Below are 227,312 nucleotides of genomic sequence, written 5' to 3'. Positions count from 1 at the left end.
ACCTCCCCCCAATCTCTTTTAATAATTTCTACTTTAGTTTTTCTGATACTTATCAGCATAACACTAGCCAGTATATTTAGACGTTATTTTTGACATCCCTGTATTACAGGGGAGGAATTTAGTGTGATAACACATTACCTCAATAGTCGACTTCCCAATTTTTATTAGTGCTGTAGTCTGCTCGTGCTGCCGTATCAAAAACACAGAGTGGGAAGCTTAAACAACAGAAGTTAATTTTCTCACAGTTCTGAAGACTAGAAGTCCCAGATCAAGGTCCAGCAGATGAGTTTCTGGTGAGATCTCTCTTCCTGGCTTTCAGAGCGCTGCCTTCTCATTGTGTCCTCAAATGTCCTCCCCCCAGTGTGTGCACACATAGAGCTCTCTGATGTCTCTTCTTATGAGGACACTAATCCTATGGGATGAGGGCCCCACTCTTATGACCTCATTTAATTTTAATTACTTCCTTACTCCAAATAAGTCACACTGGGGGTTAGGGCTTCAGCATATGAATGAGGAGGAGACACATTCATTTGGTCCATAAGAGTCAGTTAGTTATAGTAGTTATTTCAAATTCACGGACTCCTCTGCAGTGACCCTGGTCCATAGCTTTCACCTGAGCTATTGCAATAGCTTCCTAACTGGGCTCCTTGAATTAGTTCTCTGCCCTTCGTAAGCCGTTTTCTACGCTTCAACTGTAGTGAGCTTGCAGAACCAAAAAATTGAGCATATCGATGCTTGAAATATATCAGTGACTTCCTGTGTTCTTAGAATAAAGACCCAAATCCTTAACCCTTCTTCCTCGTGAGGCCCCTGTGGTCTGGCCCCCACCCACTTCTCCAGCCTCGTATTGCACTCTTTCCTCAGGCCTTCTGGGATTTGCCCATGCTGACTTTTAGTTTTCCCACCTGTCTCCTCTTGTTAACACCCGGGTGCTAACTCCATCATACTTCCTGATGTGTCCCTTTCTAAGTCAGTACCCTTCCTCTTCGTGCCATATCCTTTTCCCTCGTGGGATCTACCACAGTATTATTTTGATGTTTGTGTGATCCTGTGGCTTGCTCGTGATGTCAAGTCCATGAGAGCAGGAATTGCTCTCCTGTCCATCTACCTATCCTTGTTCCCGAGCATTGCATGTAAGCCCTCAATAAATATTTGTTGAGTGAATGAAAAAACTTTAAGAATGTAGTAAGTCTCTTCAGTGATCTATCAACTTTAAGTATTACTAAACCTTTTCTGCCTTGTTTTTAGGCTGATTTAAAAATTGAGAGTAATAGTAAGTTAAAATATTAACATTTATAGAAATATTGTTGATTGAAGATCCAAATAGTGTGATAGAATGATATTTTCTTTTCCATAATCCAGTGTCACTAAATGTAGAGATAAAATGGATTTTCCTTTAATTCCTTCATTTGTTCAAAATTATGCCATAATTATTTTGTGTTTTATTCCTTTTTTTACAGCTCATATTTTTTTTTGTTTCCAATTGCTTTTTTTTCCTTAATGTCATAAAGAAAATGTACTTGCATCTTATCATTAGATTAAGAATGTCCAAGTTCTTAATCATATAATTTGTTTATTGGGAATTTTTCTCCTTGAAGATATTCTTCACATAGTCACTTGCCTTCTGGTCTAATTTAGTCTGTTTTAACTATCTTTTATTTTGAAATACTTCAAATTTACAAAAAGTTGTAAGCACACAAAAAGCTCCTGTAAGTCCTTTCACTCGGATTCCTTACCTATTAATATTTTATCATATTTATATTCCCTATGGGAGTATATCCATTATTGTTAGAATTTTTCTGAACCATTTGAGAGTAAGATGCAGACATGATGCCAATCCACCCATAAAATATTCCGTTGTGTTTCCCCTGAGCAAGGACACTCTCCTATACAACTTCCATGCAACCCGCCAAAAAACGAAATCAGTATCGATTGATACAATATTACCATCCAGGCTATAGACGCCATTCAAATTGCACCAACTTCAGCAGCAATGTTTCTTTCCTCTCTGGTTCAGGATCCTTGAGCAAAACTTCATAGCCTAGGAGATATAAACGTTGAGTCCTTACTAACGTATATGAAACTGTCCTTCATGTGCCCTCACACTTATATGGTGGTTTGGCTGGGTCTAGAGTCTTTCCCTCAAAAGTTTGAAGACTGACTTCTATATATACTGTGTTGCTGATGGAATCAATGCTGATCTAAATACTTCTATCTTTGTTAGTAAGGTGGTTTGTTGTTTTCTAGAGATTTTAAAGCTTTTTCTCGTAGTTTTTGGACATCTGAAATGTCATTCATTTTTCATCAATTTTTCTTGACCTTTGGGGTGTCTGTTCTGAAGTCTCGACATTTTCTACAGCTCAGGGATTTTTTTTCATTAGAAAAAAATTGATCTCTCCATTGCCTCTGTTCTCTTATTATGTAAATTTTGTTAGATGTTTGGTACCCTAGACAGATCTTCTATTTGTGGAGTTTTTTTTCATTTTTAAAAATTTGAAAAATTTAAAACAGGGCTGGCCCAGTGGCGTCATGGTTAAGTTCTCGTGCTGTGCTTCAGTGGCCCGGGGCTCACTGGTTCAGATTCTGGGCGTGGACCTATCCACTGCTTATCAAGTCATGCTATGGCAGGCATCTCACATATAAACTAAAGGAAGATGGTCACAGGTGTTAGCTCAGGGCCAATCCTCCTCAGCAAAAAAGAGGAAGATTGGCGGCGGATGTTAGCTCAGGGCTAATCTTCCTCAAAAAACAAGCAGACAAAACAAAAATGTAAAACACATACAGAAACGTGAAAATACACAAAATACATACATCACAATGACTTATCACAAAGCAAATCTCTCTGCAACCCTTGCCCAGGATAAGAAATATGAAACATTGCCAGCAGCCCAGAGCCCATTCCTACCTGCTACCCTTTCCCAGTCACTAACCCCCCTCTATAAAGGTAACACCATCCTAACTTTCTGTGATAGTTATTTTCTTGCATTTCTGTATGGTTTGACCACCTAAGCATGTAACCCTGCAGTTCTGCCTTAGAAAACAAAAACCTTTACCTAGTGGAATTGGTTGATGTGTATTATTCTCTATCTGGCTTTTTTCATTCAGTGTTGATTTGTGAGATTTATTTGTGTTGCATGTAGTTGTGCTTAATTTTTATTGTGGTATTGTATTCTTTTGTATGACTGCTACAATTCATTCCTCCATCCACTGTTGGTGGACATTTGGGTTGTTTCTAGCTTTAGATATTATATATGATGCTGCTATGAACTTTTGTGCACATGTCTCTTGGAGCACATGTATACACATTTCTTTGGGGTCTGTACCTAAGAGTAGAATTGCTGGATCACAGGATGATCATTGTCTTTGCTCATCCTACTAGGTGATACTAACAAATTTTCCAAAGTGGTGGGTTTTTTTTTTTTTTTTGAGGAAGATTAGCCCTGAGCTAACATCTGCTGCCAATCCTCCTCTTTTTGCTGAGGAAGACTGGCCTTGAGCTAACATCCGTGCCCATCTTCCTCTACTTTATATGTGGGACACCTGCCACAGCATGGCTTGACAAGCAGTGTGTAGGTCTGCGCCCAGGATCTGAACTGGCGAACCTCAGGCCACCAAAGCAGAATGTGCAAACTTAACCACCGTGCCCCTGGGCTGGCCTTCCAAAGTGATTTTTCCCAACTTAGCTCTACTCATAACAGTTTGAGTGTCCTCCCTGTTTCACGTCTTTACTTGTGCTTACTATCTCTCCTTTAGTCATTCCAGTGACTGGCCTCTGTTGACAACTTCTCACCTTTTCCTGCCCTCCTCAGCCTCCCTTCCCACCAGCTCCAAGTTACTTTTCTTTGAAGCTTTAGGGGTTGGGGAGAGGTTGAGAGTAGGATGCCAGCTTTGGGGGAGGAGAGGGTCTCCCTTGGATGACACTGAGCTTTGACTTCTGCCTCCCTGGCCCTGCCTGCGAGGCCATCAGTTTGGCACAGCACTCAGTACAAGCAGCATTTCAGGGCTCTGCTTACCTCTTTGCATGCGTGCTTTCACTTTGATTTTAGCCCAGTGATTCTTGAGCATCTTGCCAGTTCTTTGATTCTTTAAGAATATATACTTCTAGAATTCTTATCCAGCAGTTTCAGCTTGAGGAGTGGCTCAAATACCATAGTCAGCTTTATTTCTGGAAACTGAAATTTTTGTTTTTAATTGAATTTTTTCAATTCATTTTCTTGGATTGTTAGTCTTCATCTCTTTTGTGATGTTGATTTTTTTCAAATATTTGATGATTTTGTACATGGCTGTGAAGTAAGAATGTGACTGATTAGCTTGGGTAGGGGCCAAGGATAAAAGTGGAAGTATTGCTTAATTTATGTGTATTTGGTAATTGTGCTTTATCAGGTAATCCTCTTTTGCAAACCATTCATTTAAATATTTATTGAATGCCTCCCATGTGCAAGGAATTGTAATTAGTTCTTTGGAATATAGGTGAACTAGACAGGTGGAGATTTCATTACAATTCAGGTAGACTGTAAACAACTCACCATGTCATTATTATAATTGTGATAAATATTATAAAGGAAAAGTACATGGAGCTATGCAAGTATGTGACAGAGGCACCTGATCTACTCCAGTGCTCTTTAAGTTTGAAACCTCTCAAAGAGTAACAAGTGATAATTAGCTAGAAATGGGGGGGAATGATGAGAGAAATGCCTAGGAGAAAATATGTATATATTCTCATAAAGACTTTTTTCCTAGTTGGGCTTTGCCTCTTTATTCAGGAAGGGACGCCCTGCTCAGAGACCTTGACCAGAACCCTATTACAAGAGGAGCGGGGAGGTCAAGATCTTAGGCTTTCCATTCTAACAGTTTCAAGCAAGGAAGAAAAAGGTTGGAAATGGAGATTGAGTCAGCTACCTACAGTGTCTGCTACCAGTGAATGATTAGATTCCAAAAGAGATGAGGTTTATTGACGTAGAAGGAAAATATTAAGGACAAAATCGTAATGAAGAGAATGCAGGACACTAGATCAGCCCAAAAGCTCATGTCTGCTCAGGAAGAGAATCAAGCATGTTGTTATATACGTTGAACAGGAAATAAAGAATAAGGTTGAGATTGTAGTCTATATAGTATTTTTTTTGTTGTAATCATTCTTAATATTTAAATATCTTCAGCCCTATTTTACCAAAACCAATGTTTGCCTATAGAAATACTTACAGCAGATGTTTAAAACAAAGTCATTAAGGGAAGAAAAGGATTGATAAAAGATAAAATGAATACTAATAGACTTAAGTCGTGAAAAAGTTATAGGTAGAATCAAAAAATAAAATCCAACACTTTGCTGTATAGGAAATACCTGAAGTAGAACATGTACATAAATATTAAGGCAATCTTTCACTTTTAGCTCATTTTATTGCTTGATAATATTTAATTGTATGGATATATTTCATTGCTGTGTCATCTGAAAGGGCCCAGAAGCAACAACGTTTTAGTAGTAATGAACACACCTAGCAGCCAGATCTTGACTTCTAATACCATACTTCCTTGGAGAAATAGTTGATTCTAGGACTGGAACGGGAAGTATGTAAGACTTCTCGTAGAGCCAGAAAGTAAGGAGATACTGACAAAACCCCAAAAACCCACACCAAAAATCTACAATAATGATGGGACATGTCAGATGGACACAGCAGGCAACTGCAAGAGCTTCCAGTGGGCAAAGCTCGAAGAATTTGAGCAAGAAAATCAAGTAGTGTTAGGTTATAACTCCAAGTGCAAAATAAATATCTGAGTCTTTACTTATATAAATAAATGAGTAGATAAATTTTAAAATGATGGAGAAGAGACATATCCTCCCCACAGAAGAATTCTGTAGACAGTCCGTCCTCGAGGAGGAGGGGCATAACTCCCCAGGCCTTAACTGTGGTCTCTGCTTGGTGACTTCCTTCCAAGGAGTACAGTACGGAAAGCGGGAAAAAGTACTTTACAGTGGAGAAAGCTGACAAGCACTACCTCAGCCAGGTGATCAAGGTCAACAGCAACAGTGATCTGTCGTGCAGTATGTACCGTTGATATGATGTAGTGAGAATGTCACCGTATGTCTGTGATCTTCCTCTCAAGAACCCACAGCCCCAACCATGAGAAAAACATTAGACAATTCCCAGTTGAGGGCCATTCCACAAAATACCTGCTTATACTCCTAAAAACTGTCAAGGTCATCAAAAACAAAGTTTGAGGAACTTTCACAGCCAATAGGAGCCTAAGGAGATGTGATGACTACATGTAATGTGTCCTGGATGGGATCATGGAACAGAAAAGGGATCTTAGGTAAAAAACTAAGGAAATCTGAATAAAGCACAGACAGACATCAATATACTATACTAATGTAAGATATTAATAGGGGAAACTGGGTATGACATATGGGAACTCTGCACTAATTTTACAAATTTTCTGTAAAATCTGAAACTATTTAGATTAAAATCTAAATCTAAAACAATTCTAAAAAACAGTTTATGTAAAAAAAAACTTTAAAAAGATATATGCAGAAAGAAGTGGAATAGACTAGGTAGTTAAGTGCCTTAATTGCAGACATAACATGACAAGTCAACAGTGAAAAACAAGATGGATTTAACATTTTTGTAGAGAATAAAATGGGACAAATAATAGGGAATGTATTTTTTCTCGAGTATTGATTGCTCTAAAAATTTCATTTTGGGGGCAAGAAAATCGATGTAAAACATAAAAAGTAGAAAATTTAAACACTACATTCTTAGAACTACCGTGTGGTAAAATGCTGTCATTAAACTGTCACAATAATTGAAGACTTACAAATTCTTCACACTTAAAAAATTCTACGGACATGGCACCACTTGTCAAGCCATGCTGAGGCGGCATCCCACATGCCACAACTAGGACGCACAACTAAAAATACACAACTATGTACTTTGGGGCTTTGGGAAGAAAAAGAAAAAAAAATCTTAAAAAAAAAACAAACCAGCTTTCTCTGAACAGGAAGTTCTTTCTCAAAAAAAAAAAAAATCCTAGAATATATTATTTTGCGAACTAGCACTTATAAATAGTACTTACTAAAATTTGCACAACACAGTCAAAGCTGTAATTATCAGAAAATAGTGCTATATTTTTTCAAGAAAAAAGGCAGAAGTGTCTATGTTACCAAGAAAGAGAAAAACACAAACTATACCTAATCTAAAACTTGGGAAAAGAACTCAGAAAGCCAAAGGAAAGGAGAAAATGGAAATTGGGAAAAGAAAAATGTCAATATTGGAAATTGAATAAAATTGCACCTATCCTGAAACGTCAGTCCTATGGGATTAGGGCTCACCCTAATGATCTTATTTTGCTTTAATTACCTTTTTAAAGGGCCTTTCTCCAATACACTCACATTCTGAGGTACTGGGGCTTTGGATTTCAACATATAAATTTTGGGGGAGACATAATTAAGACCATAACAGATGTTATATTATGCTGTGGTAACAGATTGACCCCAAAAGCTCAGTGGTTTAACTCTACAAAGTTTATTCCTCATCCATGCAAAATCCAGTAAGCCAAGCAACTTCCCATGGCAGCTGCCTGAGGAGACAACTCAGTGATTCAGGCTGTTGCCATGGTGTGGATTCACCAGTGCAACATGTGGTCTCCAAGACTGCTACAGCAGGGGAAGAGAGAGCTGGAGGGTTGCACATTGGCTCTTCAATGCTTTTGCCTAGAAGTGTATATGTACCCTTCTGCTCACAGCCCATGGGTCAGAGCTAGTCAAATGGCCCTACCTAATTGCCAGAGTTATGGGGGTGGGGAATGGATATTTAATGAGCCGTAAATGTCTCTGCCACAGATGGTAATAAGTGCTAAGAACAAAAACCAAGCAGAGTAGGGTGACACAGATAGGAGGGTGGTTTTAGAAAGGGTGGTCAAAGGCAGCCACTATGAGAAAGTCACATTTAAGTAAAGTCACAAAAGAAGTGAGAACCTGGTAGAAGGTGTTTTTTGCCTGAGGAAACCAAGAAATAGCAAGGAAGCCAGGTGGCTGGAGCAAAGCACATGAGGGGGACAAAGGGGCTACCTCATGGAGGACTTCATAGGCAAGAACTTTGGATGTTTTTCTGAATTGGGAAAATATTGGGGCTTTACACAATCAGACTTAAGTTTTGAAAAATCACTCTGGTGATTGCGTAGGAAAGAGACTGTAGGAGGCAAGCCTGGCAGTCTGAAGACACATACACATGCAGTCATCCAGGAGCTGGGTTGCAGCACTCTCCTGGATGATCTTCACCCCCTCTCTCCTCAAACCCTCTCCTCACTCTCAACGTCTTATTTTATTAAGCTATGAACAATAAGCAAAGAGATTCCACATGAGTCTAACAACAAATCTACCAAGCCATCTGTCTCTGTGCCTGCCCACTCCCCTTGTTCACCTGTCTGAATGACCCCGCCAACCTCCTCAAGATTTCCTTCCTACAGTTGTCACACTCTTCTGCATCGGTATTTCCTCAACACCGGACCATTACTATTAGTGTGTAAATATTTAAACAGAAAACCTTGACCCCTGCATCACTTGCCTGCTGGTGTCCCATTCCTCTGCTCCTCTTCACAGCAAAAGGAAATAGATCTACTTGCTGTCCCAATTTATCGTCTCTACACTCAGGCTTGTATCCCTACCACTTTATTTTAATTGCTCTGTTCTCATGGTCTCAGTGATCTGTACCCTGCTGAATCCAAAGGTTGGTTCTCATTTTACTCCACCTCTCAGTGGCAAGTGACACACTTAGGCACTTCCTTCTCCCTGAAACATTTTCTTCCCTTACAAGACTCCTCTGTTTTGTTTCTCCTCTTACCTCTCACTGCTTCTACTAAATCTTCTTTCCTAGTCTTACTCTAAAGTGCCACATGACTAGCCTTTGGATCTCTTTTTTTTCCCCCTGCAATTATGCAATTAATGTCCTAGGTCAGTGACATTCAGTGATTTTTGAACTGTAGGCCACAACCATTACTCGGTTAAAAAATCAATTGAATTGGGAGCAGAAGTTTTTAAAAATGGAACAGAGTAAAATAGAAGAGAAGGAAATAGAGCATTACACACAAGGAGGGTAAATTTACTTCTGGAAACTTTAAAGTTATGTCAATGTGTTTGGTCAGTATGTAAAACGTATTTTGTATCCTAGGTTGAGGTCAGAAGGTATGAAAGTTACTGTGATCTCAGAGATCTTGTGGCTCTAAATACCAGTGGCCAATCAATTTATTTCTCTAGATCTCTCCTCGGAATTCCAGTGTCTTCCATCCAGTTGCTAACTGCACATCTCCATTTGGATATTAATAGGTATGTAAAATTTAGCATGTCCAAAATCAAATTCTTGATTCCCCCCCCAAAATACAGCACATATCCCTTCTTCTCCATCTAAATGACAATTCCATTCCTTTGACTGTATAGGCCAAAAACCTAACAGTCATCCTTCACTCTGTTCTTTCACATCCACCTCTCACCAATCAGCAAATATTGTTGGCTCTACTTTTGAAATATACCAAGTACTATGTGAAGGAAAATTGTTACCAGTGTACCATAAGAATGCCAAAATCAAGAAAGAACATGGGGCCGGCCCCGTGGCCGAGTGGTTAAGTTCATGCTCTCTGCTTTGGCAGCCCAGGTGTTTCGCCAGTTCGGATCCTGGGTGCAGACATGGCACTGCTCGTCAGGCCACGCTGAGGTGGTGTCCCACATGCCACAACTAGAAGGACCCACAACTAAAAATACACAACTATATACTGGGGGGCTTTGGGGAGAAAAAGGAAAAAATAAAATAAAATCCTTAAAAAAATAAAGAAATAGATATAGTGAAACCCCATTATTATTATTATTAATAAAAAGGAAAAAGTACTTAGACTTGGAATCAGGAAACATAAATGCAAGGCTGGCTGTACCACACCATAGCTTTGCAGTACCTTATAGGCTGTTGTTCACCTCTTAATTTGTTTGCAGGTCCCGCATTATTCCTTTCATTCATCATTTTAGTGGAAACACTAGTGTAACCACTGCATTAGATGGAATGCCATTATCGAGTCCTATACATTTGCAGTATATCTTCTCATATGTACCTATGCATTTTGTTGTTTGCAGTGAAACCCAAACTAAAAAACTAGAAATGGTTAGATGTGTTTAGCCATTTGGTGGACAGAAAGGCTTTGACTGGCTCTTGGGGTAACACTGGTCACCTGGTGCAGGCCTGACTTCTTTCCCACAAACTCTAGGAGAGGGCAGGCAATTTCCTTATGTGGGCTGAGGCAATGGAAAGGTAGTAGATTAGGAGTCCCCATCACGACAAACAGGATTTGGAATTAACCTGCTGCCACAAGGTCAATACTCCCCTTGGAGTGAGCACCTGGTCACCTGAGCACTCCCCTGGTCACCTGTGAGCAATTCCCTTACTCACAGCCTTCCACTCCAAGTGCAAAGACTTCCCAGTTCCTTGCTGGCAGTCCTACCCTCAACTCCAGTCCACGTGGCAAGAATCCAGACTCAGGACCTGGACACCCTCAAGTTGTCAGCTTTCTTTCCCTCAGGACTCTGAACTCCTATACTACCATAGGCCGACCTCGTTTTATTGCGGTTCACTTTATTTCGCCCCCCAGATGTTGTGTTTTTTACAAGACCCTCCACCAACAAACAGATAACTCACTGAAGGCTCAGATGGTGGTTAGCATTTTTTAGCAAGAAAGTATTTTTTAATTAAGGTATGTACATTTTTTTTAGACATAATGCTATTGCACACTGAATAGCTATAGTAAAGTGTAAACATAACTTTTATACGCACTGGGAAACCAAAAAACTCGTGTGACTTGCTTTATTGCAATATTTGCCTTATTATAGTTGTCGGAACTGAATGTGAAATATCTCTAACACCCTCTTGCCAAAGGCCACGTATAGTTAACATTTACTGAGCACTGTGTGTGTTGGGCACTTGAATGTGTTGTGCCAGCATTATTTCATTTCACCTTCATAACTATTATATTCAAAAGATATTTCTTTTAGCTAGATGAAGAAAGAGGCTCCAAAAGGTTAAGTAAATTGCCTAGACAGTAATGGCTGCACCAGGACTCACCCTAGCATTGCCTCCATGAGTACAGCCTAACTCAGAGATCCTTCTGGATCTACCAAAGTTCTTTGCCACTTCCTACAGAAGGACGGCAGGATTCCACACCTACAGATCAACCAACTTTTTAGCTTCCTAGGCATGGTCTAGGCATAAGGTATACCAATGGAAGATACTCTTCTTGCCTTCATCAAACATCGGCTGCCAGAAGCAGCAGAAAATGTCAATCAGGTTGTGGCAACTGACCTTGCCTATTTTGTGTAGTAAAAGATGAGAAAAGTGTCACTGTATTTTGTACTCTTTGTAATGTTGCATTGTAGGTGTGTTATAGAAATGAAGAGGATGTTGGACCTTGTTGTATTGACCTGGAGGATATTTTAAACTCACTATTTTGACCCTGTCAATTTGCTCTTAGCCACACATGCAAAGTGATCAGAATTGTATGGGGAACTTAATTCTTCAATAGATCACTCCTGGACAACAGAACAATTCTGGAATATTTAAGAGTATTTGCTCACAATCCACTCATGAATTTACTAAGAAATAATACAAACTGTTAGTCTTTTATACAACTTATAATGAATATTATGGGAGAAATTGGCAGTGGCTGAAACTTTACTTCTGCAAAGTTTGATCTAGGAAAACTGGACTTGGGAGAAACACTCACTAAAAACAAAGTGACAGAGCTATGATCAGGAAAGTTTGACATGGACAAAAGCTGAACGCTGAATCAAATATTTACTTAGATATGTTTGTCTTTACACGTACAAAGACTAATCCCCTTGAAAATCATAATAAAGTATAATTTAAAAGAAAAGTTGGAAGTCCCATAAGCCTTCCTCACACTTTGTGACGGGGATGGGGAGGTAGGCTGTGGGCACAGCCATTCACTCCAGATTAGGGAGTTAAAGCAGACACAAGCGTTCATTAAGGCAAACAAAACCATTATTGCTTATTCTGCTCTCCCTGCGTGTGCTAGCTTTGGGTGAGGAAGTATTTTACATTTTTTCCTCCAAGTTCAACATCCTAATGCCAGCCCGATTTCCCTTCTCCTTCCAAAACACTAACAAGAAATACGTGCAGGCCCAGTGGTCACTCAAGTTTGCATGAAGCCGGGGTGGCGAGAGCGCGGCCCCTTCCTCGCCCGCCTCGGGCAGGCACGCCGGTTCCCGCTTCCGCCCCGCCGAGAGGCGCGAGCGCCGAGGGACTGCGCCACCGCCGTCGTCGCCGGGCAACGCCTCCGCCCCGCCCCCGGCGAGCACGTGACGCGCGCGTCACGTGACGGCCCAGTCGGCTTCCTCGGGCGGAGGGGTGCGGAGGGGTGCGTACAGGCCCGCGGCCCCAGCGGCGGCTCTGCTGCGTCCGCGTCTCCGGCATGCGCCAGGCGGGCCGGGGCGGCCAGGCCGCGAGCTCAGCGCCCACCTGAGGTAACTCCCGCAGCCTCGGGCCGTGCGTGCCCCACGCCGCGCGCAGCCGCCGCCGCCGTCCGCCGTCGAGGCCGCCCGAGCCCCCGGCCCGGCAGGGGGTGTGGCTGCTGCTGCGCGGCCCGCGACAGGTGGGTCGGGCGGGGCGGCTGCCGAGGCCCGGTGGGCCCGGGTCCCGCGCGGAGCCGTCCGAAGAGCGGCAGCGCCCCCGGCCGTGGGCCCGCCCGCCCGGGCTCCAGGCCGCCCTTGGAGCCGGGCCGCGGACGCCGTCGGTCGCCGAGGGCCCCGGGCTGCCGGCGGGGAGTCCCGGCGATCGCGTCCGGCGGGGCTGCGAGACCTGGGGCCCGTGGGCCCTCGCCCTGGCCTGAGTTTCCGCATCTGTAAAATGACAGCCCGGCCTCGGTGACCGGTGAGGACTGCCGCTTCCGACGTGGGGATCTCGAGAGAGATCTGCGGGCGCTGGAAGCTGCCGCAGGGAGAGCCTAGGTAGAGACTGTGTCTTCATTGCCGAGTTTCTGCCTGTCTTTTCATCTGACAAGCCTTGGATTCTTGTTCACCGGGCTCAAGTTTGTAATAGAAAACATAGTAGAGAGAGTCACAATGGATTATGTTGCTGTTTTTTCCCCAGGCTTTTTAAATGCAACGGGACCTTCTTTCTTAAAACCTTATCTGGAAGCCCATTTTGTAAAAAGGAGAAAAACGGAGCCTTTTTCGGGCCCTCCCCCCGCATCACCCCAAGGGCCCCCGGGGATCAGAGGTTGAGAAGCGCTGTCAGAGTTGAGGAAATGTTTTGTGTTTGTTAATTTGATGGGATTCGGCAGAGGCATCCTTTGCGTATGTAGAGTTTTATTTTTCTTTTGATTTTGTCTGTCATGCAGTTAGAGAGATATTTAGCATATTTCTTATATATACTGGAAAAAGGCCCCAAAATTTCCTAAAGAGAGCTTTCTCTTTGCATCTTTTCTTGCATCGCAGTCCCTGGGGGAGTACGTGTGTGTTAACAGTGAGACCTCAGGCCTCAGGGCTGGTTTAGTTGCTCAGGCACCGAATGAGAGTGGAAGACTTTTTGCAAGACTTTTGAGACCAACTGAATGAATTAGGACATTTCCTCTCAAAAATACGAAAGTTGGAAGAGTGTGTGAACTAAAATCGTTAGGGTCATGGAATAATGTGAACATACTCCAAATTTTGAAGCAAGAGAATTTTGAGAGAACTGACTTGAGCAGAAAAGGTGGTCCCGTTTTCTACAGGGAGTGGACATATAAACAGAATGAGGTGGTGGTGTGTAGGCCAAAACAATTTTCAGGAGGATTTTGTGTGTGTGTGTGAGGAAAATTGGCCCTGAGCTAACATCTGTGCCAGTCCTCCTCTATTTTGTGTGTGAGATGCTGCCACAGCATGGCTGATGAGTGGTGTGTAGGGCATGCCTGGCAAATCCTGGGCTGCCCAAGTGGAGCAGGAGAACCCACTACACCCTCGGGGGGCCCCTTGGATTTTCTTTTTTTTAAGTTGAGAAATGTTCAGTTTCCCAATTTGTTCTTTTTGAAGACCAGAGTTGATCAGAGTTTTACTGAAACTTGAAGTTTGATATTGAAAGAGGAAAACTATACCCTCTTACGACTTATCCACTTGTGCTTCTGTGAGGTGAGACAGCATTGGAGGTTGAAGGGACTAGGAGTGGAACCCAAGGTGACCTCGTGGAATATGTTTTCTCTTTTCACAACAGACTCACTTCCTTGATCTTTGGTTTAGTTTAGGCAAGTCACTTCCCTTCCTCTGGTCTCAGTTTCTGCTACAAAGTGAGGAAATTGGATTGATTACTGCTCCATCTTTTGGCTTCGGTTAGGGTTGCCAAAGAAAATACAGGCCAACCAGTTAAATTTGAATTTCAGATAAACAGTGAATAATTTTTTAGTATAAGTATTGCATAGGGCATGCTTTACTTAAAAAATTGTCTGTCTGAAGTTCAAGTTTAACTGGGCCTATTGTATTTTTATTTGCTAAATCTGGCAACCCCAACATTTCTGTCTCAAGTTAGCTCCAGGAAGAAATTATAGATGCATAGACGGGAATGAAGTGATTCAACCAGTCAAGCCCCCCTATTGTTTTCAGTAGTAGTGTCTAGTTCTTAAGGAATAGCTCTTTCACTTGTGGTCTCTCTCTGTCTTTCCCCCCACTATTTAGCAGTTGCTTTTCTGCCATAATCACATAATGTTTAGATTTATACTTTTGGTGGTAAACAAAATATCTGAAAGCAAAAAAAGAAAAGTTGCCCAAATTTCTAAAGGTAACAAATTTGAGTCTTGAAATGGCGTATCCTTTTTTTTTCAGTAAATACTTTGCTGAAGTATTTGCTCAGTAGTTTTGCGATTGTCTTCAAGACATTTGCTAAAGCAGTGGACTGTTCTGATGGCAAATAATCTTTCAGAAAGTTCTTAAGCCTTTTGATTCGGCCCCCTGTAAATACGGAAAATGAGCAGTATATGCCTGTAACGTTTTATATTTTAACTGACTGTTGTCCATCATGTCTTCGATATATTTTGAAGAGTTTCAATGTTCAAATTCTTTTTCAAGGAGTGTAATTTCTGATTCCTCATTTTTGAGATTTTTTTTTTTAACTAGGCCAGATCCAGTTTCTTTACTCGCCCTGAATTGCCTGAATTTTCGAATTTATTATTCTTTCAATAGTCAACAAAAAGCTGAGTGCCTTCTATGAGCCGGGCTGATGTCATCAGTGTTGTAGTTCTCCAGGTGCTTGTCTCTGCTAGAGGAGTTAAATCACACGCAAGCCAAGGATAATGTGACGAAGGTCTTGAAGTGACACAGATGCTCTGGGGACTGAGAGGAGGATGAGCTCCCGTCACATGATAGACTGAATGGCAGAACGTCCTGGAAGAGGTCGTAATTAATTGAGGTCATGGTGGTAAAGTAAAGCTGGGGTCAGGAAGACAGGTTTACAGAAAGGTAGGAAGAAGCAGGAAAGGTCAGGGAATCCATCCTTTCAGTGCTACCAAGCATATGCTTTGTTGGATTAAAAATAGTTGAAAATACTGTTTCCATGTAGTTTTTGGTTCACTATGATTCTTCTCATCTGCATTAATTATATTGGGATGGACCTTCTTCAGTGTGTATCTGTATTGGAAAGATCTTCAGCTGTCAGTGTAAGTCTTTGCAAAAATGTGTATGAAATACTTCACACATACACAGATGTGTAATTTGCATATATAAAGCTCAAAATAGAATATTCCCCACGTCATTGAAACCTGGGTGCCCCTTCCTGATTACACTGCCCTTCCTTCCTCTCGGAAGTAACCACCGTCCTGAACTGTATGTCTACTATTTCTTTGCTGTTCTTGGTGATCTTACTTTATATGTATACATCCCCCCAAAACATTGTTTACTTTTGCATGCTTTTGAACTTTATGTAAATGGCATCATGCTATGTGGATGGTTTTTTCTGTGACTTTTTTTACTTATAATTAGGTTACTATTATATCTTACGCAGATTTATTTTATTTTTTATGGCTTTAGCAAAGGCACTCAAAAAATAATGATTGAGGCAAACTCACTTCCCTAGAAGGCAACCTCTTCTTATTGAAACCATGTGAAAGGAGGTTAAAAAAAGATTTTTGTTCTTTTCCTTTGAATATTTCTTTATTTCACTGGAAGAAAGATTGTATAACTATGGATCATGAATTCACAGTGAGTTTCGAAATTTGCTTTTAAAAATGAAGGTATGTTTCAAAAGTTTTAAGGGTTCTCCCTGTCCTTTTTCTTACCTTTTTAAAAAGATGTATGTTTATTAACATACAAAGATATCTGAAATATTGTTGTATGAAAAACGCAGACCGTAGAAGTGTCCTCTTATGTTTTCTATAGTTTGAGCTCTTATATTTAGGTCTATGATCTAGTTTTAGGGGCTGAGTGTGTGGTGTGAGGGATGGCTTTAGGTTCATTATTTTCCTTTATGGATACACAGTTTTGGTATCATTTGTTGAAAGATTATCCTTTCCCTACTGAATGTATTGTCCTTTCTCTATCCTTTGCCCGTTGAATGACCTTAGCATTTTTGTTGGAAATCATCTGATGATATATGTGTGAGTCTGTTTCTGGACTCTTTCTTCCGTTGATTTGTTGTATGTCTGTCCTTATGTCAGTACCATACTGTCTTTTCTTTTACTATAGCTTTATGTATGGTTTGAAATTGGTTATTATAAATCCTCCAAGTTTGTTCTTTATTTTCAAGGGTCCTTTGTATTTTTATAAATAATTTAAACTCAGCTTGTTAGTTTCAACAAACTCATTGGGATTTCAATTTGGATTGCCTTGACTCTGTAGATCAATTTGTGGAAAATTGCTTTCTTAATATTGAACCTTCCAATCTGTGAATGAGGTCTATCTCTCCATTTAATTATTTAGTTTCTTGCAACATGTTTTTTTAGTTGTGTAGTGTACAGGTCTTAGACATATTTTGTCAAATTTGTATTTTAACATTTTATGTTTTTTGATATTATTATAAAGGGGATTTTTAAAAAATCATTTTCCACTTGTTTATTGTTAATATGTAGAAATACAATTGTTTTTTTTTATGTTACCTTTGTATCTTGTAGCCTTTCTAAATTCATTTATTCTAATAGTCTTTTGGTTAGGTTTTTAGGATTTTCTACACATACAATCATTGAATAAAGACAATTTTACTTCTTTCTTTCTACTCAGTATGCCTTCTCTTCCTTCCTTCCATACTTTCTTTTGCCCTCTGTACCTCCTTTTTCCTTCCTTCCTTCCTTTTTTCCCCTTATTGGACTGCTTAGGATCTAGAATCCAATATTATGATAGAAATGGAAAGCAGACTTTTGTGTTTTGTTCCCAGTCTGAGAGGCAAAGCATTCAGTCTTATACATGATACAAAAAGCACTAACTATAAAATTTTTAAAATGTTAATTTAGACTTAATAAAAATTTAAAACTTGTGCACTTTAAAATGCACCGTTAAGAAAAAGAAAAGATATGCTACAGATTGGGAGCAAATGTTTGCAATTTGTATATCTGACAAAGGACCTTTATCCAGTGTATACAAAAAACCTCTATAAATCATTAATAAGAAGGCAGACAACTCAAATTACAACATCCATAGAAGATTTGGACAGACAATTTCACAAAAGAAGATATTTGAATTTTCAATAGGCACATTTAAAATTCTCAACAAATTTAGTCATTTAGGGAAATACAAATCACAATTACAAACAGCTCTTTGCCTACAAGAATGATTGAAGTTGAAAAGATTGACAATATCGAGTGTCGATGAGGGTGTAGAGCAACCAGAACTTTCAAAAGTTGCTAGTAGGAGTGTGTTCATGACACAGACTCTGGGGAACAGTTTGGCAGCTTCCTCTTAACTTAAACATACACTTATATGACCCAGCAATTCCATCCCTGATTATAAAATAAAAACTTATGTCACAAATGACTTACATGAGTGGTTAAGTTCGTATGCTCTGCTGCAGGCAGCCCAGTGTTTCCTTGGTTCGAATCCTGGGCGTGGACATGGCACTGCTCATCAAACCACACTGAGGCGGTGTCCCACGTGCCACAACTAGAAGGACCCACAACAGGGAATATACAGCTATGTACCGGGGGGCTTTGGGGAGAAAAAGGAAAAAAAATAAAATCTTTAAAAAAAATACAAAAGAAAACTTATGTCGCAAATGACTTACATGCCAATGTTCAGACATCAAAACTGGAAATAGCCAAAACGTCTATCAACAAGTACACGATGGAATACTACTCAGCAGTGAAAAGGGAACTACTGATAATGTCATGACGTGAAATTAAAAAACATTACACTGAGCAAAAGAAGCCAGACACAAAATACTGCATACCTTCTAATTCCATTCACATTCATCCTAGACCCAACAAAAGTAATCTATAATAAAGCAGATTAATAATTGCCTGGTGTCAGAGGTGGGGGTAATTGACTGCAGAGGGACAAGGGGGAACTTTTTGCTGTGATGGAAATCTTCTCTGTGAGTTTGTTTTTCTCCCCCAGTCCCCCCAGTACATAGTTGTATATTTTAGTTGTGGGTCCTTCTAATTGTGGCATGTGGGATGCTACCTCAGCATGGACTAACGAGCTGTGCTATATCCATGCACAGGATCCGAACCAGTGAAACCCTGGACCACCAAAGCAGAGTGTGTGAACTTAACCACTTGGCCACAGGACCGGCCCCTCTCTGAGTTTTGATTGGATAGTGGTTACACTACATACACTTTATCAAAACTTTCCAAAATTACACTATAAATAAATATAATAAATACATTATAAATAAAATGAGTTCATTTTATTTTATGTAAATTGTATCTCAATACAGTTGATTTAAAAAAGCAATGGTCTAAATAGCATTTATAGAATAAGTATATGTGTGTACATAGAATAATTTTATGTGAAATATGTAAATGGATGTATACACGCCTGCACAAGAAGTGTCTACAAGGACATCCAGCAAATTGTTATTATGTCTAGGTGGTGAGATTTTAGGTGATTTAAAAAAATGATTGGACTTTTATTTGTTATTTGAATTATTTTTTTCAATGAACATGTCTTGACAAAAGAAAAGAAAGGTTATTTTTGGTTTTTCTTGGTCATGTAGAAGATTTTATTCCTAGATGTCTTCATCTTTTTGTTTTTTTTAAAGATTGGCACCTGAGCTAACAACTGTTGCCAATCTTTTTGTTGTTGTTGTTCTTTATTTTTTTCCTCCCCAAAGCCCCCCAGTACACAGTTGTATATTCCAGTTGTGCCTCTCATTGTGCTGTGTGGGACACTGCCGCAACATGGCCTGGTGAGTGGTGCCATGTCCACGCCCAGGATTCCAGCCAGGGAAACCCTGGGCCGCTGAAGCAGAGTGCGCAAACTTAACCACTTGGCCATGGGGCCAGCCCGATAGATGTCCTCATCTTTTGAATACTGAGTAAACATTATAATTATATAATATATAATTACATAAATATATAAAATATGTTTAGAATTTAAATACTATTACTCTGTAATTACCACCAGTTAGGAGCAAAACCTTTCATTACTTTTGATGCCCCTTGGTCCCCCTCTCTCACCGCATCCTCTTACCTCCCCACAGACATAACTGCTACCATAAGATTTGTATTTATTATTTCCTTGTTATTTTTTATAGTTTTACCACATTTGCATCTCTAAGCTGTGTTGTTTCAAAGTGTGTACTCTTAATGACTAGAGTCATACGGTATATACTTTTGTCACTTATTTTTTTATCCCACATAATGTGAGACTTGAGACTCATCCATGTTTTTATATGTGGCTGGAGTTCATTGATGTTTCATTGCTCCATTGATTACATTATATGAATATTCCACAATTTGACCTTTGTACTCTTGAGGAATGATTGGGTTGTCATTTTTTTTCTGTTAGGAGCAGTGGTGATGTGAACATTTTGTGTGTGTCTCCTGGTGTACGTGGGCAAGACTTTCTCTGGGTATATAGTTAGGAGTATGGCTTCTGGGTTATAGAGTTATGTGTTTCTTCACCTTTTCAAGTATTTCTTTTCTATTGCTCTATAACAAATTACCACAAACTTAGAGGCTTAAAACAGCACAAATTTGTTATCTCATAGTTCTATAGGTCAGAAATGTGGTAGGTTTGCCTGGGTTATCTACTCTGGGTTTTATAAGGCTGAAATAAAGTGTATTCATAACTCATCAACTCTTCTCCTACTCATGGATATTTAGTGTACTCTGGTTTTCTCTTTTATAACAGTGTTGCAGTGACCGTTCTTGTATATGTCTGAACAATTTGTGGGAGAATTAGTATAGTATAGGTCCTAAAAGCAGAATTGTCTGGTCAAAGGAGATTTAAATTGGGTAGTGGCAATTGTCCCAGTTCTTATTTCAGTCCACATTTCCCCTAATAATGTTTAGCTACCCTTTCTTCCATTCCCTTGCTCATATTATCTATTGCCAATCTCTTTATTTTCTGTATTTTAAAATTAAGTTTTTATCAAAATACTACTTGGATATTGTTTAAAAATAATGAACATAAAGGCTTATAATGAAAAACAGAGGTAATTTGTTTTCTTTCTTTTATTTTTTTAAAAGATTTTATTTTTTCTTTTTCTCCCAAAGCCCACTGGTACGTAGTGGTGTATTTTTAGTTGTGGGTCCTTCTAGTTGTGGCATGTGGGGTGCTGCCTCAGCATGGCTTGAGGAGTGGTGCCATGTCTGTGCCCAGGATTCGAACTGGCAAAACCCTGGGCCAACGAAGCGGTGCGTGCAAACTTAACCACTCAGCCACGGGGCCGGCACCTTCTGATTTATTTCTTACATTAGTTATGCCCATGGTTCTCAACTTAATGCTTCTACCACTATTACTTATTTATCCACTTTAGATGTTATTGCATTGCCTTCCTCTTTTGAGGATTTGGGCATCTTAAACTCCTCACTTACCTTTTCTCCATTCCACCTATGGTTATAGTATTATTTTTTTTGAAGTCAGTAGTCAGTATTTAGTCAGTGACCACTTACTTGTTCAACAGCAGGGCCAAGTAGTAGCCTGTGACTACATTTCCTTTCTTATGTATCTTTTTAAAGTTAAATTACCTCATTTTTTCACCTATATAACTTTTCATATACAAATTCTTAATTTTTACCGGATTCTCTATTGTAATGTTGTCCTAAACGAATAAAACAGCCAGTTACTTTACCAGCAAAATGCTTTTGTACGGCAGTAGCAGAGGAATTGCAACTTGGGGCAAGCAAGCTATAGCAAAAGCCATAGGTAACTCCTGCAAGCAAAGGAGAGTGATGCTATTTTATGGAGAAAAGGAGGACTTTGGGAGGAGTTGTTTTGAACAAAAGTCCATTGATGGAAAGGGAGAGTTCAGGGCAGTGACAGTTTCTCATTGGCTGAGTTGCTGGGCTAGTCCATTTCTCGTTGAGGGTGCAATGTACATATCTTGCAGTTGGGGGTCTGTAATTGTCTGGTACTGCGTGAGAGCTCCCGCTTTTGGCCTCCTGACTCAATTTTGATTGATTGATTGATTAAGATGGCCCTGAGCTAACATCTGTGCTAGTCTTCCTCTATTTTATATGTGGGATGCCTCCACAGCATGGCTTGATGAGCAGTGTGGATCCGAAGTGGAGCACGTGAACTTAACCACTACCCTACCTGGCCAGCCCCAGCTGCTTTTTTAAAAATCCTTTTACTATCGTTTTAATAGAATCTTGGTGGAAGAGGAACTAAACTTAAGTGTTCAACCCGCATCTTTGTTACTTCTTAATGTTTTATCACATTTGTATGAATCAGGCCGATTAAATATTTAATTTGCTTACTGCTTGTTTTGTTCATGGCACATAATCTTAAGTGGAACAGCCTTTGGGAGATGATTGAGAGCGTGAAGCTCTGCTTAACCAGGGTTTTTCTAAAAGCTCCACGCCATACCTGAGCTCCTCTTGTGTTACTCCCAGAAAGATTTGATTGCTTTCAGGTGAATTTCTTCAGAGTGGTTGATGTAGAAGATGATACTTTAATACTGTAACTTGATTTTTAAGTTAAAATGAGCTTTTATTTTATGCCAGGCGGCTACATACTGTAAATCTTTAAACTTATCTTGATTTGTTAAAAAAATAATTTAAATGTATCCTCAGGAAGGATTTTATATTAGATTCTATCAAAGCATTAGAATTTTAAAGCATTACTATAAGTCTTAAAATTGTTAATTCAGTTGTGATAATATTAGGAATGTTCTAGAACTTACCCAGGTACCTAGTGCTTAAGGTTATGGGCTCTGGAGCCAGCGTCAACGCTGACTGTGTGGCCTTGGGCCTGGTGAGGATGATAACAATTACACTTCATAGAGTGGTTGTGACAGTGTGAGGTTTTTGTTTTTTTCACTTGTTAAAACTGAAAATATTTTTCTATTTTATCATAAGACTTAAAAAATGTTATGTCAGCTCTACTACTAACACAGCGTCTTATACGAGTTGGTGTAGATCTGAGGACATTAGACGTGAGTTGGGAAACTTGAGTCCCGTTGCCCGAGTTCCTGAGTGGCTGCTAGAGCAGCCTTGTTCCTTTTCTCTCTGCCTTCTTTACTCCTTTATAAAATTGGGGTTGAGTTTGAACTGGCTGATCTCTAAGATTCTTTCTGGTTCTTCCATTCTGGGTTTTTGTTTCCCACTGAATCATAATTGAGCTAGTTATAACAGTTCATGAGGAGAGCACATTTTACAACCTGGAGAAGAAAGAGGCTTGGGATGCGGAGGGCAAGAGAATCTTACAGAAACATTGAGGGCTGATACATTGCGAATAATGTGTTTGTTTCACTTGATTATGGTCTAGGGCAAAACTAACACCTGTAGATAGAAGAGAGGCGCTCTTGATTCGGCATGATGGACACACTTCCAACCATTACAACTGTCCAACATTGAGATGGGCCGCCTTAAGTGCTGGATACTTCCTAACTGAAGGGACAAAGGTCAAGGTCAGACCAGCAAATAATGCTTCAGAATCAGGTTGAAGATATTAACGCCTCAGCAAGGGATGGTGCTGGGCGACTTCTCTAACTTTCTGGCCTCCCGTGAGTGGATATCATGGGATGATAAAGTTGTTAAAATAATCAAAAAAAGCCATATTGTAGTGTGGCACAGTGGTCACGGACTTTAATTGAATTATATTAACGACGATTCGTATACTAAATTCTTTTTTATCTGCAATTTTTTTTTTTGGTTGGAGCACAGACTTAAGTACTATTTGCTCTCAGTTTTGAAAATGTTGTTCCGCTTAAGTGTTGTGTGGTTTTTGATGATTCATCTGGGAAAAGCAGCACTATTATTTTCTTAGTTTTGTGTTATCTTTGAATGCTTGCCACTTTTCTTTTAAGCTGAGCTATGAACTGTGAGTTTGGGTTCTTAGGTCCTTTTGAAATATGCAGCTAAGTTTGTCATTGACTATGTGGGTACATTGCCAGCTTCTCTGGAGATGTTTACCAGTCTGGGCAATTTTGATAATATTATCTTCTTACAGTTCCTGCTGTGAAGCAGTCTTTGAAGAACTATATGATAATGTGGGGAGCAAGCTCTTGGGGAAAAAGATATTCGTATTACTTTTATTAAATTACAGTGCTCTTTTTCCCACTTCCTGAGGTGGAATTTTGGTCACCAAAGGGAGAGCGCTCTCACCCTGCCTTAGCGTCTGGTTGAGGAGGTTGTATGCGTGTGTGTGTTTACATTTCCTAAACTACCTCAGGTCTCCTTTACCCACTGGGTGTCCCGATTCTGCTGAGTTGGGATTAGACTTTGCTGTACGAGTGGATAAATCAGTGGATGGCGGGCTTCTGAACCTTAGCACTATTGACATTGGGGCTGGATAATTCTGTGTTGTGGGGGCTGTCTTGTACATTGTAGGAATCTTAGCAGCATCCCTCCCCTCTCCCCACTAGATGCCAGTGGCACCCCCACAGTTATGGCAACCAAAAATATCTCCAAGACATTGCCAGAAGTCCCCCGGGTGGCAAAATCACCCCATAAGTTAGAAGCACCAACTTACGGATGCTTCTGAGCCAGCGCTCTGCCATAGTTATCATCCTCCTCCCATCTGGTTTCTCCATGTTGCCAGCCTTGCTCACAGCCTCCTCCCCTTGCCTGTGCTCTGCTAAGCTAGTTAGGTGGAAGGTTGCCAAGTGGAAGGTGGAGTCGGTGGGGAGTAGGGCAGGACTGGAGTCAGGTGTGGCACTGGGTAGTGGCTGAGCGCTGCAGCACATAGATGGGTGTGTTTTTTGGTGACAGCTAATGATCAGACTTAGAAACAAATGTTCTTTGACACGAAAGTGCTGACAATGACGTTGGTGGTCCTAGCATACAATACTAATCAGGTATGTGACATTTTCGTGTTGTCTGAAACCTGCCTTGAGAGTCTAGGGTTTTGAAAGAAAGCTCCAGGGATGTTTTCTCCTTAATGTTTTTATTTGAAGAAGCAGAAAAAAGAAAAACTGCTTCTTGATGAACTTCTATGTTCAATTTAGATTTCATTTTTGGGGTGACTTTAGTAGTTAGATAAAGTCAGTAATTTTTTTTAAGTGTATGAAATGAGGTGGGAGAATTTATAAATATAAGCAGCAGATGTTTAATGAGTACAGCTGGGGACGGTACCATGCCCTCAAGAAATGCTGAGTGCTGAGGGAGCCAGGCGGGTAACTGCGAATGGTACCACCATGTAAGGAGTGGTCGCTCTGTCTTGGGCCAGGCAGGTGGTGCGAGGTGGGCAGGAGGGATGTCATAGATAAACTGGAGAATTGGAACGGGTGTTCGCAGTCCTTGTTTATATTAATTTTCAAACAGTCAATGTTAGTTATTAGTACTCTTATTCTGGGCTTTAAGAATTGTCTTTTACCTAGTCAAGGTCATCCTGAATGCCCATTTTTATAAGTTTTATTCTCTTAACATTTATTGCATAACATTTCCCATTTTTAATAATTTGTAGTGACTGTATATTGCATTTTATGGTTATATCCTAATTAACCATTTCCATATTGTTTGACATATATCTTATTTTAAATAATTTTGCTGCTGTAAATATTCTTTGATGAATGAATATCTTTGGGCATACATTTTAATCCGCAGTTTAGATTTTTTTTTAAGCATAGTGTCATGAATTAGAGTCACTGGGTGAGATGGACATTTTGATCGTATGGCTAACCTTTCTTACTGGAAGGTTCTAATGAACACTCCCAGTAGCAGGGTGGTGAGTGGCCATTTTAGGGCTCCCTTGCCAACCTTGGGTGTTTTTAAAAAAGAAAAGAACTAATTTAACAGATGGAAAACATCTCATTGTTGTCTTTCTTTGCCTGTTTAAATTGTTAGTGAAGTTGACATTTTGTTGTTTTTCTTTTTCCTTTAAAAGTTTGTTAGTTTCTTTTGTAAACTGGCTGTTCATGTCCTTTTCTCATTAATCTTTTGGGTTGTTACTGCTTTTTTTCTGACTCCTTTATATAGTTTCTTTATATATGAAAGGAAGTAACCTTTTGTCTGTCATGTTTGTCAAAAACACTTTTCCAGTTTTTCAATTATGTCTTTTGCCTTATGTGTAACTTTTTATTTTGATACGATTTCAAACTTAACAGAAAAAGTATAAGAGGAGTACAAAGAATTACCACATATCCTTTACTAAGATTCACCAATTGTTTATATTTTACCCCATTAGCTTTATCACACTCGATGTGTATATATATATAAAAATGCATTTTTTCCTGATTCATTTGAGTCTAAGTTGTATATTTTCTAAGAACCAGGGCATTTTCTTATATAATCACAGTACAATTATTTGCCAAGAAATTTAATAATTGATAGAGTGTTATCTAATTCACATTTCACAGTGCCTTTTCAACCATTGTCCCTATATTGTCCTTTATTGCTCTTTTGTTTCCCCTGTTCCGTATCCAGTCCAGAATCACACTGAGGGAGCTCGAGTGGCACAGTTGGTTAGCGCGCGGTACTTATACAGAATCACACAGAATTTTTTTTGCTTTGTATGCATCACTTTTATTGCCTTTGCCAAGAATTATGTGAACGTGTGCCAAAACTGACACAACCGTTTGGAATGGGTGGAGATCACCAACTCTTATCCTTACGGTGTGGCCACATGCTGTCTCTGTTTAGATGATGTAAAAATACCAAGTTGGTATAGTTAATAAAACGAGCTGTGATATAAGTGATAGTTAAGAAGTCCGGCTCCCTGAACGAACACTGTGAGACGGCTGACATAACAACCTTGCTGGAAAATGGGATGGTGAATAACAGAATGTCCCTCAAGTTGTGCTTGTCTGAAGTTTCCTCTTGGTTACATTCAGGTTATGCATTTTAGACAGGGATAACACAAAAGTGATTTTTGTTTTTCTCAGTGCAACATATTAGGAGCCACCTGATAATAGTTCCAGTATTGATGATTGCTTTGGGCACTTGGTTAAGTTGCTATCTGTCAGATTTCTCTACTGCCAAGATACAGTTTTTCCCTTTGAAGTTCATAAGTATTGATATTATATAGCTATCCTGTTCCTCATCAAACTTTCACCCGCTAGTTTTAGCGTCCAGTGATGATTTTCCAACTCTGTATTTCCTTCTGTATTTATTAATGGACATTCTGCTGTAGAGCAGAGCTTTCCTCCCTCCACCCCCCCATTTATTTTTTTATTTGAATGATTCATAGATATATTCTTATTTAGTGGCCTAGAATTCATTATTCTAATTATTTTGATACTCAAATTGTCCTAGATTTGGTCCACGTGAAGCTTTTCAGTCTGGCTCTTGTGTCCATTTTGTATGTCTCCACAATTCTTTGCGCACTTACTTGCTTTCTGGTGCAACAGGATGCTCTGGGCTCCGTTTGTGTGCTCAACCCTCGAGTCAACTTTCTCCAAGGATCCTTGTTCCTTTTAGTGGGAAACAAGACCTGGGGCGTGATGTGCTTATTGCAACTAGTGTGTCTTACTTCTAAGCCCTCTTAGTGGACAGAGCTAGCATATGTTGTATTTTTTGCTTATACGTCTACGTATACACCTGTATGTATATTAAAAACTGTGATTTCATATGCTGCCAATGTTAATCCAACACCACAGGGAGACATTCTAGTGTCCCTCCTTACGGTGAATTTTGTCAAATGCTTTTGCATCTTGTTTACACTCATGGTGCAAAGATATTCTATGTTTATTTTTAGCAGTTTTATATTTTAGGTTTAGATCTATGATCTGTCTCAAATTATTTTTTGTTTATGGTGAAATAGGAGTTGAAGTTCATCTTTTTTTCTATATGGATATCTAATTGCTCCAGCACCATTTGTTGAAAAGGCTTTCCATTCTCTCTCTTTTTTTTTCTGCTTTATCTCCCTCAATCCCCCTGGTACATAGTTGTATATCTTAGTTGCTGGTCCTTCTAGTTGTGGCATGTGGGATGCCGCCTCACCATGGCCTGACGAGCGGTGCCATGTCTGCACCCAGGATCCGAACCCGTGAAACCCTGGGCTGCCTCAACAGAGCACATGAACTCAACCACTCGGCCACTGGGCCGGCCCCCTCCATTCTCTTTTGAATTGCTTTGGTGCCTCTTTTGAAAATCAATTGACTGATTAAGTGTGAGTCTATTCCTGGACACTCTCTTCTGATCTACGTCTGCCCCTAGGCCAGGACCATGCTTTGATGATTACTGTAGCTTTGTGACTCTTGAAGTCACATAATGTAAGGCCTTCAACTTCATTCTTTTTCAGGATTGTTTTGGCTGTGCTAGATCTTTTGCATTTCCATGTAAATTTTAGAATCAAATGGCCAATTTCTGTAAAAATACCTAGTAGGAATATGAATGGAATTCTGATTTGGGCACAATCAATATCTTTACCCTATTGAATCTTCCAAATTACAAAGAAGATGTACGTCTCCAATTCTTGAGATATTTAATTTCTCTCAGCTGTGTTTTATAGTTTTCAGTGTATGGAACATGCATGTCTTTTGTTAAAATTATTCAAATTACTCTGCTTTATGACATTAAGATAAGTTTTTAGAGTTTCATTTTCTTTTTGATGCTAGTATATAGAAATACATTTGTATTTTGTGTGTTGTACTTGCATCGTGTAAACTTGCTGAATTGACTTAGATTTCTTAGGAATTTCTTTCTTAGCAATTATGTAGCCTGTGAAAAGAAACATCTTCTTTTCCAATTTTTATGCCTTGTATTTCTTTTCCCTGCCATATTACACTGCCTAGGGCATTCTGTATTTTGTTGAGTGGAAGTGGTGAGAATGGGCTTCCTTGCCTTATAGCCAGTTGTAGAGGGGAAATCCTCAGGATTTCGTTATTAAATGTTATTTGCTGTACATTTATATGATTGAGGAAATTTCTTTCTGTTTCTAGTGTGTTGTGAGTTTTTTAAAAAGCTGAATGGATGTTGATTTTTGTCACATGGTTTTGTTGCATCTGTTATTATGTTAAATGACATTGACTTTCAAATGTTAATCTATCTTTATATTCCTGAGAGAAACCCCACTTTGTCATGATAGATTACTCTTTTTTAAGTTACTGATTTTGATTTTTCCATTAGTTTGCCAAGGATGTTTTCATCTGCGTTCATAAACCATGTTCATGATAAGTAGTTTTTTTGTAGTTTTCATGAAATGTAGCTTTTTTGTAATTTTTTTTAGGTTTTGGTAATAGGTTTATGCAGAGCATCTAAAATGAATTGGGAAGTGTTTCCTCCTTTCTTTTCTTCTTCATATGTTTGATAGAATTCACCAGTGAAACCATCTGAGTGATGTTTTCTTTTTGCAGACGGATAGGGTAACAAATTCAATTTATCTAGCAGATATATAGCCATCCAGATTTTTAGAGTGTCATCTTGTGTCATTTGTGTTTTCCTTATTACTAGTGTTTGCATGGTGTATCTTTTTCCATTCTCTTACTTTTAAACTGTGTCTTTATATTCGAAGTATATCCCTTGTAGACATGATATAGTTGAGTCTTGGTTTTTCTTTTTCCAGTCTGACAATCTCTTCCTTTTAATTGGAATATTTAGTCCCTTTCTATTTAATATACTTATCAATACACAGTTGATCCTCATTATTCATGGATTCTATATCTGCAGCTTTGCCTGCTTGCTAAAATTTATTAGTAACCCCAAAATCAGTATTCTCAGTGCTCTCATGGTCATTCACAGACATGCACAGAGCAGTGAAAAATTTGAGTTGTTTGAGATGCACACCCCCAGCTGAGGTTGAACAAATTGATACTCTGCTTTCATGTTTCATCCTCATAGTGCCTTGTTTTTCACATATTTGTACTTTTTTGTTGATGATTTCACTGTTTAAAATTGCGCATGAGCATAGTGCTGAGGTGCTGTCTGGTGTTCCTAAGTTCAAGAACGTCATGATGTGCCTTACAGAGAAAATAGCCTTGTTAGATAAGCTGCTTCCAGGCGTGTGTTATAGTGCTATTGGTCATGAGTTCAATGTTAATGAGTCAACAATATATATTTGCTAAATAAGGTGTCTTTAAAGAGGAGCAAACATGAAACAAGGTTATGTATTGATTGGTTGACTGAAGTGTGGTGACCAGAGCCTCACGGGAACCTAACCCTGTGTTTCCCCAGGAGCAGTGGTTCCATACTCAGTAATTGAGTGTTCGGGGTGACTTTATAGAACATAACTACTGCAAATAATGAGAATTGACTGTAGTTGGGTTTAGATCTCTTTTTTTTCTTTTCTTTTTCTGTTACTCTTTTCCCCTAGAGGGTAAATTGACTATCTTTTAGTATTCCATTTAACAACTTTTTTTAATTATTGCATTTGCAATTGCAACATTCACTCTTAACTTATCCCAGTCTGTCTACTCTTAGAGTTAATATTATACCACTCCTCATAAAATATAAAAACCTTGCAACAGTATAATCCCACTGTTGCCTCATTCATTGTATTATTGTCATATATTTTACATATACCTACATTTTAAGCCCCAGTGTTATACTTCTTGCATTAAACAGCCAGTGTCTTCTAAAGAAATTGAGGAGAAAATGAAAGAGAGTTCTTTATATTTACCCATGTATTTACCATTTCTAGTACCCTTCATTCCTTTGTATAGATCTTAGTTTTTAATCAGGTTTCATTTGCTAGGGATGAATTTCCTAGTTTTTGTTTATCTGAACATCTTTATTTTGCCTTAGTTTTTGAAGGATATTTTTGCTGCATATGGGATTCTGGGTTGACAGTTTTTTCTTCCAGCATTATAGATATTGTTTCATTGTTTTTTGGCTTCTTTTATCTGATAAAAAGTCAGTTTTCATTCATATTATTGTTACTGTTAGTGTAATTATTATTTCTTTGTAGGTGCTTTCAAAAATTTTCTCTTTATTTTTGGTTTTCAGCTGTTTTCTGATATGCTCAGGTACAATTCTGTTTATATTCATCCTACTTAGTGTTCACTGAGTTTCTTGGATTTATAAATCAGTGGGGGTTTTTTTAGTGAAATTTGGGGTATTATATTTTCAGATATTTTTTTCTGCTCCAATTTTCCCATCTTTGTCTCCAGTTGTATGGACAGGTTTGGGAGAGTTCATTTTTGTCCAATTTTTTTTTCCTCCATTTTTCGGCTTGGGTAACTTCTATTGGTTTGTCTGCCAATTCACTGACTCTTCTGCCATCTTCAATCTATTAAGATCATCCAGTGATTTTTTTGTTTTAACTTTTTATTCTTTTCAGTTCTAGGATTTCCATTTGGTTCTTTTTCATAGTTTTCATTTCTCAGTTGAGACTTCCACTCATTAAGACCATGTTTTGTCAACTCTCTCTCACTTACACTGGGTAACAGCTGCAATAAGCCTATTTCTTCTGATAATATTATAGTCGTTCCTTTTTTCTTTTAATTAATAGTTACTTGACAACATTTTTAATCCTTTTACTTTCAACTTCTTGTGTTATTATTCATTGGGTATGTCTTGTGTAAGCCCTTTATAACTAGAGCTGTTTATATTTTATAAAATAATCTTATAATCTGTGTTTTAATTGGCAATTTTAATTTGTTTATGTATATTATGATTATTGATACATTTTCGGTGCCATTTTACTTTATGCTTTCTGTTTGCACTTTTCTATGCTGATTTTTTCTCTTTCTTTTTTGTTCTTTTAAAAAAAAAAAGGTTTTTGCACTTTTCTTATGGTATTTTCTCCCTTGTTGGTTTGGGAGTTTTTTTCATGGTTTATTCTTGAAATATTACTATAGAGTTTTAAGTTAACAAAACTGGAAGTTAGCGATATCTTAATTGCCCTCTAAAAAAATACAAAGACTTTAAAATATTTTAACTCTAATGACCTCTCCTTCTTCACACCTTTACTTAAGCAGTTTGTTTTTCAGATTTCTGTTTTCTCTCTTTACAAATTGCAAACCGTTATTATTTTTAGCCTGGGAAATGTTTGTTTACAGTTACTTGCATGTTTACCAGTACTTGTATATTATTTCTTCTGCCATCTCACATCTTGTTTCTGAGATAATTTTCCATTTTTCTGCAGTATATTCTTTCAAAGTTTTTTAGTGAAGGTCTGCTGGTAATAAACTCTTTATATTATTGTTTATTTGGAAATATTTTTATTTCATCTTCATTATTGAAGTATAGTTTTGCCGGGCATACAATGCTGGATGACAGTTACGTTTTCTCTGTAGTTTGAAGATTATATTCGGCTGTCTTCTGGCTTTTGTTGCTGTTGGTGAGAATTGTCTAGCAAAATCTAACTGTAGTAATCTGTTCTTTATCTCTGGCTGTTTTAAAATTTTTTCTTTGGCTTTGTAATTTGCTACAATGTGTCTAGGTGTTGAGTTCTTTTTATTTATACTACTTGCTGTATATTATGTTTGCTGAATCTTCATCCAGGTCTTTCATCTGTTTTTGAAAGTTCTTAGCTCTTATCTCTTCAAATATTGTTTCTGTTGTTTGTTCTTTCTGCTGGCTCTCACTCATAGAGACACATTTCTTTGTGTATATGGTAAATTTTGGTCATTAGCTTTTTCTTTGTTTCTTTTCAGATTTAGTCTGTGGGAGTCTAAAGGACCTCAATTGGAGATATTTTCCTCAAGAGACCATTCGAATATGAATTCTGCTAGGAAGTAGGGAGCACTTTTGTCCTGGATGATGTTACCCACTTTTCAGAGTACCAGTACTCAGTACTCATTACAGGTACATTTTATTTAGCTGGCCTTGTGAGTGGAAAGGGATGCTAACAACTTCTTGATCAATTTATCCATTATCCTCCTGATTCTAACTTTACCTTAAGCCCCCAGTCCTTCTGGAGCTACCCAGTGTTGTCAGTTCCTCAGCTTTCTGCACAAGTTTTATAATGTAAATTAGCTGTCTCAGGGCTTCCCGGCTGCCAGCTTAGAATTCATCATTTTTGGGCCTGCTGAATCAGTTACTATTCATGGCCCTGCTCCATTGTGTGGATGTACCACAGTTTTTTTACCCACTCACCTACTGAAGGACATTTTGGTCTCTTCCAAGTTTAGGCAATTATGAATAAAACTGCTATAAACATCCATGTGCAGGCTTTTGTGTGGACATAAGCTTTCACTTCATTTGGGTAAATACCAAGGAATGTGATTGCTGGATAATATGGTAAGAGTAAGTTTAGTTTTGTAAGAAACCTCCAAACTGTCTTCCGAAGTGGCTGAACCATTTTGGATTCCCACCAGCAGTGAATGAGAATTCCTGTTCCTCCGCATCTTCACCAGCATTTGGTGGTGGTGTCAGTGTTCTTGACTTTGGCCATTCTAATAGGTGTATAGTGGTATCCCATTGTTGTTTTCATTTGCATTTCCCTGGTAACATATGATGTGAAACATCTTTTCATGTTCTTATTTGCCATTTATATATCTTCCTTGGTGAGGTGTCTGTTAAGGTCTTTGGCACCTGTTTTAATCAGGTTGGTTGTTGTTGAGTTTCAAGAGTTCTTTGGATATTTCAGATAACAGTCCTTTATCAGATGCGTCTCTTACAAATATTTTCTCCCAGCTTGTGGTTTGTCTTAGCATTCTCTTGATATATTGATTTTTAAATTTTGAATTAATTATTGGTGGTGTCATGAATTAGGATGGTCTTACTTCACATACTAGATAGCACTTCTATGAAATCAATACATTTAAGTAGATAGCTCATTAATGTAATTGCAACTTTCCTAATAGAAATGACGTTATGATTGGTGATGAAATTAAGCAGAATGGAATTGAAACTATAAGTAATAGAACCAGACTTTCTTTTACCAACTCTTAGCAAAATGCTCAAAGTAAGTCTGTACTGTCATACTATCTAAAGAGTGAGGGTCTTCTCTAATCTCTTGTCTGATCAGAGTAACTACATATGAAGTATTTAAATAAAAAAATGATGAAATTTTTGGCTCACTTCTTTTAAACATATTCTCTAGTTATTTGTTACCGTTTTTGAATGAACTGGACAAATGTCCTGCCATCATAGAAAATTGGAATTCTTTCCTGTGTGTGCAGAGGACATAGTTTTATCATAAAGAACTAGGAAAGGGACTATGTTATTTTTTTCTTATTCCTTTTTTCTCCTTGCCTCATTTCCCTTGCATATTTACATATATCTTATCATTGTAAGTGTCATATATAAGGCTTTTTGATTTTAAGGAACAGAAACTCGCTTGAGTGTTTTTTTTAAAGTGTTTATTTTAAGCCCACAAGGAAACTGGAGCTGAAAGGCTGTCAGGATCTGACATCATTCTAGGGACCAGACACATTTATTGGCTCATTGCATCTCTGCTGTTCTCTTCATGTCTGCTTCATATTTTCCTTGAGGCCAGAAGGTTTCCTCATCCTCTGTGATATCTTTTCTCTGTTTCATATCTTCTGTTCATGGTCATTAACTCCCTCTGACCTTAGCCTTGCTTGTGAATCTTTGAGGATCTTCCTTTACTCCATGTATCCTCTCAGCTTCAACTCCTTTTATTAAGTGCCTAATTCCTAGTGTGGGTTCTGGACCTGTGTGTCCAGATTCCATATGCCAGTTTACCTAAGTAGCCTCTCCCCAGCCTGTGTGTTGGTTATCCTTGGGTCTGATGCTTATCTGTGTGTTGGGAGAAGGAAGGTTCATGAGATCAAAACCTCCCTCGGCTGGGTGCCCTGATGACATGTCTAGCTTATATCCTTCTAAGCTGTTTAAAATTCTTTGTGGAACCATGAACGATATAAAAATAAAAGCTGTCCAACCTAGAAAATTAATAATCCTGTTGCAGAAATAAGTTTGGCGAATTAAAAATTCTTATCCTGTTTATTCTTGTGTGAAAACTATGATAAATGTAATGCACACTTGGAATTTTTTGTTTCTGAGATTTCAGCCAAGAAAGAAATGCAGATTTCCAGTCATATTTATGGAGGCTTTATTCTCAGAGATTTAATGTTCATGTTTATTGAAATATCAGTATCTGTAAGAGCATCTCCAATTAAGTGAAAACAAATTTTTATGTGTTTGAGTCAGTAATACAAGAAATGGTTTTAGGGACCATTTTATTTCTTAAAAATCCTTCATATTGTGTTCTGTAATACAAAGTCAAATGAAAAATCATAGCATGTTTGTGGATGGTAGACATTTAACTATCATCTTTATACCACTGTACAGTTTGCAAAACACTTTCCACTTTTGTTATGTCATTCATTCTTTTTAGAGCCATAAGTTAAAACGCATAAAGGCAAAAGGACAAGAGGAGCCCTGCTAAATGAGGAAACTAAGAAAGGCCCGGGCCAGTCTTCACAGCTTGCTGAATCAGAGCACAGCATCAGCAAGGCTTGGGCTGCGGCTAGGCTTGCTGCTACCATCTAGACTAACCCTCCCCAGCTGAGAGACCTTGAGCATGCCAGTCCACTCTTCTGTCTCAGTTCCCCAAGGGTAAAATGTGGATAGTAGTAGGATCGGTCTCATACAGTTGTGAGGATTGGTTTAATTAGTACCATAGTCCCCACTTATCCACAGTTTCGCTTTCTGTGGCTTGTTATCTATGGTCAACCACAGTCAGAAAATATTAAATGGAAAATTAAAGAAATAAACAATTTATAAGTTTTAAATTGCTCGCTGTTCTGAGTAGCGTGATGAAATCTTGCGCCCTCCCGCTCCCTCCCACCCAGGACGTGAATCATGCCTTTGTCCAGCGTGTCTGCATTGTATACACTACCCATCTGTCAGTCAGTAGCCCTCTCGGTTATGATATTGACTGTCACGGTATCTCAGTGGTTGTGTTCAAGTAACCCTTATTTTACTTACTAATGGCCCCAAAGTGCAAGAGTAATAGTGCTGGCAATTTGGATATGCCAAAGAGAAGATATTGTTGTTACTCTCTTACTGTGCCTAATTTATAAATTAAACTCTATCATAGGTAAGTATGTATAGGAAAAAACATAGTATATATAGGGTTTGGCACTATCCATGGTTTCAGGCATTCACTGGGATCTTGCAACATATTCCTCCTGGATAAGGCGGGGACTGCCATGTATGTGAAGTGTGTGGAACTGGCCTATGGTGCAGTAAGCTCTCTGTTAGTGTTTGTTCTGGCACAGGCTCACTAGCAGTGGCAAACACAGGTCTCAGACTAGGTTCCCTGACTCTGAACCTTGTACTTTTATATTGTGCTGCCTCTGATGGCCTATTAAGTTTATGATGTTTTTACTAACTTCTAAATTCCAGACAATTAGAACAAGGCTAGAGTTATTCATTCTTTTCCTAAGACTTATATTCTTCCTGAATGATTGAAATTGCCAGGAAATTATTACTTTTTAAACCACAGCTTTTCTAAGATATATTCACTTGGAATATTTATTTGATTTAAGAAGTCAAGAATTGCTGGGGCCAGCCCGGTGGCACAGCGGTTAAGTGCACACGTTCCACTTCAGCAGCCAGGGGTTCGCAGGTTTGGATCCCAGGTGCGGACATGGCACTGCTTGGCACGCCATGCTGTGGTAGGCGTCACACATATAAAGTAGAGGAAGATGGGCACGATGTTAGCTCAGGGCCAGTCTTCCTCAGCAAGAAGAGGAGGATTGGCAGCAGACGTTAGCTCAGGGCTAATCTTCCTCAAAAAAAAAAAAAAAGAAAGAAAAGTCAAGAATTGTCAAAGCACAAATGCTTTGGGGATTTATTATAAATTCTGTATTAAATTTTACTGATTTTACTACATATTTCCTTCCCTTTAGGCCTCAAAATGCTCTATTTTATGTAGATTTTATTTCATCAAAATATAAGTTTTATTTGTGGAACTATATTTGTAAAAAAAAAAATCAGTCAGTATTGCAAAACTGAAAGTTCCCTATGAGTCCATTTTCTCCCTGGATGCTCGCCAGCTGCACTGTTAATAGTTGGATGTTAGACACAGGTATACATATGTGTGTTTGTGTGTACACACACACCCATGCACGGCCTGCTGGTGCTGGAGGCTGAACTGAGAGCTTCCACCCCTGTGCCCGGCATTGGCGGTGCAGCCACTGTTGCTAGTGCAAACGTTGTGTTGACAGGGCAACCATCGTGGCTGGGCCACCAGGATGATCATTATCATCCCTGCTGCTGTCGGTTTTATGGCTAGCAGCTGATGCTTCCTGTGCTGCTGATTCCTCGAAATTTTGCTGTTCTACAGAGCCTTTTTGAGATGTATCTTTAAATCTATTTGCAGTTCCCTTGTTTTAAGCAGCGTAGTGTGAGTGACGGACATCATGTTGTCCTCCAAGCCACTACTCTGTGCTCGTGTTCTATGACTTTCTAACTCAGACTCTTGCACTAGAGTGAATTGTAACCTCCCTCCTCCCCCCACTGGAGATTTCTCGGTCTTTTTTTGTAAACAAGCGTTTGGCAGGTCTGACCCTGCCAATACCTCAGTCATGTGCAAAATTTCTCTATCTTTCCTGGAGTGGTCCCAGTACAGGCTCATCTGGGAGCTGTGCTTCAGAAGAATACTGTTTGTATGAGAGTGATTTTCAGAGGTAGTGATTGACTCAGGATTCGTTTTCCTAAGATAGAAATACTAAAGTTAATGACAACTATAGTATTAGGCAGAAAAGTGTCAGTGATCATTTTCCTTACATATTTGTTAAATACTTATACCATGGTCGCTTATTGTTACCAAATGTATAGCCAAGTCATTATCATTATTTCTTTTGTAGGACTGAATAGGCATATTGAACTAAAAGTCTATTAAATGAGGTTTGGCACACTGCCTTCCTAAGTCCCTAATCTGAGGCGGCTGTTAGATTGGCACTGGGTACTTACTAGCAGTCTTGCCATCGTTGTTATGGGGGAGCCGGAGGAGCTGTAAGCCTCTGTTGAATGCAAACAACAGGACTACTACTTCTGTAGGCGGTGCTGCCTCCTTGACTTCTCTCAGCTGTGGGTGGGCCTGCTTCTTCTGGCCCCTTTCTCCCATTCAGAGTGACCCTGAAGCCACATTCCAGCCCTGTCCTCCTCTCTGCACAGGGCTTCCTATGGATCTTCTGTCATAGTCATACTTCTGATCTCTCCCTTTTCCTTCAAGGATGAGTTTTTTGTTGTTGTTGTTTTAATGTGCTATTATTGTGCTAGTGAGCCATAAAGTTTATTGTCAGAACAATTATACTTTAAAAGCTGTCATGGTAGCTAGAGGCATGTATAAGATAGAATAGGCAATGAATAGAAAGTATTAAGAATAAGCATCTTTTGTTTAATGGGTCTAGAGTTTCAGTCGTCGGAGTTGAAAAAGTTCTGGAGATCTTTTCACAGTAATGTGAAAACTACCAAACTGTACACCTAAAAATGGTTAATTTGATAAGTTTTGTTACATTTGTTTTACCACACACACACACACACACACAAACAATAAGCATCTTTTGTGGAATATAGACTTAAAAAGGTTAAGTGCAGGGTTTTAGATTTTTTACCTTATTTTTTATGCTTAGTTCTATTTATTCATTCTTCGCCACAAACTAAATTGACAGATTAAAGTTATTGGGGGGTTAACCAGAGCAGCGGAGATGTATAGCAAACAGAATTTATTCATTTGACATTTATCAAGCACCTCCTATGTAGCAGGGTCTGTGCTTTTAGTTTATAATTTAGAGAAGTAAGGGGCATGCACCCCAGAGGACAGACAGGTGAAAGAACACAAGCATTGCCACTTACACTGAAAGAATTATAGAAGAGGAAAACGTGAAGCTTATAGATGTACAGTCATTCGTCACATTTTAAAAACTTAGTTATGAAAAACTGAAAATATATGCAAAAGTAGAGGAATAGTACAATGAACTGTGTGTCTGTCCCCAGCTGGCATCCACTCACGCTTCTTTTGTCTCCTTATACTCCCGCTCCCACTGTATCTTTGATGCAAATTCTAGTTAACATATCATTTTATCTAAATATTTTAGTACTTTCACTGAAAGATAAGGGCTGTTTTCTTAAAATTAGTCACAATACCACTATCACCCCAAAGTTATTTCATGCTTTTTTTTTTTTGCAGTTGATTTGTTTGAGTCAGGATCTGAGGAAGGTACATCCATATACTACATTCAGTTAATATGTTTTCCTTAATATCTTTTAACCTGTAGATTCCACTTGCTATTTACTTTCTTTGTTCTTAAAATATGTTTGCTGAAGAAATCTTGTCATTTATCTTGTCAAGGTGCCCATACTATGAATTTTTGCTGAATGCATCCCAGTGGTGTCATTTAACATGTTTGTTCCCCAGCCCCACCCCATGCTTCTTGTAACCTTAATGTTAGTTTTGGAGGTTTGATTTGATTTAGGTTTATTTTTGTTGCAAAAATATTTCATAGAAGGCGGTTTCCAATAGCATATAATGTCTGTTTTTTTCTTTGTGATATTAGTGGCCACTTAGAACTTGAATAGAGTCATTATTTAATCAAGGATTTGCAAGATCTTACTGTTTTAATTTCACCATTTCTTCATTTATTAGCTGTAATACTTTTATAGAGAAGTTTCTCTTTATCAATTATTTGTCTGCCTGGAGGTACAGTTCATATAGGGCAAACAGGTTAAGTGAGTGATTCTTTCCCATTATTTATAACTCTTGGAGGGCCCTTAATATCTCCAAAGATGACCAATGATTTTTTCTTTATTTTTAAAGATATCATTATGAACACATGAATTTTAACATATATGATTATTTTTTAAGTCCATCATAGTTTGTTTTTTTTTTGAGGAAGATTAGCCCTGAGCTAACTACTGCCAATCCTCCTCTTTTTGCTGAGGAAGACTGGCCCTGAGCTAACATCTGTGCCAGTCTTCCTCTACTTTATATATGGGATGCCTACCACAGCATGGTGTACCAAGCGGTGCCATGTCCACACCTGGGATCCAAACCGGGGTTTGTCCACACCCGGGATCAGAACCGGTGAACCTGGGGCTGCGGAAGCAGAACGTGCGCACTTAACCACTGCGCCACCAGGCCGGCCCCTCTTGGGTCCTTTTGACATGAACGCCTTTGATGCCATCTTGCTTTCTGGCATGACAAGATGTCCAGGCTCATCTTGTACATTTCCAACTATAGAATCAGCCCTTTCTTCCACGAGCCCTGGTTCCTTTAGTGGATGTTGTGTTTAGAGACCACAGTTGAGATACCACACGGTGGTCATTGCCTCTATGCTTTTTGAGTGGACAGAGCTGGGAAATTTGTTGTTTCTAACAGAAAATACTTCATGAGTTTAATACTGATTTTTCCATTTCAAATTTAGGAATAGAGGATTTTACTGAACTTCTCTGATTTCATATTTCTGTCTCATGCTGAAAGTCTTGGTTCCTAACAATATTGATACCATACTTATTTATCAATATTATTACTAACAATATGATTACTGAAAATGGTTTAAGAATTAAAAAGCATTTTTCTCCAATTCTTTTTATTCTTAGGATAGATTCCTCTAGGGATGTGGGGTGAAATTGTGTTTTAAATCATTTGAAATAATTCCTTTTTGTGTGGTTACACCAGTGATTCAATAAATATTTAGGTTTGTTTCATTTTGCTTTTGAATTTTAGAGATTAAAAAGTTTTCTGATTTTTTGTTGTTGTTGTTAATAATTATGGGAAACATGCACAGGTCCCAGAGTCAAGTGTGCGGAACAAGGTAGAATCAAAAAAGGCTACGTTTGATCCTTGTTCCCTCCATCCTGTTCCTCTGTCCCCCTTACTTCATTTAAAACATAAAAGCAAATGTGTGTGCATGCATGTGCACGCACGTGTACGTATTTGTAACTGCCTCCCAAACTCCTCCTAGTTGAATGGTAGCACACGGTGTGTAATTTTCTCCCCTTGCTTTTTTACTCTTACTGTTATTTCCTGGAGATCCCTCAGTACAAGTGTATAGAGGTGTTCTTTGTGCCTTTTTGCAGCTGTGTCACATTCCATTGTGTGAATGTGCTGTGGCTTAGTCATCCAGTCACGTGTTGATGGACATTGAGATTGTTTTAGTCTCTTGCTGTTAAAATAGTGCATAGTAAATACTTGATACATATATGTTCTTTTGAAATTTTGCCACCATACAGGGGGATTTCGGTTTTAGGTAGAATAACTTGACTTCAGGAAGCATTCAGATTCAAGGTTACTTCTGCCGATGGATTGTTCTGGGAGCAGTGGGGAATGTGGGAGGCCAATCTTTTGACCTAGAGTAAGAGTCTTCTTTGAGTATGGGTCCATTTGTTGGAGTTCTGGATTATTGTTCTTTGATAAACTACATCTATACAATAACTTTATTTTCTAATTTTGGTTCTTCAAAGTAGATTGAAACTTTAGAAACTTTTGAAGCAATCTGATCACAGAATTCCAGTGTTTGGGATTTTTTTCCCCTGGTCTTTTGTAGTTGTCTTACTTATAACCAATTTATCAAAAAATTTTAAGGAAAATAATACGCCTTTATGGATAATTTCCAAAGTAGTCAACTTAGTTTTTATAGAAATAATAACTTTTTATTTTTGTAGCTACATTTTTGCTCATTTGTGATGAGTTTGCATAGTATTAAATTATCCAATTGCAGTAACGGGTACAACTGACATAAGTAGGTTTGGGTATGTTAAAAGAAAATTTTCCGCAGACAATTTACTGATCTAGTAGCTTTTATTCAACAATTCATGATTCGGCAGCATCTAATCTAGCAGCTAGAAAGCTCTGGAGAGCTGTACAGGTGGGAGAGATTTTTATCCACCAAAGTGAGCAGGAACAAGGAAATTATACTGGGCGTGTGCTGACTGGTTAAAGCAGGGTTGCTTTCCTTATATGGAGCAAAAAGGAGTCCCGGAGCAGCATCAGGTAACTTGTGCTGAGCAGGCCAGTGCTGATTGGTTGACCCCCAGGCCTTCCTTTTGTGGGAGACTCAAGCATAGACACTTCAGTTTTGGGTTGCTGAAGTGGGGTTTAGAATGAGCAGCTCCATCTTGGGCCTAATCTGGTTACTGTAACGGGTGTAAAGAGTAGATTTTTGATATGCACTTAACTCAGCTGGTGGGAGCAGAAATGTGCACATCGCTGAGAGTAGTGTACGAAACGTGAGCATTCTGTATGTTCTGGGCATTAGCTAATCCATTTTAGAGAGGGAATGGATAGCATCAGTCTCCTTCTGAAACTTCCCATTTCCCCATAGGAGCCTGGCACTTAAGAAGGTGCTCAGAAAATGTTGGATGAATCATGTCAAGTGTTTGAGTCAGACTGACTTTCTTATCCTTATGAAAATACGTGCTTGTCTGTTTGTTTGATTAGATTAATTGATTCAGATATTTTATGTCCTCCCAAAGAGAAGGGATTGACAGTGAGCTAAAAGTCTCTGAGACGTGATAGCTGACTTTAAAAACAAATAACTGTTTCCTGATTTACGTTTATATTACTTTTAAATTAGGTCTTGGGTTATTTTGTTGATTGACTGAAATATTTTTTCTCCAACTGTAGCTTTTTCACTAGAGTGCTATCTAGAGGAAAAAACTAACAAGAATGGGTTACAGGATCATAGGACAAACAATAAACCAAAGTTTTTTTACATTTACTACTTGTGTGCAAGTTAATGTATTATTAAAATTACCAATTTTTAATAGACTTTAACCACCTTTGGGATTTATCCGTAAGAAAATGGGGCTAGTGTTGCTTTTCTTTCTTTCAACTTACTGCTCTGTTATGGATTTACATGCATATCACAATCAGTGGGGCAGAAAGATTAGGAAACTAGAAGGATGCAAGGTTTCATCATAAGGAAATATTTCACGCCTGCTCTATATAGGGACTACTAAGGAAATACATGATGATCCAGAACATGTAGGGAATGCTAAAGAAATATGTAATGGTCCAGAAAGAATTCAGCCTTTTAAGTAGGCCAAGCTTTATACACTGCAGGGAATAATCTAAAAAATATAGTATATGGTATTAGTTCAGGGATCTCCAAAGAAATAGAACCAATAGGATCTCTCTCTCTCTCTGTATATATATGTATGTATTTATCTATACGTATGGAGAGAGAGAGAGAGAGGGATTTTGATTGATTGATTTTAAGAAATTGGCTCAAGCACTGTAAAGGCTGGCAAGTCCAAGATCTGTAGGGTAGGCTGGCAAGTCCAAGATCTGTAGGGTAGGCTGGCAGGCTGGGGACCCAGAGAAGAGTTGATTCTGGAGTTCCAATCTGAAGGCTTTCTGCTGGCAGAATTCTCTCTTCTTCCAGGGGAGGTCAGTCTTTTTTAATTAAGGCCTTCAAATGATTAGACAAGGCCTACCCATGTTGTGGAGGTAATGTGCTTTACTCAAACTCTACTGATTTAGGTGTTAATCACATCTAAAAATACACCTTCACAGAAACACCTAGAATAGCGTTTGACCAAATATATGGGTACTGTGGCCTGGTCAACTTGACACGTAAAATTAGCCATCTCATATATTGAAGGACCATTTTATATATGATTAAAATGTCAAACTGTAAAGGATATTGGGTAAGTGCTGTGGGTGGTAAGAAAGGGGAGGGGAACTTGTCTTGCTGTTTATTTTCTCACAGAGAAGATAAACTTTGAGATGTGCTCTTAAGGCTAGGGAGGTTTTGGGCTGGTGGGTAGAATGTGGAGAACATCCCAAGAGAGTGGATCAGAATGAACAAGGGTAGAGTTGACTGTGGCATGTACAGGGGTCCTTGAGATTTGTCCTGGCTGGACAGTCATCTGTTGGACAGTGAGGGAGGCAGGAGTGAATAGGTGAGGCAAGCCCCACTCTGTTTCTTCACTGGACTGCAGTAAGTAGAGAAGGTGCTGGCTCCAACCTGAGATGACAGCTGGTTGGCGCAGGGCTGTCTGCACTACCAGCACTATATGCTCCATTATATAGTGTGATGTGCTGAGAAGTCCTTTTGTAGGAAGTACTTCAAATGAAATACAACTACATTAGATTTTTCTGTTATAAAATGTGGCCAAAGTTCCTTCCTCTGTCAACTTAAAGCTGCTTTGAAAGACCCAGGCGTTGGTGAAGAAACATGAGATCTTAAATGGTGTGAATTGCTGCCACAAGTAATTTCTTGTCTCTAAGCCTTAAAATAATTTTGGGTCCATTATGCTGAAGTAGCAGTAGAGCCCAGTAACTTTTTTTCATGTTACAAATTAAAGAATTAATTAATTTTTAGATGTAATAAATGTAGTAACACTTTATAATAAAAAAACTCTACCAATAAATATAATAATTATTATCTGAGAGAAAAACAGCAAAAACAATGTGTGGTAAATTGGTACACGGTGGCCCCTAATGAATCATTTCCCCATGTCTCTTACTTTACCTTTGCAATGTGACTCTGCTTGTTTCTCCCATCAAATGGTAGAGTGTTTCCCTACCCTTGGCTCTGGGCTTTGTCAGGTGACTTAAACTGGCCGGTGGGACATCAGCAGACATGATGCAAGCAGAGGCGCCATGTGCAGTGGGCCAGCCCTCTCAGCAGGCTGCTGCCACTGGGTGAAGAAGCCTGGGAGGAAGACCACATGGAAAGGAAGGCCCAGCCTTCCCCACTGAGCCTATCCCCCCAGCTCACCTGGGCCCTGGCAGCAGCATGAGTCAGATAAGAGCAGCAGAAGAGCTGCCGAGCCACCCCATGGAACTGTGAAAAATAGCAAATGCTTGATGTTAAAGCAGCTAAGTTTTGGGTAGTCTGTTACCAAGCAATAGCAAATGGAAATGTCCTGTGATAAATGGCTAGAATCTACACGTGTAATTCTAATCCTGGCCTCATTACTGAACCCTCAAGGAGCCCACAGTCCAGTGCGGGAGGCAGGAGTATACGCAGGTCACTTTGTTTCAGTGTGGTGCGTGCCCAGGAAGGGCCCTGGGCTGCTGTGGCCTTGAGCTCTCTTCCATTCCCCTGTCTGTCTGTAAGGATCAGACACTCTCATCTGTGGGAAAGCATTGAAGGGCCCTTGGAGGAACTAGAGAAGTAAGACTATGTCTGTACTTCATTAGAGGCGTCTTCTGTCTCACAGTCAGTCAGACTTGCTCTTCTCTCTCTCAGAACTGAAGTCCTGTGAGAACCCCAACAAATCTCTCTCCCTTTTGTTGACTCTGATAGTTTCAGTATTCTTGTATTTGTCCTGTTAGCAAGGAAATACACATGGCTGTTCCTTAACTTTCCTCAGGTTCAGAATCTTCTAGAAAATGTAGCTGTTAGTCCACACTTTTTTCCCAGTAATCATGCCTGGTTCACCTAATTCACACACGTAGTGGAGTGGTTCTCCTGAGGTTTCCCGAGTCATTGCGGGAGTCAGCATGGCATGCACTGTCTCAGCTGAGTCCCTCCTGCCCTGCATTAGCTTCTCATTCGCTTGTGATCAGCCTTGGCTCCTCTCTCTTGCTGTGCTTCTTAGGCTTCTAAATTGAACACACTGCCCTTCACGTGCAGCACGTCCCCTTTCTCCTGGCTAAGCACTTGCTTTGGCCAAGGACTTCTAGCATGAGGTGCCATCAGTTTTCTCGAGGGGCCCATTCTCCTCCCACTGGGCAGCATTGTTGCGCATACCTGAGTCCCCTCTGCCCCTCTTCTTGGCTCCAGTCTTTAAGGTTGCATGTTGGAAAATTACTTTGACTAATCTACTGGAATAGTTTAAAGATATGGCTATAGCTTTATAGTTATAATAGTTTAAGGATATGGACTATAGTTTTAAAGTGTAGTATTTTTCTGTGTCTTGTGATATAAATTTGCAAGTGAACTCAAAATGATAAAGTTAAATATCTGTTATAAATTGGACCCAACTATTGAGGCACAGTGCCTTAAAATACTGGGGGAGGAGGAGGGCTGGCCCAGTAGCACAGTGGTTAAGTTCGCATGTTCTGCTTCTTGGCGGCCCAGGGTTCGCCAGTTCGGATCCCGGGTGCAGACATGGCACCGCTTGGCAAACGCCATGCTGTGGTAGGCGTCCCACATATAAAGTAGAAGAAGATGGGCACGGAGGTGAGCTCAGGGCCAGTCTTCCTCAGCAACAAGAGGAGGATTGGCAGTAGTTAGCTCAGGGCTAATCTTGCTCAAACAAAAAATAAATAAAATAAAATACTGGGGGTTTATTGTAAGGAAGATTGGCCCTGAGCTAACCTCTGTTGCCAGTCTTCCTCTTTTTGCTTGAGGAAGATTGTTGCTAAGCTAATATCTGTGCCAGTCTTCCTCTATTTTATGTGGGATGCTGCCACAGCATGGCTTGATGAGGGGTGCTACGTCTGCGTCCAGGACGTGAACCTGTAAACCTGGGCCACCGAAGCAGAGTGTGCGAATTCAACCACTATGCCACTGGGCCAGCCCCTAAAATATCCATTTTTGAATTATCTAAATTATTATCTTTCTTAGTTTTTTTTTTTAATATTCAATCCATTGCTTTTTTTTTTTTTTTTTTTCCTTTTTGCTGGGAAAGATTCACTCTGAGTTAACATCTGTTGCCAGTCTTGCCCTCTCTCTTTTTTTCTTCTCAAAGCCCAGGGCATAGTTGTATATTTTAGTTGTAGGTCCTTCTATTTCTTCTCTGTGAGCCACTGCCACAGCATGGCTGCTGACAGACGAGTGGTGGGATTCCGCGCCCCAGAACCAAACCTGGGCTGCCGAAGCAGAGCACACACCAAAGTTTAACTGCTAGGCTGTCAGGGTTGGCTCTTCCTCAAATTTTTAGCAAGTATACCCATTGCTTTGGTCAGTTGTCCCTCCATATAGACAAAAGTGCAGTAAAAATCATGCTCCTATTTAATACTTCAAATGTGGATTCCCTGTTATTTTCTTTATCCACGGTGATTGTAATATAACTCTTCTCTACCGTAATAAAGTCTGCAACACACCAGGCTTTATCTTTGTCTTTCCAACAGCAGTGTCACAGTGAGATAAAAAAGAAAAAAAATTGATATATTTTAGGTCCACTTTGTAAGTTGTCACAGGCTACCATATTTGGTAAAATATGTCTGTGAAACCTTGGGCGAGTTGCTTAACTTCTCTAAGCCATGTGTGAAATGGAGATAAAACCGTTTCTCTACCTCCTGGCACTGCTGTGAGAATTAAATGAGATAATGCACTCAGGATTTGCAGTTGCTTTCATCTGTTGCTCTTTTTCCTCCAGCATTATTATTCACAGGTGGTGTTTCTATACTTTTCAGTTTATTTCTTTGCTTTGTCATCTTTTTAAACCTTTTATACTTTGGATTTCATTTTCTTCTTATCTTCAGCATTGCTTATTTGTCATTCTTTTATGTGACATTGATTTTACTCTGTATTACCTCTAGTCGTGCTCTGAATTATTCCAGGGGACTTTGAAACTAACAAACTGGTCCTTTATTTGCTTCTGAGTAAACTTTATCTAGTCTGGGGATATGTTTGTGTGTTTTATGATTTCTTCACTTTTGGTAATTGCATATATATTTTCTGGTAGTTATTGCTTTTTTCTGTTACATATAAAATTTGTAATTCATTTTGATATTTTTTAATAAGCTCATTATTATTGAAGCTCATAGTGTTAACAGGCCAAGTCTAAATAACAAACCTTTGTCTCGGACTTCTTTTTTTAGTGAGTGGCTTATCCCTACCTTGTGGTTTAACTACCATCTTCCTTAGAATTCTCAGAACTTTGAAGTTTAATTTTGGTCTTCATTTCAGTAAAGGGTAGGCGTAGGGTAAACTTGATACCTTAAGGTTTGTGCCTTGCTATCCAGTGGCCTAGTGAGGGTGAGACAGTGGCTCAGATATGGGCTGCTTGTGGAAGAGCTTTCTTCCTGGGCTGAGTGAAGGGAATAAGGTACAGGTAGTGTGATGACATGTTTTGTGCCCTTATTTAACTGTGTAGGTATGTCTTCAGTAACTTGCTACCTATTCTGCATTGGATTTTTGACTCAAAGATTGAAATTTCTCACCTGTAACTTATGAAACTTAAGTTTTCTTCTGTCTTAAAAGAGCTTTATCAGTAATGCTTAACTTATAATTGTGGCCTTTTAGAGTTATTCTTAAAGATACTTGGATCACATTTCATTATATTTGAATTCCATTGCAATTTTGAACTTAGTCTGATGTGGTCAATCTGCAAATATTTAAAGATCAGTTGTTTCTTCCCAATTAATATGAATTGTACCAGGATGAAAAATATTGAATTTTTGTTAGTGTTTTCTAAATTTTCACATATAGTATTTCATCAACATTTGAGATCATGAACAGTGTTGGTTATAGTTTGAGTTACAAATAAAATTCCCAGCCAGTTCTGGCTCCTGTCTGAGAGAGATTGATTCAGCCAACATTTATTGAATGGATTTTATGTGATAGGCATTGACTAGAGAGAAGAGATACAAAGGTGAGCAAAATGAGATAGGATCTTGAGCTTTGGGGAGCTTACAGCCAGTAAGGGAAAGCATTAATTAAACAATTTTATAAATGTAAAATTCCAACTGGGATAATTGTTAATGAAGTAGAGGTTCTTCATTGATGCTATAAAGACCTGTAAATGTGGGATTTCCTGATGATGGTCAGATGTTAATTAGATCATGAGGGGAAGGAAGAGCATTGCTGGCAGAGAACAGCATTATATAAAGGCCCTGTGGTAACAAGGAGCTGAGAAATCTGAGGGGACTGAGAGAAGGCCACTGTTGCTGGACTGTAGAGGGAATGAGTGGTACAAAATGAGATTGGATAGATAAATAGGGGTCAAACCACATAGGGCCTTGTAGGCTGTGTTAAATGAGCATCTTGAGGTACAGTTTAGATGCTTACCCGTTGTAAGTGTGCACTTCAGTGAGGTTAAGAAATTTAGTTGTGCACTCTTTTTGAGACATTTCCATTGCCCCCAAAAGTTCCCTTATGCCTATTTGCAGTTAATGCCTGCTCCTACCCCCAATACTAGGCAACCACTGATCTGCCTTCTGTCCCTGTGAATTTGCCTTTTCAAGAAACTTCATGAAAATCGTACAATTTGTAATGTTTTGCATCTGACTTCTTTCACCTTGCATAATGTTTTTGAGGTTCATCCATGTAGTAGCATGTATCATTGGTTTGCTCCTTTTAGTTGCTGAATCTTATTTCATTGTGTGGATATGCCACATTTTATCTGTTTATCAGTTGATGGACATTTGGAATGTTTCCAGTTTTTGGCTATTATGTATAATGCTGCTATGAACATTCAAACATACTCTTGTCTTTGTGTGAAAATATGTTTTCTTTCTCTTGGGTGATTCCCAGGAGTAGACTTGCTAGGTCATGTGATAAGTTTATATTTAACTTTTTAAGAAACTGCCAAACTGTTTTCCAAGGTGTCTATACCACTTTACATTCTCACTGGCAATACGTACGTGATGGCTTCAGTTTCTCCACATCCTACAGTTGATATCGACTTTTTTATTATAGCCGTTCTAGTGGAGATATGTGTTATCTCATTGTGATTTTAATTTGCAGATCATTTCATGAGCTTATTAACTATTCATGTATCTTCTTTGGTGAAATGTCTATTAAAATCTTTTGCCCATTTTTAAATGGGGTTGTTTGTCTTCTTGAGTTGTGGGAGTTCTGTATATATTCTGGATACAAGTCTTTTATCAGATACATGATTGTCAAATATTTTTTTCCCAGTCTGTCTTTTCACTTTCTTAATGATATCTTTTAAAGCATAAAGGTCTTAAATTTGATGAAGTCTGATTTATCAGTATTTTCTTTTTGAGTAACATGCTCAAAGGTGGTCATTGAAGCCAAAGTTATGGGTTAGATAACTCAGGAAAAGAGAATACGGAATGAGAAGCAGAGAGGGTAAAATGGAGCTTTGAGGAACCCTCGCATTTAATGTCCTGCTAGAGGAGACAGATCTGCAAAGGTGAAGAAGTACGAGGAAAACTAGGAATGTTGTATCATGTAAGTCAAAAGAAGGGAATGTCTGAAGACTAGGAAGAGAGTCAATGTGTCAAGTCAAATAACGTGAGCACTGGGAAGTGTCCTTTCGGCTTTACAGCATGGAGAGCGTTGTTGACCTTACCATACAGAATCCAGATTGCGATAAGATGAAATGTGTGTGAAGGTGAGGAAGTGTCGACGGTGAGTGTAGAAGGTTCTAGTGTATGGAATAGAAGAGCTCTGTCTTGCTCTAGAAAAGTAGGATAGACAGAACAATCCCAGGAGATGCGTGAGAAGTCAAGTGCAGTTTTCTCTCTTTCTTTTCTTTTTTTAAATTAATTAATTAATTTTATTTTTATTTTTGCTAAGAAAGATTTGCCCTGAGCTAACATCTGTTGCCAATCTTCCTCTTTTTGCTTGAGGAGGATTCATCCTGAGCTAACATCTGTACCAGTCTTCCTCTGTTTTGTCTGTGGGTTGCCACCACAGCCTGGCCGCTGACAAATGGTGTAGGTTGGTGCCCGGGAACCAAACCCGGGCCACCAAAGTGGAGTGCGCTGAACTTAACCACTAGGCCACAGGGCCAGCCCCCTCTCTCTTTCTTTCTTTCTGTTTTTTTTTTTTTAAAGATTAGTCATGAGCTAACATCCGCTGCCAATCCTCCTCTTTTTGCTGAGGAAGATTGGCCCTGTAACATCCGTGCCCATCTTCCTCTATTTTGTATGTGGGACCCCTGCCGTAGCAAGGCTTGATGAGCCGTGTGTGGGTCGGTGCCTGGGATCCAAACTGGTGAACCCTGGGCTGTCGAAGTGGAGCACACGAACTTAACTACACCACTGGCCTGGCCTGTCCCTTTCTTTTTTTAAGTTTTAATGAGACAAGGAAATTTCCTTATTCAGCACCTAAATAGTGACCCAGGGATAATGCCACTTTTGGAAAATATATGGAATAGGTATTGATCTGTTTAAGGTCTTCTGCCTATTACTCTCTTTACACTTTCTTTCCATTTGTGACTTCAAAATATTTTCAAAATTAGAAAAAGCCATAAATGCATAGCTTTTTGAAAAATGAGATGCAGGCCCAGACTCTCCTATCCAAAACCCTTAGGTTAGAAATATTTTAGATTTTAGAAATTTTCAGATTTATAAAGGTAATCTATAGTATGTATTATTTAATACCCCCATTGGGGTAACACCCCTTAATCAAACATGTTAATATTTCTGCATTGAGGTATAATATTTACACTAAGTTGAATAAGTAGAGACTATGAATAGCTTTCTATCAGTTTAGATCAGGTTGTGGCCCCCAAAAGGTTCGTGTAAGATCAGGTCTTAGGTATTAGTAAAGACAAACTAGGGTTTTTTGTTGTTGTTTTGTTTTGATAGTTTTCTGAATTTTAGAACTGTGGATAGGAGCTTGTAGTACCTAAAGTCCTGTAATGAAAACAATAGTTCTTTGCTCCACTCCTCCACCACCCTTGTCCCGCTCTACAGAGGCAGGTGCATACATATCATAGTAGTGCCTTCTGATAGTTACCTCCATGTTTTCAAATGATATGACTTGTAAATATTGGGCATCATCTGTTGACTTCCTTTTATACCCCACCTCTCTTCTCCCCATCATCCTGATTTGGTTATGTCACAATGTTGCTTTATCATTAGAAGGTTGACAACATTTTCAGTATTGAAATATTGTTCATTTTAGAGCCAAATGATTACATTTTCTTTCTGCTTTACTTTTGTTGTTGTTAATTACTTTTTATTTTCACTTGTATGATTTTTATTATACTTACCCTTAGTTCTTCTAAGGTGTCCATGGTATTAAGGTGTCCCTCCGTCTTCCCTGTTGAGACTTCTTTTATTCTGGAGACCTGCCCCTGGAAGTGTTCCATATGCCGCCTCCATTCCCTACCAATACTCTCTGGGCCTGCTGTGCCGCTGCAATACTGGAACTTCACTTTGTGCCTCTCCTAAGTTATAATGACTGTTTTGTGCATTCTGTTTTTCTGTTCCTTGATTTAGTCCTTTATTTTGCTACAGTACAACTTCCGAGAGTTTTCTTTAAAAAGGTGCTTGGGAAATTTATTTTGTGACTTCACTCATGCCCCAAGAAACCATTATTCTCCCTTCTCATTTGTTTGATAGTTTTGCTGGGTGTGAAATTCCATCTCAAAATCTTCTCTCAGAATTTTGAAGGCATTATGCCTCTGTCATTTGGGTCCACTGGTACTGGTGCTGTTGAGAGGTCTAATTCTATTTTGATTTATATATCCCTTTGTAATGTAATACCTCCACCCTACCCAATCCTGCCCACAGCTAGGACATTTTCTTTCTCACATTTTTGTTTGTCCTTGATGTCCTAGGATTTTATGATAATGAATAAGCCTTGGTGTGGACTTTCTAAAATTAAAAAAAATTCATTGCGCTAGGTGCTTACTGGGCTGTTTCAGTCTGGGGACTTGTGTCTTTCAGTTCTTGGGAATTTCTTTTATCATTTCTCTTATTATTTTCCTCCCTCTGTGTTCTCTGCCTCATCTCTCTGGAACTCCTTTTGGGTCAGATGTTGGAATTCCTGAGCTGATCTATGGATAATCTTATATCCTCAAATCCTTCTATCTTCTTTTTCTTATTTTCTGTTGCGTATTTTTGTACTACTTTCTTGGTGAGTTCTGTGACTTAATTTTCTAACCCTTCTGTTGAATTTTTAATTTTTGCTTATAATTTTTAATTTTCAAGAGTGCTTTTTGTTTTTCTATTTCATATTGTCATATTTTGGCTTTATGGATGGTATATCATCTGTACATTTAAGAGTATGTTGATTGACTTTAAAGGATTTTAAAAACTTTGGAAAATTATCTTTATTTCCCCTAGTTTTCTTTTTTTATGTATTGGTTCCTTTCATTTGGAGCTCTTCTAAATTTAATTAGTAAATAAGAAAAGCCAAGAACAGATGACATGGGGAAGCAGAGGTTGGACTACATTGAATTAAGTTGTGGAAGGCAAGAAAGTGAAGAATATTGTAGGCCACTCAGAAAATTTGGTTATAGAGGGAAAGAGGATAGGAGCATTGAAAGCATTTTTATTTTTGTTTTTAAAGATGGGGGACCCATAAAGCTCTTTAAAGTTCTGTATCAGTGTGGAATTTTATAATTTTTTATATTATCTAGTGATACAAACTACTTATTCTATGCATTTTCCTTTGTTGATGTGAAGGAGTCTTTAGGAAGGAGACGATGAAAATATGGGGTAGGAGAATGGCTGATAGAGTCAGGCACCTGAATAGTCAGGTGAGGAGGAAAGCAAAGAGCTCAGGTACATGCCCAGAGCTGGGGTCATCTCTTCCTCTGAACTGAGTAATGTAATTTACATAATTAATGAAAGGGTTGGGAGGAGTGGGCAAGTTTATACGATTGGTGGCAGGAAATTGAGGAACTTTTACAGTAAATGTCATTTACATAGCAAAAGTGCCTAGTCTCATAATCAGATCCTGGACACGTGGGCTTCCTTCACACAAGGGAATCTGTTGTTGAGAGAGAACAGCCTGTTCTCTTCTGGTGGAAAGAAGAGTTACTATTTTGGAATAAGAGATTTCGTTTATAACCATGATTAAAAGAGAAAAACATTTACTAATAGCTCATGTTTATTATTCAAACATTTGCTAATAGCTCATGTTTATTATTCTTTTCTGTGTTCTGTGAAAGATCATGATTCCTGCCACAGATCTGTTTCTGCCATAATGACAGGGACAAACATATGCTGAAAGAAAGTGGTGTAAGCAGCAGATAGCTTCTAAGCGCTGGGCAGATGCTCAGATTTGTTGACAGTGGGCAGGTACAGTCTGTCCCTTGTCTGCCGTGTTATAGTGCTGTATTCCTGTTTGCTAGCAGTTCGTGTTCTGAGTCTCCGTTTCTGCTGGTGTGTAAAGGCCATTCCACTGCAGTCGCATTTTGTGGAAAGTATGCAAACTGGAAATACTATGATGTGAAAATATTAATAACGTCTTACTGTGTGTAAAATATGAAATAATGTAGTCTCCAAAATCAGTAACTTTGGAGTGAAAGTCAGATGTAATAAAACACCGTGAAGAAAGGCAAACTGTTCCCATAAGGCATTGTGCTATTTTTTTTAAGGGAGAGCACTAAACAAAATATTAGAGCAAATACTGAAAAAATTTTAAAACAAGCATAAAACAAACACTATGATGGTTGTAAACATCTATGTCCTGAGAATGCATCCCCATACTTTATTCCTGTAGGAAAATTAGACTTGAATTCTGTGAGGCTTCAGAAATGTACTTCTCACAGAAAATTAGCCCTTTTATGGTTGTATAGTCATTGAGAACATAAAATTCTATTACCAACCTATGTGGAATGACTTGAGCTTTTAATTTTAGCTCTTTAAGAATATTTAAAGTAATATGTTACTGCTAAAGGTTTAGAAAATAGAGAAATGAAAAATCATTTATATTGCCACACCATTAAACTGCTATTAGCATTTTTATGAATTCCTTCCTAGGATTTTTGCTTGTGTGTATATTAATGTAGTTGTAATTATAATGTGTGTATAATTTTTACCTGCTTTTGCTCACACTCATCTTTCTCTTGCTTCTAATACCCACATAATATTCTTTTGATTGTATCAGTACCACAATTTACTTAGCTTTTCCTCAATTTTGAGAAATTATGGGTACTTTGTTTTCCTTTGTCGTAAATACTGTCATGTTGACAATCTTGGAGCTTGTAAATTTTTATGTATTTTCGTAGGCTAAGCTTCCCAACGGTAAGCTCTTCTAGTTTCTGAGCCCTGTTGCTCAAGTTTCCCAATGGGCATTTTGAGTTTGTGATGCCGCTGGAGGATCATGAGAACATAGGCTCAGCCCATATTGGCCAGTGATAGGTTTTGCCGTATTTCTGTAGAATTTTGTAAAGGAAAAAAGTGGTTCCCTGAGCTGTTGCCTTCCCTTCATGATTAAAATGTTAAGTGAGGACTCATGCTATGCCCTCATTTGTGAAACAGCTGTTCCTAATACTGCCCATTTAACTATGGGTATTTTTAATGTTTTTTAAAAAGCTATTCATATTAACTTCTTGATTAAAAAAAGATACTAACTTTCTGTCCTATGTGCTATAAATATTTTTGAGTCTTTTTTGCCTGTTTATTTTTGCTTTTAATTATAGAGTCATATCTACAAACCCTTTTCTTTGTGATTTTTTTCCTGTTAGTTCTAGACTTAGAAAGTCAGTCTTCCTTTAGTTCCTTCATATATTCATTTGCAATTCTATTTTATTATGTTTTTATGTGGTTTTTTGCATTTAACTTTTTTTTTTGCACGAAATATTAGCCCTGAGCTAACATCACCACCAATCCTCTTTTTGCTGAGGAAGAGTGGCCCTGAGCTAACATTTGTGCCCATCTTCCTCTATTTTATATGTGGGATGCCTACCTCAGCATGGCTTGATAAGTGGTACTAGGTCCACCCCTGGGATCCAAACTGTGAACCCCCCGGACCATTGAAGTGGAGCTTGCAAACTTAACTGCTAAGCTACTGGGCCAGCCCCTGCATTTAACATTTTTATGCATTGGAATTTATTTTGATGAATGAACTGAGTCTTAATTGATTTTTTTCCCCAAATTGTTAGCCAAAGTTATCCCAATGCCCATTATTGAATAACTTGTCCCTTTCTTATAATTTTGGGCTGCTGCTTCTATTGGCTGGTAGACTCTTCTGTATAAGCCAGTCAATTTCTGGATTGTCTTTCAGTCTTATAGACCTGTACCTTGCTGTTTAATAATTATTATTACCTTATAATTTTTAATATTTCAGAGGACTCATCTCTCAATTGCTTCTTCTCCAACATTTTTATTTGATCGCATTCATTTGTATATATAATTTTAGAATCATTTTGTCAAGTAAAAGAACCTTGCTTAGACTTTCATTGGAATTACATTTAAATATATGCTTTAATTTGGGGAGGACACAACTTATAGCATTCAGGTATACTCTAAAATCACTAAATGTTTTTCATTAAAAGTTGTTAAGTAGGTTTTGTATCATTTATCTCTAATTCATGCTTTTTGTTTTGTTGATGTACAGGAATGTTGGTGACATTAATATGTTTATATACTTTTTTCTTACTGATTTTATACAAATGTTTTTAACTGATTCCACTAGTTCTTAGAAAATTCCTCTGGACTTTAACTCTTTCATTGAACTATAGAGTTCACTTTTTATTTTTAAATCTTATCACATTAGCAGGAAAAATCTAACTATATATTAAATAATAGCAGTGGTGATGTGCTTATTTTGCTTTTTAGTTTAATTAGAATGCCTCTGAGAGTTTTGCTGTGTGAGTGTAATGTTAAATTTTGGTTGAGATAGGTGTTTTTCTTTTTTTTTTTTTTAAATTAGGGATTCTCCATTGCTGTTTTCTAAACGGTTTTAAAATTCTGTGTTGATGTTGAGTTTTGTCATTTGTTTATAGCATCTAATAGCATCTATTGCATCTAATGACATGAACAACTGATTCTGCAGGTTTTCCTTGGGAAACTGATTTTATTTCTGTGTGTTCAGGTGTCATGGTGTGCTGGTGACTCCCAGTGTGCACTGTGTACATATCTTGGGTTTCCCACAGGGATGTCAAGCTCAGTGTGCCTGTGGCGAGCCCCCTTTTATCTCTCACTCCTCTGTGCATCCTGGTCTTGTGAATGCAAAGCCAGAAACCAGGGAACAGTTAGGCTCCTCACTAGATTGTCTCAGTCCTCCTTTTTCAAATGGTCTCTCCTCCCTCCACGCTCACTGCTGTAAGTCTGGCCTTGATCATTCAGTGCTAAGTGTTACAACTAGTCTCCTCACTCCTCCCACTGCTCTTTTTCTTTTTGTGTCTGCTAGCTGATGTGCACAGGCTTCTCATTTTTTTGTATGAAACGTGCTTCTGATAAAAACAGACATAACTTGAAGTTGTTTATTCTGAGTGCCAGTCATGACATTATGATTCAACAACTCACAATGGAGAGCAGCAGGGTGCTGCTGGAGCCTGGCACCCTGTGAGCCAGGGTGCAGGGAGGCATGCAGACCTCGGTGGGGGCTGTCCCTCAGGGAGGCTGCAACTAGCATCTTTGTCTTCTCCTGGCTGCCTCTTTGTCATCTGTATTTATCCCCAGCATTGTGTTAGAATGGGCAGAATCCTTCATTTATCTTGACCATCTGGAAAGCACATAGAACAGCTTGATTGTTAAGCCATGATGGTCGTCTTTTGGTCCGATGTACCTACCTCTCTCCTTATAGGGATGGTATTATCAGTCTTACTTACCTTCAGAGTCATGCTGCTAGAGGTACTAAATAAATATCAGAAAGAATTTGAGGTCCCAGTTGTGTAAATCTTGTGTGCAACCAAGGCATAGGGGGACAGAAAATACTGCTGAAAAGACAAAGCAAACAAACAGGCTTTTGTGAGGCAGTGAGAGGAATCATTGCAGATGCCTGAAAAAGCAGGCTGGAAAATGTGCTGAGGTTAAGAATCCTTACATTTGTGCATATAGACACAGTCTTATTTGGTCTTCACAGTAACCCAGTGAACTGAGTAGAGATTACAGTCATGTGTCCCTTGACAATGGGGTTATATTCTGAGAAACGCGTAGTTAGGTGATTTCATCGTTGTGCAAACATCATAGAGTGCACTTACACAAACCTGGAAGGTATAGGCTTGGAAGGTATAGGCTACCACTCATCTAGGCTATATGGTACTAATCTTAAGGGACCACCGTCGTGTACGCGGTGTATCATTGACCGAAACGTTTTTATGTGGCGCATTACTTTTCTGTTTTACTACTGAAGAAAGAGTATCTTTTGAATTCATCAGTTTGCCCAACATTACACTGTTAGTATTTAATAGTCAAGACTTGAACCTTAAGTTGCTGATTTTGCACTCTTCCTTGTTACCTTTCTCAAAACTGGAAGAGTGATAAAGTAACAGTGGCCATCTCCATGCCATCTGGATAAGTTACATTAGGGATAGCACAAAGGAAAAATAAAATTTTATCTATCTTAACCCATGTTACTTATTTCTGATTCGTTTTTTAAACAGCTTTATTGTGATATAATTCACATCCATTAAAATTCACTCATTTGAAGTGTGCAGTTCTATGGTTTTCACTATACTTGAGTTATGTAACCATCACCATAATAAATTTTAGAACATATTCATTATCCTAAAAACATGGGGTTTTTAACCATCACTGCCCTTCCCATCCCTAACCCTCCCCTGGGCAGTCACTAATCTACATTCTGTCTTTATAGATTTGTGTACTCTGGACATTTCATACAAATGTATCATACAATACGTGGTCCTTCTTTCACTTAGTATAATGTTTTCAAGGGTCACCTGTGTTATAGCATGTATTCATATTTCATTCCTTTATATTGCTGAATAATATTCCATGGTATAGATAACACATTTTATTTATCCATTCATCAGTTTATGGGCATTTGAATTATTTCCACATTGAGGAAGAGCCAGACTGTTTTCCAAAGCAGCTGCGTGCATTCCCACCAGCAGTATATGAGGGTTTCAATTTCTACACGTCCTTGCCAGCACTTATCTGTCTTTAATTATAGCCATAATTAAAGTGATATCTCATGGTTTTGATTTGTATTCTCCTGTTGGCTAATGATGTTGAGCAATCCATTTTTCACTATTTGTCTTTTTATTATTGAATTGTAACAGTGCTTTATATATTTTAGATACAATTCTCTTACTATTATATGATTTGTAAAAAAATTTATTCCATTCTGTGGTTGTCTTTTTACTTTCTTTGTGGCGTCTATTGAAGCACAAAAGTTTTTGTTTTGATGAAGTGTAGGTTTTTAAAAGTTTTTTTTATTTAAGTGAGGTAGGGGTCTAACATCATTCTTTTGCATGTGGCTATCCAGTTGTCCCAGAACCGTTTGTTGAAAAGACAATAGTCTTTCCCTATTGAATAGTCTTGGCACCCTTGTTGAAAAATCAGTTGACCATAGATACATGGGTTTATTTCTTGACTCTAAATTCTATTCTATTGGTGTATATATCTGTCCTTATTCCAGTTCCACACTGTCTTGATTACTATTCCTTTGTGGTAAGTTTTGAAATTAGAAAGTGCCAGTTCTCCAACTTGTTCTTTTTCAAGATTATTTTGGGTATTCTGGATCCCTTGAATTTCCATATGTATTTTAGGATCAGCTTATCCAGTTTCGTTTTTTTTTTTTCTCTAAATGTTCATTGTGTTTTCTTCATACTTTTTTTTAAAATTTTTTTTAAGATTTTATTTTTTCCTTTTTCTCCCCAAAGTCCCCCCCGTACATAGTTGTATATTCTTCGTTGTGGGTCCTTCTAGTTCTGGCATGTGGGACCCTGCCTCAGCGTGGCTTGATGAGCAGTGCCATGTCTGTGCCCAGGATTCGAACCAACGAAACACTGGGCCGCCTGCAGCGGAGCGCACGAACCCAACCACTTGGCCACGGGGCCTGCCCCAGCTTATCCAATTTCTACAAAGTCAGCTGGGTTTTTAATAGGGATTGCTTTATCTGTAGATCAATTTTGGGAGAATTGCCATCTTATCAATAGTAAGTCTTCTAATCCATGAATTTGGCATGTCCGTGGCCATACTCTCAAACAACCAACTTTGTCAGTCCAGTTCTTCTAGATATGGATGTTCCTATCAGGTGTGTTGTATTTTGTAAGTTAGCATTAGTGGAATTGAAGGCCTTATGCCTGGATTGTCAGGCAATAGTGTAGAGGTTTAACTTTTGCTCTTAATTAAAGATGAATTGAATCATATAAAACAGATATTTGGAAATTATGCAAAGAGAATAGTATCAGTAATACCTGCTTTACGCTTTTCATATGAACCTTCATATAAAAAGTGGCATGGTCTGTTTTGTAGTTTGGTTTTTAAAATGATCACTTTCTAAATTTTTTTTTCTTTTATTTTTTTGAGGAAGATTAGCCCTTAGCTAACATCCTCTGCCAGTCCTCCCCTTTTGCTGAGGAAGATTGACTCTGAGCTAACATCTGTGCCCCACTTGCCCTGTACGTGGGACGGCTGCGACAGTATGGCCTGATAAGTGGTGCACATGCCCATGCCTAGGATCCGAACTGGTGAACCCTGGGCCACCAAAGCAGAGTGCATGAACTTAACCCCTATGCCACTGGGTGGGCCCCTAAAATTATCACTTTCATCCAATATATGTCTGACATAGGAAAGGGATTGCTTCAGGCGAACTTTCAGGTCTCTTACCTGGAGATGGGGGTGCATATCTGAAGAGTAACTTAAATGGCTGTAAAGAGGGAGGCCCTGTAAAATTATGCAAAAAATTTCAAACACCCTCACATTTCTGTTTCTCTGGCATAAATAGTCCTGTCCATGCTTGTCGTGGTTCTGTACCAATGATGTAATAATGATGATTATACCAGGAGCACCAAAGGTAGCTATTGGCATGATATATGGTGGGGCTCTGGGCATGGTTAGTTTGACTAAGTATTCCAAGTGACCACATGGAGTTTGTCATTTGTGGCAGAGGACTTTAATGCATTAGTGATGAAAGAACTGCTCACCACTAACTATTGTGATCTCCCGGAGAGTGTAAGACAACTAAGCAGTAAGTAAGTGCCTCTTGTTTGCATAATGTGAACACAAATATTCAGACTGCTTCTTGGATATCATGCCCCATCTTGTGTCAGCCTCAACAAAGGCTTGAAATAGAGTGGGTGATGTATAATACCTAGACACTAACATTTTCTTTATTATTGATTATATCTAGATGCTGATATCACCTACTTTATTTTCCTGTTTTATTGGTTATGAGTTACCACCCATCTATTATAAAACTAGACTTTTTAAAACAGAACATTTGTTTAGCTCATTTTCTCATATGTGTTGATCCCTTCCAGTTTTTTGTTCCCTCCTGTTGCTTATTGATCAGAGAGTCCTGAGAGAGAAGTCCATTTTGTGAGCCCTGTTGCTCTTAATTTGGTTAGTAACACTGTCAGAGGTGAGACTAGCCACCTAAAAACCTACCTTTGGTCCAGAGCAGAGTTTTGGGAGAGGGGGAATAAATGGCTGCTTGTCACACGTTACCTTAGGGTTGTCAGGCCTTATTGTTCACCCTCCCCGCCTACCATCCCACCTCCCAAATATATGGTTAATAAATGAAAATCCCCAAATTAGAATTTTGTTCTTTTGGTTTAAGGCTTCCATCCTTTGTTAAAATTTGAACAGCATGAAATATTATTGTGTTGAACCTCATAGATAATTTGTATAATTTATATCTAATTGGTTTTGTATGCAGAGTTTGATAGATCTCGGTGTGGGTAGGGGAAGAGAAAGAGAGAGAGAGAACACACGATTCAATTATTAGGCACTTTAGAGGATGCAGGAGAAAACCAGAAAAAAGGCAAGGATGCCTGGAATCATTGAATATGGCTTATTCAGACACTATTATTTTCCTTAAGAGCAGCCTTTTCATGGTCCCCGGAATGTCCATGATGACCCTCATCTTTCCTATAAAATCCTTTAGAGCAGGGGTTAGCAAACTACAGGCCCATAGGCCAAATTTAGCCTGCCACCTGTTTTTGTAAGTAAAGTTTTATTAGAACATAACCATTCTCATTCATTTGCATACTCACTGTGGCTACTTGCATGCTACAATGGCAGATTTAAGTAGTTGTAGCAAATATGGCCCACAATGCCTAAAATATTTACTATCTGGCCTTTTACAGGAAAAGTTTGCCGACAACTAGTCTAGAGAGTGTAGACTTTTGGAAGGTTAAGCATGAATCATAGATATTTTAAATTTATTTTAGACTTCTTAACCTTTAATCTTACCATTATGTGGACTGAAGGGCAGCAGTTTTAAGGAAAGATCACAGCTTATATCAGGATGAATGCTTGTTCAAGAAAAAAGCTTAACTTCAAAAATATTCTTATAATGAGAGATGACACTGCTGTATTTAAAACCTAAGTAGCTATGGAAAATTAATATCTGATTATACATGTACCTGATCCACCAGCCTTCTTCAGGTGCTCCCATCTTACTACATGAGAAAAATGATACAATTTCCCTCGTAGACATTTAGCTTCTATCATTTTTGGAGACCAAATATCTATGTCAGACATTATAACTTATTTGAGTATAAATATGAATATAAATATAAAATACTGATCTCACTGTTGGAAATTTGAAAAGTGTTCAGCTCAGTTACATCTTGTCTTCTCTCTCAGCTTAAAGTCCATGGCCCAAAATGACTCTACCACTGAAGACTCTCTTCCGTAAAGAAGAGGACCAGACAGGAGGCTGGGATGAGCATGCCACTGCGTCAGATCTCTGCCATTCCATCCCAGGATGCCACCTCTGCTAGAATCTACAGAAATAAGACCAAAGAAAAGGAGAGGGAAGAGCAGGTAATGAGATAATCCTCTTTTTAGTTTCATTATTTTTATTATTTTCATTAAGTATCGTCTAGGATAATAAGCTCTGAAGATGAAGAAGATCAAGGTTTTCTCTAGTAATATACTAAAAAGTACATGGTATAAATAGTTGTACTCAGAAGAATGTGTCTTTTTGTAGATTTCTAAGTTTTCACATTTTGGTATCAACTTATTCTGCCATGGTTGTACATGACTTATTTATTTTCATTGGTTAAATCTACCTGATTATTTATGGTAAATTGCTGAGAAAAAGTTCTTTGGATTCTCAGAACATGATGCAAAGGATAAATTTTTTTGAACAAAAATGTGTGAATGCCTCATACACACTAGTCTCTTCTTGCTGCAAAGGTATCTTGGTTAATATCGCACAGCCTGTCTCTATCATGTGGTTCTTGATCTGGCCTGACAAATATTCATTAGAATCTATAAGATCAGAGATGGAGGAAGTTGAGGACCATCTAATCCCAGCCCAAGTGGTCAGGACTGGTCAGAACCCGAATGGTGACCCAGAGTTAACTAGGAGAAAGTAGAGTGTTCCAGTTGGAGGAAATATCACATGCCGAAAGCCCAAAGGTTAGGGCGAGGTGAGTGTGAAGAGATTAGAATAACTGGAAAATAAGGGTCGAATTGAGTAGTGGGAAGATGGGACGTTGGAAGAGTTACAGGCGTTACCTTAAGGAGTTTGGGTTTATCTTTGCAGAAGAGTAAGGGATCAGATTTGTGTTCATAAAGCTCTCACTCAGGCTGCAGTTTGGAGAGCGCTTTGAGTGGGTGGTAGGGAGACTAGTCAAAGGATTATTTAATAGCCTACATGAGCCAAATTCAGCAAGCTTTTCCTGTAAAGGGCCAGATGATATTTTAGACTTGCAACTGTAACTGTCACATCTCCTCAGCTCTGCCATTTGTAGCAAGAAAACAGCCAAAGACAATATATAAATGAATGAGCATGACTGTGTTTCAGCAAAACTTTATCTACAAAAACAGGTGACCAACCAGATTTGGCCTGTAGGCTGTAGTTTGTGGATCCCTGGCCTAGAGGAAAGGTGATGGAGACTTCATCTAAGCTCGGGGTGATGGGGATAGAGAGAGATGTAGTTGATTAATCCACTGGGCCTGATGATCACGTGTCCAGAGGAACAGGGAGGAGTCGGGGTGACTCCTGCTTTCTTCCTTGCCTTCGCAATGTGCTCTAGAAACATTTGTTCCTTAGTTCTCTCCTAGCATTCCTATTTTGTAGCTACAACTTAAACTTTGCCCAAGACTCTCTAGAATCCTTATTAAATCAAGAATGGTTGTGTCTTGTTTGAAGTTGCATCGTTACACTTGATGGGACACCATTCTTTCCATTATTACATGAAGAATTTAAAAAAACCAAATCTATCGTATCATAGCTCTTGAAGTACATGGACTATGGAAAAAGAAAAGGCGTCATGTAAATTAAAAGAGGTCTCCATATTCTTAGTTTGGGTTTTCCTTTTTTCAGTTGTTTGTGTTGTCAATCTGCACCCTTTCCATTTCGCTGAGCTCTTAGGAGAGGCTTGGCCAGCATTGGTTGAAATGCTGACTAGGGCTGGTGGTGACGTAGATGGTTTCTGGATGTAGTATTTTCAGTATTTTAGTTTTTCTTCAACTTCTGGGAATCCTTTTCATATTCTATCAATTTTTATTTAAGTTAATAGTCTTCATTTAAGATTCATTTAAATTAATAGTCTTTTCTTAGAATCCTTCTTAGCTCAGATGTATTTTTCAATACCTCTAAATGGAACATTTCCTTAGTCTAGTGTGCTTGCCTATACCAAATTGAGGCTGCTAGTTCCCTGAAGTGTTGAATTTGGACACCAGATGGCAGGAATTTCTTGGTTTGTATATGAAGAAGCTATACATACTTGTTTGGCATAGAGAAAGGAAGATGTCCAGCATTTTAGGCCGGGAGGAGAAATACTTCATTATGTAAAATCCTACTGCAGATTTGTTGTAGGTGGGTATTCAGTACTTACCTAATTGATCTATTTGATGGGGGTTTTAAGGTTTAAATAAGTGTCATTAAACAGCTATATTCATGGAGCTGGGATTTTAATTTGTGTTGGGAAGAGGAACGATCCTGTCACCTTAGTGCGGGGAACAATTTGAACACCTGATGGCAGTGTGACCAGTTGGGGAGTTGTGGTGCCCAGGTGGGGTGGCAGGTAGTGGGAGAATGGCTGAGACAGGAGCTGGAAGGGCCCCATAAGAGTTTTGGCAGCAGCTGGTACAGTGCTTAAAGTGGTTGTTGCAGGTTTCTAGGCTCTGAAGTGTGGTGTCAGGATCTGTTTGGAAGGTAAATATTTGTTCACTGGAGCCTGTTTTCCTTTATCCAGTTTCCCTGACACAGTGAGTTCAAAACAAAATCCTTTTACATCTGATCTTCCTGTGCTTGGGAGAGCAGGAGAGGGGGGAAAGAGAAGCTATGCAAGGGGAACCCTTCCTTCCATCCCATCGCCCACTATTCTCAGAACTGCAGAGGTGAAATTTATCTCATAATCTCTGGATAACGTGAGACAGTTCATTATATTGATAACAATTTTGTTCCTTCTGAATCTTGTGAGAAGAGAGAAGCGTTACAGTTTACTCAGAATCAAATATTCCAACCGTTAACGTTGATACAGTTTTACCTATGCTTATCAGATACGCGATTCTCTCTCTAGCACCAGTTGCATGAGCCCATACCTACAGTTCTAAGGAGAGGTAATGACTTTTACACAGTAGTCAATACAGTTGATAAATAAATGAAGTAACTCAGTGTTAGTGGTATGGGGACCACTATGGAGGGAAGAGGAATGTTTTGTAATCCATAAAATGATTTCTGCTTTTGCTTATGAGCTGGGTGTTTCTTGAAGAGTTTTTTTTCTTTTCTCCTTAGCATTTTATAAGTAGTGATCCATTGCCTTCCAGCTTCTGGTCTGCAATTAGGAACCTGATGTGGTGGTTGTTTACATTCTTTCAAAAGAAAAGTATTCTTTATACGTTTTTGGAGAATATTTTCTTTTTCCTTATAGTTTAAGGAGTTACTGGTTAATGTCTTGCTGTTCTTGGTGGCTTTCTTTGGTTCTTGTGGGGGATTTTTGGGCCTTTCAGTCTTCTTTCAGTTCTGAAACCTTTTCTTTCTTACCTTTGATGATGAACTCTGTACTCTGGTTCTCAGAGATTGCTGCTGGAGGTTAAATTTCCATATTCTCTTGGCTATTGTATTTTCTCAGATTTGTTCCCTTATTTCTGTGCTGTGGTCCTTTGGCATTGACCTTTTCCAAATTGCCCTGTTTTGCTGACTCAGCACTGCTGATTTTTGCATCTTTCTGTATCCAAGAAGGTTAATTGATCTGTTGCCATCCAGATTGCTTTTTTTTTTTTTAAAGATTTTATTTTATTTTATTTTTTCTCCCCAAAGCCCCCAGTACATAGTTGTATATTCTTTGTTGTGGGTCCTTCTAGTTGTGGTATGTGGGACGCTGCCTCAGCGTGGTTTTGATGAGCAGTGCCATGTCCGCGCCCCAGGATTCGAACCAACGAAACACTGGGTCGCCTGCAGCGGAGCGCGCGAACTTAACCACTCGGCCACGGGGCCAGCCCCCCATCCAGATTGCTTTTTGATTGATTTCTTTTCTAGACTTACTCCTTGTCTTGTAATGGTTTGATAGGTCCCTTTATGTTTTTCAAGATTATTTTTTACGTTTTATTTTGTTTTTAAACAGCTTTATTGAGGTATAATTGACATACAATAAACAGTACATATTTACAGTGTACAATTTGATAAGTTGTGACATCTATTTACATACATGAAACTATCTCCACAATCAAGATTGTAAACATTTCCATCACTCCCAAAAGTGTCCTCATGCCCTTTTGTAATCCCTCCCTTGCACTCCTCTTCAACCCTTTCCTCAGGCAATCATTGATCTGCTTTCCTTCACAGTAGATTAGTTTTCATTTTCCAGAGTTTTTTATAGATGGAATCATACATTCTATACTCTTTTTGGTCCAATTTTTTTCTCACAGCTTAATTCTTTTGAGGCTCATCCAAGTCGTGTGTATCAATAGTTCACTCCTTTTCTTGCTGAGTAGAATCCATGGACGTACCACCATTTGTTTATCCATTCTCCTGTTGATGGACATTTGGATTATTTCCAGTTTTTGGCTTAGACAAATAAGGCTACTGTGAACATTCGTACAAGCTCTTTTGCTATATTGAATAGAAGTGGTGAGAACAGACATCCTCATTTTGTTCCTGATCTTAGAGGGAAAGCATTCATTCTCATGGCCAAGGGAGGAGGGGCATCCCTAGGGCCTCCTTGACAAGGACAGTAATCCATTCCAGAGCGCTCTGCCCTCATGACCGAATCTTCTCCCTAAGGCCCACCTCCTAATACCACATTTGGACATTAGGATTTCAATATATGAATGTGAATTTGGGGAGGACACAAACATTCAGCCTATAGCACTTATTATTCTTTTAATATCTTTAGAATCTGTCATGATAACTTCAGTTTCATTCTTGATACTGGTAATTTTTGTCTTCTCTCTTTTTTTTCCCCTGATCATCCGACCAGAGCTTTATCAGTTTTATTGATCTTCTCAAAGAGTTCTTTTGGTTTCATAGATTTTCTCCATTTTCATTCTGTTTTCTATTTTTTTGGTTTCTGCTTTCATATTTATTTCCTTCCTTTGTTTTCTTTGAGTTTAATTTGCTCTTCTTTTTCCAGCTTCTTAAGGTTATTTATTTGAGATCTTTCTTGTTTTCTAACCTAGGTATTAGTGATTATAAATTTCCCAAGTTCTGCTTTTGCGGCGTCCCACAAATTCTGCTATGTTGAGTTTCATTTTCATTGAGTTCAAAATACTTTCTAATTTCCCTTGGATTTCTTCTTTCATCCATGGGTTATTTTTAAGCATGTTATTTAATTTCCAAAATTTTGGGACTTTCCAGTTATCTTGCTCTTACTGATTTCTAATTTAATTCCATTTTGCTCTGAAAACATATTTTCAGTAACTTAAATCCTTTTAAATTTATTGAAGCTTGTTTCATGGCTCAGAATATGGTCTCTTTTGGTAAATATTCTGTGCGTGCTTTAGAAGAAGGTGTATTCTGCTATTATTGGTTGGAGTGTTCTATAAATGTCAGTCAAGTCAAGTTGAATGATAGTGTTTTCAAGTCTGCTATATCCTTGTAGTCTAGTTGTTCTGTTTGTTGAAAGAGTGGTAGTGAAATTGCTGACTGTAATTGTGGATTTGTCTATTTCTCCTTATAGGTATACCAGTCTTGCTACATGTATTTGATGCTCTGTTATTATGTGCATAAACATTTAAGCATGTTTGATCTTCTTGATAAATTAACCCCCTTATTATTATGATATGATTATCTTTATCCCTGGTGATGATGTTCTTTGCTCTGAAGTCTACTTTGATAATCATATAGTCGCCACAGCTTTCTTTTGATTAGTGTTAGTATGGTAGCACCTTTTCCATCTTTCTACTTTTAACCTATTTGTGTCTTTATATTTAAAGTGCTCTTCATGTAAGCATATGGTTAGGTCCTTTTTATCCAGTCTGACAATCTCTGCCTCTTTATTTAGATATTTAGACTGTTTATATCTAATGAGCTTATTGATAGGGTTAGGTTGATCTTCCTATTTGTTTTCTATTTGTCCCATCTGGTTTTTGTTTCCCTTTTCAGCCTTGTTAAAAATTGAATATTTTTTAAGATTTTTTTTTTCTTTCTTGGTTTATAAGCTGTAACTCTTTATTTTAGTGATTTTTTTATTTTATTGTTTTTAAAATTTTATTTATTTAATTTTTTAGGGTTTGTAGTATGTATCTTTTACTTGTCAGTTTACCTTCAAGTGATAATTATACTACTTCAAGTATACCGTAGAAACCTTGCAATAGTAAACTTTCATTTCTCCCCTCCTGGTCTTTATGCTATTGTTATCATACATTTTTCTTGTATATATGTTATAAACCCAAGAATACAATGTTATTATTTTTAAAACACTTTTTATTCAAAAAGATTAAAATAATAATTATATCTGTTTACTCATCTTACTACCATTTCTGGTGTTCTTCATCTCTTTGAGTAGACTCATATTTCCATCTGGCATTTTCCTTCTGTGTGAAGGACTTCCTTTAACATTTCTTGTAATGTGAATTGGCTAGTAATGACTTCTTTCAGCTTTATATTTTTCCTTTTTTTTTTTTCACTTCATTTCTTGTGTCTGGGATTTGTTGAGCTTTGTGGGGTATGTGGGTTTACAGTTTTCATTGAATTTGGAATATTTTTAAGATATTTTTTCTCTTTCCTCCCTTCTTGGGGAACTCCATTCACACATTAATTGGCTTGAAGTTCTCCAATGTTGTGTTTTTAACTTTTTAAAATTTTATTTTTTTATTTCTGTGTTTTATTTTGGATAATTCTAGTTGCTACGTTTATAAGTTCATTAATCTTTAATTTTTCAGTTTGTAATCTGCCGTTACTTCCATCTAATGTATTTTTTATCTCACATGTGGTATAGTTTTCATCTCTAGAACTTTAATTTGGATCCTTTTTTTATATCTTCCATATCTCTATTCAACTTTTTTATTATAAGATCCAAATTGAACTTCTCAAAATTTATTTAAAAATAAAACTGACTTAAAGATACCAAGTGGTATGGGTATCTTTGTAGACTTTTAAAAAAAATTTCAGCATGGTTGTAGTATCTTAAATAAGTTTGCATTTGATTATCCTGAGATTTTTCTTAATTTCTTTCCCAGTGCTCATTTCTTTTTCACACAAATAATTTCACCATTTTTTTAATCTGTATTTTTCTTATTCTTCTGTCCTTTTTTCCCATTGTTTGATGTCTTTGCTTATCCTTAAGCATGTTTTAAAACATCCCGCTGTGTACTTAAGTAGGATTATTTAAGTCTAAAAGACAATTTCCTATTTGGTTATCAAATCAGTGTATAGAAATCCACATTTCAGGGGCCAGCCCCGTGGCCGAGTGGTTAAGTTCACACGCTCTGCTTGAGTGGCCTGGGGTTCACTGGTTCAGATCCTGGGCGTGGACCTACACAACGCTCATCAAGCCGTGCTGTGGTGGTGTCCCACATAGCAGAACTAGAATGACTTACAACTAGGATATACAACTATGTGCTGGGGCTTTGGGGAGGAGAAAAAAAAAAACAGGAAGATTGGCAGCAGATGTTAGCTCAGGGCCAATCTTTCTCACACACGCAAAAAAAGATGTGTTGTTGCTGTTGTGGTTAATGGTTACTTTGTTAAAAAGAAAGAAAGAAATCTACATTTCATTTGACAATATTTATAAATTACTTTCTGTCTCAGAATAATGTCTGTTTCGCCCTGTTATTAACACGTGAACTCTCTTATTAACAGGATTCCAGGGTCCACTGTAAACAACAGTATCGTTTCCATTTAGTTTAAAGAGAAGGATTTAATACGAGGAAATGGATGCTTACAAAGTAATTGTAAGGGCTGGAGGAGCAGGCCTTCACTGGGTGTCCAGGAGTAGCTAACTCCTAGCATCGCTGGACTGCTTTCCTGAGATCAGGAGATGACAAATCAGAAAGTTGCTATTGCCATTTCTGGTAAAAAAAAATCACTGTCTTTACCATGGTTGGAAAAGCTGCCACTGCTGCTACAGACTTTGCTGAATTAGGAAGACACTAACCACATCACTTTTGCCATTATCTGGACAAGCAGAGTGGATGCTCTGCCCTCTGCTTTTCTCCCCGTCTCATCTCCAAATGAAAACTTTGAGTGTGAGGGCATTGAATTATTGCAACCTAATTATATCTGGAACCCAAATTACAAAGTTGTCCAGAAAATACATTTGTTAACTTTCTTCCCTATACCTTTAAAATGAAATTTGTATGGATACTGAAAGACCAGTCTGTATCACGGTATCCCTTGATAAACAAAGAGGTAATTTAATGATTAGCTTACATTTAACCAGTGAGCTGCATGGAAAATGAAAGTAGTATTTTGTTTTATATATTTGTAAACAGTCCTGTTTCCGGCCCTATTGGGGGCCCATCTTGCTTCTGGGGTCAGTAAGGGGATTTTACCATGATCAGGATGATGATCATCTAAACACATTTATACTTGCTACAAAAATGTTTGAATGTTGGCAGCTAATACTTTACTTATATTTTACCTGACATCTTCTGAAAAGATGGCCTCACAGTTGTTTAAGTGATAATGGTATTTTGAAGGCATAACCACCACACTTTTACTTCTTAATAATTATTCCCTACTGGATAAATTATTCCCTTTTAAATCAGAAAAACCTAATATAAGAGAAAGCAATCCGTGTTTTAACATCCCAGAATCTCCAGAGCCATCTAGCCCAGTTCTGAGTTTAATGCTTGAACCTGCTCTGTGTCATCATGGCAACTTGTTCTTGGGGCCCCATTAGGGTATCTCCTGTGGTGCTGACCCATTACTTCCAAAGGAAATTCCGTTCTTTTTTGGGTTATCAGAGATTTGAGATCCAGTATAAGAACAATCTGTGGCTTTCTCTTATTAACAGTACTGTTTTTTTCTTCCAGGAACTGTCAACAGGTCTTATTCTGCAGTATAAAAATCCCTTGTTCCGTGTATTACATATTTGAGTCTGTCAACATTCTGGTTGTTCTGTTCTAGACCATTCCTAGTTTCTTCATAGAAGTATGTTTAAATGAAGAGATGAATATGCATCTTTAAAATATACCTGTCCCAAATTACTGTCTTTGGGTAGCCCTCATTCTCAGTGAGATCTTTGCATGGCTTCTTGAATCACCCATCTACTGTACCTGTGAGAGTGCCGAGAGATTAATATTCTCATACCTAGAAACCAGGATTTCTTTTGTCATCTGTTTACCTTTCCTTGGTTCCTGGAGTGATTTTTTTCAAACCTGCTTCCAAGCATGTTTTTCCTGTCTGATAATCAAATCTATCACTGTAATGTGCTGGGAGCTTTTCCTCATTTGCTCACGCACATGTAGAAAGTTGTAGCATGCTTGCTGTTTAAGAACCAAATATGACTGATTCTTTTCTAAATGGTTATCTTCTGCTTTGTAAGGCTTGTTTTCTTTGAGAATGAAGAAAAGCTTAGGTGTTTTTCTATAGATAAGAAAAGAGCATGCTATTACCAAACATTAAATACAAGTTGATCATTTTGAACCACTACATTTTTCTTTTGCATGCATAGATTTTGAAGCTTAAATGCAGATAAAATTACGTGCAACTTTGAGGTCCTGCCATTTGAAATATTCTTAGTCGAAAGCCAACAGTATTTGTTCTGGTTGTTTTATATATTAGCAGCTTACCTTCCCCAGCCAATTCTCACATAAGTCTTGGATGGGTAACCGTTTGCTGTTTACTTATTTAGGGTGTGGAGATGGAAGAATGCACAGAATGACTGTAGCTGACCTTTGTGATGTTGCTCTAGTGAGAGTTTGCTAGGTAAGAGCCTGTGTGATGTGGGTAAAACCAAGGGTCTAGTTTGGTTATACAGTAAGTGAAGCATTCGCAGTTGGCTTTAGTGTGTTGAATATAAAACGAGTGAAGGTCACGCATGAATACATTTGTCTTGGTACCACCACAGGGCTTATGATTATGATTTGTTGGGTCTCACTATTCTCTTATAGCTGTTCAATGTGAATTAAACAATTAGGAGGCAGAAAACTACACAAATTTGTTGTTTAATGCAGATATTTCAAAACATAATACTATAGTCATAGTATCCTATAATAATTGTTAGTGGCTTTTATATCTGACATCATCAAGATGACTCCTTTATTTTACACAAATGAAGTGAGAATTCCAAAGAGAAATACTTTACCCATGGTCACTTGAATTTGTATGATATTTTTTCCATAATATTTTGTTTTCTCTTAAAAAGTGCTTTCAGAGGCCAGTCCTGTGGCATAGTGGTTGAGTTCAGCACCCTCCACTTCAGTGGCCCTGGTTCATGGGTTCAGATCCCAGGTGCAGACCTGTGCCACTCATCAGCCATGCTGTGGTGGCGACCCACATACAAAATAGAGGAGGACTGGCACAAATGTTGGCTCAGGGCTAATCTTTCTCAAGCAAAAAAAGAAGAAGATTGGGGCCAGCTCAGTGATGTACTGGTTAAGTTCGCACACTCTGCTTTGGCGGCCCAGGGTTCATGGGTTCAGATCCTGGGCACAGATCAACACACCACTCATCAAGCTATGCTGTGGTGTCATCCCACATACAAAATAGAGGAAGACTGGCACAGACGTTAGCTCACTGACAATCTTCCTCAAGCAGAAAGAGGAGAATGACAACAGATGTTAGCTCAGGGCCAATCTTCCTCATCAATAAAAAAAAAAAAAAAAGAGGAAGATTGGCAACAGATGTTAGGGTGAATCTTCCTAAGCAAAAAACAAAATGCTTTCACATTAATGCAAATATACTGTACACATTTATTCTTTCATTCATTTATGCATCAAACAGATATTAACAGTATATTATGTCCTGGAAAGATTCCTGCCCTCAAGGAGCCTGTAGAGTAGCAGAGAGACAGAGAAGAGCCACGTCATAGAATGCAGTGAACACTCTGATGACAGTCTCCTTAGTGTATGGCAACCAGAACTTTTTTGATCTATGATGTTGTTGGTTATGCTTTTGTATTTGTTTACCCCATTTCTGCTTGGGATTTAGGTGTGCTTTTTCAATTTTTGAATTTGAGGACCCATGTCTTTCTTCACTTTTGGAAAATTTTCACCCATTACTTCCTCAAATATTGTGTCTCCCCCATTCTCTTCTTTCTCCCTCTCTGGGAACAAAGCTCATTCTGTCTTCTGCCATGCTTTCTCTCTCTCTCTGTGCTGCACTTGGTGATTTCTTCAGCATTCTTTTTCTATTCACTGACTCTCTCCTCTGCCGGGTCTCGTCCTGCCATTGAAATTCTAATTTGAATGTCTACATATTTTCATTTCATAAATTTTTGTTTTTTCCATAATTTCCTGTCTTCACATTGTATCTTCTAATTTTTCCTTTATCGTTGTGAACATATAATTCAAGTTTCTTTCTTTTAGCTTTAGCCTCTTATTTGATGCTCTGATTTTAAATTTTTTCTTCTCTCTTGGCCCCTGGGAATTTTTCTTTCTTGCTTTTGAGCTTGCATATATATTAAAAATTATTTTACTGTATTTTATCTAGTGTTTTTATGTGTTTGGAGATGTGAGTGGGGTATTGTATTGTTTGATGCAGCTCAGAAGTTTCGGTTTCCTCTTGTCCTATGAATTGTGTGTATATGTATAAAAACAATTCTGTTGTTAATACTATGGAAAACTCTAGGTATGAAAATTTTTCACATTTTGCAATAAATGTGCTTGATACGTCTCCCTCTAGTAAGTCAAGGTATGCACTTGTCCATTAATTATTCACTTTTACATGTGGCCATGTTTACAGCTGCCACTGAGGATTTCATTTAATTTAACATAGCATATACTTAGATTTACTCTCTGCTAGGCACTGCTCTTCTAAGGACTGTGCAGATATTAACTCAGTGAATTCATTTGATCCTCATGTGAGCGCTGGGAGGTGGGTGCCATCCTTGTCATCTTTGTTTTATAGGTGAAGCACAGAAGATTTGGGTGAGCTTCTCACGGTTCCCCAGTTTGCGGGTGGGGAGTGGTAGAACTGTTGTTCAGACGGAGCCTCCACACTCACGCTCTTCACTCACTTGCTCTTTGCAGGCCTTTCGGCCAGCCACTGGGCTCTATCTTTTCAAACCACATGTCCCTCCTAATGGAACCCCACCCAGCTCCACGCCCTCTGTGTCTACATTTTCTCACAGCACTCAATAAGTCTATACTGAGCTCGATTCAGATGTTCTTCTGTTTGCTTCCTTATGTCTTTAGCTTGTATCTTCATTAATACGATCATTCTTTGAACAAATATTAATTAAGCACTTACATGGTGGATGTTCTGTCAGGTGTCGAGCATAAATGTGGCATGACCGTCTGTGCTGCCTAAATCTCTCCCAGGCCATGTGCTGCAGCTGTAAGCCAGGCCCTCGTCATTTCTTCTGTGCTGCTGCCTACATATTGGTCTCCTTGCTTCCACCTCCTTCTTCCTGCTCTGTGTACTGCTCGTGGGGAAAACAGACAATTAGTTCAGTGTGGTAAGTGCCATGGTCCAGAAAAGTGCCCCTGAGCCAGTCTCTTGGCGACAGGGAAGGTTTTCTGGAAGAAGAGATGTCAAAGACGAGTCCTTAAGAGGTAGGAGATAGGTGAAGATAGAAGAGGAGAGTGTTTGGGGCAGAGAGAATAGTACAAGGGAAAAATTCCTAGGGAAGAGAAGAGTATGTGCTATGTTTGAGGTACTGAAAAAAACTCAGTATGCTGGAACTTGAAGTCTGCAGGCAGGAACCGTGAGATGAGGCAGGAGCAGCCACATCGATGCTGAGGGCACTGAGACATCAGTGAAGGTGGACAGCAGGGTATTCCACGGTTGGAGCTCTATTATTACTAAGGTCACCTTGTGGTTCGCTGAGGGGAGTCGGAGAGGAGATCACTTAGAAGGCTGTTGCAGCAGTCTGCGTGACGATGGCCTGGACCACAGAGGTGGTTTTGGGGATGCAAGAAACGAGCGGATTGCAAGGAGAGGCACAGGAGGTGGGATCGACCACTGTGCCGGTGGCTATTTAAAATGGATTGTAGTGGTCAGGGATAGGTGAGGTCTGGCCTAGACAAGAGAGTGACATCATTCACTTCAACAGAGGAGGGGCGGCAGGTTAGTGGGAAAAATGGTGAGTTTGGTGGTAGACGTGCAAGTGTGAGGTACTTGTGGGTGGCCCAGCTGGAGATGTCCAGAATTCAGTTATGCCTGAATCTCTAGAGAGAAGTCTATCTAAGCTAGAGATAGAAAGATAGAAATTATGGAGTTGGTAGTACGTAGACAGTAAAGGAGGCCCTAGGAATGGATACAATTTTCAGTTAGAATGAATAGCCTGAAAAGAAAAAAGTGTGTGAGACAGGCCGCTGAGGAAAAGGAGTCACTGTCTCACAGACACCCCCCATCATGACAGCAAGCACCCCATGCTGGCAGGTACTTTTGGTGCTTGCTGTTTTTTGGAATATTTTATATCTTTCTTCCACGCCACTTTTGCATAGGTGATGAACTATGACCCCTCGGTCATCCTAGTGCTGAGATTGTGCATTTTTTTGTGCTTGTTTATGAAAAGAAGCCTGTCTTTTTTGGATAGTGGGGAACTGCTGTCGGAGTCACAGTATTCGGGTAATAATGTGAATAACTAGTAGTGGTTGCAGTTAAAAGGAGTCTTAATAATATCTTCTGCTTCAGGGCTTTGGTTTTGAATTAGGCTTAGGCCAACTAAGGTGAATGCTTGTGGATTATTGGCTGTGTAATTAGCACTTAGGAGCAGAGTCACACACCCAAATTGTGAAAGAGACGCTCAAGGGATTCGTACCCCGAGCCTCACTGATGTCTGTTCCCCAAGAGCAGAGGTCTTTTCAAATAGCTGTGTGACTTAGGGTTCTGCTTACCAGCATGGTTCCTGTGGCCACTCAGGGAGTGTCACCATCCTCTTTTCTTGGCCTTAGAGGCCCTCCCATACCAATCTACTGATAAGTCGTCATCATTCCAAATCTAACTTGCAGGCACAGAGACCAGAATCTTTTACAAATGAACTTTAGTAACACTTTTGAAAAAATTATTCCATTAAATCAGAGTGATACTAAGAGTTTTTTGAGGAACTTTTCAACTTTGAGCCCCTCACTTAAAAAAATTGTTTATTATGAAAAACAGAAAAATGTGGGGGACTATTTTAGAGTTATGGGGACCGTTTTAGAGTTTAAGAGATGAAAGAGGCATAACAACTAAATGTGATGTGTAAATGTTGATGGCACCTGTTAGGAAAATAAGCAGCTATAAACTGTGCTTTTTGAGGCAACCGGGAAATTTGAATATTATCTACATACTAGATGATTACAGAGTTATGGTTAATTTTCTAAGGTGTAAAAATGGCACTGTAGTTATATAGAGGAATGTCCTTATTCTTAGAAAATGCATACAGAAATATTTAGGGGTAACAGGCATAATATCTGCAACTTATTTTCAAATGATTCAGCCAGACAAAGAAAAATAACAAGGAAAAGAAAAACGTATGTGTGTCTGTGTGTATCAGAGAAGGAGAGAGAGAAAGCAAATGTGGCAAATTTTAAGGTTGATGCACCTAGGTGAAGGATATAGTAAACAAGCCTGTATGGTAAAGGTCAGAGGAAGCCAGCCGTCTCTTCTAGAGTATTGGGCAGCATTTGAGGGAGCAGATTTTAAGATCATGGAAAGCAAGAGTTCATCAGGTCAGGGTCTTTACAGCAGTGGCACTGGCAGAGAAAATTTCTGAACGAGTGTTGACTGCAGGCAGGCAGGCAGGCAGGGGTCTTGGTACTTTCCTTTATACTTCCTGCTGCCTCAGAGACATGTCATTGGAGCCGTCTTAAGAGTTTAAAGGTCTTGATTGGAATGTTAGCAGTGGGGAGAGTACACATGGAATCAAGCTGCACTCTCCACATTCTGTCTCACTTGGGGCTCTCATCTCTGCATTTTATGTGGCACTATGGTCATAGAATCAAAAGTACTCTAGAGCAGTCTGACTTCGATGTAGACTTTTTATGAAAATTGGAAGAACTTGCCAGACAACCATTGCCTTGCCCTCTTTCAGAATTCTTATGAAAGCCTGACCCTCCATAATCTGGCCTTTCACCTCAGACACCCAAAAGGAATCAAAGTTCTTTATGAGGCACTTGGAGTGTGGTATGAGTCCATCACCTGTTGTATCAGCTGCCAAGGAGGCTATTCTTTGGAGCAATATCTTTACCAGTACATATGTAGGTTTTAAGGTCCCCAAGAATGGTTCTGTGAGCAGGAACTTTAAACCTAGAGCACAGAGATACTTGCGAATGAGAGTCAAAGAATAGATGAAAATAGTTGAGAGACAGTAAGAAAAAAACAAAAAGATAACTCAAAAAATTTCAGTTATAATCTAAAATATATAAAAAAACAATAGATTGGTGACTAAGGTAATGATTATCTTAAAATTGGAGAATTAGTTTATCACTTAGAATTAATGTATTTCCCAGCAGTCCCTTACACTTCTCTGATGGTTTGTCATGGAAAAAATGTTGAAAAGCTTTGCCTGTTTATATATTTTAAGATGTGTTCACCCAAAGTTCAGTCTGCTAAGGAGGACATGGAGAATACAGGACAATGTAAATGATATTATGTTCCAAAATATCCCTTGTAAAATTTCAGTTTCTTACAGCAGTTGTAAGCCCTTCTTACAGAAGCGGCTCTCCTTGTACATTATATTCACATTATCCTTCTCAGAGTGGGGAGTGGAAGGAGGCCCTAAAACACAGGGTAGAATTGTGCATGTGTACAGTCCATAAGAAAGAGTTTTAATAACCTGGTTAAATGCTAATGGATTCACAGTTCTGCCAACTAACATACTTAGGGAAAATTGGTGTCCATAGTGTGCCTTGTTCATCATCGCTCTGCTGCTGCTGCCACCATTGTGCAAACCACCTGCCCTCCTTTTAATTTCTTCTTAAAATCCAGTGTTCCCATAGACACCTCAGGCCAAAGAAGGAGCCTGGTAGTAATAAGGATACACTTTTCAGCAGAGTGAATAGAATTGGCTGCCTCAGGATGTAGCTGGAGAGCTCTCTGTTACTGGGAGTGTTGAGGAGAAACAGCCAGAGCTGCAATATAATACAGCGATTCAGGCTCTGGATCGGGTTGGAGTCGATGGTTTTTATGTCTTCGTTAGTTTTGAGAATCATGAATTTTTTTGAGCATCCTCAGCCACACTTGATTCTTAATAATCAGTTTGAAATTCTATATTAATTTTAAAAATACACATGCTAAAATAAGAGGGTTTAATATTGTAAATAGATAGTCCAGATGCCGTCTTTCAAGATGCTTTCAACTGCAAACAGCAGACACCCAACCCAACCTTGCTTAAACAATGAAAAGCTTTACTAGCTGTATACAAAGATGTGCATATAAAAGGGAGGGATGGGCTTCAGGAGTGGTCCATCCAGCATTTCAGAGGCACACATACTCAAGGACCCAGCTTTTTTTCTCTCTTTCTGCTCATTCATTGGATTTGTTTCATCTCAAGGCAGATTCCCCCTAACATGGTAGGTGGTTGTCAGTAGCATTGAAGGCTGCACATGGTCTTGTGCGTGAGAGGAAGAGAAGCTTGCCGCTCCCTAAGGGTGAGCATGTCTCCAGCAGATCTCACTTCATGAGCCAGAGGTGCGCTCTTGCTAGTCAGCCTGCTCCAGAAAGGAAGGGTGAGGTCAGCATCCTGAGACACATAGTAACTCTGGGGAGAGAGGACTACTGAAGAGAATCAGGGTTCTGTTGAGGAGGAGGAAGAAGGGAAGGAGACCAACAATAGCCGTGGTAGTTATTTTGTTATAATGCTACGTTTTGGTGTCTATTCTGCTGTAAGTCTTTTGAGTTAGAATGTTTTTTTTTTAAAGATTTTATTCTTTATTTTTCCTTCTTCTCCCCAAAGTCCCCTAGTACATACATAGTTGCGTATTTCAGTTGTGGGTCCTTCTAAGTTGTGGCATGTGGGATGCTGCCTCAGCATGGCCTGATGGAGCGGTGCCATGTCCATGCCCAGGATCCCAACCAGCGAAACCCTGGGCCACTGAAGCGGAGCGCCTGAACTTAACCACTCGGCCCTGGGGACAGCCCCTAGAACTATTTTTGATGTGGTCATATCAAGGGTTTTTTTTTTTTTAAAGTAGTGTAATTTCTGTTTTAAGATAGCAGAGTGAAGCCAAATTTCAAAATATCCATCCTAATATAGACTTGATGATATGAACAGCAAATGAATAAAAACTACGGAAATATACCAACAGCAAATTCAAAGAAAACATCTGATGGTCAGTGAGAGAAATGAAAGTGTCAACTGAAAAACAAATTCGCCTGTTATTTTATCTTCAAAATGAGTTTATTTATTATTATTATTATTATTTATTTATTGGGAATAGCCAAAAGAACTGCAATTCAGGATGTGTGTGCCATGGCCAACCATGGGCAAATCTGGAAAACAAAGGAGGGGAGCTGCCTTTGTAGAGAAAAAGGAGGAGGAGGGAGGGGCTGTTCTAAAGGAAAGCCCATTACGGGAAATAACAGTTCAGGGCGGCGTTTCTCATTGGCTGGGCTGTTGCAAGGTAGTGAGAGAAATCTTCCTTCAGTAGTAAGTAGTTTTACCTCCTGTCCAAGGGGCAAGTGTGTCTCTCTTCCTGTTTGGTGTAATTAACGATGTGTGAGAGAGTGCAAGAGCTCCCCCTACAGGGCTTCCCCCACTCCAATGAAGGTTTCTATTATTAATTTCCACAAAAGTTTCCAAGAATTGAGAGGGTTTGGCTCAAGTCATTCTTAACCCCAGAGGATTAAAAGCCTCCATGAGCGAAAAGGATAGTGAGCAAAATACTGAAAAATCCCTAATGGCTGTGGCAGGAGAGTGGGTGGATATAGGTAGTCCTGTAGGATCACTGGCAATTCCAGGTGACTGGAAGCCCTTCTCTGAACGCTTCTCTCATGTGACAAAGAAAAGCATACTGGAGATTCAATGTCCAAGCTGGGAAAGTAGTAGAGAAGAAAGACAGAATAGCGATAAACCCTAGAGCTGATTATCTTTATCAGTAAACTGGGAGTTGGCAGAACTCCTGACCGAAGGGAATATCAATAAAGCAAGTGTTTTTGGAGAACAATCAGTGGAAGAAGGGGCGCATGGGGAGCTGCAGGTGACAGGGCTCCCTCGTCTCTCACTCCTGGGTTGGGTGGAGGTGGGGAGTGAGTAGTCAGGATTTAGAGGAAAAGGAGTGACTGCAAAGGAGGAGGGTAACAACCTGCGCTGACTCTTTCTGATGGAAACGAAATCTTAGAAGGATTGAGGAAATAAAAAAGATTGGGGAGGAAGAGAATATATTCCCAGGAGAAGAGAGCAGAGTTAGGGCTGCTTGTAGCCTTAGCGCCAGCTGAGCTGGTTCCTTTTTCCCTTTTTCCCACTCCATGATCCTCCCTCCCCCCACACCCCTGCACAAAGCTGCTAGAATGCAGCACCAGCTTATAATGTAGCTGAGAGGGCAAGGGGTGCCCTAGACTACACAGTAACATGCACAGAGGATTTTATAGAATGCCCCTGTGAAGCATGAGTCAGTGAGAAGACATGGCGAGACCTTTGCACACACGGCAAGATGGAGGAAAAGGCACAGTACATGCAGAAGAAGCATACAGCATCTATTCTGTAAGAAATAGTAATTTCTGGGGCCGGCCCACGGCCAAGTGGTTCACATGCTCTGCTTCGGCGGGCTGGGGTTCACAGGTTTGGATCCTGGGCGTGGACCTACTCACTGCTCATCAAGCCGTGCTGTGGCAGCATCCCACATAGAAGAAGTAGAATGACTTAGAACTAGGATATACAACTGTGTACCGGGGCTTTGGGGAGAAAAAGAAAAAAGAGATAGGAAGATTGGCAAAAAAAAAAAAAAAAAAAGAATACTTTCCCTTAAAAAAAAAAAGAGAATTCCCAAGAAAGCTATTAAGGAGTAAGCTGTTAAGAACCTGAATTTCATAAAGCACAGACACAGAAAGGATATTGTGAAATAACAGAATGAAGTGAAAAAGGGAAAATACAGCATCAAGGAGGCACATAGAAAACCAGTTTCTAGAACAGATAAATTAGAACCAGCTAAGAACAGAATAGTCATGGCTGAAAAAATAACTTACTAACAGAGCGCAAGCTTGAGATGTTCCTAGTGCATGCAGAGGAAAAAGAAACACAGATTGGAGCAGGTAGGTGAAAATGAGAGGTGTGGAACAGGACTTCCTGGAGGCAGAGCTGAGGTAGTAGAAGTATAAGCTTCCGTTCTTTTGTTCAAGTTCCTCTTGGAATTATGCTTTTGGCTGCAGAGAATTCACTGCTTAGACATCACTCATTTGGAAATATGTAAGCATTGACAAATTGGTGAAAATGAATGTTCATGTTTTTCCTAGAAGAATACCAGTGGGTTGAAAGTTTTATTTATAGCCTGAAAGACGGGGAAAATTCCCGTTTGAAGCAATTTGTTTCCTGGCATTAATACTGAAAGCTCCCCTCCCCCATGACTTGATGATTCTCTGTGCTTTGCAGGAACTGGTCTTTTGCTAAATGTAAAAACTGACCTGCTGATCTTAGGGCGAGCACTTTGCTGCTTTTCCTGCAAGCAGAATCTTCTCTGTAGGACAGGTTTTATGGAGGAAAAAAAATTTTTTTGTTCTGTTAGACATCTGTGGTTAATCATTTACCTTTTCTACATTTTCTTCTAATCTCTCAACTAAGTTAGCATGAAAGAAGAGCAAACAGATCCACTAACATTTATTGTTGTTGCCTAGAAACTTAAACTTTCATTCCTTGCATGCCAGCAAGCATGGTTTAGAATCTTTACATTGCAAATTGCTGTGGAGAGTAGACCATAGAGCAGAAATTGGTTGCTGGAATGGACTTAGTATGAATTATTCATTCACTAACTAGTTCCTTGGAAGTCAGCTGGAGGAAGTAGTCCAGTTTGATCACAGGAGTGGTATGCTAAGGGCTCCAGCAAGCCCTTACAAGTCCAGAGGCGAAGATGTGCTCCTGCTGGCTGCTGTAGGGTAGCAGCTGCTGTGAATGCAGAACCTAGGAACATGCTGCTGGGGCGAGCTGCACTGAGGACTCACCGATGCATCTTGCTAGAAAATGAAGCTTCAGGTAGGAGAAGTGCCCTGTCAGTAGTGGCCAGATTTCTCATTGATTTTAGGGCTGCCGTTAGGCTTTATGGAACAATGTATAGAGAACTGTATTTCTTCAAGGGTGCCTCACTGTTGAGGTTCCCAACCAGAGAAGGTTAGCAGTTTAATTCCATTTTCAAGGGTGTACTTTGTTTCTAACAAAGTTGTTTCTTACAATTGTGAAAAGTAGTCTTAAGCTAAATAAGTATGTAAATTATAGCATATTTTTTATAATGTCCTCCTGTTGTTGGTGTAAAAAATATCTTTTTTATTGACATAATATTGCCCATATAATTTTAAATCATGGAATTATGGCTTTGAAAAATTCTGAGAAAGACAACTTAGTTTATAATTTGAATGAGCACAGCTGCGGGCCTCCTGTATTTTCTAGAGGAAATATTGTTTTCAGAAAGCACCTTGGATCTTTCTTCTGGAGCATTCATTCTAGGGAGATCTTTTAGCTTTTCATAGGATGGTACATGCATAATAAATGCAACAGTAACAAACAGTCTTTGTTCTCTTTGTTGGTATTATTTACTCTGTGTGTTTGTGGTGTAAGCCAGACATGCAATTCCATTTGGTAGGGACATTCTAATGTTGCCATTTGTATGTCTGTGTTATTTTGTGTGGATGCTGTCTCTGTTAACTTTGCTGAGGCTGTGAGATGCTCTTGAGCTGGAGGGAGACAAAGAGGAAAGATGAAAAGAATCAGAGCCTCAAGGGATCTGGGCCAAATTGGATATACATATTTCATCATGAAATGTCATTTATAGTTTCGAAACTCTTAAGTAAACAAACATCCCTTGAAGACATACACTCTGAGCTCTGAGACATCCAGAGAAGAGTAGCAGTCTCCTTCTGCACCGTTTTCTTAAGCTCCATAAGAGAAGGGATCCTTGTTTTTTTCACTCATTAATTCCCAAGGGCCTAGAACGGTACCTGGCACATAGTAGATAGTCAATAAATGTGTTCCCTGAATGAGTAGATTCTATACTGAAGAAGTTGGATAGCCTTTTTACAAAGGTTACTTGCTTATACAGCACTATAAGAAGTATTTACAGTGCTACAATTTCTATAGTAACTTTTATAACAAATGTATTCTGGTTTGTATTGATAAAGATTTTTCAGCTAACTTCAAGAGTTTATGTATTATCAGTTATATAAAGAGTTATAAAATTGCAGAAATTAAAAACTGTTCAGCTTACTGTTTGTATAGTTAAAGTTTTAAAAGAATCAACAATGAATACAGAGATGTTTAATTTTTTCAGCATAACTTTATTTTATATTCAAAAAATGAAAATGAAAATTACTTAATAGAAAACATATTTGAAGAAGATTGTATTCATTAATACATTACTTAAGGTTATCATTCTAATCATACCATGTTACATGTAGTGTTTTAAAAAGTATTTAATTTGTTAATCTGTCAGAAGGGTTTTTGGAACCATAAACTCATTTGTTCATAGCTTCAGGGATGAGTTTAAAACTGCAGCATGTATAGTGCTGAGTGGAACTAAGCAGGGCAGCATATTTCCCATCGATACTGCACATCTGAGAGCTCGGAGAAACGAAAGGGGTCGTCTCTGTTAACTTCTCTCCCGCTTTGCACAAGCCCACTTTATAAGGGACAAAACTGAAATCCAGAGAATGTAGATGAACGCCAAGAGCAGATGGTTCGCTGTTATGGTCTTTTGCTTGTTCATCTATTTTCTGTTTGCTTGTTACTTCATTATTGCCACATTAAAGCTAAAAAAAAGTGAAGCAGATAATCACGTTACTGTAAATTTGGACTGTATTGTTTTACTGAAGGCAATTATTGATTCATTTGCATTACTTTAAATATATTGCTTTAGTCCGTTTGTTGAAATACAGTTTTGTAAATTGTAGGCTTTTCCTCTTAAACTTGTGTGACATAATTGTTTTATTTTCCCTGAGTCAAAGTTGTAATGACTAAATGTGACCTAAATTTTATTTCAAATTTGAGCTTCTTATAAAATTCTATTTTGTGCCAGTTTTGTTATTCCTTAAAACTACCTGGGTTTTGCATTTATTTTTGAGATAGATGTAGATTATTTCATAATTTTTCTGAATCTGACTATATTGTTCAGCTTTAGCTGCCATGGGAAATGGTGTGTGTATGGAGACGGAGAGCTCACTCTCTTCCACTTCTCACCAGACCGCCAGTCCTGTCAGATGAGAGCCCCACCCTTATGACCTCGGGTAACCGTGATCACCTCTCAAAGCTCTGTCTCCAGATCCAGTCACAGTGGGATAGGGCTGCAACATATGAATTTTGGGGCTGCACACTTCAGCCCATAGCGCCAACCAAGGCAATGTTTTTTAAAGTAATCTTTCTAGTACTATTTTTTTGTTTTATTTTTCAATCAAATAAAGTTTTAAATAATTTGAACATAAAGCTCCAAGTTATGCAAAGCATCTGTAAACAGAACAGTTCTAGTTGTCAACCCCCTGTGTTGAAATTTATTTAAAAATTTGAGAAGCTGCACTACTCTTTCCTATTCCGTATTCTCCCTACCTCACTGCTCAAGTCAGGATTACAGGAGGTGTTCAGTCTGTCTTCCGCACAATCATGATTACAGGTAGGATCCAGTTAGAGGGGTCCCAGGAGAAAGCATAGGCCTGAAATTTGACACAGCTGTGTGTGAGTTCCAAGTCTACCATTTACTAGCTGGGGGATCTTGGGAAATTACTGAATTTCTCTGAGTTTTGGTTTCTCGATTTTACAAATGAAGATTACACTTCCTGCGAGGGAAATGGCTGGCTAGTTCTCCAACATTCATGTGTTAAAAGATAACTTTCAGGGGCTGGCCCAGTGGCCTAGTGGTTAAGTTTGTGCACTCTGCTTTGGCAGCCCGGGGTCTGTGGGTTTGGATCCTGGGCGCAGACCTACACAGTGCTCATCAAGCCATGCTGTGGTGTCATCCCACATATAAAAAAATAGAGGAAGATTGGCACAGATGTTAGCTCAGGGCCAATCTTCCTCACCCAAAAAAAAAGGGGATAATTTTCATAGCCAACAAACGCATATGAAAAGATGCTCAACGTCATTAGTCATTAGGGAAATACAAATCATAAAATTATAGTAAGATACCAATTCAAACCCATTAAGATGGGTATAATCAAAATAAGTGTTGGTGAAGATGTGGAGAAATTAGGACCTCATACATTGCTGGTGGGAGTTACAACAGTGCAACTGCTGTGGAAAACGGGCAGTTCCTCAATAAATTAAACAGAACTAGCATATGACCCAGCAATTCTGCTCCTCAGTATATACCCCAGAGTACTGAAAACAGGTGTTCAAGCAAAAACTTGTACATGCATGTTCATCACAGTACTATTCACAATAAGCAAAAGGGGCAAACAACCCAAATGTCCATCAGAGGATCACTGGATGTGGTAAATCCACAATATTGGCAAAATGTGGTAAATCCATACAGTATTATTCACTTGTAAGAAGGAATGAAGTACTGATACGTGCGGCAGCATCAGGGAATCGTGACAACGTTATGCTAAGTGAAGGAAGCCAGACACAAAGGCCACATTTTATATAATTGCATTTATGTGAAGTATAGAGACGGAAAGCCGAGCAGTGGTTGCCAGGGGCTTGGGAGAGGGGAATGAGGATGACTGCTAATGGGGTGTGGGCTTCCTTGTAGGACGATGAAAAGGTTCTGGAACTAGATAGTGACGATGGTTGCCCAACATTGTAAATGTACTAAATGTCAGTGAATTGTACACTTTAAAATGATTGAAATGGTAAGTTTTATGTTATGTGTGTTTTACCACAAGAAAAAAACAAAAAAGGCGAGCTTACAACCAGAAAAAAAATACAAGACAATTTTCAGGAAAAGGTAAAATCATAATTTTCATCAACACATATTAAGGAATTTATTTTACTCATGTGATATGAGAGAACTAATCAGATGTTTGACTAGTTCAAGAGAAAAGTCAAACAGCACCAATTTATGTAGAGTAAAGGAATGATGAGACAATTGCAAATGGAGGGGAGCTGGGTGTGTGGGGGTGGAAGTCAATTAAAATCATTCTCAGATAGAACGTCATTTGTATATCTATCAAGTACCTGCAGGTTACAGAGAATTGCACATAGCTCATAATTTTCTGTTGAAACCCAAGTTGTTTTTTTTCCTGTAGTTTCTTTATTTTTAATCAAAAATAATCTCATAGAGGGGCTGGTCCAGTGGTGTAGTGGTTAAGTTCGCACACTCCGCTTCAGTGGCTGGGGGTTCGCTGATTCGGATCCCGGGCATTGAGCTTGACACCACTTATCAAGCCGTGCTGAGGCAGGCGTCCAGCATATAGAATAGAGGAAGATGGGCACAGGTGTTAGCTCAGGGCTAGTCTTCCTCAGCCAAAAGAGGAGGATTGGCAGTGAATGTTAGCTCAGGGCTAATCTTCCTCAAAAAAAGAATCATAGAAAAATTATTCTTGATCACAAAATAAGATCCTATTAGATTTGGCCCGATTATTTACATAGGCACAGTAAGGGTGTTAATTTCCTATGGGACTTCTTAAGTTTACTTTGATGGAAGTCTTTATAAGGAATCTCAGATTGAGTTTTTTTAAAGCCTGTTATTCATTATTTGTAGTCCTAAGGCTAGAAAGCCAAGCCAAGAACTTGCTATCAAATTTCACCTGTAGGACCTACAAGAATTCCTGATTTCTTGAGGTCCCCAAAATATTTTAAGTTTCCTGGGCTTGCCAGTAAGCGGCTTTCCTTACTTGCCTGTAAGGCTGGGAACCCTGTAAGCCAGTTTTCCCAAGAAGGCTTCATAAGCATGACTTTGAAAAGTCAATCTAAGTTTCTTAGAAGTGTCTGGTCATATCTCATTGATTGAGCACCATTCTCAAATGTGAGCTTGGTTGCAAACCAATGTTTCCAATTATGTCATAGTCAAAAAGAGGACAGATTCTTATTGAACCTATGCACATAATTTTATTGCTCTGAAAATAAGAATATTCAACAAGAGTTTCTGAATTCTAGAGGGCTCAGGCAGGGAAAATAATATATCATTTACAAAGATTTCATTTCACTTTATGAAAGCAGAGTCTACCAAATTGTTACAGATAGCTTTAAGAGGAAAAAGAAAGGACTTCCTTACGTATTTAGAAAATAGAACATTCAAACAACATCAACAGTATTCCAAACAAAACCTACAATCATCCCTCATCAGTTCATTTAGCCTTCATTAATTAATTCTTATTCCACTGGATCTTGATAAGAGTTCTAGAAATCCTGACTTGGTCCACTGGTGTGGTCTCACATTTGTCCAAATGATGCCATCCGAAGTCTATCCCATGAGTGCCTGGCATAGTCCTTTTCCGTGGGGTTCTGACACAGCCCTCTGGCCTGCAGCTGATTGCAAGAGCTTTCAGAGAAGCAACAGACTTAAACAGAAAGTATCTGTAGGTGACAAAAGACTTAAAATGGCCATGGTTAATATTAGTGTTAATTAAAAAAATGAAAGATCTGATGAGAGTTTATTTCAAGAAAAATGAGAGGGAAATTTGGTTGTTTCTATGACATGCAAAATAAGGTAATAAAGTCAGTCCAAGGAATTTTTTGACAAAATAATTATAAACATAGTAATTAACTCCCTAGTCAGAGAATTCAGTGAACGTTACATCTGGTTTATAAAAATGGATGAGCATAAACTACAGAGAACAAATCTTGAGATAGAATAATCCTGAGATATTAACGTGCCATGAATATACCAAGAAAATATCAGGACTATCAAGGGATTCAGTAAATCTGGAATAGGTCCTAAACTTCTGTATATTAATGAAACTCATTAGTAAGTGACATGAATCCTCAGTTGAAACCCATTGGCCTAGAAGATGCTAGATTCAAATTTTAAAAGTAAGTTTGTGACCAAGTTAACTTTAAAGAAAAATAAGAAATCATGACTGATAACGACTATAGAGTGCAGAGCATCATCAGGACTCTGGTAAGTAGAAATGTGTCATGACAGTGAGGGTACCGATGAATCTCTTCTCATTTCACAGCTCTTCCCATGCAGTTCGTCAGTGGTGGCAAATCAAGTAAACCTAGTTATTTCTAGTACCTTTTCTTTTATAGGATGAAAATATAAATCTTTGTGATTTTTCAGGGCTCTCCAGGAAATCCCAAAGAGAGTTTTAATTTGATCTGAGCTCAGAACAGACAAACAGAAGAGACTAACAAACTAAATTATCTGTAGTCTCTCACCCATTTACCCATTTATAGAAAATATAAAAGTTATAAAAATGGTGAGACCATAAAACCAAATTCCCAATGGAGGACAATATATCGGAGGTAAACAAACCAAAACAAAGTTAGTAGAGAACAAAAGTTCTCTCCCTTCTAAGCAGATCTCAAGTTTCTCAGTCAGGAGATAGATGGATGGATAGATAGATAGATAGATAGATAGATATAGACACACACACTTACATGTGTTTTTTAAGTGGGAGATGCCCACTAGCCGTATAAATGGAGAGATGAGTACACGTTTGAGTAACTCAGGGAAGAAATCTCAGAGGTGGTAACTAGAGGCCTTATCTTTAAACCTCAAATCATCAGAATATTCTACCTACAATGATGCTGTCTCAGTTTTAAATTTTGATTTTTTTAATGTCATGAGTTTTTTGCATCAATTTTGTTTTTTTAAAAATATAGCATTAAAATACTGTTCATCTTGTTGATTGAGGTTTTTGGCACCCCCTTAAATTTTGTCCTTGAGGCGAGTGAGTCATCAGCCTCACCCTAGTCCCAGCCCTTCTTACTGACTCTCTTTGTTGTAGACTTCTCCATACCCCTGTGTAATTCTTCTTATTCCTTGAAGAATTTAACACCTAATTTGTTGCTCCCTCTAACATTAATCCTGTCATAATTCTTAGAGATTTCTTTATCCTCATAAATAATTTATGCAAAACCCTGGCATCTCAATGCCTTGATCTTCTCTCCTCCAATGATCTTTTCTTATGTCCAGTGAGGAAATTTGAATAGGATAGAACCATGTGGTTTGAATAGAATGGCTCTTAGAAGATGGCTCTGATTGGCCTAAAGCAATTAATGTTATCCTGTCCTTCAACCAATCGCTTTGGCAAGGAGAAGGGGCAGAATGCTGCTAGGAAACAGAAGTTCCCGGGCTCAGACAGTGGCTAGACCAGATACTGGGCATTAGTTACCAGCCTATGGCATTGATTAGAAACAAATAAATGGATAGCAGTGTAACTGCAGCAGAATTTGGCATCAGAACTGAGGAGTTGTATGTGTGTGGAATTGTGGAATTGACCACATGGATATAAGTGGTGATAGATAGGCAGTCTCTTGTCATAGTGATTGTTTTAGGCCAGTTAGCACCCACCCCTAGAGCTGAGAGTAAGACCCAATACTAATGAAGGGCAAAGCTGAGAAATTCAGGGCTCTTGTGGAAAGGAAAAGGAGAGAATGGATGTTGGAGAGTCTGATTTGTGAAATGGAAACACTGAGGTATGGAGGGAGCCATTGAGGCTGGTCTCTGGCTCTGGGCTGTCAGGTTGTCAGTCCTTGTTATACCACTATGAGACGGTTGGGGGGCTGTCTCCTGTTGTCTTATGTTGGCTCATTTGCCAATCAAAACTGTAGCATTAGAGGACTTGGTAAGAAGACTTCAAGATGTTAGATTACGTTGTGTACAGCTTGCACTCTTCGCTAAGAGCCTATAAAAAAAAGAGAGGAAAACTAATCCTGAAACCTTCTTGTCTGAATGGGAGAGAGAGGGGAAATGTGGCTTTGCTAAGAAAAGTGTCATTTTCTGTAATCTAGGGATCCAGAGCTTTGCAGAACTGGAATAACCAAATTATCTGCTCCAAAGCGAGGTTTGTGCAAAGGCAGGGAGGTATGACTGGGGCCCTGAGAAAGGCTAGCCACCTTCCTCTCCACCCCCACATCTCCTAGGGACCTCTGGTTAGGTCCCCATCTGTCTGAGAGATCAGCAGTCATTTGCATTGTGCACATGACCTGGGGTCCAGGATGAGAGTTCATGAGGCAGTTTTTGATGCCCCTTGCCTGGGGCTGGAAGCAGTTAAATAAGGGCTGTAAGTGTGTGTACAACCTGGCAAATTGATGCCCAGAGACACAAATGCCCAGACTTAAAGATCAGGCTGTCTACTAGTCCAAGGAGTTGAACAGAAGCAAATAAACGTACTGATAAATGGAGGCCCAAAGCTAATGTAAGGCAAAGGTGTCTGGATGAAAGCAAATATCAGTACTTCCTAATACCCTTTTGCAAATATTCCAAATAAAATACAGTTCAACTAGGATTTTTGGGGTACTCTTTCCCCAGTACAGCTCTGTGAGCTAAATGGATTAAGTCCTATTCTACCTTCAGAAATCTTTCCATTATTTTTACAGTTCATTGGATGAAACTGTAAAGTCAGCTATAAAGATGTGGATTTCTTTTAATTCAGTGGGATTTGAATGAATCCCAAAGAATCTAGTACTGTGAGCTTTCTGAAAAGGGTTCCCATGTGCCCGTCCTTAGAGTGGTGCCAGTCCAATGTAAAATGAGAAAAATCAGATCACTAAAATAATTTTTCATTTGGCTTTTAATTGGTACCTTTTTGTTTCTTTTTGGTAATGAAATATCCTTTCTTTTTTGACATGATGATGCTTTTTATTTTTTACTGTCCTAATTTCGCAGAGTAAAAGTTGTCATTCTTATGTACATTTCTGAATGTCTTTTGAAATTTGATTCATCCACAAAATCCAAAAGTCTAGGAGTCACTGATCTAGAGACTATAGTAATGGTATAGTTCTTTAGATTTGCAAAATCCCAGCAGTCTAGCCTGCCAAATACAGGGCCCTGTTCTTCAGTATCCATGACAGATGATTGTCGAGCTCTGCTCGGACATCTGGAGATGGAAAGCTATTACTTAAATAGGCAGTCCTTTACATTTCTTTCTTTTCTTGACATTACTCTTCCTTCTTTTTATGATGCACTTTCTGGACTCTGCATTTCAGATCACAGGCTATGCTCTATTTCCCCCCCATGTATGGTATAATAAAAAAAATAAATATTTGGGGGCCGGCCTTCAGCAGCCCGGGGTTTGTTGGTTCGATTCCTGAGTGCGGACCTATACACTGTTCGTCAAGCCATGCTGTGGTAGGCGTCCCACACAGAAAGTAGAGGAAGATGGACACAGATGTTAGCTCAGGGCCAGTCTTCCTCATCAAAAAAAAGAGGAGAATTGGCAGCAGATGTTAACTCAGGGCTAATCTTCCTTAAAAAATAAATAAAATAAAATAAAATAAATATTTGGTCTTTGTACCCTGTTCCTGGCACAGAACTCCTGAAATTGTTGGAATTTCCTGAGTGATAGGAGTGTCTTTTATTATTTATAACAAGCCCCTTTCACCATACCTAAGTTTATGCTAATGAGGTGACTCTTGGTGGTCTCTTACACAGCTTCAGGATGAGGGCTGGTCCCCAGAAGAACCAACCACATGAATGGAAGGTTGGGGCTTTTAGCCTCAGTCCCCCACCTTCAGGGAGTCAAGAGGGGCTGGGGATTGAGTTCAGTCACCAATGACCAATGATTTCATCAGTTGTGACCATATAATGAAACTGATAAAAACCCTCTAAGAACAGGATTCAAGGAGCTTCCCAAGTTGGTGAACACATCCACGTGCCAGGAGGGTGGCACACCCCAACTCCAGAGGGACAGAAGCTTCTGCACTGACGATGTACGTGCATGCGCTCATTAGCACTCACTTCTCAATCTTCCCTTCCCCCAGCCCTTGGCAACCACGAATCTACTTTCTAACTCAGTAGTTTTATCTATTCTGGACATTTCACAGAAATGGAATCATATGATATGTGGCCTTTTGTGTCTGCCTTCTTTCACTTAGCATAATGTTTTCAGAGTTTATCCATGTTGTATCATGTATCAGTACTTCATTACTTTTTATGGCTAAATAGCATTCCATTGTATGGATATACTGCATTTTGTTTATCCATTCATCCATTGATGGGCTTTTGGGTGGTTTCTATGTTTTGGATATTTTGGCTTGTGTTTGCATGGTGTATCTTTTTCCACCCCTTTATTTTTAACCTACCTGTATCATTGAAATGAATTTCCTTTAGACAGCATATAATTGGGGCATTAAAAAAAATCAGTTCTGCATATCAGCGTTTATTTGTTGTGTTTGTAATGTGTGCACTTAATGTAATTATTACCATGTTTGACTATTTTGATTTTACTATATCTCTGTATTTCTTTTTTAGGATTTACAAAATACTTTTCAGAGTCTATTTAAAATCAATATTTTGCTACTTCATTTAGAATGTAGAAACTTTACCACAGTATAGAAAATATACCACAACTTTTACTTTCCCCCTTTATGTTATAGTTATCTTATATATTACATGTACGTACTTTGAAAATCCCTCATAGCATGTTGTACTTTTTGCTTTCAACTAGCACATATATTTTAAAGAAATCAAGAGAAGAATAATAGTCAATTGTTCTTATGCAAATAATTAGCCTTTCTGTTGCCCTTCTTTTATTGCTGATATTCCACATTTTCTTCTGGTATCATTTTCCTTCCACATGAAAAACTTCCTTTAAGCTGTTATTTTAGAGTAGACTCTTGACTGTTAATCTTCTTAGTTATTCTTCATTGTCAGTATCTTTATTTCCCCTTTTATTCCTGAAAGATATTTTCACCAGATATCCAATTCTAAGTAGATAGTTCTTTTCTGTTAGCACTTGAAAAATATCATGTTACTTCCTTCTGGCCTCCATGGTTCCTGATGAGCAACCCTCAGTCATTTGATATCATTGTTCCCCTAGATAATGTATTTTTCTCTGGCTGCTTTCAATATTTCTTCTTTGTCTTTAGTTTTTAGCTATTCGATTATGATATGGCTGGGCATGGATTTCTTTTAATTTATCCAGTGTGGAGTTCACTCAGCTTCTTCAATCAAGGTTTATGTCTTTTACCAAACTTGTGAAAATTTTAGTGAATATTTTCTTCAAGTATTTTTGAGCATTGTACTCTTCTTTACTTTTTGGATTCCAGCAACGTGATTGTTAGACTGTTTGTTTTTGCTGCCCAGGTCCCTGAGATTCTGTCCATTTTTTTTTTCTGCTTTTTCTCCCCAGTACATAGTTGTATACTCTAGTTGTGGGTCCTTCTAGTTGTGGCGTGTGGGATGCCGCCTCACCGTGGCCTGACGAGTGTGGTCTGGCCTGTCCATGCCCAGGATCCGAACCTGCAAAACCCTGGGCCACTGAAGGGGAGCGTGCAAACTTAACCACTCAGCCATGGGGCCGGTCCCTGTCCATATTTTTTAGAAATGTTTTTTTATCTGTTGTTTAGTTTTATTTTTCTATCAAGTTCTTGATTCTTTTCTTCTGTCATCTCTCTGCTATAGAGTCCGTTTTCTGGTTTTGTTTCAAGAGTATTGTGATTGCTCATTTGAGTATTTTTATAACGGCTGCTTAAAGTCTTTGCCAGAGCATTTTATTATTGGTGTCATCTTGTTATTGATGTCCCATCCTTTACTTTTAACCGGTTTGTATTTATATATTTAAAATGTTTTTCTTGTTTTCTTATAGGCAGCATGGAGTTATATCTTGCTTTTATATCCAATCTGAAAATTTTTGCCTTTTAATCAGGGTGTTTAAACCATACGTATCACACACACACACGCATTTATATATAAACTTATATTATGAGATAAGTTTACATTCGTATACATTTGTAAAAAATGATACAGAGAGATCTCATGTACCCTTACCTACTATCACACAATGATAGCATCTTACAAAGCTATAGTATGTTGAGTGTTTTTATTAGGAAAGATACTAGATTTTGTTAAATGTATATTCTGTGTGTTGTTTGAATTCAGTTGATCTTGTGTATTACATTGAGTTTCACCTGTTAGTCCAACCTTGCATTCCTGGTATAAATCCCACTTGGTCGTGGTGTGTATCCTTTTTATTGTTGCTTGGTTTGGTTTGCTAGTATTTTGTTGAGAATTCCTGAGTCTATATTTATAAGGAATTTTGGTATGTAATTTTCTGTTCTTGTGATATCTTTGGTTTTGTTTTCAGAGTAATACTGGCCTCATTGAATGAGTTGGAAAGTATCCTCTCCTCTTACTATTTTTTTTTTTTGGAAGAGGTTATGAGGCATTAGTATTTATTCTTCTTTAATTATTTGGTGGAATTAACCAGTGATGCCATCTGGGCCTGGTCTTTTCTTTGTGGGAAGTTTTTAGATTACTAATTCAACCTAATTGAATTACGAATTTAATTCAATCTAATTACTAATTTCTTCAGAATTTCTTTTTCTTCTTGAGTCACCTTTTGGTAGTTTGTGTCTCTGTGAGAATTTTCCTCTTTTATTATAGTTATCTAATTTCTTGGTATAAAATTGTATTTCCTTATAATTCTCTATTTTTCTATAAAGTTGGTAATACTCTTTTATTACTAATTTTGGTAGAGTTGTGTTTGTTTTTTCATTTGATAAGGCTAGATGAAAGGTTGTTGGGGTTTTTTTGTTTGTTTGTTTTAGATTGGCACCTGAGCTAACAACTGTTGCCAGTCTTCTCTCTTCCTTTTTTCTTCCTCTTCTCCCCAAAGCCCTCCAGTACATGGTTGTATATTCTAGTTATGAGCGCCTCTGGTTGTGCTATCTGGGACTCTGCCTCAGCATGGCCTGACGAGTGGTGCCATGTCCACGCCCAGGATCCCAACCGGTGGAGGGAGTTCTTTGTTTATTTGTTTAGTGACTTGCGTGGACTATGTAGTGAAATCTGTTTTTTTCACAATGTATAGCCTCTGATGATGCTCCTCAGAGGGGAAGCCGTGGGCTCGCACACTCTCAAGCTGGGATGACTGTGTTTTTAGTGGTGCTTTTTTTTGGCTGTCTCTTTCCTTGATCTCTCTGTTAAGCTTTCTTGTCTTTGTTGATTTCACCCTTAGTTTTTAGTGTCCATTAACTGCTAGCTGATTGCTCTGCTGTTCTGGACAATTGTCTTTGGTATAAAATGCCCATGGTCTCATCCAGGTAATTTCAGATCCCTTTGCTGTATTTGTCTTTGAAGCCAGTGTTTGAGATTGCTTCTAACCTTAGGAGGACCTTCTTAGCTGTCTCTGTCCCTGGTTTTCTGTCCTATGTTTCTAGTTGTTTTATGGTTTAGCTTGTTGCTCTCTCCAGTGAAGAGGAGACAGTAAGCCTCCTCTTAATTGCTTACCACTTAAACAACATCATTTTTATTTATTATTATTTTTTTGTGAGGAAGATTGGGCCACCAAAGCAGAGTGCGAGAACTTAACCACTCGGCCACAGGGCCAGCCCTGGTTTTTTTTTTTATTCTTATCAAAGAACCAACTTTTGGTTTTGTTGATTGGCCCTGAGCTGCCAAAGTGGAGCATGGTGAACTTAACCAGGCCGGCCCTAAAACACCCTTATTTTGGACAGTACCCTTAGACTTGAACGTCTACGTACTCTGTTCCAAATAATGTCCGTTTCCTTGGAGAGAGCTTAGGAGCAGTCTGTTCTTTCGGCCTGCCTTTACACTTTGCAGAACCCAAACCTGTGCCTCAGAGCTGGGGGCAGATGCAGAGGCCCGCTTCTTTTGGAGTGACACACCTGCTTTATGAGCAGTATGCTGGCAGGGCAGTAGCCTGTGGTTTTCTTGGCTTGTCTCTCTTGGTATGGGACCTCCATCCTATCAGCAGGGTCGGAAAGCACAATTGGAGCCCTATTACTCTTCGTCTGACGGTCCTGGGGAGAGCGTCTGCCCTGCTAGTAGGTACTGTGCCAAAGAAGAGAGCTCAGACCTACCTCTCAGTCACGTTTGCCCGGCACGTGGCTTCTACAACATGGAGTTGAGGGAGTGGGATGTGTCCCACTTGAGGCCTTCCCCTCTCTGGGAAATGCCCTTCTGTTTGACTGGGAGCTGGGGGAACGGGAGCCATTTTTTCTTGGCTTCATCCGCCCAAAGTGGAGCTTCTGTCAGCCCGAGGTGGGAGAGTGAGGAGGGACTGGGTTATGGCTCAAATGCCACAGATTTTCACCATTCTTACTGAGATGTAGTAGATTTTCCTGAATGAATGTTTCTGTATTTGCTGTGTGCCCTTAGGACAGTTTCTGATGTCTTAGGAGTTGTCTGCCATTTTACTTTTTGTTTTCTCTTTGTTCTCTCTGCCTCCCCCCCACCTTCTCTTTTTCTTGCCTTCCTGTGGGCTACTTGAACACTTTTTAAGAATACCTTTTTGTTTTATCTGTGGTGTTAATGAGTGTCTCTCTTAGAATAGCTTTTTTAGTGCTTGCTTATCATTGGAAGTTTGATTTGAATGTTTTTTATATCCTATGTCTCTTAACTTTCTGAACATTTGGAAGAGAGTTATAACAATATTTTGATGTCCTTTTATGCTAATTGTAACGTGTCAGTTATCATTGACTGTTCTCACTATGGATGGTGTGTTTTCCTTCTTTGCGTATCTGGTGTAAATCATTTCTGCTGCAGCCGGAAGTGCGGTGGTTGGCTCAGGGCAAAACACTCTGTGACTGAGGTGCGCGCTGAACTAGTCACTTTGTTTTAAATGGGATGTAATTTTTATTTGAATGAATGACTGACAGTCAAACTGTAGTTATTCTGACTTGGGTATTTGGCATAGATTTTCTCAAAATTGAATGAATGAGCCGATAATCTTTAACTTCAAGGAAAGCAAGTAACAGTTTTTATTACCAGTGATAACATTTGAGGTTTCTAAGCAAAAATTAGAATTTTGGAAAACTTGTATCCACCACTGTGCGCTTGATAGCTTTTCAGTAATTAAAGTCTTTTCTGATTCAGTTGACGGTCCTATTAATGAGTTTGGCTTTTTTTGATATTGCACAGTGGAATGTGTCAGTCTTGGGAGATTTGCATAGTTCAGTGAGCCAGTAATTTCTAAATGGCCAAGATGTGATGTTATAACGTCATGCCTGCTTAAGAGATCAATTCAAAGTAAAAGATGGGCCAGATGATTTTAATAGAGTATTAAAAGTTTATTAATATCACTTCAGAGTCCACATCACAGCTAATTACTTGTTGAGTTTTTGTATAGTACAAAGAATTATATTCAAGTTGTCTCAAATGGTTATTAAAATTCACATTCCTTTTCTAACCACATAACTGTATAAAGCCAAATTTTCGTCATTTGCTTCAGTCAAAACACATATCAGAAGAGATTGAATGTATGAGAATCCAGCTGTCTTCTACTAATTAGACAATAACCAGCTTTACGAAAATGTAAAACCATGCTGCTCTGATCACTTGCATTTTTTGTTTGGAAAAATATTTATTTTTCATAGAAATGTTATTCATATTAACTAGGTTTATTATTAATTCTAAATGAATTGAGATTCATATTTTTTAAATTGTCTATTTTAATTTCTAATATGGAAAATATCAGTAGATATAACCCACATAAACAAAAGGTTTTGGGAGTCCTCAATAATTTTTTACGTTGTAAAGGAGTCTTGAGACCAAAAAGTTTGAGACTTCTGGTGTATGCTTTTTTTCCTCATGGTCCCAATGTGACTGCTGTACCTCCTGGCATGACATCTGTATTCCAAGGTAGATGAGGGAAGGAAGAATGCTGGAGAAAGGAGCAATGGCTGTATCAGGAATGCACATTGTTTTCCCAGAAAACCTCAAGGTTAATTTTTTTTAGAACTTTCTTACATATCTACCCTTAACTGCAAAATAGTGTGAGAAAGTGAGAACTTTTAGTTGGATCTATTGGTGCTCAGAACAAAGTTGGAGCTATGTTGGTGGGATGGATATTGAGTAGATAGTTAGTAATGTCTGTTACATGTAGGGTTTTTTTGTTTTGTTTTTTTAGTGACTAGTCCTGGTCAGAGTTTCAAGGAAACTCCCATGTGAAGTTCTATTGTTTGATTCCTTTCTGCAGAATCCCAGAAACTTGCTTGGACATCTCCTCATTGTCTTCCTGTTGACGCTTGGCTTCTACTTTCCGGGGCGCGTTTGGTCTCTTTGGGCTCTGCATCTCTGTTCTACCCCTAAGGTACAGTCTGTTGGAGCCACACATGGACTTGCAAAACATCACTGACAGGATTGATTACATTGTGAAATGTCCCTTCTTCAACAGAGCTTATCTTTATCTTTGTGATTTGGTAACTTCTTACATTAACAAAACTTTTCTTTCTCACACCCTCAGTCTTTCCCAGTCTACTTACCAATCTGTTTTCTGATTGATCTATTTGTATTAACTCAATTGTGAGCTCACTGCCATCTTTTACCTGGAAATATACTTTTACAGTAGTCGTGATTTACTTTTTAAAAAATGAGTCATAGCCCTTATGGATTATTCTGGCCCAGGATTTAGAATGAAATTTGCATCTTTAAAGTGTGGTCTGGGAGCCAGCAGCATGGGAGTCACATTCTTACTGGAAATGCAGAATCTCAGTCTGCCTCAGACCTAAACAGTCTGCATTTTAGCAAGATCCCTGAATGATTCAAGGGCACGAAGTTTCAGAAGCACTGGTCTAAGGGAGACAACAAATGAGAAGAGAGCGTGGATCTGTGTTTTGAGGAGCTCTTAAGGTTTTATTTTGCTGAGGAAGATTCACCCTGAGCTAATGTCTATGCCAGTCTTCCTCTATTTTGTATGTGGGTTGCTGCCACAGCATGGCTGCCGCCAGGTGGTGTAGGTCCATGCCTGGGAAGCAAACTTGGACTACTGAAGCAGAGCACGCCCAACTTAACCTCTAGGCTGTGGGGCCGGTCCCAGCTCTCCTGTTTAATGTAGACTGAAAGAGCCCACTGAAGAGACTTGAGAGGAGAGCAAGCTCGGGGAGTGTGTGGTAGCACAGTGTGACACCCCTGATACCTTCTCTGAGGAAGGAGGGTGCAGTGAGGCTTTCATGTCTCCCAGGGCTGCAAGACGGAGGCACCCATTAAGCAGTGACTGAACATATTAAAGGTTGTATGAAAATTATCTGCCAAGGTTTTTCTCACTTGGGCATTGAATCTTAGTTTCAGCTTGAACTGGAATAGAACTCGTTTTCTTTTCTTTTGGTGAGGAAGTCTGGGCCTGAGCTAACATCTGTTGCCAGTCTTCCTCTTTTTGCTTGAGGAAGATTGTCACTGTGTCAGTCTTCCTCTGTTTTGTATGTGGACGCCACCACAGCATGGCTTGATGAGTGGTGCATAGGTGTGTGCCTGGAATCTGAACCTGCGACCCATGGGCCGCTGAAGCAGAGCACATGAACTTAACCACTATGCCACTGGGCTGGCCCCTGGAACTCTTTTTCTGTTTGGTATTCATAATTCCAGTTCTTGACATTGGTGTTTGGTAAACTTTCCTCCTTCTCCTTCAGAAGCATGCTATTTTGACAGTAGGAGAGAATGGTGTCACCGACTCTACCCTGATGTAATTTTTTTTTTTGAGGAATCTTAGCCCAGAGCTAACGTCTGCCAATCCTCCTCTTTTTTTTTTTTTCCTGAGGAAGACTGGCCCTGAGCTAACATCCATGCCCATCTTCCTCTACTTTCTATGTAGGATGCCTACCACAGCATGGCTTGCCAAGTGGTGCCATGTCCGGAACTGGGATCCGAACCAGCGAAGCCCGGGCCGCCGAAGTGGAATGTGTGCACTTAACCACTGTGCCACTGGGCCAGTCCCTACCCTGATATAATTTATGTATGTACTTTTTTATGTAATTCTTCAACTTTTCCCTAGTTGTACATTCCTCATCAAAACACTATTTTGAAGCAGTTCTCTAGTGACATTATCATTGGCACAGACCTAGGAGTCAGATTTTTGTCCACGTTTTGTGCCTGATCCTGTTGTTAGCATATGGTAGCCGCATGGTAAATAAGTACGGAATGAATGAGTAACTGATTTGAATGAACCCTGGGATTTGCTTCCGGAAAGTAGGTCTGTTATAGTGCTGAACTTAGATTTTTCACTAAGTTCAGATAAATGGAGGGATATGTAAGGAAAAAAAACAAAACGTGATCTGTGGGAACTGAATTGTTAATTTCCTGTCAGGTAGTGGAGAAGTGATCCTAAATATCGACAGGCTTCAGGCTTTGAAACGTCTGTACCTTCTGGGGCTAGTCATTTGTTTGATTTTTCCAGTATACAGTATTGAATCGTTCTAATGAAGGAAACAGAGTAAAGGCTTACATCATTACATTTATTTCTCAGGTTCATAAGGTAAAGAGCAACTCTTAGATCTCAGTCTGGATTTATAATGTTGTCAACCTAACAACTAGGCCTCTCCCCACCCCAGTATCCATTCTCTATGGGATAATGAATGTCAGAAAGGTCTAGGATATGAATTTTTGCTGCTCTTAGTACCTCAGAACTTTTCTGTAGATTTCCAGATGGTGTTAAACTGGCCGTTTCTTGTAAGGCAGCAGGTAATATGATAGTGGTTATAATTGGTTTTCTGTACAAATACTCCAAGGCATATGGTACTTTAATTTAGTAGACTAAATTAAAATTTAGTAGTAAATCTCTGTAGATGAGCCTTTAAACCAGGATTCACACCTGTTTTTATCCATAATACATTCTTGACTCGTGAATGAAACTTGAAATGGTAATAGATTTATCTCTTCTGTGAACAGAGGGACTCTCCGTTCCCAGTGAGTCAATTTGTGAATAACATGATTGAATGATGTTCCTAATTAAATTTGGTCTTTTAGAAACAGTCTTTGGTGATAGATTGTCAACACTTTGAGTATACTTTATAATTTTACTCTTTTCCTTTTTAACTATCTAATTGATTTAATTGACTAGCTTAAGACCAAGAAACATTCCATTGAGACTGAACACTCAACACTTAAGAAACTGAACTTTTATTTTCACTCGGAATTATAAAATGAGAGAATATAATAAAAATATTCAAAACACTGCACAAACAACATTGCTATAAAGACAAAGAAGACAACATTGCCAAAACAAGTGCTGGCTGGCAGGCCACCTGGGAGATGTTGAAAACGTTTCTTCATCAGCATTTTAGGGGTATTCGAAAGCCAAGTGTACAGAAGTCAGGGCAGTCTGTAAGTTGGTGGGTTGAGGGGAAGGAGAAAGTAAAACTTCCTGCTGGCTTGCTTTCTTTAAGGAGAGCCGTGGTGGAATGGAATCAACTCTTCTCAAAGGAGTTCTTCACTGACCCACTAGCTCCTTTGTACTTCTCGCTGACCAAAGAATTTTACCAGCTCATTACATCTCAGCCTTCTCTCATCTTCCCCATGGCTATTGCATGGCCTCTGAACTGAATAGAGAATAGATAATCTTTAAAATACAAGTGAGATCATCTCTTCCATTTGTAATAGTTTTTTTACTCATGTGGTTTAGAGCAAGGCTGAATGGATTCAGGGAAAGTTACTTTCTTATATTTAAAACTCAGATTTATGTTTAGAACAGTCACTTTTTGTTAGAAAGTTAAAGCGTGGAAGATTATCGTATTCATTTGCTAGGGCTACCATTAACAAAATACTACAGACTGGGGGCTTAAAACAACAGGAATTTATTTTCTCACAGTTCTAAAGGGAGAAGTCCTAGATCAAGGTGTCAGCAAGTTTGGTTTCTCCTGGCCTCTCTCCTTGATGTAGACGGCCATCTTCTCCGTGTCCTCCCTCTGTGTGTGTCTGTCCTAATCTCCTCTTCTATAAGACACCAGTCATATTGGATTAGGGCCCACCCTAAGGACCTCATTTTAACATAATTGCCTTAAAGACCCCATGTCCAAATGTAGTCCCATTCTGAGTCCTGAGCATTGGGACTTTAGTGTATGAATTCTGGGGGGACACAATTCAGTCTGTGACAATTATGTGTCAAAGAGGTCAACTTAAAAGCAGAGAGACCAGGTGGGACGTCATTCAAGAATTCCATGTAAGAAATGAAGAGAAGCTGAACTAAGGCATTGATGGTAGAAATGGAGATGAGATTTGACGTTGAGAGACATTAAGAAGGAAGAATCTGATACAAGACTTTGTAACCGAAGGTGGAAGGATGTGAGAGGGAGGAGGCTGGCATGACTCTCAGATTTCTCTGATCCAGGAGGAGAAACAGGCTCAGGGAGTAGATGTGAGCTGTGTGATGTCCCTGCTGCCTACGCACCACTGTGCAGCCAGACGACCTGGGTGGGGTCAGCTGTCCTGTTTTCTTCTTCCCCATCCTTCAGTGGCTGCTCACAGCGTGGACCACACCACATATAACTGAACATGCAATTTCTCCCCTCTGAACCTCCGCTTAAACGTGTCTTAAAACACTTTTTACCCTCTTATTTTTACACTTAATTCCAAATTCCTATTCTCTTCTTGTTAAGTTCCTCTAGGGCAAAAACTATTGTATTCATCTTTGCCAAATTCTCCAGTATCTAATAGCTGGCCCAGTACATAGTAGTTTGTGCTCAGCAAATTCTAGTTGACAGAATGATTTGTCACTAGGATTGTTATCAACTACTTCTTTGCACATTTTAAGTAAAACTTGATACTTAACACCTGCTTGGTTTTCTTACAGAATGAGAAGACTTTGGGACATTCCATGAGTCATTCAAGTAACATTTCTAAGGTAGAGTGCCACTGAAATATGTTAGTTTTGTAGCTTGGGGTTTTTATATTCTCATACCTTGCATGTGTTTGTACTCTTCTATTTTAAAGACATATAGTTCATGATATACTTCTTTAATCTGCTCTGGGACCCTACAATGAGGTGAATGGCAGTTATGTTTTTCTAGTGAGGCAACACTGAGTGCACGTTGAGGGTGTGACTAATAGGATAAAACCCCGTTTCTTCCAGTAGAAATAATTTACTTTCAGATAAAAAAATCTCAGAAGTCACCAGAGAATCTGTCACCTCAATTAGGAATTTGACTGATGGTAACAGAAAGCCAACTCTGGTGACTTAAATAATTATGGATTTATGTGGTCCTGATGACAAGATGTCTGGAGGGAGGTGGTCCAAGGCTGATGCTCACAGATGTTGCCAGGGCCCCAGGCACTTTCTGTCTTCTCTGTGCCACCTTCCTTAGCACATTGTTATCCTCATGCTTAGCACCTTATGGTCTCAAGGTGGGAGCTAGACCTCTAGGCACCATGGCTGTGGCCTTGGCAGAAATAAGAACGATGAAGGATGGAGGAGTCCATCAGATGAGTGATCCTTTACAACAGGAAGGCAAAAGCTCTCCCAGAATCAGCCCCCCTGCCTGGCTTCCGCTTACATCTCACTGGCCAGAACTGGATTACGGGGCCACCTCCAGCTGGAGGGTGGCTAGAAAAAGGAGAGCTGAGGGAGTGAATTGTCTGTCCAACAGCACCTGATACACCTGTGCTATAGTTACTTGAGCTGCCAGGAACATGTCAGCTGATGGAGATGACCCAGGAGTCAGCTGACAGTGTCTCACCTGCAGTAAGCTTGTTCCCATCTCTCAGCCCAGACTCTGGGCTCGGGTCAACCACTTGTCCATGCAGGTATGTCCATGCAGGGTCCTTGCAGAGATGGACCTTCTCCCCATGTCCATGTCAGCTGGCAAGACACTGACACAGATCCTGACAGGAAGATCTGAACAATATGACAAGACCGTTCTGCTGTCTCAGGCCTCCTAAGTACTCTGAAACAGTCACATGATATACCATTTTAATTTACCAACCACACAGATATTTTCATTCATATCACCCTTTCTTTTTGAACTAAAAGTACAATCTAGCAAATCCTCTAAGACATTAAATCAGTCTGTTCTTAGGCATGTTTATGATCCAATCATATCATTCTTCCACTTAATTTGGCATAAACAGAAGAGTTCATAGTGCTCAGTTATAACGTAGAAGGCCGTTTACAGAGTGCTCCTCCGTTCATTCCTGACCTGACCTCCTCCAGACGCTCCCTCAAGCCGTGAGCTTCAGCCGCTTCATATAAATACCTTCTACTGAGTGCTTCCTTCTGTTCCAACCTCCATTTCTTTTATGTTGCTGTCCCTTCAGCCGGGAGTGCCAGAGCTGTAGCACTGTGCAGGGGTAGGTCATTGCTGTCTGAGTACAGTGTCCGGGTTTGTGCTGCCATCTTTTGAAGGAGTTGTCCAACATTTAAGCTTCAAGAAGAGTAAGGGGGTGTAGATCCAGGTGGCCTGGCTGGTTGGGTTGAACTCAGTGTGTCGGAAGCATGCAGTGGCTCTCGTTGCTTTGCTCCAGTGGCTGAGGGCAGTTCTGAAGGAGGGTGTTGTCCTGTGTCTCAGATATGTGACTGTTTGTTTATGGTTTTAGTGGGATTTTATTTGGAGGAAAGTTTCCTCCTATAGTTAAATCAAAAGTTTGTAAACCACTGGCTTACAGTGTCTAGAGGAACATTTTATGGGCTTGGCACAGGCCTGGGATGTGGTATTCTGAGTTGCTCTGTGAGGGTTCTGGGGTTAGATGGACAAGGATTTACTAGCCATGTGACTTTGAGGAAGGACACTTCTCTGAGCTTTAATTTCCTGATGAGTAAAATAGGGTAATTATACAGCCTTCAGGGTTGTTGTGAGTCAGGGATGAGGTTTGCAAGGAGCCAGGGGGCAGCTCCCTCAGTCAGTCAGTCAGTGGACTCTTAGCAACCTTTGCAGAACCCTGGTGATCTTAGGTCAGGACTTAGGTCAGGATAGTCCTTGATGGTAGCTGTTACTATTTGATTTCTCATCAAAGGCAGAACTGTGTGCTTTAAAATCAATATCACCTAGGGGTGAAAATGAAGAACTCTAGTGAAAACTCTGGTTTCTCCTTCCTTCCTTCTTGCACACTTATCACATGTTCTTTGTGCAGGGCGCTGAGCTAGGCATTGGTGTAAAATGCAGAGCAAAACCGACATGACCACTGATGTGGAGCTTTCCTGAGGGCAGGACTGCAATTTTCTTAGAAAGCAGGTTTAGCTCCACACTTAAACACTCTTAGGAACAGGCGGACTGTGAAGCCTCAAAGCTCTCTGCCTCAGAGCAGGGCCAAGAAGATTTGAGCCTCTTCCATTATGAGAATAGGAGTTCCTGCACGCTTAACTGGGGTCAGAGGAAAATCTCAGGAGTGGCGCGCGTGCCCACATCTCTTCCCAGTGAACCCATCAGCATGAAATTTTGTTGCAAAAATGTGTCCCTCCGTAAGTAGTAAAGTTAGTATAATATGGAGTTGTCAGCCATGAATCAGTTAAATGGGGCTGGAGGAGGGGGCAGGACTACTATGAAAGCTGTGTTTTTGAGAATGCAGTGCTTTTATTGAGCCTATTGTTTGAAGCCACCCTTAGGCCTGTGCCATGTAAAACTCTATTTTTGGTGTGGCAGACATACTTAAGCAGATGCTTCATACCCTTCAGATCGAAAATACAAAGAAATGTCAGACCACGGACATGTTCTATGCTACCTGAAATCTCAGTTGTCTCTGTCAGGAGGCTCTTTCTGCTGACTCAGCCTCCAGCTGGTTCAGTACTGCTTTGTGCTCATGTCAGTTGGTCACCCACAGTCTGCGTTATGCTCCTGCAGTTTCCCACTTACTGGTTATGGCTCATGAAGTTAGAGGTTGAGAAGAGGTAAAAAGAAACCTTGGATCTGTCTCAGTGTTCCATCTAGATTTCATTACAAAATGACGGAGTGCTGCAGTGCTTATTGGAGGCTCTCCGTGTTTCATTTTAGCCTCAGAAACCACGCTCCCTTTCCAGGAAGGAAACAGGCAGTTAGATGGAATGTGCAAGAGGCTGCTAAGCCTGCTGGCTTACCTACTTCACAGTCGGCATCCAGGTGCCATCCTCTTAGAGAAGTTAATAAAGGAAGCATATTGGGACGTTTAAGCCAATTCTGATGACAAAGCCTTCACTCAGTGCTTTGTTTTCATTAATAGTAATGATCATTTATTGAGCCTCCGTAACGGGAGCAAGATTTCAGGAAATTTGTCACCTCTTCCTAATGGTCCATCCTGACCACCTAAGTGGTTGCCTAGTCAGCTTTTCCTGTTTTATTTTCAACAGAGCACTTTTAATTCCCTGAGTTCTTATGAATTTTTTCTGTTGCCCCCTCACCTCACATGTATACTCTATGAGCATAGAGCTGTGGCTTGTTTACCCTGCATCTTCAGAGCCGAGGGTAGAACCGATCTCTGGAGGTGGTCAGGACTTGTTTGTTGCGCAAGTGTTTCCATGGTGTTGTGCTGGACGCCTTACATCCAGCCTGCCGTTCTCCCCATTGTCACAGCTGCCTTCTGGGCCCAGGGCTCCTCAGCTGCTGCAGTAGCCCCCCAAGACTGCCTGTGTTCTTAGCACCTCCCACGTCTTCCTCCCCCGCGCAGCCAGGTAAAGAGAATCCTAATACGTCTCTTGTTGAGCCTTCACTGGCTTCTCATGGCATTTAGAATAAGATTTGAACTCCCTGCCTGATGTGCCAGATTTAAAATGATCTGGTCCTGGCCACTTGTGACCTCATCCATTTATTAATGATATTGTAGCAGTGTGTAGAAAATGCTTTTTTTTTTTTTAAATAATTTTCTGTTAGGAAAAGACCTGTTTTATTGACTGAGTATCTGGAGAAGCTGTTTGAGGAAGGATGAGACCCAGGGGGGCATCTTGCAGAAGGATGGGCATTTGAGTACGGTTCTCTGTGCAGCTGTGCCCTACCCTTTCGCTTGCTGAGGGCTCCTTGATCATGTGGGCCAGCAGAGCCATCCTGGAGCCGTGTTCCCCAGATGTGAGCCATCTACACCCCACCCTCACCCCATAACTCCCTGTGCTGCTGTTTGCTTAATCATTTTCTTTAAACCAACTCTTCATATTAAAGAAATTTGTTTGCAATGAAAATTTTGTATCATTGGATAGTATCTGAAATCACGATTTTGATTTGCTAGTTTGCTGACATGAAATTATAACATAACTTAAAATATTTGTTCTTCAGTATGTTATCTAAACTCTTACTCTGTCATCCACCACTGGTCCTGATACTGCCCTTTGTGGACTGCACTCCGATAGACAAGGGGATTTGGGAGGCTGTGCGGTAGAGAGAAGGGAGGGGTGGAGGTGGGGGTCTATGCTGTAGGAGTGTGATGTACAGCCTCTGGCTGTCAGGTGACCATCACTCCCAGGGTGACTTGGAGCAGGGCCTGGTGAGGGGAATGCAGTGAGGTACTGAGCATGACCTCAGGAGGGTAGACTTCAGGTGGTCACAGAGGCTGCTCCTGGAAGGCCTACCACATTAGGGTGAGGCGCAGTGACTTCCTGTCCAGAGGTATTGTACCACCACTGCCCCCCACCTCCAGGCTGTCTCATGCTCAGCATGAGGTATCCTCATCTGTAATGTGGACAAGGAGGCCCAGCGCAGCGTCTATGAGGATTTCAGATGAGTTCAGATCTTGTCCACCACTTAACTGTGTGCCAGACATTGTGCTTTGAATGTTGAACCAAACAAAGGAGAGAGGAGTAAGCAGACTTCCATAAAATACCTACAGACGGAGAGAATTACTATGAAGGTGAAAGACAAGGGGCTGAGGTCAAGAATTACAAGGAAGTGAAGTTAGAGGGGCTACTCGGGGAAGGTGTGGCTGAGGAGGGGATGTTCAAGCAGGATGTAAAAGGAGAGAAGGAGCTGGCCAGGATGGGGTTAAACTGTAGTAGGAAACTGGTTTGTCACCTCCATGGGAAATCCAGTGCTGAGAGAGAAAAGGCAGATATTTGCAGCCTTAGTCACTGGGAGTGATGGCTGTCCCAGCTGCGGGATGGCAGGGTTCCAGGGCGCCTATAAACCGTGGGGCTGCGTTGGCTGGGGCCATGCCAGTGAGGACCACTGTCCCAAAGCCAGAGGAAGATCAGAATTCCCTGAGGAGGCTTGAACTCACTCTGTTGCACTCGAATCTCTTAGATACCAGGAATTGGCCTAGGCGGGGTTCATCATAAGAGCTGGAGCTTCTAGAGCCTCTGCTGCTGCCTCTCAGGGGAGGATTATGTGCAGGAAGGGACAGCACACAGACCTGGTGTTAATTTACCCTGAGGGAAGCATTTTCATTCAACCTTGGGAATCAGACTTGGTCCAGGTGACACAATTTCTTGAGCAAATTCCGGTAAGTGCTCCCTGGCGGCACTTATCCCAGGAAGACGGCAGTGGTAGGCTAGAATCCATCATGAGGCAGGGGTGCCCTCCTCCCTGCAGCCGGCAGGCTCACCAGGCTCCGGTAACTGCTGAAGGCTGTTACCTGGTGGAATATTTTAGAGCTCTGCTTAATTCAGATACCATGAGCGTTCTGTGCCTCTGGGTAATCAAATATTCCTGGGTAGGAGTCAGACTGAACATGTTTCATGAGTACTTAAAATTATTGCTTCTCTGTTTGGCAAGAAAATCTCAATGAATTTGAGCATCCCCTCTCAGACCTCTTGAACATTTTCTAATTACTGTTGCCATTAGATAGAAATGAGATACAGCAGAATGTCACACGTTAGATGTAAATACAGGAGGACGGCTTGCTGGCCACACCCTGGTGTGGTTGTCAAGACGAGAGTCTGCTTCTCTCTGTTGCTGAATACAAAGTTGACCAGTGACAGACTTAGGTTACTCAGGCTTTATGGGTAAGTATAAGGCAAAATATGCCTTTCTTAATTTATACCAAAGAAAACAACTATCCTAAAGACAAGATACTTATTTTTATATTACAGAAACAAAGGGGATGAATTGGGGAAGTCGAATGGCGTCAAGTAGTGACAGCCAGCTTCACGCATGTTGCCAACACCATGTAGCCTCACTCTGGGTTCTGATGGAGCGCCATGGGAAATGTTTGGCTGTTTGGCTCCCCTTTTGCAAAGTTTGACTGTATTTTCATATATTTTTTTCTTGTGACTGGTTACAGTTTAGTTTTTGGTTAAAGCTTTATACCAGCAGTTTTCAAAATTTGGTTCTCAGTCTCTCGGAGTGGGAGGCAAAGTTGAAATCAGTTTCATAATAATACTAACACATTATTTGCCTTTTTCACTTGTTCTCTCACAAGTATGCAGTGGAGTTTCCAGGGGCTAAGTGACATACAAGATGACATCTTCTCTCTGACGCTAATGGAATGTGTGCTGGGGGTCTTGTGTTTTGAAATTTTCTAATATAGTGAAGATTCGTCAGTGTAAGCCACATAAACACCAGCTCCTCGGGGGCCTCACTAATTTTTTAGAGTGTAAAGCGGTCCTGAGACCAACAAGTTTGAGAGCCTCTGTTTTAGATCTACTACTAGAGAGACAGTCACTCCAGAGTGTACTTGTTTTGTTCACTCAACAGGTGTTCACTGAACACCTACTGTGTGTCAGGCAGTGTGTCAGGCTAAACGGCAGCAGCTTCTGAGCTAACATGTTTCGGAAACATCTTTTCATAAACCTCGATAAGTGCTATGAAAGAAATGAACAGGGTACAAGGACAGTGAATAATAAGAATGAAAAGCCCTCTTTGAGGTGAGGCTTGAGGAAGGGCCAGTAGTGCTGGGTGGGGTGTGGGAGCGTCCCCAGGAGGAGCAAGAGGGTGTGGAGTGCTGGGTGACCTACGCCATGCGGCCGAGCAGAGAGGGAGGCCGCCTGGTTGGGGCGGTGGGACCTGCGAAAGGGTTTCAAGCAGGTCTCTGAACCTTATTTTAGATTGTAGGGGGAGGACGTGTGCCTAGTAAGATTCCTGATATCATTTGTCCCCTTCTAACTCGTTTGGCTTTAGAGGAGGAGCCTTAACATTAAGTTTGGGGTCATCCTTCTTGTCTCCCGTGTTCCTGTCAGTTGCATTCTCCTGGGCTTTAGGTTCACCTGTCAGATGAGTAGCCTGGGCAGAAACCTTTCATCCCAAGTTGAGTGGACAGTGATAGCCTCTGCTGGAACAGGGCATTTCATGGTGGAGACACCTGCAGGTTTGCCCCGCAGATCATCCAGCAGCAGTTCGCATGGTAGCCTGGCTGCACGCTGGAGGCGTTCCTGGAATGGCGTGTGTCGCATTTCTACATCTCCTCTGATTTTATTTGATCCTTGCGGCAGCCCTGTGGATTACTGACCTGATTTTTAAATGATTAAACTCCTCTTCCAAGAGGGTAAGCCCTTGGGAGGTGGGTTGCTTGTGGAGTGGCCCCAGAACACAGAACGAGGACTTTGGAGTCAAAAGCCAGTGCTTTTGCCACCACCCCAGAATTTTCTCAAAGAAAAATCCTTGGAAATGAAAATATTTCGATTATATTTGAAAAGTTAAATATTTAAACTAAGTCTGTAGTAGTAAAGAGTTCTTTTGGTGATTTTGGATCTTTATATGGTTACACTTGTAGTTTCTGGGAATGTGAAGCCGTCTTTGCTCAGAAGTCATTGCCTTCAATGTAACTTATTGAAAACAAGTTATATTTGCAAGATCATCTATAGTAGCTTAAAGACCTGCTTTGGAAGATAAGCCATGAGAAAGTCTCTTCAGCTGTTGCCTTGCCTCTAGTAGTGCTATGATTAATGCCCCTCATCATGCTGGGGATATATTACTATTCGTGTCATTCTAACTCTCTCTAAAAGGCCACCAAAGAATTCAGTGTTAGTGCTACTTGCTAGGCAATACTATGAGTCATTTATAATGGAAATCATTTTAGAATTCAGTAGTTTTTATTGCATACTCTCCTTCATGAATCCTATATTGTATATATTCTATATTTACTTTTTTAATGGTCACTTTTAATTAATTGCTGTTGTGAAAGCTCGTTCTTGGCACAGCCCTTCATCAAGAGTCAATATATATTTATCAGAGCAGCCACACTGACTTCTCCTCCTTTAATTGTAGCTCATTTTTGAAGTTGAATACAACTGGGTGTTTATTTATAGAAATCAGAGTCCCTCATAAGGAAGCATTTGTTTTCACAGAGCAACTTCTGTGCTAAGTGGGAAGATTGCTAAAATGCAATCTCAGTCTGTACATTGCAGTAACTAAACACCAAGTGAGACCTTGTTTGGCTTTTATGTGAAGTGAGGCCTGCTGAGCTGGCAGTAAGGAGCAGATCACTTTGTCTTGTTTGGGAGTCGCAGGCTGTAGCATTTAGTGACCTCCTGAGCCAGAAGTAAAGGTAAGGTGATCTGGTAAGCAGAATTTCTAAAGTGACCCCCCAGAGATATCCCACCCTAATGCCCAGAGCTTGTGAATATGATGAGATATCGCTCCTATAATCATGTTATATTGCATGAGTGGAATCACATAGCTCTTAAAAGCAGAGAGCTTTCTCTGGCTCGTGGCAGAAGAGGACATGAGAGATTGGAAGCAAGAGTGGGCTCGAATATGGGCAGAGATCGATGGGGAATGCAGGCGGCCCCCGGCTGACAGCTGGCGGGGAAACAGGGCCTCATTGCTAACGCTGCACGGGACTGCACCTGCCGACAACCTGGATGAAGGTGTATTCTTCCCCAGAGGCTCCAGAAAGGAGGGAGGCCCTGAGCAGAGGATCCTGCCACACTGTGCATCCGATGACAGATTTGTGTAGTTTTAAGCCACTGAGTTGGTGGTAATTTGTTACACAGCAATAGAAATCTAATACAGGTGGCAGACGCTGTCTGTGTAGAGGAAACACCTTCTTTCTTGGGACCCGTCAGAACCCTTCACTTCTGAAATCTCTGTATTGACAATGTAACCTGTTTTCTTGATTCAACCGCCTTCTTCCTCTACTTATTTTGATGTTTTGTATTTTCTTTGTAGAAATACAGTAGTACAATGACTTTCAAATTACTTTGACCACGATCCTTTGTAAGAAATAGTTTTTACATCAAAACTCAGTTCACTCACACACATAACAGGAAGAAAAAGTTCCCCCCAAAGACTTAATCTTCATTATGTCAGATGCACGCTGACATCTCCTATTTTATTTCTTTTTTTTAAATGTAGGTCATGACCCATTAAATCGATTTCTTTACTGGTGCTCCCAGAGTTGGAAAATCGTTACAGTTGGTTGTGCTTCTGTAGTTTTATTTTACTTCTTAAACTTTCAGTTGCATGCTATTTTAAAAATGGATTTGTGTTTAGGAAATACTTGTTCATGATAAAAGTGGTGTAATGGTTGGGAAGGGTCTCCATGAAAGGTCACTGTCCTTCTCACCCAAGGTCCCTGCTCTCCTTCTGTGTTTCGGAAGAAACAACTGTTAGGACCTGGAAGTGTGTGCCTTTGCATTGATAGTCTCCACGTACCAGCGCGCATAACATGGCTCTCCCTTCTGCCTCTTCCTTCCAAGTACCCGTTACTGGGCATAATGAGCTTTCCCTTCTTTTAGTGACTGCCTGGCCTTCCTTTCTCTTGATGTACCAGTATGGACTCAGTCAGCTCCAAGCCCATTGAGGTCATGCCAGCCCTTTGCCCCCACAAACAATGCTCTACAAACCTGTTTGTGTATATGTGTGAGGATGAATTCCTAAAAGAAGAATTGCCGGGACGTGTATGTGCATTTATAATTCTGAGGGAAATTGCCAAATTGTCGTCTATGGGCGTTTGCAGTTTGCTTTCCCACCAGCAATTTGTAAGCGTGCCTGCTTCCCCAAGCTTTTGCCAACACAGGTATTATTTGATTTCTTTTTAAAAAAATGTTTTTTTTGTTGATAATAACAGTACATCTTGTGGTTTTAATTTGTATTTCTCATTGTGAGAGAGGTTAAGCATCTTTTCATGTTTTAAGAGCCATCTGTACTTTCGTTCTTGTTTTTTCCTTCCTCACTGATTCGATATACTATAATTTGAGCTCAGTGGTAAACATCAGCCGTACTTGCATCTTGCCCTCTTTCCAGTCCTTCCTCAGATTCCTCCTGGCTTAAAAGCAAGTGAACCCAACCAGACCATTTCTTGTGGGCCTATACCTGTTGATGTAAATCAGATGGGCAAATTTTGTTAGGAAACGAAATATTTTAAAAGAAGCTTTGCTGGTAGATGAAAAGAAGGCCCAGTGGACGTAAGCAACAGAGAGAAGGAGTAAGTGGTTGAGCAGACGCTTGGGAAGTAACTAGTGGACGGAGCAAGGGAAGAAAGTGAAACAGAAAGCAAGCCGGGAAGGTACAGCTGGTGTCCTGCAGTGAGAAAGTCCCTCCGATGGAAAATGGAAAATTGGTAAGCGCCTGAGAAATCTGCTTGATGCGTCTGTTGTTATGTTACCCTTCCAACAGCAGTAAGTTCTCTCAAAAGGAAACAAAAAAGGGTGAATGCCAACTTCTCCCAAGGATATATGAAAAGTGTGCTTTTCCTTATATGTTTTCAGCAGCCTTGATAAAATCATTTAAAACAATGAATCTGATAGGAAAGGCAACCACTAAGTGACTTGAGTGCAGCAAACAAATTGTCTCAAAGTGTGTGTCATTCCTAAGAAATGGGAGCAGCTGGGATTTAGGCCCAGATAGAATCCAGAGGTTTATTTGGCATAATTGTTTACAACATCTCACGAAGAGGGGATTTTTAGGAAAATTCTTTTGGAGTGAGATTGCTTTACATTCCTTTTCATGACTGGAAAGTCTCTTGTTTGAGAACCAACAAAGAGCTTCAGAAACAGAGGGCTTAAGATCTCTGGATACATTTGAATTTTCTCGTTATGAACATTTACACCTTTTATCGGTGACAGTCCTCTGTGGTCTGACCCATGTGGAGGGAGAGGGTGTTCTCCGGAGTTCTGTGTGGCACAGAGTCTCCTTTTCCCTTGAAGCTAGTACTGCCCCACGGCCTTCCACGTGCCACCTGCTCTCAGGAAGAGTGGGAGAGCTGTCCACTGCTCCAAGCCTCTGAGAGGGGCCTGCCGGCCCCTTGACTTACCTTGACTTCCCCAGCTGGATCCTGGAACTGTATTTGAAGCTATTCACTTCATTCTGTCTTTGCTGCTGTTGATCGGGCCACTCCTAAGTCCTGTACATGTGGACTGGTTCTGAACTTCAGAACGTTTAGTCGTCTTTACCTGGTAACAGAAGGACCCTCTTATGGGAGCTGTGATGGCCACATGAATCTTACTCATTTTCTCACGCTTATTGGAAAGGGATCAGGCAGGATAAGGCATTCATTGGTTTGTATTTATCTAAAACAACAATAAGTAGATTTTAAAAATTTCCTTGAAACCTTATGATCTAAGAAGAGAGACTTTTTATCTGTTTTGGGGAGGCTTCTTGAGGCTTGGACATTACCTGCTGAGAGTGTCTCGTGATGTTTTTTGTGAGATTGGACAGGATGAAATGAAAGCAGAAACGTAGATAGAGGATGCTGAGAGTGTTCCTGTTTCCTAAGTAAACAGAGAGCTGGGGCTTGGGACTGATGCCGCTGTCTCGCAGACTCGATGCTCTGCTGCAAGTACAGACACGGCTGTGTGTGAGCTCCCCATGATACACCTGACACAGGGAATCCTGGGGACGTGGTCACGCTCCTGTCGTGTGTATGGACAGTCTGGCTGCTTCCTCCATGTAGTCTTTTTCTGCTCTGAGGCTCTGCCCTCCTATGTCTGAGCAATCCCCCATTACAGGCATAGGATAATGTCTTCGTTACCCCAGACTTCCCTGTTTGACATGGATTACTTCAAGTTCAAGGAGTGAGAGGCTATTTGTCTTGATTTCAGCTTCCCATCTGAGACCTCGCTCCTCCCAGGACACTGATCCTGAGAGGGCCTCATTCTCCTCCCATAGGGTTTGCCTTCCCTTTAGAATACAGGAAAGTGTGCATGGTTTCAGGAGGATCATGTCCTTACAAAGACAACAGGGAGGGAGATGACTGGGTAACTCCCCGTCTCCTGGATGAGCAGTGTACTCTTCTGTGCCTCGTGTGGGGAGGGAGTTCCTTCTCCACCTCAGTCCAAGCAACCAAACTTGACCCAGCAACATACGGGGAGGAGAGCTGACCTCCTAGCTCAAAGACAGGACAAGAATGTAAATATAACTGGACATTCCTGTCCTCCTTCCCTCTGGGGCCTCCTTGGGGAGGCATGGTGACAGCTCTCTCTTCTCTACAATACACCATGACCAGCTTGTGGTCTTCATGATACGTTTCTGGCCTTGCCTACAGATGCTGAACAGAGCTGGTCACCTTCAGAAGTAAAAGAAGGGAGAAGAAGTTCAAGAAGTCTTTTTGTCTCAGAATGGGGGTAGGACCGAATATCAGAGAACAGGCAGATTGTAGGAGTTTGGGACCTTAGTGTGGCGACCCTCAGCCTTCTTCCCTGTAGTGATAAACAGGAAAAGCCCTGTGTGCTCATCTCGGGAGTCGAGACAGCAGAACACTAGCCAGGCTGGGGCAGAGGAGCCCCCAGGGGTGGAACGTGTGATGGCCACCCAGACGGAAGGCGCTTATGCAATGGGAAGGTAACAGCATAACATCCATGTGGGTCCCGAGACCCCTCTCAGTTTGAGGAAAAATCGTGACGAAGTAGTGACAGGTCATTTTGGGGATGTCATTTTCGTGTCTCCAAATGAATTAAACTTTAGATTCTTAAGAACTTTGACCAGTAATGCTTTCAAAGAAAAGAATGTATTCATAGGCACATTCAGTTAGGAAATAAACATGCCTTCTTTGGTGACTCAGAAGATGTGGTAACTGAGTAATGCAGCATGATTTTAGTATATACATGTGACATCAGAACACGTAACCTATTGGATCAGGTTTCTTGAGGCTGAGTTGGATTTAAAATGATGTTTAATCCCTTTGCTGGGGAGCAGGAAGAGCAGTCCCATGAACACCTCCATCAGACTACCATCCCTGGCTCTCTTCAGGCTGGTGCATTTGCTGGAGAGGGAAGACAGGGAGAGTTTCTGAACAGTGGTGCCACCTGTCCTAGTGGCTGACCCATGTCAGGGTCCTGTAGCTGGAGTAGCAGGATGAGAGTACACCCCTGGGAGTGGCACTTAGCAAGAGTGGGCTAGGTCTCAGCCGAGGAGTTGTGGACCAGAGTGGGGCTTCCCTGAATCAGGGAAAAGGACTAAGGGCCACTTGAGTGGGCCTGGGGAAGGGGGGGAGGTGATGCAAGCTTGCTTTTGATAACAGACTCATAGCACTGTTGTCCTGTGGCTGTTTAGGTTGCATGGAGCAGGTGCTCACTCAGGCTAACTGTCCTAAGGAGGTGAGAACACGTTTATATGAAAAGGCATGGGGCCATGAGGGCCATGGAAACTCAGGAATCTGAGCCTTGATAAGGCTTAGCAAGGGTCCCGCAGAGGCTGGAGTGGGAGGCTGGGGGACCCTCTAGTGGTGATTTTGCATCCTAAGCTCAGCTATACTCACTCTTCCTGTTTCTCTCTGTCCTCTTCTCTTCCCACTGTGGTGCTTCCTCACCCTTCTAGGTCTTTTCTCTAATTTTGGCTAGTTCACGACCCCTCAGAGCCCCTACTCTATCTCATGACCTCTTGCTATACTTTTCTTTCAGATTTACAGTGTCTTGATTGTTTTCTTAATTCATAATCCCAAGATTAGAACTCGTGGGAGCATTCTGTGCTCAGCCCCCTCCTGGGCCTGGGTAGCTATGGATTGGCCGCCCTGTGGTCAGGTAGGCCTCCCCTTTGTATGAAGAGCTCTGGCAAGGTAGCGAAGTTTCATGGACCAGCGTGAGGCTGTGAGTAGGAGGGTGCTCTTACCTTCTGCCAGCCTTGATTAGGCTCATCCCAGGGAGCAGGTTAAAGAGTGCTGGCATGGGGAAGCCAGTGCTGCCAGGGATGGTACCTCACCTTTCTTTTGTATTTGCATACACCTTGTAAGTCCTTGGTTTCTTGACTTATGTATGAACTAGTGCAATTTAGATGCTTAGGGAATAAATGACCACTCAATCTGCAGATTGGTGGTGCTGTTCCAGAGTCTCAAATCTTTCTTGGCTACACTTCTACCCCAGATAAGAAGAATGCCATCTGATTTGTCTTTACCTGCTGTCACTCACTGAGCAATAGGAAATAGCAGACATTCTTAGATTCTCTACCCATTGCCACTCAGAAGGAGGTGGTGTTCATGGTCCCCTTGACTCTTTCCTGAAAACTGATCGGATGTGTGTCATTGCAGGCTGGAGGTCCTCCACTGGCGTCAGCTCCAGGGTCCACCTTCCCTCGCACTTCTGTCACGCCATCCAGTCAGGACATCTGCAGGTAATACTCTGCTTCAGATGCTACGATGGGTCACGTGCATCCCAGAAATAGGCATTAGTGTCTGTAGGTTCTCCGTTTCCCATTTGCTTGGTCAATATGCCTCTACTCTAAACAGTTGACCCAGTTTTCTGTGCTGTTTGCTCACCCAGTTACCACACGAGTCTCATCTCTTCACTTCGATGTCTATTCTCTTGTAAAATTGTTTTTACTTTCTGTGCTTTTATTCCACTGTTCTCTGCATGCAGTTCCAGTGCAGTGTTTTCTGAGTGTTGTCACCACAGTCCCATGCAGTCTGCTGTTGTCTTGAAAGCTCCTCAATGCCAGAGTTCTCTGACACAAGGGCTCACTGTGACAGTTCTCTGTAAAGACACATTGCAGGCATCAAAGAGAAATTCCTGTGGTTCAGAATGGGTCCAGGTGTCAAAGCCTGCTAAAAATACCAAAGCCAGAAGAACACTAAAGTTCTCAAAATCTCTAAACGATATGGGCGAGAAGGCCCAGGATACTTTGGGAAGTTTTGACTATGTGGAAAGAACTTGCTCTGAAGGGAAACTGATACTCCCCCAGGATCTGTGTCTCAGAATTAACAGGTTCCATCCTAAAGAAAAAAGAACACTGAGTTGCAAACCTCTTGGCAATTCCAAACATTCTTGTGTTTCATCCCTTTCTGCCAATCATTCAATGGCCTCAGAGGTGGAAGCTGGTAAGGGGGGCATGCACGTCCCGCTTTTGGAAGAGAAGGCAGATGGCGAGGCCATGTCCAGAAGCCGGCGACTGCTCCGGTACTTGTTCTCACTCTCGCACGGCTCGAGTGCCAGCAGCCTGCAGAGGTTCCACGAGCTGGAGAGTTGTGCCACCCACCTGCACACCACCAAGTCCTCCAGCGGGCTGGCAGGGAGCGTGGGCATCTGCTCCGACGAAATGGGAGATGACGATGTCTTTGAGGACAGCACATCTGCAAAACTGAAGAGCAAGGTCCTGCGGGCACCCCTCTGCTCAGTGGAGAAGGACAGTGACCTGGATTGCCCTTCTCCCCTCTCTGAAAAATGCCCCCCCATTTCTCCTGTGTCCGCGTCAGGGGATGCCTGCAGGTTGGTTTGCCAAGAACCACCATTCTGGCCATCTCTGCATCCCACCTCCATGGCCTCATCTTGCTTTAATATGTGAAGTTTCAGGAAAATGAAGTAATAGGCAGTTGTAGACAATTACGGGTTAATAGTTTTCTCCAGACGAAGGGAGTATTGGTAATCATTTGAAAATCAATTTTTATGACATGGGTCTCAAGTTAGTTTCACAAATGATAAAGAGGAAGAAGCTACACATATTAAAGGCCAAGCTGACTCTTCTCAACTAAGAATAAGTAGACTTTGCATAAAGAAATTGGAAGAAAGAAAATAGTATCTCCAGTTTTCTAGCTTGATGGTCTAGATATTAAGCATTGGCTGCCCCCCTTGGCCTCATTTCCACCCCTTGCTCCACCTGTAACACAATGTGCATGGGAGAGGCTGTACTTCAGCAGCTCCTTCCTGCCTTCTTTTTAACTTGGATCCAGCCACCTCTACCCACATCCTAACTCCACTTCCCACCTTCACTTTACCGTATGTAGCATCCTTGTCTCGCCTCCAAAATCTTTCCGAATTCCGTTTTTGTCTGTGTCTTCCCCCTTCCAACCCTTTCCCCAGTTGCCCCTCCTCAGGCCACCTGTTACTCCTAACAGTTGGCTCAGAAACCCCTCTCGCAGAAGCGAACAGCTGAGAACCCGGCCAGGGCCCGAGCCCAGCTCCTGTCAGCCAGTGTGCGTACCTCCTCTCCAGCTGCTGGAAAGACCTTTCTGTTTCTCAGAAGCCCATTCAGTTCCTTGAGGTTTGCAGCTGTATCCTCTTGCATGCACCCTTAGAAATAATGATTTAGAATTCTCACTTATTGCTGTGAGTGGTCCTGACAAAAGAAATGAAATTGCAGCACCTTATAATGGTTTTTTAGGCCCAGGAGAGTGCTGTGATTTTTCTGTTCACCCTCTGAGAGAGGACGGAAACGTGTAGTTGTGGTGTGTGACGGTGAGCTCAGGGATTGTAGCCAGAAAGCAAATTTCGTCATCATCTTAAGTCACTGGTATTTTTGGAAGGTAGAATGCCAGTTTTGTTTTACACAGAATGTTTTCCTCTAATAATTTTAACATCTTAAGTTCTGGACGATGCTTTCATGTTGCCTTAAATTCGTCTATCACTGAAGTTTTTAAGTTTTACCAAAAATGACTGCTTTGTCATTTCTTATATCATTTTTTCTTCTCTGATGCCAAATGCCATCCAGACTTTCCATGTCGGTGCGGTAAGCTAGACATTTTTAGTTTGTAGTAATTGTTCTCATTTGTGTTTGTATGTTTTTGTGCTTGTAGTCACTTCTGTGATGTCTGTTTCTGCAAGTTTTCTTTGGGGAGATTGACCTTCCATTGAAGCGTCATCTTCCCTGCCACTTGGCCCTCCTCGTAACGGCTGGCTTTCCTCCTGCTGTAGGATCTGTCACTGTGAAGGGGATGACGAGAGCCCTTTGATCACCCCCTGCCACTGCACGGGGAGCCTGCACTTCGTGCACCAGTCTTGCCTGCAGCAGTGGATCAAGAGCTCCGACACGCGCTGCTGCGAGCTGTGCAAGTACGAGTTCATCATGGAGACCAAGCTGAAGCCCCTGAGGAAAGTACGTGTGGGGACACCCCAGAAGTGCTTCCACCCCGCCGAGAGGAGGGCCCCTGTGGGAGTTCGCGTGCTGGGCTGGACGCAGCCGTGGCGTGCCTGTGCTCAGCTCTTTAAGAAGTGGGGGCTGGTGCATGCGCTCCTGTCCTAGGGCTTACTGGTTCTGGTACTGATTTCCAGGTCCCTCCTCCCAGGAAGAAGCTCTTTCTGACCATTCAGTCATAATGTTTTCTTCCTCCTTCAAGCTAGACTGCTTGCTTGTCTGTCAGTCACTCAGCCCTTGACCACAGACTGTTTTGTGACACCTTAATCCGCATACTCTATACGTATTAACTGTTCATGTCTTGCCTCTGATTAGGACTGTGTATGAGAGATTAGTCTCTCTCTGCAGCACAAAGCACAGTATAATGTAGTAAATTTATTTGTGTATACCTGTGATAAGTGTTTGCTGGATGGGAGGGTGAGGGGTGCATGGGAAAAGAAAGGAACACAGGCACTGGGGAAAACAGAGCTGTCATCAGTCCCCATGTCATCGCTCCTGAGGGCAGCCTCGTCCTGCACGTACCTCTCTTGTAAACAACGACTGTTTGTGTACTATCTCCCTCCCTGTGCCCAGCAGAGAAGGCTTTGTTTGGAAGAATAAGGCTTGTTCTTATCTGAAGACTTTAATATGTCAGTTGCAGGGGGAATCTCATAATCAGAGAAGAGCACATGACAGTGCTGATTACATGCTAACTTACATGGCAGTAGAGCACGTGGGACATTCAGAGGAGTACCCAGTGTGGGCTGGTGCACTGGGGAAGTAGAGTGGTGGGAGCATCATAAGATGTCTGGGTGTTGAAGCAGTTCTTGCAGGGTCAATAGGATGTGGAGGTGAAGTGAAAGGAGTTGAGAGAGGTTAGATTGTCTAGTCTCAAGAAAAGCATACACCAAAAAGGTGAGGGTGAGCATTTCAGGAGAGTGTGAAAGGCTTGAACTGAGGTGTCTTAGGAAATAGCAGGAAATCAGGGAGCAGGGGAGCATTTTAGGAAGGAAGCCAAATGAAGATACTGCATCAAACCATAGCAGAAAGCAATCTTATGTTAGAGAAGGCAGGCGCAAACTACTTAAAAAGTGTTTTGCCCCATAAAAGACATAATTTATTCAGTACCTACTCTATGCTGGTCTCTCAAGCAAGTCTTATTGCATTTTGACCAATATAGATAATCCATGAGGCTCTGCTTTCAGCTTATCCTGCACAGAACCATCTGGAAAGAGACTGTGACTAGGGCTGGCAGAGGATATGCAGAGTGTTTACACTTTGTTCTTTTTCTCTACCTTTATGTGTTTTCTTCTGATTCCGAAACTGGTAATGAAAAAGAAAATCTGGCTATTTGGAGTAAATTATTGAGCTCCTAGAGGAGATGGGACTGGCAGAGACTGCTTGTACCAGGAACTCTTAGCATCGATTTCAAGCTGTTGCTGCCAAAGTAGCAGAGGACCAAAGAGTGAGCACCTTCTGCCATTGCCTTCACGACGTAGTGTGACCCATCTGCTAGTGTGTCATGGCGTCATCAACCCTTTTTTGCCCCTTACCCATGCCAGTCAGCAAGTCAGGGAAATTTAAAATGTGCCACCCGGGTCTTGGGGCCAACATGCTGTTTTCATCGGGACTGAAACCACAGAATCCTTTATCAAGCCATTTGGTGTCTGCTTGCAAGAATAAGCAGACAAGGGGATTGCTGGTGGTGGCTCTTAGCTCATCTCAGTCCCAGCTTCTTTTCATTGCATAGAAAGTTGGCTGTAGACAGAATGCCAGTGCCTGGTACCTGGTTGAAGCCAAGTGGTTTAAAGAGAACAACTTTGGGTATTTGGGTAAATTCATCTAGGGAAAAGGGGAGGGGAGGAAAGCCAATCTTACTCATCTACAATGCTCTCACCCAATTGGAGCCCTTTACGTCTGTGGGCCTGCGCCTCATGCTCTGTGTGTTGTCTTTCCAGTGGGAGAACTTGCAGATGACGGGCAGCGAGCGCAGGAAGATCATGTGCTCAGTGATATTTCATGTCATCGCTATCGTCTGTGTGGTCTGGTCTTTGTACGTGCTCATTGACCGCACCGTTGAGGAGATCAAGCAGGGACATGCAACAGGTATGTGCTCAGAGTGAAAGCGAGCTCAGCAGAGGGCCTAGGATTGGAACAATATTCCAGATTGATTTGCAAGTCAGACCTCAACGGTCTGGGTTTCTGGAGGCAGGCATCAATTATGAGGCACCAAGCATCCTTTTTGGATGTTTCTCTTGCCGTGGGTGTTTTTAAAACCCAGAAGAGATGAAACCATGGAGAGTGAGGCCCTCCACAGACTCCCTCCTGGAAGAGCAGGATGAGAGGAGGCAGACAGCCCCTTCTGCCCCACCTGTGACGAAGCAAGATGCGATGTGTTAAGAATCGCTGGTTATGGGAAGTTCAGAAGTTGCGTTTTATTTAGTTCACATCGTAAATAAGATCTGCTGATAGGCTAACCAAGTGTTTCCCTTCCAGGAATCCTAGAGTGGCCCTTTTGGACTAAATTGGTAGTGGTGGCCATCGGCTTCACTGGCGGACTTCTTTTTATGTATGTTCAGTGCAAAGTGTACGTGCAATTATGGAAGAGACTCAAGGCTTATAACAGAGTAATCTATGTTCAAAACTGTCCAGACACAAGCAAAAAGAGTACTTTTGAAAAATCTGCACTAACAGAGCCCAACTTTGAAAATAAAGATGGACGTAGAATCTGTCATTCCGACACAAGCTCTTCTTGCACAGAACCTGAAGACACTGGAGCGGAAATCATTCACATCTGATTGTGTGGGGGTGTAGTTTGCCTGGACATCCACGAACAGCTGAAGGAAATTGTTTACTGCCAACTGTTGTACCTTTTCTTCTGTCCTTTAATAGCATAGACCGGGCAGGTGACTATTTTTAATGGCTTCTCTTTTTCTAAACCCTCCTTAGTGAATCTCCTGGAGAGTCCTCACGTCGGCTGTGCACAGCGAGGTTCCACTTCTGTAGCACGTCCATGGGAAGGGAAGGTGGAGGACCCCGTGACGCTGTGCTGGGGAGCTGGCTGGGTTCTTGCCTGTGGTCTTGAGCAGCATGAGAGAATAAAATGCCAAACCTGAGGGGAGAGCAGCAGCAGGTGGCACCCAGAGCCTGAGGCGCCGCCTCTGCCAGTTGGCAGAGGCCCCACCTTGGAGCGGAGTGTTTGGGAGCCTGGAGTCACGATGAGGCGATTTCCCTCCTCACTAAGGACTGCCCAGGGGATGAGCTCTCTCTGCTGAGGCCAATGCTACCACTGACAGGTCTCTGAGCGGACAGGGGCTGCGGTGCTCTGTGCATGGTGGCAAGTGATTCACTAAGCAAACAGCACTTTACAAAAAGAGAATCTTTATTTTGTGATATGTGTGTCCAGTGGGATCCACACTTCAAAGAACGTCTCATTTTCAAACCTTCCCTTCGTGACCCTGATTATCTCTTTTACATTGTAATAGATCTAAAGCCTTTTTGCCTTACATAGTCTGAGAAACGTGAGAAACGTGACATCCACCCTGTGTCCATAAAAGGGACTTGTCCAAAAGTGGGACAAACAGATGTGAGGCTTTTTCATAACATTTCCTGGGAGTTAATGGATGCTAAATGGCAAGTTAAGCATAATTCCTGTGGTTTCGAGCCTGTTTTATGGGAAGTCTTTATGTCATAGGCCCACTCTCAAAGTTTCTTTTTTGTCAACACTGCAAAAGAAGGGTTTATGAGATCTAAATGAAACGAGAGAAAATGAGTAATTAGAACAAAATTGAATATTTAAGACCTGTTCCTTTACAGACCCGCCTCTCCAGTGTGCTGGCTTCACGCCGAGAGGGAGTGTGCACTGCGGGGCTCCTGGACGCCTGCACCTCGGCCAGCTTCTGCGCCTGGGAGAGCCTGTGCGTCACTGCCCAGGGCAGAGGCAGACAGGCTGGCTCAGGGACGAGGGCCCGGAGTGAGCAGCGAACTGCCATGGGCCACTGTGTCACTGCCCCCAGCCACACCCCCACCCGTTTGTCGCCTTAACTGGATTGAACAGAAAGGATCCTTTAAAAGGGGCCCCTGGCCCTGCTCTCAGTCTGTTCTGTCGTCAGGGATTATCTCCTGTACCATTTTTCATAAAACAAACAAAACCAAAATCACCACCATCAAATGGCCTTTGTCCCTTTAAAAAGTCTGCTTAAAATTCTATTTTTAAAAACCAGTTTCATCGCGCCAGGCAAATAAGAGTCTCCTGCAGGAGAACAGGCCCGAGGGCCTGCAGTGTGACAGGAGGACACCCTGAGCCTCCTCTCAGGCCGCTCGAGTCCTCAGAGCCGCCTCTGGGGAGTGAGGGCCCTGAGGGTCCTGCCCTCGGGCCTGGGCCTCAGGTGCTTCATCCGCCCTGAGAAGAGGAGGAAGTGGACACAAGATGGGTCCTTTGCCTTCCCCTGTGGAAGGCCTGTGGTTTGTTTTGAAAGCCAGGAGGAGGCTGCAGGTCCCCAAGCTCGCGGGGAGGGCATGTGCTCACGGGCTTTGCCCAGCCATCTCTTCCTGCCCAGGGTCTGGCTCATCAGAATCACTGTCCTGTCTAAGGAACTGCTCGGCTGTGACCTTCCTCCAGCCACAGCCGACCCCTGAAAATAGGTCAGCCTGCCCTCTCTCTGTCTCTCAGCCACATCCAGCCTGTGCCTGTGTTCTCTGTGCCCCAAAGTGCGATTACCCACGCCCCTTCTCAGCCTGAGGACACCAGGCAGCTAGACTGTCCACTCAGGAGGGCCAAATCAGAAAAGGGTTGTCCTTGCCAGCCACTAACAGCAGGTGAGCAGTCAAGTAAAGACTGGGAGAGATTTTTAAGTGGTTCCTTTCCCCCAGTGGAACCCTTTACGCTGAACTTGAAAAGCACCGAGAGGTCCCGTAGAGAGGAAAGCGTGCTTAGGTAGGGGTGGCGCCTGGGCAGTCCCGGTGTGGCTGGCACGTCCTCTGGCAAAGGTGCCTTTCCCCATGACTGTTGTGTTGCTCCCACGCCCGGCCATATTCTCCTGGGAAGCCCTCTCTGCCTGTCAGGAAGGCCTGACCCCATCTCGTCACCTCCAGCCGAGCTCCTTAAAAGCCTTCTGCCTGTGGACAGTCTGTCCCGTGTCCTTCTTTCTTCTCCTAGAATGGCACACAGCTGCCCCCTTGCCTTTCTCTTTTATTGCAGGTTCTAGTTGAGCACATCTGACCCCATTCTTGGTCCCAGCTCCAACCTCTATCCTCCAGGGACTGACAGTGAGGCATGAAAGCCTAGCAGGGTCGTGCTGTGCTGCCATCTAGTGGGAGCAGCAGGTCTGCCAGGTGTCCCTGTAGTCTGTCAGCTTGCCCTCCAGCTTCTTTTGGGGGTTGATTATTCCCCGGGTTTTCCTCAGTTTGCACCTGGCTCCAGCGGGAGGATGGGCACTTGGCTGAGCCATACGGGTACGCGGGATGAGCTCATCCGTCTCAGGGCCAGGAGCGCTGGTAGTTGTGGGCCAGGCAAGCGGGAGGGGGAAGCAGCCTCGGGTGTCACCAGCCAGCCCTCTCTGATTTGGCCTTTACTCCCCCAAAAGTTACAGTACCATTCAAGGGCTTCTGACTTTGGCTGCCAGCAGTAATTTGTTTTTTTGTCCAAGTTTAAGATTTTTCTGGAAACCATAAAAGGCCTCTTCCTACTCCAGGCCTCTAATGTCTCTTCCTTTTTTGCTTCAATCTACTCTTTCCAATCTTATGGGTCTAGTTCCCAAACCTACCGCTGTGCCCTCCGTGGCTACGGACATGCAGGCCCCAGGCGGTTGGGCCACTGCCAGAGCCTCAGGTAATGCCGCAGGGTTGGAGCTGCTCCTGCGGCCTGGTGGGGCACAGGGTGGAGGAGGACGGGCCAGCAGGGCGAGGCCCGCAGTGCTGTGAATTGGGCCTGTGCAAATACACTTTGAAATACTTTCCCTTTTGGATCTGATTTGAAATATGCAGCTTCTGTCTCCAGCCCAAGGAAAGACCGGAACAGAGGTAAATAAAAGCATTTATCTTTGTTTGGGAAGGAATTAAGTTGTGTGGCTCATCACCTACTTAGATGCAATGTTTATAGAAAGTTGATTGTTAATAAAAACCAAATTTACACTGGCATGTGTGGGGTAGTTTCTAAAAGGCACTTCACATTTGAAGTTTTTCTTAACTTAGGAAGTTTCTAGTTACCTAAATGTCTAGTTTTGTATCCTTTTGTGTATGCTCACTGTTTCTCAGTATTACCACTTGAATAATTCTCTGTACAGGGGGGTCGTTTGCGCTATACCTGGGGTGTCTACTTGCAGCAATAAAGCATTTCTTTAAAAAGGAGCTTTACCATGCAAGTGTTTTCCTGCAGGAGGCTGCGGCGTGGGCGCACGCTCCGCAGTCCTGATCCCTTTCCGAGTTCTTCTGGCCTGCGTGTCAGGGAGGAAAATCATCCCATCTCTGGAGGTGTCTCTTCCTCAGTCTGTCCCTGCAAGGGAGGGTGGCCCCCCCAGTCACTGGTGGTTGGTGGAGAGGGAGGGTTGTGGAGGGCGTGTGGGCGCGGCAGTGAAAACCGAAGCAGTTCACAGGTGCGCTTATTTCAACCATCCGGGCTCTACTTGGACTCACTGACCTGAGAGGAGCCAGACTGAAGTTCAGGGTGTGAATGGCAACATGACTGTTGGAATAGTCGACTGCTTAACTAACCTTATCCATTTACTGAACCACAGCCCAGCTGAGGGGAGAACCAGGGAGGACCAGCAGGATTGCTGCCCATGGTTTAGCCCGGCTGCATCTCCTGGCTCCTGACTGGGCTTCCCTGAGTAATGGCAGTGCCACTGACCCTCCAGTCTCAAGACTGCGTACAACTACAGCACTGTGAGTGCTGAGGGGGGCACACGGCCTTACCTGTGCACCAGGTGGAGGGAGGGAGGCCGGGATTCCTGGGGACATGCTGTGCCCTTGGTGAGCCAGGAGAATTCATCCACAAGTTAAGGGCACCACGGTAGGCTGCCAGGAGAAGTGTCCTCTTGCCTGCCTTCTGTGGAGAAAAGGTCCCCAGAACTGAGTGGAGCTCTTGAGGCTCCAGTGGAGGACGTGACCGCAGGGCAGCTGAACCTGCTTAGGGATGTGCTTGTAGTAAGGAGGGAAGCCAGGATGCGCCCTGAGCTCAAGCGCGCAACTGTTGGTGGGAGGGAGTGGTGAGGACGGGGAGCTGAAAGAGGAACCGGCTTCTGTAAGAAGGTGAGATGGGGGCTCTGAAGAGGAGTTTCTATGCTTTGGGGACCAGATGGATTTAATGAGTTTGGCTGAAGAAGACATCAAATGGGGTCTTGTCGCAGGCAGGCTTAAGACAATGCTGCCCCCAGCCCTTTCTGCCCTTTGACACCCGCCAAAATGATGGGCGTAGGGCTGCTGCATGGCACACCTCTAGGGTGCACTTTTAATCCTCTGTGTCAGGGGGTGGCCAGCCTCCTGTTTTGTAAGTAAACTTATGGGCATACAGCCGTACCTGTTCATTGCCATGTTGTATTCAGCTGATTTCCTTCTACAATGGCGAAGGTGAATAAAGGGACAGATGGTATGGCCTGCAGAGCCTAAAATGTTTATGTGACCCTTCATAGGGAACGTGCGCCATCCCTTGGTCTGTGTGAATGGTGCCCCTGGAGTTGCTGGCACACAGCCATGTGGTGTCAGAGGCATAGACGAGCCCCTTTCCAAGGCCTGTCCTTTTTCCCAGGCTCAGAAGTGCCACGGTGACCAGGAGTCCTGTACTCCTCTACATTGCCAGATCTGGAAGGAGCTGAGAGGGGCAGTTCCAGAGGGTAAGAGGGAGAGGGGAAGAGCACGCTTTCCTGAGTTGACAGTTCCTCTGGGTGGCAGGGCCCAGCTCCTGGACCATCAGAGAAGCCTTGTCTGCCCTGCCTCTCCCAAGCTGCCTCTTGAAGCTGAAATGAGAGGAGCAGAGTCCAGACTCTGCTGGCGTGATCGTCCCCTGCACATGACGGGAGGGGTCTGGAAGTCAAGGGGTCCAGGGAACCAAGCCTGGGCTCCACTTTGATCCCCGTACCACCTTCCATCTCCAGGTGAGAAGCACAGTGTCAGGCACTCCCCTAGAGCTGTGCTGGCTCGGGTGTGGTTCCTGGCACTGCTGTGGCATAGTCGGCAGGAACATCAGGGGAGATAGGGGAAAAAAGCAATGTAGGTTGTGTTGTGAGAAGGAGTAGAGTTGTCCATTAGTCGTATTATTCTACTTTCTGTTGTTTAATGTCCTGGTATGAAGTGGTGCTGATAGTAGGTGGGAGCTTTTGGTGGGAGTGTTTTTTGTTGTTTGGTTGGTTCTTATCAATAAGAACTTGGTAACCCAAACGTCCCTCCAGATTTTTTTCAAAACTTTTCTGGTCCATAAAATCCAGTCTTCTGGGTACCCTGGTGCAGAGGCTCTTTCCTCAGCTGCAGGAGGTGTGTGGTCCCTCAAGGACTGAGTGAGTGCCGTCTTACACTCCCAGGGAAACGCCCAAAGCTTTTATCTGATTTTCACAGTGGTCTGTGCTTCCTCTCCGCATCTCTCCCCCGAACTAAGAACAGCTACTCTAGTCTGACCCCTGCGTGTAGCTGGGAAACTGAGGCCCAGCGAGGGCATTGCTCTAGTCACACTCTGACTCACAAGACTCTCCTCCCTCCCTACCCTGGAGATCTCAGCCAGTTTCTGGGGTGTTTGGGAGGAAATGCAGCCAATTTCCAATTCTCCCGCCCACTCTGAGTCAGCCCTGCAGAGGCCCAGGCCCAGGGATCAGAGTTGGCATCTCTGGGCTCATTCCACCATCGGAGATGGAGGAAGTGAGGGAGGCCGTGGGGTTCCTGGAACTGTGCTGCCTGCTGGGTTGAACTAGTAGCTCCCCGGTCAACCTCTGATCTGTCGCAGTCCTGCCCACCCGAGACCTGGCGGCAAAGGCTTCACTGCTTCAGAGGCACTTGAGGTAGATTCTGAAAATGTTGGCGATGAAAGGTGCTTTGGTTTGGTGCAGGATCACCAGAGGCATCGCGGAAGAGCGGCAGCTCGGCCTGGTAGACCCGGCTCCCCTCAGCCTCTCATGGGTTCCTGCTCTTGGCTGAGCTTCATCAGTGTCCTCACCTGTGGAGTGGGGCTGCCCAGTCCTGCTGTGCCCCCTCCAGGGCAGCTGGGAGATGAAGGCAGTACTAACCAGTCTCCCCGTTGCCCTTGTTAAAGGATCTGCTCAGAGCTCCTTCTTCCAGGCCTGGAAGGACAGCAGGCTGGAGGCAGGTAAGAAGGGACCCAGGGCCCGGCACCAGCAGCCCAGCGCAGCTCTGCCCCTGGCTCTGCCTAGGACGTGCTTGCTGCTCCTCACCGCTTGGAGTGTCAGGCCAGCGGGAGGAGGATGACCCCGGGGCTACAATCGAGCTGACCAGATGGCCAGGGGGCTGGCCTCTCTTTGGAAAAGATGAAAGGTCTGATGAAACACTCAGGGTGGGGGCAGGGCTTAGGACAATCAAAGCTGTCAGCATGGTAAAAGCAAAAGAGGAAGGAAGTCAAACTCAGCCCCTTTGCCAGGGGAAGGCCCTGGGCAGGAGCAGTGCTCGGCCCTGCTGGGAGGGCAGTGCCCAGGCTTCTGAGCCATGGTCAGAGAGGCGCGGCATCACATATTTCATGTGTAAATGAAGCACGATGCAGTCACGTGACACACCACTTCACAGCTGGCTTTTTCCCCTAACAACCAGTCTAATATTTTTCTAGGGTGGAACATACATATCGACCTTATTCTAACTAATGCAGAATTTAGTTAACTAAATTCACTAAATCCTTATTGATATAGATTTTTAAGTGTTTAATATTAGAAACGAATTGTTGTTACTAGAAACAAGGCTGAAATCCACATCCGGGCCATTTATCTTTGCACGCTTGGCTGCGTGGGGTTAGAAGGGAGGGGTAGTTCTGAAGATAAATTCCTAGAAGTAGAAAAAAGGGGTAGAGACATTTTAACTTTGAAGTTGCAAAACTGATCTCCAGAATTATTCACTTAGCTTCCCACTGTGAGAATGTGTCTTTCCTTACATTGTCATGAGGCTTTTTAAATTGTCACTAAAATGATTGATTGGCATTCCCTTGTGTCTCGTTGATGTTTTTTCACTTTGCATGTCTCAGATAAATGAGCTGGAGCATCTTTTGTTTACTGCCCATGTCTGTTTAAAGTTTTTTAATTTTTAAAAAACCCACAATAGATCTCTTTTCATTGTAGATAAACACAAATCCAGGCATATTTTTCAGTCTTTCAACATTCCTATCATAGGAGGTTTAAATCCTGCCTCAGCTATTTAACCAGCTGGATGAACTCAGGCAATTAATCTCTCTCCGATCTTCCTTACTCAAAAATTAGTAATGATAACCTCAACTCTGAAAGGTGGTTGTTGGGATCAAATAAGAGAATATCCATAAGGTGCCTGGCCCATAGGAGGCTCTCCACAAATGGCAGCTACCATTTTAATTTTCATCTTTTTTATTGAGGTATAATTAACAAAGTTTCAATAGTTATATAGTGAGAATACATATATCCTAGATTCTACAATTCGCATTTTGCTATATACGCTTTACCACATTATCTCCCTCTATTCATCACTCTATCTTCCATCTTTTTTTTCATGCATTTCAGAGGAAATGGAAAGAGTAAGTATACTTCACCCCAACCACTTCAGTCTGTAGCATTACCTAGAATATTTGTTTATGGTTCTTTATGTTCTTAGGTAAAATTTACATACAGTGAAATGCATAAATCTTCAGTTAGGGTTTGATGAGTTTTGACAAATGTATCCACCTGTGTAACCCAAACCCCTATTAAATCCAGAACATTCTCTCAATCCTGAAACTTCTCATGCCCTTTTCCAGTCCACGCCTGTCCCCATACCTCCCAAGGTAAAGATTGTTCTGATTTTTTGTTTTCAGCTTGCCCTAAAATTTAATTTTAACAGAGTCACACAGTATATACTCTTTTGTGTAAGCGTTCTTTCAGTCAGCAGAATGTTTCTGAGTTTCTTCTATGCTATTTTATTGGTTAGCTCATTCCTTTTTATTGTTGAATAGTATTCCACTGCATGGATATGCCAGTCTCTTCATCCATTTTCTTACTGCTGGATACGTGAGTTGTTTCCAGTTTTTGTCTCTTATGAATAGAACTGCTGAGAACATTTTTGTGGACATATGTTTTCATTTCTCTTGGTAAACACCTAGGAATGGAATGCTGGTTCAGAGAGAGTAGGGATATCTTTGGTTTTATAAGAAACGAAACAGATCTTTTTCCAAAGCAAGTGTACCATTTTATATCCCTACTGACAATGTGTGAGGGGTCCAGTTCTTTCATTTTCTTGCCAACATCTGGTGTTGTCAGTCACCAACATAAAATACAAGAATTTTTCTATTCTTATAGATGTGTAGTTGTATTTCATTGTGGTTTTAATTTGCATTTTCCTAATAACTAATGATGTGGAGCATCTTTTTATGTGCATCTTATGTGCTTATTTGCCGTTTGTAAATCTTCCTATCTGTCTCTTTATGTCAGGGGCTGGCAAACTACAGCCCGCTGGTCAAATCTAGCCCATGGCCTGTTTTTGTAACACCCTTGAGCTAGGATTGTGTTTTACATTTTTAAGAGATTGTTTTTAAAAATACAACAGATTGTATGTAACCTGCCAAATCTAAAATGTTTTACAGAAAAAATTTGCTTCCCCTGCTGTATATATTTAAAGTGTGTATCTTGTATAAAGCATGTTGTTGGGTATTGATTTTTAAAATCTATTCTGATAATCTCTGCCTTTTAGTTGGAGTTTTTAGTCCACTAACATTTGATGTAATTATTGATATGGTTGGTTCTTTGTCTACCATTTTATTGTTTGATTTGTTTGTCCCCTCTGTTTTTCTTTGTTCCTCTTTTCCTACTTTCTTTTAATTATTTATGTATTTTTAGAATTCCATTTTAAGTCATCTATGGGTCCTTAGCTATACATTATTTTTAATGGCTGCTCTAAGTATCATAATCTACCTATTTAAATTTTCACAAGCTACTTAGAATTAACATTGTACCACTTGATGTAAGATGTAGAAACCATTAGACCAAAAAAGTCCATTTAATACCCATTGTCTTTTCTGCTACTTCACATGTGTTATGCTTACGTGTATTATAAATGCCACATGACAATGTTACAATGTTTGCTTTAAACAGTCATGTGTATTTTAAAGGAATTAAGGGGGGAGTCTCTTCATTCACCAAATATTTACCATTTATAATAGTTGTCTATCCTTCTTGAGGATCTGAGTTTCCATCTGGTGTCATTTCCCCTCAGCCTGAAGAATTTCCTTCAGCATTTCTTGTAGTGTGGATCTCCTGGTGATAGATTCTCTTAGTTTTATTTTACCTGAAAATGTCTTTATTTTCATACTTGAAGGAAGTTTTTGCTGATTACAGAATTCTGTGTTGGTGATTGTTTTCATTCAAGGCTTTCTAACGCTCTTCCACTGTCTTCTGGCCCTCACAGTTTCTGATGAAAAGTCGTCTATAATTCAAATCATTCCATTATATATGTCACTGTTTTGAAGACTTTTCTCTTTAACTCTGGTTTTGAGGACTTTGACACTGAAATATGGTTTTCTTTGTATTTATTCTGTTTGGGTTTGGCTGAACTTCTTGAAGCTATAAATTTATGTCTTTCACCAAATTTGGGACTTTGTGGACTTTATTGCTCCACATATTTGTTCTGCCCCATTCTCTTTCACTTCCCCTCTTCTTCTGGGACTCCAATTACATGTTTGTTAACTTTTGATATTGCCTACAGATCTGAGGCTCTATTTATGCAAAAAGAAAATTCTCTCTGTAGTTCAAATTGGATCATTTCTATTGATCTATCTTCAAGTTCACGGTCTCTTTGCTCTGCCATCTCTGTTCTGCTAGTAAGCCCCTTCAGTTATTCTTTTCCATATATTTTGAGTTCCATTTGGTACTGGTTCGTCCCCTCCTCCTCCCCTCCTCATTCTTCCTTCTTTCTTCTACCTCTTCCTTCCCCTGCCCCTCCTTCTACTTCATCCCTCTCCCTCTCCTCCTCTTCCTCTTCTTCTATGTTTAATTTTCTGCTGAGATTTCCTATCCTTTCATAAACTGATAGCATATTTCCTTTAACTCCTTGAGCACAGCTATAAAAACTTCATTAAAATCACTGTCGCCTAATTCCAACATCTGGGTCATCTTGTGACTAGTCTCTCTTGGTTGTCTTTTCCCTTGAGACTAGGTCACGTTTTCCTAATGCTCTGTACGTTAAGTAATTTTGGATTGTGCTCTGTCTGTCGTGAATGTTATTTTGTAGAGATTCTGAGTTCTGTTATACTGCTTGGAAGAGTGTTTTTTTTTTTTTAAGCAAGCAGTTAACTTGGTTGAACTTAAACTGAAAACTGTTTGAAAGATCAAATCTCAGTTTGTTTTATCTTCAATTGAGCTGTTTGCAGTTGGCTCCATGCCTGGGTGGCTGAGGGGTCAGGCAGAGATTTGGATGGTGTTTATGCACAGAATTGGGGCTTTTCCTCCTCTGTGGCAGCAATGGAGCTGTGCTACTCAAATATCCAGCAGCAGAGAACAGAACTGACTCACAACTCTGGTTGCTACACCTTTGGATCTCTGTGACACTCATGCCTGCATCATTTTTCTCATTCCTGCTTAATGCAAGATTTCTGTAATGGGCACCTTTGTTTGAGGACTCCCTATTAGCTGGAGCAAGACTTTCTTAGCAGTACACTGCAATCTGAAGCCCTTTATACTCAGTCTTTCCTTCTCTCTCTTCTTCCACATGTGTCAGACCTGCATCACCACCCTTGCCTGCTTCTCTTCCTCCCTGCTCCCTCCTCCTGTCTCGCATGGCCTTGTGGGTAATAAAAGTTGGTATGTTGGCTCTTGTGGGGACATGGAGCTGAGTGCCTCCACCAAGACCATTTGTTTATGGGGTCTGTCACCAAGGTCATTCACAAGTTGGTGGGCAGTTCTCAGAGGGATGGTAGGAAGTCTTGGGCAGTAAGAGGCTGTACCTCAGTCTCTCTAGTACCCACCCCAATGGCCAAGTTTCCTCAGGGGGACTTGTGGTTTCAGGAACACATGCACACCTTCTCTCATGCCATCTTGGCCCTGGTGGAAGCCTTTTACCCAAACACTGAGCTGCTGGCCTGCCACATCAGGTACACCTTCCAGAAATCCTGGAGACCTGTGGACCCAATTCTGAAGCCAGGACCTGGGGGCTGTGGGTTGGGTATGTGTGTAGGAGGAGACAGTGGCTCACCATGCCCAGGCTCAGGGCTGGCTCTGCTTCTTGGGCCTTGGGGAAAAAAATACATTGTTATTTTAAGTCATGTTGAGTTCCCTGCTGTAGAAGAAAGCAGTCCCCAGCTCCTGAGACAATGTCTGGAATCTGTCCATTAGGTGCCCTGCCAGGAGGAAAATGAGGGAGCAACAGGCTGGTGCCTTATGCCAGTTCTGGGCCAGCGCCAGGCCACAGAAACAAGTAAGGTAGTTTCTTTGTCCTCCAGGAGCTCGGAGGACCACATAAGAGGACAACAACAGAGGTCTGGACAAAGCCTTGGGGGAGAGATGAACTCTATCTGGGCAACCAAGGATGCCTCCCCAGAGGCGATGACACTGGGATATGTTCTGAAGAGTCGGAGCTTTCAGGGCAAAGAAGAGGAGAAAAGCACCTTCTATCCGGACTGGGGTTGGGGGCGCCTTTTGCCTAGATGGAATCACAATGATTATGGCTTTTTTTGCTGAGGGGAGGGGCATGAGTTGTTTGGGGCAACTGGAACATAGCATGTGGAAGGAGACCTATTTTTAAAAGCACTCCTTTATTTTTATGACAACCAATCCTTAATTCATGTAACAGAAATTTATTTGGGAACCTACTATATGCAAGACATTGGACGAAGCATAAATAGAACAGAAAATAATCCTTTCACGTCTCCAACAAGAATGAACGTCTACCAGTTAGCCTGATTGGCTGTTGCTGCCTGGTGTGGAAGGCTGAGCTGGGCACAGGGCAGGAAGCTACCCAGTCCTGCCCCGTGTACGAGGGGTCCCCGCGGTATTTACACACTTTGCTCCAAGAATGAGATTCACCAAAGACTGAGGAGCGAACAGGAAAATGCACCAAAGCTTAGCTAAAACGTGGCCCAACCTGGGGCAGCCTTTGGTTTGAAGCCAGTCAGCCTGGGGCCTGAGGGCAGAATTCCCAGGAATCTGGGTCCTAAGGAGCGAGCTGCCAGGAGGCCTGCCCGTGGCCACCCCAGGATCCCGCCAGCCCGCGCAGGCTGGAGTCTGGGCGCCAAGCCCAGCCTTGAGCAGCTGGCTGTCCTAAAGTGAGACCGGCTCAGGCAACCACTCAGATAGCCACACTGTTGGGAATCCGGTCTGGGGACAAGTAGTAATACGGCAGCTTCTTGTTCTTGTTGCGCTCGGCGATCACGCTGACGATGGCGTCAAGGTTCTTGCGGAATCGGGCCATGGCCTCCTTTACAGGCTTCTCGATGAAATGCTCCTCTGGGTACATGCCCAGGTATAGCTGAGGGCCCAAACACCGACAGACGGGCCTTGAGCCATCCCCACACACCGCCCCTTGGGAGGCGAGGGAGGGAGCCTGTGCCCATCTTCCCATGTCCACCTTCTGCCGCCTGCTGAGTGAACCCCAAGAATGCTCCTGGGCTGAGGCCTCACAGATAAAGGGAAAAATGATGGCCCTGCTACAGCTGTAGGGTGGCTAAAAGGACACGTGATGGTGTAGGCGAATGGGAGGTTGGCGGTGGTCCTGGCTGTGGGGGCCTGTCGCTGTGGAGCCCTGCTCTGCCCTGTCCTACACAGCACTCCTGCCTTCCCCCCTGGCCTCAGGCCGCAGGGACGCAGGGCCTGCGCTGGCCTTCTCTCCAGCCCAGGACGGCCACAGCCGGGCCCTAGTGGGGTGGTGTGCTCATTCACACACTCACACTGGTGTCTGCAAATTAAAACTGGACATATCTTTTAAAAAACGATTGAATTGTTAGAATTGGCAAGTTTCATACCCAGGCTGGAAAGGGTGGGAGAAACATCACATGCTATCGATGGGGTTTGGCATTTAGTTTGTGGCGGGCAGTTCAGTTTCAAGCAATTCCTCTACTAGAAATGTGTCCTCTGGCCCCACTGAACACACAGGCAGAGACACATTTACAGGATGTGAGTGAGGGACCAACGCATTAGCAAAGGCCCCAAGGCAACTTCAACACCCATGAAAATGCCAGGGCTCTGGGGCTGGTTGGACTGGTCCAGTCATTCTGTGCAGCACTGAGCCAGGGGGCTGTGTCTACAGGGATGCCCAGCTTCGAGATTAGGTTTAAACAAGGTGTACGGGCATGCACTGTCTCGAAGGAGACCCAGGAAACTCTCAGTTGTTGCCTCTGGGGTGTCGGGGAAACACATGTGAAAGAGCTTTGTCAGTGGCTGGGGGTGGTGGGTGTGCCCTGGTGGGAAAGTCCCCAGTGGAGCAGAGTCCCTGTGCTCACCTGCCCCGCCCCCCCCAAGCTCTGGCCAGGCTGAGGCCTGAGGACTTCTCGGGCCCCTCCAGCCTTAGAAGTCAGGATGCCTGGCTGGCAGGTGCCCAGCCTGAGCCCCGCATCACAGACCCCTGAGGTTGAGAAATGGGTTAAACCCAGGTAACCTGCCCACCAGAGGAGGCAGAACAGCCTCTCCGCCACCTCACCTCATTCTCTTGGAACTGGCTCAGCGCCCACACTGCACCCAGATGCCAGCAGGAGCGGCCGCGGTCTGGCAGCGTGTCCACGATCTGCTCGATGGTGACTATGCCCTTGGCCGTCGGTGGCGGGGCCCGCATGGTGGGGGGGGCATTGGGGATCCAGGAGCACCAGTCATACTGTGGGGGCAGCCACGGACGCACGTGGGCCCTCCTCAGCCAGCCGCTGCCCACTGCAGCCGGCCAGCCCACACCTGCCCGACTGGAGGGCAGCGGCCCGGCCACCAGTGTCTCCTCCCCCTGTCCCCTTCTCCTGCCGCAGCAGGGCCTGGGCCGTCCCTCCACAGGCCCTCTCTGTGGCCGAAGCCCTCAGCTTTGTGGGCAGAATTCCCATGGGAACACCCGGTTCCTGGCCCTGGGGCTGCCAAGGTAGCCCCCCTCCCCACCTCCCCAGGGAAGACTGGGAAGAAGGCCGCCCTGCCCGGCCACCAGGAGCAGTCAAGGTGACCTGGGCAATTTCCGGCCTGGGGGGGCTCGCCCTGCCCTTGCCCACCTGGCCAAAGTTCACCGCTGCGTGCTGGGCCGAGGCCGTGAAGATGACCACCGTCAGGTACTCGCACAGCTGCTCCCGGCTCTTGAGGGACTTGGGGAAGCCTGGGGTGGAGCCACCGGCTGGCTGAGGCCCCATCCCGGGAGAGACACCTGACCAGCGGAGACCCACCTCACCCCTACCCCGACCCTGGGTTCCCACACAAGTGCTGGAGGGCCCAGGCAACAGCAAGATACATTGGGAGGGGATAGCAGATTGGCCCAGTGTTCCAGATATTTCTGACCCGGGCTCCTAAGGGCCACAGAAAGCCTCTGAGATGTCCCTGTGAGGCGTACTGGTAGGCAGGGGTCCCTTGGGGGCTCTGGCTCCAGCATCGGGTGCTAAAGTGGAGGCCACAGGCCAGCACTGTCCAAGGAAAGTTGGAGGTGCAGGGAAGAACAGAAGAGGAGCTGGGAGGAGAGCCAGGGCGGCCCTACCTGAGGCCTTCTTGCCTCGCATGCCGTACACATAAACGTCCTTCACGAAGTCCTGCAGCTCCTGGTCCTCCACCACCACCTGGTCACTCTCATAGTAGATGTTCACCACGTCGGCCGTGAACCTGGCGCAGGAGGAGGGGCCCAGCTAGGAGTGGGTGGCCTAGCCGGGGCCTGCAGACCTGTGCCCCCGCACCCCAGGGCAGGGCATCATGGTGACCCTGTCACTTACTCTCTAATGTCCAGACTCAGGTCGCACACATACCTCCCCCCACACACCCCCATTCCCCCATCAGTGCCCTGACAATGGAGCCAGGCCCCTGGCCCACTGAGTCAGCAATCTAGGCATCGGGCCTGGTCCGTCAATGCCCGCGCCCACTCTGCCAGGCCCTCCGCTCCTGCGCAGAGCGTGTCCCACAGCCCCCACGCACTCACGTCTTGATGGCCTCCCACACCAGGAGCCCGTCGTCCCGGTAGAAGTAGTAGGGAATGTCCTCTGTGCTGTCCATGCCCCGGGCCTTGATGGCCTCCGGGAAGCACAGGGAGGGGTAGGTCAGGTCCCGCATGGCCTTCTGCACCATCTGCACGTGCCCACCGCCCCCTGTGGCGTTGGCCTTGAGTGGGAGGGGAGAGGCGCTGTGAGCTGAGGCCGGATCCCCGTCTCCAGCCTTACAGCCCCAGAGCTCGCCATGAGAATCTGTGAGCGGGCAGTGGGTGGCCAGGCATGCAGAGGGGCAAACCAGTGTCCTGTGAGGCGGGGTAGGAGGGACGTTCACTCAGAGAACGCCAAGGCAGCCAGGTGAGGCGGTTTCAGGGAGGAGCCGCTGCCGGATCTAATGCGAGGGGCTGAAGCGGAGAGGGAGGGGCAGTCGCAGGAGGGAGGGGCGAGCTCCCACCCCAGGAAGGCGGCGGGGACACCTGGCAGTGTGGGGCCTGGGCTGGGGCAGCCCTCGGGCCTGCTCTAGTTCTGAGCACAGGCTGCTCAGGGTCCGAGCACTTCTGTCAGTGACCTCATCTTTCGGCTAAAGAGAAGGGCAGATTGGCAGCCCGCGGGACCCACTCAACTCTGCTGAGGGCCTGTCGTGTGCTTAGGTGAGGGCTGGAGAGGTGCTCAAGGTGGGACACTGGTCCTCCTCCCAGCTGCAGAGAGGCAGGCGCACACACGTGCTCGCAGGCCTGCACGGGCACACACTGTGGCTGGCAGTCGGGGCACAGAATCTTCAGAGGAGGACTGGGGTGCTGGGACCCAAGCAGGACCAATCAGAGTTGCTCCCTACTGTTTTCTATTTGGATGGGAGGTAGTGGCCACTGGGAGGAACATGAGCCTGGAGCTTGCTGTGAATGGTTCTGTCCCCCTCTCATGGGGACAAGCCTGTCTGCAGAGCCTGCCTGGGAGAATGGGGCCAACACAGTTTAAAGAAAGAAAGAAATGGGAGCCAGCATGCTTGCACCCTGGCGGCATCGTCTGAGGCTCCCTCACCCCATTAGGTCCAGGTGCAAGAGATAATACATTTTCTGTCCAGCTGCCGCTGGTGTGAGTTGGGTTTGTCATTTGCAAACAGTGGCCCAACCTTGGTGATCATATGGCGGCTCACTAAAGGGAGGGAAGGTTGCGGGGAGGGCTACCACGAGGGGCTAGGCTTGGTAAGGTTACAGAGGGTCAAAACGGGGTGGGGTGCTGCCTGAGAGAAGGGGAGGGGTGGGGAGGGACCCAAGGCTCCACTGAGGGGGAGAGCGGGTTGGGGGTGCTGAGCGCCTGGAAGGGCAGAGGGTGGGAGGCTGTGCTCAGAGTGATGGGCGGCAGAGCAGGAGAGGAGACGCAGGGCCCTAGTGTGTAGGAGGCGAGGAGTGGGTGCCAGGAGATAGGGTAAATACCCACACGCCTGAGGACAGTGTCGGGGGAGGTGACAGGGAGTCGACAGGGAGGAGGAAGAAATGTTGGGGAGCAGCAGGCAGAGCTGGGAAGAGCAGAGCTCGCCTGGGGGCTGCGTGGAAGGGGCAGGACACTGGCCAGAGGACCTGGGGAGCCTTCACAGGGAGCGCCTCCAGCGTCCCACCCTTCCCAGGCCTCCGCCCCTGTGACGCCAGGGGCCTGGGCTCCTGAGAGGAAACCTGGACCTCAGCTCAGGGGTGGCGGGGAAGTCACCGAGGCTCTGAGAAGTGGGTGCCCGCCAGGCTGGGCTCTTCCCGGCACGCAGGGGGCGGGGACACCCACCTTGTCAAACAGGCCATACTCGCAGATGAGCTGCTCGCGGGCCTTGGTGTTGATGGCGATGGTGAACCGCACATGTGCCACCAGGAGCTGAGTGGAGGAGCAGGAGAGGATCTCAGAGAACGCCTCCTGACCAGCGCTGCCCCTCCTCAGGTACTCCAGGGACCCTCGGCACCCCCCATCCTGGCCCGCTGTGGAGGGGCGATGCTGGGGCTCAGGGAGGAAGCGACGGTTGCATGCTGACCTCCACTGCTGCTGCGTAGTTGCTGGAGGCCTGGGGAGCAGCTCGAGGCTTAGCAATAATGATAAAAATGATACAGTCCCTGCTTGTCTAGAGCTTGACCAGGGTCTGTTTTAACCTGTCTGAATTTATAACTACTTTAATCTTGACAATAATCCTATGAGACAGGGGTACTGTTTGAGCCCTGTTTCACCGATGAGGAAACTGAGGCACACAGAGGTATTTTTAGCCTGCAGTCACTCCAGCAGTCAGTGCCTGTGGGATTCGGGAAGAGAGAAGGGCCGTGACGGTGGGGGCTGCCACCTGCGATCAATCAAGGGTCACCCTGAACTTATTTGCCTCTTCAAACTCTGCCCCCCAGCCACCAGGGTCTGTGTCAGGCCCAGGCCCTGTGTCCTCAGGAACCAGCAGGCTCCAAGCTGCTTTCATCCTCGGGGTCATGACAGCCCCCTGAGCATCTCTCCAGGGGTCCTCTCTGCTCAGCTGCAGTCCTCCTGTGCGGATGTCAGTGCCCCTCCTCCCTTCCTTCTGTCCCCTCCCCATGTCTGGCTTCCCTCCCCAACCAGGTGGGGCAGCAGCTTGCTATACCTTGAAAATGGGGTGCACGGCAGGCAGCTGGCGGTACATGGCGATGCCAAAAACTTCAGATACCAGGTGTGTGCACAGAAGGTGGGTGATGGTCTGGTGGACGTGGAAGTCACTGGAGCGCACCCAGATTTTGGCCAGAAGCCAGTCATACTTTGCATCCGAAGGGAGAAAAATGGGATTCTCCTCTCCTGGGACCTGGTTGAGCTGAATACATTGGAGAAAGAAAACACATGGCAATATTTCTTTCCAGACTATAGCTATAGGAGAGCCTGGCCTCTCAGGAAATTCCAGAAGAATCCAAACTTCTTCAACAGTCACTCAGGAATCATGAGAGGATCATGGGGGAGGGCAGAAGGCCCAGGGTTTATACTTCTCATCCCAGCTACACCACTACTACCTGTGGGACCCTGGACAACTTACTCAGCCTCTCTGAGCTCCAAGGTCACCATCTGTAATAAGGGACAATATTTACTCATGTCACAGAGTTATTATAGGAAGTGAATAGAGGGCATGAAGGGACTAGCATGGAGTGAGCACGCTTAGGTGTGTAGGGCTGTTGCTGTGGTCTCCCAGCCCCGCCCCCTCTTCTCTCCTGCCTTGCGTGCCCCCTCCCTCCCTGCTGGTGCCCCCCCACTTCTCAGACCCCTGCTGTTGGTCTCCTGCACTTTCCCTTCCTCTGCTCTTCCCTTAAATGCTGCTGTTCTCCAGGCTTGGCCTTGGTGCTCCTGACTTCCCTTCTTGCTCTCCATTTACTCCTCCAGTTCCCAGGGCTCTAGGGCCCTCAGGATGCCGTGTCCCAGGTCACTGTCCCTTGGCCCAGACCTGCAGCCAGGTGCCGCCTCAGTAGAGGCGGGGCTTGTCTTCCTCTTTCCAGTTTCAACTCCACAGTGGACAATCTTTTCTAAAATGCAAATCATGCCGCGTCAATCCCTCTTTAAAAACACTCAGCAGGGGGTCGGGGGGGGGCATAGTGGTTAAGTTCCCATGCTCCGTTTTGGTGGCCTGGGCTTCTTGGGTTTGGATCCCGAGTGTGGACCTATGCACTGCTCATCAAGCCATGCTGTGGCAGCATCCCACGTACAAAACAGAGGAAGACTGGCACCAATGTTAGTTCAGCGACAATCTTCCTCAAGCAAGAAAAATAAAAGAAGAAGAAGAATGACAACAGACGTTAGCTCAGGGCCAATCTTCCTCACACATACACACACACACACAAAAACACACACTCAGTCATCTGCTAATGCCAGAAAATAAAGCCCCAAACTCCATGATCTGCCACTGACAATGAATCCTGACGTTGACCTTCCCCACCCACTAGGCCCCTGGTCTCTCCCTCTGCCCATGACAACAGCATTCATGGCACCCGGCACAGCTTCAGGACCTGACAGCGTGATGGCCGGTAAGCCTGCAAGGTGGGTGCTGTGATCACCCCATCTTTCAGAGGAGGACATAGAGCCTTGGAGGGTGAACATTCGGGATGAGAACAAACTGAGAAGACTGGAGGAGCAGCGCTGGGCTGCAGGAACGGCCGGAGGGTGGGCGCCGGGCCAGACTCTTGGTTCTGGCTGAGGCCAGTGCGGCTGGAGCCGAGTGACCAAGGACACGAGAGCTGTGAGGAGGGGCCAGACTGAGTGGGTTCCTCAAGGTCATGCTGAGTGTTCTAGAAGGTCGTTTCCCTGTCTCTCCCTCGAAAACGGTGCTGCCCGGTAGAAATATAACGCAAGCCATATATGGAATTTTAAATTTTCAGGTAGCCACAGTATGGAAGTAAAAAGAAACAGGTGAATTTTATGTTAATACATAATTTTATTTTACCCCATATATCCAAAATATTATTTCAACATGAACATAATATGAAATTATTAAAGAGATATGTTATGTTCTTTTGTTTCTCTTTATAAGTCTTCGAAAGCAGATGTGTATTTTGCACTTCCAGCACACCTTAGTTTGGACTAACCACAGCCCAAGTGTTCTAGAGCCCCGAGGGGCCAGTGGCTCCAGCACCAGACAGAGCTGCTCCAGAGGCCAGCTGCACTGCTCACCCAGGGTCGACCAGTGTGGGGACGAGGGGAGAGCCGAGTTTGACCTTTACGGTATTCTTGTTTATTTGCTTATTAATGCAATTAGTTGTGAACCTTAAAATATCAGACAATTTCACATAAAAATTTGGATTACTAGGTTTTCCTGAAAAATTAGGTCTGTGAATTCTGCACCCATATTCTCATAGAAACATGCTCCTTCTCTCTAGTCCCAGCTCTCAGGCTCCCCACTGCCCCGCCCCGCCACTGTCCCACCCCTCCCACCATCCCCGCCCCTCCCCATACCCTACCCCTCCCACTGCTCTGCGTCTCCCCATCTCCCTGGAGCTTCACTCATGTGCACTAACTGCCTGGCCCCCCATTTTGTGCCTCCCAGAGTACGTGGGGTGCGGCCGCCCTCTGGAACATGCTCTGCTGCATGCCTGGGGCTCTGCTTGTACTATCTCATTTATTCCTCACCATCACCCCGCAAGGCAGATTCCTGCCATTCCCATGTTACATAGGGGGAAACCGAGGCTCAGAGTGGTCAGGCAGCTCTCTCAAGTCACACAGTGGGTAGAGCTAAGCTGGGATGGGGCCCAGGGCTCTGCCCATTCCCCGGCAGCACCTTGGGGTCTTTCTCTCCACTCTCACTGCCTAGTCCAGACCCTCACTTGCTCTCCACCTTGAACTCCTACACAGGCCACTCCAATTTGGGGCTCCCCTCCTACCCATCCTAAACATCCTCCTCACTCTTGTCCAGGCCCTTAGTGACGCCATGGGATACCAGAATGTGCCCTGAATGGCTTGGTGTTCTTGTTTTTTGGGTAAGGAAGTAGCTTTCTGTTTCTGATTAGAAAATAAGATGTACTTATTGTAAAAATTCCAGTCATTACAGAAGATCGTAAGAAAGAAAACATCACTTCATAATCCAGCTTCTTTGCACATGTGCATCTTTATCTGTTTGACTTTCCATAAACTGAACACTATTATAATGAACTGTCTCTTTCTTTTGCTCACTTGTGTCCCAACCAGTCCATCCCAGTGTTCCCAACCCAGTGACCTATGTCCTTCTGCGCCTCCCCATGCCCACACGAGTATCTAGTCAGGTCCTTGAATTCAGTTGACATGGAGGCGATCATATAATCTTTCCCCTGGATCTTGCTTTCTGCTTTGCTAACTCCTCGTGGAAAGGCCTCCAGGTCAGCCCTCCAGGTCAGCTGGGACAGACCTAATCCATCCGTTTTTTGTTTTTTTTTAATTTTTTTAAAAATTGGCTCTGAGCTAACATCTGTTGCCAATTTTCTTTTTTGTTTTTCTTCTTCTTCTCCCCAAAACCCCCCAGTACATAGTGGTATATTCTGGTCGTAGGTCCTTCTGGCTCTGCTATGTGGGATGCCACCTCAGCATGGCTCGATGAGCACTGCTGTGTCCGCGTCCAGGATCCGAACCGGCAAAACCCTAGGCCGCAGAAGCAAGCGCGGGAACTTAACCACTCAGCCATGGGGCCGCCCCTAGCTCATCCGTTTTAAAGGCAGCATCACCTTTCACGGTCTGGGCACGACAGGTTTCACTCAATCAGTCCTCTCCTGCCTTCACACTGACTTCAAGTTTGCTTTCTGCCCCGCAAAGCCCTCTGCACAGTCATCCTCGCACGCGCATCCTTGCGGATCTGCTCTCTCATCTCTACTGCCTGGGCGCTGGGAGCCCGCGGAGCCGCAGGGATGCGGCTGTGCGACGTGGGTAGAGGGCGCCCCACTGCTGCGCTCCTTCCGCTGGGACGCACCAGTTCAGCGGGACTGGTTGTCAGAACACTTAAACGGTAAACAGTGGTGGCCAGGAGCCCCCCAGTGTCCTTCCTATCACACTGGCCACACCAGTCCCGCCCCCAGGAGCCTCTGACCACCCACTCTGCAATCCAGAACCTCCAGAGGCACACCTGGTGCAGCAAGCAGGTGCTGTGGACCTGCTCAGGGCAGGCCCAGGGGCCCAGGTACTAACTGCGCATTCCGCCTGTTAGGAGAGAGTGTGCGCGTCCCCGGCTGCGACAACTCAGGCTGGCGCGTGGGGGCGCCGTTCTTGCTGGAGGCTGGGTGTTACCACTTTTCTTTTCCCTGCCTGATGGGTCAGAAGCAATATGTCATTGTCACTTTAATTTGCATTTTCTTAACTACTAGTGAGGTGGAGAATTTTTCCATCTACCGATGATTACCATCCCTCTTGTATCAACTGTCTATCCACATTCTCTGCCCATTTTTCTGTTGGGATATTTGTCTTTGCCTTATCAATCTGAAGGAGCTATGTGTATATTATACATATTCATCTTTTATCTGTCACTATGTCACAGTTATTTTCCCCAATCTATCATTTGCCTTTTGGCTTTGTTTCTGGCCTATTTTACCATTCAATTTTTAAAACATGACACCATCAAATATGCCTATATTTTCCTTTATAACTTCTTGATTTCCTGTTTCTTCTTTAAAAAGTTTCCTTAGCACCCATGTTATACATTTTTTATTAAATTTTCTTTTACTTTTTTACATTTTAATCTTCACTTCATCTGAAACTTTTGTAAATAGTATATGTGTCCAATTTAACTTTTTCCTTGTGCAAAGGCAGTCACGATGGCCCCACTGCAATTCGATCGCTTTTCACTGAGTCAAATAACCACCGTTGTCATACATTGAATTCTTATGTATGGGGCCTATTTCTGGACTCTTTATCTATATGCTGTCTGTTTTCATGTGTAGCATCCGCTTTCAACAGTGACCTTATGGTATTCCTTGATATCTGGCAAAGAAACTCCTCTGTTTGTTCTTTTTCAAAAAATGTTAGCTATCCTTGAACATTTCTTTTTTGATATGAATCTTTAAATTCGTTTATTCAGTTTTCTCACCTTCCTATTCTCCACCTCCTCAAAAAAGAGAGAAAACCTGATTGAAATTTTAATTGGAAATCCATTAAGTTTGTATGATAAAAGTTGGTAGAACTGACATTTTTATGATACAAAGTTTTCTTATTCAATATCAAAGCACTTCTTATTTCATTTGACATCCTTTAAAATAATTTTATAGTTTTTCTTTATATGAGTATTGTATGTTACTGTTAGCATGGAGGAAAGCTATTGGTGTTTTTGAGGAGTATATTTATTGACACTCTGCTAAACGTACTTATTAATTCTTGTAGCTTTTAAAAAAATTAGAATCTCTTAGGTTTTTTAGGTCCACCCTCATATCATTACCACAAGAGAGTCTCCTCTGCTTTTTTACATGTTTATTGATTATTTTATTTTCTTATTTATCACACGTGCGAGGACCTCCAGGACAACACCGAATAACGATTCATGATAGCAGCATTCTTGTTTATGACTTGAACAGAAATGGCTTTAGAGTTGCCATTTTTGAATGATATTTCCTGTCCTCATCATACATAAGTTTACTGTTTCTATTACTATTTTAATTTTTATTAATTGTGCCTACTAAATTCCCTTTCAGTGTTGATTGATATAATCAGAGGATTTTTTTCCTAATGAATTATGCTGGTAGTTTTCTTGATATTGAAACATCTGGAATAAAGCCCACTTGGTGACAACATGTTAGTCATTTATTACACTGCTGCATGCACTTTGCTAATGTCATTCTTAGATTTCTTTTAAAATCTACATTTGTAACTTGTTTGGTCTTCGGCTTTCTCTTAGAGCCCACCTGTATTGGGTTTTGGTACTAAGGCTATGCCGGCTTCACAGAATGAATTCAGGGGCCGACAGACCTTACAGAGCTCTGGAAATGTCTGCTGTCTAGAGGTCGGCTAAAACTCAGTTGTTCATCGTATTGGCCTCTCAGCTTTCCAATTGCTGGTGTGAAAATTGACCTTTTTTATATAACTTCTTCTTATAATTTATATTTTGCTAGGTTTTTATCCATTTCCACTAGCTTTTCAGATTGTTGCCACATTCTTTTTTTTTTTTTGGTGAGGAAGATTGGCTGTGAGCTAACATCCATTGTCAATCCTCCTCTATTTTGTATGTGGGATGCCTCCACAGCATGGCTTGATAAGTAGTGTAGGTCTGTATCTGGGAACCCGCGAACCCGGGCCACCAAAGGGGAGCACACTGAATTTAACCACTACACCAGTGGGCCAGCCTACACATTATTATTATTATTTTTTAAATGTGTGATTATCTTTTCTTTCTTATTCCTAATCTTGTATATTTTTGCTCTTTCTTTCAGCAGCCTCATAGGGGGGTTATTTATTTTCTCAGACAAGATTTTGGATTTATTATCCTCTGGCTTTCATTTGCATGGTTCTTTACAGTTTGCAAAGCTTCCATTTGCAGGAGAGGGAAGAGATTCAGGAACATGCTGTGACTTGTCTGAGGTCCCACGGACTGCTAGCAGGTGGCAGAGCCGGGACTTCAGCCAGGCCCTGACTCTAGGCCACTTCAAGAGGTCCCGGGGGACAGGCTGCTTCAGAGGCACATGCCGGTGGTAAAGGGCCCCTCTCCTTGGGTCTCCTAGCTCTGTTTACTTCCCTAACATCACCCGTCCCTTTACCTTGTGCTCCAGTGTCTTAAGCACAGCATAGGGCTTCTCTCTGATAACACGCTGGGACTCCTCTGGGGGAGACAAGCCCCAGAGACTGGGAGATGGGTGTGGGAATGGGGTCGGGAGGGTACAAACTCTGGAGCCAGACGGCCTGGTGTGAATCCCAGCTCTGCCGTTGTCTGTGTGCACCTGTGCCTCAGTTTCCTTAAGGATTTTAGCAGTGTGTATTTTACAGTCAGACATGTTAGTATTTCTGCAGTGAACATGTCTGATTGTAAAATATCATGTTGCCCCAGACCTGGGCCAGGGAGAGAGGTGTCACATAATGAAGTAGACGCACTGCCAAAATCCTTAAAATCCTGGATTCTGAAACATTTGGGCCATCAGGGTTTCAGACTAGGACTTGCCTTTAGTCACGTGATTGTTGCCACAACCTTCCAAGATAGGCAGGCCCTGCTGGCTACCTATCATTTTACGCAGATAAGGAAACTGAGGCACTGGTGCACACAGACAGTGGTAGAGCTGGGATTCAGACCTGGTTCTGTCCTGGGCGTTGTTTCCTGCTGTCTGCGTCCCAGATCCCACAGCGTGGCAGGGGCCTGGTGCTGTGAGGAAGCAGAGAGCAGCTAGGAATGGGGACAGATGAAGCTCTGCCTGCCTCTCACCCAAATTGCTCCCCGCCCTCCTCCACTGCTGCTGGTGGAAACAAGAGCCCGTGGGCACGTGAAGGCAGCATCCCAGGGCTGGCCCGGTTCCTGGTCCCAGGCCTCATGGTGCTTCTCTGTGGCCTCACCCTCCAGCTCATCTCCCAGCTTCACCTGCCTGGCCCCTGCTGGTGTTTTGATTTGGGGCCCTGGCCAGGATGCTGGCCTGTGGGGCACAATGCATCATGCTAGGGCAGGTCCTCCGCAGAGCACCTCGGCCTGCCAGGGATTTCACAAGTGTATCTTGGGGAATGGAGCCCTTTCCCTCTCGTGGACAGCGCTCCCCACAGCTGGCAGGAGGCCCCAAGTTCTTGTTTTTCCTGTCCAGCTTAGGAGATGCGAGGCACAGCAGCCTCTGCCTCCTGGAGGTTTGGCTGGAGCCACCCAGGAAATTCCTCCCCAAGCCCTGGCTGCCAAGGAGGGAGCTACCCAGGAAAGGAGCAGGGCCGGGCGGCCTACCTGGATGGCAATGGGGACAATCTTGTTGGCCCGGTTCTTGTACAGCAAGCAGATGGGCGCGGCCAGGAACTGCAGTGTGCAGGGGTCTGTTTTGTTGGCATCGATGCCGTCCAGCAGCTCGAAGTCCACGATGAAAATGTTCCCTTGCTTCAGGAGGCAAGAGGAAATACATCCTAATCAGTTTCAGGCAGAGACAGACCCGAGAGTCAGTCCCAGAGGGCGGGAAGGTGGCTCTGGGGGCCCCTGGCAACTCAGTGGAGTTCAGAATTTACAGTTCTCTCGTCCTCCGGCTCAAAGGCTGATGCACACGGAGAGCTTTTACAGATTGTGGAGGTTTTTTGGTAACACGAAGGGAGGCAGCCAAGTCTGCATTTGTGGTACCTGAAACCTGCTTGACCCTCATGAAAGATGTTGAAAAAACACCCAGAATGACAGGTTAGTAAGAAGAAAGGAGACAGAGTTTAGGTGAAATAGATGAGAGAAGTCAAATACCACAGAGTGATGCTGCAGGACCCCACTGACATGAAGTTCAAAAGCGGGCAGACCCGAGGGGCAGGGGCAGGACAGGGTCACTCTCGGGAGAAGAGATGGAGGGGGGCGGGTCTGCAGGGGTGGGGTCCACAGAGGCAAGCGTCTACAGGGTCATGAGCGGTCTTCAAGGCCGGTGGAGGTCTTTCGGGGTATCTGCAGGGCTTGGGGGTGGTCTGCAGGAGTGGAGCGTTCCGCATCCTGGTCTGAGGCTGGTGACACGGTGGGGTCAGTTGGGACATGTTCCCTGAGCTTGCTGACACTCCTGATTCGTGCCCTTTTCTGTAGTTATTATACTTCAATACAAGCGATGTGCCTGGGACTTGGGCAAGGTAGAAAGCTGCCCTTTTCAGACTACACTTGTGTCCTCTAGGGGGAGCCCAACCACAGCGCCGTGACGGCTCCTTCCGCGAGAATGGGGTCTGCTCAGGCCAGAATTTGGAGTTTGGGTAGATGGCCAGCAGCGCATCTTCCTAAGCGTTTCTTGTTTTAAGCGAGTAATGGAGGCAGGGGTGTGGTCCGGCTGGGGTGGGGGTCCGGGTTTGCGACGTGGCAGAGACGGGTCACAGGCGCTCAGGTGAGATGTGTGTCCAGAACTCTATCTGCAGAGGGCACACTGTGGCCACTGCGCACGCGCTTCACGAATCCTGGCTTGGGGGGTGGGCCCAAAGATGGGAGAGGAGCTCAGAGCCTGGCCACCATCTGCCTCCTTTTCAGACAGGGAGAACCCTGGCAGATGTCTGACACCAATGATGAACTCTGAGCAGTCTGACCACGATGTGTGTGGTCAGAGGTGGGGATGGAGGGATTATCCTGGTCACCAGGGCAGAGGGAGGGTGGGGAGAGGCTGGCTCCAGGAGAGCCGGGACCGGGCCACTCAGGACACCTTGTCAAGAAGGTGGAGACACCCTGACTGGGCTTCCATGATGGGCTGGGTAACAGGACTTTCAGAGCAGAGGTGACCATCAGTGACTACTGTGCCGAAGGAGCAGCTGCCAATCAAATCTTGAGACAACCCAGGTTGGGTAATGTTATCAATGCTGGGCTAAAGGGAGGCCCTGGGAACCCAAGCCTGGAAACCAAATCCCAAAGCTGGGATGTGGGCCAACGTCGGGAACATTTCTCTGTTATTCCAGGCTACCTCCTCTCTCTGGGTCTCAGTTTCATGCTTCTGGAAAGGGAGGGGCCAACCCTGTCTCTCAGTTCTGACACTGCGGGATTCTGTAGCAGACACTGGCGTTCCTGCTTGTCTGGTGTCCCTGTGCTCTCCATTTGGTCAGCATGCTCCATTCTCCTGGCCACAGTGGGTTGATTCAGGGAATTCTCTCTGGGCTCTGACACCTGCTGGGAATGTAGAGAAATAGGGACGTCCTTTCTGGCAGTGGGTAGTGGTTGCTAAACTGGTGGAAGGTAAGTCTGAAGCTGTTGGTGGTCCTCTTCCCCTCCACATAAGGAGATCCTCCTAAGAAAAAAACCCAACAGAGGCAGAGAACTGAGAAATGGAGAGACGATGCCAGGGGATCGTCTGAGCCCTGGCCCGGGCTCTGAGCTGTTAGCTCTGCTCCTACTGCTGCCTGAGCCAGTGCATTTCTTAGAGTAAGCCAGATGGAGCTGGTTATTGTGACTTGAAACCTAAAAATCCTCATATAAACTAAAGCAGTCTTGAAGAGCCATAACAGTGAGTCAAAACCAACAATAGGGATAGAATTTCTCTACAAAAATAAACCACGCAGGTGAAGACTAAAAAAAACTTAGAAGTTTTGGTAAGCCACAAGTCTAACATAGATCACTAAGATACTGCCAAAAAGACGTAGCACAAATGACAGTGGGAATTAAGAATTGTGCTGATGTGTGTAGGAGATGTGTGTGTGTGTGAGAGATGGGGAGGTGTGTGTGTGAGAGATGGGGTGGTGTGTGTGAGAGATGGGGAGGTGTGTGTGTAAGAATCCAGTCAATGGTGGCTATTAGATTATAGCTTCATGACCAAAACCACAGCTGAGCATCAAGACCATAACTCAAAGGACAGATGATGGTTGTGACAAAGCTGCCATACCCCACCTGCCCTGGAGGTGGCAAGGACTCCTGAGCAGAGGCTGTCACCCTGCCCAGGCGGCTGGGTGCACAGATAGCTGCTCGGTCTCTCCCAGTCCTAGAAGTTTCTCTGATTTGAAGTTGGAAGTGCACAGCCACGAAGTCACATTAATACATCCAGGAACAGAATGCAGAGGAATACTGTGTGTGTGCTCGTGAGTGTGCCTGCACGGGGGGCACTGTCAGCTGTCCATGTGATCAGGTAGTGTCCTGGGGCCAGAGCAGGTCCACAAGGGGCCAGGACTGCCTGCCCTGGGACCTCAGCTGGGCAGGTGGCCCTCCAGAGTGAGGTGGCAGGGTGTGGGGGCTGGAAGGTCTGTCCACAGATGGCACTGACCATGCCTTTTTGGCTGGGGCCCCAAGGAAAGCTAAGCAAGCAAGATGGGGGTGACCAGAAACAGCAGAAGGCCACCGAGACACCTGGGGGCAGGTGGCAGGAGGCCCAGTCATCCAGGCTCTAGTGGGAAGAGGCCAACTGCTGGGAGCCCATGGCCATTCCCAGGGCCTCCAGTCTCTGACACAGAGGGGCCTGACACCGAGTCCCCCCAGATCCATGGAAGAGGCGGTTTGAACCCTTTCTGTCTCAAGACAAGCTTAGTCCTGGACATGGAGACAGCAGACCCTGCAGGCGAGGGCTGAGCGAGGGGGAGAGGGCGGGAAGTGATGACACCAACATTTCTAATTAGACCATCAAAAATTCCATCAGTGTTCTCTTTTTCTGTTCTTGTCCTGAGGCAAGGCTTGCTTCTCTCTCTGGTTCCCTCTCCTCTGCAAGGTGAGGGACAATCTGATGGCTGTGTGTGTAAAGCATCTCTCATGACGCCTGGCCCATACCAGTCCCTAGTCAGAGGGAGCCCTTTTAATTATTATATTGAAAATATTGAGATTATGCTCCCAGACTTGAGCATCATGGGGAAACATCCCCCTCAATTCCTCCTCCTACATTGGACAAGACAGTTTTCATAAATGCCCAGGAAAAGAAAGAGGCCACTTCACTGAGGGCAGCTGATCTCACTATGGGCCAGACAGACAAGCCTGGAGATAGTGGCCTGGGGGCCAGCAAGCACTGGCCAGCAGGACGTGGTTTCCGCCCAGCGGAGTGTGACCTGGTTGTCTGACCCAGGCCATCTGAGCTGGGCGTCCGGCCTGGGCCGCCATCCCCAGCCACCTAGGTCCTACCTCGACCTCCTCCTCCAAGGTGAGCTGCCGCTCCAGGCTGCACTCCACCATCTCCGTGGTCACTGGGAGCTTCTCGGGCAGCTTCGTGCAGCGCCGGATCAACACAGGGTTGCAGCCGTTCAGGAACTGGTAGCCGAACATGAGGTCTTCCTGCCAGTGATTCATAACTCGCTCTACAGGGGAGAGAATCACAGTCCAGCCTAAGCTCTGAGTGGAGGCAGGCCGGGCTGCGGCCCTCCTGACCATGGCCAAGGGCCAGAGTCCCTGCTGGGCCCCCTCTTCCAGGCATCAGCTGGCATCACAGCTGATCACAGGTTCCACCCGCTGGGCCCAACTGCTTGACAACTGTGTCAGCCCATGGCACCACCCGCCATCCCTGAGCTGGCCTTTAGTGGCTCAGAAAGTTCCTGGGAAACCCCCGCACTTTTTATTTTTGAGGAAGCCTGGCCCCGAGCTAACATCCGTGCCCGTCTTCCTCTACTTTATATGTGGGATTCCTGCCACAGCATGGCGTGCCAAGCAGTGCCACGTCCGCACCCGGGATCTGAACCAGCAAACCCTGGGCCGCCGAGAAGCGGAATGTGCGCACTTAACCGTTGTGCCACCGGGCCAGCCCCTGGGAAACCCCTTTTTCAAGTACAAAACCAAAAATAGACAATTGGGGTTGCATCAAACTAAAACGCTTCTACACAGCGAAGGAAACACTCAACAGTGTGAAAAGGCATCTATGGAATGGGAGCAAACATTTGCAAACCATATATCTGATAAGGGCTTAATCTCCAAAGTATATAAGGAGCGCCTACAACTCAATAGCAAAAAAGCTAATAACCCAATTAAAAAATGGGCAAAGGACTTGAACAGACATTTCTCCATCCAAAGAAGACATACAAATGGCCAACAGGTGTATGAAAAAATGCTCAACATCACTAATCACCAGGGAGATACAAATCAAAACCATAATGAGATATTGCCTCACACCTGTCAGGATGGCTATTGTTAAAAACAGAAAAAAGACAATAAGTTTTGGCGAGGATGAGGAGAAATTGGAACCCTTGTCCCCTGCTGGTGAGGATGCAAAATGCGCAGCTGCTATGGAAGATGGTATGGAGGTTCCCCCAAAATTAAAAATAGAACTACCATATGATCCGGCAACCCCACTTCTGGTATGTGTTCAGGAGAACTGAAATCTAGAAGGGACATCTACACCCCATGTTCACTGCAGCACAATCCTTACAGCCAACGTGTAGAAACAGCCTAAATGCCCATCTACAATGGACTGGATAAAGGAAATGTGGTACATACACACAGTGGAATCCTATTCAGCCTTAAAAAAGAAGGACATTTTGCAACACGTGACAGCGTAGATGCACCTGGAGGACATTACGCCAAGCGAAATCGGCCAGACATAGAAAGACAAATACCACACAATTCCACTTATATCAGTTATCTAGAAGAGTCAAACTCATAGGATCAAAGGGTGGAATGGTAGGTGTTAGGGGCTAGGGGCGGGGGAGATGGGAAGTTACTAATCCATGAGCATAAAGTTTCAGTTAAGCAAGATGGAAAAGTTCTAGAGATCTGCCGTAAAACATTATACCTATAGGGGGAGAGAAAAAAAAAAGAACTCAGGTCCTTCTGCCCAGGATGGAGGGAAGAGGAGGAGAGTGGAGGGCATCCTGGGGAGGCATCTGCAAGGGCAGTTTTCGCCCAGGGGCCTATTTCAATACCTAGTCTTCACCCCGCCTTCCCGGCTCCTTGTCTTTCCACTGCTGTTTTGTCCTTCCTGTGCCATCCCTGGCAATCACAAGGCTCTCGCTCCACCAAACACATCCTAGTCCAAAAGAACCCAGTGTGGCTTTTATGCAAACACCTAAAAAACAAGCTAGGTTCTGCCTTTACTCTGTTCAGAAACATAAGTGATTGACATATATAAACACAAAGTTCCGGTATTTTTGAGACCTTTGATAATGAAATGAGGTTTCACCTTGAATGTCCCAGGAGGAGAAACTCTGGGCATGAGGGTGACCCCCCGTGAAACAAACTGCCTGGGGTACAGAGGATGCTGGCCGGGGTGATGGGGAGGGCTGGACAGCTCAGCCTGGAGGGCCGGCCAATGTGCTGGAGCGGGTGGGGCAGCCCTTTCCAATTCCAGGACGGCATGCCCAGCTCCCCAGCACCACGAGAGCCCCCAAAGGCACACTCACCAGAAATAGTGTTGCTGATCTTGACGAAGATTTTCTCAAAGTCGGCGAAGTCATTCCAGGAAGACTGGAACATGTGCATGAAGCGGTTGATGAACAGGTTTTCCATCCTGCAGACCAGGAGACAGCATCACCCCTCAGACGTGCTCTAGCCTCGACTCCCTCTGCAAAGCCCTCACACCATGGTCTCACTGAGCCCCTAGACACCCCAGGCAGCAGGGACTTGAACCCAGGGCAGCTCCGAGAAGGCAGCCAATTGGCCTTGTGGAACGAGGATCCACGCCTGATGCTCTTCCCACTGCACCTCCCCTGGGAGGAAGACTAGCTGCCTGCCCTCCAGAACAGTCTAGGGCGCCTCTAATCCCATTCATGCCTGCTTTTGTCCATGCATGCATTCAGCCACTCGTCAAACTTTTGCTGCCCCACTCGCTGGGCCCGGTCCTGTGCAAGCTCCCAGGGACAGAGCGCCGCATCCCCTCGGCAGCTGCTCTATGGTGTCTCCTGGATTTGGGGGGATGAGTGGTTCCATTCCTCATTTACTTTCTGCCTAACCCTGGCTCTGTGCCTGGTGCTGGGGACACAGTTTCCCAATGCTCATCACACAGGACAGCCAAGGAACCAGGGACAAGAGCTCGCTGAACTCACAATGCGGGCCGCAGGCAGTGAGGAGTGAGGTCTGAGGGGGCCTGGGCAATCCCAGGGGCTTCCTGGAGGAGGCATAGGATGGGTCTGGGAAAGGTGGAGAAGAAGGGGAGAGGCTTCCCAGGCTTCTCTACATAACCCATGCAAGGCGTAGGGCAGAGGTTTGGGAATTCTGGCCAGTGTTCATTGTGACAGTAGGCCTCAGTTTCTCTCTCTGGCACACACATGGCTGACAGTCCCCTCCCTGCCGTCAGCACTCACTGCCCTCTCCTCCAGAGGTCACGCCTCCCCACCACTCTGTCTCCTGTAGGCCTGACTCAGGGCCTTTGCATGTGCGGTTCCCTTGGCCTGGCATGCCCTGCGCCCCTCCTTCTTCTCCTCCTGAGCATCCAGGGTGAGAGGATCTGGCAGGCCCGCCCAGCGTCCCCCACTCCCCCTTCCACGTGCAGGAAGCCACGGCTTCCCTGGACCAGGCTGGCCCTGGATGCGGTCTCTGCAGCAGAAGGCAGATGGAGGACAGACTCGACTGTGTGAAGACCCGCCTCTGCCTTAAGCACCAGGCGGGTGGCTGCATTGCTCAGCGCTGAGCCCAGGATCCAGCTGCCATCACTGTCTGAGAAGGTAGCACAGGTGCCTGGGGCAGGGCTGTGCTCCTCCAGAGGGCTCCCCTTCCTGCCCTCCTCCACCATGGGTGCCAGCAGAGCCCCTCCCCAGGGAGCAGCACTGAGCTTCCCTACACTGGCTTCAGGGGCAGCGGGCTGGCTTTGGCTGAGCACTGCCACAGGAAGGTTTGGGAGTCCAGAGGCCTCCTCACGCCCTCCCCAACCAGCGGAATCAGAGGACTGAGGTTTGGGTGTTTTGTCCAGACTGGAACCTGGCTGATGGGGACAGAGGGCTCTGTCATCCCAGGGAGCCACCTGTGAGCATGCATGAGGGCAGCAAGTCCAAGTGAATGAAGGTGGGAACTGGGCAGACAAGCAGGAGACACTGGGGTCCCTCCTGCTCTGCCAGGTACGGAAAAGACACCGAGGCAGAACGTGACATGGGCTTGCAGACTCCCCTTCGGATTCCTCCCTAGTTTAGCAAACACCTCTCTCATTTGTACTGCCTGCCCTGGGACCCCTAGGAGCCCACGCTGCCTGGGAGAGGGTCCTGGAGTCACAAGGCCAGTGACCTCTGTGAGCCTCAATTTCTCCTCTGTGAGTTGGACAAACCAGCTGCCTGCAGGTTACTGAGAGGCTGTAATGCCTGGAAGGTTCTGGAACACAGCCTGGGCAGTGGTGGCCACACACAGGTGGCACTCAGCACCTCGGAGCTGGAGAATAACGCTGGTGTCATGCCCTAGTCCGGGCTGGTATCTCCCTCACTTTTATCCCAGCCTCTCATGGGGAAGGAGGAGATTTACACACATGGTTGTTTCACACACATGCTTGTAGTGAACTTGCCACTGCTAGGCAGGCCGCCGGGGCCCAGGGACGCCCCAGCTCAGCTTCTTCCAGCCTTGTCCACTCCTTCCTCCCCCAGCGTCCGTGGCCCTCCTCCCCAACGGCCCTTGGTAGCTGAGCATCCTGGGAAGACACCCTTATTAAGCCAGAGGAGTAAACCTTACCGTAACCTCTAGTGTCAGTCTGGGTGTGGCAAGGACTTATTTCTGGAACAGGAGAGGCCTTCCCAGGCCTGTACAATCCTCACAGCCCTGAGGATGGCCCAGCACCAGGGGGTGCCCAGGAAAGAGGTCCTGGCCCCGGGGATCTCACGGGAACTGGGAGTGAGTCACAGCCCCACATGGGTCAGTCTCTCCAGCTCCGTCTCTTTAACCTCCAAACAGAAGCTTGGCACAGAAAACAGGGTGGATGTGGCAGGACTCAGAGGAAGCCACAGATCCAGGAAGAAGCGGTGTTAGTAGGAAAATATTTGCATGTCATCTCGAGGCAAAATATTTCTACATATAGTCATGAGCTGCATAATGACGTTTTAGTCAATGACAGACCACATATACGACGGTGGTCCCAAAAGATTAGTACAGAGAGCCTAGGCATGTGGCAGGTGGTACCATCTAGGTTTGTGTAAGTGCACTCCATGATGTTAGCACAACGATGAAATCCTACATCACTATACTTAAAGACAATCAGAATATGATATTAGGGACTTCAAAGATCTGTTGTTGCACAAAGAGCAACTTGCAGCCCAGAGAGGCACCTGGCTTGTACAGGGTCACAAAGTCAGGTAACAACACAGCCAGGTAAAGACAGAGCCAGGTAAAGACACAGCTGAGCAGGGAGCCACACGAGCTGCTGGCTAGGGGTGGGCACCAGCTGCTGGCCCTGTGCTGGGAGAGGCCGCAGAACTAGTGTCCTCTGCTTCCCCCACCACTTTCCTCCTTCTAGCAGCTTCTCCATTTTCTGTTTCATAGCTTTCCTGTTTGGAGCGAGGACAAAGCTTACTGAGAAGGGCTGGCCTTGTTCCAGGCAGAGCAGGTGGCTTGGAGGAAACGAGTCGTCAGAGATACCCAGAAGTGGCGCGGAAACCCAGTTGCCCAGAGTCGGAGGTTCAAGGCGGATGGCTTCTCAGTGACCTCAGCCTGAGCGTCAGTGTTCCACAGGAGGACTGGTTGGGCCACGGGCACGGTGGCACTGCTCAGACGTGAGCCGCAGGGACGCAGGCCAGGCCCTGGGTCTGCAGGCTCTGTCTGTCTATCAGGGACCAGCAGTGCAGAGCCCGCTGCCAGGCACAGGGTGGGTGCTGTTTCCCCATAAGACCACTAGGGGGCTGGACCACTAGGGTCTCGGGCCCCACCGTGTGCTGGGGTCTGGACACAGGAATCTTGGATGGGGCTGGGAGTCCACCTGCAGGCCCACGCCAAGGTGACAGGGCCGCTGAGGTGCTGGTCAGCACAGAGCATTGTGGGCCTGCCCTAAAATCCCAGCCCGATCACTTCCCAGCCACATGGGCTTGGGCAAGTCCCTAACCTTGCTGTGCCTCAGTTTCCTCATCTGTGAAATGGGCATAATTGTTCCTGCCTCACAGGGCTGACATGATGTATAGAAAGCATTATTATATAAAAAGAGTTCAACGAATCTTAGCAACTAGCACCATGACACCCACCATGACCATCTCTTACTGTTAATATTCAGGGCTGCAGCCTTAGACCGTGGCATTCTGGGGGCCCAGTGGGCAAGTTCATGATTACAGACTGCAGCACAGCAGTCTGCCCTCTCCTTTCCCCCAAGCTCTTCTAAGTCATTCATCCCCTTTCTTCCTTCACACCCCGTTCACAGAAGACTCTTCACCTACTGACGCCTCTTTACTTCCTCTCCTCTCTAACCCCCGAAAGTGCTCGCACCCAGGGCACCATTGACTTCTGAGTGGCTGCATCTCAAGGGCCCTGGTCAGCCCTAAACTCCCTGATATCTCTGACGCATCTGACAACCAACCCCTTTCTGCTTGACACTAAAATGCCAAGGTCCTTGGATCTCGTCTCTGCTTCAAACCCCCATGGTCCTGCCCCCACCCCCAGGTAAAGGCCGGGACTCCTGCCCAGTTCCCTGCATTGGCAGCCTCAGTCCTACTCCCTACTCAGATCCCCAGTCTGGTCCTCCTGGATCACTGGAGTTCTCATTGCCCAGAATGCCATCACCTCAGCTCCTTTAATCAACGTGATGAACTCCTACGCATCCTTCAAGACCCAGATTGAGCTTCTTTTCTCTTAGAAAGCTTTTTTCTGATGTTGTCTCCCCAGACTTAATTCCTCCCCTGCCTCAAGTTTCCCCAGAACTCCTTTCCTAAAGAATATCTACCACATGCTATTGTGATGAGTGATCCACAGCTCAGTCCCCACTGGACTGTGAGTTTCTTGGAGCTGGGACCGAGGGGCCAGTTTGATCCATCTCGGGCCCCCACCCCCCAGGCAGATGTGGAGGTGGGGCACAGGAAGACAGAAGGCAAGCCTGCTGGTCCCTGGAACAGTCCTGGGGCCAGGCATACAGCAGGCACTCCATAAATGCCAGCTGAGCTAAACTGAAGCGCAGAGGAGGACACGGGAAGAGAGGAAAACAAGAAGGGGGAAGGTAAATGCACCTTTAGCCCTGGTTCTGCCACCTGTGCCAGAGGGACACCTGCTCTGGGAGGGGCCTCCTGCCCCAAAGGTAAGCCAGGCTGAGTGTGGAGAGCACGGGACAGCAACAGGAAGCAGATTTCCTTATGTCAGGGGTCAGGGTTTCTCAATCCCTCACGATCGATCGATAGTGTGGGGCACAGGTTCTCAGTGTGGCTCCAGACCAGCAGGTCCAGCACACCCTGGGATCTTGTTAGAGATGCAGATTCCCAGGCCCCACCTCGGGCTGCCTGAACCAGAAACTCTGGGGGTGGGTCCAGAAATCCAGATTTCCACAAGCCCTCGGGAGATTCTGATGCAAGCTCTAGTCTGAGAACCACTGCTAAAGAGGCTGCAGTGTTTTCCAAGCTGATTTGACTGTAGAACAAACCCTTCTTTAGGGAAACACTACTTTATGCTTTGTGTTAGCTATGTCTTATTTTATGACCTTTTTTAACGACAAAAAAAACTATTTTAGCAAATATAATTAAAATTTTCCAGCTTTGTCTAACTTTTAGGTGAGATTTTTTTCCCTTATATTTTCCCAACAAATTTATTTTCCGGTGAGACACATCTCTGATTTGATAACAAAATTCAATACACAGGACTGATACACAGGCATCAGTTAGAAGTAGGAGGAGATGACTTTTAAAATTTCCAAGGAGACTGGGGCTTCGGGTAGCATCTGTGAAGTTAAGGGGGAGAATCCTACGTTCCATGAGTGCTCTGGTGACGTGGAGCCAACTTGTTTCTGAGCTGGGGTGGCACTGTGAGGGTGTAGGGGCTCATGGCTTCAGTTTCCAAGCTACAAGAACGAGCTCCCTCTCTTGACTTCCCTCCTCTCCATCGCTTCCCTTCATCTTACCCTCTCTGGCTCCCTCCCAGACTCTGAGCTCCCACCCCAGCCTTCCCCTTGCTTCCTCTCTCCCTTCCCCCACTAGAACACCGCCCCAGCCACTGCCATCCCAGCTTTCTCTGGGCTCCTGCTCTTCATCTCAGGGGCCTGCTCTTTCCTTCGTTTTACCACCAACTCCTTTCAAGGAGCTTTCAGATACATAATTTTGTTTGATCTCAAACATGCATCGGTGGCCTGTCTGTGGGGTTAGGAGCGGAGGTGGGGGGAGTTATTGCCATCAGACCACACTCCTCTCCCTAGCCACCAACAAAGCCTCTATCTTGCCCTTGACCCCCCTTTCCCCATCCCTTGTAGGGCTCCCAGCTTCACTTGGCTTCAATGCTCGCTGAAGCTTCTCTGTTTAGCCCTGAGCCTGCACGGCCCGCTGCCCGCTGGCCTCGCCACTCCAAGCTGCACAGGGCTCTCATACTCAACATGCCCACAAACTGGACTCATCTTCCACTCTAAACCTCTTCTTCCCCACTTTCCTCTTTAATGACCGCCCCACTTTCCCTACAAGCCAGACGCACAACATCAGGGTCCTCCCCTCAGCCTCTCCTCACTGTGACCTGAATTCCAACCAGATCCCAAGTCTGTCCATACAACAACCTGAGTCTTCCCTACTCTCCCGTTGTCTCTGTCTTTATTCAGCCTCTGTCCCACCCTTGAGCTCTCTCGTCTGACCCTCAAAGGCTGCCAGGTGGAGCTTCTGCAATGCGGCTCTGATTTCTCTCCCGTCTCCCTATTTCTCACTGAACACTGCAAATCCAGACCCACAGTGGTTGACCGTGGGTCAAGGCAGCATTTCTTGTATTGCCTTGCCAGGAAGATATCTGTGGTGTGGGTGAGGTGCCTCTGTGGCCCCAGGGAGAAGGATACCCCTTCAAGAAGCTGCCCCCACCCGATCTCATCTGATGGGAAATGAGCAGTGGGTGAGGGTCTGAGCACCCTGGTCCTTGTGCGAGGCTGGTCCCCTCTCCCGGAACTCAGTCACATTTCTGCACTGTTCTACTCTACTGGGAAGGAAGCTCTCTTTCTCAATTTCCTTTAAAGAGGACATCCCCTTATCAGCCCTGCCAACCTCCTGCAATCAAGCTCCAGGCTGCCAACGGGGAGTGGGGAGTAGATACATCAGCTGCTCCTCCTTTGATCCGCCAGGAAATTTCATGACTCACTTGTTTCTGTGACAGACCCAGCCATGTCCGACCTTTGCACATGACGCGCTCTCTGCCAGAGCATCCTTGTCTCACTTCTCTAGGCCCCCACCTGTGTCTGCCTGGCCAGCAGCAAGGCCAGGCCAGATACCCTTCTGCTGTGAAGGCTTCCTGGACCCCATAATGAGATAACACCAGGCAGAGTGGGAGTCCCTCTGTGAGTCCTTGAGCACAGGGGCCGATCTGAGGGAGCCTGGGCTCAGCAGGTGTGTGATGATAGAGGAGTGGGTCCTGGCTGGCCTGACCCCATTACCAAGAATGGATGAAGACTAAGGCTGTCTTTAGGGAGAAATTTCTCTGCGCAGGGTTGACATATGTGGCCTGTTATAGTCTCACAACAACCCTGAGTAGGAGCTCTGGCCTCATTTTTCAGGTGAAGATGCTGAGGAGCAGAGAAGTTAGATGGCTTCCCTAGGGTCACCTCCCACTGGCCCCGAGCCCTCCCTCATGCACTCCTGCATCTCTCAGGGTGGGGTCCCTCTGAGCTGGCTCGTGAGGTCCAGTCCCCTTGACTCAGGCTGCACCTTCTAAATGCAGGGGTTGCGTCTCTCACCTCCTTCTTAGGGCCTCATGGTCTGTAGCTCACTGTGCCAACAGAGGTGGCGCTCAGCTGGCCGCTCCAGCTGGGCTGTTCCAGGAGGGGCTGAGACCCACCTCAGGATTTCTTTGCTTGGTTCCTGCCAAATAGTCCGTAGCTCAAGGGACCAAGTGACATGAAAGATGTGGACAAAGATAGGCTAGGGTGTCACTGGAGAGAGAGTGGCCTGTGTGACCAGCGTTAGGGAGCAGAGGAAGGAGACCTCACTCAGGCCCACGGGCTTCTAGGAGCTTCTGGGAGAAGGAGCACCTTCTGGGAGAAGGAGCACCTCACCCGAGTCTTGAAAAGTGATGAGTTGGACTTATCCAGGCAAAGGAGGGAAGAAGGGCTTCTGAGGCAGAGGACACAGCGCATGCAAAGACAAGGGGGCACGAAGATGCTGTGCAAACTGGTTCCGCATGCACATGGCTGGAGTGTCCTGTGTGTCGGGGCAAGAGAGGAGGCTAGGGAGGTGGGCAGACACCTGGGCCCTCACCTGCGGCTGGGGCAATCACTGAAGGATTCCGGATAGGGGAGTAAAAGAATTATATTTGCCTTGGAAGCAGGAGCCTCCAAAAAACTATACATGCACTTGAGAATGACCTTCCAACTGCTGTGTGGGAGGGAGTCTGGGAAAGCAGGTAGGAGGATGTTCCTGAAGGTCCCAGGGAGAGAGGCTGGTGCTGGGAGAGGAGGACATGCACCCTGAGACCCTAGGAGATGGACGTGATCCCACAAGCAACTGGGTGGAGGATGAGCCCAAGGGAGGCATCTAGGCCGGTGGTTTCAACCCTGACTGCACATTGGAACCCCCCAGGGAGCTTGAAAAATATACACATGCCTGGAATACAGATGCTAGATTAACAGTCAGGGTGCGGCGGGGCGGGGTAGACAGAGGCGGCATGGACTCTGTAATATGAAACACACAGCCAGAATTGAGAACACTGATCTTGGCTGCTGTTACCCAAGATAAGGATACATGAAAAGGAAAAGGTAATCGTGTGTGTGTGTCTGTGTATGTATGTATGTGTGTGTGTGAGAGAGTGTATGTGTGAAGAGAGAGCCAGTGAGGTAGAAACAAAGGCCCCTGGGAAGCCAGCTGGGTAACATTCAATTCATTTTGACAGGCTTTAGTGAGCTCTTATTCTGTGGCAGCTGCTGTGCTAGGCTCCTGAGATTCAATTTGACAACGAACTTGAGGAATACTGAGCAGACATAAGAAAGGCATAGCTTGCCCTTCACTCAGCTATCTATCTATCCATCCATCCATCCATCCATCCATCCACTTAACATCGATCAGCTCACCATCCACTCACCCTCCATCTATCCACCTCCATCCATCCATCCCTCCCTCCACTATCACTAAGCAGAGGTGGCACCACCCCCCAAAGCAGTATCATCTCCTCTGACCTCACTGCCTCTCCATCCTTATCATTTTCTCTCTGAACTGCCCCTCTCACAAGCCTTCTGTCCTGCTTGTCCCATTCTGGTCTAGGCTCTGCCCTACTAAAGCCACATGCCTTTGACTCAACACTGCCCATCCCTGGGTGGGAAGTGAGAAATTTAATTGCCATGATGTTTCCAGGGAGCCACATGTTGGATACTGCTGCATTACTAATCCAGATGTTCAGTTTCAATTTTTCTCTCCAGTTGATCCTGACTGTAGCAAGGGGAAACAAATCCCCTGCTTTGGACCCAAATAGACATGGATTCAAATCCTGGTTTTGCCAATTGCTTGACCTGGATTCAGCAGAGCCTCAGTTTACTCACCGGGGAACAGTACCTGCTTCCCAGCGTTGCCGTGAAGGTTAAGGAGATGATTGTATGTAAAAGCACCCACACCTAGTGAGCTGGCACTTGGCAGAGGTTTGATGAGTGTCAGGCAGTTTCTACTTCCTCCCCCTCACTTAGACGCAGCCTCGGGGAGACAAATGCATATGGTCATTCTGACGCAAGGGGATTCCCTGTGGAGGCTGATGGTGAGGCTGTGTGTGTGTGTGTGTGTGTGTGTGTGTATGTGTGTGTGTACAGTTCTTCCAAAATGTTCAAAGGAGGAAGGCCTTGGCTCAGGCCTGGGTGTGTGGCATCCTGCATTTTCCTTCCAGAAGTCCAACCAAACGAGGTGCGCTTCTCGAGGGAAGCACCTATACAACCAACCAAATGTTGTCACAGAAACTGACTGGGTTGGTGGTTCTCCACCCCATCCATATGCCTCCTGGATGTGCCTACCTGGAGCCAGGGGCCCACCATGGGAGACTTTCATCCTGGCCGTGGGGTCGCCTGGTCCTGGGAGGTGCCGAAGCTCCTCAGGGCATTATAAGGCTCCATCAGTTTTCAGAATCATGGATTCAGGGTTTTCCAGATTTGCATGATTGTGAGAATTCCCTAAAGTGTCAAGGTGCAGATTCAAAGGCCCCTCCAGAAGCCCTAGGGTGGGGTTGGGGCTCCATATTTTTAACAAGCACCCAAGGAGTCTCAGGGTTCAGCAAGCTTTAAAACCCTGCAGCAATTCAACCATAAGGAGGGAGCACAGAACTCGGATCTCTGCCATCTATGTGCAGGGGCCTTGGCCAAGGTATCTGACTTCCTTATTCCTCAGGTTCCTCAACTGCAAAATGGGGATAATGACTGTGCCTGCCTCATGGGTCGTTGTGATGGATGAATGGGGATGGGGATGCCTGCCAGGGATCAGCACAGGCATGCTGGCCATTATTACTGCAGAGGCCTGCTATCTAGGTGACAGCCTGGACACTGTCTACCCTTGAATTGGCCATAGAGGGGACAAAATGTGGGTGGGGATGGGGCATTCCAAATAAAAACCTCTACTTCAGGCTGGAAACACAGCTTTGTTTGGCGTCTGGAGTTCTCTACAGGTTGTAACTTTGTATACAGGTTATCCTGTGATTGTGCACTGAAGATCCGCTCTATGGCCAAGAAATGACCAAATGCATTTGAGAAGAGCTGCTCCCCCAGCCCAAGGCCCCCACCAGGAAAGGAATGAGGGTCCCACCTCCGGCCCCGGCCATTGGAGAGGCTGCCCAGAGTCCTTAAGTTCTTATCAACTTACGCTTTGGAGTAGTTCAGAACAAAGTCCACTCCTTTCTCACTGTCAAACTGGATATCTCGGGGTAAATCCTTGTGGCATTTGGCATCGATACTCAAGGGGAAGCCAGGGTTCCACTCCGTCCAACTGAGCAGGAAAAAGAAAACTGGGTTAAATGCCTGGCCTTTGGGTCAGCCCCTCAGGCTGAAGGCTGCCCGTGTGGTCTGAGGATGTGCCCACCACCAGTCAACACTTTACAGCTGAGCATGCATCCAGTGAGGTTCTGGGATCCCTCCCAAGGTCCAGTGGCAGCCAACTTCGCTGTGTCCCAAGCATCACAGTGGGAGGCCTGAGGACCCTTATACCAGAGACTGGGCTTACAGTAGAGGGGTGGCAAATGGTAGGTGTGCACCAGTGCATAAAAAGAAGTTAAAAGGGAAGATCTCATTTATTTGAGGCTGCACTCAACAGCAATGTCTCCCCACAGAGCTGCCTTGCCAGTCACTGGATGTAGAAGTGGTTGCAGCTGCCCCCTGACACCTGTCCTGGATGGCCCATGTCCCACCAGCTCAGCCAACACGCCCCCATATTGTGTGTGGTGGTAGGGGGAAAGGGAACAGGGGTCACGCCTTCCTAGTAGGGTGCACAAGGCAGCAGAGACGTTGGGTGAGGACCTCCAGGCACAGACCACTGCCAACAGTAGGTTTAGAGATTGTTATAATCAAATAGCTCCCCCAAAAGTCAGGCCATGTACTCTATCTGGCCAAAATCTTTAGATCCTGGTGTCCTGGAAACTTATCCTGCAGCACTGGGCATTTCTGTTTTTAGTTTTTTAAAAAAATTTTACTTCTATTTTTTTTACTGTAAAAACAAAAGAAAACACTGTTAGTTTCTTCAGGGCTGGGAGAAAGATCTTGTAGTTGCTTAAAAACCAAAATTTACATTTTAGGATTTCAGCTTTTCCTTTTCTACTCCCAATTCTCCTTCCCTTTGAATCTGTTTTTATAAGAGGAAAGTAAAAGGTTGAGATTTTAGGTCATTAACAAGTCTTGAGTCTCTTTAATATCATCTTGTGCTTTTACTGTCACAAAATCCCATTTTTTGTGGTGTCTGGTTGGCCCAGTAAGCCTCTCGTTAGGATCATAAGAGGTGAACAGGGGCTGGACCTGATTGCTCTTGGAGCAAACGCATTTTGAAAAGGGTTTTTTGATGTATAGCACCTTGCATTTCTCACTGTTAGTTAACTCACAACATTCTACTTTCCTAGACTTTAAGGAAACTTTCTATTTTTATTGTTTGTATTAACACCAATGCTGGTACATTAACAGAGATAAAAATGTGGACAGGCATAAAATGTCAACTAGTTTATGGATTTTTTTCCCTTTGTTTTAGAAAATAATTCAAGGTATCTCCAACACATGTCTAAAATTGAGGCAGTCATCTGGTAGCCCCACTGGTATTAACTGTCAATTAGTCATAACAATTTAAACATTGCTAACCATTTTCTCCTTGGCACTGGGAAGTCCAAGGGCTCTAATGAATTTGAAGAGCCCAGCTGAGCTAGATTTTTTCAGTGTGTAAATATTGAGCCCAATGAGGACAAATGTGCCAGCAAACGCATTCACATCATCTGATGTGTAGGGTTTACGTGGAGAGACATGGGGCATGTCTCCTCGGCACAGAAAGGATCTCCCAGGCCTTGGCAGCACATGCACAGAAATGCCCCACCTTGGGCTATCAGGAGATGATGGCCTCTCACTGCACAGAGACAGGACAGTTCACCAGCTAACTTGCTCCTGGCCCCTGAAACCAAACAGCTCTGTCCCTTCCACTGCAGGTCACTGTTGCCTGAGATATGAAAAGCAGGGGCCAAAGGCCTTCATACCCACAGATAAATAGGCAAAGAGAAAACCACACCCTGTTGAGGAAGTCCAAGTTGAACAACCAGGCAGAAGGAAGGAAGAAGCAGAAAAGACATTTAATTTCTTAAGAAAAATGGAGAGAAGTCTTAAGAAGATGCAATTAGAATGTAAAAAGACTTTCTGCAACCACAAAACATGATTCCTGAATTGAAAATTCAATAGAAAAATGGAAAAAGAGAATAGTCACTGTGAGATCTGATTGGTCCCCTGGAAGACACAATTTATTCATTTGATAACTAATCATTGAGTTCCTGTTACGTGCCAGGCACTGCTCTGTGCAAAACGGAAGGAAATGTGACACAAATACAGAGCAAAACCTCAAAGACATGGAAGCCATGAATGAAAACATGGGAGACAAGAAGGCCAGGTACATAAGATTTAATATGCAGAGAATACAAGTTCCAAAAGGAGAGAGAGGAATATACGAAGTAAAAATCAGAGAAATAAGAGAAAAACTTCCTTAAGCTGAAAAGACCTCAATTTTCTGAGTAAATCCTAGGCAGAAAACGAAAAAGGCATACCTAGAAATATACGGATTAAATTTTTTTTTCTGCTTTTTATCCCCAAATCCCCCCGGTATACAGTTGTGTATACATATATATTTTTAGGTGTAGGTCCTTCTAGCTGTGGCATGTGGGACGCCACCTCAACATGGCTGGATGAGCGGTGCCATGTCCACACCCAGGATCCAGACCGGTGAAATCCTGGGCCACCAAAGTGGAGCACGTGAACTTAACCACTCAGCCACAGGGCTGGCCCCAGTTCTGATTACATTTTAAAATGCCGAAGAGAGAGGAGAACGTGAAAGAGAGAGAGAGAGAGATGAGGGGAAAGGAGGAGGGAGGAGGGTAGGGAGGAGGGAGCAGAGGGAGGAGAGACATGCTTCCTAAACTTACAAGATTCCGGGAAGAGAAAAATAATCAAACTTTCATTAGGGTTTTCTCATTTGCGATACTAAAAATGAAGAGACAGTGTAAAGTGTTTATAGACTTTTCTTTTTAGATCATCATCTAAGCCTCTTAGATCAAATCAAGAAATCGACGAGGGCAGGAGAATCTTTTTGAGGGGTGGGGACGAGCATGGACTCAGATTGTATTACCCACGTACCCTTTTGGAGGAAATTAATTGAACACGTTCAGTCAAACAAAAATGAAATTAGAACGAACCAAGAATTTCATAAATACTGTAAACAGTGTTCATCAGAAAACAATAGCAAGTATAATTTTAAAGTAACAAAAATATCAAAAGCATTTTCTCAAAAATCAAAGCCCAGAGAGGACTGATTCAATGATGCAATTTGTGAGTCATTGCTACCGTTACTTGTTTTGGCAATAAGGAAAAATATCAGTGACGTAAATAATGCAAAATAAGAGACAAAATTATCATCTAGATAACATGATCTAATAACTAGGTAACTAAAAAGACTTGAAAATGATTAGATCTGATAAAAGAGTTTAGGAAGTTATCACAACAAATACTAAAAATGAGTAATTTATCTTCATTGCAGCAATATTTATTTACAACTGCAAAAACATCCCATCCAGAATGTAAAAGCTATACGTTTCCTTGGTATAAAGTAACCAGAAAGGTGACAGACCTGCATGAAGAAAACTAGAAATTCTACTGAAGGACATTACACAAATCTGGATGGAGGAAAGACACACTGTGTTTCTGGATGGAAAGACTGAGTGTCATTAAAATGCCAATCCATAACACATTTATATGTAATTTCAGAGCAATTCTTATCATGAAAAACTTAAAAAAGAATGGTGAGATAACAAAACAGCTATTAACATTTATTAGAAAGTTCTGATAGTGAAAGATGGCGCTGGGCCATAGAGTAGAAAAACAGACCAACACACGAAGTCTAGAAACAGACCCAAGAAGATATATGAATATAGTAAAAAACTAGTTAATACCTACTGAATGCTTTCTATGTGCCAAATACTAGTTGGTGTGTTTCATGCTTTCACCTATTTAATTCTGTCAAAACCCCTATGAAGTAGTAGTGTTATTTCCCCCATTTTACAGATGAGGGAATTGAGGCACAGAGAGATTAACTGACTTGCACAGGACACAGAGTAAGGGGCAGTGAGTGGCAGCGGAGCCCAGGCATAGGACCACTGCCCTGCGCCAGGGCTGGGTGCCACAGGTGTCATCCCAAGGCAGAGGGAAGGACTGTCTTATGTAGAGAACAATAGAGGGGGGCTTTGACCCCTACTTCACATCCTGTATAAAAATACATGGCAGACGAATTAAAGGCAAAAAGGCAAAACGAAAATCATAAAAGTAGTAGACAAAAATATGAGTATTTATGTAACATTAGCATGGGGAGGGCCTTTTTAAGCAAAGCACGAAACCCAAAAGTTATAAAGGAAAAACAATACACACAGTTAAGAAAATAAAGAACTAAAATCTGTGACAAAAGCAATAGAAGCCATGATATATGCTATACGTATCACAAAGGGACACTATCCTAACATGTAAAGCGCTCCTTTAGATTAATAATTTAAAAACCACAGAAAAATAAAGCACATAAATAGGCAATTCAAAAAAGAGGCTACGCAGAGAGGGTGAACTCTGGAAAACGAGCTGACAGGGACTAACGCACCAGTACAACGAAATGTTTGCACGAGGCCGCTTCTTGCAGCACTGCCTCTAATACCAAAACCAACCAAACATACGAGTGGGAAGCAGGCTGAAGGTCCACAGATAGGACAACGGTTGAATAAATTATGGTATATTCACATAAAGGAAGAGACATGCGGCAATTTAAGACTGAGGAGAACCAGGAGATACTATTTCACACACCCTAGATCAACAAGAGTGAAATGCCTCAGGCGCGAAGTATGTCGACGACGTGGGGAAACAGCAACTCTCAGAAACGGCTCCTTGGGGCAAGAATTGGCAGAACCCTTTTGGAAAACAATCGACAATATCTAGAAAACTTGAAATGTGGTCTGCAACCCTGCAGTCTACGTCTAGGAATGCTCTCTAGAGTAACTCTTCCGTGAGAGCAACAGGAGACCCATGAGGAAGCCCACGGCGGCCGGTGCGGCTTGTAACAGCCAGAAATGAAAGACAGTTCCCACGGGCATCAGGAGGAGAGTGGTCGAGCACGAAGGTTTATTCACAGAAGCTAAGATAATGGACCACACCTATCTGCGTCAACTGGTTGCTCTTCAACACAGAATGATGAGTGAGAAAAAGCAAGTCACAGAATGATTAGATTAAATGATGTAGATTAAAACCCACACCACCATACATTGCTCTGTGTGTGTGACACAGGCCACGCAGTCACAGTGGAAGGACACGGTCAACCTGTGTTGACTTCTCCATCTCGCTGCCTGGCTGACTGAGTGACGAAGGCCAGCTGGACTTGCTGGCTTTCTGACACACTGGAGACTATTCTTAGTTGTTATTTTATTTCTAAACCTTAATCTGGAAGCCCGAGAGTTCATGTAAAAGAGGAACTCCAAGATTATGCAGACAGCGCAAAGTTCAGCGTTTCCTGAGCGGAAGCAGAGGAGGGGGTTTGAAAAGGACAGATAACGTGGAAGGAGGAAGAAAAAATGACCATTAGATCTAAGAAAGAGGCAAGTTATCTCGCCATTAAAGCCCCCTGCCCCTCTCCCTAGACCCTGCCAAAAGCTACACCCCTGAGAAATAAACGCAGCACTGAATCCACTTCTCCTGGTAAAGGGGCGTTCCCCACAGCGTGCTCCATAGGGTACTCGTTCTGCAGCACGGTAAGATTCATATGTCAAATTCTCTTGGGAAACACTGGATTAAAAACAAAACTAACTATGGTCCATTACCAGAGAACTTCTCAGAATCCTCAATGCTTATAGGCATCGTGAACCTCCAGGACGGGGATGTGATAAACAGTTTCCCAAATTTGTTTTACCATGGGACCCTTCTCTGGGGGGAAAGTTTGGGGATTAATGCCCCAGGGCACACTTTGGAAAATACTGGGCTAAGACAATGTCAGTAAGACTAATGAAACTGACCAGCCATTAACATCTTAGTATGAATTAGTGTGGAACTGATAAAACTTGCTGTCCACTCACCTAACAGAACACAAACAGTGTCATATCACCACAGTCTAGGATTCCTTCCTTCCACCAGGCCAGAAGCACGTGAAGTGCTCATTGTACAGGCTTTGCCACAGGTGGTTGAAGTGGGGAGGAAAGCTGAGAGAGGAGCATAGAAACAACTACCTTTCAGGGTGGGAATGGGCGGTGCAGAGCTCTCAGACAATGCCTTGTGCACTGTTCCAAGTACAAACATTTCCAAACCCATCATACGGTGCCTGAGTGAGAGGCTTACATACCAATATTCTAAAACACATCACCAATTCATAAATCCCTAACATCACCCACAGTGTAATCAGATTACCCCCCAACCTGGACCTCGTATAAAGACACAAAAGTTTTATTTTAAAATGTTTATTATGAAGTAGAACATACAAATCTATGTATGTACATAAGCACACACTCACACATGCACAAAAATGCACAAAACATCTGTGTAAGTGACACCCAGATGAAGAATCAGAACATTGCCAGTACCCTCAGCCCCCCTTCCTGCTCATCCTTCCTCAATCACCATCTTTGCTTTTATGATGATCATTTCTGTGTTCTTGTCTATTTTCCACTGCTACATAAGTTTCCCTAAACAAGATAATTGCAAACTTTTAGGGATTGGCCAGACAAACTTGTGTCTGGCTTCTGTTTGCAACACTGTATTTGTGAGGTTCATCCATGCTGCTCTGTGCGCCAGCAGTTCACTGATTTTCCTCGCAGGGTAGAACGATCACAATTTTTTTACCTGCTCTACTGTCGATGGATATTGTGCAGCTTCTATATTTTGGCTCTCATAAATTCTGCTGTTGTGAACATCTGTGTCCACGTATCCAGATACTCATGCACATGGATTTGGATCCAGGAATAAATTGTATGGGTCATAGATTCTAATGTAGCTTCAATTTTCTAGATATTGAAAAATTGTTTTCTACAGAGGTTGTATCAATTTATACTCCTGCCAGTAGTGCATGAGCCTTCCTACCCCTCCACAGGTTCTTTAACACTTTGGGTGTATGTGGTGTGTGTGCATGTGTAATAATAGTGGGAGTTCATTGTGATCTCACTTTTGGTTTCCCTGATTACACACGAAGCTGAGCATCTTTTTTGTTCTCAAATCTCTTGCCTATTTTTCTACTAAATTGACAACGTTCTTCTTAGAGATGTGTAGGGGCCCTTGGTATATTGTGAATAATAATTCTTGTCCATCACTCTGTGAATTGTCTTTTCACTCTCTTTGTGGTATGTCTCAGTGAGCAGAAGTTCCTCATTTCAAGGTAGGTGAACTGACCTCTTTTTTCCTCTTATGGTTAGCGCATTTTGAATTGTGTTTGAAAAATCTTTTCCCCTTGAGGCTATGAAGAAAAATCTCTTAAAAGCTTAGGTCTAAAAGTTTTATAGTTTTGCCTTTAACATCTAAGTTTAATCAACCTAAAACTGAATTTTCTGAATGACAAGAAGTAGAATCCAATTTCTTCTTCTTCTCCTCCTCCTCTCTCTCCCCCTTCTGTACAGATGCCCCACCGCCCCAGAACTGCTCATCATCGGTGCCCTCTGTAATATATCAAGTAGCCATGTGTGTATGGCTCTGTTTCTCATTTATTCATTCTGTTTCATGGAAATGTAAGTTTTTGATGGAAAGGAAGACAGAGGTAAAGATAGTTTTGAGGCTCAGGCAATCACGCATTTCAGTGGGGATTTATCAACCACTGGACATCAGCGAGTTGCTGAGAGTGGGGGAAAAGAGGAGCTGAGAGATGAGAGATGCCTTGACAAATTAGAAAAGCTAACAAAAAAAGATACTGCCAGCTATGGCAAGTATTGGTGAAGTGGGTACCCATACACAGTTCGTGAAAACTGGTTAAAGATTTTTGAAGGGAAATTTGTCAATATATACTTACACTATTATACAATAACTTACCCTATTTGATTTAGTAATTTCATTTCTGGGCACCTATCCTAAGGAAATACTTAATAATGCACAAAAAGTTTCTCACAAAGATTTTCACATTGTTTATAAGAATAAAAAACTAGAAACTTCCTAAACGCCTAGTCAGGCTGGTGTTTAAGCAAATTATGGTGCATCTATACAATGGAATATTATATAAAAGCTAGAATAATGTGATAGGATTTTTGTGATGAGATTTTTAAAATACAGGGAAATGATCCTGCTATACTTATAAGGGGAAAACAAAGGGAGGATGTCAAATTGTGTACACAGCTCAGTCTCAAATAAATAAAAGTGAAAATGGATTAATTACAGGTATTTTTCTGCTTCTACATTATTCCTCTTCTTTTGCTTTTATTAGATTTAAAAAACCCTGATATACTACATATGCCCTGTAAGAAGTTAAACTATGGAGGAAGACGTGGAAAAGTGTAACAACCATCTCTCGCCAAACCCCGCCCCACCCCCGCCCAGCCCAGGAAACAGTGCTGAATGTTTAGCATGATTCCTTCCACCCCTTTCCCTTGGAAGGACTCAAACTTAAATTTCTCCAGGGGCCAAAGCAGGAAATGGAAGAAGCCTTCATACAGACAGTAGACAGGTGTTGGACTGGGGACACCCAGAGAATAAAAGCCCTGTTTACTCAGAACTCCACAAAGGCCCATTAAACACACAAAGAGGCTGGATAACAGCCCACTGACCACCAGTTTCCAAATGTGCACTCTGGATCATGTATTATTTTTAACAACAGCTATATTGAGAAACAATTTACATACAATAAAATTCACCCCTTTAAAGTAAACAATTCAAAGCTTTTTAGTATATTTACAGAGTTGTGCAGCCACCACCATAATCTAATTTTGGAATATTTTCACCCCAAATAGAAACCCCGTACCCATTAATAGTCACTCCCCATGCCATATTCCCCACTTTCAGCCTAGGCAACTACTAATCTACTGATCTTTGTCCATAGACTTGCCTGTTCTGGACATTTCATCTAAATAGAATCATACACTATATGGTCTTTTGTAAATGTCTTTTCCATTTAGCTAATGTTTTTGAGATTCATTCATGGTTTAGCATGTATCCACAGCTCATTCCTTTTTCATGCCAAATAATATTCCATTGTAGGGATATACAACATTTTGTTTAGCTACTCATCAGTTAATGGAATATAGGTTGTTTCCACTTTTTGGCTCTTATGAATCATGTTGCTGTGAATACTTGTGTACCAAGTTTCTCACGTGGACACATATTTTCATTCCTCTTGTGTGGATACCTAGGAGTAAAATTGCTAGGAGGTAACTCTGTTTAAGATTTTGAGGAACTGCTAAACTGTTTCCCAAAGTGGTTGCATCACTTTACATTCTACCAGCAATGGATGAGGCTCAAGTTTCTCCATCCACATCTTGGCAGGACTTGTTATTATCTGTCTTTTTGATTCTATCCATCCTAGTGGGTGTGAAGTGGTATCTTGTGGTTTTGATTTGCATTTTCCTGATGTCTAATGGGGTCAAGCATCTTTTTATGTGCTTATTGGCCATTCATATATTTTCTCGGGAGAAGTGTTTATTCATTCCTTTTTATGGCTGAAATATATTCCATTGTATAGATGCACCACATTTTATTTATACATCCATTATTTAATGGATATTAGGACTATATTCACTTTTTGGTTATTATGGATAACACTGCTATAAACATTCATGTACAAGTTTTTGTGTGGACATATGTTTTCATTTCTCTTACGTATATGCCTAGGTGTGCAATTGCTGGACCATATGGTAACTCTATATTTAACAGTTTGAGGAACGACCAGACCATTTTCTGAAGCAACTGCCCCATTTTACATTCCCACCAGTAGTGTGTAAGAGTTCTGATTTCTCCATGTCCTCACCAACACTTGTTATTATCTGACTTTTTGATTCTAGCCATCCTAATGAGTGTGCAGTAGCATCTCATTGTGTTGATTTGCATTTTCCTGATGAATAACAATGCCAAGCATCTTTTCATGTGCTTATTGGAAAACAAGGTCTATTCGGGTCCTTGTCCATTTTTAAATTGGATTATTTGTATTGTATTATTGAGTTGTGAGGGTTCTTTATATATTATGGATATAAGTTTCTTATCAGATACATGATCTGCAAATACTTTATCTCATCCTGTGGGTTGCCTTTTCACTTTCTTTTTTTTTTTTATTAAGGTTATGATAGTTAACAACCTTGTGAAATTACAGTTGTATATCATTATGAGTCATGTTGTAGGTACACCACTTCACCCCTAGTGCCCTCTCCCCAGCCCCCTTCCCCCTGGTAACCACAGATCAGTTCTCTTTGTCTTTATGTTAACTACCACCTATGAGTGGAGTCATATAGAGTTCGTCTTTCTCTGTCTGGCTTATTTCACTCAACATAATACCCTCAAGGTCTATCCATGTTGTTGTGAATGGGACGACTTTGTCCTTTTTTATGGCTGAGTAGTATTCCATTGTATATATATACCATATCTTCTTTATCCAATCATAAGTTGCTGGGCACTTAGGTTGGTTCCATGACTTAGCTATTGTGAACAATGCTGTGATGAACATAGCGGTGCATGGGACTTTTGGAATTGCTGATTTCAGGTTCTTAGGATAGATACCCAGTAGTGGGATGGCTGGGTCATAAGGTATTTCTATTCTTAACTTTTTGAGGAATCTCCATACTGTTTTCCAAAGTGGCTGCACCAGTTTGCATTCCCACCAACAGTGTATGAGGGTTCCTTTTTCTCCACAGCCTCTCCAACATTTTGTCACTCTTGGTTTTGGATATTTTTGCCATTCTAACAGGTGTAAGGTGATATCTTAGCGTAGTTTTGATTTGCATTTCCCTGACGATTAGTGATGATGAGCATCTTTTCATGTCTCTATTGGCCATCCGTATATCTTCTTTGGAGAAATGTCTGTTTATGTCCCCTGCCTATTTTGTGATTGGGTTGTTTGATTTTTTATTGTTGAGTTGTGTGAGTTCTTTGTATATTATGGAGATTAACCCTTTGTTGGATAAATAACTTGTAAATGTTTTTTCCCAATTAGTGGGCTGTTTTTTTGTTTCAATCCTGTTTTCCCTTGCCTTGAAGAAGCTCTTTAGTCTGATGAAGTCCCATTTGTTTATTCTTTCTATTGTTTCCCTCGTGTGAGGGGTTATGGTGTCCGAAAAGATTCTTTTGAAGCTGATGTCAAAGAGTGTACTGCCGATATTCTCTTCTAGAAGACTTATTGTTTCAGGCCTAATCTTTAGGTCTTTGATCCATTTTGAGTTTATTTTAGTAAATAGTGAAAAAGAATGGTTGATTTTCATTCTTTTACATGTGGCTGTCCAGTTTTCCCAGCACCATTTGTTGAAGAGACTTTCTTTCCTCCATTGTAGGCCCTCAGCTCCTTTGTCAAAGATTAGCTGTCCATAGATGTGGCCTTTTCACTTTCTTGATGGTACCCTTTGAAGCACAAAAGTTTTCAAATTTGATTACATCAATTTATCTATTTTTCTTTTGTTGCTTACGCTTTTGTTGTATCTAAAAATCCTTTGCCAAATCCAAGGTCACGAAGGTTTACCTGTCTTCTTCAAAGTTTTATACTTTTAGCTCTCACATTTAGGTATCTGATCCATTCTAAGTTAATTTATGTATGTGGTGTGAGGTAAGGGTCCAATTTCATTCTTGGCTTGTGGCTAATGAGTTGTCCCAACACCATATATTGAAATGACTATTCTTCCTCCATTGAATTGTCTTGCTGCCTCTATTGAAAATTAATTGACCACATAAGTGAGGGCTTATTTCTGGACTCTCAATCCTATGTCATTGATCTCTATATGTCTATCCTAATGCCAACACCACACTGTCTGGATCACTGCAGGAGTGCAGTAATTTTGATATTGGGAAGTGTGAGTTTCTCACCTTTTTTTTTCAAGATTGTTTTGACTATTCTGGGTTCCTTGCTTTCCACATGCATGTTAGAATCAGCTTGTCAATTTCTGCAAAAAAGTCAGCTGGGATTTTGATACAGATTGCCTTGAATTTGTACACTGCTTTGGGGAGTATTGCCGTTTTACGAACATTAGGTCCTCGGGTCCATGAACGTGAGATGTCTTTCACCTTATTTAGAACTTCTCTAATCACTTTCAACAATGTTTTGTAGTTTTCATTGTACAAGTCTTGGACTTTTTTCGTTAAATTTATTCATAAATATTTTATTTCTTTTGATGCTATTGTAAATGGTATTGTTTCCTTATTTTAATTTTCAGATTGTGGAGTACCAGCATACAGAAAAACACTGAATTTTGTATATTTATCTTGTATCCTGCAACCTTGCTGATTTATTAGTTCCAATAGTTTTTTGGTGAATTCCTTAGGATTTTCTATATACAAAATCATGTCATCTGTGAATGGCAATGGTTTTACTCAGCGTTCTTTAATGTGGGTGCCTTTTTTTTCCTCTTGTCCAATTGCCCTGGCTAGAACCTCTACCACAATGTCGAACAGCAGTGGTGAAAGCTGACATCTTTGCTCCTGGATCTCAGGAAGAAAGCATGCAGTCCTTCCCCATAAAGTATGACGTTAACTGTGAGTTTTTGTCAATGCCCTTTATCAGATTGAGGACGTTCCCTTCGATTCCTATTTTTTGAGTGTTTATTTTAATCATGAAAGGGTTTTGGATTTTGGCAAATGCTTCCCTGTGTGTTTATTGAGATAATCATGTGTTTTTTGTTCTTTACTCTATTTGCATGGTGTATTACATTAATTGATTTTTGGATGGTAAGCCAACCTTGCATACTTGGGATAAGCCCCACCTGGTCACATTGTATAATGCCTTTTACACACTGCTGGATTTGGTTTGCTAGCATTTTGTTGAAAATGTTTACATTTACATTCATAAGAGATACTGGTGTACAGTTTTCTTTTCCTATGATGTCTTTGTCTGGTTTTGGTATAATACTGGTCTCATACAATGAGTTGAGACAAGTTCCCTTCTATTTTATTTTTTGGAAGAGTTTATGCAGGGTTGGTGTTAATTCTTTAAATGTTTGATAGAATTCACCAGTGAAGCCCTCTGGGCCTGGGCTTTTCTTTGTGGGAAGTTTTAAAATGACTAATTCAATCTCTTTGCCTGTGATTGGATTATTTCTTAAGTCAGTTCCGGCAGTTTTTGTCTTTCTAGGAATGTGTCCTTTTCATCTAACTTATCTAATTGGTTGGTATACAGTTGTTCACGGTATACCCTTCTATTCATTTTAATTTCTGTGAACTTGGTATTGATGCTCCCTCTCTTATCTCTAATTTTAATAATTTGAGTCCTCTCATTCCTTTTTCTTAGTCTGTTAGCTAAAGATTTGTCAATTTTGTTGTAGATTATATATCAATTTTATAACTAAATTATTATTGGAAGACATAAAAAGTGAGGGGTAATCCTACAATGGAAGGTGGGAGAACATTACGATAAATCCAAGCTTTTACTGCCCCATTCCTTCTAAACGAAAAGATGGCTGATCCTAAGTTTGCTCCACAACTCTCTTCACCATCTGTGCCTGGAGCGGTGCTCAGGTGGAGCCAGGGACTGAGGAGCACCACAGGGAGCTGGGGCCTTGGTCATCACTTCTCAGTAGTGATGGGCCATAAGCTGAGGGCAGGGTTTATTTCATACCATGGCCCTCTGGCCATTTGGTCTGATGTCATAACTCACCGGTACTGTTTTTGCCGCGTTTCCAGTTCTTTACGTCTGTGCTGTTTGAGGATGTGAATTTGGTCATCACGGGCCAACTTTGCTGTGAGGAAAGGACAAGTGTGAGAAGAGCCTCAGGAAGAAGAATAACACCCCATATTTAGGTTTCCCTCAGACACCTTGTACTTCACATGCATCATCTCATTTAAACCTCAGCACACTCCCCCATTTTATACTGAGGAAACTGGGGCTTAGGCAGGTTGATTAGCTTTGCCCTTGAACTTTGCCCAAGGTCACACACCTAATAAGTGGATTTTCAACACAAAACTCAAATCCTATGCTCTTAGCCACTCCCTTTATAAAAGACAAATTCAGTTCCACCTCCTCCTGCCTGCTCACTCAGCAAGCCTGAGGGCTCTGCACCTTCAGGCCCTGAGAATCTTCTCCAGACACATGAGTCAGGCTTGGTTCTCATTCTGCTTTCCCGACATGGGCCAATGAATCTCTGCCTCTCTCCGGCAGCCCCACCGTGTGCCCATCTCTGGCCTGCCTGTGGATTTCCACGTGGGGGCTCTAACCTTCCACCTGGCCTCCAGGACACTGCTTCTGCCAACCATCCTGGGGTCCCTGGAGCAGAGCTGCCCCTCCTCTCTTCCTGGTCCTTGGTGGATTTCTTTAAACCACTGCAGAGTAGTTCACTCCTCTCCCCTCTGCAATTTTCATGCAGAGCAGAAATGGCACCTGACTGCAGGCTTCCGTGTTGCCTGAGAGAGCAGCAGGGACTCATGTTTCTAAGTCCAACTGGTTGTTGCTTCCTGGAGAAACGTGTGACTTCGACCCAACATACAGACGCTGACACTATCCAGTTCCCTGTGGTGCCTGCACAGAGGACTGGGAACCAGGCTGAACTCTAAAACAGCATGTGGTGTCCTGCAGTGTGGGCTTTAGAAGAGACACAGCTGGGTTTGGGTGTGGACTTGGGCTGTGTCACCTCGAGCAAGCTGCCTTAGCTTCCTCACAAGTAAAATGGAGATAATAACGCCTATTTCTAGGGTCCTGAACCCCACACAGTGCTGGGCACTCAGTAAGTGCCCAGTAAATGGGAACAACAGCCATCGTTCTTATCCTTAGAACCATATGGACCCGAGCATCCTCTTCCTCCCTCTAGGCCCAGACTGTAGAGGTGTCTCATCTCTCATTCCAGGAGTGGGGCAGGTGGCTGAGGGTGGGTGGTGCTTCTCAGGGCATTTAGAGCAGGGAGGTTGGTTCACGATTACCCTTCATGCTATTGTTTAAAGGGAAGCAGTGAACAGAGTCAACAGAGATCTGAGCAGCAGGATTCCAGAGCATCGCCTGAAAAGGGGGCCCAGAACAGTGCTTTTCCAGCTCTCTGGGGTGAAGGGCCCAGTTTTTAAAACTTCTATTCCATCACAGACTGATATTTTTGTAAAATATGATTAAAATTAACTACTGGAAAATCAAAATGAAAAACAAACTGAAGACATTCAAAATATAGGCCCTGTTTTTATTATCAGATGCACCAGTCATGGGATTATTCTGGCAAGTTGTGCCGAAAGGTTGTAAACGCCTGCTCTCAATCTCTGTACTGACTGCATGGCAGACCAGCTCCCAACAGTTTTCAGCCTACACTCGGAGCTCCCTGGCCCACAGCACCTTCTGCCCGAGGCAGCTCCAGTCCCAGGCTTGGAACTGGGGCCCAAAGAGAAAGATCAATGGGACACCTCTGCGTAAAGCCAACCAACAGGGGAGGCCAGAGGTCACGGAAGGCAAGGTATTAACTGTAACAACAGTTATCATCGGCCACAGGAGGCACTGTTGCAGGCACTCGACATGCATCATTTCTAACCCACCTCAAATAACAGGCCTATTTCTCAGGCACATTAGCTCTGAGGAGTTGCATCTCTCCAGCTTCAGTGGTATGAATAAGTCAAGACATGCGGAATTGCAACATGCCAAGTTTCAAGAGGCATATAGCTCCTTTTCTCCTGGCCCTGAGGGTGTTGGAACATTCTACCCCAGTGACTGCCAGACTTCCAGGAACATGGCAGGTGACAAAGCCTGGACTGACTGCAGCAGAGCTCAGGGGCAGATTCCAAAAGACTGATACTTGTGCCTTAATGAAGCTGTCCCTTCACAGAGATGCTCTGGATCTCTGGGACCACAGTGACAGCCTCGGACTTTTCTGTTCACCCATGGTGCAGTGGTGAAATATTAGATTTCAGAGGTTATCATGTGGCGAGTGATTGAATCGCTTGTAGGCTGGGCCCCCTCATTTCCAGGCTGTCCAAAGGACTGGTTATTGTGCCATGTGGTGAATTAAAGATGGCCACAAGCTCTTTGACATTCCTTCCATCGAGAGGGGGGATCTAAGTCCCCCTTGAGTCGAGGTGGGCTCTGTGATTGCTTGGACCAATAGAATACGGTGGAAGTTACACTGTGACAGTTTTCAGGTGTGAGGAAACTGGCAGCTTCCACAGTCGCCTGGAATACTTGCTCTTGGAAACCAGCTGCCACATAAGAAGTGCTAATACCCTGAGACCACCAAGCTGTGAGGAGCCTCAGCTCCATGGAGAAGCCCTAAAGAATGAGATGTCATGTGGAGGGAGAGACACCAAGGAGCTCTGAGGCACTAGACATGTGAGAGAAGAACCATCTTAGAAGTGAATCCTCTAGCCCTAACTGCCCCAGCCTCCAGCTGATGCCCTATGACTCACAGATGAACTGCCCAGCTGAGCTTTTCCCACAAAATCATGGGCAAAATAAAATGGCTGCTTAAAGCCACTAAGATTGTTACATAGTGATAGATAAGTGGAACAAGCTGGATAGCTTCATGTGCCCCTCTCTAGACCCACCCTTCACCTTGTCCTGTCCCTGAAGGTCCCTGATCTTGTCCTCAACTGGAATGAACTGCATCAATGGGCTTCACGTTGGGTTCAGCCACTGGGAACCCTGACCAGAGAACGGGGGGCATGGCGACAGTGAAGAGAGGACACTGATTCCCCATCTGCTCTCTGAGTGTCTCCCCCACTATCTGCATCTCTGCTGGGGGCCTCAGCTCCTCCCAAGGGAGCTCAGTCTCCAGGACACACCCCTCTGGATTGTTCTGGCATTCTCTCTCCCCATCCAGGACTAGCAGTGCTAATGGCCCTGCACACTGGCCTACACCTTCCTAAATATCCCAATCTGAATGTGCCATACGTTTTTTACTGGAAAGAGATTCAGGGTCTGTGGGAAGAAGGACTCCACAACTGAGACGGTGGGTGAGAGGGGCAGGAGGGAGATTTGGAGCTAGTGTTTTTCCAACCACTGGAAAAGGAAAAGTGCCCCGTCTACAGCCTTCCACATTCTGGCCAACCAAAAGACAAAGTGAATCTTGTGATCTTTTTCCTGCCATGAGATCAGGGGACAAAACTCCTAGCCCCAATCATTTAGTTCAGGAATATTCTTGGAATTTGGTGTCTTAAGTTAAATTCCATGTCAGAAACAATGGGACGTGGCCTGAAAGTTTAGAAACACCAGGTAGAGAGGAACTTTTTCCTCCTTGGTCTCAGTTTTCTCAGTTAAAAAATGGAGGTAATACTCTTGTTTTACTGACCCCAGTGAACTTCTGTGAAGAACGATGGACAAGCGACAGAGAATGCAATGTCAACTAGGAGGCGTTCAACGGTGCCACCGGTAGAAGCAGCTCTTCTCTTCCTCGTTATTCTAGTGACGCATGGCATCTAAAGACACATCCTTCCAGGATTAGAGTGTGAGCAAACTGAAAGGCCATGACTTGAAGTAAGGCAGAACCTCGACCTGGACTGGACTCATGCATGTGAAGAGGCTAGTGTGCAAGGAGGAGCCATTCAGAGGGAGAGCGGCCTCAGCTGACCTCTGCCATCTGCCTCTTCTCTCCCCCTCCATACCAGGCCAGCTGCGTCTCTTATGAAGATTGGCCTCCTGAGGAAGGCCCAGATGGGCGTCTGCACATTTGAGGGTCTTGTTTAAGAGGGCAGATTTTAGGTTCTTTTCTCTTTCAGCAAAACGTGGGACTTCAGGTTTAACAACTGGTGACTGTGAACGTCAGGCCTGCCCATGGCCCCTCCGTGTGGGGTGCCCTGGAGCCCAGGCTCTACTGTGACCTCACAGAGGGCAGTCCGGGCCTGGGTGTCTGTGAATCTGGCCAGTGATGCCACTTCCCTGACACCTGGAGAGCTGCCCATGTAGGGGTATGTCCCAGGGGTATTTGTTACTAGGGACCCTAGTTACCATCTGACAAAAAGGGGGTCATAATCTTCCCCTTGAAGGACCATAGCACAGAGGGACAACATGGCTGGCCATGTGCCTGGGGCCTCACACTCCAGTCTCTGAGCCTGGGGCTCATGAGCACCCTGAGGAAGGTCATGCCTTCTGCAGGTGCATCGAGGCATAGGGCAGGTGCTCAACCCATGACAGCATTGTCATTATTCCCGTGAAGATAGTTCTTTGAGGAAGGTGGTCAGCAAGCCCTCTCGGTTCCTGGCAAGCCCAGGGAGTGGAAGGGGCCTGAGCAGCTCACCTCGGCCATCTCTCAGGACGATCTCGCCCTCGCCCGTGATCCAGCGGTAGCAGGGGAACTCCACGTAGTCCCCGGAGGGCGTCTTCAGTGTGATGTACTTGAGGTACCAGTCGTCATGCAGCCAGTACTTGCGCTTCTCGATTTTGACCAGGTGGATGTCGCCCAGCTCTTCATCCACTGTCACATCATAAGAATCAACCTGAGAAGGAGAAAAGGCAAATCAGCCCATTGGGGTCCTCCGAGCGTTTGTATCACCCCTTAGTTCATTTAGCAAGGCTCTGTGCTGTGCCCTGGGGGACAGAGATGGAAGTCTAGTGAGTAAGGGCTGGCCCTGCTTGGACAGGGACATTCTGCTGTCTGCACGTCCTCAGGCTGGAGGAGGCAGAGACTGCAGGCAGGAGTCCCCTCTGCTGGGCTGTGCAGTGAGGGTCCTCTTCCGCTGCCCCCACTCACAAGGAGGGCAGCGAGGCTGCTGGCCTTTCCACCCTGACAGGCCAGGGGGGAAAACTGGCCCTCACACACAGGGGTGACCCTTTACAACCTGCAAAGGGCGTGCTGAAGATGGCAATGGGTCCCCACAACAACCCTGGGAGGAGGGGGCGGGTTATGACCCGTGTCACAGACAAAGACAATGAGTCTCAGTAAGTCCCATCTCAGCTATTCAGTGGCAGAGCTGGAATTCCAGTACAGCCTCTCCACCTCTCTCTCGTTCTCAGTGGCGTGAATAACTGAGTGAAAATGGGGAGGCTCAGGTCTAAGCGAAGTTGCATGGATTCAAGTCCTCCTGGGGCATCTGCAATTCACTGAGCCGCAGTGATGCCGAGGAACTCAGACCAAGCAGTTCCCCCTCTGTCTGGGGCACGGCCATGGGTGGAGGCTGGCCTTGCTGGTGAAAGGTGCTACCCCACGCCATGTGCAGCGCTGCCCCTCAGGCCCCTGGGACTGAGCTGCTCAGCACCCTGTGCTGCGAGGCTCCTTCCTCCAGAAGACGGGCGGGCACAGTGGCAGTGCTGGGCAACTCTCGCTGCCCCGTGGCTCCTGGATGGTCTGTGTGTCTGCAGTTCTCAATGGCAAGGAAGGACGACGGCTCAAGCATTGCATTAGGCGTTCTGAAGACCAGCAGGTTTGAGAAGCCCTGGATCCAATTCCTTCCCAAGGCAATTTCTAAGCCAGATTTCACCAATCCTTGAACTTCTTCCTTGCCAGCAGAACCCAGTTGTCAGCATGATACTGAAGTAAATGGAGGGGAGGGGTGGTCATCCTGCACATGACCCCATGCGTCCCTATTTCCAACCCTCTCCCACCAACCTGCCAGAAGAACCCCTGGGAGGACTTCACAAGAGGAATGGGAAGTTGGATATTTCAGCAAACCTCTTGTCTCAGAGCACAGTGAGCAGCTCGCATGTTGTGGTTGCCGAAGATGCCAGACGCTGCGGTTAGAAAGCGGAAGCCCCCTCCCCGTGCCCTGTGGTCTGGGCCTGGGTCCCCAGTTAGAAACAGACTCTGAGGAGCCAGTCCTGTGTGCTGGGATGACATTTCCAAGTCCCTAACAGGTGCACAAGCTCATCTGTCCTGCCGAATGCCCCATCCTGCAGGATGAAACCCCCTCCTGCCCCATAGTCTGTCGTGCAGGAGAGCAGTGAAAGGAGGCCTGGGGAGGCCTGAGAGTACTGATCCCCAGGGCCTATGGGACCTCTGTATTGTGCTGACCCTTGGGGAGAAGCCGGCAGGCCCAGGGACGCAGAGTTGGGAGAGGAGTCCCAGGGAGGGGCAAGCAACCTGAGGAGCGGGGAGGAGGGGGAGGGAAGGAAGGATGCAGCTCCTGTTGGGTGGCTTCTAGGGGGCAGGGAGAGAAGGGAGACCCCGGATCTGAGGCATCAGGGGGCCAGGGCAGGAAGGCTCTGATGGGGCAAGAGGCCCAATGTCCATCTGGAGAAGCAGAGTGGGGACTGGGTGGCCCAGGACTGGCTATCTGCAGGGTCCACCCCACTCTGGGCCCCGCCTGCCTTGGGGATCTACAGAGACCTCAGCTCTCTGTGGGGCCAAGGCAGAGATTCCCACCCAGGAGCATCAGGGGAGGGCAGTGAGGGGCAGAGGACAAGCTGAGCCCAGTGTCAAGACAGCACTGCCAGCCTCAGGGGGCCCTGAATTCACATCCCAGCACCAGAGTGACTGACCATGGGCCTCAGCAAATTGCTCCATTCCCTGAGGCTCTGTTTCTTCACCTACCAAGGATAAATAATGCCTGGCTCGCAGGACCACTGAGAGATCCAAATGACATGATGTCTGAGTGGGCTGCTTTTTCCAAGGGCAGAGGCCATCAGCTGCTGTGTCTATCAGAACCACATGGTCCTCCCTCCCTGACTCCTGGGGGTCATAGGGCGTCAGGCTCCATACAGCCTGCGAGCAGCCATGAGCTAGCCTGGGTCCCCACACTGCAGTCCATCCTTGACTACACCTGCCCAATTGAGTAGCCAGAAGTAGATGTGGGAGAAAGAAACTGAGTTCATGAGCTCAAACCTCTTGGCTCAAAACCTGGAGGGAATTGCTGTGGGGTTGGAGAAGGGGCTCTGAGGCCAGAGTGAGAATGGGGGTAGGGGAGGGGCATTCTTGGTGTTGGCAGGGCAGTCTGAGCAAAAGGAAGTCAGAGTGTGGTGAGGCTGGGGCTGGGGCTGGGAGAGGCTGCTCCAGGGGAAGTGGTTTTCTTGTGGTTCCAGGGGCTGGAGGGGGCTGAAGGTGTCTGGGGGTGGATGCCAGGAAGGCTGGGGTGATGGGGAAGAGGACAGTCATTCTAAAGTAACAGGCACCATGAGCATCTGAGGTGGGCACTCTTATGGGAGGAAGGAGCCCAGCACCTTAGAATACAAAGAGAAGGGGCATGATGCTAAGGGAGCCTCACCAGGACTGGGGGATTCTCAGAGAGAGGGTCAGACGTGCAGCTGTGGGTGGTGACCAACAAGGGAGAGATAAAGCAGCTTCTCTGAGGGAATGGGACAGTGGGGTCCCCCTTCAGCACACCTGTGATGCAGTCACAGGAGAATGGGACCCTCTAGGTCCCCCTTCTCAACCCACCCTTGCAGGTGCTTGGTAGAGGGCCCTGGAGTTTCACCCGGGATGAACAGACTGGACAGACTTACAGGGACTCAATATGCCATCTGACAGTGTCTTCGGCAAGGAGAGAGGGACAGGCCTGCAGTGTGGCTTGTCTCTGGCTGACCTTGGCTTCAGGCCGGGTACTACAGGAGGTGAACCAGGCTCCAAGGAGTTCGGTCCAACCCAATTCAGGTAGTCTCAGGGACAAAGTCTGGTGACTGCGGCTCAGGCATCCAAGAAAGCCACTACTGGAGAGTCACAGAGGATAGAGAAAGGCCTCCAGGAAGATCTTAGGGTCATGTACATTAAACAGCAATGTCAGGCCTTAGGAAAGTACACAGAGTTACAAGCTGTGATGACCTCCTTCCCTCCTCTCTGTGGGTCAGTATGCTGGGCACATGCTGTGTTTGTCATCTATTTGCTGTGACACATTGACTTCTCATGTCTACTCTGTAAGGTGAACAATATTAACAGTGAATGGCCCATAACAGGCCCACAATAAATACAGTACATATGCATGGCTGAGTGGGAGATTATCCCATTTTACAGAGAGAAACTGAGGCCCAGAGAGGTCAGGCAGTTACTGTGCTATGAGTAACTGGTGGTCCCAAGATTAGAATCCACACCTGTGTAATGGCCCAGCCCCGGCTGCTGCCCCTGTTCCCCGCGGCCTCATTGTGGGAAAAGCCCTGGACTGGAAGCTAGATGACCCGGCTTTGAGCCCTGGTTCAGCCTCTTGATTGAGTATGAAGAGGCTACATGGGGTGGGGTGGAAGGACATGGAAAAGTTTCATAAGAGACGGCATGTGAGGCAGCTCATATGAGCTGGTAAGATTTCAGAGGTGAGGTGAGTGGGAAGGAGAAGAGGTGGGCGGGGCATTTCAGATGTAGGGAACTTAGAGCAATTCCCTCCGGTGTGGAATTCGCACACAGAAGGCAGAGGCTGGAGCATGGAGTTCCTTGGGGCAGAGGTATCAGGTGCAGTGGTCAGATGCTGGAGAAAGACATGGAGGCAGGGAAACATGCAATTCATCAGCCTCATTTCATGGAAGGGCCAGTTTGCTGATTTCGCTTGTTGCTCTCAATTCTATATTGGATATATGGTTTTAAGGCTTTTGAGTATTTCAGCAAAGTGTTAGCTGGTCAATTTTCATTTGATCTTTATATCAGCATTTTAAGAAAGGTTTCATTGGTCTCTGCCCCAGATCCCTGCTGCTGCTGGGACAGGGAGAGGGCTCTCTCTGCTGGAGCAAGGACAGTCATGATGTGGCCCTGCCTGGGATGCTCATCTTGGGGCAGGGGAGCTGATGGGGAGTGGGAGGGAAGAGGAGGAGGCTGTGGAGCAGAGAGAGAGGAAGATTAAGGGGTAGACAAGAGAGAGGGGAGACTACAAGGACGAGCAGGGGAGAGCAAGGGGCAGAGAGAGGGAGAAAGGGGGCAGTGGTCAGGGAGACTGAGGAGCAGAGAGGGGAAAGTGCAGGACAGAGAGCCGGGGAATGAGGCAGCAGAGGAGGAGGAGCTGGGGGAGACTGGGAGAGAGAGAGGTAGGGAGAAAGTGGAGCAGAAAAGCAGAGAGAAATGGGGTATTAGGGGATTGTGGGAATAGGGAGTAGAGGAAGGATGAGGAGGAGGAAGAGGAGGCAGAATGTAGGGAAGAGATGAGACAGAAAGGGAAGATGGGGATAGAGACAGAGATTCAGGATGATAAGGAAATATTTATTCTTCATTAATATGTTCTTATTCTCGAGAAGCAGGTATTCTGGAATGTATTCTTCATGAATATAAGAATATTCACTGAATATATTTAAGAAGTATATATAGTTATAAGACTCATTTACACTGACTGAATATATTCAAGGACAATATATTAAACATCACTCTATTGCCCTAAGCTTTCCTAAAAGTGTTGTCATGGAACGAAAATGGGCCAAGTAGGACTTCCCAGAAATCTTCAGACCTGTTAAAGTCATCTGATCCAACTGGAATTACTTTAAATTCAGAGTGAAAGAAACAAGTCAGTTTGTCAAATGCGCTTAGACTTGGGCTGGACTCTGGGCTGTTCGAGTCCACAGTCTGGGCTTTCTGCAGCAGACCGAGGGGAGCCAGTGAAGGTGCGACCATCTACCGGAGAATCGCACCTGGAGGGGTTGGGATTCCCAGTCCTGGGGTCCTGAATCACTGTGAAGAACGCTGAGGAGAATAATCAGGGATTTGTGACCAACATATTGAGAAAAAAATCAGTCTTGTGCATTATTTGACTGAATTGTGCATGGAGAACTGGGGGTGTTGATCTGCCAATGACCTGGAAATGACTGAATTGGTTGCCTGGAAATAGTCTTTATTGTTGTTACGGTTACTGTGTTAACCATATTGACTGTAGCACTTTCCTGAGTACAGTCATGCGTCTCTTAAACAGGGATACGTTCTGGTTCTGAGAAACGCGTCATTAGTCGATCTCGTCATTGTGCGAACATCATAGAGTGCACTTACACAAACTTAGATGGTGTAGCCTACCACACACCCAGGCTCTATGGTAGTAATCTTGTGGGACCACTGTGTATAAAGCTCTTTGACCGAAACATTATGTGGTGCATGAGTGTCAAATGAAACAGCCGTACTTTCTTACCAAGTATTTCCTCTAAGGGACAGACTGACCTTAAAGGGACACTGGCTGGACCATGAGGAAGTAGCTCTGAGATGTGCAAGACAAAGTGTGGAGTAACTTTGCATCAACAGGAACTTTCTCAAAAGCTGGTTTTTTCAAAGAGCCTGTGGGAGCCGGCTGACTCCTCTGCAGTGCAGCAGCCCCCCCTGACCTGCCCTCTCTCACCTCAATGGAAATGTGACATGCAAATCGCTCCTGAAATTTGTTTCTGGGACTCTCACTGAGGTGTTTAATCACAGTGTCATTTGAATGAATTCTCAGGGTGGCGAAGCCAGAATAGAGGGAGGGAATAATGAACAGAGCAGGGCCTCACCCCTCCTCCAACGACCTGTTAGGGCCACACCACTCTGTCTTCTCCGGGGAGAAGCCACACGTGGGGTGCCTTGTGCTGCCCAGTGTGAGCCCAGCCTGTGTGGTGTGTGGAGAACGGGGCCCACGGTGGTCACTTATAAAAGGGAAGTAGTCTGTACCCTTTCCTCCTCCCCGAGTGTTGGCGGAATCCATGAAATAATGGGAATAAGTGAAGGTGCTTCAGGAATGGCAGCGGGTGTCATCCCCAGCAGAAGACTCATTAGGCCTTCGCACCACTGTCCTTAGGGCCAGTTCCCTGATTGGGGAAATCAAACAATAGATTCTTATACTCAACACCTGACCCCCTTGAAGAGAAAGGCGCTCAGGCCAGGTTAATATGCTGAATTTTGCTAAGTGCCAGGCCAGCTTAGAGGGAAGTTCTGAGGCTCCTGGGTAGGGATCAAGCCCGCTTTGAGTTTGGAATTCCGAAAAGGAGTGGACTATTATTTACTTACTTTAGGCTCTGCAGACCTAAAACATACTTCATGAATTTTATCCAAGACGTATTTGGTTGAACCACAAGAAAATTGCCACTTTTCTTTGTCAAAGTCAGCTATGAGCAATTTCATATGCTTCCACCTCATAACCAACTAAGTGGTGACAGCTTTGCGAAGTCTAAATCTTTTTGGTCCAGGTCAGGGGCTGGAGGTGGTGGAAGGGAACAGATATTCCCTGGGCACCTGCAGCGTCTTGGGGTTATCACAATAGTCATCTAATGCTCCTCCTATGTGCTTGCCACTGGGCTGGGCACATCACTGAGTGCTTGGTGAGGACCTGCCATGTTCATAGAGAAAGCCATCAGGCTGGAATTCACGCCCAGGTCAGCATCAGGAACCCGCTTCTAAATGAGGCCACCTGTGCACAGCCTCACATAGCACCCGGCACCACAGACTAGAGGTGTCACACACACCAGCTCCCTTTGCTCCCTGAACTCCCACAGCTCCCGGGTCTCTAGTGAGGAGGGAGGGGGAAGCCCGTTTCCCTCTTCCTCCTTCACTGAGCCTCACACCTCGGGTGGAAGTGTACCCTAGTGTGCACTCTGCTGGGAGCCAGTGACAACCTCCAGGTCTGCAAAAGGCTTCTCCTTGTTTGGGTTCGCTTGGTCCTTCCTTCTAAATCCCTCTGTCCTGAGAATGTGAGCTCCCCAGGTGAGAAGACATGGGCTAGCGCCACTCTGGGCCACCAGCTGGGCTTGGGCTCACCCAGGACTCCTGGGCCGGCCTGAAGCCATCCCTTCCATTTTACATTTGGCAAAACTGGGGCCCAGAGAGGGAACAGAGTGGGCTAGGGATCAGGCCGAGAGGGAACGCAGGCCCCCAGACCTGCGCATTTTCCCCACAGCTCGCAGCTGCTCCGAGGTGCCACCTGTGCTTCACAGCAGAGCAAGGACCCGCAAGCTCCGTGAGCACACCCCTCCACCCTGACGACCCGCGGAAAGGGGGCACGAGTAATGCTGCCCGCAGCACTCGCCCAGTTAAGGGGCCTCTCAGAGCCTCGGGTCCCCATCTGTGAAATGAGAGCAAGCTTTACACCTTCTGCTCCCAGGGGAGAAGCGCAGCCCCCTGCAGACCTCACCCTGGAAGCGCCTCGCCCCCGACCTGGGGTCCCAGCCGCCCTGACGGGGTTCGGGACGCGCCCCAACCCGATCCCGGCCGCCCAGAGGGGATGGAAGGCTCTCCCCGCGCTGGGCCTCTGCCGCCCGCCGGGTCCCGGGCGCCCCCAGCCCGCCCCGGCCGCGCGCACTCACCGCGCCACGCTCGAAGTCGTTGTAGAAGGGCTTGTCCAGCAGGTGCTTCTCGCTGCAGCCCGCGGAGCCCACGAGGCTGAGGTAGATGTAGTCGTCGGTGCCAGCGAACCACTGGCTGCCGGTGGCCACGGTGACGGTGTAGGAGGGCATGGTGGCGGGAAGCGAGCGCCACGAGCCGTGGGCGCAGCGAGCGTCCGAAGCTTCCGCGCCTGTCCCCTCGCGTCCGCGCCTAGCCGACCCGGCTGCTTCTTCCTCCCACCGCCAGGGCCCGGACCCCGCCTCCGGCCCCCAGCCCCGCCCCGCCCCTCCCCGGCCCCGCCCACGGCCAGGCCCCGCCCTGGCCCCGGGCCTGGCCCCGCCCCCACCCCCGGCCCAGGCCCCCCTCCTACCCCCCCAGCCCCGCCCCCGCCCCGCCCTCCTGCAGCTCTGACCGGATGGGACCCGCCTCGGACACGTAGATGTCACCCATTCCTGCGTCTCACCTCCTCGGCTTGGTGTCTGTTTCAGCAGTCAGGGGACCCGGGCAGCCTAAGCTGCCGTCCCGTCCCCTCATCCATCTATCCATCCATTCATTCGCTTGGTCTCTCATTCATTGTTACCACTCTTCACCAATCTTTCCTGCCTCGGTATCCCTCGGTGCCAGGCTCTTGTATGGCTCTGGGGTTGGGCTCCCGGGAACGCTAGGAAACGAGACATAGTCCCTGCTCTCACCAAATTCTCAGTGTGAGGTGAGGCCGCACGACCCCGGCAACTACTCCCGCTGTGGCTACTTAGAGCAGCGATGCTCTGGGAGTCTACCGCGGGAAGAGGAACCCACCTGGTGAGTCAGGAAGGCTTCCTGGAGGAGGCCAGCTGATACTGAGGGTGGAATCTGCAACGCAGAGACTTTTGTCAGCATTGACTTCTTACACAGGCTTGGTTGAATGTCACTCTGGGCCGGGTGCAGGCGGGCACCGAGGTGAGTCAGATGCCTGCCATGCTCAGGCCGCGAGATTGTTAGTGTATAATGGGAGGCAGGGCAGCCAGAGAGAGGGAGGCCAGGACAAGAAAACCCACGTGTGGCCACTTAGAGGTTGTTTGGAGCAGGTCAGCGCTCTTGGGAGGCGAGGGGCTGAAGAAACTCGGGGGCCAGGAGGTGGGTGCGTGGTGGGAAAGGAGTCAGGCTTGTTTGGAGATGGCTCATGGGAGTGGACCAATGGCTGGAAGTCCTAGGGAAGAAGATGGACTCCACAGCAAGAAGGTTCCAGGGGTTAGAGCCGGTACCTGGGGAACAGGCTGCCCGGCGGAGTAATTGGAGGCGTGCTAACTGGCGGTGGGCAGAGGCCTGGAAGGGATGTTAGTGGAAAGCGTGAGCCAGAGGGAAGCTTCCCGCCGGTGGTCAGCTATCCACTGCCGCGACCTGACCTCAAAAGTCTTCTGTGTTCGCCTACACCTCCCCCACACCCTCATTCCCACCATCACCCTCCCGACCCCCAACTTCAGAACTGGCTCAGACTGTGGTGGTCATTCAGTCATGAAATGAGCTAAAATTGAAAAATAGGTTCCTTCCATTTGAGGTGGTGGGTATGTCAAGTCACCTGCTTTGTACACTCATTTTTAGGCATGGGCAGAGACAGGCCAAAGGTAGGCTCACCATTTCTGTGAGCCTGGGCTCTACCTCATGGCAAATCCTGCTGCTTCCTGTGCCTGGCAGGACCACCACTCTGGGCAGAGAGGGGTACCTGTCATTCCACCTCTATGGGTGGAGGGGAGGGCAGATTTCAGTGGGACTGGCTTTATTCATCAAAAGACAGACAGCAAAGGGGTTCTTGGGGAATCAAATTGTAGGACATGAAAGGCATAGTTGAGATGAGATGGATGAAGACAGCACAAAAGTGGAACGTGACCCCTACCAGGCAAGATAGTACTCCAGGAAACCCTGGAGGAGGTGTGAAGGATGGCTGTGCGTTTGTCCTTTAAGAATAAAATGGCTATTATTTTTCTTTAAAAAACAAAATACAATATATTTCTTTTGACAAAAGTAGTGACCTATCATTGTAGAAAATGTTGAAAATATAGAAAAGTTTGGTACAGAAACAAAATTCATAACAACAAGCAGAAAAAGCAATTAGTGAAAATTCTTCACATCAGACATTTTTACACCATTAAGAGTGCATTGTATGTGCAATTTCATGTCAAATTTCTGTTTTTCTTAATATTATGACATATTTTCCTATGTAATTTCACTTTTTATATATTTTAACGACTGTGTAATATTCAATTACATGGATATACCACCATTTCCTTAATCAGTCCACTAGTATTGGGTATTTAGATTGCTTTCCTTCATAAATAATGCTATATAGTATGTATCTTGTGCTTAAAACATTTAAAAAAGTTTTTCTTAAGATAAGGACTTAAGAATAGGCCAAAGTATATGAACATTTTGAGACCTTTGTAACACGTTGTTAAGCTACTTTCCCAAGGACTGTAGTAATTTATACTCATGCAGAAAATGAAATGTTTGCTTTACAGAAACTTTGCTATCATGGGATAGTTTCCAGAACATCTCTACGTCTTGTCCTCACTGTCTCTGTGCTGGTTCAGGCTTTCAGCATCTCCTGTATGGATTGTCACAACAGCTTCCCACCTAAGCCCTTTGCCTCTAGTCTGACTGCCCCCTCCCGCTCCGATTCTCTAATCAGAATTGTTTCCCTGTAACATGGATAGGATCATCTCACTGCCTTACTTAAAGACCATCAATGCTTGCTTCCTTTTCTACCTTCCTTCTTTCCTTCCTTCCTTTATACAGCTTCACTGAGATGTAATTAGCATACCATACAATTCACTCATTTGAAGTGTACAGTTCAATGGTGTTTAGTAATATTCAGATGGTTGCAAGACCATCGCTACAATCAGTTTTAGTATATTTTTGTCACCTCGTTACCTCCTCATCTTTCCAGCCAGGGCAAACACTAATCTACTTTCTGTGTTTATAGATTTACCTGTTCTGGACATTTCATATGAATGGAATCATACAATAGGTGATCTTTTGTGACGGGCTTCTATCACATAGCATAATATTTTCAAGATTCATCCATATTGTGGAATGTATCAGTACTTTATTTCTTTTGTTGCTGAATAGTATTCCATTTTATGAATGTACCACATTGTGTTTATCCATTCATCAGATGATGGAAATTTGAGTTGTTTCCACTTTTGGGCTATTATGAACATTCATGCATACATTTTTGTGTAGACGTATGTATTCATTTCTCTTGGGGAGATAACTAGGACTGGAATTGCTGGATCATATGGTAACTCTATGTTGATCATTTTGAGGAAATGCCGGTTTGTTTTCAAAAGTGGCTGTACCATTTTACGTTTCATCAGCAATTTATAAGTTTCCATTTTCTCTACATCCTCTCCAACACATTATATTCTCTGTGAAGTGGTATCTCGTGGTTTTAATTTCCACTTCTTTAATGGCTAATGATGCTGAGCATCTTTTCACATGCTTATTGGCCATTTGTATATCTTTTTTGGAGAAATGTGTATTCAGATCTTTGACTCATTTAAAAAATTAGCTTATTTATCTTTTTATTATGGAGTTGTAAGTGTTCCTACATCCTGGATAAAAGTACCTTATCAACTATATTGTTTACAAATATTTTGTTGCTTCTGTGGCTTGTCTTTTCACTTGTTTGATGGTTATGTTTGAAGCACGAAAGTTTTTAATTTTGAGTAATCCCAATTTATATATTTTTTCTTTTGTCACTTGTAATTTTAGTAGCATTTCTAAAAGACTGTTGCCTATACTAAGATCACAAGAATTTTCTCCTATGTTTTCTTCTAAAAATTTTATAGTTTTAGTTCTTCGTTTAGACCGATGATCCATTTTGCCCGTTTCTATGTATGCTGTGATATAGGGACCCATTAAAAAAATTCATTCTTTTGCATATGAATCTTTAGTTGTCCAGCATAATTTGTTGGAAAGACAATTCTTTCTCCATTGAATTATCTTGGTACCTTAGAAAAAAATCAATTCACCATAAATGTAGGGGTTTATTTCTGGGCTTTCAATTCTATTCCATTGACCAATATGTGTATCGTATGTCAGCGTGATGTGTCTCAATTACTGTAACTTTTTGGCAAGTTTTGAAATTGGGAAGTGTGAATCCACCCTTGTTCTTTATTTTTCAAGAATGTTTTGGCTATCTTTCAAGAATGTTGGCTATTTATATTTTATATAAATTATAGGATCAACTTGTCAATTTCTGCAAAAAAAAAACCCAAGCTAGTATTTTGATAGGGATTACATTGAAGCTGTAGATCAGTTTGGAGATATTGCTATCTTAACAATATAAAGTGTTCTGAACTGGAAACATGAGATATGTTTCAATTTATTTAAATCTTTTATAATTTATTTCAATAATGTTTTGTAGTTTGCAGTGTACTTTTTTGTTAAATTTATTCCTAAATATTTTATCCTGTTTTTTGAAGGAAAGCTATTTATTTATTTTTGGTTCCCCCCCCCCCCAGATTTATTAGGATATAACTGACAACTAAAAAATTGTATATATTTGAGGTGTTCAACATAAGGGTTTGATATACAGATACATTGTGATGTGATTACCACAATCAAGGCAATTAACACATCAAGCCAATTAATATATCCATCACCTCACATAGTTAGCATATTTTTTTTGGTGTGGTGAGAACACTTAAGATCTACTCTGTCAGCAAATTTCAAGTGTACAACACAGTATTATTAACTATAGTTAATAACTAACTATATTATTATTATGTTGTTATGGTTATCAACTATGTGATGAACAACTATAGCTGTATATTAGATCCCCAGAACGTATTCATCTTATAACTGAAAGTTTGTACCCTTTGACCAACATCTCACGATTCTTCTCACCCTGAGCCTCTGGTAAACTCTACTCTCCGGTTCTAAAAATCTAAATCTAAAAGTTTGACACTTTTAGATTCCACATGTAAGTGAGATCATACAGTATTTAATTTCTGTGTCTGGCTTATTTAACTTAGCATGGTGTCCTCCAGGTCCATCCACGTTGTTGCAAATGGCAGGATTTCCTTCTTTTTTATGGCTGACTAGTATTTCATTATATATATATACATACACAGCACATTTTCTTTATCCATTCATCCATTGACAGACACTTAGGTTGTTTCTATATCTTGGCTACTGCGGATACTGCTGCAGTGAACATCAGAATGCAGATACCTCTTTGAGATCCTGATTTCATTTCCTTTGTATATATACCCACAAGTAAGCATGCTGGATCATATGGTAGTTCTATTTTTAATTTTTTGAGGAACCTGCATACTGTTTTCAGTAGTTGCTGCACCAATTTACATTCCCACCAACAGTGTGCAAGGGCTCCCTTTTCTCTGCACGCTGGCCAACAGTTGTCTCTTCACTTTTTTTTAAATTTTTTTTAAAAGATTTTTTTTTAAATTTTTTCCTTTTTCTCCCCAAAGTCCCCCGGTACATAGTTGTGTATTCTTCGTTGTGGGTTCTTCTAGTTGTGGCATGTGGGACGCTGCCTCAGCGTGGTCTGATGAGCAGTGCCATGTCTGCGCCCAGGATTCAAACTAACGAAACACTGGGCCGCCTGCAGCGGAGCCCGTGAACTTAACCACTCGGCCACGGGGCCAGCCCCATGTCTCTTCACTTTTTGATAATGGCCATCCTAACAGGCGAGAGGTGAGATCTCACTGTGGTTTTGATTTGCATCCCTGATGCTTAGCGATGTTGAGCATCTTTTCATGTACCTGTTGGCCATCTGTATGTCTTCTTTGGAAAACTGTTTATTCATATCCTTTGCCCATTTTTTTAATCGGGTTGTTTGTTCTTCTTGATGTTGAGTTGTATAAGTTCCTTATATATTTTGGATATTAAATCTTTATCAGATATGTGGTTTGCAAATTTTTTCGTCCATTTGGTACATTGCGTTTTCATTTTGTCAATTGTTTCCCTTGCTGTGTAGAAGCTTTTTGGTTTGATGTAGTCCCACTTGTTTATTTTTGCTTTTGTTGCTTGTGCTTTTGGTGTTGTATCCAAAAATCATTGCCAAGACCAATGTCAAGGAGCTTTTACCCTCTGTTTTCTTCTAGGAGTTTTATGGTTTTGGTTTCAGGTCTTACGATTAAGTCTTTAATCCATTTCGGGTTAATTTTGTAAGTGCTGTAAGATAAGGGTCTACTTTCATTCTTTTGCTGTGAATATCCAGTTTCCCCAACATCATTTATTGAAGAGACTTTTCTTTCCCCATTGTATATTCTTGGCACCCTTGTCATAGGTTATTTGACTGAGCATATGCGGGTTTATTTTTGGACTCTTTATTCTGTTCCATTGGTCTATGTGTCTATTATTATGCCAGTACCATGCTGTTTTGATTACTATAGCATTGTAATATAGTTTCACATCAGGAGGTGTGATGCCGCCATCTTTGTTCTTCTTTTTCAAGATTGTTTCGGCTATTCATGGTTCCATACAAATTTTAGGATCGTTTTTTCTATTTCTGTGAAAAATACTGTTGGGACTTTGATAGGGATTGCACTGACTCTGTAGATCACTTTGGGCTGAAGGGACATTTTCACAATATTAATTCTTCCAATCCAAGAACATGGGATACCTTTCTATTTTTTTGTGTCTTTAATTTCTTTCATCGTTATCTTATAGTTTTCAGTGTACGTGTCTTTCTCTGCCCTGGTTAAATTTATTTCTAGATATTTTATTCTTTCTGATGCTACTGTAAATAGAATTGTTTGCTTAGCTTTATTGTCAGATTGTTCATTGCTAGTATATAGAAAAATATTTGATTTATTTACATTAATTTTATAACCCACAAACTTACTAAACTTAATTTACTAATTCTAATGGTTTTGTGTGTGTGTGTGTGTGTGCATATGTGTGTGCGTATTCCTTTTATGCAAGATTATGTCATGTGAGGATAGAAATAGTTTTACTTCTTATTCATCTGTCTAAATGCCTTTGCTTTCTTTTTTTTTTTGCCTAATTGCCTTCTCCAGAACCTCCAGTACAAGGTTGAATGGAAGTGGTGAAAGCAGATATCCTTGTTTGTTCCTAATTTAAGGGGTGAATATCTGGTCTTTCATCATTAAGTATGATATTAGCTGTGGTATTTTCATAGGTGCCCTTTACCAAATTGAGAAAGTTCCTTTTATTCCTGTTGTTTTTTAGTGTTTTATCACGAAAAGGTGTTGGAGTGTATTAAATGCTTCTTTTCTGCATCAATTAAGGTATCATTCAGTTTTTCTCCTATATTCGATTAATATGGAGTGTTACTTTAGCTCATTTTCAGTTAAGCTGTCCTTCCAATCCTAGACAAAGCTCACTTGGTTATGATGTATACTATTTTTTCTTCTATTTAATCTTGCTGGATTCAGTGCTAGTATTTTGCTGAGAATATTTGTGGCTGTATTCATAAGAGATATTGATCTTTAGTTTTATTATTATGTCTTTTTCTGGTCTGCTATCAGGTTAATACCAGCCTCATAAAATGAGTTGGGAAATGTTCCTTCACTAGTACTTTTTGGAAAAGTTTGTAAAGAATTGGTCTTAATACTTCCTTGAATGTTTGGTAGTAGTCAGTGGTAAAGCCTTCTGGGTTGGGCTTTTCTTTGTGGGTGGTTTTTTGACTATTGATTTGATCTTTTCATTTGTTATAGATCTATTCCTTCTTGAGTCAGCTTTGGTGGTTTCTGTTTTTCTGAGAATTTGTCCATTTCTTGTAAGTTATGTAATTTGTTGGCATACAGCTGTTCATAGTATTACCTTCTAATCGTTTTTATTTTTGTCAGATCAGTGCTGATGTTCCTCTTTCCTTCCTGAGTTTAGATACTTGCGTCTCCTCTCTCCTCGAACCCCTTAATCAATCTCTCTCTTGTTATTCTGCTGAAGGTTTCTCAGTTGTGTTCATCTTTTCAAAGATCAACTTTTGGTTTAATTGATTTTCTCTGTTAATTTTCATCCTCTATTTTATTCTTTGCCACTTTGCTCTTGTTTCCTTCTTTCTGTTGTTTTAGGTTAGTTTTCTCTTATTTTGATAATGTCTTAAGGTGAAGTTTAGTTTATTTATTTGAGATCTTTACTTTTTTGTATCCTTTTTTTAATTGATGTTATGGTAGTTTACAACATTGTGAAATTTCAGTTGTACATTATTATTTGTCAGTCATCTTACAGGTGAGCCCCTTCACCCTTTGTACCCACTCCCCTCCCCCTTTCCCCCTGGTAACCACTGATCTCTTTGTCCATGTGTTTGTTTATCTTCCACATATGAGTGGAGTCATACAGTATTTGGCTTTCTCTGTCTGGCTTATTTCACTTAACATAATGCCCTCAAGGTGCATCTGTGTTGTTGTGAATGGGACAATTTTGTCCTTTTTTATGGCTGAGTAGTATTCCATTGTGTATGTATATATACCATATCTTCTTTATCCAGTCATCAGTCAACAGGCACTTAGGTTGCTTCCCGTCTTGGCTACTGTGAATAATGCTTCAATGAACATAGGGCTGCATAAGTCTCTTTGAATTGCTAATTTCAAGTTCTTTGGATAGATATTCAGTAGTGGGGTGGCTGGGTCATATGGTATTTGTAAGTTTTTGAGAAATCTCCATACTGTTTTCCACAGCAGCTGTATCAGTTTGCATTCCCACCAGCAGTGTATGAGGGTTCCTTTTTCTCTACAACCTCTCCAACATTTGTTATTTATTTGTCTTGGTTATTATAGCCATTCTAACAGATATAAGTTGATATCTTAGTGTAGTTTTGATTTGCATTTCCCTGATGATCAGTGATGATGAGCATCATTTCATGTACCTATTGGCCATCTGTATATCTTCTTTGTAGAAATATCTGTTCATACCCCCTGCCCATTTTTTGATGGAGTTGTTTGATTTTTTATTCTTCATTTTTAGTATAGGTGTCTACAGCTATAAAATTCCCTCTAAGTGGTGCTTTAGCGGTGTCTCATAAGTTTTGGTATGATGTATCATCATTTTCATTCAGCTCAAAGTATTTTCTAATTTCCTTTATGATTTATTCTTTGACCTATTGATTATTTAGGAATGTATTATTTAAGTTTCACATATTTGTGAATTCCCCACATTTCCTTCTGTTATTGATTTCTAATTTTATTCCATTGTGGTCAGAGAACATACTTTGTATGATTTCCTCTGTTTACGTTTTTTGAGGCTTGTTTTATGGCCTCTCAGATGGCCTATCTTGGGGAATGTTTAACATGCTTTTGAGAAAAATATGTATGCTGCTGTTGTTGGGTGGATTGTTCTATAGACGTGTGTTAGGGCTAATTGTTTTATACTATTTTTCAAGTATTCTATATCTTGTTGATCTGTTGCTTGGTGTACTATCCATTATTGAATGTAGGGGTTTAAAGTCTCTAAATATTACTGTTGATCATCTATTTCTTCCTTTAATTCTCTCAGTTTTTTCTCTCTCTCTATATATATACGTGTATACACGCACACACATATATAAAATGCAATTGCCTTTTAAATCAGTTAAGGAAAGAAAAGAGAAAAACATACAATTGTCCTGAAATGTACTGTCTTTTATAATTACCTATATAATTACATTTACTGATCCTCTTTGTTTTTCTGGGTGGGTTCAAATTATTGTCTGATGTTACTTGCTTCATGTTGAAGAATTTTCTTTAGTGTTTCTTTTAAGGTTCACCTGCTGGCAAAGAATTCTCTTAATTATAGTAATCTCTGAATGTCTTTATTTCACCTTCATCTTTGAAAGGTAGTTTTGCTGAATGTCTTTATTTCACCTTCATCTTTGAAAGGTAGTTTTGCTGGATGTAAAATTCTTTTAATTATTATGGCAAAAATACATTAAATAAATGTATCTTTTTTTCTTTACTTCGTTCATTTTTCCAGTAATTGTATTTTACAAAAGTGTTTTTTATTGTGGTAAAATATGTATAACAGAAAATTTACTACTATCATATTGATTTTTAGGTGTTCAGTTCAGCAGCATTAAGAACATTCATAATGTTTTTGCTTCTAAGGCCACCATCCATTCCAGAACTCTTTTATCTTCCCAAATTGAAACTCTGTTCCCATGAAACATTAATTATCCATTTCCTGCTGTCTGCAGCCCCTGGTAACCACTAGTTTATTTTTTGTCTTTATGAATTTGACTACTCTAGATACCTCATATGTTGAATCATACAATATTTGTCCTTTTGTGTCTGGCTTATTTCTCTTAGCATAATGTTTAACATGTTTCATCCATGTTGTAGCATTTGTCATTTCATTCCTTTTTAAGGCTGAATAATATTACATTGTATGTATAAACCACATTTTGGTTATCCATTTAACCATTGATGAACATTTGGGTTGTTTTCACCTTTTGGCTATTGTGAATAATACTGCTATGAACATTGGTGTGAAATACTTGTTTAATTCCCTGCTTTTAATTTTCTTTTGGTTTATACCCAGAAGTAGATTGGCTGGATCATATGTCAATTCAATGTTTAATTTCTTGAGAAATTGCCATACCATCTTCCACAGTGGCTGCAGCATTTTACATTTCCACTGGCAATGCACAAGTGTTCTGATTTCTCTGGATCCTCACCATCACTGTTATTTTATGTTGTTTTGATATAGCCATCCTAAGGGATATGAAATGGTATCTCATTGTGGTTTTGATTTGCATTTCCCTAGTGATTGCTGATGTTAAGCATCTTTTCATGTACTTATTGGCCATCTGTATACCTCATTGGGAGAAATTTCTATTTAAGCCGTTTGCAGAATTTTGAATTGTGCTGTTATTTTTTTGTTGTTAAGTTGTAGGAGTTCTTCATATAATTTGGATATTAATCTCATCATATATATGATATGTGAACATTTCGTATCATTTCATGGGTCATCTATTCACTACGCTGACAGTGTTCTTTGAAGCACAAAAGTTTTGTGCACAAAATAAAAGTTTTGAATTATGATCAAGTCCAGTTTATCTATTTTTCTTTTATTTCCTATGCTTTTGGTGTCATATTCAAGAAATTGTTGTCAAACCCAATGTCATGAGGATTTTCTCCTGTTTTCTTATAAAAGTTTTATAGTTTTAGATCTTGAGTTCTGCTTTTTGGTCCTTTTTGAGTTAATTTTTGTGTGTGATGTAAGTGTTTTACTTCATTCTTTTACATCTAGATATCCGGTTTCCCCAGCACTATCTGTTGAAAAGACTCTTCTTTCTTCATTGAATGGTCTTGGTACACTTCTTGAAAATCATCTGACCATATATGTGAGAGTTTATTTCTCAGCTTTCTATTATATTCCATTGGTTTCTATGTCTGTCTTTATGCCAATACCACACTGTTTTGATTGCTATAGCTTTATAGTAAGTTTTAAAATCAGGTAGTGTGATGCCTTCAGTTTTGTTTTTCTTCTTCAAGGCTGTTTTTTAATCCAAGGTCCCATGCCCTTCCATGTGAATTTTAGGGTGGACTTTCTATTTCTGCAAAAAACATTGTTGGGCTTTTGATAGAGATTGCATTGAATCTGTACACTGTCTTTGATAGTATTGGTATCTTAACAATATTAAGTGTCCATGAAGTCATCTATTAACATGAGATCTCATTTCATTTATTTGTGTCTCTAATTTTTTTCAGCAATATTTTGTAGTTTTCTGAAGTCTGTTGTCTTCTTGGTGAAATTTATTCTAAAGTATTTTATTCTTTTTGGTGCTATTGTAAATGGAATTACTTTCTTTTTTTGGAGGAAGATGGGCACAGGGCCCATCTTCTTCTACTTTATATGTGGGAAACCTGCCGTAACATGGCTTGATGAGCAGTGTATAGGTCCACATCCAGGATCTGAACCAGCAAACCCTGGGCTGCTGAAGTGGAGCATGTGAATTTAACCGCTATGCCACTGGGCCAGCTCCTGGAATTGTTTTCTTAATTTCCTTTTCAGATTGTTCATTATTAGTGTGTAGATGTGCCATTAATTTTTGTGTGTTGATTTTGTATCCTCCAACTTTGATGAATTTGTTTACTTGTTCTAACAGTTTTTTTGTGTGTAATCTTTAGGGTTTTCCACACATTAAATCATGTCATCTGTGAACAGAGATAATTTTACTTCTTCCTTTCCAATTTGGATGCCTTCTATTTCTTTTTCTTGCCTAATTACTTTGGCTAAAACTTCTTACATTTTGTTAAATTGATATAAGATTCTTCGCTGACAATTTTTTCCTTTCAGTACTTTGAATTTCCATCCCAATGCCTCCTGGCCTCTATTGTTTCTAGTGAAAAGTCATTTGTTATCCTTATTGAGGTTTCCTTTTGTACAAGAAGTTGTTTTCTCTTGCTGTTTTCAGCATTGCTCTTTCAACATTTTGACCATGAGGTGTCTGGGTGTGGATTTCTTTGTGTTTTCCTACTTGGATTTCACTGAGGTTCTTGGATGTATAGATTAATATTTTTGATCAAATTTGGAGGTCTTCAGCCATTACTTTGGATATTTTTTTCTGTACATGTCTCTCCTCTCCTCTAGTGCTCCCATTAGGTATCTGTTGGTGTGCTTAATGGTTTCCCATATTACTCTGAAGTTCTATTTATTTTTCTTCATTTTTTTTTCTTGCTGTTCTTCAGATTTCACAGTCTCTATCAATCTGTCTTCAAATTCTTTCACTATTTCTTCTGCTAGCTCAAGTCTACTTTTGATCCCCTTTGGTGAAATTTTTATTTTGGTTATTGTACTTTTTAACTTCAGGATTTTCATTTGGTTGTTGATTTAAAAAAAATATTTTCTATGTCTTTATAAATATTCTCTAATTGACAAGACATTTCATCACATTTTCTTTTACTCTTTAAGCATGGTTTCCTTTAGTTTTTTGAACATATTTAAAATAGTTGCTTTGAAGTTTTTGTGCTATGTCTGACATCTGGACTCTCAAAGGCAATTTCTGTTGCTTGGATTTCACTAAGGTTCTTGGATGTATAGATTAATATTTTTGATCAAATTTTTCTTCTGTATAGGTTACCTGTTTCTCTGCATGTCTCATAATTTTTTGTTCCAAACTGGATGTTTTAGATAATACTTTTTTAGCAACTCTGGATACTCATTTCCGCCAGTCCCATGCACCCCATGCCAGGTTTTTGTCACTTGATTGTTCATTTTTTATTGACTTGACTGCACTATATATTGAAGTCTATTTCCCCTTCAATGTTGCAGGGCCTCTGATGTCACTCCTCAGGGGCACAGCCTTGGGCATGTGCATTTCCAAGCTGGGATGACAAGGTTTTTAGCAATGCTCTCTTTGACTTTCTCTTTCCCTTATGTAATACATTTTCTGCTTCTTTTCGTATCATACCCCACTACTAGCCTCCAGTAATTGCTGGCTGATTGCTATGTTGTTTTTCATAGTTTCCTGGGGGCACAAATTGCTCTATAGTTTGATCACCAAATAAATTTGGACCCTTTACAGGAATAGTCTTTGTAACTTGTGTTTGAAGATTGCTTTAACCTAGGAAGACTCTTCTTAGCTGTTTCTTTCCTTGGTTTCTATGTACATTTCTACTTGGCTTATGGTTTAGGTTGTTGCTCTCATTAAGCTGCCATCTTCCTCCTAATTTCTTGCCACCACAATCTCCACTGTTTTTGAGGTTGAACTTCACCATGCTCTCTTCCAAACAAAGTCAGTCCCCCTAGGCAGAACTATGGAGCTCTTTTCTTACAGCCTGCCTCTCTCCCTAGGCAGGTCCACCATGCCACTGCTCTGGAGCTGGGTTGGAGACAGTGGCATGCGTTTCTCAGATGACTTCTCTGTGAATTGGGCAGTGAGTGGGGTAGTAGCCGCTGTTCTTCAGTGTCTCTTTGCATGGAACCTCCTCTCTTGGCATGGAATTTCCACCCTGTGAGTGATCTGGGGTGAGGGCTCTCAGGACCCAGCATTCTCAGCTTGCTGTGCCTGGGATAGAACTTGCGCCCTAAGAGTGGAGGCTGGAAGGGTGGAAGAAAGGAGCTTTAGACCTCTCGGCCAAGCGTGCCTATAACAGAGCTTCTGTAATATAGAGCCAGATGAGAAGAGAAATAGTGGTGGTCTGCCCCTCCCTTGCTGGGGGACAAGGGAGCTCTATCTTCTTGGCTGCACATCCCCAGAATAGGGTTTCTGTTGCACTGAGCTGGGTGGAGGGGAAGGAGGGAATGGCTCAAGGCTTAAATGCCACAGACTCTCACTGCTCTTACTGAGATTTGTAGATTTTCTTGGATAAATGTTCCTTCATTTGCTGTATGCTTTTAGGACAATTTCCACTCACTTTAATATTTTTTGTTTTGTTTTTAATTTTCACCAGTAATGGTTGTTTCACTCTGGAGAATATCTGTGGAGCTCCTCATGCCATCATTCTGGAAATGCTTCTTGCATCGTTGCTTCCTAACGCCTGAAGAGTGAATCCTTTTTTTCAAATAAAAGGAAGCAGATAAAAGTGGAGATGCTCCAGCTGAACATAAAGTGAACTAATGCAGGGGCTGGAAGTGTTGATTGATTGGCTTTTTTTCTTGTTTCATCCCCAGCTGTCATCTCTCTCCTTGATACAGGTGGAAACACTGTGGAAAATCACTTGTCCTTAGGGTGATGCACTCACTCTGTGCACTAGCCCTTCACAATCTTGCCCTGTCTGCTCTCATCCACTCACTCCTCCACCCTTCCCCTGTGTATCTGTCAGGGTTCCATCAGCAAACCAGAACCAGAAGGATATGTGTATACATGAAGAGATTTATTGCAAAGATTCACTTATGTGATTGTTGGAGTTGGGTGAGCAAGTCTGAAATCTGTAGGTCAGGCTGTCAGGAAGGGCAGGCTGGAAAACTCTCAGGCAGGAGCTGAGGCTACTGTCCACAGGAGGAACTTCTTCCTCAGGGAAAACTCAGTTCTGTTCTTAAAGCCTTTCTGTCGATTGGATTAGGCCCACCTAGACCTCTGTTACATAAAGTCAACTGATTGTAGATATTAATCCCATCTGTGAAATATCTTCACAGCAACATCTAGATCAGTGTTTGGTTGAATAACTGGGTACTGTAGCCTAACCAAGTTGACACGTAAAACTGACCATCATACCATGCTTCCACTACTGTGCTCATTCCTGAACACTCCATTTCTTATCATTCCCATGAAATCTTGGCATATTTCCTTCCCTTGGTCTGGAGGACTCCTATTCTCCTTCTCAGTCTCCTGATTTCCACCTCTAAGAACCTACGCAAATGTTGCTTCTCCCATGGAACCCTCCTTGACTTCCCCAGGGAGAGTTCTTTGCACCTCTTCTGGGCTCACACAACATTTGCTCATACTCATGTTTTGGCACATTGCCACTCTGTCCCATCAGTATTTGCTTCTGTCTCCATTTTCCCCAACATATTCTGAAGTACTTGAGAACAGGGACTGTATTTTATTGATCTCTTGGTCTTCAGCACAGTGCCAGGCATGGAAGCGCTATAAATGGAAGCTGTAAATAGGGAGGCTGAGTTAACTGGAGAGCCTGCAACTTACTAGGAAAGTATGGTTTTGGTGTTTGGCAAAGCAGACAGGCGGCATGAGCCTAAGCTCATGAGAGCAGCTCTAACTTCCCCTCTAGCTGGTCACATGGTCCCTGACTCATGGAGTGGACCTTGTGGCATGTCCACAGGAAGCTCTGCAGCCCCTGTGCTCATAACTGCAGTAGGACAAGGGTGCTGCTCCAGCAGGGCAACATGGCTGGCCAGGGAAGTGACTGGGGACAGGTCCTTCTGAGTAGTCATTTTCCCCTGGAGGGTATTTTGTGGGACCACACCTTCTTTTGGCCAGTTCCAAACATTTATAGCTCATTTCAGTTTCTCCTGGTCCATTTGCACAGTGAAATAAAATTAAGCACTGTCTACCACTGAGCAGTAAAAAGAAATGCTCATTCATTGGGGATTTAGAGAAAGAAAGAAAAAGTAATGAATTGTCCGGAAAGCCGTCTCCCTGTGCCTGCCCTAGGATGGATGACTTCAAAGTCCTCAGGTGGATGTTACTAGTCCCTCCCAGCCACGTTGTTTGTTTAGGTCATCTGTCCCGTCCCAGGAAGAATAAGAGGAAGAAGACTAAGTTTTAAGAAGTTCACATATCTTTGTAAGGATCCTGCTGTGAGGATAATGATGAAATGTCTATTGCAGCTTCTTCAGCCTGTGGTCAGAGCTCAGACAGTTTTAGGTGAGTGTCTTCCCTCCTCCCATCTTCTCATCCCTTGTGCTTTGTGCTTCAGTTACATAAGAAGTGGGGGAGGGCACCCCAAGCTACCTTACTGTGGTTTATGCTCTCCTAAGACCCAGGAAGGTTTACCATCTGTAGCACAATTCAACTACTCTCCTTTACTTAGGGAGACAAAGCTAATTAGCATTCTTCCCTTTGGAACTTCTTGACTAAGTACAAAGGTACTTTGTGTGTGTGTGTGTGAGCAAGATTGGCCCTGAGCTAACATCCATTGCCAATCTTCCTCTTTTTTCTTGAGGAAGATTGTCCCTGAACTAACATCTGTGCCAATCTTCCTCTATTTTGTATATGGGACACTGCCATAGCATGGCTTGATGAGTGGTGTATAGGTCTGTGCCTGGGATCTGAACCTGCGAACCACAGGTTGCTGAAATAGAGCACGAGAACTTAACCCCTAAGCCACAGGGCAGCCCCCAAAGACACTTTTTGATCCATGAAGGACAAAATTCTGAAAGACTTGTTATATTTGTTATCAGCGCCTTTTTCAAAAGGGAAAACAATTCTCATGCTCAGGCTGAAACCCATCTGACAGTTTTCATCCCAAGATTAGATAATCACAAGAAATGATTTCTGTGAACTCTAACTGAACAAGCACAAGAGAAATAGTAACTCCAAGGGGTCTGAGCATTGTCTTAGGTCCTCCTAGAAGCTGGCCCTAACTCCTATCTGAAAGCGCTCCTCATTGTTCTCTCCCCCTTCGTGACCCGTGAACTTTCTTCATGCTACCTCACAGTGTCTTGAGTCTTCCCTTGTTTGCTGTCTGTCTCCTGCTAGAGGCTGAGCACTCTGAGATCTTGCCTGTTCTGTTCACTTTCACATGCACGATCCCCACAGCAAGGATTTCAGGTGACATAAAGGTGGGGAGAAAGGGAAATAGTAATTTTTCAGGCACTCGGTGCTAAGAAATTTTACATACTCTGTCTCATTTATTCTTACAACACTCCCAGGAAGTAAATGCCATTACTCAATTTTACAGAGAAGAAAGCCCATGTTTAAATACTCCTGAATGGCATTGTGTCTGTGTGCGTGTGCACGTGCGTGTGTGTTTCAATGTCTCAAGCCTGTGAGAATTGCAGTCAGTATCCAAGAAAGTGCCCCTTAGAGTGAATAAATCTTAAAGAAGAAAAATGCTACAGTATGATAAAAACCCAATACCCGAAAATGTCAGTTCTGCATGTGATGTTAGCTACCCTTTACTAGAGCTTCATATTGCCAGGCATGAGGTGAGCATCTTATTTGGGCAGGTAGTATTCTGACCTTCATTTTACAAATGGAGAAACTGAGGTAAAGAGGGACCAGGTAACATTCCCAAGGTCATATAGCTAGTACCTGGTAGAGCTGGGATTTGAATCTTGGCAGTCTAAACTCAGGGCCCCTGGTCTTAATCAAAGATGTGGGGGAGAAGGGAGGTATGCTTTGTAAAATGAATGAAAAAAACCTCACTTTTAGAGTTTAAGCCTTTTTGATCTACCAGACTAATGATATAGTATCAATGAATGTGTGCATAGCACTTCGTACATTACAAGGCATTTGCTTGCACATAACTCCATTGGCTTCTCACAATGGCTGTGGGAGGCATGGCAGAGGAATGTTGTTATTCTCAGCTGACGGCTGGGAAAGAGGAGCTCAGAAAAGTGAAGTGACTTGTCCAGTAAGTCTATTCTGTGAGGCGGCCACGATGGCTCTCCTTCATCTTCTCACCTGTCCAGGACTGGGGGCTGGTGGGGTTTCACACCAGGTGCCAGCTCCCCAGGGACCAAGTCTGCAGCTAAAGGTCCTGCTTGGAGAGGGAAAGAGGGGAGCCTGAGGTGGGAGGAAGTGGATAAGGAGGGCACACCCTTATCTTTACCCAGCTTTGGGGACAAACACTTGACATCTTTGGTCTTGGAAGGCTGATGTGGCCAGGGCCCCAGACAGCTGGGCTGGTGGCAAAGTGAAGAGCTGCTCCAGAGTGAGTGGGGCGGAGGAGGGGAGAGCAGGATTCAGGAGAGGAATCTTCCTGGTTTTCATCTTAACAGTTGATCCCCAAGTGGTGGTAGCAAAAAGGGCAGAGTGTGGAAGGTGAGTCTAGGGTGTCATGGGCCACCACGTGTCCTCACTAAGCCGCATCCCTCTCGGAAGTGTCAGAAATGTCTCTGAGGATTCCTGCGTTTGGGAGGAGCCTGACTCCATCACCCACTGCTCAGTGCTCAGCACTGGGATTTGCACTTAGTGGATGCTTAATAAATGTGGAATCAGTGAATTTCCATCTTGTTTAAGTCCTGACTTTTGTAATCAGGCAAGCCCCTCTGTCATTTGATTATTCTGCATTTTGGCACCTCTCATTTAATCTTGTCTATAAACTCTGATATTTGACAAAGGTGCTTCTGCAGCTGCAGATGCTCGGCTCTGCTCTGTGTCCTCTTCATTCTGGGATCGAGGCTCAAGGAGCAGCATTTTGTGGGACACTGCCATTTTCAGGACAGGGCTACCATTTGTGGGAACCATGCAGTGGTGAGTACAGCTTCTGTTCATTAGAAAATATGACCTCCTTAAGTGCTGAGCAGCTTTTTCAGCATGAATTTTTTGCCCATAGAAGGTTGGGACTTAAGGATTGTTTCAAACCTCAAAAAATCACAGTCTCTTTTAGTCCAGGCTAGCAGAATTTGTTTTTGTTTTTGCTTTTGGGTTTTTTTTGCAGTACAAATCTTTCAAAAATATAACAAGCTTTTAATTTATGTGATATGTCAGACTCGTGCTTATAGCTACACACACTTCATTGATACATCCTCCCGTGTAGACTTAATTACCAGTGTCTTGAGCAAATCAGGTTCTCTATCCTTGGTCTTTTTCTCTGAGCCATTTGTCCAACTGAAAGGATTTATTGGGTGACTCCTTATTTCAGAATTTAGTAAAATGTCACAACTGCCCCATTAACTTGGCACTTCACATGAGATTGGGTTTTAACGAGACTTTTCTGCTCACAGCTCTTCTAAATTTCATCTTGTACTGGCTACAAGTGAGAAATTGTTGCAACTTTCAACACTGCAAATCCTGGAATTTCTGGATTCCCTGTATTCCTTTTCATCCTACTTCCAACCTGGTCAATTATTTTCTGAGCTCATATCTTTCCTGTAGTACTTTGTTTAAGATGCATCCCACAGCAATCAAGGCACTCTTTTAATAGTCTGTTTTCCTAATTCTTCGCCTGAAAGCACAGAATTATTCGTGCATTATTTGTTCTCCGAATTATGTTTACCACTACAGAACAGGGGTTGCCATCATTCCAGGTGCCAACAATAGCTTCCTCGCTGCCCACCCCTGGAGTCAATCCCTCATATTTTAACAGCCTTTGTCACTGTTGTTGTTGTTGGTCAGCATTGCATTTTTTAGGTAACAATGTCAGTACTAGTCTGCTTCCATTGGTTATACTGCAGCAGCAAACAAACCTAAAATCTCAATGGCGTATGGTAACAAAAGATTATTTGTCACTCATTTGACATGTTTGCAACATACTGGCCACAGCTCTGCTCCACATCCTTTTTGCTTTGGAATATGGCCTAAAGGAGCAGTCTTTATCTGGGACATTGATGTGCTTGTGGAAAAGGGAGAAAGAGTGATGGCAGAAGCGCATGATGTCATCAAATATAATATAAATTATATAATTTTATAATATGTATCATTTCCACATATTATTTGTAACAATATTAAAAAAGTGTATATTCTTGAATTTTAGTAAATGTTTAAAATCAGGACTTGATGTTAAATATTATCAAATAATTTTTGTAAATTTATTGAGGTTGTATGTTTTTTCCTTTAGCTGATTAATTTGGTGAATTTTATTAATAGGTTTCCTAATTTTGAAGCTTACTTGCAATCCTCTAACACAAAGCACTTTTCTTTGCTAATTTTATTGAGGTTTTGCATTCATATTAATTAGTGTGTTTTGTCTCTGGTGTGTATGTACATGACATCTTTGTCATTTTTCCTTGGATATCTCGCAGGCATCTCAAACTCAACATGTTCAAATTAGACTCATGATCTTTGTCCCCAAGTCAACTTCTCCATTCTGTTCTATCTCAATACAAGTCACCAACACTTAGACAACTGCTTAAGCCAGAATTATGTGAGTAAACTTAACATTCTGCCTGTCCCATCCTATCTCCTATATTCTATCAATCACCAATGATGGTTGATTCTACTTGCTATATAATGCTCCAAATTGCCCGTGTCCCTTCATCCCTACTGCTACAACTCTGCCATTTTTAACATGACCCCTCTACTATTCTTGGCTCCTTCCAATCCATTCTTCCAGCTGTAGCCAGATTGATCTTCTAAACAAGAGAGCCTCATTATGTTACCTCATCACCACCACCACCAATGTTGTCTGCTTAAAATGCTTCGAAGTTTTCACATTGGTGTAAAGCTCAAAATCTTTAAAATAGCTTACTAGACAGTGAATAGTCTGCCCCCAACTGCTAGTTTATTAGCATGTTTTAAATTTTGAAGTTTTGTCAAGAATTACAAGAATTGCATTTTGAATTGTAATTGTTATTGAAATGTAAGTCCATGTCTAAAAGAATTCATTTCATGCTCATAGCACTTTCCCATCCTGATTTCCTTATTGATGACATTTTAAAATTTATTTTTGTTTTTTATTTAGTCTGTTAAGTATGCAAGCATACATCTTGCAGAAAGGTAATTGGATGTCATCATTAGTTTTTGAATAATGGGGATTGTTTTTATGTTTCCTTGATCTTTGAATAATAACTTGGCTATGTATTAAATTCCTGAGTCAAATCTCTTCTACCTCAAAACTCTGTGGACCTTGCTTCACTATCTTCTAGCATCTGAAGTTACTGGGGAGATGTCTTCCACAGCTTTGGACTTGATGAACATTTTTAAGCTAAAGATTTGGGTGTCCTTTTGATTCTTGAAAGTTTTCTTCAATAATATCTTTTTATTTGTTCTATTCCCCTTCTTGGTTCCTTTTTCAAGAACATCAAGTATTCATATATTGGATCTCCATAGTTTCTCCCCTGTGTCAATCACTTTTCTAATAGCTTTCATTTCTTTGATAATCTCAACCACATTCTTCACATTTTTCTCAAGGTTTTTCTCCACGTCATTCGTTCAGTTTTCTGTAATGGCAATTCTACCGCTTACTGCTTCTTAGTTAGGATGTGCATGGCTTTATTTTTTGAAAATTTTCCTTATTTTCATTGGCTCCTTTTTTCTCTTCTAAAAGAATTTTATTATTCCTTCTTTGATCTCTTGAATATATTCTTTGATGTGTGGTTTCATAGAGTTTACATTTCCTTTGAATATTTTTGTCAAAAACTTTCTTTTGTGCCTAGATTGAAACTTCTTTCAAAATATATTAAATATGTCTTTTGTACACTATGTTCTTTCCCTTAATATTCTGAGTAGAACTTTTGCATTAGTCTTATGCTGTTTTCCCCTGAAAATTCATTGTTTTGGGTTTGCTATTTTTACTTTACAGTAATTATTGTATTTAATCCTAATAATAACACTACTATTATTATTCTCATATTGAAAATAAAAGAATATGAGAAAAAAACATAAAGTTGACATATTATGACCTTTTAGATTATAAGGAACACAATCAACATTGAAGGTCTAACTTTTTTGAATCTTGGTATATGCAATGGACCGAATTGTGTCCCCGCTAAATTCATACATTGAAGTCTTAACTCTCAAGGTGACTGTATCTAGAGATAGGGTTTAGCAGGTAATTAAGGTTAAACGATATAACAAGAGTGAGGCCCTAATCCTATAGGACTGTGACCTTAGAAGAGGAAAAGATCTCTCTCCCTCCCCCTGCCACGTGAGGACACACTGAGAGGGCAGCCATCTGCAAGCTGGAAAGACTTCTCAGCAGAAACAAAATTAACTGACACCTTGATCTTGGATATTCCAGACTCCAGAACTGTGAGAAAATAAATTTCTATTGTTTAAGCCCCCCAGTCTATGGTATTTTGTGTGGTAGCCCTAGCTGGATAATACAATATAATAATGTAACCTCAAATTTCATAAGGTAAAAACTTAGAGAAATATAAGCATAAATAGATAAATTTAACTAATTCCTATGAGAAACAATACAAGAATTAAGAAATGTAAATCTTTACAAAGTTAACAAGTATGATGGTAGAGAAAACACCTATATATAACAGCACAAAAAAGATAAAATAACTAGAAATATACTTGGTAATACATGTGCAAAATTTATGTGTAATACCTTCTAATCTTTTACCAAGAAATATGAAACAAGACACTAAAATGGAAAGACATGGCTAACCCTTAGAGAGGAGGATAAATTTGTAAAAATGTCTAATCCTCCTAAATTATCCATAAGTTAATGTAATTTCAATAAAGATATCAAGGTTCCTTTTTGGAACTGTATAAGCTGATATTAAGGTTCACATGGGGTCAAGATAAAGTAATAGTCAAAAAAATTCTGGAAACCATATTGAAACATATGATTTAGCTACAGTAATTAAAACAGTTTGATACTGAATCAGGAATAGGCAGACATGAATTCAGAGTCTCAATGTAGACTCAAATAACTCTGGGAATTTAAAGTAAGGTAAATACTGCATTTCAAAGCAGTAGTGAAAGGATAGATTTTTCAGTAAATGGGTTAGAACAATGGTTCCTCTCTTCCCATCTTAATATTTACTGGATGAATCAGGTTTGATTGTAGTAAAATACACATATCATAAAATTTATATTCTTTATGATTTTCAAGTGTACAGTTCAGTCATGTTAAGTTCATTCACATTGCGATAGCAGCATCATCACCATCCGTCTCCAGAACGTTTTCATCTTGCAAATCTGAGACTCTATGCTCATTAAACAATGACTCTTCATTCCCCTCTTCCCTTAGAACTTGTTAACGACAATTTTCCTTTCTATCTTTATGAATTTGGCTACTCTAGGTACCTCATATGAGAGAAATCATACAATATTTATCCTTTCATGACTGGCTTATTTCACTCAGCACAATATCTTTAAGGTTCATCCATGTTGTAGCATATGCCAGAATTTTCTTCCTTTTCAAGACAGAACAATATTCCATTGTATGTCTACACCAGATGTTTACCCATTCATCTATCAATGGACGCTTGGGATGCTTTCACTTTTTTGGCTATTGTAAATAATGCTGCTATGAACATGTGTGTGCAAATATCGGTTCGAATGCCTGCTTTTGGTTCTTTTGAGTATATACCCAGAACTGGAATTGCTGAATCGTTTGACAATCCTATGCTAAATTTTTGAGGAACTGTGAAATCATAGTTTTAGGTATAAAATATTAGACCTTAAAATTACTAAGTAAAAACACTAGATATTTTCAACGTTATAAACAAGGCTTTTCTTAGCAAGATGGAAAAGCTGAAACCCATAACAGGGAAGACTTGTTAATTTGACTGCATAAAAAGTCAAAATTCCTGTACACACAGACACACACATAGATACACATATGAAACAAAAGCTATTTGTAATGTGTGGTGGATGAAATAATTTCCTAATATAGCAAGAGCCCATGCAAGTAATTGAGAAAAGAATAACAATGCAAATTTAACAAATATGAAAAGCCGTTCAACCTTTCTAGTTAAAGAAATAAAATATAAAACAACAACATATTTTTCACTTAGCAAAGATGAAATACCAAAATAGTATGAGTGTAGTTGTAAAAATGCTTCCTTGGTTGGCAATTAGGCAATATTTATGAAAATTCCTTGTCACAGTAATTTCACTTCTAGATATTTATATTACTATGTGTATTCTGTCCTGTAACCATAAATTGCACAGTTTCTTAGTGATGGTTCTATATTTAAATGGATTCAATGCTTACTATGAGTATTTTTTTTTTACCACATCTTCTTCATTATGAGCCATTTATTTTGATTCATCTTTTAAGTGACTGCAATTTGCCATCAGGTAGGATATTTTTTGGTCAAAAATAAATTTTTAACAACTGTATTGGAATATAATTGACATACAGCAAGCTGCACACATTTGAAGTGTACACTATGAAATGTTTGGTCACATGTGAAACCATCACCACAATCAAGATAATTAACAAACATATTCATCGCTCTCAAAAGTTTCTTCATGCTTTTTTGTAATCACTCCCCATGCCTCCTCCAGGCAACCACCAATCTGCTTTCTGTCACTACAGATGAGTATACATGTTCTAGAATTTTTGCACAAATGGAATCATACGGTAGGTACTCTTTTTTTTCTGGATTTTCTCTTCACTCAGGAGAGTTACTTTGAGATTCATCCATGTTACTGCATGTATCAATTATTCATTCTTTTTATTTTTGAGAACTGTTTAATTGTATAGTGTCTTGCTTTTTGTTTATCCATTCACTTGTTGATGAACATTTCAGTTTTTTGGCTATTAAAATAAAGCTGTATGAACACTTATGTACAGGTCTTTAAGGACATACATTTTCATTTCTCTTGGGTAAATGTCCAGAAGTAGAATTGTTGGATCAGATGGTAAGAGTTTAAGAAACTGACGAGCTGTGTTCCAAAGTGGTTATATTGTTTACATCCTACCAGCAGTGTGTGGGAGTTCCAGGTGCTCCACTTGTCATCAACACTTAGTATAATTGTTTTAATGTTAGCCATTTAAGTGTGTGTTGGTAGCTCATTGTGCTTTTAATCTGTATTTCCCTAATGACTAGTGACATTTGCATATTTTCAAGTGCTTATTTGTGACGTATATTTTCTTTGGTGAAGCATCTAGTCAAATCTCTTGCCCATTTTTTTCAATTGGATAGTTTGCTTTCTTATTAGTGAGATTTAAGTATTCTCTTATATTCTGCATAAAAGTCCTTTATCAGGTATATGATTTGCACATATTTCATCTCAGTCTAAGATTTGTCTTTAACGGTTTCTTTTGAAGAGCAGAACTTCATAATTTTGATGAAGTATAATTTATTAATTTTTTCTTCTATGAATTGTGCTTTTGGTATTGCATATAAGAAATCTTTGCCTAATGCTAATAAAAACCTATTTTCCTATGTTTTCTTCTAGAAATTGTGTAGTTTTAGGTATTTATACATTTACGCCTATGATTCATTTTGAGCCAATTTTTGTATGTAGTACGTGGTATGAATCAAAGTTCGTTTCTTTGCATTCGGATGTCCAATTTTTCCAGCACCATTTACTTGAAAAGACTACCCTTTCTCCACTAAACTGCCTGTGCACATTTGCCCAAAATCAGTTGAATCTCTATATGTGAATCTACTTGTGGACTAACTATTCCATTCCATTGATTTACTCACCTGTCTTTTCACCGGTAGCACATTGTCTTGATTATGGAAGCTTTATAATAAATTTTGAAGTCAGGTAGTGGTATTTCTCCAGCTTTATTCTTTTCCAAAGTTCTTTTGGCAATTTTAAGTCCTTTGCATATTCATATAATTTTTATTTTACTTTATTTTATTTTTTTCCTTTTTCTCCCCAAAGCCCCCCAGTACATGGTTGTATATTCTTCGTTGTGGGTCCTTCTAGTTGTGGCATGTGGGACGCTGCCTCAGCATGGTTTGATGAGCAGTGCCATGTCCACGCCCAGGATTTGAACCAAGGAAACACTGGGCCGCCTGTAGCGGAGCGCGCGAACTTAACCACTTGGCCACGGGGCCAGCCCCCATATTCATATAATTTTTAGACGTAGTTTAACAACATCTACAAAAAAGCCTGCTGGGCTTTTGATTGAGATTGCTTTAATCTATAGATTAATTTGGAGAGAATTGACATCTTAACACTACTGAGTCTTTTAATCTGCAAACATAGCATATCTCTTCATTTTGTTAGTTCTTATTTATTTCTTTTACCAATATTTTGTGGTTTGGGGGTACATATATTGCACATCTTTTGTCATATTTATTCCGAAATATTTTATATATTTATATATAATTGAAATATTTTATATATTTAGGAATAAATTAGTAATTTCAATTGCTACATGTTCATGGTGAGCATGTAGATATAAAATTGAGTTTTATATGTTGGTCTTGTACCTGCAACACCTCTAAACTCACTTATTTGTTTTAATAGCTTGTCTTTTTGTTTTCTGTCTTTGTATTTTTATTTTTTAATTAATTAATTTATTTTTTGAGGAAGCTCAGCCCTGAGCTAACGTCTGCCAATCCTCCTCTTTTTGCTGAGGAAGACTGTCCCTGAGCTAACATCCATGCCCATCTTCCTCTACTTTATATGTGGGACGCCTGCCACAGCATGGCTTGATGAGTGGTGCCATGTCCGCACCCAGGATCTGAACTGGCGAATCCTGGGCCACCAAGAAGTGGAACATGTGCGCTTAACCACTGCGCCACTGGGCCGGCTCCTGTCTTTGACTTTTTAGAATCCATAGGCTTGTTTGCATATATAATCAAGTTGTCTATGGAAACACATACATCCTCGTCCTTTTCCTGATCTTCAGAGGAAAGCATTCAGTCTTTTACCACTAAGTTTGGTGTTAGCTGTATGGTTTTCATAGAAGCCCTTTATTAGGATGAGGGTGTTTCCCTCTCTTTCTGGTTTGCTGAGGGTTTTCATCATGAATGGATGTTGTATGTTGGATTTTGTCAATTATTTTTCTGCATCTATTGAGATGGTCATATATTTTTTCTTTTTTAGTTTGTTTATATGGTGAATGACAATTGACTAATTTTCATATATTAGAGCAACCCTGCTCTCCTGGGACAAACCCCACCTGGTCATACTATATTATCGGTTTTGTATATTGTTGGGATTTGGTTGACGAAATTTTTATCCAGAATTTTTGTATCTATGGCCATGAAAGATAATGGTCTGTAATTTTTTTAATAATGGCTTCATCTGATTTTAGTACAAGGGTAATGCTAGTTTCATGCAATGAGTTAGAAAATATCCCATCATCTTCAATTTTCTAGAGTTTTTATTGAATTGGCATTATTTTTTCCTTAAATGTTTGGCAAAATTTACCAGTGAAGACTTCTGGGTCTGGAGATTTTTGTGGCAAAGTTTTTAATCTCCAAATTCAATTTCTTTAATATGTATTGGACTATCAGCTTTTCTGTTTCTTCTTGAGTGAACTTTGGAAATTTGTATCTTTCAAGCAGTTTGTCTTTTTCATCTAAGTTGTTGAATTTGTTGGCATAAAATTTTCACACTATTCTTTCATTACCCTTTTAATATCTCTATTCCCTGTAGTGATTCCCCTTTTTCATTTCTCATGTTGGCAATTTGTGCCTTCTCTTTTTTCTCCTAATTAATTTTGCTAGAGATTTATCAATTTTGTTGATCTTTTCAAATCAAAGGTTTATGTGTAATGGATTTTTCTCTATTTTTTGTTTTTGATTTTATTGAGTTTTGCTCTGATCTTTAATATTTCCTTGCTTCCGCTTACTTTGGGCTTAGTTTGTTCCTTTTGCTAGTTCTAATGAAATGAGACAGAGGTAATTGGTTTGAGATCTTTCTTCTTTTGTAATATGTGCATTTAGTGCTATAAATGTTCCTTTAAGTATGCTTGAATTTGCATTTCACAACTTTGATATAGTTTATTTCATATTTGTTCAGTTAAAAATACTTTCTGGGGCTGGCCTGGTGGGTCGTGGTGAAGTTTGTGCCCTCTGCCTTGGGGACCTGGGGTTTGCTGGTTCAGATCCCAGGCGCGGACCTAGCACCACTTGTCAGGCCATGATGTGGTGGCATCCCATATAAAGGAGAGGAAGATCGGCACAGATGTTAGCTCAGTGATGATCTTCCTCAAGCAAAAGGAGGAAGATTGGCAAGAGATGTTAGCTCAGGGCCAATCTTCCTCACACAGACACACAAAATACTTGCTAATTTCCTTTTTGGTTTCTTCTTTCTTCATGTGTTATTTAAAAATTTGTTATTTCACTTTCAAGTATTTGAGAATTTTCCACATATGTGCATATTATATATATATATATATATATTTATTAACAGATATGTATATATCTGTTAATACATGGCAAGTCATGCCCACGATTTGTTGGGGTTTTTTTTGCAGGGAAAGATTTGCCCTGAGCTAACATCTCTTGGCAATCTTCCTCTTTTTTTTCCTCCATGAAGTCACAGTGCATGGTTGTATATTCTAGTTGTAAGTCCTTCTAGTTCTTCCATGTGAGCTGCCACCACAGCATGGCAACTGACAGCTGATTGGTGTGGCTCCACAACCAGGAAACAAACCTGGGCACCAAAGAGGTGAAGTGCCAGACTTTAACCACTAGACCATCAGGGCGGGCTCCAGATATTTTTCTATTACTGATTTCTCACTTAATTCCATTGTGGTCAGATAACCTACTGATATTCCTTTGGATGGACATATCATATATTGTTTATCCATTCATCCAATAATGGGCAGTTGGGTTGTCCCTTCCTTTTGGATATTATGAATAATGCTGCTGTAAATGTCATTTACAAGTTTCTGTGTGGGCATATGCTTTTATTTCTTTTGGTTATATATCTAAGAGTATAATTGCTGGGTCACATGGTAATTTTATGTTTAACTTTTTGAGGAACTGCTAAACTGTTTTCCTAAGCAGTTGCACCATTTCACATTCCCACCAGCAATGGTGAAGATACCGTTTTCTCTACCTCATTGTGGACACTTGTTGCTGTTTTACTATTTGATTCTAGCCGTGCCGGTGGGTATGAAGTGATACCTCCTTGTTGTTTTTATTTGCATTTCCTTTATGACTAATGATGCCAAACATCTTTTCATGCTCTTTTTGGCCATTTGTGTATCTTTTTTGGAGAAATGTCTGATCTAGTCCTTTGCCTATTTAAAAAATTGAATTGTTTTATTTGTTGTGGAGTTGTAAGAGTCCTTATATATTCTGGATGTTAAACTCTTATCAATTATATGATTCACAAATATTTTCACCTATTCTGTAGGTTGTCTTTTCACATACTTGAAATGTCCTTTGAAGTATAAAAGTTTTTAATTTTTTTGAAGTCCGCTTTATTTTTTCTTTTGTTGCTCATGTTTTTGGTGTCAAATCTGAGTATCTATTGCCAAATCCAACAACATGAAGATTTCTCTCTGCTTTCTTGTAAGAGTTTTGTAGATTTAGCTCTTATATTTAGGTTGTTGATCTATTCTGAGTACATTTTTGTATATGGAGTGAGAAGGGGTCCAACCTCATTCTTCGCGTGTGGTGATCCAGTTGTACCAGCACTGTTTGTTGAGGAAACTCTTCTTTCCTCCTTGAATGGTCTTGGCACCCTTGTCAAAAATCAATTAGCCATAGATGTCTGGGTTTTCTTCTGGACTCTCAGCTATATTCCATTGATTTATATATCTATCCTTTTGCCACTTCCACACTGTCTTGATTATCACTGCATTGTTGTTAAGTTTGAAATTGAACAGTGCGAGTCCTTCAATGTTGTTTTTCTTTTTCAATATTGTTCTTACTATTTGGAACCCCTTTGCAATTACATGTGAATTCAAGGATTGACTTTTCCATTTCTTCAAAAAAGGCCATTGGAATTTTGATAGGGATTACATTGAATCTATAGACATCTTTGGGGGAGTTTGCCATCCTAACAATATTAAATCTTCCAATCCGTGAACATGAGATCTTTCTATTTAATTAGTTCTTCTTCAGGAATATTTTATAGTTTTCAGTCTACAAGCTTTTTGCTTTCTTGGTTAAATTTATTTCTTGAATTTTACTCTTTTGGATGCTATTGTAAATGGAATTCTTTTCTTTTCTTTCTTTCTTTTTTCTTTAAAGATTGGCACCTGAGCTAACAACTGTTGCCAGTCTTTCTTTTTTAATTGCTTTTTCTCCCCAAGTCCCCCAAGTACACAGTTGTATATTTTAGTTGTGGGTCCTTCTAGTTGTGGCATGTGGGACGCCGCCTCAACATGGCCTGACGAGCTGTGCCATGTCTGCGCCCAGGATCCGAACTGGTGAAACCCTGGGCAGCTGAAGTAGAGTGTGCGAACTTAACCACTCAGCTGTGGGGCCAGCCCCTGAAGTTGTTTTCTTAATTTCCTTTTCAGATTGTTCATTGCTGGCTTATAGAAATGCAACTGATTTTTGTGTGCTGATATTGTACCCTGCAGATTGTGAATTTGTTTATTAATTCTAGTAGTTTTTTGATGGATTCTTTAGGATGTTCTATATATAGAATCGTTATTTGCAAATAGAGGAAATTTTAATTCTTCCTTTCAAATATGTATACTTTTTATATCTTTTTGTTGACTATGTGCTCTGGCTAGGACGTACAGTACAGTGTTGAATAGCAGTGATGAAAAGGGGAATCCTTGCCTTTTTTCTGATTTTAGGGGTAAGGATTATAGTCTTTCCACTTTGAGTATGATGTTAGCTGTGGTTTTTTTCAAAATGTCCTTTATTTTGTTAAGAAAGTTTCCTTCTAGTCTTAGTTTGCTCAGTGTTTTTATCATGAAAGGGCATTGAATTTTTCCAAGTAGTTTTCCTGTGTCTGTTGAGATGATCATATGTGTTTTGTCCTCTATTGTATTGACATGATGTATTGTATTAATTGATTTTCTGAGTTTTAAACCAACCTTGTATCTCTTGGATAAATCTTGCTTGGTCATGGTGTATAATTCTTTTTATCTATTGCTAGAATTGGTTTATAATATTTTGCTGAGGATTTTTATGCCCATATTTATAAAAGATATTGCATTTCTATTGTCTTTTGTAATTATACAGTTATCTTTACCAGTGCTCTTTGTTTATTTTCATGTAGATTTGCATTATTATCTGCAGTCACTTGCTTTTAATCTGTTTGCTAGCAGCCAATTCTCTTAGTTTTTGTTTATCTGGAAAAGTATTTCACCTTCGTTTTTGAAATATAGCTTTGCTGGATATAGGATCCTTGGTTAGACAGTTTTTTTCTTTGAGCACTTTGAATTTGTTTTCCCATCATGGTCTGGCTCCTGTGTTTCTGCTGAGAAGTCAACTGTTAATCTTATTAATCCCTTGTAAGTAATGAGCGCTTTTACTCTTGTTGCTCTCAAGATTTTCTCCTTGTCACTGACTTTCAGCATTTTTACTGTGCTATGTCTGTGGGTCTACTTGGCATTTGTTGAGCCCCCTAGATATGTAGGCTATTGTTTTTCAATAAGTTTGCAATGTTTTTAATTATTATTTCTTTGAATATTTTTTCTTCTCTTTTCTCTTTACTTCTAGTGCTCCCATTATGTGTAAATGGTGTCCCATATTTCTTTGAGGCTGTGTTCATTTTCGTTCGTTCTCTTTCTCTCTGTTTATTGTCTTGCATAGTCTCTATTGATCAGTCTTTAAGTTTGTTAATTCCTTCTTCTATCCATTTAAATATAATATTGAGGCCATTTAGTGAATTTTTATTTTAGTTACCACATTTTTAAGCTCCAGGATTTCCACTTGGTTCTTTTATTAATTTTTACTTGTGGTAAAAATGCATAGCATAAAATTTATCATCTTAACCATTTTAAAGTGTACAGTTTAGTAGTATTAATCATGTTCACTTTGTTGTACAACAGATCTCCAGAACTTTTTCATCTTGCAAAACTGAAACTCTATGTCTCTTAAACAACTCCTTTTTTCTGTGTTCTCCCAGCACCTGGCAATCACCATTCTACCTTCTGCTTCTATGAATTTCACTACTTTAGGTATCTCTTATAAGTGTAATCACACAGTATTTGTCTGTTTCTGACTGACTTATTTCATGTAGCATAATGTTCTTCAAGTTCATCCATGTTGTAGCATGTGATAGGATTCCCTTAATTTTTTTAAAGACTTTTTAATTTTTTCCTTTTTCTCCCCAAAGCCCCCTGGTACATAGTTGTATATTCTTCGTTGTGCATCCTTCTAGTTGTGGCATGTGGGACGCTGCCTCAGCATGGTTTGATGAGCAGTGCCATGTCCGCACCCAGGATTCGAACCAATGAAACACTGGGCCACCTGCAGCAGAGCGCGCGAACTTAACCACTCGGCCACGGGGCCAGCCCCAGGATTCCCTTAATTTTTAAGACTAAATTACATTCCATTATATGTATATACCATATTTTGTTTATCCAGTCTTCTGTCAATGGACATTTAAGTGGCTGCCACCTTATGCTATTGTAAATAAGTTGTAATGAACATAAGAATCCAAATATCTGTTCAAGATCCAGCTTTCAATACTTTTGGATATATACCTAGAAGTGGGATTGCTGGATCATGTGGTGATTCTATTTTTAATTTTTTTGAGGAACTGCCATAACATTTTCCACAGTGGCTGCACCATTTTTCATTCATATCAGTAATGCTCAAGGTTTCCCTTTTTTTTAATATATCCTTATCGATGCTTGTTTACCAGGTTTTTTGATAGTAGCCATTCTAATGTGTGAGGTGATATCTCATTGTGGTTTTGATTTGTATTTCTTTAATGATTAGTCATGTTGAGCATCTTTTCATGTGCGTTTCGTATGGGCATTTGTATATCAACTTTGGAGACATGTCTATTTAAGCCCTTTTCCCATTTTTAAATCATGATATTCTTTTTTGTTGTTGAGTTGTAAGAATTCTTTACACATTCTGGATATTAGTCCTGTATTAGATATATGATTCATAAACATTTTTCCTGTTTTGTAGGTAGACTTTTCACTCTGTTGTTGTATCCTTTGATGCATAAAAGTTTTAAAGTTTGATGTCCCATTTGTCTATTTTTGCTTCTGTTACTTGTGTTTTTGGTGTCATATCCAAGAAATCATTGCTGAATCCAGTGTCATGAAGATTTATCTCTATGTTTTCTTCTACGAGTTTTATAGTTTTGGGTCTTAGATTTAGATCTTTAATTCATTCTGAGTTAATTTTTGTATATGGTGTAAGGTAAAATACCAACTTCCTTCTTTTGCATGTAGATATCCAGCATTCCCAACACTATTTATTGAAGAGACTTTCGTTCCTCCATTGAGTGGTCTTGACATCATGTCAAGGATCATTTCACCATAGATGCCAGGGTGTATTTCTGGATTCTCTATTCTATTCCATTGGTCTTTATGTCTGTCTTTATGCCTGTTCCATGCTGTTTTAATTAATATAGTTTTGTAATATGTTTTGAAATCAAGAAGTGTGAGATCTCTGACTCTGTTCTTTTCCAAGATTGTTTGGCTATTCATGGTCCTTTGAGATATCATATGAATGTTAGGATGAATTTTTCTGTTTCTGCAGAAAATGCTGTTGGGATTTTTATTGAGATTGCGTTGAATCTGTAGATATCTTAACAATATTAAGTCTTCCAATCCATGGACATAGGATGCCATTCCATTTATTTGTATCTTCTTTCAGCATTGCTTTGTAGATGTCAGTGTACAAGTCTTTTGTCTCCTTTGTTAAGTTTATCCCCATGTATTTTATTCCTTTTGATATTATTGTAAATGGAGTTGTTTTCTTAATTTCCTTTTGGATTGTTCAGTTAGTGTATTGAAATGCAAATGATTTTTATGTGTTGATTTTGTTTCCTACAACTTTACTAAATTTATTTGTTAATTCTAACAGGTTTTTTGTGTAGTCTTCAGAGTTTATAAGATGTCACCTGCACACAGAGATATTTTACTTCTTCTTTTCCAATTTTGATGCCTTTTATTAATTTTTCTTGCCTAATTGCTCTTTTTAGGACCTCCAGTACTATGCTGAATAGAAGTGGTGAGAGCAGGCATCCTTATCTTGTTCCTGATCTTAGAGGAAAAGCTTTCAGTCTTCAGCATTGAATATGATATTAGCTGTGGGATTTAATGTATGGTTGTTATTATGTTGAGGTATTTTTCTTCTATTCCTAGTTTGTTGAGGGCTGTTTTTTGATCATGAAAGGGTTTTGAATTTTGTCAAATGCTTTGTCTGCATTAATTGAAATGATCATGTAGTTTTTGTCCTTCATTCTGCTAATGCAGTGTATTACATTGATTTTCATATGTTAAACCCTCCTTTCCTTATAGGAATAAATTCAGCTTGGTCATGGTGTATAATCCTTTTAATGTGCTGTTGAATTCAGTTTGCTAGCATTTTGTGGAAGATTTTTGCATCAATATTTATCAGGGATATTGGTCTGTAATTTTCTACTCTTGTAATGTTTTTGTCTGACTTTGGTATCAGAGTAATGCAAGCCTCACTAAATGAGTTTGAAAGTTTTCCCTCCTTTTCAATCTTTTGGAAGAGTTGGAGGAGGATTGGTGTTAATTATTCTTTAAATGCTTGGAGCATTTTCTAGTGATGCCATCAGGGCTTCTTTTTGTTAGGAAGTTTTTGTTTTTCCTTTGTCAGGAGGTTTTTGATTACTTAATATCCTTACTAGTTGTAGATCTGTTCAGATTTTCTATTTCTTCATGACTCAGTCTTGGTAGGTTGTGTGTTTCAAGGAATTTATCCATTTTTTCTGGATTATCCAATTTGTTGGCATAGAATCGTTCATAATATTCCCTGATGATCCTTCTTATTTCTGGGGCATCATTTGTAATGTTCTCTCTTCTATTTATGATTTTAGTTATTTGAGACTTTTTCCTCAGTTAGTCTAGCTAAGGGTTTGTCAATTTTGTTGTTCTTTTTTTAAAAACCTGACTTTTATTTTTGATGATTTTTTCTTTGTTTTTCTAGTCTATATTTCATTTATATCTGCTCTAACCTTTAGTATTTCCTTCCTTCTGTTAGCTTTGGGTTTAGTTTGTTTGTTTGTTCTTGTAGTTTCTTGAAGTATGAAATTAGGTTGATGATTTAAGATCTTTCTTCTTTTTTAATGCACACATTTACAGCCATAAACCTTCTTGTTAGCACTGGTTTCACTGCATCGTATAATTTTTGGTATATTGTAGTTTCATTTTTCTTTGTCTTAAGGTATTTTCTAATTTCCCTTGTGATTTTTTTTGACCCAAGAGTATGTTGTTTAATTTCCACATATTTGGGGATTTACCAATTCCCTTTTGCTATTGATATCTAGTTTTGTATCATTGTAATCAGAAAAGATACTTTGTATGATTTCAATCTTCCTGAATGTGCTAAGACTTATTTTGTGGTCTAATATGTGGTCTATCCTTGAGTATGCACGCTTAAGAAGAATGTGTATTCTTTTCTTCTTGGGTAGAGTGTTCTGTATGTGTTTGTTAGGTCTATTGGTCTATAGTGTTGTTTAAGTCCTGAGTTTCCTTATTGGTATACTGTCTAGTCGTTCTATTCATTGTTGAAAGTGAGATGTTGAGGTTTCCTACTATTAATTGTTTTGTTGTCTGTTTTTCCCTTCAATTCTGTCAGTATTTGTTTCATATATTTGGGAGTTCTCATGTTGGCTGCATATATATTATAATTGCTATATCTTCCTGTGAGTTGGCCTTTTATCATTATATATTGTCCTTCTTTCTCTTGTGACTGTTTTTGATTTAATGTCTATTTTGTCTGATAGTAGTATAGCCAGTCTGCTCTCTTGTTTACCATTTGCATGGAATATAATTTTCCGTCTTGTCATTTCAACTCATGTGTTTTCTTAGATCTAAATTCAATCCCTTATAGACAGTATAAATACAGGTCCTTTTATTATTAGTTTTTAAAGATTGGTGCCTGAGCTAACATCTGTGGCCAATCTTCTTTTTTTTCCTTCTTCTTCTCCCCAGAGTCCCCCCAGTACATGGTTGTGTATTCTAGTTGTGAGTTCTTCTGATTGTGCTATATGGGATGCTGCCTCAGCATGGCTTGATTAGCGGTGCCATGTCCACACCCAGAATCCAAACCGGCAAAGCCCTGGGCCACCAAAGTGGAGTGCATAAACCCAAACACTCAGCCACGGGGTCAGCCCCTGGATCTTACTTTTTGAATCTATTTTTCAATCTATATCTTTTGGTTGAGGAGTTTAATTCACTTACATTTAAAGTAATTACTGACAGGGAAGGACTTATTTTTGCCATTTTATTCATTATTTTCTCTATGTCTCATAGCTTCTTTGACCCTCGTTTTTTCTTTTACTGCCTTTTTTGTGTTTTGCTGTTTTTTTTGAAAGGACATGTCCTGATTCCCTTCTTGTCTCCTTTTGTGTCTATTCTATAGATAACATCTTTGTGGTTACTATGGGGATATGTGAAACATCTTAAAGATCTAACAATCTATTTTAAACTTGTAGCAATTTAACTTGAATTGCATACAAAGGGTGTACTCCTTTACAGCTCTCCTCCTCCCCTAATGTTACCAATGTCACAAATTACATCTTGATATAGTGTATATCTATTAACAGTTTTCCATTTATAGTTATTTTTATGCTTTTTAATTTTCAATTCTATACTAGAATTAAAAATAGATTTATGTACTCAAATTACATAATACAGGTTTATATATTTCCATATATTTACCTTTACTAGAGAACTTTATATTTTCATGTGGCTTCATGTTGTTGTCTATAATCCATTTGTTTCAACTTGAAGGATTCCCTTTAGCTTTCTTGGAGAGCAAGTGTAGTGGTAATGAACTCCCTCAGCTTTACTTCATCTGGTA

At 42.5% G+C, this 227,312-nt stretch overlaps 2 protein-coding genes and 1 long non-coding RNA gene across 28 annotated transcripts; 1 reads left to right on the top strand and 2 right to left on the bottom strand.

The window, feature by feature from the left end:
• Positions 1 to 12,325: 12,325 nt before the first annotated feature.
• On the top strand, positions 12,326 to 125,799 carry MARCHF8 (membrane associated ring-CH-type finger 8). 26 transcript variants are annotated; one of them, XM_070229554.1, is made up of 10 exons: positions 12,329 to 12,508; positions 61,616 to 61,795; positions 97,638 to 97,751; positions 99,249 to 99,389; positions 102,222 to 102,272; positions 116,657 to 116,739; positions 116,985 to 117,830; positions 119,253 to 119,433; positions 121,410 to 121,557; positions 121,948 to 125,799. In XM_070229554.1, the coding sequence occupies exons 5-10, from the start codon at positions 102,246 to 102,248 to the stop codon at positions 122,247 to 122,249; spliced, it is 1,587 nt and encodes a 528-aa protein (XP_070085655.1). In that variant the 5' UTR covers positions 12,329 to 12,508; positions 61,616 to 61,795; positions 97,638 to 97,751; positions 99,249 to 99,389; positions 102,222 to 102,245; the 3' UTR covers positions 122,250 to 125,799. The 26 variants fall into 26 exon arrangements, with proteins under 26 accessions (XP_070085691.1, XP_070085655.1, XP_023503708.1 ...); XM_070229559.1 differs by having other exon boundaries at positions 12,405 to 12,636; XM_070229482.1 differs by lacking the exons at positions 12,329 to 12,508; positions 99,249 to 99,389 and adding exons at positions 12,604 to 12,636; positions 32,079 to 32,229.
• LOC102147419 (uncharacterized) lies at positions 56,306 to 59,772 on the bottom strand. The gene is made up of 3 exons (XR_288908.4): positions 59,633 to 59,772; positions 56,668 to 56,775; positions 56,306 to 56,561 (listed from the first exon to the last, which is right to left on the bottom strand). It is a non-coding gene; the product is annotated as an uncharacterized lncRNA (long non-coding RNA).
• An 8,525-nt stretch (positions 125,800 to 134,324) lies between the features above and the next one.
• On the bottom strand, positions 134,325 to 190,823 carry ALOX5 (arachidonate 5-lipoxygenase). Its single transcript, XM_023647845.2, has 14 exons — positions 190,529 to 190,823; positions 182,673 to 182,871; positions 178,133 to 178,214; positions 164,489 to 164,611; positions 154,004 to 154,110; positions 151,800 to 151,972; positions 148,002 to 148,148; positions 140,277 to 140,480; positions 139,451 to 139,537; positions 137,671 to 137,849; positions 137,239 to 137,360; positions 136,766 to 136,866; positions 136,222 to 136,392; positions 134,325 to 135,054 (listed from the first exon to the last, which is right to left on the bottom strand). The coding sequence occupies exons 1-14, from the start codon at positions 190,676 to 190,678 to the stop codon at positions 134,875 to 134,877; spliced, it is 2,025 nt and encodes a 674-aa protein (XP_023503613.1). The 5' UTR covers positions 190,679 to 190,823; the 3' UTR covers positions 134,325 to 134,874.
• Between the last annotated feature and the right edge of the window lie 36,489 nt (positions 190,824 to 227,312).

This window comes from Equus caballus, chromosome 1, assembly GCF_041296265.1.
Source record: "Equus caballus isolate H_3958 breed thoroughbred chromosome 1, TB-T2T, whole genome shotgun sequence".
Lineage (NCBI taxonomy): Eukaryota > Metazoa > Chordata > Mammalia > Perissodactyla > Equidae > Equus > Equus caballus.
Note: the sequence above shows the minus strand (reverse complement) of the source record. Positions and strands in the feature narration are given on the sequence as shown.

Bases quoted from the DNA above. Each gene is read 5' to 3' on its own strand.
- MARCHF8 (XM_023647864.2), top strand. From the start codon at position 61,694: ATGAGCATGCCACTGCGTCAGATCTCTGCCATTCCATCCCAGGATGCC. The intron at 61,796-97,637 runs GTAATGAGATAA...TCCTTTCTGCAG, and splicing joins AAAAGGAGAGGGAAGAGCAG to AATCCCAGAAACTTGCTTGG. The intron at 116,740-116,984 runs GTAATACTCTGC...CTCTGCATGCAG, and splicing joins TCCAGTCAGGACATCTGCAG to TTCCAGTGCAGTGTTTTCTG.
- ALOX5 (XM_023647845.2), bottom strand. From the start codon at position 190,678: ATGCCCTCCTACACCGTCACCGTGGCCACCGGCAGCCAGTGGTTCGCT. The intron at 148,149-151,799 runs GTAGGACCTAGG...TGCCTCCTGAAG, and splicing joins CCTTGGAGGAGGAGGTCGAG to CAAGGGAACATTTTCATCGT. The intron at 140,481-148,001 runs GTAGGCCGCCCG...CAATGTATTCAG, and splicing joins TTGTCCCCATTGCCATCCAG to CTCAACCAGGTCCCAGGAGA.